This window comes from Hyla sarda, chromosome 6 (assembly GCF_029499605.1).
Source record: "Hyla sarda isolate aHylSar1 chromosome 6, aHylSar1.hap1, whole genome shotgun sequence".
NCBI classification, from domain to species: Eukaryota; Metazoa; Chordata; class Amphibia; order Anura; family Hylidae; genus Hyla; species Hyla sarda.
The window spans coordinates 15,118,126-15,369,690 of NC_079194.1; the positions used below are offsets into that span (position 1 = coordinate 15,118,126).

At 45.0% G+C, this 251,565-nt stretch overlaps 2 protein-coding genes across 2 annotated transcripts; both read right to left on the reverse strand.

The window, feature by feature from the left end:
- Window positions 1-18,317: 18,317 nt before the first annotated feature.
- On the reverse strand, window positions 18,318-126,503 carry LOC130275353 (calcium-activated chloride channel regulator 1-like). The gene is made up of 15 exons (XM_056523226.1): window positions 126,411-126,503; window positions 119,217-119,354; window positions 117,064-117,214; window positions 111,641-111,749; window positions 75,512-75,689; window positions 74,356-74,580; window positions 68,522-68,746; window positions 62,790-62,970; window positions 62,273-62,385; window positions 50,078-50,299; window positions 42,922-43,192; window positions 39,754-39,921; window positions 27,731-27,961; window positions 18,561-18,829; window positions 18,318-18,443 (listed from the first exon to the last, which is right to left on the reverse strand). Exons 1-15 carry the CDS (start codon window positions 126,501-126,503, stop codon window positions 18,318-18,320), a joined length of 2,700 nt encoding a protein of 899 aa, XP_056379201.1.
- A 35,665-nt stretch (window positions 126,504-162,168) lies between these two features.
- On the reverse strand, window positions 162,169-216,557 carry LOC130275351 (calcium-activated chloride channel regulator 1-like). The gene is made up of 14 exons (XM_056523221.1): window positions 216,396-216,557; window positions 204,274-204,411; window positions 200,774-200,924; window positions 198,514-198,622; window positions 186,735-186,912; window positions 186,422-186,646; window positions 185,361-185,585; window positions 181,234-181,414; window positions 180,005-180,117; window positions 178,862-179,083; window positions 174,785-175,055; window positions 168,111-168,278; window positions 163,410-163,640; window positions 162,169-162,647 (listed from the first exon to the last, which is right to left on the reverse strand). Exons 1-14 carry the CDS (start codon window positions 216,555-216,557, stop codon window positions 162,169-162,171), a joined length of 2,853 nt encoding a protein of 950 aa, XP_056379196.1.
- Window positions 216,558-251,565: the final 35,008 nt, after the last annotated feature.

The window sequence follows — 251,565 nt, forward strand, 5'->3', positions numbered from 1 at the left end:
CAAGCAGGGCTCTTTACACTGAGGACAAGTGGGGCTCTGTACACTGAGGACAAGCGGGGCTCTGTACACTGAGGTCAAGAAGGCCTCTGTTCACTGAAGACCAGCCGGGCTCTGTATGCTGAGGATAAGCAGGGCTCTGTACACTGAGTACAAGCAGGGCTCTGTACACTGAGGACACGCAGGGCTCTGTACACTGAGGACAGGCAGGGCTCTGTACACTGAGGACAGGCAGGGCTCTGGACACCGTGGATAAGCAGGGCTCTGTACACTGAGGACAAGCAGGGCTCTGTACACTGAGGACAAGCAGGGCTCTGTACATTGAGGACAAGCGGGGCACTGTACACTGAGGACAAGCAGGGCTCTGTACACTGAGGACAAGCAGGGTTCTGTACACTGAGGACAAGCGGGGCACTGTACACTGAGGATAAGCGGGGCTCTGTACACTGAGGACAAGCAGGGCTCTGTACACTGAGGACAAGCAGGGTTCCGTACACTGAGGACAAGCGGGGCACTGTACACTGAGGATAAGCAGGGCTCTGTACACTGAGAACAAGCAGGGCTCTGTACATGGAGTACAAGCAGGGCTCTGTGCACTGAGGACAAGCGGGGCTCTGTACACTGAGGACAAGCAGGACTCTGTACACCGAGGACAAGCAGGGCTCTTTACACTGAGGACAAGTGGGGCTCTGTACACTGAGGACAAGCGGGGCTCTGTACACTGAGGTCAAGAAGGCCTCTGTTCACTGAAGACCAGCCGGGCTCTGTATGCTGAGGATAAGCAGGGCTCTGTACACTGAGTACAAGCAGGGCTCTGTACACTGAGGACACGCAGGGCTCTGTACACTGAGGACAGACAGGGCTCTGTACACTGAGGACAGGCAGGGCTCTGGAAACCGTGGATAAGCAGGGCTCTGTACACTGAGGACAAGCAGGGCTCTGTACACTGAGGACAAGCGGGGCACTGTACACTGAGGACAAGCAGGGCTCTGTACACTGAGGACAAGCAGGGCTCTTTACTCTGAGGACAAGTGGGGCTCTGTACACTGAGGACAAGCGGGGATCTGTACACTGAGGTCAAGAAGGCCTCTATTCACTGAAGACCAGCCGGGCTCTGTATGCTGAGGATAAGCAGGGCTCTGTACACTGAGTACAAGCAGGGCTCTGTACACTGAGGACACGCAGGGCTCTGTACACTGAGGACAGGCAGGGCTCTGTACACTGAGGACAGGCAGGGCTCTGTACACTGAGGACAGGCAGGGCTCTGTACACTGAGGACAGGCAGGGTTCCGTACACTGAGGACAAGCGGGGCACTGTACACTGAGGATAAGCAGGGCTCTGTACACTGAGTACAAGCAGGGCTCTGTACACTGAGGACACGCAGGGCTCTGTACACTGAGGACACGCAGGGCTCTGTACACTGAGGACAGGCAGGGCTCTGGACACCGTGGATAAGCAGGGCTCTGTACACTGAGGACAAGCAGGGCTCTGTACACTGAGGACAAGCAGGGCTCTGTACATTGAGGACAAGCGGGGCACTGTACACTGAGGACAAGCAGGGCTCTGTACACTGAGGACAAGCAGGGTTCTGTACACTGAGGACAAGCGGGGCACTGTACACTGAGGATAAGCAGGGCTCTGTACACTGAAGACAAGCAGGGTTCTGTACACGGAGTACAAGCAGAGCTCTGTGCACTGAGGACAAGCGGGGTTCTGTACACTGAGGACAAACAGGACTCTGTACACTGAGGACAAGCAGGGCTCTTTACTCTGAGGACAAGTGGGGCTCTGTACACTGAGGACAAGCGGGGCTCTGTACACTGAGGTCAAGAAGGCCTCTATTCACTGAAGACCAGCCGGGCTCTGTATGCTGAGGATAAGCAGGGCTCTGTACACTGAGTACAAGCAGGGCTCTGTACACTGAGGACAGACAGGGCTCTGTACACTGAGGCATGGCAGGGCTCTGGACACGGTGGACAAGCAGGGCTCTGTACACTGGGGACAAGCAGGGCTCTGTACACTGAGGGCAAGCAACGCTCTGTGCATTGAGGACAAGCAGGGCTTTGTACACTGAGAATAAGCAGGGCTCTGTACACTAAGGACAAGCAGGGCTCTGTACACTGAGGACAAGCAGCGCTCTGTGCACTGAGGACAAGTGGGGCTCTGCACACTGAGGACAAGCAGAACTTTGTACACTGAGGACAAGCAGTGCTCTTTACACTGAGGACAAGTGGGGCTTTGTACACTGAGGTCAAGAAGGCCTCTGTTCACTGAGGACAAGCCGGGCTCTGTATGCTGAGGATAAGCAGGGCTGCGTACACTGAGTACTAGTGTTGCTCGCGAATATTCGCAATGCAAAATTTATTCGCGAATACCGCATATTCGCGAATTCGCGAATATTCGCGAATATAGCACTATATATTCGTAATTACGAATATTTGTTTATTTATTTATTTTTTATCACAGTACACATCCCAGTGATCATCCCTCATTGCTTCCAGCTGGTGTGGTGTAAAGAAGGCTCTAATACTACTGTGTGAGACTGGCGTGCAAATTTTCGCATATGCGAAAATTCGCTCATGCAAATTTCCGCATATGATAATTTTCACATACGCGAATTTTCATATATGCGAAAATAAAACGCAAATATTACGAATATGCAAATTTAGCGAATATATGGATGAATATTCGTCCATATATTTGCGAATATTCGCGAATTCGAATATGGCCTATGCCGCTCAACACTACTGAGTACAAGCAGGGCTCTGTACACTGAGGACAGGCAGGGCTCTGTACACTGAGGACAGGCAGGGTTCTGGACACCATGGACAAGCAGGGCTCTGTATACTGAGGACAAGCAGGGCTATGTACACTGAGGACAAGCAGGGTTCTGTACACTGAGGACAAGCGGGGCACTGTACACTGAGGACAAGCAGGGCTCTGTACACTGACGACAAGCAGGGCTCTGTACACTGAAGACAAGCAGAGCTCTGGATACCGTGGACAAGCAGGGCTCTGTACACTGAGGACAAGTGGGGCTCTGTACACTGAGGACAAGCGGGGCTCTGTACACTGAGGCCAAGAAGGGCTCTGTTCACTGAGGACAAGCCGGGCTCTGTATGCTGAGGAAAAGCAGGGCTCTGTACACTGAGTACAAGAAGGGCTCTGTTCACTGAGGACAAGCCGGGCTCTGTATGCTGAGGATAAGCAGGGCTCTGTACACTGAGTACAAGCAGGGCTCTGTAAACTGAGGACACGCAGGGCTCTGTACACAGAAGACAAGCAGGGCTCTGTACACTGAGGACAGGCAGGGTTCTGTACACTGAGGACAGGCAGGGCTCTGGATACCGTGGACAAGCAGGGCTCTGTACACTGAGGACAAGCAGGGCTCTGTACACTGAGGACAAGCGGGGCACTGTACACTGAGGACAAGCAGGGCTCTGTACACTGAGGACAAGCAGGACTCTGTAGACTGAAGACAAGCAGGGCTCTTTACACTGAGGACAAGTGGGGCTTTGTACACTGTGGACAAGCGGGGCTCTGTACACTGAGGTCAAGAAGGCCTCTGTTCACTGAAGACAAGCAGGGCTCTGTATGCTGAGGATAAGCAGGGCTCTATACATTGAGTATAAGCAGGGCTCTGTACACTGAGGACACGCAGGGCTCTGTACTCTGAGGACAAGCAGGGCTCTTTACACTGAGGACAAGTGGGGCTCTGTACACTGAGGACAAGCGGGGCTCTGAACACTGAGGTCAAGAAGGGCTCTGATCACTGAGGACAAGCGGGGCTCTGTATGCTGAGGATAAGCAGTGTTCTGTACACTGAGGACAAGCGGGGCACTGTACACTGAGGACAGGGAGGGCTCTGTACACTGAGGACAAGCAGGGTTCTGTACATTGAGGACAAGCGGGGCACTGTACACTGAGGACAAGCAGGGCTCTGTACACGGAGTACAAGCAGGGCTCTGTGCACTGAGGACAAGCGGGGCTCTGTACACTGAGGACAAGCAGGACTCTGTACACTGAGGACAAGCAGGGCTCTTTACACTGAGGACAAGTGGGGCTCTGTACACTGTGGACAAGCAGGGCTCTGTACAGTGAGGTCAAGAAGGCCTCTGTTCACTGAAGACAAGCCGGGCTCTGTATGCTGAGGATAAGCAGGGCTCTGTACACTGATTACAAGCAGGGCTCTGTACACTGAGGACACGCAGGGCTCTGTACACTGAGGACAGACATGGCTCTGGACACCGTGGACAAGCAGGGCTCTGGACACCGTGAACAAGCAGGGCTCTGTACACTGAGGACAAGCGGGGCACTTTACACTGAGGACAAGCAGGGCTCTGTACACTGAGGACAAGCAGGGTTCTGTACACTGAGGACAAGCGGGGCTCTGTACACTGAGGAATAATGGGGCTCTGTACACTGAGGACAAGCAGGGCTCTGTACACTGAGGCCAAGAAGGGCTCTGTTTACTGAGGACAAGCTGGGCTCTGTATGCTGAGGATAAGCAGGGCTCTGTACACTGATTACAAGCAGGGCTCTGTACACTGAGGACACTCAGGGCTTTGTACACTGAAGACAAGCAGGGCTCTGTACACTGAGGACAGGCAGGGCTCTGTACACTGAGGACAGGCAGGGCTCTGGATACCGTGGACAAGCAGGGCACTGTACACTGAGTACAAGCAGGGCTCTGTACACTGAACACAAGCAGGGCTCTGTACAATGAGGTCAAGCGGGGCTCTGTATACCGAGGGCAAGCAGGGCTCTGTTTACTGAGGACAAGCCGGGCTCTTTATGCTGAGGATAAGCAGGGCTCTGTACACTGATTACAAGCAGGGCTCTGTACACTGAGGACACTCAGGGCTTTGTACACTGAAGACAAGCAGGGCTCTGTACACTGAGGACAAGCAGGGCTCTGTACACTGAGGACAAGCAGGGCTCTGTACACTGAGGACAAGCAGGGTTCTGTACACTGAGGACAAGCAGGGCTCTGTACACTGAGTACAAGCAGGGCTCTGTACACTGAACACAAGCAGGGCTCTGTACAATGAGGTCAAGCGGGGCTCTGTATACCGAGGACAAGCAGGGCTCTGTATACTGAGGACAAGCGGAGCTCTGTACACTGATTACAAGCAGGGCTCTGTACACTGAGGACACTCAGGGCTCTGTACACTGAAGACAAGCAGGGCTCTGTACACTGAGGACAGGCAGGGCTCTGTACACTGAGGACAGGCAGGGCTCTGGATACCGTGAACAAGCAGGGCACTGTACACTGAGGACAAGCAGGGCTCTGTACAATGAGGACAAGCAGGGCTCTGTACACTGAGGACAAGCAGGGCTCTGTACACTGAGGACAAGCAGGGTTCTGTACAATGAGGACAAGCAGGGCTCTGTACACTGAGTACAAGCAGGGCTCTGTACACTGAACACAAGCAGGGCTCTGTACAATGAGGTCAAGCGGGGCTCTGTATACCGAGGACAAGCAGGGCTCTGTATACTGAGGACAAGCGGAGCTCTGTACACTGATTACAAGCAGGGCTCTGTACACTGAGGACACTCAGGGCTCTGTACACTGAAGACAAGCAGGGCTCTGTACACTGAGGACAGGCAGGGCTCTGTACACTGAGGACAGGCAGGGCTCTGGATACCGTGGACAAGCAGGGCACTGTACACTGAGGACAAGCAGGGCTCTGTACACTGAGGACAAGCAGGGTTCTGTACACTGAGGACAAGCGGGGCACTGTACACTGAGGACAAGCAGGGCTCTGTACACTGAGGACAAGCAGGGCTCTGTACACTGAGAACAAGCAGGGCTCTGTACATTGAGGACAAGCAGGGCTCTGTATACCGAGGACAAGTAGGGCTCTTTATACTGAGGACAAGCGGAGCTCTGTACACTGAGAACAAGCAGGGCTCTGTACATTGAGGACAAGCAGGGCTCTGTACAATGAGGTCAAGCGGGGCTCTGTATACCGAGGACAAGCAGGGCTCTGTTTACTGAGGACAAGCAGGGCTCTGTACACTGAGGAGAAGCGGGGCTCTGTACACTGAGGACAAGCAGGGCTCACAGGTAATACCTTCAGAGAAAAGGCAGCATATATTTTCCCAAGAAATATAAACTTTTTTTTTTTTTTTTTTTTTAACAAAACATAATTTCTTACAAATATACTTATAAATGTATTATCTACATTATATATATATAAAAAACATTAGCAAAATACAGGTAAACTTTAAACGGGCAATTACAGAATTTAAAAAATGTTATATGTTGTCCATCTCCCTTTCTAATATACTTAATAAAAAAAAAATGCTTATCTTCTTTTTATAGAAATCATGGCTTATAAAAAAAAAAAAAAAAAAAGAAAAATGAAGCATAGACTGGGTCAAAGTCCAGGTAGTGAGAGCGGGACTAGCACTCCTCTGTGTTCACTCCTGGAGGGGGTTACAGAGCATCCTGCAGTAATTGAATGAAGAGATCCAGCACAGCAGACGCAAGAAGGAAGTACATGCATGCTGAGTGAGGGCGGGCTCAGTGCTTGCCTCAGAAATGCCTTTTCCTAAGCAGTGGATGTCAAAATAAGTGAGCAGCAGAATAGAGGGATTTGTGAGCCAAATACAAAACCTGGACACATATAAGATGTATAAGAAATCTGTATGACCTATTGAGTAACATATAGAAGCGTTATTTTTTCTGTAATATAAACGGTACACTTTAAAGGGTAGCTCCCACCATCCATTTTTTTTTTGCTAGCCCGTTGAACCCCCCCCCCCCGCTACGGCACTAGCCCGTTCCCTCCTCCCCCCCCCCCCGCCCCGCATACCCCGTTCCCTCATTACACTTACAGTTTCTGCAGAGTCCGGCAGGAGGCGTGCAGGGACAGCGGCGGCAACGAGGCGGCGGCGGTGATGTGCGGGAGGAGTGGCATCCCAGCCAGTGGCCGGGGAGCTGATGCGCTCGCTCTCGCCTGTTTGATTGACAGGCAGGGAGCGAGTGCAGCCTAACTGAAAAAGGACTGATTGCCACTCCAAAATCAGTCCTTTTTCAGTAGCCGGTTTTGAAATGTAAATTAAACCTTTTTAATGAAGAAAAAAAATAATAAAAGTATATTAGAGATATGTTGTAGTACATAAGTACTACAACATATCAAAAAATAAAGTTGGTTACAGTGCCCATTTAAGCACAGCAAAAAAACAAAAGCTATTACTGCCACCTGGTGGACATAAGTGACTACATTCAGAAACTTTTTCTTTGCACAGTTTTCCTGATCTGCATCTTATCATTCTTCACTTGCTTATATGGCAGCACATTCTGCAGGACTGAGCACAAATAAATTCTCATGAATTCCTGCTCCTAGTGGAGCTCCGTATTTCTTCACACATTATTTTTTTTTTTGCCCCATTTGGTCTTTTCCATTAGAGTCACAACCTCTGAATGGAGCAATAAGGTTCTCCTAGCTGTGGTCTGAAGCAGATAAAGAATCTATATTGAATTCAAGGTCATTTTATTTCTTTTCTTTTTTTTTTCTTTTTACTATGTCGATTTTGTATCAATACAAAAACAACAGGGTTAGAAGGTCATTGTATTACCTAAACATATGTAGGGGCTGGTGCCCTTGTGGTCCCTTGGTAGACGTGATATTTATGGTATGCACTGCATTTTAATGTCATATTTCTGTTTACACTATGAACTTTATGTTCTCCTTAAAGGGGTACTCCGGCGCTAAGACATCTTATCCCCTATCCAAAGCATAGGGGATAAGATGCCTGATAGCAGGGGTCCTGCCACTGGGGACCCCCGTGATCTTGCACAGAGCACCCTGTTATAATCAGTCCCTGGAGCATGTTCGCTCCGGGTCTGATTACTGGCGATCGAGGGGGCCGGAGCATTGTGATGTCAAAGCCCCGCCCCCATGTGACATCACGCCCCGCCCCTTCAATGCAAGCCTATTGGAGGGGGCGTGACAGATGTCACGCCCCCTCCAATAGGCTTGCATTGAGGGGGCGGAGCGTGATGTCACACCGGACGGGGTCTTGACATCACAATGCTGCGGCCCCCGTGATCGCCAATAGTCAGACCCGAAGCGAACATGCTCCAGGGACTGATTATAATGGGGTGCTGCGTGCAAGATAGGGGATAAGATGTCTTAGCATCGGAGTACTCCTTTAAGCCTGAGATTGTAGTTTACTTCCATCACATGTTTTATACTTCCTTACCACTAGATGGTGTGTATGTGATGTAGCCATACGTGTTATATATTGTTTGATATCTGTACCCTCTTTCAGCCGCTGTGTTTGTCTTTTTAATGTATTTGCATGATTTTATTATGTGTTTAAATTAAGAAATATTGTTTTTTGTGGTATTCCTGCAGTCCCTTGTGCTTTTCTTTTTGCTTTTTTTTTATATACAGTTATTGTAGTTTCTTACTTCTACCAAGGCAGCATCATCATCAAACATTATTAAAAAATTTTGATATATAAATGCAAAATACAGACATTTAAAAGAACTGAAAAAGATAATGGGGGAAGGTAAACTTAGAAATGTAATTCCACAGGGAGCAGAGAACATATAGAGGTCCACAAAAACCAATAGGTGAATAAAAAATATTAATGTACTCTAATAGTAGTGACATAATTAAACACCTCTGTGAATGCCTCTCCAAGGGAACCCATAAATCTAAGATATACAATAAAAGACACCTAAGGATTATAGAGTGTATAACAAGGTTGGTAAGATAATAATTACCAAGTGGAATAGTAAAAGGGACCTCCATTACCCATGCTGTTACCTCTGAGGTAGTTGCATACCAGCAATGGCAAGCATAAGGTTCTGTGGGGGGCACATGTCAGGACTAGAGTTGAGCAAACTTTTGAAAAGTTCAGTTCCGCGAGTACTGAAGGTGTTTGCAGAACAATATTATATGCACCAGAACTGTATAACACTACAGGCTAAATATGTGTAAATTCAACATACTTTTTGCGTGGCAGGGATGACAGCACAATGAGTACTGAAGGTGTTTTTGGAATTATTTTAAATGCACCAGAACCATATAACACTACAGGTTAGATATGTGTAACTTCAACATGCTTTTTGCGTGGCAGGGATGACAGCACAATGAGTACTGAAGTTGTTTGCCGAACAATATTAAATGCACCAGAAATGTATAACACTACAGGCTAGATACATGTGACTTCAACAAACTTTTTGCATGGCAGAGATGACAGCACAATGAGTAGTGAAGGTGTTTGCAAAAATCTATAATATTCACTACTGTGTTGACAGGCCCTATAGGTATATAGGTGCTACTTGAATACACTTTGTGGGTGGGTGGCACAGATAAGTGCACGTCACTGGCTACTGTAGCTGGTTCAGGAACACTATTCAATTCAGGTATATGCAGGTATGAGCCTTGAAAAAGACTGTGGATTTGTGGCAGCAAAAGATGAGCTCTTTCTAATTTTTATCTCTATCTTTCTAACCACTAACTTTCCCTATGTCATGCTTGTCTAGCGCTCTGAACGCTGTGGGTGACGTCACTGCCCTTTTATCTGTGTCCCTTGCTGTGTCCTTTTGACCTTTATGCTGATTGACACAGTAAATAGCAAATCCCATGATAGACCTGTGTTATTATATGATCTGCTGATATCTCTACATCATCTCACCGCCCCCTGCCCGTCCTTTTTCTTCCGTCCTCCAAAAAAACTTACATTCAGGTTTTTTACACTATTTACCGGCTCGCGCGAGACGAATAATGACAACAATATCTTGTGTATTCGCCAAGCCCGAAAAATCCTTAAGTTCAGGACACATCCGGGTTTGTTGGATTCGGCTCGCTCATCTCTAATAATTAGGTTTGCACCAAAACTATTGAGAGAAGTATAAATGTTTCTATTAGACTTTCCTTGTGTGTGGTTTCCAGTCCTGGTGTTGGCTTATTAAAGGGGTATTCAGTCCTGGGATCCACTGCTGAGACCCCCACCATCTCCCTGCAGCACCTGCATTCTATGCGGGTGCGGAATCTCTAGTTTCGGAAACCTCCGGGTTTCCGGGACTGTGGATGTGACGTCACGCCACGCCCCCTCAATTCATGTCTATGGGAGGGGGCGTGACGGCTCCTCCTATAGACATGAATTGAGGGGGCAGGGCATGACGTCACGTCCCCAGTCTCGGAAACCCGGAGGTTTCTGAAACTGGATAGGGGATAAAATGTTTCCTTTGGATAGGGGATAAAATGTTTTTGCCCGGAATGCCCCTTTAATACAGATGCAAAATACTGAGTGAATCTGAACTCACCCTAAAATTTGGAGACCATGCCTACTCCTTGAAAACCAAGCTCACCTTTCTCTGCACAGGTTAGTGCTGGAAAAAAAAGTCCAACATTTTAAGTGTGCACTATGATTTCAAACTTTTTGATCAGAGTGTACACTTTGCTGGGTTAAAAACCAGACAATGTTGATCTCAGAGAGATTTGATAAATCTGGGCCCTTGTGTTCCCTTCGGTTGTTTTTGTCTCTTACTCCTTTATCCTTCGTGGTCATGATAAGGATAATGGTGGATGTTATGTCCAAGCGGTGAGGAAATGCTAGGTTTCATTAAATCATACCCATCTTTTAAAAAAAAATTTAAAAGTCTGTCTGGTTTTGTTAGATTAACCCTTCAGAATGCTGGCAAGGTTATATTGTAATATTTTCTCACTGCTGTTATTGAGCCTCTGAGAGTCCTCTCGATGGTGCACAGCTATTTCTCATTTTCGCTCATGTCAGGGAGTGGGACTAGGAATGGGATCTTTATCAAAAGTACACGCACAGGTACTTCCTCCCTTACTTCTCTAGACAATTATAGCACTGAACAGTGTGATTCTGTGCTGGGGGAGGAGTTATATAGTATAGTAATACAGATGTCACGTGGAGGAAGAAAGAGTTACTGATACACTGGGTCTACAAGGTGCTGTATAAGTGGAAATGCAAGAGACAGGGGTTACACTAGCTGCTGCTACTGCTGAGAAGCTAAAGGGAAGGGGAGATTAAACTGCAGCACTGTGGGCATGTGTCACGATGCCGGCTGGCAGGTAGTGGATCCTCTGTGCCAGAGAGGGATTGGCGTGGACCGTGCTAGTGGATCGGTTCTAAGTCACTACTGGTTTTCACCAGAGCCCGCCGCAAAGCGGGATGGTCTTGCTGCGGCGGTAGTGACCAGGTCGTATCCACTAGCAACGGCTCAACCTCTCTGGCTGCTGAAGATAGGCGCGGTACAAGGGAGTAGACAGAAGCAAGGTCGGACGTAGCAGAAGGTCGGGGCAGGCAGCAAGGATCGTAGTCAGGGGCAACGGCAGGAGGTCTGGAACACAGGCTAGGAACATACAAGGAACGCTTTCACTGGCACAATGGCAACAAGATCCGGCAGGGAAGTGCAGGGGAAGTGAGGTGATATAGGGAAGTGCACAGGTGAAGACACTAATTGGAATCACTGCGCCAATCAGCGGCGCAGTGGCCCTTTAAATCGCAAAGACCCGGCGCGCGCGCGCCCTAGGGAGCGGGGCCGCGCGCGCCGGGACAGGACCGAGGGAGAGCGAGTCAGGTACGGGAGCCGGGGTGCGCATCGCGAGCGGGCGCTACCCGCATCGCGAATCGCATCCCGGCTGGCAGCAGAATCGCAGCGCCCCGGGTCAGTGGATCTGACCGGAGCGCTGCAGCGGGGAGAGTGTAGCGAGCGCTCCGGGGAGGAGCGGGGACCCGGAGCGCTCGGCGTAACAGTACCCCCCCCCTTGGGTCTCCCCCTCTTTTTAGGGCCTGAGAACCTGAGGAGCAGACTTTTATCTAGGATGTTGTCCTCAGGTTCCCAGGATCTCTCTTCAGGACCACAACCCTCCCAGTCCACTAAAAAAAAAGGTTTCCCTCTGACCTTTTTAGAGGCTAAGATCTCTTTGACAGAGAAGATGTCCGAGGAGCCGGAAACAGGAGTGGGAGGAACAGATTTGGGAGAAAAACGGTTGAGGATGAGTGGTTTAAGAAGAGAGACGTGAAAGGCATTAGGGATACGAAGAGAAGGAGGAAGAAGAAGTTTGTAAGAGACAGGATTAATTTGACACAAAATTTTGAAAGGACCAAGATAGCGTGGTCCCAACTTGTAGCTAGGGACACGGAAGCGGACATATTTAGCGGAGAGCCATACCTTGTCTCCAGGGGAAAAAACGGGAGGAGCTGTTCTTTTCTTATCCGCGAACCTCTTCATGCGTGAAGAAGCCTGTAAGAGAGAATTTTGGGTCTCTCTCCATATAATGGAAAGGTCACGAGAAATTTCATCCACAGCGGGCAGACCAGAGGGCAAGGGGGTAGGGAGGGGGGGAAGAGGGTGACGGCCGTACACCACGAAAAATGGGGATTTGGAGGAAGATTCAGAGACTCTGAAGTTATACGAGAATTCGGCCCATGGAAGGAGATCTGCCCAGTCATCCTGGCGGGAGGAAACAAAATGTCGCAAATAATCACCCAAGACTTGGTTAATTCTTTCTACTTGTCCATTGGACTGGGGATGATATGCAGAAGAAAAATTTAATTTAATCTTGAGTTGTTTACAGAGAGCCCTCCAGAATTTAGACACAAATTGGACGCCTCTATCCGAGACGATCTGCGTAGGCAACCCGTGAAGACGAAAAATGTGTACAAAAAATTGTTTAGCCAACTGAGGCGCTGAAGGAAGACCAGGAAGAGGGATGAAATGTGCCATTTTGGAGAATCGATCAACGACCACCCAAATAACAGTGTTGCCACGGGAAGGGGGTAAATCAGTAATAAAATCCATACCAATCAGAGACCAAGGCTGTTCGGGGACAGGCAGGGGATGAAGAAAACCAGCGGGCTTCTGGCGAGGAGTCTTATCCCGGGCACAGATAGTGCAGGCTCGCACAAAGTCCACAACATCCGTCTCCAGAGTCGGCCACCAATAGAAGCGGGAGATGAGTTGCACAGATTTCTTGATGCCCCCATGACCAGCGAGATGGGAGGAGTGACCCCATTTGAGGATTCCGAGGCGTTGGCGTGGAGAAACAAAGGTCTTTCCTGGAGGAGTTTGCCTGATGGAGGCTGGAGAAGTGGAGATCAGGCAGTCAGGTGGAATGATGTGTTGCGGAGAGAGTTCAACTTCTGAGGCATCCGAGGAACGAGAGAGAGCATCGGCCCTAATGTTCTTATCGGCAGGACGAAAGTGAATCTCAAAATTAAATCGGGCAAAGAACAGAGACCACCGGGCCTGGCGAGGATTCAGCCGTTGGGCAGACTGGAGGTAGGAGAGGTTCTTGTGGTCGGTGTAAATAATAACTGGAAATCTTGATCCCTCCAGCAGATGCCTCCATTCCTCAAGTGCTAATTTAATGGCTAGAAGCTCTCGATCCCCGATGGAGTAGTTCCTCTCCGCCGGAGAGAAGGTCCTAGAAAAAAAACCACAAGTGACAGCATGCCCGGAAGAATTTTTTTGTAAAAGAACAGCTCCAGCTCCCACTGAGGAGGCATCAACCTCCAATAGGAAGGGTTTGGAAGGGTCAGGTCTGGAGAGCACGGGAGCCGAAGAAAAGGCAGACTTGAGTCGTTTAAAGGCGTCTTCCGCTTGAGGAGGCCACGACTTGGGATCGGCATTTTTTTTGGTTAAAGCCACGATAGGAGCCACAACGGTAGAAAAATGTGGAATAAATTGCCTGTAATAATTGGCGAACCCCAAAAAGCGTTGGATAGCACGGAGTCCGGAGGGGCATGGCCAATCTAAGACGGCAGAGAGTTTGTCTGGATCCATTTGTAGTCCCTGGCCAGAGACCAAATATCCTAGAAAAGGAAGAGATTGGCATTCAAACAGACATTTCTCAATTTTGGCATAGAGTTGATTGTCACGAAGTCTCTGAAGAACCATACGGACATGCTGGCGGTGTTCTTCTAGATTGGCAGAAAAAATTAGGATATCGTCCAGATATACAACAACACAGGAGTATAACAGATCACGAAAAATTTCATTGACAAAGTCTTGGAAGACAGCAGGGGCGTTGCACAGGCCAAAGGGCATGACCAGATACTCAAAGTGTCCATCTCTGGTGTTAAACGCCGTTTTCCACTCATCCCCCTCTCTGATGCGGATGAGGTTATAGGCGCCTCTTAAGTCCAATTTAGTAAAGATGTGGGCACCTTGGAGGCGATCAAAGAGTTCAGAGATGAGGGGTAGGGGGTAGCGGTTCTTAACCGTGATTTTATTAAGACCGCGGTAGTCAATGCAAGGACGTAGGGAGCCATCTTTTTTGGACACAAAGAAAAATCCAGCTCCGGCAGGAGAGGAGGATTTACGGATAAAGCCCTTTTTTAAATTTTCCTGGACATACTCAGACATGGCAAGAGTCTCTGGGGCAGAGAGAGGATAAATTCTGCCCCGGGGTGGAGTAGTACCCGGGAGGAGGTCGATAGGGCAATCATAAGGCCTGTGAGGAGGTAGAGTCTCAGCTTGTTTTTTGCAGAAAACATCCGCGAAGTCCATATAGGCCTTAGGGAGACCGGTTACTGAGGGAACCACAGAGTCACGGCAAGGGTTACTGGGAACCGGTCTTAGACAGTCCTTGGAACAAGAGGGCCCCCAACTCTTGATCTCCCCAGTGGACCAATCCAGGGTTGGGGAATGAAGTTGAAGCCAGGGAAGTCCAAGGAGAATTTCCGAGGTGCAATTGGGGAGGACCAAAAGTTCAATCCTCTCGTGATGAGATCCGATGCTCATTAGAAGGGGCTCCGTGCGGAAGCGTATGGTACAGTCCAATCTTTCATTGTTTACACAATTGATGTAAAGGGGTCTGGCGAGACTGGTCACTGGGATGTTGAACCTGTTGACGAGAGAGGCCAAAATAAAATTTCCTGCAGATCCAGAGTCCAAGAAGGCCACGGTAGAGAAGGAGAAGGCAGAGGCAGACATCCGCACAGGCACAGTAAGACGTGGAGATGCCGAGTAGACATCAAGGACTGTCTCTCCTTTGTGCGGAGTCAGCGGACGTCTTTCCAGGCGGGGAGGACGGATAGGACAATCCCTCAGGAAGTGTTCGGTACTAGCACAGTACAGGCAGAGGTTCTCCATGCGGCGTCGTGTCCTCTCTTGAGGTGTCAGGCGAGACCGGTCGACCTGCATAGCCTCCACGGCGGGAGGCACAGGAACAGATTGCAGGGGACCAGAGGAGAGAGGAGCCGAGGAGAAGAAACGCCTCGTGCGAACAGAGTCCATATCTTGGCGGAGCTCCTGACGCCTTTCGGAAAAACGCATGTCAATGCGAGTGGCTAGGTGAATAAGTTCATGTAGATTAGCAGGAATTTCTCGTGCGGCCAGAACATCTTTAATGTTGCTGGATAGGCCTTTTTTAAAGGTCGCGCAGAGGGCCTCATTATTCCAGGACAATTCTGAAGCAAGAGTACGGAATTGTACGGCATACTCGCCAACGGAAGAATTACCCTGGACCAGGTTCAACAGGGCAGTCTCAGCAGAAGAGGCTCGGGCAGGTTCCTCAAAGACACTTCGGACTTCCGAGAAGAAGGAGTGTACAGAGGCAGTGACAGGATCATTGCGGTCCCAGAGCGGTGTGGCCCATGACAGGGCTTTTCCGGACAGAAGGCTGACTACGAAAGCCACCTTAGACCTTTCAGTGGGAAACAGGTCCGACATCATCTCCAGATGCAGGGAACATTGGGAAAGAAAGCCACGGCAAAACTTAGAGTCCCCATCAAATTTATCCGGCAAGGATAGGCGTAGCCCAGGAGCGGCCACTCGCTGCGGAGGAGGTGCAGGAGCTGGCGGAGGAGATGACTGCTGAAGCTGTGGTAGTAACTGTTGTAGCATAACGGTCAGTTGAGACAGCTGTTGGCCTTGTTGCGCTATCTGTTGTGACTGCTGGGCGACCACCGTGGTGAGGTCAGCGACAACTGGCAGAGGAACTTCAGCGGGATCCATGGCCGGATCTACTGTCACGATGCCGGCTGGCAGGTAGTGGATCCTCTGTGCCAGAGAGGGATTGGCGTGGACCGTGCTAGTGGATCGGTTCTAAGTCACTACTGGTTTTCACCAGAGCCCGCCGCAAAGCGGGATGGTCTTGCTGCGGCGGTAGTGACCAGGTCGTATCCACTAGCAACGGCTCAACCTCTCTGGCTGCTGAAGATAGGCGCGGTACAAGGGAGTAGACAGAAGCAAGGTCGGACGTAGCAGAAGGTCGGGGCAGGCAGCAAGGATCGTAGTCAGGGGCAACGGCAGGAGGTCTGGAACACAGGCTAGGAACATACAAGGAACGCTTTCACTGGCACAATGGCAACAAGATCCGGCAGGGAAGTGCAGGGGAAGTGAGGTGATATAGGGAAGTGCACAGGTGAAGACACTAATTGGAATCACTGCGCCAATCAGCGGCGCAGTGGCCCTTTAAATCGCAAAGACCCGGCGCGCGCGCGCCCTAGGGAGCGGGGCCGCGCGCGCCGGGACAGGACCGAGGGAGAGCGAGTCAGGTACGGGAGCCGGGGTGCGCATCGCGAGCGGGCGCTACCCGCATCGCGAATCGCATCCCGGCTGGCAGCAGAATCGCAGCGCCCCGGGTCAGTGGATCTGACCGGAGCGCTGCAGCGGAGAGAGTGTAGCGAGCGCTCCGGGGAGGAGCGGGGACCCGGAGCGCTCGGCGTAACAGCATGCTGCTATTTACTAACGGGATGGCTGCCCTGAGCTTTATGTGTGGTCAGTGATGAGAGGGAAGCCTTAATGTACCTTTGTGGAACAATGTAGATCATCTACAGCAGGCAGACTGGCTCAGTTTGCAGGTACCCAGCCTGAGACATACCTGGGTATTAGAGACAGAAATCCCCCTACAACAGGTAGTGGACAGCAGATTGCAAAGAATGGAGACACCTAATAGTCTAGACTTTAGAGCTGTTTTTGTGGGGGTAAGGAGTCAAAGTTACTTGCAAATATATTTCACTCAAATGGAGGGAAGTTGTTTCAAATGACAATATCCATTTAAAGGAGATCTATAGTGTACATTTTTTTTTATAATCCCCTGTGCTTGGGCTGCAAAAAGTAACAAAACAAACTTTAAAGGGGTACTCCGGTGAAAACCTTTGTTCTTTTAAATCAACTGGTGCCAGAAAGTTAAACATTATTTGTAAATTACTTCTATTAAAAAATCTTAATCCTTCCAGTACTTATTAGCTGCTGAATGCTACAGAGGAAATTCCTTTATTTTTGGAACACTAATAACATCACGAGCACAGTGCTCTCTGCTGACATCTCGGTCCATTTTAGCAACCGTGCATAGCAGATGTATGCTAAGGGGAGCATGGTGGCTCAGTGGTTAGCACTGCTGACTTGCAGTGCTGGGGCCTTGGGTTCAAATCCCACTAAGGACAACAATAAAGAGTTATTATTATTATTATTATTATTATTATGACGTCAGCAAAGAGCACTGTGCTCGTGATGTCATCAGAGAGAATTCCAAAAAGAAAATAATTTCCTCTGTAGTATTCAGCAGCTAACAAGTACAGGAAGGATTACAATTTTTTAATAGAAGTAATTTCCAAATCTGTTTAACTTTCTGGCACCAGTTGATTTAAAAGAAAAAAGGTTTTCACCGGAGTACCCCTTTAACTATCCTTCCGACGTTCCCCCATTGCACCGTTTTTGGTTTCCCGATGCAGTCTTCTTCCTGCTTCCTGGGGATGATGAGTCATAGTGCGCTCAGCGTATCGCCGGCCGCAGAGATGTCCCGCCTTGGCCAGTGATAGGCTGAGCGCACTTTCATGTAAGGAGCCTGGGACATGGGAGAAGGCGGGGCCCAGGCTCCTACATGCAGTATGACTCATCATCCCCAGGAAGTAGGAAGAAGACAACACCAGAACACGGGACACCGATAGCAGCGTAAAGGGGGAATGTCGAAGGGGGAGTTAAAGTTTGCCTTGTTACTTTTTGCAGCCCAGGCACAGGGGATTATGTAAAATGTACACTATAGATCTCCTTTAATGTTATAGATTAATACGTAATGTAATCCACAGGTGTGTGCCAAAATGGCTGTTAGCCTCTGAGCGCTCTCATCTCAAAGTCTCCCTGCCGCACGGAGGTCCCATGGATTAAAGTACACTACATGGTCGGTGAGTGCAAGTTCACCCCTCTTTGATATTTTTAATCCACATGTACTATTGTACTGCTAAAAATAATACATACTTTATATGACATGAAATCAATGTTTTAATATATACACATGTGCATCATTTTCCATTTCACACTCTCACTTGCCAATTATTTTCTTCATTGTACATTTGACAATACAGACGGTGACACTTATATTATGACACAGAAGAGAACTGCGGCTCCACATACGATCAGTGTAATTTCTCTTACATTAAATTTATCAGAACTGCCACCAGCAGGAGGATCAGTTCTGGATCCAGTAACTGTTGTGGGTGGGTCAGTTCTGGATCCAGTAACTGTTGTGGGTGGGCCAGTGCTGGGTCTATTAACTGTTGTGGGTGGGTCAGTGCTGGGTCTATTAACTGTTGTAGTTGATTCAGTCGTGGTGGTTATCGTTGTTGGAGCCGGTGTTGGTGGGATGACCAGAGCGGCCTGAGCTATGTTTGACACATCGGAATGTTGAGCGACTTTATCACTAGCAACTAAAGCGAAGTAAAGAATAGTGCCGTTCTTTATAACAATATTTTCTGGCACAAATGAGAATGTTTCTCTGGATCCGGCCGGGAGGGGAACGTGCAGAGAAATGTTGATCGATGTGGATCCATTGAAGTTGGTTCTGAGGTCAATGGGGTTGAGGTTCATCCTTAAGTCGTAGTTTGTGGCTGGAGAACAAGAAGAGAAATATAGAATATCACATCATTAACTCATCTACAGTATATAAATATCAGTTGTCTTTATACCTTTATCATTTCCTTTAATCTGTTTGTGATAAAATAATCTTCCTCATCTCTATCATTGTGTTTATCCATATTTGCATCTATCTTACAAGACTTTCTATCTACTTATACACTGCTCACAAAATTAAAGGGAACACTAAGATAACACATCCTAGATCTGAATGAATGAACTAATCGTATGAAATACTTTCGTCTTTACATAGTTGAATGCGCTGACAACAAAATCACACAAAAATTATCAATGGAAATCAAATTTATCAACCAATGGAGGTCTGGATATGGAGTCACACTCAAAATCACAGTGGAAAACCCCACTACAGGCTGATCCAACTTTATGTAATGTCCTTAATACAAGTCCCAATGAGGCTCAGTAGTGTGTGTGGCCTCCACATGCCCGTATGACCACCCTACAACACCTGGGCATGCTCCTGATGAGGTGGAGGATGGTCTCCTGAGGGATGTCCTCCCAGACCTGGACTAAAGCATCCGCCAACTCCAGGACAGTCTGTGGTGGATGGAGCGAGACGTCCCAGATGTGCTCATTCGGATTCAGGGGAACGGGAGGCCAGTCCATAGCATCAATGCCTTCCTCTTGTAGGAATGTACAAACAAGGAGAGCGCTCCTAGTGTGATACCGTAATGCAAAGAGAACATGAACAAACAAGAAAACTTGCTCACCAAGTATAGTTGTACTGCGACCAAGTACAACTATGGTGAAGGCGTGAAGTGACCCTGCAACGGGCGAAGAATGGCAGCTGCTCCTGGACACACAGGTGAAGCACTTAGACGGATCCCTCCAAAGAACAGCCCAGGATAGAGGCAGCGCACAAGACTTCAAAGGTAAAATGGTTTATTTACCCGGCATGCAATGCGTTTCGCTGGATAACCAGCTTCATCAGGCATGATGAAGCTGGTTATCCAGCGAAACGCGTTGCATGCAGGGTAAATAAACCATTTTACCTTTGAAGTCTTGTGCACTGCCTCTATCCTGGGCTGTTCCTTGGAGGGATCCGTCTAAGTGCTTCCTCTTGTAGGAACTGCTGACACACTCCAGCCACATGAGGTCTAGCATTGTCTTATATTAGGAGGAACCCAGGGCCAACCGCACCAGCATATTGTCTCACTAGGGGTCTGAGGATCTCTTCTCGGTACCTAATGGCAGTCAGGTTACCTCTGGCAAGCACATGGAGGGCTGTGCGGCCCCCAAAGAAATTACATCCCACACCATTCCTGACCCACCGCCAAACCGGTCATGCTGGAGGATGTTGCATGCTGCAGAATGTTCTCCACGGCATCTCCTGACTTTGTCACGTCTGTCACATGTGCTCAGTGTGAACCTGCTTTCATCTGTGAAGAGCACAGGGCGAAAGTGGCGAATTTGCCAAACGTCCTGCACCGTGTTGGGCTGTAAGCACAACCCCCACCTGTGGACATCGGGCCCTTATACCACCTTCATGGAGTCTGCTTCTGACCATTTGAGTGGACACATGCACATTTGTGGCCTGCTGGACGTCATTTTGCAGGGCTCTGGCAGTGCTCCTCCTGCTCCTCCTTGCACAAAGGCAGAGGTAGTGGTCCTGCTGCTGGGTTGTTGCCCTCCTATGGCCTCCTCCAAGTCTCCTGATGTACTGGCTTGTCTCCTGGTAGCGCCTCCATGCTCTGGACACTACGCTGACAGACAAAGCAAACCTTCTTGCCACAGCTCGCATTGATGTGCCATCCTGGATGAGCTGCACTACCTGAGCCACTTGTGTGGGTTGTAGACTCCGTCTCATGCTGCCACTAGAGTGAAGGCACCGCCAGCATTCAAAAGTGACCAAAACATCAGCCAGGAAGCATAGGAACTGAGAAGTGGTCTGTGGTCACCACCTCCTTTATTGAGGGTGTCTTGCTAATGTGAAATTGATTGTCAATCAGTGTTCTTCCTGAGTGGACAGTGGGATTTCATAGAAGTGTCAGTGACTTGGAGTTACATTGTGTTGTTTAAGTGTTCCCTTTATATTTATCTCTGAATCTATCTATTGTGTCACTGAGGCAGGACTGAAGGTAAAGAAAGAGTGGTTTTCTCAGTCCTGTCTTCTAGGTAAGCGAGCAGCAGAGCCCTCGCCTGCTAGCTAATTAACCCCTTAAGGACAATGGACATACTCCAACGCCCCCGTTTCCGAGTCCTTAAGGACCAATGACGTAGGAGTACGTCCTGTCCATTCCCGGCCCCCCGCCGCTAGCCGGATGGGAGCCGATGCCCGATACCTGCTGAAATCGTTCAGCAGGCATCGCGGCATATCGCCCAGGGGGGTCATGATGGACAACTCAGCCCAGCGATCTGCGGCGGATTCCGGGTCAATAGGGTCTCCAGTGACCCGGTGACCCGGAATTACTGGCTGATCAAGGGCCGTCTCTGACGGCCCGAACAGCTATAGCCAGAAGGGGTGAGGTGGCACTGGTGCCACCTCACGATCGCCCTGATTCGTCGGCCGGAGGACGTGAGCGGGTGCGGGAAGAAGACCCTGGGAGCTGGGGACCCTGATCCCCGGCGTCAATGTTGGGAACAGGGCCCCAGGAGCGGCGGCGAGGGAATGACCTGCAGCGGAGCAGCAGTTGCGTGAGTGACAGCCTCCTGCTGTTGCTTAGCAACAGCTCCCAGCATGCAAAAAGGGCATGCTGGGTGCTGTAGTTATGCAACAGCAGAAGGAAGACCACCACAACTCCCAGCATTCCCTTATGGGCATGCTGGGACTTATAGTTTTGCAACAGCTGGAGGCACATTTTTCTATGGAAATGTGTACCTTCAGCTGTTGTATAACTACAACTCCCATCTTGCACAATCAGCTAAAGTGCATGCTGGGAGTTGTAGTGGTGCATCTGCTGGTTGCATAACTACAACTCCCAGCATGCCTGTTGGCTGTTGGTGACTGCTGAGAGTTGTAGTTTTGCAACAGCTGAAGGCACACTGGTTGTGAAACACTGAGTTAAGTAGCAAACCAGTGTGTCTCCAGCTGTTGCATAACTACAATCCCCAGCAAAAGTAGCATGCCTCCAGCTGTTGCATAACTACAAGTCCCAGCATGCCCTTCCGCTGTCTGTTCATGCTGGGAGTTGTAGCTTTTGCAACAGCTGAAGGCCCACTGGTTACAAAACACTGAGTTTGTTACAGTAGTGTTTTTAGGGTTTTTAGGTTACAGTCGCACGGGCGGGGGTTCACAGTAGTTTCTCGCTGGCAGTTTGAGCTGCCGCAGAAAATTTGCCGCAGCTCAAACTTGCAGCCGAATACTTACTGTAAATCTCCACCCATGTGAGTGTACCCTGTACATTCACATTGGGGAGGGGGGGGAGGAACATCCAGCTGTTGCAAAACTACAACTCCCAGCATGCACTGATAGACCGTACATGCTGGGAGTTGTAGTTTTGCAACAGCTGGATGTCCCCCTCTCCAATGTGAATGTACAGGGTACACTCACATGGGCGGAGATTTACAGTAAGTATCCGGCTGCAAGTTTGAGCTGCGGCAAATTTTCTGCCACAGCTCAAACTGCCAGCGAGAAACTACTGTGAACCCCCGCCCGTGCGACTGTACCCTAAAAACACTATACTACACTAACACAAAATAAAATAAAAAGTAAAAAACACTACATATACACATACCCCTACACAGCCCCCCTCCCCTCTCCAATAAAAATGAAAAACGTCTGGTACGCCACTGTTTCCAAAACAGAGCCTCCAGCTGTTGCAAAACAACGACTCTCAGTATTGCCAGATAGCCACTGACTGTCCAGGCATGCTGGGAGTTTTACAACAGCTGGAGGCACCCTGTTTGGGAATCACTGGCGTAGAATACCCCTATGTCCACCCCTATGCAAATCCCTAATTTAGGCCTCAAATGCGCATGGCGCTCTCTCACTTTGGAGCCCTGTCGTATTTCAGGGCAACAGTTTTGGGACACATATGGGGTATCGCCGTACTCGGGAGAAATTGTGTTACAAATTTTGGGGGGTATTTTCTGCTATTACCCTTTTTAAAAATGTAAAATTTTTGGGAAACCAAGCATTTTAGGTAAAAAAAAATAAATTATTTTTTACATATACAAAAGTCGTGAAACACCTGTGGGGTATAAAGGTTCACTTAACCCCTTGTTACGTTCCCCGAGGGGTCTAGTTTCCAAAATGGTATGCCATGTGTTTTTTTTTTTTTTTTGCTGTCCTGGCACCATAGGGGCTTCCTAAAGGTGAAATGCCCCCCCCAAAAAAAACATTTGTCGCTCCTTCCCTTCTGAGCCCTCTACTGCGCTCACCGAACAATTTATATAGACATATGAGGTATGTGCTTACTCGAGAGAAATTGGGTTTCAAATACAAGTAAAAATTTTCTCCTTTTTACCCCTTTCAAAAATTCAAAAATTGGGTCTACAAGAACATGCGAGTGTAAAAAATTAAGATTTTGAATTTTCTCCTTCACTTTGCTGCTATTCCTGTGAAACACCTAAAGGGTTAAAACACTTACTGAATGTCATTTTGAATACTTTGGGGGGTGCAGTTTTTATAATGGGGTCATTTATGGGGTATTTCTAAGATGAAGACCCTTCAAATCCACTTCAAAACTGAACTGGTCACTGAAAAATAGTGAGTTTGAAAATTTTGTGAAAAATGTCAAAATTGCTGCTGAACTTTGAAGCCCTCTGGTGTCTTCCAAAAGTAAAAACACGTAAATTTTATGATGCAAACATAAAGAAGACATATTGGAAATGTGAACCAAAAAAAATTATTTTGAATATACATTTTCCTTACAAGCAGAGAGCTTCAAAGTTAGAAAAATGCAAAATTTTCATTTTTTTCATCAAATTTGGGGATTTTTCACCAAAAAAGGATACAAGTTACCTTGAAATTTTACCACCATGTTAAAGTAGAATATGTCACGAAAAAACAATCTCGGAATCAGAAATATAAGTAAAAGCATTCCAGAGTTATTAATGTTTAAAGTGACAGTGGTCAGATTTGCAAAAAACTCTCTGGTCCTTAAGGTGTAAAATGGCCTGGTCCTTAAGGGGTTAAAGAGGGTGATATTTAGGAGGCCAGGAGGGCAGAAGCAGGTTCCCTCTCCCCCTGGGAAGACAGCAGTGCTCTTCCTCTGGCCTAGGAGATAGGCAGACAGGCTGCCTAAGGAGCACATAACAAGTAAGTGTGACAATAACAAGTGTGAACAGTGAGTTAAAGGGGTACTCTGGTGAAAAACTATTTTTTTCTTTTAATCAACTGGTGCCAAAAATGTAAACATATTTTTAAATTACTTCTATTTAAAAATCTTACCAATTCCAGTACTTATCAGCTGTTAAGAGCAGGAGAGGTTTGCTATGGGGATTTGCTCCTGCTCTGGACAGTTCCTGACATGGACAGAGGTGTCAGCAGAGAGCACTGTGGTCAGACAGAATAGAAATTCAAAAAGAAAAGAACTTCCTGTGGAACATACAGCAGCTGAAAAGTACTGGAAGGGTTAAGATTTTTTAGCCCCTTGGGGACAGAGCCCATTTTGACCCTAAGGACAGGAGCATTTTTTGCAAATCTGACCTTCTACTTTATCATAGTGGTAATTTTTGCATCATTTCTTCGAAAATATAGCATTTTTCTAACTTTGAAACTCTCTGCTTGTAAGGAAAATGGACATTCCAAATAAATTATATATTGATTCACATATACAATATGTCATCATAAAGTTATCATGTTTTTACTTTTTGCAGACACCAGAGGGCTTCAAATTAACCCCTTAAGGACCCGGGCTTTTTCCGTTTTTTCATTTTCAATTTTTCCTCCTTAACTTTAAAAAATCATAACTCTTAAAAATTTTCACCTGAAATTATATATAATGGCTTAATTTTTGCGTCACTAATTCTACTTTGTAATGACATTAGTCATTTTGCCCAAAAATCTACGGTGAAACGGGAAAAAAAATCAATGTGCGACAAAATTGATGAAAAAACACTATTTTGTAAGTTTTAGGGGCTTCTGTTTTTACGCAGTACATTTTTTGTCAAAAATGATACCTTATCTTTATTTTGTAGGTCCATATGGTTAAAATGATCCCCTACTTGTATAGGTTTGAATTTGTATCACTTCCGAAAAAAATCATGAATACATGCAGGAAAATTTATACGTTTAAAATGATCATCTTTTGACCCCTATAACTTTTTATTTTTCTGTGTTCAGGGCGGTTTGTGGACTCATTTTTTGCGCCGTCATCTGAAGTTTTTAGCGGTACCATTTTTGTTCTGATCAGACTTTTTGATCACTTTTTATTCACTTTTTTGTGGTATAAAAAGTGATCAAAAATGCGCTATTTTGGACTTTGGAATTTTAAAAATTGGCGGTTTAAAAAGCGGTATATTTTTATAAATCGGACATTTCCGCACGCGGCGATACCACATATGTTTATTTTTATTATTATTTACATAATGTTTTTTTTATTTTTGGAAATGCCGGGTGATTCAAACTTTTATTAGGGGAAGGGATAATTGAAAGGGTTAATGATTTTTTTACACTTTTCTTATGCAATATTATAGCTCCTATAGGGGGCTATAACATTGCATTAACTGATCTTTTACACTGATTGATCCATCTCCATAGGAATGGATCAATCAGTGTTTTCGGCGATTGAATGCTCAAGCCTGGATCTCAGGCTTGAATCATTCATTCGGCGATCGGACAGCGGAGGAGAAGGTAAGAAGACCTCCTCCTGTGCTACAGCTGTACGGGATGATGCGATTATACCACGGCGATCCTGAACAGCTCCCTGAGCTAGCCGGGCACTTTTACTTTCGTTTTTAGCCGCGCGGCTCAGCTTTGAGCGCGCGGCTAAAAGGTTAATAGCGCGCGGCACAACGATCAGTGCCGCGCGCTATTAGAGGCGGGTCCCGGCTTCACTATGACGCCGGGCCCGCCGCGATATGATGCGGGGTCACCGTGTGACCCCGCGTTATATCGCAGGACCGGGACTCATGACGTACGCATACGTCATGGGTCCTTAAGAGGTTAACGTAGCAATTTTCCACATTTTCATGAAAAATTCTAAATCTGAAATTTTCAGGGTCCAGTTCAGTTTGAAGTGAATTTGAGGAACCTTTCTGTGAGAAATCCCCTATGATGTACCTGATTATGAAAATAGCACCCCTGTAAGTATTCAAAATGACATTCAGAAAGTTTGTTAACCCTTTAGGTGTTTCACCGGAATCGCAGCAATGTGGAGGAGAAAACTCAATATCTCCGATTTTTATACTAACATGTTCTTGTAGCCCCATTTTTATTTATTTTACATGGAATAAAGAGAAAAAAAATCCCTCCAAAATTTGTAACACAATTTAACTTGAGTATAGCACAACATGGCTCACAACATTGCAATATTTTTTTTTTTTTTTTTTTTGGGGGGGGGGGGGGGGGGCATGTTGCATTTAGGAAGTCCCCAGGGTGCCAGAACTTCAAGAAAAAAAAAACACATGGCAAACAATTTGGGAAACTACACCCCTCAAGGAATGTAACAATGGGTACAGTGAGCCTTAGCACCTTACAGGTGATTGACGACTTTCCATTTTTAATCCTAAAATGTTGGTGTTACCCCAAATTTTTCATTTTCACATAGGGTAATAGGAGAAAAAGGCCCCAAAAATTTGAAGCCCAATTTCTCCCAAGTAAGGAAATACCCCATATATGGTCATGAAATGCACTGCTGGTGCACTATAGGTCACAGAAGAGTAGGAGCGCCATTGGGCTTTTGGAGAGAGAATTTGTTTGGAATGGAAGTCGGGGTCCACATGTGTTTACAAAGCCCCCATGGTGCCAGAACATGTGACCCCATTTTGGAAACTACACCCCTCAAGGAATGTAAGGGGTGCAGTGAGCATTTACACCCCGCTGGAAAGTTTGAAAGCCTGAAAGTTTGGGCATGCTGGGAATTGTAGTTTTGCAACATCTGGAGGTCTACAGTTTGGAGACCACTGTAGAGTGGTCTCTAAACTGTGCCTCTCCAGATGTTGCAAAACTACTACTCCTAGTATGCCAAGACTGTCCAGGCATGCTGGGAGTTGTAGTTCTGTACCATCTGATGGGCCAAATGTTGCAGAAATGCAACTCCCAGCATGCCGGGACTGTCTGGGCATGCTGAGAGCTTTAGTTCTGCAACATCAGGAGGACCAGAGTTTGGAGATCATTGCACAGTGGTCTCCGATTTGATTGACCATCCAATCCCAATTATCGCTGTTTTACAAATCTGTTTAATGTTCTGGCACCAGTTGATTTAAAAAAATAATAATAATTGGAGTGCCCCTTTAAAGGACAACTGTAGTGCAACACTTTAATATATATATATATATATATATATATATATATATATATATATATATATATATATTCCCGTTCCCGGGCCTCAAAAATAAACAAAATAAACTTTAACTTGCCTTCCTACGAGCCCCCGATGCTCCGGCACAGGCCTGTGCCAGACCATCGGGGGCTCGTAGGAAGGTGAGTTAAAGTTTATTTTGTTTATTTTTGAGGCCCGGGCCCGGGAATATATAAAAGTGTACCACTACAGTTGTCCTTTAAGGTTTGGGCTTTCAGAGAAGAGCTCTCTAGCTGTAAATGAGGGAATGATTTCTGTGTAGGCAGCAGTCGAACAGGCAAGGATTTTCATCAAAGATCTATCTATCTATTTCATATCTATCTATATATCTCATATCTATCTATATGGCTCATATCTATCTAGCTATCTATCTATCTATCTCTATCTCATATGTATCTTTCTACCTATCACATTTCTACTTTTAAATAATAAAAACAATATATCATTTACCATTTCCTTGGTCCAGATCATCCCCAGTCGCTGTCCAAGACAACACAATCCTATCATCTACAATGGTTGCCTCCAAATCATTTATTTTATCAGGTTTATAAATATCTGGTTGAGGACCTGTTGGTACATTAGATACCAGAAAAGAACCTCCGGAGGCTGTCCTGCTGAATTCTTCAATACTGAGATCTTCATCTTCAGTTTCGTTGCGTGGAGGGTTCATAACTATAGTGCCTACAGAGTTCCAGGAAGAAAATTGGATTATTTTTAATTTATAAAGTGCCAAAATGACTCTGTTATATGTCTGTGATTCTGACACAGTCTCTGAAGTTTCAAATCAACAAGTTATCTTTAATGGTGCTTGGCGTTTTAGGGGTAATACTGGTATGGTACAATTATAGTGAAAGTGTACCTCTAACTTTCAACATGTAACTTATCACAAGCTCTCATCAGTGGTTGTCCACAAATGGAAATCCCATCAATGGCTACAACAAATGGTCAGTGTGTCATACCCCTATGACTTCCATCAGATTTTTTGCATCCAACAGAAGCCGAGAGAAGCCAATGATACAGTGGGGAAAAAAATATTTAGTCAGACACAAATTGTGCAAGTTTTCCCAATTAAAAATATGAGAGAGGCTGTAATTTTCATGATATGTATACCTCAACTATGAGAGACAGAATCAGAAAAAAAATCCATCAAATCACATTGTCTGATTTTTAAAGAATTTATTTGCAAATTATGGAGGGAAAAAATATTTGGTCAATAACAAAAGTTCATCTCAATACTATGTTATATCCCATTTGTTGGCAATGGCAGAGGTCAAAAGTTTTCTGTCTTCACAAGGTTTTCACACACTTTTGCTGGTATTTTGGCCCATTCCACTATGCAGATCTCCTCTAGAGCAGTGATGTTTTGGGGCTGTCGCTAGGCAACACAGACTTTCAACTTGCTCCAAAAGTTTTCTGTGGGGTTGACATGTGGAGACTGGCTAGGCCACTCTAGGACCTTGAAATGCTTCTTATGAAGCCACTTCTTTGTCGCACGGGCGGTGTGTTTGGGATCATTGTCATGCTGATAGACCCAGCCACGTTGAATTTTCAATGCCCTTGCTGATAGAGGGAGGTTTTCACTCAAAATCTCACGATACATGGCCCCATCCATTCTTTCCTTTTACACGGATCAATTGTCCTGGTCCCTTGGCAGAAAAACAGCCCCAAAGAATGATGTTCTTTGGATGCAACTCAGCATTCTTTCTCCTCCAAACATGATGAGTTGGGTTTTTACCAAAAAGTTCTACTTTGGTTTCATCTGACCATATGACATTCTCCCAATACTCTTCTCAATCATCCAAATGCTCTCTAGCAAACTTCAGATGGGCCCAGACATGTACTGGCTTAAGCAGGGGGACACGTCTGGCACTGCATGATTTGAGTCCCTGGTGGCGGTAGTGTGTTACTGATGGTAGCCTTTGTTACTTTGGTCCCAGCTCTCTGCAGGTCGTTCACTAGGTCCCCCATGTGGTTCTGGAATTTTTGCTCACCGTTCTTGTGATCCCCAGATCGAGGGAGATTATCCCAGCCTGGTGCAGGTCTACAATTTTGTTTCTTGTGTCCTTCGACAGCTCTTTGGTCTTGGCAATAGTGGAGTTTGGAGTGTGACTGTTTGAGGTTGTGGACAGGTGTTTTTATACTGATAACAAGTTCAAACAGGAGCCATTAATACAGGTAACAAGTGGAGGACAGAGGAGACTCTTAAAGAAGAAGTTACAGGTCTGTGAGAGCCAGAAATCTTGCTTGTTTGTAGGTGACCAAATACTTATTTTGCAGAGGAATTTACCAATTAGAAATCCTACAATTTGATTTCCTGTATTCTTTCCCCCATTCTGTTTCTCATAGTTGAAGTATACCTATGATGAAAATTATAGGCCTCTGTCATCCTTTTAAGTGGGAGAACTTGCACAATTAGTGGCTGACTAAATACTTATTTTCCCCACTGAATCCTATTTTCAGAGAGGGCTTGTTGCCTTGACCCTTTGGGCAAGTATTTAGATTTAAGGTCAGGTGTATTTTATAACTGATCTGATATTGGTTACTGATTGCTTACTGGGCTCTAAAGATGAGTGAACTTTTCAAAAGTTTGGTTTCACCAGGTTGCCAAAAAAATTGGTTTGAACTGAATTAGTTCAGTCCGAACTTGTATTTCACCAGTAGCCCTAAAAGCCCTCTAAAACACTGTTGAGTCACCTAGGAGCCTATGTTCTTCGGAGCAATTTTTCAGGCAAAGCTAATTAAATAGATTTTTATGCTCTTTAAAATAAAAAAAAAGTTCCAAAAATATTTTTGTTGGCAGATGCCTGACGGTGTTTATATGCAAACCGAGGTATCGGAAGAAGCATTCGCTTTTTCCAAGTGGTCCAAAAATTATATTTTTGAGAGTAGCAACTGGTTTTGAAAATTGAGAGTAAAAATGCAGAGTTTTTTTTTTACAAGCTGTTAAACAATTATGCCATTAGAATAGCGACAACAGGATTGGCATCCTAGAAAGTGACACAAACCCTCTATGTACTGCTTTTTTTTGCAAATAGCATACCACAAATACATATTTTACACTAAAAGAACAGATGCAGAACACTCTCTGCTGCTTTAACTAGAATTGTTATGTTATTTACTGATCACTGTCCCTCACAGAGATCTTCTTCTCACACTTGCTAAAATGGCTGCTGAAGATATATTCATAGGTTTTTATAGGGGATTTTACAACATTACCCCTAAACTACCTTCTGATCACTCAGAAGAGCTGTTTGCAAGGTATTATGGGCTAACATGAGGTTATGTAATCCTTCCACCTTTGTGCAGAACCAAACATTAAGCAAACTTCTGACCAAAACCGTGTTCAGTTTGCTCATCTCTACTGGGCATTGAAAGGAAAACTTAAACTAATGCTGAAATTAGAGACTTATAGTGTGGGTGACCCACGTTTAAATGATCACAGCACCATCTCCCACCCGTTCCACCTACTCCATCATTAATATTCACTCCTTCTTCTGGTGACGTAGCTCTCAGCAGCCGGGTGATGAGACAGTCACTGTTCCTGCTGCTGTATCTACGGAAATGTGTCTAAATCACCAGACATTTCCGGGTGTAGAGATTCAGCTGCTCAGCCACAGATGAAGCTGCAGGAGCAGTGATACGGTGACCTCCCTTCATCAGCAGCAGAAGGAGGAAAGCCCTTATTGCTAAATCTCTGCATTACTTTATCTTTACTTTAGAACTCTGCAATGGCTTAACAGATTCAGGTGAATGATACCATGTTTTAAAGATGGTTACCCATACTATAAGCCTATATATATATATTTAGTTTTTGGTGTGGTTGACCTTCTTGTCAGTTTCCCTTTAAAAGGGTATTCTAGTGTGGGCCAAACGATTTACATATTGCTGTGGCTGAAGGGAAATGAAAAAACAAACAATATTTACCAACTCAAGTTGCCCGCTAGTCTCCCTGCTGCTCCCATTCATGGTCCCCAGTCACTCATCTCTTCTGCCGGCTTCCGACATAAGAGCTCAAAGAAGGACCTGCCTCGTCAGTCAATTACTGGCTGCAGTAATGTGCTATCTTAGCTAGTGATTGTCTAAGTGTGCAGGATCTGCTCCGAGCTATAGTCTTAGCAGAAGCAATCAGAAGAGAAGAGCAGCTGAGAACTGTATCTCGCCAGCAGAGCACTTTACATCTACATATGGGGTATTTTCTTACTCAGAAGAAATGGTGTTACAAATTTTGGGGGACTTTTTCATCTATTATCTCATGTGAAAATGAAAAATTTGGGGTAAAACCAGCATTTCGGTGAAAAAAATCTAATTTTTCATTTTGACAAATTTTCATTAAAGTAGGACATGAAAATGAAAAATTTGATTTTTTTCACTGAAATACTGGTGTTACCCCAAATTTTTCATTTTCACAAGGGATAATAGATGAAAAAGACCCCCAACATTTGTGACCCAATCTCTCCTGAGTACGGAAATACCCCATATGTGGGTGTAAAATTCTCTGCAGGTGCACAACAAGGCTCAGGAGTGAGAGCACACTATGTACATTTGAGGCCTAAATTGGTGATTTGCACAGGGGTGGCTGATTTTACAGCAGTTCTGACATAAATGCAAAAGGAAAACACCCACATATGACCCCATTTTGGAAACAACACCCCTCAAGGAACGTAACAAGGGGTATAGTGAGCTTTAACACCCCACAGAAGTTTGACGAATTTTCATTAAAGTTGGACGTGAAACACCTGTACCCCTTGTTATGTTCCTTGAGGGGTGTTTTTTCCAAAATGGGGTCACATGTTGGTGTTTTCCTTTTGCGTTTATGTCAGAACCGCTGTAAAATCAGCCACCCCTGTACAAATCCCCACTTTAGGTCTCAAATGTGTGTTGAGCACGAATATTTGTAATGCAAATTTTTATTGCAAATATCGTCACTTCGTGATTTCGCGAATATTTAGAATAAAGTGCTATATATTCATAATGATGAATATTCTTTTTTGTTTTGTTTTTCTTTTCACATGCAAATTTTTATGCAAATGTTTGTTTTTGCATGGAAAAAAAAGTGAACGAACATTGCTAATATGCGAATTTCACAAACATTGTCAATATATTCGTTAAATATTGCAAATTCGATTATGTCCCCTGCCGCTCATTACTATTCAAATGTACATAGTGCGCCTGCAGAGCCTTATACGTCCATGTGGGATATTTCCATACTCAGGAGAATTTGCATTACAAATTTTGGGGGTCTTTTTCTCCTTTTACCTCTTGTGAAAATTAAAAGTATTGGGGGCAACACCAGCATGTTAGTGTAAATTTTTTTTTACACTAACATTCTGGTGTAGCCCCCAACTTTTCCTTTTCATAAGTGGTAAAATTAGAAAATACCCCACAAAATTTGTAAAGCAATTTCTCCCGAGTACGGAAATACCCCATATGTGGCACTAAACCTTGAAATAAGACAGGGCCCTGAAGTGAGAGCGCCATGCGTATTTGAGGCCTAAATTAGGTATTTGCATGGGGGCGGACCCGGATGCAAGCATGGCGCTTGCCTCCTGAACCACAAATACCCAAACATGTGCCTCCAGCTGTTGCAAAACTCCCAGCACGCCTGGACAGTAAATGGCTGTCTGCCAATACTGAGAATTGTTGTTTTGCAGCAGCTGGAGGCTCCATTTAGGAAACAGTGGCGTACAATGCATTTAAAATTTTTTATTGGGGGGGGGGGGTTGTTAGGGTGTGTGTATGTAGTGTTTTACTCTTTATTTCATGTAAGTGTAGTGTAGTGTTTTTAGGGTACATTCAACACGGACAGGGGTTTACGGCGAGTTTCCCGCTGGGAGCAGCAGTAAATGTTACGCCGAGCGCTCCGGGTCCCCGCTCCTCCCCGGAGCGCTCGCTTCACTCTCCCCGCGGCAGCGCTCCGGTCACATCCTCTGACCCGGGGCGCTGCGATTCCGCTGCCAGCCGGGATGCGATTCGCGATGCGGGTAGCGCCCGCTCGCGATGCGCACCCCGGCTCCCCTACCTGACTCGCTCTCCGTCTGTTCTGTCCCGGCGCGCGCGGCCCCGCTCCCTAGGGCGCGCGCGCGCCGGGTCTCTGCGATTTAAAGGGCCACTGCGCCGCTGATTGGCGCAGTGGTTCCAATTAGTGTGTTCACCTGTGCACTTCCCTATATCACCTCACTTCCCCTGCACTCCCTTGCCGGATCTTGTTGCCTTAGTGCCAGTGAAAGCGTTCCTTGTGTGTTCCTTGCCTGTGTTTCCAGACCTTCTGCCGTTGCCCCTGACTACGATCCTTGCTGCCTGCCCCGACCTTCTGCTACGTCCGACCTTGCTTTTGCCTACTCCCTTGTACCGCGCCTATCTTCAGCAGCCAGAGAGGTGAGCCGTTGCTAGTGGATACGACCTGGTCACTACCGCCGCAGCAAGACCATCCCGCTTTGCGGCGGGCTCTGGTGAAAACCAGTAGTGGCTTAGAACCGGTCCACTAGCACGGTCCACGCCAATCCCTCTCTGGCACAGAGGATCCACTACCTGCCAGCCGGCATCGTGACAGTAGATCCGGCCATGGATCCCGCTGAAGTTCCTCTGCCAGTTGTCGCTGACCTCACCACGGTGGTCGCCCAGCAGTCACAACAGATAGCGCAACAAGGCCAACAGCTGTCTCAACTGACCGTTATGCTACAACAGTTACTACCACAGCTTCAGCAGTCATCTCCTCCGCCAGCTCCTGCACCTCCTCCGCAGCGAGTGGCCGCTCCTGGCATACGCTTATCCTTGCCGGATAAATTTGATGGGGACTCTAAGTTTTGCCGTGGCTTTCTTTCCCAATGTTCCCTGCATCTGGAGATGATGTCGGACCTATTTCCCACTGAAAGGTCTAAGGTGGCTTTCGTAGTCAGCCTTCTGTCCGGAAAAGCCCTGTCATGGGCCACACCGCTCTGGGACCGCCATGACCCCGTCACTGCCTCTGTACACTCCTTCTTCTCGGAAATCCGAAGTGTCTTTGAGGAACCTGCCCGAGCCTCTTCTGCTGAGACTGCCCTGTTGAACCTGGTCCAGGGTAATTCTTCCGTTGGCGAGTATGCCGTACAATTCCGTACTCTTGCTTCAGAATTGTCCTGGAATAATGAGGCCCTCTGCGCGACCTTCAAAAAAGGCCTATCCAGCAACATTAAAGATGTTCTGGCCGCACGAGAAATTCCTGCTAATCTACATGAACTTATTCACCTAGCCACTCGCATTGACATGCGTTTTTCCGAAAGGCGTCAGGAACTCCGCCAAGATATGGACTCTGTTCGCACGAGGCGTTTCTTCTCCTCGGCTCCTCTCTCCTCTGGTCCCCTGCAATCTGTTCCTGTGCCTCCCGCCGTGGAGGCTATGCAGGTCGACCGGTCTCGCCTGACACCTCAAGAGAGGACACGACGCCGTATGGAGAACCTCTGCCTGTACTGTGCTAGTACCGAACACTTCCTGAGAGATTGTCCTATCCGTCCTCCCCGCCTGGAAAGACGTACGCTGACTCCGCACAAAAGTGAGACAGTCCTTGATGTCTACTCTGCTTCTCCACGTCTTACTGTGCCTGTGCGGATGTCTGCCTCTGCCTTCTCCTTCTCTACAGTGGCCTTCTTGGACTCTGGATCTGCAGGAAATTTTATTTTGGCCTCTCTCGTCAACAGGTTCAACATCCCGGTGACCAGTCTCGCCAGACCCCTCTACATCAATTGTGTAAATAATGAAAGATTGGACTGTACCATACGTTTCCGCACGGAGCCCCTTCTTATGAGCATCGGATCTCATCATGAGAGGATTGAACTTTTGGTCCTCCCCAATTGCACCTCGGAAATTCTCCTTGGACTTCCCTGGCTTCAACTTCATTCCCCTACCCTGGATTGGTCCACTGGGGAGATCAAGAGTTGGGGGTCCTCTTGTTCCAAGAACTGTCTAAAACCGGTTCCCAGTAACCCTTGCCGTAACTCTGTGGTTCCTCCAGTAACCGGTCTCCCTAAGGCCTATATGGACTTCGCGGATGTTTTCTGCAAAAAACAAGCTGAGACTCTACCTCCTCACAGGCCTTATGATTGCCCTATCGACCTCCTCCCGGGCACTACTCCACCCCGGGGCAGAATTTATCCTCTCTCTGCCCCAGAGACTCTTGCCATGTCCGAATACGTCCAGGAGAATCTAAAAAAGGGCTTTATCCGTAAATCCTCCTCTCCTGCCGGAGCCGGATTTTTCTTTGTGTCCAAAAAAGATGGCTCCCTACGTCCTTGCATTGACTACCGCGGTCTTAATAAAATCACGGTTAAGAACCGCTACCCCTTACCCCTCATCTCTGAACTCTTTGATCGCCTCCAAGGTGCCCACATCTTCACTAAATTGGACTTAAGAGGCGCCTATAACCTCATCCGCATCAGAGAGGGGGACGAGTGGAAAACGGCATTTAACACCAGAGATGGACACTTTGAGTATCTGGTCATGCCCTTTGGACTGTGCAACGCCCCTGCCGTCTTCCAAGACTTTGTCAATGAAATTTTTCGTGATCTGTTATACTCCTGTGTTGTTGTATATCTGGACGATATCCTAATTTTTTCTGCCAATCTAGAAGAACACCGCCAGCATGTCCGTATGGTTCTTCAGAGACTTCGTGACAACCAACTCTATGCCAAAATTGAGAAATGTCTGTTTGAATGCCAATCTCTTCCTTTTCTAGGATATTTGGTCTCTGGCCAGGGACTACAGATGGATCCAGACAAACTCTCTGCCGTCTTAGATTGGCCACGCCCCTCCGGACTCCGTGCTATCCAACGCTTTTTGGGGTTCGCCAATTATTACAGGCAATTTATTCCACATTTTTCTACCATTGTGGCTCCTATCGTGGCTTTAACCAAAAAAAATGCTGATCCCAAGTCCTGGCCTCCTCAAGCAGAAGACGCCTTTAAACGACTCAAGTCTGCCTTTTCTTCGGCTCCCGTCCTCTCCAGACCTGACCCTTCCAAACCCTTCCTATTGGAGGTTGATGCCTCCTCAGTGGGAGCTGGAGCTGTTCTTCTACAAAAAAATTCTTCCGGGCATGCTGTCACTTGTGGTTTTTTCTCTAGGACCTTCTCTCCAGCGGAGAGGAACTACTCCATCGGGGATCGAGAGCTTCTAGCCATTAAATTAGCACTTGAGGAATGGAGGCATCTGCTGGAGGGATCAAGTTCTCCTGTTATTATCTACACCGACCACAAGAACCTCTCCTACCTCCAGTCTGCCCAACGGCTGAATCCTCGCCAGGCCCGGTGGTCTCTGTTCTTTGCCCGATTTAATTTTGAGATTCACTTTCGTCCTGCCGATAAGAACATTAGGGCCGATGCTCTCTCTCGTTCCTCGGATGCCTCAGAAGTTGAACTCTCTCCGCAACACATCATTCCACCTGACTGCCTGATCTCCACTTCTCCTGCCTCCATCAGGCAGACTCCTCCAGGAAAGACCTTTGTTTCTCCTCGCCAACGCCTCGGAATCCTCAAATGGGGTCACTCCTCCCATCTCGCAGGTCATGCGGGTATCAAGAAATCTGTGCAACTCATCTCCCGCTTCTATTGGTGGCCGACTCTGGAGATGGATGTTGTGGACTTTGTGCGAGCCTGCACTATCTGTGCCCGGGATAAGACTCCTCGCCAGAAGCCCGCTGGTTTTCTTCATCCTCTGCCTGTCCCCGAACAGCCTTGGTCTCTGATTGGTATGGATTTTATTACTGATTTACCCCCTTCCCGTGGCAACACTGTTATTTGGGTGGTCGTTGATCGATTCTCCAAAATGGCACATTTCATCCCTCTTCCTGGTCTTCCTTCTGCGCCTCAGTTGGCTAAACAATTTTTTGTACACATTTTTCGTCTTCACGGGTTGCCTACGCAGATTGTCTCGGATAGAGGCGTCCAATTCGTGTCTAAATTCTGGAGGGCTCTCTGTAAACAACTCAAGATTAAATTAAATTTTTCTTCTGCATATCATCCCCAGTCCAATGGACAAGTAGAAAGGATTAACCAGATCTTGGGTGATTATTTGCGACATTTTGTTTCCTCCCGCCAGGATGACTGGGCAGATCTCCTCCCATGGGCCGAATTCTCGTATAACTTCAGGGTCTCTGAGTCTTCCTCCAAATCCCCATTTTTCGTGGTGTACGGCCGTCACCCTCTTCCCCCCCTCCCTACTCCCTTGCCCTCTGGTCTGCCCGCTGTGGATGAAATTTCTCGTGACCTTTCCATCATATGGAGAGAGACCCAAAATTCTCTCTTACAGGCTTCATCACGCATGAAGAAGTTCGCGGATAAGAAAAGAAGAGCTCCCCCCGTTTTTTCCCCTGGAGACAAGGTATGGCTCTCCGCTAAATATGTCCGCTTCCGTGTCCCTAGCTACAAGTTGGGACCACGCTATCTTGGTCCTTTCAAAATTTTGTGTCAAATTAATCCTGTCTCTTATAAACTTCTTCTTCCTCCCTCTCTTCGTATCCCTAATGCCTTTCACGTCTCTCTTCTCAAACCACTCATCCTCAACCGTTTTTCTCCCAAATCTGTTCCTCCCACTCCTGTTTCCGGCTCCTCGGACATCTTCTCGGTCAAAGAAATTTTAGCTGCCAAAAAGGTCAGAGGGAAAATTTTTTTTTTAGTGGACTGGGAGGGTTGTGGTCCTGAAGAGAGATCCTGGGAACCTGAGGACAACATCCTAGACAAAAGTCTGCTCCTCAGGTTCTCAGGCTCTAAGAAGAGGGGGAGACCCAAGGGGGGGGGTACTGTTACGCCGAGCGCTCCGGGTCCCCGCTCCTCCCCGGAGCGCTCGCTTCACTCTCCCCGCGGCAGCGCTCCGGTCACATCCTCTGACCCGGGGCGCTGCGATTCCGCTGCCAGCCGGGATGCGATTCGCGATGCGGGTAGCGCCCGCTCGCGATGCGCACCCCGGCTCCCCTACCTGACTCGCTCTCCGTCTGTTCTGTCCCGGCGCGCGCGGCCCCGCTCCCTAGGGCGCGCGCGCGCCGGGTCTCTGCGATTTAAAGGGCCACTGCGCCGCTGATTGGCGCAGTGGTTCCAATTAGTGTGTTCACCTGTGCACTTCCCTATATCACCTCACTTCCCCTGCACTCCCTTGCCGGATCTTGTTGCCTTAGTGCCAGTGAAAGCGTTCCTTGTGTGTTCCTTGCCTGTGTTTCCAGACCTTCTGCCGTTGCCCCTGACTACGATCCTTGCTGCCTGCCCCGACCTTCTGCTACGTCCGACCTTGCTTTTGCCTACTCCCTTGTACCGCGCCTATCTTCAGCAGCCAGAGAGGTGAGCCGTTGCTAGTGGATACGACCTGGTCACTACCGCCGCAGCAAGACCATCCCGCTTTGCGGCGGGCTCTGGTGAAAACCAGTAGTGGCTTAGAACCGGTCCACTAGCACGGTCCACGCCAATCCCTCTCTGGCACAGAGGATCCACTACCTGCCAGCCGGCATCGTGACAGTAAATTTGCAGCAGCTCAAACTTGCACCCAGAAACTTACTGTAAACCCCTGACCGTGTGGGGGGGGGGGGGGGGGGGGGGAGGAGTGCGCAAACCTCCAGCTGTTGCAAAACTACAACTCCCAGCTGTCCAGGCATGCTGGGAGTTGCAGTTTTGCAACTTCTTGAGGGCCACAGTTGAAGATCACTTACCAGCGATCTTCTTACTGTGGCCTGCCCCCACCGATCATCCTCGCCGCTGGTCACACAATTGTCGCTCCAACATCCTGCAGCAGCCACCCGGAAAAGCTTTCATTAAACGGTCAGAATCGACCGTCCAATCCAATCACAACAATCTCGGTTATGGGGGGATCTCAGGACCCCCTGGGCGATGTCACAGGATGCCTGCTGAATGATTTCAGCAGGCATCCCATTCTGATCACCACCCAGAGAGCGGCGGTGATTGGAAATGCAGAGGGCGTACAGGTACGCATTCTGTCCTTAATTACCAGCATGCAAGAGCGTAACTGTACGCCCTCTGTCCCCAACAGGTTAAAACAGTTAAAGGGATATCCCATTAAAAAACAATTTTTTTTCATAACAACTGGCTCCAGAAAGTTAAACAGATTTGTAATTTACTTCTATTAAACAAATCTTAATCCTACCAGTACTTATCAGATGCTAAAGTTGAGTTGTTCTTTTCTGTCTGACCACTGTGCTCTCTGCTGACACCTCTGTCTATCTCAGGAACTGTCCAGAGCAGGATAGGTTTGCTATGGGGATTTGCTTGTGGGAATTGCTTGACAGAGGTGTCAGCAGAGAGCACTGTGGTCAGGCAGAAAAGAACAACTCAACTTCAGCAGCTGATCAGTACTGGAAGAATTGAAAATAATTAATAGAAGTAAATTACAAATCTGTTTAACTTTCTGGAGCCAATTGATAGGATTTTTTTTTTATTCGAATAACCCCTTTAAATTAGTGTGAAATAATTTGGTAATATATCATTTTAAATGTTTCTTACCATTTACAATAAATCCTGGGACATAGAGCGCACGGTTCTTGGGAAGGGCCAATCGACTTTTACCCTTTTTATTGTTTTCAACTCGAACTTTTAAGCTGTATCTTCCATTGGCTGAGAACTGTATGAAGTATTTTGAATAGACGCCATCGTTCTTGATGATATCAGAGCCTGAAAAGAGAACAAGATATTTAATGACATCGGTTTGTATCTTAGTTTTTCATGTTTTCAATTCCCATTGTTACTATTATAAGAAAGTTTGTTAAAAGTAACATATTACTCTTATATACATTCAATGGTTTTCCATATAATCTGAAAAATCCATCCCCAGAGAGGCTAGCTGTTGTCAATACAAGTGAGATGTAATATAATTTAACAAAATACAAATTTTTAATGGAATTTTATTTTGTCCTTCAGGAAACACTGAACGTCTACTATTGTTTCTATTTTCTTTCATTATGATCCAGGACACTGCAAGTAGGACCATAGGTAGTCTACTGGCACTAAGATAGTGTGAATACAGTCTACAGCAGGCACTACAGTTTGGATCAAAGGAGTTTTTAAAAGTTGGTGTAGACTGGCCCAGTATTATATCCTCTGGTGGCTCTAAAAGGATATTAATAGATCCAGCTGAAGACAACTATATTTGGAACTGACTTTGGAGCCATCATTTTCCATTAGGGTCCATTGATATCACTGCCACAAATAACCAAATAGTCCTTATTAATAATACGTCTTGTACAACACATAGAGAAACACAGCCGCACATCCACCGTTTTTATTTTGATCTAATTGCTTCTCAGCATAATTTCAAAAACTAACAGGTTGTTATTATACATTTTGATCAAAAAGTACAAGCCACGTCGAGGCTAGTCAGAGTGAGTCCTGAACCTGACACTGGCATAGCGCCAGGCAGCCACAACTGCCTCCGAGACACCAAGCCCACAGGGGAAACGACCCAGTGGCCAGGATGTGCGGCTGTGTTTCTCCATGTGTTGTAAAATTTTAGTCTCTCCCTTCTTCCATGGCCAGCAGTTCAATCCACCCATTTGGCCCAGGCATCTTTACCTAGCAGGAGACTGCATAAGGTTTTCCTCCTAACATTCTCCCAGCCCTCTGGCAGGGAGCACATGGTAGGTGTTCACACTGGTGTGGTTCTCTGTGGCGGCCTTTGTTTCTACGATGCTGTGTCTGTGGGGTGGTGTAGCCCAGAGCCAGGTGTGGCCACTGGGTCACTCCCCCTGTGGGCATGGTGTCTCGGAGGCAGTGGTCGCTGCCCGGCGCTATGCCAGTATCAGTTTAGGGACCCACTCTGACTAGGATTGCGGCTGTGTTTCTCTGTGTTGTACAATAATATGTCTTGTATGTGTAATGTTACCAATATGCAAATGTTCCGTATCTGATTGGTGGGGTCTGACCTCTGGGAACCTCATGAGAGCAGAGGTCTCCTGTCCCCATGTGAACGAAGTGGATGCTGATAATGCACTTATCTGCCCTCTATAGGACTGATGAAGTAGTACAGTCCTCTCTAATCTTCAGCGTTCGTATAGCAAGTGAACTGAGCAGCAGAATGCAGGCTTAAAGGCTGCTTTACTCTCCAGGGGACTCGGTCCTCAATTGTTGTCATCTGTAGTGGTAATGGTCAGTGGCTTGCATAGAAGAAAGGGGACCCATAGCAAATATCAATATGGGCCTCCTATAATAGTGTCTAATGTAACCCCAGGACAGAAGGGCCAGGTGTATATTTTTCCATATTTTGCATAAACCTCATGTCTATACCCTCCTCCATTAACTTTTTGTAAATTCAGTTTTCTGGAGATAGGAGTCCTGCACAGTTTATCAATAGTAAAATGGAATATAACAAACCAGGACAGGACTTCTTTTCTCCAAGGGCCCCATAGAAGGTGCATGGTCGGCCCCAATGGCACCTACTCCCTTGGCCTCAGAGATTGGACCCCATTCTTAGCACCTATCCTGTGGATAGGTCATAACTTGAAATAGCCCCTTTAAAGAATACAGTTTCTCACAACAGGCCTCAGTTCCCATCAAGGCAACTGGGTTGTTACATATTTTTACATATTAAAGGTGTACTCCGCTGCCCCAGAATTTGGAACATTTTGTTCCGAACGCTGGGTGAAGTTGGCGGGGAATGTGATATCATGGCCACGCCCCTTCATGATGTCACGGCTGTCATGTCCCCTCACATAGACTTGCATTGAGGGAGTTGGTGTAATGTCACGAGAGGGTGTGGCCGTGATATCACAATTCCTGCCGCCAGCATCCAGCGTTCTAAATGAATGCCGGGTGCTGCACATAGATCATGGGTAGTGTTGAGCGTGAATATTCGAAATGCTAATTTTTACCGCGAATATCGGCACTTTGCGATTTTCCGAATATTTAGAATATAGCGATGTATATACGTAATGAGGAATATTCATTTTTTTTGGTCCAAAGAAAGCGCCAATATTATTTACTGTGTGAGTCGGTGTTGAGCGCGAATATTTAGCATATGTGAATATCGGCCCTTCCAGAGGACACTGATCCCTCCCTTCTTTTAGGTGAAAGATATAATCACAAATGCGCACTTTGCAAATTTCATTATGAATTTTCGCTTGGGGAAAAAAAGGGAACGAACATAGCGAATATGCAAATTTCGCCAACATAGGACGAATGTTCGTCCATATATTCGCAATATATCACAAATTCGAATACGGCCCCTGCTGCTCACCACTAATCGTGGGGGTCCCATCTGTGGGACATCTTATTCTTCATCCTTTGTATAGGGGATAAGATGTCTAGGGGTGGAGTACTCTTTTAACACTGATAGCATAAAGAACTCTCACCAGAGTATAGAAAAATCATGTTTTTTTCATAGCTGGTCATCTCACATCACTTATCTCAGGATATGCTAAGGAAAGAGGAAAGACACTTTTTTTTTACCATGGAAATAAATGTGGACATGCACATGTTCTGTATAGATAGAAGGTGGCACGTTTCAGAAGACCAGCCCCCAAAGAACAACTTTGCGGTTCAGTTTTGTGTGGACATGGTCATACTTATTTTTTACAAGTATTAGTAGTAAAATTAAAACCATCAGATTTGTCAGACTTAGTAGTGAAGCAGTGAAATTGTAATACATAACAAAAAATAGGCAATTCTAACAGCAATTACCTGCCCCATTGTCCAGAAGCTCTAGGGTGACTATTGGTCCAGTGACAGGTTCAATTATTGCCGTGACCTTTGCTCCAGTGACCGGCATCATTCCTTGACTCACCGAGACGTAGATGACCATGGGGTTGGGATACTGGTTTATGTCTTGGTTCATATGGGCATTTACAACAATTGGAGAAACATTTTCATCTGAAGCCTTAGAATTCACAACTAAACCTAGAACTTCAGCTGAACTACGGGAATTACATAGGCTGTAATTCCAGGGTCCGATCTAGAACAAAAGAAAAACCTTCTTTATCATTAAAGTTGGCACAATAGAAATCACCACAATTACTGATCTATTGAAATGTTAAGTCAGGTCCATTTTCTTGGGAAAGCTGCTGATCACTAATCATTTACATCGCAATAGCTTCTCCATGAGGAAATGTAGTCATTTACATAATGTCTAAATAATACACGTAAATAACCGAAAAACATGTACTATGTCTGGCCACACGTCTGTCTAAATAGTCACTTTATGGATTAAAGGGGTACCCCGGTGAAAAACGTTTTTTTCTTTTTTTTTTAATCAACTGGTTCCAGAAAGTTAAACAGATTTGTAAATTACTTCTATTAAAAAAATTCTTAATCCTTCCAGTACTTATTAGCTGCTGAATGCTACAGAGGAAATTATTTTCTTTTTCGAACGCAGAGCTCTCTGCTGACATCATGACCACAGTGCTCTCTGCTGACATCTCTGTCCATTTTAAGAACTAAAATGGACAGAGATGTCACCAGAGAGCACTGTGCTCATGATGTCAGCAGAGAGCTCTGCATTCGAAAAAGAAAATAATTTCCTATGTAGTATTCAGCAGCTAATAAGTACTGGAAGGATTAAGATTTTTTAATAGAAGTAATTTACAAATCTGTTTTAACTTTCTGGCACCCGTTGATAAAAAAAAAATTAAAAGTTTTCCACCGGAGTACTCCTTTAAATAACTCTGTTCAGTAAAATTTTCTTGGAATTGCAGGCATAGGACTGTGCGTATCAAGTAAATTGTTGTACTGTCACTACTTGGTAGGCCCTTTGCAATACTCCCACTAGCCTACATCCTACAGAGCGAGGGGTTAAATACACTAACCACTGTCACGATGCCGGCTGGCAGGTAGTGGATCCTCTGTGCCAGAGAGGGATTGGCGTGGACCGTGCTAGTGGACCGGTTCTAAGCCACTACTGGTTTTCACCAGAGCCCGCCGCAAAGCGGGATGGTCTTGCTGCGGCGGTGGTGACCAGGTCGTATCCACTAGCAACGGCTCACCTCTCTGGCTGCTGAAGATAGGCGCGGTACAAGGGAGTAGGCAAAAGCAAGGTCGGACGTAGCAGAAGGTCGGGGCAGGCAGCAAGGATCGTAGTCAGGGGCAACGGCAGAAGGTCTGGAAACACAGGCAAGGAACACACAAGGAACGCTTTCACTGGCACTAAGGCAACAAGATCCGGCAAGGGAGTGCAGGGGAAGTGAGGTGATATAGGGAAGTGCACAGGTGAACACACTAATTGGAACCACTGCGCCAATCAGCGGCGCAGTGGCCCTTTAAATCGCAGAGACCCGGCGCGCGCGCGCCCTAGGGAGCGGGGCCGCGCGCGCCGGGACAGAACAGACGGAGAGCGAGTCAGGTAGGGGAGCCGGGGTGCGCATCGCGAGCGGGCGCTACCCGCATCGCGAATCGCATCCCGGCTGGCAGCGGAATCGCAGCGCCCCGGGTCAGAGGACGTGACCGGAGCGCTGCCGCGGGGAGAGTGAAGCGAGCGCTCCGGGGAGGAGCGGGGACCCGGAGCGCTCGGCGTAACAGTACCCCCCCCCTTGGGTCTCCCCCTCTTCTTAGAGCCTGAGAACCTGAGGAGCAGACTTTTGTCTAGGATGTTGTCCTCAGGTTCCCAGGATCTCTCTTCAGGACCACAACCCTCCCAGTCCACTAAAAAAAAATTTTTCCCTCTGACCTTTTTGGCAGCTAAAATTTCTTTGACCGAGAAGATGTCCGAGGAGCCGGAAACAGGAGTGGGAGGAACAGATTTGGGAGAAAAACGGTTGAGGATGAGTGGTTTGAGAAGAGAGACGTGAAAGGCATTAGGGATACGAAGAGAGGGAGGAAGAAGAAGTTTATAAGAGACAGGATTAATTTGACACAAAATTTTGAAAGGACCAAGATAGCGTGGTCCCAACTTGTAGCTAGGGACACGGAAGCGGACATATTTAGCGGAGAGCCATACCTTGTCTCCAGGGGAAAAAACGGGGGGAGCTCTTCTTTTCTTATCCGCGAACTTCTTCATGCGTGATGAAGCCTGTAAGAGAGAATTTTGGGTCTCTCTCCATATGATGGAAAGGTCACGAGAAATTTCATCCACAGCGGGCAGACCAGAGGGCAAGGGAGTAGGGAGGGGGGGAAGAGGGTGACGGCCGTACACCACGAAAAATGGGGATTTGGAGGAAGACTCAGAGACCCTGAAGTTATACGAGAATTCGGCCCATGGGAGGAGATCTGCCCAGTCATCCTGGCGGGAGGAAACAAAATGTCGCAAATAATCACCCAAGATCTGGTTAATCCTTTCTACTTGTCCATTGGACTGGGGATGATATGCAGAAGAAAAATTTAATTTAATCTTGAGTTGTTTACAGAGAGCCCTCCAGAATTTAGACACGAATTGGACGCCTCTATCCGAGACAATCTGCGTAGGCAACCCGTGAAGACGAAAAATGTGTACAAAAAATTGTTTAGCCAACTGAGGCGCAGAAGGAAGACCAGGAAGAGGGATGAAGTGTGCCATTTTGGAGAATCGATCAACGACCACCCAAATAACAGTGTTGCCACGGGAAGGGGGTAAATCAGTAATAAAATCCATACCAATCAGAGACCAAGGCTGTTCGGGGACAGGCAGAGGATGAAGAAAACCAGCGGGCTTCTGGCGAGGAGTCTTATCCCGGGCACAGATAGTGCAGGCTCGCACAAAGTCCACAACATCCGTCTCCAGAGTCGGCCACCAATAGAAGCGGGAGATGAGTTGCACAGATTTCTTGATACCCGCATGGCCTGCGAGATGGGAGGAGTGACCCCATTTGAGGATTCCGAGGCGTTGGCGAGGAGAAACAAAGGTCTTTCCTGGAGGAGTCTGCCTGATGGAGGCAGGAGAAGTGGAGATCAGGCAGTCAGGTGGAATGATGTGTTGCGGAGAGAGTTCAACTTCTGAGGCATCCGAGGAACGAGAGAGAGCATCGGCCCTAATGTTCTTATCGGCAGGACGAAAGTGAATCTCAAAATTAAATCGGGCAAAGAACAGAGACCACCGGGCCTGGCGAGGATTCAGCCGTTGGGCAGACTGGAGGTAGGAGAGGTTCTTGTGGTCGGTGTAGATAATAACAGGAGAACTTGATCCCTCCAGCAGATGCCTCCATTCCTCAAGTGCTAATTTAATGGCTAGAAGCTCTCGATCCCCGATGGAGTAGTTCCTCTCCGCTGGAGAGAAGGTCCTAGAGAAAAAACCACAAGTGACAGCATGCCCGGAAGAATTTTTTTGTAGAAGAACAGCTCCAGCTCCCACTGAGGAGGCATCAACCTCCAATAGGAAAGGTTTGGAAGGGTCAGGTCTGGAGAGGACGGGAGCCGAAGAAAAGGCAGACTTGAGTCGTTTAAAGGCGTCTTCTGCTTGAGGAGGCCAGGACTTGGGATCAGCATTTTTTTTGGTTAAAGCCACGATAGGAGCCACAATGGTAGAAAAATGTGGAATAAATTGCCTGTAATAATTGGCGAACCCCAAAAAGCGTTGGATAGCACGGAGTCCGGAGGGGCGTGGCCAATCTAAGACGGCAGAGAGTTTGTCTGGATCCATCTGTAGTCCCTGGCCAGAGACCAAATATCCTAGAAAAGGAAGAGATTGGCATTCAAACAGACATTTCTCAATTTTGGCATAGAGTTGGTTGTCACGAAGTCTCTGAAGAACCATACGGACATGCTGGCGGTGTTCTTCTAGATTGGCAGAAAAAATTAGGATATCGTCCAGATATACAACAACACAGGAGTATAACAGATCACGAAAAATTTCATTGACAAAGTCTTGGAAGACGGCAGGGGCGTTGCACAGTCCAAAGGGCATGACCAGATACTCAAAGTGTCCATCTCTGGTGTTAAATGCCGTTTTCCACTCGTCCCCCTCTCTGATGCGGATGAGGTTATAGGCGCCTCTTAAGTCCAATTTAGTGAAGATGTGGGCACCTTGGAGGCGATCAAAGAGTTCAGAGATGAGGGGTAAGGGGTAGCGGTTCTTAACCGTGATTTTATTAAGACCGCGGTAGTCAATGCAAGGACGTAGGGAGCCATCTTTTTTGGACACAAAGAAAAATCCGGCTCCGGCAGGAGAGGAGGATTTACGGATAAAGCCCTTTTTTAGATTCTCCTGGACGTATTCGGACATGGCAAGAGTCTCTGGGGCAGAGAGAGGATAAATTCTGCCCCGGGGTGGAGTAGTACCCGGGAGGAGGTCGATAGGGCAATCATAAGGCCTGTGAGGAGGTAGAGTCTCAGCTTGTTTTTTGCAGAAAACATCCGCGAAGTCCATATAGGCCTTAGGGAGACCGGTTACTGGAGGAACCACAGAGTTACGGCAAGGGTTACTGGGAACCGGTTTTAGACAGTTCTTGGAACAAGAGGACCCCCAACTCTTGATCTCCCCAGTGGACCAATCCAGGGTAGGGGAATGAAGTTGAAGCCAGGGAAGTCCAAGGAGAATTTCCGAGGTGCAATTGGGGAGGACCAAAAGTTCAATCCTCTCATGATGAGATCCGATGCTCATAAGAAGGGGCTCCGTGCGGAAACGTATGGTACAGTCCAATCTTTCATTATTTACACAATTGATGTAGAGGGGTCTGGCGAGACTGGTCACCGGGATGTTGAACCTGTTGACGAGAGAGGCCAAAATAAAATTTCCTGCAGATCCAGAGTCCAAGAAGGCCACTGTAGAGAAGGAGAAGGCAGAGGCAGACATCCGCACAGGCACAGTAAGACGTGGAGAAGCAGAGTAGACATCAAGGACTGTCTCACCTTTGTGCGGAGTCAGCGTACGTCTTTCCAGGCGGGGAGGACGGATAGGACAATCTCTCAGGAAGTGTTCGGTACTAGCACAGTACAGGCAGAGGTTCTCCATACGGCGTCGTGTCCTCTCTTGAGGTGTCAGGCGAGACCGGTCGACCTGCATAGCCTCCACGGCGGGAGGCACAGGAACAGATTGCAGGGGACCAGAGGAGAGAGGAGCCGAGGAGAAGAAACGCCTCGTGCGAACAGAGTCCATATCTTGGCGGAGTTCCTGACGCCTTTCGGAAAAACGCATGTCAATGCGAGTGGCTAGGTGAATAAGTTCATGTAGATTAGCAGGAATTTCTCGTGCGGCCAGAACATCTTTAATGTTGCTGGATAGGCCTTTTTTGAAGGTCGCGCAGAGGGCCTCATTATTCCAGGACAATTCTGAAGCAAGAGTACGGAATTGTACGGCATACTCGCCAACGGAAGAATTACCCTGGACCAGGTTCAACAGGGCAGTCTCAGCAGAAGAGGCTCGGGCAGGTTCCTCAAAGACACTTCGGATTTCCGAGAAGAAGGAGTGTACAGAGGCAGTGACGGGGTCATTGCGGTCCCAGAGCGGTGTGGCCCATGACAGGGCTTTTCCGGACAGAAGGCTGACTACGAAAGCCACCTTAGACCTTTCAGTGGGAAACAGGTCCGACATCATCTCCAGATGCAGGGAACATTGGGAAAGAAAGCCACGGCAAAACTTAGAGTCCCCATCAAATTTATCCGGCAAGGATAAGCGTATCCCAGGAGCGGCCACTCGCTGCGGAGGAGGTGCAGGAGCTGGCGGAGGAGATGACTGCTGAAGCTGTGGTAGTAACTGTTGTAGCATAACGGTCAGTTGAGACAGCTGTTGGCCTTGTTGCGCTATCTGTTGTGACTGCTGGGCGACCACCGTGGTGAGGTCAGCGACAACTGGCAGAGGAACTTCAGCGGGATCCATGGCCGGATCTACTGTCACGATGCCGGCTGGCAGGTAGTGGATCCTCTGTGCCAGAGAGGGATTGGCGTGGACCGTGCTAGTGGACCGGTTCTAAGCCACTACTGGTTTTCACCAGAGCCCGCCGCAAAGCGGGATGGTCTTGCTGCGGCGGTAGTGACCAGGTCGTATCCACTAGCAACGGCTCACCTCTCTGGCTGCTGAAGATAGGCGCGGTACAAGGGAGTAGGCAAAAGCAAGGTCGGACGTAGCAGAAGGTCGGGGCAGGCAGCAAGGATCGTAGTCAGGGGCAACGGCAGAAGGTCTGGAAACACAGGCAAGGAACACACAAGGAACGCTTTCACTGGCACTAAGGCAACAAGATCCGGCAAGGGAGTGCAGGGGAAGTGAGGTGATATAGGGAAGTGCACAGGTGAACACACTAATTGGAACCACTGCGCCAATCAGCGGCGCAGTGGCCCTTTAAATCGCAGAGACCCGGCGCGCGCGCGCCCTAGGGAGCGGGGCCGCGCGCGCCGGGACAGAACAGACGGAGAGCGAGTCAGGTAGGGGAGCCGGGGTGCGCATCGCGAGCGGGCGCTACCCGCATCGCGAATCGCATCCCGGCTGGCAGCGGAATCGCAGCGCCCCGGGTCAGAGGACGTGACCGGAGCGCTGCCGCGGGGAGAGTGAAGCGAGCGCTCCGGGGAGGAGCGGGGACCCGGAGCGCTCGGCGTAACAACCACATCGTAGAAGCTTAGAAGCTCACTGCTGGGGCTCATAGTGAGGGTCCTAAGAAGGAAACCCCAATGACACACTCATGCCTCAATAAGACATATAGACAGGTGTATGATAAGAACAGGTCCTTCTCTTTACTTTACATATATATATATATATATATATATATATATATATATATATATATCATACTTCCTATGTTCGAATACCAACTAATCTTTCCTTCCTTGTGCAAAAGAACACATTTGCAGATCTTTACCAATTTTCTAAGCTAGAGATTCTAGTAGGCCCCTCACTGTTTCAGTTCTAAAAAGGATATGGTCTTAGATTGTGAATATTTACTTTCAGACTTTTAGGATTTTCTTAAAATGATTTAAATTAAATACCAAAATGGTAAAATGTTACCTCTGCTGTTCCTGGGAGAGCAAGCCTTGAGGACTTAGCAGTGTTGTCACTGACAAAGTGTGTAGCATTATATGTAATCCCACTTGGACTTTCCAAGTTAATATTTGGTACTCCAGTTTGCCAAGTAACCAGAAAAAAAGTGTCGTTCCCCACTGTTCTGTCAATGTAAACAGCGCCCTCCAAGCATTTGGATGGCGTAAGACTTGAGGAAAGGCTTTCCAGCTGTTGATAGAAGCAAATTAAACGTAAGTGAGTTGTAATGGTATACATATATGTACTGTAGTTTAAAGAGGTCCTCCAGCTTTAGAAAGAGGTTGTCCAACATGGCTGCCTTTTTCCAAGTGCCAATGGAGATGTATAGAAAAGGAACAACCTGTGTTTGGTGTCTAAAAGTATTAAAAAGCAATTTGCTAATATAATAATAATAATAACAATAACAAAAATAATAAGCTGATATTGCTGCCCAATAGATTTATTACTCATTAGATTAGGCAGTATGGAGCCTTCTCAGTCACAAGAACGGTCTCTCTACTGCCTAATGAGTAATTAATCCAATGAGCAGCAATACCAGCTCCTCCTTCACATCACTGGTCTCATCCTGTGCTGACAGTAGGTTGGGGGTGGAGGAATTAGGCAGCAGAGAGCCCATTCTTGTGACTGAGAAGGCTTCCTACTGCCTAGAAGATTGGAAATTAGCTCATTCACAACAAAGGTAGTAGGGAGGAATCAAGCAACTATAGGCCAGTAAGTCTGACATCAATAGTGGGGAAATTAATGGAAACCCTACTAAAGGATAAGATTGTGGAACTTCTAAAATCCCGTGGATTGCAAGATGAAAAACATCATCAGTTTACTTCAGGGAGATCATGTCAAACAAATCTTATAGATTTTTTGACTGGATGACTAAAATAATAGATGGCGGAGGGGCAGTAGACATCGCATATCTAGATTTTAGTAAGGCTTTTGGCACTGTCCCACATAGAATACTTATCAATAAACTGCAGTCATTGAGCTTGGACTCCCATATTGTTGAGTGGATTAGGCAGTGGCTGAGTAACAGATAACAGAGGGTTGTAGTCAATGGAGTATGTTCAGAGCAAGGTCTTGTTACCAGTGTGGACCTCAGGGATCTGTACTGGGACCAATTTTGTTTAATATCTTCACTAGTGGTTAGAGATGAGCAAATTTTGGAAAATTTAGATTCAGCCGATTGGCCGGATTTGGTTTGGTCCAAATTTATTTGCCGCAAATCTGTATTAGAAATGGCTATTTCTGGCCAACAGAGAGCCTCAATAGGGGTGTAGAACACTTTGCCTTGCTGTAACATGCATATGGAGTGTGCTGAATGACCCAGCCTGGAGGTGGCAGCAGCCTGACAAGACCATAGGGCCTCACAAGTGAAAAGATTAAAGATATATTTTAACGTTTAAATTGAAGATTTCAAATAGATGAACCTAAAAAGTTTTATTTAACTCTCTAGCAGCATGAGGAGACCACATGGAGGTACAGTGACACAGCCAGGAGGTAGCGGAAGCATGACGAGACCAAATAGTGGCTGAATGACACAGCCTGGAGTTGTCGGCCGCATAAGGACACCATATAGATGCTGACTGACAGTCTGGAGTTGGCGTCAGCATTAGGAGACCTAAATTGTGCTCCAATGTGCCCCTCCTCCTCCTCCTCCTCCAGTTCAGCCCCCACAGGTGCTCATGTGGCCATGAGATGTAGGTGCCCTGACCAGCCATCGTTTCCAACACGTGTTGTAGTAAATGAAGCAGTGGAATGACGTCGTTCATCCCGTAATCCTGGCGACTGACTAATAATGTGGCTTTCTAAGGGCCTGAGCAAATGGCCGGTGTTACGTATGAGCTGCTACTAGTTGACAGGGAAGTTACACAAGGCAGTCCCCCTATCCGCTTGGATCATCAAGAAATCGGTGATGGTTTTCCTCTGTTCGTATAGTCGGTCCAACATATGGAGGGTGGAATTCCAATGTGTGGAAACGTCGCAAATCAGACTATGTTGGGTGAGACCGTTCTGACGCTGCAGCTCAAGGAGGGTGTGCTTTGCGGTGTACAAGTGGATTAAGTGCATGCAAAGTTTCCTTCATTGTTAGGATGTCTTGCAGATGGGTGGAATACTTCAGGAACCACTTGACAACCAGATTGAACACGTGTGCCACACAGGGCACATGTCTCAGGCTTCCTTGTTGCAGCGCAGACAAGATGTTCTTCCCATTATCGGTCACCATGGTTCCCATTTCCAGTTTTCTTGGAGTGAGCCATAATTTGATTTCTTGATGAATGACTTTTAGCAGTTCCTCACCTGTGTGACTCCGTTCGCCAAGGCAAACCATGTGAAGAACAGTGTTACACCGCCGTGCCCTGCACACATGGTATAAAAAATCAAATACATCCAAAGGGTTTCCCAGGGTTTATACAAAATATATATACAATTTCCTGATTTCCCAAAACTTGGGAACCCCTAATATTAAAAATGTATATCTTTATTATTCTTTATTAAAACTCTTAACAATTGTGAGGAAAAAATATAATGATGTGCTTTAAAAACACAGTTTGGGAGAAAGTAATATGAGGCTTATTTGCTTCATATGATAGTAGGATTGGATATTCTTCCAGAGGGTGGTATTTAGTCTCCTCTCCTGAGTCAATTTATTGACTCCAATCCCAGTATTGTTTTAGTTCACTCTTGATCCCTAAACTGCTATTAAAACGCCATATGTGGCACCCCCCGACGTTTTGCCGGCCGTAACCGGCTTTATCAAGGGCCGAGGTGCTAATGGTACAATTCTCCGTATCTGGGGTTTAAATGGCCTCTGTTTGTAGGTGGGGAGCTAATCCTGTCCTTCCCCGTCCAATCAGGTCATCCTATATCACAATCTGGATGTCTGACACTCATCAGGCCAATCCCTGCTTAAGACGTCACTCACCAGTGACGTCTATACTTCCTTATTGGAAGTTCCGATCATGCGCATCTATTCCGGCGCTATGTTTCGCATGGAGTTCCGTTCCGAGACTGTACGTAGTGATCTCTCAGTCCTTACGTCAGTTCCATTTCCTGCGTCCCCGTGATCAGTCAAATGACTTCTTTGTTTATATTCCCACTCACGTGACTATAGTGTGTGTGTGTCACTACTAGGTCATGTGATCACACCCCACAGGTCTCCGTTGGCCGCATTCTTATCATAGGATTCCACACTTGCTTCTGGTGTATGCTTTCTCCAAGTCATGTGACCATAAGGAACAAGTCTCTATTGGGCATTTTTATATTAATGTCATCCTAGATATTTTAATTAAGAAATTATATTCTCTTTTAGGAATATTTCCTGTGTTTTTGAGTTTGATCTCATATAATTAATTTTATTTATATCCATCACTTCTCTATTAGTAAGTTATATTATCTTCTATTGTTATTAACTCTTTATTGTCTAGATTATTGGTACTACCTTATTCTAGATGACTTATTCATTATGTGCCCGTTAATATGTGGTTTGCCCTGACTGTATTTGACTTATTATATATATCTCATTACTCTAATTTATTTATTTATATTAATTTATTAAAGTTATTAACCCTTGTTATTCTTTTATTTATTAATTCCTAGATCTCAACTATTGGAGTCCGCACCAACTCTCCCAGACATCAGCCAACGGGATCCGCCATCCTCCATCCGTGGTGGGTATTAAATAATTTTTTCTGATGTAATTGTTGGCATTTGTTTATTCTTTAATTAATTGTTCTTTTCTAGGTGTCAGCTGTTTGGTTCCACAATTTAGGTAATATAGTTGTTAACCTTTGTTTGTTCTTTTATTTATTGTTTTCTTCTAGGTGTCAGCTGTTTCACTCCACAACACATCCTCAACTCTCCCAGATTTCAGATACCGGGATCCGCAGTCTACCATCCCTGGTGAGTATCATACTAACCTCTTGTGATTGGATCTTATAATTCACATTACTATGTAATTTCCTGAATCAGAGTATTGATACATCATTTTCTTTTTGATATATTTATTACTCTCACATCTTTGGTTCAATGTTATTAATTCAATCAACCAATTAATTTATTGTAGAAATGCTGAAAATGAGAAACCCTCATTTAATTCTTTCAGGGACCTACACTGTAATCGGTAGATCCATTTGGCTTCTTCTTTTTGTAAGATTTTATCTATATTACCTTTTTTGGGTCCCATTTTAATTTGAGTTATACCCCAGAACTTAAGGGTTTCCATCTTACCACCATGATATTTTCTCACATGTCTAGAGATCGGTGTATCTGCACCCATCCGGATTGTACTTAGGTGTTTCCCCACCCGTCTCCTTAACTCCTGTGTGGTCTTACCAACATATATCAGTGGGCATTCACATTGTGCTCCATATATTAAAGGGAACCAATCAATAGTTTTACCCTATATAATCAGTGGCAGCACATAATAGAGGTTAATATCACGTGTTCTGCCATGTCTGGATGTCCGCTGGTACATCTATAAATGTGAAGTAAACAATTTTTATAAAAGATCACATGCTGTATGTAAATGAGGCTCAGTCGGGCGTGCGCTGCTAAAGTAGTCATGGCTACCAGAGCAGTAATCACGTCTATTCAGGCTCAAATAATACCTATCTAGGTATGATTCAGCAGCTCAGTCAGGGTCTGATATCATTTCTTAGAGGTAGGCTGTCAATCATGTCTAAATAGGAGTGATTAGAGCCTGAATGAGCGTGTGTACAGTGTGAGGAGCCGTGACTTCTTCAGCAGGCCACATGCCTGGTGACTACTTGAGCATGCCTGGTGACTACTTAAGCCTCATTTACATACTGCATGTGACAGTTATTAAAGTTGTTTTTGCCACATTTACAGACGTGCCAGCAGACATCCAAGCATGGTAGGACACATGATATTAACCTCTATTACGTGTTGCCACTCGTTATATATGGTAAAACTTAATGACGGGTTCCCTTTAAATTTTTGCTCCCACAGTTGAGGAAATCACTGATCGTGTAATTTTGTCCATCATGTGGGTTCGTAAATATTTTAGTTTTTGGTAAATACTTACACATCACACAATCTCCACAGGGGTATGAACCTTCAGGGGGGGTTGGTAACCAACTTACTCTCTCACTACTTCCTATTTTCTTCTGGCGACTATGGACCAATAGGATCAATAGGTCCTTTAGGTTTGGACCTCTCCTGTAGGTTATACTTGGTCTTGGGCCAATTACTTCTCTCTTTGTCCGCCTGGAGAATTGGCCAGTATTTTCTCATCATAGATGTTATTTCGGACGAGCATGCATCATACATCTCAATACATTTGATAATTTTTCCTTCGGATGTCTCCAGTTTTTCATTGAGAAGTTCATTCCTTGGTCTCTGATTCGCCTTATTGAAGGCTTTTCTCATAAATTTCTTTGGGTAGCCCCGATGTTCAAATCTAGACATTAGTTTGCCACTTTCCAGCTTGAATTGTTCATCCTGTGAACAATTACGTTTTGCCCGTAAATATTTTCCAACTGGTATACTTTTATGTAAGGGACCCGGATGCCATCTGTTCCAATGTAGCAGACTATTGGTTGCAGTTGGCTTCCTGAAGACAGTGGTCTGTATCTGATTGTCTGTGTCAATCGATATTGTAAGATCCAAAAAATTGATACTTCAACCCCCAATTTCATGTGTGAATCTCATTCCGATGATGTTATCATTACATTTTTCGGTAAATTCCAGGAAAGAGGTTGGTGTGCCCTCCCAAAAGATTAAGATATCATCCAGATATCTACCCCAAAAAGAAATGTTCTCCATGTATTGTGTCAACTCTTCACCACCAAAAACAAAATTTTGCTCCCACCACCCCAAAAACAAGTTTGCAAACGTAGGTGCACAAGTAGTCCCCATAGCGGTACCTTTTAACTGTCGATAAAAGGTACCCAGAAATAAAAAGTAATTATGTGTAAGTAAGAAGTGTAGTAGTTCAGTGAAAATTGGTTGTGATCAGAAAATAATCTACTTTTAGTGCTCAAGTAGGTAGTAGCTGCTTCTAAACCAAGATCATGTTTAATGTTACTACACAGTCCCTCCACATCTAAACTCATAAGTGACGTGTGCTCAGTGACTGTGAGATCTGTAATTTTTTTTAACAGTGTCCTTAGTGTCTCTAAGATGTGAAGGTAAAGTGGGGACAAAGGGTGCCAAAACAGTGTCTACATATTGACTAATATTTTGAGTTAGGTTCTGATTACCAGATACTATTGGTCTTCCTCGTATTGGTGGATGTTTTTTATGTGTCTTGTGAGGGCATAGAAGGTCGCTATCCTGGGGTGTGGTATCAATAGAAATTTGAACTCCTCATCTGTTATGAGTTTATTCTCTTTAGCTCTTTCAAGTATCAATTTAAGTTTTGGATTTTTTTTCAGGGTCTCATACGTCTCCTCATCCTCCAATATATCCAACACCATTTTGACATAATCTGATCTGTCCAGGAGGACAATATTGCCTCCTTTATCGGATGGCTTTATTACTAGTTCTTCTATTCCTCTTAATTCCTCCAGGGCTTTTTGATCCTCTCTTGATAGATTATTACCCACTTTGTTCATCCGGGGCTTAATTTTTGGATATCTGCTGTAACCATATCCACAAACGTTTCAACGTTGGAATATTGGGAAAAGTCTGGGGTCATGGTGGATCTTGGTTTTAAATTAGTAAACGGGGCTCTCAAATTTATTTCCTCCCCTTCAATTTCCATTTCTAAATCAATCAGAGCCTCAAGTGCTACACTCTCTCTATATCTTATCTCAGTGTCCTTGTTGTTTCTTTCAGCATGCCATTTATGTAATGCCAGTTTCCTGGCAAACGAGTTTAGGTCGTTAAATCATTCAAATTTATCAAATTTAGGGACTGGGGTAAATGACAGACCCTTAAGTAATAGGGATTTTTGTGCTGTTGTCAGGACATGGGAAGATAGATTAAATATCTGCATCTCGTCATCTGCATCTTTGACTGGATTATCTATTAGGATGTTTGATTGATCCTGTAATGTTTTCACATCATCATCAGAGGTCCAGGGACTGTTTGTATATTCAAGGTTGGTACCTGTCCCTGTTGTCCCAAATTGGGTTGGGGCAGTCTGGGTACTGCACACATGGTATGCTGGAGGGACCCTGAGACTTGTCTGTGCAGTGGAGGCTCAGCACACGGTGGAGGATGAGGAGGCGCACACTGTCACAGAAGCAACGGCCTGAGAGCGTGGAGGCAGAAGCGGTGTTACCTGTCCAAGTTGCTGTTGTGGCTGTTCAAGAACCACATTTACCCAGTGGGCCGTAAAGGACATCTATTGTCCCTGACCGTAGTTACAGCTCCACACGTCGGCGCTGCCGTACACACTGACAGGTTCAAGGACTGGCCCACCTTCTGTTCCACAAAATTGTGCAAGGCTGGTACTGCCTTCTTCGCAAAAAAATGACAGCTTGGGACTCTCCACCACGGATGGGCACAAGCCATCAGTTCTCTGAAAGGTGCAGAGTCCACCACTTTAAAAGGGTGGGACTGCAGCACCAGCAACTTGTACAGGAGCACATTCAGCTTCTGCGCCGTTGGATGAGTGGGCGCATACTGTTGTCTCTTGGACATGAATTTGTCGATGAATTGATGGCAGAATGACTGACTCGAATGCTGACTCGATGTTGACGCAGGGCCGAGGTGCCAACATTGGGACCCTGGCCACGCTTCACTTTCTGCCAACACTTGTATGTGGCCAGGTTGACATCCTCCGGATTTTCCCACCAACAGTCCGCACTGATTGACTGCCACTGCTGCGGACTCCAGGAACCAATGTTCCACTACCTCTCGGGAAGGTTGGCTTCCGCGAAACAGATGGTCTCCACCGGGCACGTTTGGCTCCAGAATTTCCACTTCTGCCACCATGCTGACTGTCAACCATGCTACCACCTTGCTGGCTCAGCTGCTGCCTCATGGGCAACCTGCAACCCTCTTTTCCTGATGATGATGAAGCCCCTTCTGCACCCGGCTCCCAAGTGCAATCGGCTTCATCATTATCGAGTTGTTTCTGCACGTCACCAATGTCCTCCTCAAGTTCCTCAACAGTGTCTGCTTCAGGAGCCTGAACGCTCGCAACACCACCTCCCACGCCACTCTCCTCTTCACTACTTTCCCGCCTAGTGGAGGAAGCAGCGCATGTGTCCTCCACTTCTTGGCTGGGCAGTAGCTGCTGACTGTCTTCTATTAGATCTTCCTCACTAAATAGTGGAGCTGGACCCACAGCATAACTTACTTCTGTGGGGGAGGGAACAGCATAGGACAGAGGCAATGGGAGGACAGGGACTGCTCCCAGGCCATGCCAACTGACGGTTGTGTCTGAGGAACCCATCGACTGTTGACTGGGGTGTCAGATGTCACTTATGATGAAGTGGATGACCATGTTAACCAATCAATGACAGCAGATGGGTTGCTAGTCGAGACACGACTACTAGCTGATACTGGGAGCTCAGGCATCTTACTGTGACTCCTGCTGCCACTCGCCCCTAGTCTGCTGCAACCTCTGCCTGATGAATTAAGGTCTCTGCCAATTCTCTGTGCACGTCCTGGCACTTCTCTGCCTGACATACTTAGTGCGTACATGAGGGGAGTACAATACGTTCCACTACAGTTAAAACAGTTTGTCTACAACACCAGCAGGTGTATACTTTTGGCTGGGCTTTCACAATATCTAGGCCCTTAATACTTTAACACGAACAAAATGGTACACCACTTAGATGTACGTACATGGTGTGCACTTATGAGGGGAGGACAATGTGCTCCACTATACTCAACCCCTTAAGGACCAAGGACGTACCGGTACGTCCTTGGTCCTGCTCTTCTGATATAACGCGGGGTTACACAGTAACCCCGCGTCATATTACGGCGGGCCCGGCGTCATAGTGAAGCCGGGACCCGCCTCTAATAGCGCGCAGCGCCGATCGCGGCGCTGCGCGCTATTAACCCTTTAGCCGCGCGCTCAGAGCTGAGCCGCGCGGCTAAAAGTGAAAGTGAAAGTTCCCGACTAGCTCAGTCGAGCTGTTCGGGATAGCCGCGGCTAATCGCGGCATCCCGAACAGCTGACAGGACAGCGGGAGGGCCCCTTCCTGCCTCCTCGCTGTCCGATCGCCGAATGACTGCTCAGTGCCTGAGATCCAGGCCTGAGCAGTCATGCGGCAGAATCGTTGATCACTGGTTTCTTATGAGAAACCAGTGATCAACATAGAAGATCAGTGTGTGCAGTGTTATAGGTCCCTATGGGACCTATAACACTGCAAAAAAAAAGTGAAAAAAAAAAGTGAATAAAGATCATTTAACTCCTCCCCTATTAAAAGTTTGAATCACCCCCCTTTTCCAATAAAAAAAAAAACACAGTGTAAATAAAAATAAAAATAAACATATGTGGTATCACCGCGTGCGGAAATGTCCGAATTATAAAAATATTTCATTAATTAAACCGCTCGGTCAATGGCGTGCGCGCAAAAAAATTCCAAAGTCCAAAATAGTGCATTTTTGGTCACTTTTTATATCATTTAAAAATGAATAAAAAGTGATCAATAAGTCCTATCAATGCAAAAATGGTACCGTTAAAAACTTCAGATCACGACGCAAACAATGAGCCCTCATACCGCCCCATGCACGATAAAATAAAAAAGTTATAGGGGTCAGAAGATGACAATTTTAAACGTATTAATTTTCCTGCATGTAGTTATGATTTTTTCCAGAAGTCCGACAAAATCAAATCTATATAAGTAGGGTATCATTTTAATCGTATGGACCTACAGAATACATATCAGGTGTCATTTTTACCGAAAAATTTACTACGTAGAAACGGAAGCCCCCAAAAGTTACAAAACAGCGTTTTTTTTTCAATTTTGTCGCACAATGATTTTTTTCCCCGCTTCACCATAGATTTTTGGGCAAAATGAATGACGTCATTACAAAGTAGAATTGGTGGCGCAAAAAATAAGCCATCATATGGATTTTTAGGTGTAAATTTGAAAGAGTTATGATTTTTTAAAGGCAAGGAGCAAAAAACGAAAATGCAAAAACGGAAAAAACCCCGGTCCTTAAGGGGTTAAAACAGCATTTGTCTACAACACCAGCTGGTGAGCACTTTTGCCTGGCCTTTCACAGTATCTAGGCCCTTAAAACTTTAACAGGAACAAAATGGTACACCACTTAGATGTACATATGTGGTATGCACTTATGAGGGGAGGACAATGCACTCCACTACGCTCAAAACAGTATTTGTCTACAACACCAGCAGGTGTGTACTTTTACTTGGCCTTTCACAGTATCTAGGTCCTTAAGACTTTAACAGGAAAAAAAATTGTACACCACTTAGATGTACGCACAGGTTACACTTAATTGAGAACAATACTCTTTTAGTGCTCTGATCACCCTAACTGGCTGGCTACTATTAGCTTTTCAGTTGTTGTACACACTAGTGCTGCAGCACGCAGTCGCTGTGTACTACACCCAAAATTACACTCTCTCTCATTCTGTCTCAATCTCACTCCCTTCCCTATCAGTTCTTCTAGGCTGGATTTGGGCTTGAGGTGAATCGCTGCTGTAAAAAAAGATTTTCTGTGCAACACACACTGCTCTCTGTTCCTCTCTCTGAAATAGAAGGCTGATGTGACTTGCCACAAGATGGCTGGTTGCTGATAGGCTGCATCCTGCATGTGATTCAGGGTCATCCCGCCAACCCTTGTTCCCGCCTTCCCAGGATTCCTTGCCCCATGTCCTCACATGTGGATCCACCATTTTAGATGCCCGGCCCTGGAGCCTGGACCGCACTAAATGGAATTTAATTAAGCGATTCACGCGATCGAATCACGGCAATATTCGCATTCGTTATGAATCAAATTTTTTCTGAAATTCATAATGAATTCGGATTCATCAGATTCAATTCGCTCATCCTTATTAGTGATATTGCAAAAGGCCTTGATGGTAAGGTATTGGTCTTTTTGCTGATGACACAAAGATATGTAACAGGGTTGATGTTCCTGGAGGTATCCGCCAAATGGAAAAGGATTTAGGAAAACTAGAAGAAAGATCAGAACTCTGACAACTGAAATTTAATGTGGACAAGTGCAAGATAATGCACCTGGGGCGTAAAAACCTCGGGCAGAATATAGAATATTTGACACAGTCCTGACCTCAGTATATGATGAAAGGGATTTATGAGTAATTATTTCAGAAGACTTAAAGGTAGGGAGACAATGTAATAGAGCAGCAAGAAACACTAGCAGAATGCTTGGATGTATAGGGAGAGGTATAAGCAGTAGAAAGAGAGAAGCGCTCATGCCGCTGTATAGAACACTGGTGAGACCTCACTTGGAGTATCGTGCACAGGCCATATCTCCAGAAGGATATAGATACTCTAGAGAGAGTTCAGAGAAGATACTAAACTAGTACATGGATTGCAGGATAAAACTTACCAGGAAAGGTTAAACGGACCTTAACATGTATAGAGGAAAGAAGAGACAGAGGGGATATGATAGAGAATTTTAAATACATAAAGGGAATCAACACGATAAAGGAGGAGAAGATATTTAAAAGAAGAAAAACTTCCACAAGAGGACATAGTTTTAAATTAGAAGGGAAAGGTTTCTGCAGTAATATCAGGAAGTATTACTTTACTGAGAGAGTAGTGGATGCATGGAATAGCCTTCATGTAGAAGTGGTCGCTGCAAATACAGTGAAGGAGTTTAAGCATGCATGGGATAAGCATAAGGCTATCCTTCATATAAGATAGGGCCAGGGACTATTGATAGGATGGTTCTTATCTGCACATTCTATGTTTCTATGAATGGAGCACACTGCTTTGAGAGCCTGTGACATGATGTCACAGCTTACAAGGGAAAGAACACTGCTGATATGGATGACCTGTGCACTATGGCTAATAACATTATATTAGCAAGTTGCTTTATTATACTTTTTGATACCATACACTGGTCGTTCCTTTTGCTGGACAATGCCATTAAACTGCCATACCAGGCATGATTTAAGCACAGATGGAGCGCTATTTTTAACAGAAAGCAACCACAGTTGGCCAGAGGGCAACCCCTTTAAGACTAAGTATGCGAGCTCATGCATACATAATTATCCATGTAATCTCTCCATAATATAATATAATAAAGTGTTCACCTGTATAGACTGTTTGGTGATGACTCCATCACTTGCTGAAATTGCGCTGAAGGCATCAATTAAATCTTGTGCATTTCCAGTAGTATCATCTGTAGCTAAATAGATGGTTCCACCTGGTAAAAAAGAAAAACATAAAATGTTTACTCTGTGAGCAGATTATGTGCTCGATAATAACGTCATGCACTCACTATTAATACATTACTGCACATTATATGCTTTTATATCATTTATAGAGATGAACAAACTAACAGTAATTCCATTCGTCACGTACTTCTCGGTTCAGTGTTTGCTGACTTTAGCCTGCATAAATTAGTTCAGCTTTCAGGTGCTCCTGTGGGCTGGAAAAGGTGGATACAGTCCTAGGAGACTCTCTCCTAGGACTTTATCCACCTTTTCCAGCCCACCAGAAAGCTGAACTAATTTATGCAGGCTAACGTCATCAACTGCCAAGCCGAGAAGTTTGTGACGAATCGAATTACTGGAAGTTCGCTCATCTCTAATCATTTACTTTGCTTACCTGTAGTTTTTACAATTTCTTTAAGTTTTGGTTCTTCTGCAGATCCAAGGAATATGACATGAACTATGACCCCGCTCTCTATAATTTGTTGGAAACAAAGGTTAGTATCGTAGTTATCTTCTCCATCTGATAGTAATAAGACCTCTGTTCCATGAGATGAACCAAACCTTCCTTTATTCACCTGTGAAGTCACATGATATATGGATAAAAATAATATGCATTAACTTTGTCTTTTTCTATTTTTATATGATGCATATAGTTTAGAAAAAACTATTTCTCTCCTCTTTCTGTAATGTCTGTTTATGTGTTTTTGCATTTTTCTGTCTTGGAGTCTGTTCAGAGACTAGTTTTTATGTCTGAGCAGTTTCTGTGCTAATTCTTCCCAGGGATGGGAGAGTTAAGGCTCTTCTAGTTTTACCTTTGATATGTTTGCGTGATATGTTTGTTCGTTGTAAACATGGTTGATTCCTGTTTATGATATTGATTTTAGTCTGCTTGGTTTTAAGTACATCTGTCAGTTTTTAGTACCTTTTTATATGAGTCTTGCATTTACCCATTCTCTGTATTTATTGTTCCTGTTTGGAGTCCTGACTCGTATTCCTCCATGTTACGGAGTTTGGTTTTGTAATATTCCTGTTTGTTATCCTGATCCCTATCCTCCATGTTATATAATTTGGTTTTGTAATATTCCTGTTTGTTATCCTGATCCATATTCCTCCATGTTCTGGAGTTTGGTTTGTGGTTCCTGTATTCCTCATGTAATAGAGTTTGGCTTTTTCTTGTATCCGTTTGTATAGAGAGTTCATGATTTCAGATCTTTAGTGTTTTTAGTACATGCACTGTACATTATCATTGGTCTATAGTGTCCTCTGTACTTCATCACTGATCTGTGTCCTCTGAACTTTTATCTGTTTGTGAAGAGTGTTCTGTGTCCAGTGTGAACAGTGTTTTATGTTTCCTGACCTGTGTAATGTTTTACATTCAGTTCATCTGTTCATCCCCTACATCTCCGGGTTTTTGCTGCATACATATTCCATATCTAGTCTTGTTCATTTATTCATATCTGCTGTTAATCTTGATTCTGGTTTCTGAACTGTATGTTAGCACGCTATATCCTACCCTGTTCGTATTGTTATATTCTGACTGGTTTATCTGGTTGTTTGGTTGTTTTCCCAATATGTTTCTGACCTGTCCCCGACTATGTACAGTATTTGTGTACCTTTATGCCCATTGCACTTTAGCGCACAGAGGGAGCGGCTCCAGGTTGTCGATCCGCTGTTTAGGGCAGATGGGCAAATAGGCAGGGAGAGTGTTTCTAGGGATAGCTTAGGGCTCACTCTCCCACTCTCGGTCATGACACTTTCACCATCTTTTTCCATTTCCTGATCTTTTTAAGGAATTGTCCAGCAAAAATTAACTTACTCCCTATCCTTTTTTTTGTTTTCGTAATAAAAGTTTTTATTAGCATTATCAATAATAATAACAACATAACAGCAAGTCAGGATAGAAGGGGAAAAAAACTCTGGATCCTTGGCGCCACCCGTTGCAATAAACTTGAGAAGTCACTGGTACAATTAAAATTTTCTTTATTCACCTATGTCAGACGCGTTTCAAAGTTTAGGATACCTCTTTCTCAATGACCCTTCTATCCTGATTATCTACTATCGAGTGAGGCTGCCACCTCCTCGACATCTCTGGACGGCTGCACCGTTACTGTTAGGATTCGGCAGGCTGGATGTGGATCCTCTGTGTCAGCGAGGGATTGGCGTGGACCGTGTCGGTGGACCGGTTCTAGGTTGCTACTGGTATTCACCAGAGCCCGCCGCAAAGCGGGATGGTCTTGCTGCGGCGGTAGCAACCAGGTCGTATCCACCGGCAACGGCTCAACCTCGCTGACTGCTGAGAAGGCGTGGGACAGAAAGACTAGACAAAGGCGAGGTCAGACGTAGCAGAAGGTCAGGGCAGGCGGCAAGGTTCGTAGTCAATGGTGATAGCAGAAGGTCTGGAAACACAGTTATGGCAAACACAGGAAACGCTTTCTCTAGGCACAAGGGCAACAAGATCCGGCAATGCTGGGAAGGGGAAGTGAGGTTATATGAGCAAGGAGCAGGTGGAAGCTAATTACAGTGATTGGGCCAGGCACCAATCAGTGGTGCACTGGCCCTTTAAATCTTAGAGAGCTGGCGCGCCCTAGAGAGCGGAGCCGCGCACGCCAGAACGTGACAGCTGGGGACCAGGGCAGGTGAGTAGCTTGGGATGCGATTCGCGAGCGGGCGCGTCCCGCTATGCGAATCGCATCCCCGCCGGCAGTGTCAGTGCAGCGCTCCCGGTCAGCGGGTCTGACCGGGGTGCTGCAGAGAGGGGAACGCCGCAAGCTTTCCGGGGAGGAGCAGGGACCCGGAGCGCTCGGCGTAACAGTTACCTCCACACCGAGACAATCCAGGTTGCTGCATGCCTAATGCAACCAGGCAAGGTGAGTGGTTATTGCATATACCGCTCACTCTAAATATTTACATCTGATCAAACGTACTGCCCTATGAGAGCTCTGTCTTTTTTTCATTCTTATACAGTACAAACATAACAGCAAGAAAATAGTAGGACAGCCTACAAATATGAAAACAGAGTAGGCAAGTTGCAACACATCCACAATTGTGAAATATAACATCAATATATGCTAAAGAATACATGTGGAAACTCACGGTCGTCTACTGTCGTCTATGTGAGTCACGAGTCAGTCCCGTTCCATGTCGCAACTGGCACTGAGAGAAGTCTACATGTCTCGTAGGCACACGTAGTTAAACAAACCGTCATACAAGGGAGAAAGGGAGAAGGAAAAAGGAAGGAAAAGAAAGAGGGAAAGAGAACAGAGAAGAAGGTGGAAGCAAGGGTGTAGATACGAGGGGTGCATACCTCACGTGATCGTGCGCACGGACCAGGCCCCGACCGTCAAGCAGCCTGACATAAATAGGTGGGTCACACACCCGAGAAGAGATATGGACACCAAGCGGGGGCTAGTCTATGTGTGGAGCGATCTATATTTGGGGGAGGACACGAAGGAGGTCCAAGGATGCCATATCTGGTGGTATTTGGTCAGCTGCCTGGAGGAGTCGGCCAAAAGTTCTTCTATTCTGTGGATATTAGACAACTCCTGCAGCCAGTCCGAGAAGGTGGGGGGGGGGGGGTGGACTTCCACTTCCTAGGTATTACCGATTTAGCAGCCAGTAATATAAACCTTTTTAATCGATCAGGCACCCCGGGGTAGATACGGGACAGGAGGGTAGGCACTCTATACCACCTCGTCAACTCCTTGTAACAGGTCACCTGTGCTTTACTGGAGATAGAAGTCTTATGGCAAGAGAGATCGCCTGTCCCCACTCCTCGTCCGAGAGCGCACGGTCCAACTCTCTCTCCCAACCATCTCAGAAGGGGAGAGGGTCATCTCAGAGCGTATCTTTGAGGAGAGCGTACAAGGTGCTAATCGGCCGAACCGAAGCAGAGCCAGAGGTGCATAACCTCTCAAACGAGGACAGGGGACGGCAGAGGTTAAGACGCGTGCCTCCAGCAGCGCAAAAATTACTCAACTGGGCATATTGAAAGCTAACAAGGGGCGAGGGCAGGCGATTAGGGAGTATGTCAGATAGCGGCTTCAAGCCTGAGGGGGTCAGGAAATGCGAGAAGGAGGCACCTACCGCTCTAGTGTAACCCAGGAACTTAGTTGAGTCAAAGGCAGGTGGAAATGCCCGGTTTCCGAACACAGGAGACAAGGGAGGGATTCCGGAAGGAGGGTGTGGTGTGTCCTAGCAATAGAGGATGTGACTGGAGGTAATTCAGACATGACAGCATTTGTCAATTGTGACTTGGGTAGCCATAACAGCATCTTAGGATGTAGGCGTGCCGTATGGGCCTCCAGAAGTGCCCATTGCTTAGTAACCGGGTCGTGATAACAGTCCAGCACTCTGGTCAACACGGCCGGCATTCCGGGGAGCCAAGTCCACCGTCCAATGGAGAGAACAGTCTTCACCACTCGAGGGCGCCCACCGGCCCAGATGAATTTCGATAGCAGGGTCGACAGGTCTTTGAAAAAGGATTTTGGTAGGGGTGGTGGGGAGGCTGGAGAAGAGGTAAAGGAGTCGGGGCAAGATATTCATTTTGATTACATTGATACAACCCACTTATTCCCTATCCTATCAGTTCGACCACTGGGACCCGCTGAAAAATCTGATACCCAAAGACAGTTTTTGTTTTTTTTGTAAAGTCCTTATTCTGTCTAGGAACATAGAAGAAAATAAAGGTCCACAAGTCAAATTTGATCATAGTCCAACCTTGGTACTAGAGAATTATTTTTATGGCAGAGGGGTGGGTTGGAGCTTCCTCCACCTTATAGGACAGCCCACAGGGAGGGCACTAAATTACTTGCTCCATGCCTCATCCTTCTTCCAACCACAGATTATTCCACTTCAGAATACAAAATTCCCACCCTATACAGAAGACATTACACTGATAGGACTCTTTTCATTTATACGATAATGTCAAGACAAACATTTTAAAGGGGTATTCCGCCGTTAGACATTTTATCCCCTATCCAAAGGATAAGGGGATAAGATGTTTGATCACGGGGGTCCCGCCACTGGTATCCCCCTTCCCCCTCGATCTCCGTGCAGCACTCGGAATTCTGTTCCCGGTGCTGCTCCAGTCTCGGAAACGCTGGGTTTCCGAGACGCAGATGTGACGTCATGCCATGCCCCCTCCATTCAAGTCTATGGGAGGGGGCGTGGTGGGGCATGACAAAATGTCTCCGTCTCGGAAACCCAGTATTTTCAAGACTGGAGCAGCACAAGGCACAGAATGGTGCACGGAGATCGAGGGGGTCCCAGTGGCGAGACGCCCGTGATAAGATGTCTAAGGGTGGCATATCTCTTTAAAAGAAGAGTGTATTTGTTTACTCTTTTGGCGTGTACAGAATACTGAATATCTGGGGCTAAATTTTCCACAATAGAAAACCCATTCACGCCAATGTTTGATGTAGTGGAATCTCTGAGGGTAGCTCATGAAAATTCCTCTAGAAACAAAAAAGTTAAACATTTTTTGGAGAGACAATTAGAATTGCCTCATATGTATGACATGAGGCCAATAATGTAAATGGGTGACTATTTCATGCATGATTCCTTCAAGTACCCCAGAGCAGAAGCCAAGCTTTCTAAGAGGTCTTTGCTCTGTCTCATGGAAGGAAAGTCATAAGCAGGTAAACTTTCTCCATAATGTCTCTATGCTTTAAAGGGGAATATAAACAAGTTTTACCAAAATGGGACAAGTGAAGATAAGTAAGACAAAAATATATATATGTTTTTACTTTAACAGTGTTTGAATCTATATTGTGACCTTTCTATATTATGGTAATACTTAAAGGGTAATCCGGGGAAAAGACTTATCTCCTATCCATGTGTTAGGGTATAAGTGTCTAATGGGGGGTAGGGGCACTGCTGGTACCCACAAGAAGCTCCTGTGTGGAACCCGGCTCTCGACACTCTACTCACCAGTCCTCAAGCGCTCCGGCCCTCACCTTCTGAGCAGAAGTAACGGCCAATTGCAAGGGTCAAGGAGATTGCGGGGGAACCCAGCTATTGGTCCCCCCCTACCCCCAGACACTTATCCTATATCCTGTGAATAGGGGGTATATTTTTTCCCCAGATAACGCCTTTAATTACAATGTGAAGATATCTTTTTTACTTTACCTGAATACCAGCCAGAAGTCCCTTACAGATATCTGTTCCTCCGATTCCTTTAACTGGAAGGAGTCCTTTTAACTTCTGACGTTCTGCATCACCTTGTATTTGGATTAAATTGGATTTTATAACGGCAGCGGTTGAAAATGTCACCATTCCAGCATAAGAACCAGTCTCAATGATTTGGGTAAGGAAAACATCTGCAGCCTGGTACAAACGCTCAATACGGTTAAACTGGAAAGAAAAACACAAACTAATTCAATAAAAAAATAGCCTTCCAGTACTTATCAGCTGCTGTATGCTCCAGAGTAAGTTCTTTTCTTTTTGAATTTCTTTTCTGTCTGACCACACTGCTCTCTGCTGACACCTCTGTCCATGTCACAAACTGTTCAGAGCAGGAGCAAATCCCAATAGCAAGCCTATCCTGCTCTAGACAGTCCCTGAGAGAGACAGAGGTGTCAGCATAGAGCACTGTGGCCAGACAGAAAAGAAATGAAAAAAGAAAAGAACCTCCTGTGGGGCATACAGCAACTGATAAGTACTGGAAGGATTAAGGTTTTTAAATAGAAGTAATATACAAATCTGTTTAACTTTCTGGTACCAGTTGATTTAAAAAATAATGTTTTCCACCAGAGTACCCCTTAAACCTGTTGGGGATGGAGGGCATATGGGTATGCCAGCGCATCCCAATACTAAAGGGGTATTCCAGATTTTTTTTTTTTATTTGACTATGCTACAGGGGCTGTAAAGTTAGTGTAGTTCACAATATAGTGTCTGTACCTTTGTGTGATGGTTTTCTCACAATTCTTCTATGATTTTCCCCCCAATATTTATTTTTAACAGCATACAAAAGGACTGTTGTCTCAGATTTTTCCCAGGTTGCCATGTGGCCGAGACCTGACTCACAGGGAGCCTGTCTGCTTCAATGGGTGGAGCAATCGCTTGGTGGGAGAGAGATCAATCTGCAACTAAAGCAACAGCTGCAGGCACCCTGATTGAAAACCACAGGTCTTTTGAATGGATGCAGCTCATTTATGTTTCAATGGATGGGGGCTGATGTGTGGGAGGGAGGAAAATGGAATTATGGGATTTGTAGGCAATAAAAGAACTCAAAAAAGGAAATACCAGTTCACAAAAAGATAGCCACAGTGTTATGGTAATCTCGCAACATAGCCATTTAGCCCCAAGACATGCAGATCCTCCTTCCTAAGCATGTCCATTACTGTCTGGCAGGTACATACTAAAATCACTTTATGGTGGATAACCCCTTCAAGGATGGAGGGCGTACCTGTACACTCTCATCTTGTCAGCAGGGTTTGAAGTGCACTCAAACCCAGTGGGTCCCGACTGCTATCAGCAGCCAAGACTCAGAGTTAATGCTGAGCACCGCCGATGGGGGCCAATGCCCAGCATTAACCCTTTAGATGCTGCAATCAAAGTTGATAGCAGTGTCTAAAAACTAAAGTAAAATATCCTGGCAGCTCCAATTAACTGGACGGCAAGAGGATGCTCACCTGCCTCTTTGCCGTCCGATCTGTGGTCTGCTGCTCCATGCCTGCTCAGCAGGCTGGAGCAGCAGAGCACCAATAGCACTGAATAATGCTATGTCATGGCATAGCATTGCTCAGTATATTCAATCAAAAGATTGCATGTTATAGCCCCCTATGGGGACTAAAAAATAAATAAAAATAAAGTGTTAAAACAAAAAATTATAAAAGTGAATTAACCCATTCGTAATAAAAGTGTGAATCACCCCCCTTCCCATTAAATAAAATAAAAAGATAAAAATAATCATATGAGGTACTGTCACATGCATAAATGTATGAACTATTAAAATATAAGGGTACTTAAACCGCATGGTTGATGGTGTACAAGTGAAAAAATACAAAAGTCCAAAATTGTGCATTTTTTCACTTCATGTACCATGAAAAAAATTATAAAAGGCAATCAAAAAGTCCCATCAAAACAAAAATGGTACTGATAAAAACTGCAGACCAAGGCACAAAAAATTAGCCATCATATAGCACCGTATGCGGAAAATTAAAAAAGTTATAGGGCCAGAAGATAACATTTTAAACATACAAATTTTGGTGCATCTAATTTTTTTAAAGTAATAAAATAAAATAAAACCTACAGAATAAAATCTACAGAATAAAGATAGGGTGTAATTTTTACCAAAAAGTTCACTGTGTTTCACCACAGATTATGTTATAAAATAAGTGATGTCATTACAAAGTACAACTGCTGACGCAAAGAAAACAGCCCTTGTAATTGGAAAGCTAAAAGCGTTATGATTTTTGGAAGGGGAGGAGGAAAAAATTAAAGTTCAAAAAAGAAAATTGGCCTCGTCCTTAAAGGGGTACTCCATCCCTAGACATCTAGGGGCGGAGTACCCCTAGGGGCTGCAGGAGAGATCGCGGGGCTCCCCAGCGGTGGGACCCCCGCGATCAGACATCTTATCCCTTATCCTTGGATAGGGGATAAGATGTCTAGGGGTGGAGTACCCCTTTAAGGTCAAAATGGGCTTTGTCCCCAAGGGGTTAAACATCTTGAACCTGATCGAGGGAGGTTTTCAGTTTCACAAGGTAAAGAGGAATAATACCCAACAAAAAAAGAAAGGAAACCCCTATGATCTGCAGAAATATGCAAAGAAAAAAAAAAGTCCAGATGATAAACCTAATAAAAATACATAATATCTGAATGGTAATGTAAACCTTTTATTCAACCTATTTTCATTTTCTTTGATTCCCTAAATTTAAAGGAGTATAGTGGCCTTAGACATCTTACCCCCTATCCAAAGGATTGGGGATAAGATGTCCAATCGTGGGGAGCCCGCTGCTGGGACCCCCAAGATCTCTCTATGCAGCACCTGGCATTCCGTGCCGGGCACAGCGCCAGAGACGTGATGTCACACCACGCCCCCTCGTGACGTCACACCCGCTCCATTCTTGTCTATGGGAGGGGGAGTTGTGTGACGTCACAAGGATAGGGGATAAGATGTCTAAGGATGTAATACCCCTTTCATTTACTTCTAAATTATATATGAACCATTCATGTATATGTAGTGATGTAAGGTTTGTACAATGTAAAAAGTTCTCTTTTTTTTCTGTAGTTCTTCACACTCTCTTTTTTTATCCCTGCGTTTAAAGGTTTTATTTTATGTTATTTGGGTTAAAACATATGAAGAGGTTAAGGTATGTAGGTGGATCTAAAGCACACAGCTGTGGGCTGTGATAAAGTGGGTGGATTTAGTTTCCAAGGTTGTGTATATAGTCGGAATCGGTGGTAGTTTTGTATATACCTTGATAAAGGCTTAAAGCGTACCTGTCATAGCGCAAAAAAAAAAAAAAGAAAGAAAAAAAAGTGGTATGTTACTCAGGACCCAATCCTGATCATGTGCATATAATTTTTATGTGTCTCGGACCTATATATCCCGAGAAAGCTTTGACTATTTCAGCATGCTGGGAGTTGTAGTTTAGTAATAACTGAAGCTGCAATGTTTGTAAATAACTGTGTTAGAGCAGTGTTGCCTCCAGCTGTTTTAAAACTACAGCTCCCAGCATGTCCACACATCCTTTATCTGAAGTTTTGCATACACAATAGAAATCTCCTATACTGGATACCGGTATGCTTTACGGCCGGTATCCAGTATGCTGTAAAATCTAGACTAGTCTGTCTGGCTCAAAGACAGGCGACCCCTAGTGGTGGCTATTTTGAGCTTGAATTTCAGGTGAAAATTAAATTATTTTTTAACAGGTGAATATTGTGAAATGTCATATTATAATGAGCCCTGCAATGTATGAAAAGTTTCTAACAATGACAGTGCCTCTTTAACGAAACGTTTCTGTTTTTGAAGTCAACATGGACAAATTTTAACTATGATCAAATAAAGGGGGCATTTTATTTCTACTCTTCCCGTGAGTGCTGGATTCTCTTCCGTATGGAGGCTTTTTCCTTACTATTGTTAGTTGCCACAGTACGGCTGTGTGTTTTCCTGTGCACCATGGAGAAGTGGCACTGCGGACAGTCTTTTGAATCAGTGAGGTGTACGGGAAGATTGCTGATAATACTGATTAGGACAATGTAATCTAATGATTGCTATTAAAGGAAAACTGTCAGCCAGTTCACTAACACTAAACCCAATACACTGGGTTATAGTGTGGGTCAACAGGATTCCATACAGGGGTCACTTACTTTTTTTCATCCACTGTCTGCCAAGTTATGCCCCTGTAAAGTTCCTTTCTTCAGTCTATGAATCGTGCTTCAAGGCGGGGCCTCCTCTGGCTGTCTGCCTCTGCCTCCTGCACTGAAGTTTCTAAGCCCGCCCCCGTTGTTTGTATATGCATTATCTTCAACTCCTCGTCCTAGTGATGTGGAGTCACATGTCCCCTGTGCGCAGCGTTCTGTCTGCAGAGCGCATGAAGCTTTTACCCAGCTCTCACGTCCTGATGACACAAGAGTTCTGTGTACTGTTCTCGCTCTGCGCAGTGCCACTGAGCATGTGCTGGTCCCTCGCTACACCCAGAAGTCGGGAGTAGCAAGGCTTCAGCAAGAACAGCACGGCATCCAGCAGCTGGGTAAAATCTTCATGTACATGCGCTCTGCAGACAGTTTGCTGCGCTTGGGGACATGTGACTCCACGTCACTAAAACGTGGAGTTGAAGATAATGAATTTGCAAACAATGGGGGTGGGCTTAGAAACTTCAGTGCAAGAGACAGAGGCAGACAGCCGGTGGGGGCCCCACCTTGAAGCGCAATTCATAGACAGAAGAAAGAAATTTACAGGGGCATAACTCGGCGGCCAGTGTACAAGAAAAAGTAAGTGACCCCTGTATGGACTCCTGTGTATTGGGTTTAGTGTGGGTGAACTGGATGACAGTTTTCTTTAGGGTCTGTTCACACGTACAGTATTCTGCGCAGATTTGATGCGCAGGATTTCAACCTGTGTTCAGTTTACATTGAAATCTGCAGCAGAAAATCCTGTGCATCAAATCTGCACAGAATACTGTATGTGTGAATAGACCCTTAATAGTCCAAATATATAACCCCCCAAGAAAAATTTTAATCACCCCCATTTAAAAAAAAAAAAGGTGAAAAAAAAAACCTAAACTATTGGTATTGCTGCATGCTGAAATGTCCAAAAGTATTAAAATGTTCATGGTCATGCACGGTGAATGGTGTAAATGTATAAAAAAAAAATGCCAAGCCGCAGAATTGCTGATTTTTTGGTACGTCATATGCCAGAAAAAAAAATGTTTAAAAAGTGATCAAAAAGTTGCATCAATACAAAATTGGTACCAAAAGAAACCAATAGATCATGGCGCAAAAAATGATCCTTATACAGCCCCGTATTTGTAAAAATACAAAAAATGATTGAGGTGAGAAGAGGACACATTTAGGCAAAGTAATTTTGTAAAAAAAAGCTTGACTTTTTTAAAAGTAGTACATAAATATGGGTAGCGTTTTATTCTTATTGACCCACAGAAAACATGTTAGTTTTACTTTAAAGTGCACTGCGCAAAAATGAAAATCTATAAAAGAAGCAAACATTTTTTGCCACTCTCTCCCCCTCCCCCCCCCCCCACTAAAAATATTTATGTTTACTACATCGAATATTTTATAATAGAAGTAAAGGTATCATCACAAAGTACAATTTGCACCACAAAAAACAAGCCCTCAAATGGCTCTATGGATAAAAAATAAAAAACAATAAAATATGTGGGCTGTCTATTTAAGGGGTTAAACCTGGGCCACCTGTTGACAGACTCTTTTTTTTTTCTTCAAATCTAAATTATAATTATTCTATAATTATTGAACCTCTAGGCGCTATAGAGGTCACTTACATTAGCCATGCTTCCAGAGGTATCCAGTACCAAAGTCACCACTCGCTCTGAAAACTGCAAAAGTGTGAAGGTGGGGACAGGGATAGTGAGTCCAGGATTCGGAGGTGTGTTCTTGGTATCATTGGAGGTCATGATCACGTCCCAAATGCTTCGGGAATTGCACATTCTGTTTTGCATGTTTGGAGCTTCGGTGTTGTGGTTACTTTCATTACAGAACTGGGTGACCTAAAACAGTAATCGAAGGGTTAATTTCTTCTATAAGAAGTCGCTGTACAAGTGTTCGACAGAATATGAGACTTTCAAATAGTAGATGTGGGACACGGCGACTCGATATATGGTGTCCGACACTTTATTTCTTCATATGATTGTAGAAAACATACTTTAAAAGTAGTAGAGCATAGCTGGGAGAGACAAACATTGAAGCTAGGGAATCAGTGGTTCTTACCGCCGTTTTATGTCCATAACGCATTTCTTCAGAATTCTACAGTTTGTAGAAGTGCATTATGGGCACGAAACGGCTGTAAAAGTAGTAGAGTATAGCGGGGAGAGACAAACACAAGTGAAGCTAGAGCACCAGTGGTTCTAACATAACAACCATTTCGTACCCCCAAAAACGCACTTCTTCAGACCGCCGGAGGCCTTATTCGAATTTGCGATATTTTGCGAATATATGGACGAATATTCACCCTATATTCATGAAATTTGCATATTCATGTTCGTTCTCTTTTTTTTCCAAGTGAAAATTCGCAATGAAATTTGCTTAGTGCGCGTAGCAATTATCTCTTTCACCTAAAAGAAGAGAGGGATCAGTGTCCAGTCTGGAAGTGCAGATATTCGCATAAGTATTCGCATAAATATTTGCATAAAAAAACGAATATTCGTTATTACGAATATAAATCACCATATTCTAAATATTCACAAAATCGCAAAGTGCCGATATTCACAGTAAAAATTGGCATTTGAAATATTCGCACTCAACACTAGATATAAAGTGTTGGACACCATATACCCAATAGCTGTGTCCTATATCTACTATTTGGAACTCGTGGACTTTACCTGTGTTTTATTTTAGATGCTGCATTGAGTACAGGGCAATGGTCAACTTTTTATTTTCTTTCATGTTATATATTGCACTAGAATACGAGACTTTACTTACATCGGGGAGAGCCTGCATGTACATTAAGGACTCTTTCACAAACTGCTTCTGCTGCGGTACAAAAACACAACCTTTTTCGTAGAGTCCAGTGATCGGGTCAAAATTACACGAAGTAACTTTACAGGTCGTTCCTTGACATTTCTGAATTTTGTACTCTCCATAAATATCAGCAGAGCACCTGGAAATGAGAGAAACAATGTGAGACAGATTTAGTATTCATAGTTATAATCTCTGATAACCAAAAGGACAATCGTTTAGAGGACTAGAAAAAAGACTAAAAATAGATAATGGCGGCCCACTTACACTTGTCGCCGAGTGCTAACTCCTAGCACCACCTTAAAATACCGATATTTATGTATAAACAGAAAAAAGTGGGGTTAGCCCCTCTAGACTACACAGTCAGACTTGTCTAGAGATGTTTGGTTATAGCTATAGTGGTATATAGTACTATTACATGCGTATGTGCGCAATATCTTTATGGCATTGCCAAATTATGTGGTAAAATAATAAAATGCGGCAGTATATAATAGTTGCCCCTATTGCAATACAGCTATATCCTCTTTATGGTGCGTATTTACATATTTCACATACAATTGTGTTAATAAAGTATGTTTATTTATTACTTATTACATTTTTTTTGCAGTTTAAAAGCATATGTATTGCATAAAAGAGAAAGGACAGATATATTGAAAGTAAGAAAAAAATTAAATAATAAATGTGCCAAAAATAAAGAAATAAAAGTAACAAGGCCCTCTTTTAATTAAAGGGGTAATCCAGGATTTTTTTTTATTTGACCATGCTACAGGGGCTGTAGTTAGTGTAGTTCATAATATAGTGTCTGCACCTGTGTGTGACGGTTTTCTCACAATTCTTCTGTGATTTTCACCCCAATATTTTTTTTAATAGCATACAAAATGGCTGCTGTCTCAGATTTTTCCCAGGTTGTAATCCGGCCGAGACCTGACTCGCTAGTCAGCTGATGACAGGGAGCCTGTCTGCTTCAATGGGTGGAGGGATCGCTTGGTGGGAGAGAGATCAATCTGCAACTAATGCAACAGCTGTAGGCACCCTGATGTAAAACCACAGGTCTTTTGAATGGACGCAGCTCATTTATGTTTCAATGGGTGGGGTGGCTGATGTGTGGGAGGGAGGAAAATGGAATAATGGGATTTGTAGGTAAAAGAAGAAAACTCAAACAAAAAATAACAGGTCACAAAAAGCTAGCCACAGTGATAAGGTAAGCTCACAACATAGCCATTTAGCCCCAAGACAAGCGCAGATCCTTCTTAAGCATGTCCATTACTGTCTGCCAGGTACGTACTAAAATCACCTTATGGTGGAGAACCCCTTTAAACCCCGTTTAGGTATGCAGCTGGTAATAGTTTTTCAGAATGTCTGTGGTGAAAGCCAATGTTTCTCTGGCTATTCAGGTTTCTATATAGTTCATACAATGCAGGGTGCAGCATTTACCTTTCTCCGCGCTGCGCTCGTAAGTGATACTGTACTCAACGCTTCTTCCCCCCAGGGGCGGCGTCTCGCTCCTTCTGTGTATAGGCTCCGATGTTACAGTGCGGCTCAACGCTTCTTCTATGCGCAATGCGCATGCGCCCTTGAGCAGGTGACCCTTAGACTTGTGGTATCCAACGCCGCTTGTTTGCTGGTCTCCATTCGGCGTCTCTTTGTAGCAGTTGCCCTGCAGACACTAGGCAAATGGTCTGCGTTGGGGTATGGTAGTTATTTCAAAGTCACAGAAAATATCTGTGTTTGTAGTGACGTGCGGTCAGGTCCTCTGCTGGGTATGCTTGATGTAACCAACAGGGAATTAGAGCTGATGGCCGGGCGCATCTTGGAGTCTATCTTACCCCTTTTACAGCAAGCATACAAGTTACAAATTACAAGAGGGCCTTGTCACTTTAATTTATTTATTTTTGGCACATTCATTATTTTTATTTTTTCTACTACTTTATTAACAAGTGTATGTGAAATATATAAATACACACCACAAAGAGGATATAGCTCTATTGCAATAGGGGCAAATATTATATACTGCCGCATTTTAGCATCTTACCACATAATTTGGCAATGTCATAAAGACATTGCGCACATAGGTATACAATAGTAGTATATACCACTATAGATATAACCAAACATCTCTAGACAAGTCTGACTGTGTGGCCAGAGGGGCTAACCCCACTTTTTTCTGCTTATAGGATTAGCCTTACAATAAATACCCCCCCCCCTCACACCTATATGGTGCACTACCACACAGTGCCTCATTTTAACTGCAATATGGCATGGTGATATAAAAAAATACACCCCTCGGTCAGAAACAGTGCCTAGTAGACTGTGGATTTACCAAGAGTGGGGTGTAGTTTTCTTTATGTTTTTTTTTTTTTTTTTCCGACAGGTATTTTTCGCGTTATGCAAAAAATAAAAGAAGAAAAATAAAGTCCAGCAACTCACCGCAATGTGTGAAGGCGCCATGGAAAGTCGGGATTGTGCGGGAATCTCAGAGGCTACAAACCGGTAGGTTTCGTGCAATAGCTCTTCTTCCAGCCTCATGAGGCCGGAAGAAGTGCTATTGCACAAAACCTACCGGTTTGTAGTCTCTAAGTTTCCCGCACGATCCCAGCTATCCATGGCGGCTTCAAGGCGCTGATTCACACATTGCGGTGAGTTGCTAGACTTTATTTTTCTTCTTTTTTATTGCATTATTTGATTCTACGGACTTCCTTGCACCACCGATATATACAGCTTTACCAGTGAACCGTTTTACACCATGGACTTCTTTCTACATATGTACACTTTTTTGTATCAGGTGTTTCAGGGTGGGTTCCCATTACATTTTCCTCCATACGGGAGCACATACGGCAGGGGGGGAGCTAAAAACTTGCACTCCCGTTTGCCTGCGTATGCACTCCCGTATGTAATTCATTTCAATGAGCCGACCGGAGTGAAACGTTTGGTCCCGTTGGCTATTTTTTGCGCCGTATGCGCTTTTTCTCCAGACCTAAAACCGTGGTCGACCACAGTTTTAGGTCCGGTGGCGCAAAAATGAGCCGACCGGACAGAACGTTTCACTCTGGTCGGCTCATTGAAATAAAATGTGCTCCCCATACGGGAGCGCATACAGCACGGGAGCACAAGTTTTTAGCTCCCCCCTGCCGTATGCGCTCCCGTATGGGGGAAAATGTAATGGGAACCCACCCTTAGTTAGGTGCCTCCTTTCTCAGGTTTTTCTCAGTTATTTGTATATTTCCATGTTATTTGCTAATGTTGCACTATTCGCTATGTTTTGTCTATTTTTTACAGCTGCTTTGATCTGATGGGTTTTCCGGAGCTCATATCTACCACATTTTATGTGTAAATTTGTTAAGAAAATGTAAATTTAGTGGAGAAGAACTTGGCACTCAAAAATCCAAGTTTCATAGATTTAATTTCCGCAATCCAATATTACAGATAGTTACTGACATTTTAGTCCAAACTAGACCTTCCTCAGAGGTCAGGATTACTGCGGAGGTTGAAGAAGTGGTATGAACCGGGCCACAGCCGGGAATAGTAAGCGTGAACAGTAGTTGCTACAGAATGTATAAATGTTTGTACATTTTTGGTTTTCTTTTCTCTGAAAATGTTGTGGACATGCCCCCTTTTTCACAGACGCACCTCTTTCATCCAGAAGCCACACCATTTTTGGGTTTTCTGAGCAATGTCAATAGTAAGTAAGGGTTCTCTTGGATTTTCTTACGCATATTCTGGCGCACGGCACATGCGAGACAAAAACCCTCCAAAATTTACTCAGAAAAGCCTTAATAAATGAGCTTTACACTGGTAGGTATAAAGCAGTGAAGCGTTAAAGTCTATTTTATCAGCAAACAAAGTCAAACTAATCACATGGTCAAGTCCCCTGGGAGAACTAAAAGGAAATTGTAAAAATACATTTTAATAATTTGGTTAATTTTTTGTTATTTTCTGTGCAAAACTAGTAACATTTTTAAAATGATATAAATTATAGGGATACTCATCATCCCTGTGCCAGGCGTATATGGCAAAAAGTGGCAAACTGTTTGCACAAACGCCTATCTTGCACAAACATTTAGCAACTTTTTGACACTTTGCACTGTGCTTGTCAAAGGGGTGGAGCGTGGTGCAAAGGTTTTTTTTCAAGAGACACCAGTATTCCCTCATAATGTCATTTATACGGCATAGGGAACAATATAAAATCAACAACCAAACTACAGTGGTAGAGTAATATTTGTTCCCATTCCCTGCCCCAATAGCTTATATGTACTGAAAATGGTAATAAAAGCAATGACTACAAATAAAAGAAATAAGTACAATTTTGTGGGGCAATAATTTTTTCAAAGTTCACATACGTTAAACTGACATGCTACCTCTATTCTCCAGGTGAGGACAATTCCAACTATGCCAGATTTTGTGAATTTATATTTCGTTTTACAATAAAAAAAAAACTTAAACTTTGCATACACTGTTCATGATCATCTCCATATTGACCAGCTTATTTATCAGGTTTGAGATGACCACAGACATTTGTGGGGTGGAGAGGGGTAGATGTAGAGGAGCAGAGAGTGGCTGAAGAGAGACAGAAGCAGAAAGACTACAGAAGTTTGAATGATATTTAATTAGAATTATATTTGCATCAGTGCATGACTGATAGCTTACCCTGATACAGAGTACTGCTCTATAATGTCCTCAATGCTGCTGCAGCTTGAGGATGTGCTATAGAGATATAGGGGAGGAAATTTCCCTTTTCTGTGTGTGTGCAGTGCATGGGGAACCTCATAGTAGCTAGTCTACACGCACTAGTTTAGGGGCAACTGAAAATTAGAGATAACGTCTACAGAGGGAAAAACTGGTGAAAAGTTCAATATACAAGTTGTAAAATGGCCGGAGATAGTGTTTGAAAAGTTACTTGGTAAGGTAATAAAGTGAAGAGGAGTTAACAGCTTTTGATAAGCTTAACAGCTTATCAAACTTTCAAAGATTGACAGGTTCGGCAGTAATAATACAATAAGGAATTCACCTTTGGCGTTTTGGAACCTAAATGAAAGGAGATAGTACTGGGAACATTGAGATCATGTCAGGGTAGCCAAGCATACCTTGCAGCTATCAGCAAGATCACACGACCCCAAATTATCCAATCATTGCTTACATTTATGTTTAATACAGTTCTCAGGCCAATAGGACAAAGCACAGAGGTGGGTTTAAGAGGCTAATAAAGCCCCATTCACTGCATTGTGACTGCCATTTTGAACATGGAAAGGACAAATGATCCCAGAAAGCCTTTACAAATGCTATAAAATTCAAAAGTAAAGTTAGCAAAACATTAATCAGGGGGTGACCTAAGACAATGACCTCCTGTCACCTGCAGTGCTGTGTCAAGTTAGTACACTACAAATCCCAGCCAGCAGTGAATGAACCCATAAATGCTATTACATTATAAGCAGTTCAAAGCATTGTTTAGTGGACTGACTTCAGACAGTGACCTGCTGTCACCTGGAGTACTGTGTACAGTTGGTGCACTACAATTTCCAGTCAGCAGTGAATAAGCCCATAAAAGCTATTACATTACAAATGAGTAGCAAACTGAGAAAAAGCAGTGGGCTGGCCTGTATTTTAGCATAAATATGTATTGAAAGAGATATTGATTTCGTTTTAGGCCCTGTTCACACTTTGTTTTTATGTATTGTCTTTTTTCTGTGCTATTCTCCCTGGCTAGGTAATAGTTTATGGTATTAGCTAATGAGAACTCGGGTGGGGTTATTTAAACACAGGTTCTGCTACACCCCCGGGTGGTTAGTAGTTCTTTCTCTGTCTATGACTGTTTTAGTCTATCTGTTTATATCTGAGATTTAACCATGGTTATTATAGTCCTGTTTATGATAGATTTTAGTCTGCTTGATTTTTAGTATATTTGTCAGTTTTCAGGATTATGTATGTCCGTTCTGCTTAACCTTGTTATCTTAGTCTGTGCTCACACTGTGTGTCCTACTTGTACTCGTATTCCTCCATGTTTGGAGTTTAGTTTTGTAATATTCCTGTTTGGTATCCTGTACTGTATTCCTCCATGTTTTGGAGTTTGGCTTTTAAAGTTTTCTCTGGAGTCTGTTCAGACTCATCCCTTTCTCAATCTAGTGTTCCGTGTATTATATTTCTGTTTCCTTCTAGGCCAGTATCCTGATCACACGGTGGAGTGTGCCTACTGGCTAGTAGTCTATTTGGAGTTAGTATTGTTGTCCCTCCATGTTTGCAGTGGGGAGTCTAGTTTGTTCTTTGTATGTGTCCAGTGTGAACAGTATTCTATGTTTCCTGATCTGTTTGGTGTTTGACATACAGTTCATCTGTTCATCCCCTGCATCTCCTGGTTTCTGCTGTATACTTGTTCCATATTTAGTCTTGTTCATTTATTCATATCTGCCGCTTATCTTGATTCCGGTTTCTGAGCTGTATGTTGGTGTGCTGTGTCCTGCCCTGTTTGTATATTTTTATCCTGTCTGGTTTATCTGGTTATTTGGTTGTTTACCTTTATGCTCAATGCACTTTTACACAGGAAGGGACCAGCACCGTGGTTGTCGATTTGCCGTTAAGGGCGGATGCGCAAGTAGGCAGGGAGAGTGTTTCTAGGGACAGCTTAGAGCTAACTCTCCCTGTCCAGCCCCGGTCATGACACTAAGGCTCAGTTACATTATTTTCTGGCTAATTAAACATTTTCTACCTGGTTTTAATATAATTACGCAGTTAAAGGGTGGAGATTGATCACGGAATAGCCATCTAAGGCTCAGTTACATTTATGTTCTGGGTTTAATCTAACATATAGTATTTTTACCTGGGTTTAACATAACTACACATTTAAAAGTGCTCCGGAGGATCTAGCACCTCGTTTGGTCACAGTCGGTCAATTGCTTTGCTGCAGTGCTTAGTGGTTGACGGAGAGCAAGAGCCTGTTAGAGACTTATTCTGATCATAGATGCCAGTGCCAGTCTTTGTCTACTTTTCCACACATTTAAAAGTATTGAGAATGAAAGTAGACTAATAGTTGAGTGAAAAATTACCCCAAAAACATTAAATGATCTCCAAATCCTTAAAAAAAAAATGTTTGATGGGGTCGGCACCAGTACAGGTAGACACAACAGCAGCCAGGTGCTTGGTGGTAGTAGTAGCAGCTGCGTTAGCCATCTTAGTTCTCACTGCCTGCCAGAGTTGAGTTGTGAGTCATAGGTCTTCTGAGGAGAAGAAAGAAGAGTCTGAGGATATGACAGTGTGTCAGCTGTCAATGGATTCCTTCTAATCTACAGTCACATGGCATGGTAGAAATGTCCATCCTAGACATTCTGATTCCTGATCTCTGTCTTTGCTTCCCCCTACTGCTACGCAAAAGAAAAGCACTAGCCAGGAGGAGGAATGTTTTGTTGAGGTGGTGAATGGGAATGCAGTGGCCAAGTATAGTACAGTAGCACTAGTAGGACTGGTGGTGGCAGGCGTGGTGGGGATACTGTAAGAAATCATGGTGGATGTGCTGAAGAGGAACAAGGAGGGCACAATCACACATCAGAAGTAGTGTTGCTCGCGAATATTCGCAATTCGAATATTATTCGCGAATATCGCATATTCGCGAATTCGCGAATTTCGCGAATATAGCGCTATATATTCGTAATTACGAATATTCGTTTTTTTTTTTTTTTTTTTCCTTCACAGTACACACCACAGTGATCACCCCTCTCTGCTTCCAGCTTGTGTGGTGTAAAGAAGGCTGTAATACTACTGTGTGAGACTGGCGTGCGAAAATTCGCATATGCGAATATTAACATATGCTAATTTTCGCATATGCGCATTTTCACATATGTTAATTTTCGCATACGCGTATTTTCGCATGCGCGAAAATAAAACGAGAATATAACGAATATGCGAATATTCGCGAATATATGACGAATATTCGACCGTATATTCGCGAATATTCGCAAATTCGAATATGGCCTATGCCGCTCAACACTAATCAGAAGTTCTGACTGAGAGAAGCGGTGGGGATGATGAAGAGGAGTTTAAGGATGAAAATGTCAGCAGGTCTGTGTGTCTGAGCGAAGGAACAAGTGACTGCAACACTGGAACTGCAGGCTTGAGAACAAACCCTTCTAGAACAGGGATACAGTCGGGTGGTTGTGTACCTATCTCTTTACTGTATCCACCTGTGTGGAAACTCTTTACTATCTTACTATCCGTAGTCCTCCAATGCCTGCTTCCGGTGGCTACAGCTAACACTACTTCACCATTGCATGCTTTCTGCTGGCTACAGTTGCGACAAGTCCTCATTTTGCACAATGATGTGGCGCAGAGGGTGGGCCACATCATGCAGTTGTTGGTGTGCAGATTTCTGCTGGCTACAGTTGCGACAAGTCCTCATTTTGCACAATGATGTGGCGCAGAGGGTGGGCCACATCATGCAGTTGTTGGTGTGCAGAACAGTGCATGCATAGCAAAATTTGAAAAACCTAAATTTCTAAACCTCCTGCTGGCTACTTTATGCCCCTCTACCCTTGTTGCTGCTACTTCAAGCTAGGCCTGGGCTTGGAAATTTTTGAAAAATCAAAATTTTTAAACCTCCTGCTATCTGCTGGTTACTACTTCTCTTACCAGTCCAACCTCTCCTGCTGTATGCTGGATACTACAAATCTCACTAGTCAGCCATCTCCTTTGCTGCTGCTACACTTCCAGCCAGGTCTGGACCTGTAAAAATTTTAAAAACCTCTTTTTTAACATTTGAAAAACCTCAATTTTTGAAACTACAACTCCTCCTTCTGTATGCTGGATACTAAAAAACGGCCACCTCTTGCTGTACACTGGGTACTATCAGTCAGCTACATCCTGCTGTACACTGGCTGCTACAGGGCCACCACTTCCTGCTGTACGCTGGTTACTAACGATCAGCCACCTCCTGCTGTATGCTGATTACTACTAATCAGCCACCTCCTGCTGTACACTGTATACTACTTACAGTTGCTGCTGCTACTTCCAGCCACCATATAAAAAAAAAACTTTACTTTTTAAACCAACTGCTGTCTGCTGGCTACTACATCTCTTATGTCTTTATTTGACACACTCAAAACCTGTTGCTTCTCCCAAAAAGGGCTTATTTTTGGAATGCTTGGAAAATCTATGCTGTCTTCTTTACTTAGCAGACTCAAAACCTGTTGATACTCCCCCCAAAAAAGGTATAATTTTTGAAATGCTTGGAAAAATTCATGGCATTTAAACTTTCCGAAATTCATCTGTGTGCACAGTGCATCAGAATCCCATTGAAATTAATGGACCTCTGCTGCAGAGTAATGTCCGTATGGAAAATTCCTGCAGAATTCCGCACAGGCATTCATCCATGTGTCACATAGCCTAAGATTGTCGGTATAAATCCAGAATGGGGGGATTTTTTTCACATTCCGAAAAGGAGGCTAAAATTAATTGTTTGAATTTTTATGTGATTTCTTTACTGTCGACAGGTTCTTCCCTATTTTTGCCAACGTCACCAATCCTGTTGCAACAAACTAAAAGAAATTTTTTTGAACACTTGCAAATCCATTGCGTCTTTCAATACCTCTGTGTGCATTTTTATATCAACAGGCATCTGCTGACAACCAGGGATACTTTATACAGCTTTATTTTAGTGTTAGAAAGCATACAAAATCCACTAGATTAATTGTTTATAAACAAGGTGTTAGTTACCATGGCTTACTGCCTGTCGCCATAACTTTAACTCTAACTTAAAACCACCTTAAAACTACTATAATACATTTCTAGGTGACCCTAGCAGTTTTATGTAGGGCTCTATAGCTCTTAGGTTGTGTTATACATGTGTTTTGAGATTTATTTCATTGCTAGGTGTCAATTTCTCTGCAAACCAAACATTTCAAATGTTTGCTCATAAAGACTTTTTTTTGGTAAATATCACCTGGTTGTAAAATAAAACTTTTATTACATGCAATAAAAATCAGAACTCTGTACACATAGTAGTTTTATTACTATTTGTCTACTGTAGTGCAATTGCCGGGAAAGGGAGGGGTGGTAATAGCACATAGGTTATGAAATAACAAGCTTAGAGTCTTGTCTACTAATGCTCGCAGTTTAGGGAATAAGATCAATGAACTCGGACCAATAATGGCATCTGAGAATGTAGATTTAGTGGCTGTTACTTAGACATGGTTTAATGAGAGTAATGACTGGGACATAACACTACAAGGGTACTCTTTATATAGGAAAGACAGAGAAGGCAGGATAGGGGTGGCCCTGTATGTGAAAGATATCATAAAATCGAACCTAATACAAGTTAAAAGACCAGCATAGAGTCAGTTTGAGTTACATTGCCGTTTGGTAATCATGCAGTAACTCGTGTAGGGGTGATTTATAGACCGCCTGGCCAAGTAAAAAAATTAGATGATCTACTAGTGGAGGAAATAGCTAAAACTGGAAAACTGGAAAACCAAAATAGCTAATTCTGCCAGGAGTACAGATTATTCTAAATAGAGATGAGCGAAGTTTTGAAAAAATCAATTTGGCTGAGTAAAAACAGCTATTTTGGGCTAAAGAGACCCTCATAGGGGGGTAGAACAGGCATAGGGAGTGTGCTGTGTTAGTGAAATAATACTGTTATTCAATATGACATGCAGATCACAGGCATTGCTATTAGAATCATTGACACACAACAGCACAATGACAGAGCCTGGTAATTGGAATGAGCAAACTTTAAATCCTTTTTTGAGAACCCATTGGAGGGCAAATCTGGTGCTAGCAGCCATGGTAATTCCAGTTCCAATAGTGTATAATTGCTGCAGTGTTTAAGTTGCTGCACTGAAAAAGATCGTACTTGTATCTTAAAATCGAGCTGGCAGTCCGTCACGAGGCCAGCTACCACCTTTCCCAGCCCCTGCCTCTCAGCCCCCCATGCTCATGACTGAGTGTTCCAGGTGCCCAAAGTGTTTACTTTGAAAAAATACTGTCAAACTACAGGATCAATATAACAAGATCACATGGTGGCACAATGAACAAGCCTAGAGGGGGCAGCAACATGACGAGACCATATGGCGGCACAATGACACAGTCTGGAGGTGGCAGCAGCCTATGTAGGCTGCAGAGTGGCACAATTTTAAAGTAGTGTGTCAGTTTGTACTCCCTCTCAGGGGTGCAGACCTGCCCGGGAGGGCTACTGGGTAGATCCTGCTGGTATCAAATGCTTGAAAATATCAAGCCATGGACTTGTAAGTAAGCATGGCTGGTACTGCGAAACTGCTCATGAGACGTTGAATGTTTCATTTTATCAGTTATGTTTACATTTTCTCGCTTCCTGTTTCTTTGTATTCTTGTGATAGTTCCAGAGATAACATATGAGGACTAGCGATAATAATTTTTTATGAAAAATTTGATTTCTCTGATTAGCCTAATTTTCCCAAAAAAATTTGTTCTATCCGAATTTATTTGGGTTGACTAGCTATTAAATACTGATATGAGCCAGTGGACACTAAATGGCAACAGAATGACAGCCTGGAGGTGGCAGCAGCCACAGTAATTCCGGCTCCAATATTGTATAATTACTACTACAAGATCAATATAACAAGATCACATGGTGGCACAATGACAGAGCGTAGGGGTGGCAGCAGCAGTCACGGTAATTCCAGCTCCAATAGTGTATAATTACTACTACAAGATAAATATAACAAGATCAGATGGCGGCACAATGACAGAGCCTAGAGGTGGCAGCAGCCTGACGAGACCATAAGGCCTTACAATTGAAAAGATTAAATATTTTTTTTAAATGTAAGTTGAAGATTTTAAATATATGAAGAACATAAAAATTGAAATTTAATGTGCCAACAGCATGATGAGGAGACCACATGGCGGCAGAATGACACAGCCTGGATGTGGGGGAAGCAGGAGGAGACCATATAGTGGTTGTATTACACAGCATTGAGGTGACGGAAGCATGAGGAGACCATATAGTGGCTGAAGGACACAGCATTGAGGTGGCAACATCAAGAGGAGAACATACGATGGCAGAATGACACAGCCTGGGGGTAGCATCAGCAAGAGGAGAACATTTGGTGGCAGAATGACACAGCTTTGAAGTGGCATCAGCATGAGGAGAACATATAGTGGCAGAATGACACAGCCTGGATGTGGCAGCAGCAAGAGGAGAACATATGGTGGCAGAATTACACAGCCTGGAGGTGGCATCAGCATGAGGAGAACATATGGTGGCAGAATTACACAGCCTGGAGGTGGCATCAGCATAAAAAAGAACATATTGTGGCAGAATTACACAGCCTGGAGGTGGCATCAGCATGAGGAGAACATATGGTGGCAGAATTACACAACCTGGAGGTGGCATCAGCATGAGAAGAACATATGGTGGCAGAATAACACAGCCTGGAGGTGGCATCAGCATGAGAAGAACATACGGTGGCAGAATGACACAGCCTGAAGGTGTCATCAGCATGAGGAGAACATATGGTGGCTGAATGACGCAGCTTGGAGGTGGCAGCAGCATGAGGAGAACATATGGCGGCAGAATGACACAGCCTCTCAGCAGCATCAGGAGTCCTGGAAGTGACCCGGTGACATAGTGGGGTAGTGGGTGTCAATTCCAGTACCAGGTGACGAAGGTGGGTGAAAGAAGGAGCACTTGGCCTCAAATGTGTAGCATCAGATGTGTGGCAGGATCAGAATAGTAGCTAAGGCAGGTAGGCAGAAAAAAATGCTCTATGTTGTCAAAGTGTTGAAGATATGTAAGTAAGTATTGAGAATATGCATTACGTAGAACTTAACTTTTAGTATTTTTCTTAGGATAAAATATATGGACTCAAAAATGTTGTGGAATCAAACAAAAGGAAAGGTTAGCAAAAAACACCATGTGCCACCTACACCACCAAGTATTGATGTGATGCAAAGACCTCTAAAAGGTGGAAGGGAACAACGTATGGTACATTGTAACAGGTGGGGGTAAAAACTTCCCCTGTAAGGCCCTATTCTCACCCTATTAATTCCCTTCTTGGCAAGTGTTACTCACCCTAAAAAGGGCGGCCACACACAGGAACTTCTTCCTATTTCCACCTACAAACACTGCCATTTCCCAGGGTTTTTAGGTGGAAATAGAGAGAGTTTCCTGTGTGGGGCTGCCCTTTTTAGGGTAACACTTGCCAAGAAGGGAATTAATAGGGTGAGAATAGGGCTGATGCAGAGGAATTTCTGTGACTAGGGAGCAGCACCTTAAATATTTTTGCAGTATCCATATTGTGAAGTGTTGGTGTGGCACCACGGTTAATCTACTCTGATGCATCTGGCATTGGTGGGTGGAAATCCTGGCTGATCCATGCCTGATTCATCTGCACAAAGGTCAGTCTCTCCACATTTTTCATGGACAGACGAGTTCTCTATGGGGTTACTATGGCCCCCGCCGCACTAAACACCCGCTCTGATGGCACACTACTGGCTGGGCAGGACAGCTTTTCCAGGGCAAACTCTGCTAGTTGCGGCCACAAATCAAGTTTGGCTGCCGAGAAGTCCAGCAGATCTTCAAAGTTTGTTTGCATGGTTATGTCAAGGTATGCCACCACCTGCTGGTTCAGGTCCTGCCCCATGTCTACCTGCTGCTGATGAGTTGCTTCACTATGCGGGTGAAGAAAGCTACTCATCAGCGACTGTAGACTCAGGCTGCTGCTGATGGATCTGGTACTGCTCCTGCCACCCCACCCCTCCCTGGCAGCCATGGCAGTGGAACGTGAGCGTAGAGGGCCCCCGAGTCCGACCTGCAAACCATGTGAAGAACAGCGTGACACAACCGTGCCCTGCACACATTATATGCTAGAGGGGCCCTGACACTTGTCTGGGCAGTGGAGGCTGAGGAAATGTGGGAGGATGAGGAGGCGGAGTCGCACACTGTCACAGGGTCAACTGCCTGAGAGCATGGAGGCAGAAGTGGAGTGATATGTCCAAGTAGCTGTTGTGGCTGTGCAGGAACCACATTCCACCTTGAATCGGAACAAGACATCAGTTCTCTGAAAGGTGCAGAGTCCACCACTTGAAAAGGGAGGGACTGCAGCACCAGCAACTTGAACAGGAGAACATTCAGCTTCTGCGCCATTGGATGAGTGGGCGCATACTGCTGTCTCTTGGACATGGCTTCGCTGATGGATTGCTGCCGGAATGACTGACTTAAAGCAGGATGAGCAGGAGCATATGCAGCGACAGAAGATGGGTATGAAACACAGCTCCCTTTGGCTGAGGTGGTGGAGCCTTGGCAGGCTGAAACAGGGAGCAGAGTGCCACTAGGTGATGTAGCAGGCTGGATCACCACATGGGAGCCACAGGGCCTTAGTGCCAACATTGGGACCCTGGCCAAGCTTCACCTTCTGCCGACACATCTTGCATGTGGCAATGTTAACATCCTCCGGATGCTTGATGAAAAACTGCCACACCGCCAAGCAGCTGATTTTCTCCCCAACAGTCCGCCCTGACTGACTGCTACTTCTGCCAACTCCAGGAACCCCTGTTCCACTACCTTCCAGGCAGGTAGGCTACCGCAAAGCAGTTGGTCTACCCTGGGCATGTTTGGCTCCAGACTTCCCACTGCTGCCACCATGCTGACTCCCAACCATGCTACCACCTTGCTGGTATGTCTGCTTCAGGAGCCTGAATGCTCGCAACACCACCTCCCACGTCACTCTTCCTATCACTACTTGCCCGCCTAGTGGAGGAAGCGGAGGATGTCTCCTCCAAATCTTGGCTGGGAAGTAGCTGCTTACTGTACTCTAGTAGATCGTCCTCACTAAATAGTGGAGCTTAACCCACAGCATACGATACTTCTGTGGGGGAGGGAACAGTATAGGACAGAGGCAATTGGAGGACAGGGACTGCTCCTGGGCCATTCCAACTCCCGGACACCCACTGACTGTTGACTGGGGGTGTCAGATGTCACTTGGGATGAAGTGAATGACTGAGTAAACCAATCAATGACGGCAGATGGGTTGCTGGTCAAGACACGACTGCTTCGATTCCTGCAGCCACTCGCCCCTAGTCTGTTGCGTCCTCTGCCTGCGCCTGATAAATTTTGCCACTTCTTTGCCTGACATACTTATACACCAACTGAGTGCATATATGTTACACTTATAAGAGGAGGACAATACGCTCCACTACGCTTACAACTGTATTAGGCTACAAAAGCAGGCAGCAAGGCAGCAGTGCTAACCTCTGAGCCAGCATGCTACCCTTAGCATACATCTAATATCCACGGTTGCTAAAATGGACAGAGATGTCAGCAGAGAGTACCAGAAAAATTAGGCATGTACACATGGATGAAAAATTGGGTATTGTCGCAGCCGCAGCTGTAGCAGCGGCCAGAAAAATTGCAGCACCATAACAAGTGCAGCAGCAGAGTCCCCAAAAATTAGGCATGTACACCTGGCTGGAAAATTTGGTATTGTCGCAGCCGCTTTCTGACAGCGGGACAGGCCAGAAGTTCGAGCGCAAATTGGGATAGCTCAGGCCACAGGTCAAGCCGGCACACCCAGTAGTAAAGGGGTTAATCGCTCCTCAGAGTGTCGATATCTGCGGTTAAGGCCAGGTAGTCTGCTACCTGTTGGTCAAGTCGTTCTCTGATGGTGGACCCCGAAGGGCTGTGGCGATGCGTAGGACTTAAAAAGCTCCGCATGTCCTCCATCAACAGCATGTCTGTACAGCATCCTGTCCTTGCTGGCGTGTTCGTGGGAGGAGGAGGAGGATTACTTTCACCTCTTCCCCTGTTAGATCCCTGTTGTGCTGTGACATGACCCTTATACGCTGTGTACAGCATACTTCTTAATTTATTTTGGACCTGCTGAATCCTTTCCGCCTTGCTGTAATGCGGTAACATGTCAGGTACTTCATGTTTATACCGGGGGTCTCGTAGCGTGGACACCCAGTACAGGTCGTTCTCCTTCATCCTTTTTATACGAGGGTCCCTCAACAGGCACAACAGCATGAAAAACCCCATTTGCACAAGGACGGATGCCGAGCTACTCATGTCCCGTTCCTCGTCCTCAGTGATGTCAGGGAAGGTATAATCTTCTTCCCCCCAGCCAAGTACAACACCACGGGAACCAGATAGGTGACAAGGAGCACACTGGGATGCCTGCTGTGGTTGGTCTACCTCCTCCTCTTCAAAGCCACATTCCTCCTCTGACTCCTCTTCCTCACAATCCTCTTCCAGCGTTGCCACAGGTCCAGCAAGTGATGCTGATAAGGCTGTTTCTGGTGGTGTTGGTGTCCACAACTCTTCCTCTTCACACTCATCTACTGCTTGATCCAGCACTCTTCGCAGGGCACGCTCCAGGAAGAAAACAAACGGTATGATGTCGCTGATGGTGCCTTTGGTGCGACTGACCAGGTTTGTCACCTCCTCAAAAGGACGCATGAGCCTACAGGCATTGTGCATGAGCCTCCAGTAACGTGGCAAAAAAATTCCCAGCTTCGCAGATGATGTCCTAGCACCCCGGTCATACAAATATTCGTTTATGTCTTTTTCTTGTTGGAGCAGGCGGTCGAACATTAGGAGTGTTGAATTCCAACATGTCTGGCTGTCGCAAATTAAGCACCTCACTGGCATGTTGTTTCGCTGCTGGATTTCTGACAAGTGCGCCATGGCCATGTAGGAAGGCCTGAAATGGCCACACACCTTCCTGGACTGCTTCAAGACATCCTGTAAGCCTGGGTACTTGAGCACAAAGCATTGTACAATCAGATTACACACATGTGCCATGCACGGCACATGTGTCAACTTTCCCAACCTCAATGCCGCCAACAAATTTGTTTCATTGTCACAAACCACCTTGCTGATCTCCAGTTGGTGCGGAGTCAGCCACTGGTCCACTGTTACGCCGAGCGCTCCGGGTCCCCGCTCCTCCCCGGAGCGCTCGCTACACTCCTCTCACTGCAGCGCTCCGGTCGGTCCCACGGACCCGGGGCGCTGCGATACCGCCTCTGGCCGGGATGCGATTCGCGATGCGGGTAGCGCCCGCTCGCGATGCGCACCCCGGCTCCCGTACCTGACTCGCTCTCCGTCAGTTCTGTCCCGGCGCGCGCGGCCCCGCTCCCTAGGGCGCGCGCGCGCCGGGTCTTTGCGATTTAAAGGGCCACTGCGCCGCTGATTGGCGCAGTGGTTCCAATTAGTGTTTACACCTGTGCACTTCCCTATATCACCTCACTTCCCCTTCACTCCCCCGCCGGATCTTGTTGCCTTAGTGCCAGTGAAAGCGTTTCCTTGTGTGTTCCTAGCCTGTGTTCCAGACCTCCTGCCGTTGCCCCTGACTACGATCCTTGCTGCCTGCCCCGACCTTCTGCTACGTCCGACCTTGCTTCTGTCTACTCCCTTGTACCGCGCCTATCTTCAGCAGCCAGAGAGGTTGAGCCGTTGCTAGGGGATACGACCTGGTCACTACCGCCGCAGCAAGACCATCCCGCTTTGCGGCGGGCTCTGGTGAAAACCAGTAGTGACTTAGAACCGATCCTCTAGCACGGTCCACGCCAATCCCTCTCTGGCACAGAGGATCCACTACCTGCCAGCCGGCATCGTGACAGTAGATCCGGCCATGGATCCCGCTGAAGTTCCTCTGCCAGTTGTCGCTGACCTCACCACGGTGGTCGCCCAGCAGTCACAACAGATTGCGCAACAAGGCCAACAGCTGTCTCAACTGACTGTTATGCTACAACAGTTACTACCACAGCTCCAGCAACCATCTCCTCCGCCAGCTCCTGTACCTCCTCCGCAGCGAGTGGCCGCTTCTGGACTACGACTATCCTTGCCGGATAAATTTGATGGGGACTCTAAGTTTTGCCGTGGCTTCCTTTCCCAATGTTCATTACACTTGGAGATGATGTCGGACCAGTTCCCCACTGAAAGGTCTAAAGTGGCTTTCGTAGTCAGCCTGCTGTCTGGAAAAGCCCTGGCTTGGGCCACACCGCTCTGGGACCGCAATGACCCCGTCACTGCCTCTGTACACTCCTTCTTCTCGGAAATTCGAAGTGTCTTTGAGGAACCTGCCCGAGCCTCTTCTGCTGAGACCGCCCTGTTGAACCTGGTCCAGGGTAATTCTTCCGTTGGCGAGTATGCCGTACAATTCCGTACCCTTGCTTCTGAATTATCCTGGAACAATGAGGCCCTCTGCGCGACCTTTAAAAAAGGCCTATCCAGCAACATTAAAGATGTTCTGGCCGCACGAGAAATGCCTGCTAATCTTCATGAACTTATTCACCTAGCCACTCGCATTGACATGCGTTTTTCCGAAAGGCGTCAGGAGCTCCGCCAAGATATGGACTCTGTTCGCACGAGGCGTTTCTTCTCCTCGGCTCCTCTCTCCTCTGGTTCCCTGCAATCTGTTCCTGTGCCTCCCGCCGTGGAGGCTATGCAGGTCGACCGGTCTCGCCTGACATCTCAAGAGAGGACACGACGCCGCATGGAGAACCTCTGCCTGTACTGTGCTAGTACCGAACACTTCCTGAGGGATTGTCCTATCCGCCCTCCCCGCCTGGAAAGACGTACCCTGACTCCGCACAAAGGTGAGACAATCCTTGATGTCCACTCTGCTTCTCCACGTCTTACTGTGCCTGTGCGGATGTCTGCCTCTGCCTTCTCCTTCTCTTCTGTGGCCTTCTTAGACTCTGGATCTGCAGGAAATTTTATTTTGGCCTCTCTCGTCAACAAGTTCAACATCCCAGTGACCAGTCTCACCAGACCCCTTTACATCAATTGTATAAACAATGAAAGATTGGACTGTTCCATACGTTTCCGCACGGAGCCCCTTCTAATGAGCATCGGATCTCATCACGAGAGGATTGAACTTTTGGTCCTCCCCAATTGCACCTCGGAAATTCTCCTTGGACTTCCCTGGCTTCAACTTCATTCCCCAACCCTGGATTGGTCCACTGGGGAGATCAAGAGTTGGGGGCCCTCTTGTTCCAAGGACTGTCTAAAACCGGTTCCCAGTAACCCTTGCCGTAACTCTATGCTTCCTCCAGTAACCGGTCTCCCTAAGGCCTATATGGACTTCGCGGATGTTTTCTGCAAAAAACAAGCGGAGACTCTACCTCCTCACAGGCCTTATGATTGTCCTATCGACCTCCTCCCGGGCACTACTCCACCCCGGGGCAGAATTTATCCTCTCTCTGTCCCAGAGACTCTTGCTATGTCTGAATACGTCCAGGAGAATCTAAAAAAGGGCTTTATCCGTAAATCCTCCTCTCCTGCCGGAGCCGGATTTTTCTTTGTGTCCAAAAAAGATGGCTCTCTACGTCCTTGCATTGACTACCGCGGACTTAATAAAATCACGGTTAAGAACCGCTACCCCTTACCCCTCATCTCTGAACTCTTTGATCGCCTCCAAGGTGCCCACATCTTTACTAAATTGGACTTAAGAGGCGCCTATAACCTCATCCGCATCAGAGAGGGGGATGAGTGGAAAACAGCATTTAACACCAGAGATGGACACTTTGAGTATCTGGTCATGCCCTTTGGCCTGTGCAACGCCCCTGCTGTCTTCCAAGACTTTGTTAATGAAATTTTTCGTGATCTGTTATACTCCTGTGTTGTTGTATATCTTGATGATATCCTAATTTTTTCGGCCAATCTAGAAGAACACCGCCAGCATGTCCGTATGGTTCTTCAGAGACTTCGTGACAATCAACTCTATGCTAAAATTGAGAAATGTCTGTTTGAATGCCAATCTCTTCCTTTTCTAGGATACTTGGTCTCTGGCCAGGGACTACAAATGGATCCAGATAAACTCTCTGCCGTCTTAGATTGGCCACGCCCCTCCGGACTCCGTGCCATCCAACGTTTTTTGGGGTTCGCCAATTATTACAGGCAATTTATTCCACATTTTTCTACCATTGTGGCTCCTATTGTGGCTTTAACCAAAAAAAATGCCGATCCCAAGTCTTGGCCTCCTCAAGCGGAAGACGCCTTTAAACGACTCAAGTCTGCCTTCTCTTCGGCTCCCGTGCTCTCCAGACCTGACCCATCTAAACCCTTCCTATTGGAGGTTGATGCCTCCTCAGTGGGAGCTGGAGCTGTCCTTCTACAAAAAAACTCTTCCGGGCATGCTGTTACTTGTGGTTTTTTTTCTAGGACCTTCTCTCCGGCGGAGAGGAACTACTCCATCGGGGATCGAGAGCTTCTAGCCATTAAATTAGCACTTGAGGAATGGAGGCATCTGCTGGAGGGATCAAGATTTCCAGTTATTATTTACACCGATCACAAGAACCTCTCATACCTCGAGTCTGCCCAACGGCTGAATCCTCGTCAGGCCAGGTGGTCTCTGTTCTTTGCCCGATTTAATTTTGAAATTCACTTTCGGCCTGCTGATAAGAACATTAGGGCCGATGCTCTCTCTCGTTCCTCAGATGCTTCTGAAATTGAACTCTCTCCTCAACACATCATTCCTCCTGACTGCCTGATTTCCACTTCTCCAGCCTCCATCAGGCAAACTCCTCCAGGAAAGACCTTTGTTTCTCCACGCCAACGCCTCGGAATCCTCAAATGGGGTCACTCCTCCCATCTCGCAGGTCATGCGGGCATCAAGAAATCTGTGCAACTCATCTCTCGCTTCTATTGGTGGCCGACTCTAGAGACTGATGTGGTGGACTTTGTGCGAGCCTGCACTATCTGTGCCCGGGATAAGACTCCTCGCCAGAAGCCCGCTGGTTTTCTTCTTCCTCTGCCTGTTCCCGAACAACCTTGGTCTCTGATTGGTATGGATTTTATTACTGACTTACCCCCATCCCATGGCAACACTGTTATTTGGGTGGTCGTTGATCGATTCTCCAAAATGGCACATTTCATCCCTCTTCCTGGTCTTCCTTCAGCGCCTCAGTTGGCTAAACAATTTTTTGTACACATTTTTCGTCTTCACGGGTTGCCTACGCAGATCGTCTCGGATAGAGGCGTCCAATTTGTGTCTAAATTCTGGAGGGCCCTCTGTAAACAACTCAAAATTAAATTAAATTTTTCTTCTGCATACCATCCTCAATCCAATGGACAAGTAGAAAGAATTAACCAGATCTTGGGTGACTATTTACGACATTTTGTTTCCTCCCGCCAGGATGACTGGGCAGATCTTCTACCTTGGGCCGAATTCTCGTATAATTTCAGAATCTCTGAATCTTCCTCCAAATCCCCGTTTTTCGTGGTGTACGGCCGTCACCCTCTTCCTCCCCTCCCTACCCCCTTGCCCTCTGGTCTGCCCGCTGTGGATGAAATTTCTCGTGATCTTTCCATCATATGGAGAGAGACCCAAAATTCTCTCTTACAGGCTTCTTCACGCATGAAGAGATTCGCGGATAAGAAAAGAAGAGCTCCTCCCATTTTTTCCCCTGGAGACAAGGTATGGCTCTCCGCCAAATATGTCCGCTTCCGTGTCCCTAGCTATAAGTTGGGACCACGCTATCTTGGTCCTTTCAAGATTTTGCGCCAGATTAATCCTGTCTCTTACAAACTTCTTCTTCCTCCTTCTCTTCGTATTCCTAATGCCTTTCATGTTTCTCTTCTTAAACCACTTATCATTAACCGTTTCTCTCCCAAATCTGTTCCCCCCACTCCTGTCTCCGGCTCCTCGGACATCTTCTCCGTCAAAGAAATTTTAGCATCTAAAAAGGTCAGAGGGAAAACCTTCTTTTTAGTGGATTGGGAGGGTTGTGGTCCAGAAGAGAGGTCCTGGGAACCTGAGGACAATATCCTGGACAAAAGTCTGGTCCTCAGGTTCTCAGGCTCCAAGAAGAGGGGGAGACCCAAGGGGGGGGGTACTGTTACGCCGAGCGCTCCGGGTCCCCGCTCCTCCCCGGAGCGCTCGCTACACTCCTCTCACTGCAGCGCTCCGGTCGGTCCCACGGACCCGGGGCGCTGCGATACCGCCTCTGGCCGGGATGCGATTCGCGATGCGGGTAGCGCCCGCTCGCGATGCGCACCCCGGCTCCCGTACCTGACTCGCTCTCCGTCAGTTCTGTCCCGGCGCGCGCGGCCCCGCTCCCTAGGGCGCGCGCGCGCCGGGTCTTTGCGATTTAAAGGGCCACTGCGCCGCTGATTGGCGCAGTGGTTCCAATTAGTGTTTACACCTGTGCACTTCCCTATATCACCTCACTTCCCCTTCACTCCCCCGCCGGATCTTGTTGCCTTAGTGCCAGTGAAAGCGTTTCCTTGTGTGTTCCTAGCCTGTGTTCCAGACCTCCTGCCGTTGCCCCTGACTACGATCCTTGCTGCCTGCCCCGACCTTCTGCTACGTCCGACCTTGCTTCTGTCTACTCCCTTGTACCGCGCCTATCTTCAGCAGCCAGAGAGGTTGAGCCGTTGCTAGGGGATACGACCTGGTCACTACCGCCGCAGCAAGACCATCCCGCTTTGCGGCGGGCTCTGGTGAAAACCAGTAGTGACTTAGAACCGATCCTCTAGCACGGTCCACGCCAATCCCTCTCTGGCACAGAGGATCCACTACCTGCCAGCCGGCATCGTGACATCCACCTGTGCGTTCAGGGCCGTCAGGAGCGCTGGTGCGGTGTGACTCTCCGCTTTGAGGCAAGTCAACCTCAAGATGGCGTGACACTGCCGTATCCGGGATGTGGAATAGCACCTGGGGAGCTGGGGGGGGTGGGGGGGGGTGGCGTTGATGTGGAGCAAGACGCAGCAGTGGAAGAGGACTCGGCCGAGGATGTTATGGAAGAGGATGGAGTAGGAGGAGTAGAGGAGGTGGCAGCAGGCCTGCCTGGAAGTCGTGGCGGTGTCACCAACTCCTCTGCAGAGCCACACATTCCATGCTTGGCAGCCGCCACCAGGTTTACCCAATGCGCAGTGTAGGTGATATACCTGCCCTTACCATGCTTTGCAGACCAGGTATCAGTGGTCAGATAGACCCTTTCCCCTACACTGTGTGCCAGACATGCCATAATTTTCTTTTGCACAATGGAGTAAAGGTTGGGGATTGCTTTTGTGCAAAAAAATTTTGGCCGGGTACCTTCCACTGCGGTGTCCCAATGGCTACAAATTTTTTAAAGGCCTCAGACTCCACCAGCTTGTATGGTTAAAACTTGGGGGTAGCAGTTCCGACAAGCCAGCTGTCAGACGCCGGGCTAGGGGGTGACTTTGAGACATTGTCTTCTTGCGCTCAAACATCTCCTTGACAGACACCTGACTGTGGGCAGATGAGCAGGAACTGCTCAAAGCGAGAGACGGAGAGGCGGATGGTTGAGAGGGGGCAAGGAGGGCAGCAGTGGTTGACCTGGCTGAAGATGCTGGACCAGGAGGAGGATGGCGGCTTTGACTTTGTGTGCTGCTTGTACTGACGTATTGATCCCATAGGCGTTTGTGATGTGACATCATGTGCCTTCTCAAAGCAGTTGTGCCTAGGTGGGTGTTGGACTTCCCCCGACTCAGGTACAGGTTGCAAATGGCCTCGCTGTTGTCAGAGGCAGACACACAAAAAAAATGCCACACTGCTGAGCTCTGCGATGACGGCATTCTGGTGGTGGCAAAAGCATGCGTTGATTGGCATCCCGTCTGGCTGACCCCGGGTGCCGATGCATGCTGTCTGACTGTGCCAATAGCTCCTTGCGATGACCTCCCCCTGCTTCCAACTCGTCTCCTCCTCCTCTCTGTCTCCCCATCTGAACTTTCCCCCTCTTCTTCTCTTCTAGCGGGCACTCACGTGGCATCCACGGACACATCGTCATCATCAACACCTTCCCCGCTATCTGACACCTCAAGAAAGGAAGCAGCAGCGGGTACAACATCATCACACCGTACGTCCATGTGTGTAATGCTGTCTGACTGAGACATATCCCTGTTAACTACATCCTCTGGCAATGATGGTCGCGCATCACTCATGTCTTCAAACTTATGTGTAAATAACTCCTCTGATGGATCAAGTAAAGCTGCTGTGGTGCTAGTGTTGGTGGTGGCAGCAGGCGGGCAAGTGGTAGCATGAGAGGTGCCCGAAGCTAAGCTAGAGGAGGAGAAGGACGGTGCATCAATGTTCCGAGCGGAAGCTGTAGTAGTAGATTGGGTGTCTTGTGATAGCCAGTCAACTAAGTCCTCAGAACTTTGGGGGTTCAGGGTATGTGGCCTCTGAACACTGGCCATTCTAGGGCCAAAGGGAATCCCAGCACCACGACGGCCCCTGCGGGGTGGCCTTCCTCTGCCTGTCATTTTTTTTTGGTTAAATAAGTGTCAAACCAAATGTGATTTGAACTAGGGTTACACAATTTGCTCTGCAGGCAAAAAAAAATGGCAACTGTGATATGAACTGACAATGACGACTGGTTTTATTTAACAGCCAAAAAAGTTTTAGTTTTTTTAATTGCACAACTGTCACACCTAATGTGATTTGCACTAGGGTGACACAATTGGCCCTGCAGGCAAAAAAAACTGGCAACTGTGACGTGAACTTACAGTGACGACTGATTTTATTTAACAGCCAAAAAAGATTTTTTTTTTTTTTTTTCACAACTGTCACACCTAATGTGATTTGCACTAGGGTGACACAATTTGCCCTGCAGGCAAAAAAACTGGCAACTGTGACGTGAACTGACAGTGATGACTGATTTTATTTAACAGCCAAAAAATATATATTTTTTTTACTTGCACAACTGTCACACCAAATGTGATTTGCACTAGTGTGACAATGAGCAAAAAAGCTTGCCAGCGGAGTTCCCCTTTTAAGCAGTGGTCCCCAACCAGGGTGCTTCCAGCTGTTGCAAAACACATGGACTGATACATTTCAGCCCTTTGAATACTGTAGTAGTTAGTTGCTTTAAAGAAAAAAAGCTTGCCAGCGGAGTTCCCCTTTATCCAGTGGTCCCCAACCAGGGTGTCTCCAGCTGTTGCAAGACACACAAACTGATATCTTTCAGCCCTTTGAATACTGTAGTAGTTAGTTGCTTGAAGGAACTTAAGTTTGATTCTGGAGTACCCCTTTTAACCAGCGGTTCCCTCCCAACCAGGGTGCCTCCAGCTGTTGCAAGACACACGGACTGATATCTTCCAGCCCTTTGAATACTGTAGTAGTTAGTTGCTTGAAGGAACTTAAGTTTGATTCTGGAGTACCCCTTTTAACCAGCGGTTCCCTCCCAACCAGGGTGCCTCCAGCTGTTGCAAGACACACAAACTGATATCTTTCAGCCCTTTGAATACTGTAGTAGTTAGTTGCTTGAAGGAACTTAAGTTTGATTCTGGAGTACCCCTTTTAACCAGCAGTTCCCTCCCAACCAGGGTGCCTCCAGCTGTTGCAAGACACACGGACTGATATCTTTCAGCCCTAAAAAGGGCTCTTTTGGGTGCAGTCCTTAAAGCAGATGTTACACTAGTGCTTTAGAAGTAAACTGGACAATGAATACACCACCTAGCAGCAAACTAGCTATCGCTTTCCCTATACAGCAGGAGCAGCTTCTCTGACCCACCACTTCCTAAGCCTGCAGCATGCTGAATGAGGATAAAATGGCGTCCGTGCAAGAGGTAGGAGGGTCTGGAAGGGAGGGAATGCTGCTGATTGGCTGTAATGTGTCTGCTGACTCTGACTCACAGGGTCAAAGTTTACTGCAATGTTAAAGTATAGGGGGCGGATCGAACTTCACATATGTTCACCCGGCGATGCGAACGCGAACATGCTAAATTCGCCGGGAACTGTTGGCTGGCGAGCAATTCGCGACATCTCTATACACAACCTGTATTAGGCACTAAAAGAAGGTGACTATGGCTTTTAGTGCTCACCCTAACTGGCCCCTATTAGCTTTAGAGTTGTAGTACACACCAGTGCTGCAGTACAGAGTCGCTGTGTTGCACAACACAGTGCAGTGGCACTAAAAGCTGGTGACTATGGCTTTTAATGCTCACCCTAACTGGCCCCTATTAGCTTTAGAGTTGTTGTACACATGAGGAGGTGAGCTCCAGACTGGACCAGGGGCAATTGCTGGATGTTGTGAATCTAGAATTTTCCAAAGCATTTGATACGGTGTCACATAAAAGGTTGGTGCATATAATGTGAACACTTGGACTGGGGCAATATGTGTGCAAATGGGTAAGTAACTGTGCAAGTGGGTAAGTGATAGGAAACAGAGGGTGGTTATTAATGGTACTTATTCTGATTGGCTGACCGTTAGTAGTGGGGACCACAGAGGTCAGTCTTGGGTCCTGTTCTATTTAATATATTTATTAATGACCTTGTAGAGGGGATAAATTAAAAATAGCATTCTTTCCAGATGATACTAAACTCTGTAAAGCGGTATACACAATAGAGGACAGTCACTGTGTGTAGTAGACAATGCATTAGAGGATAGTGCACTGTTACAAATGGATCTGGATAGGTTGGAGGTTTGGGCTGGGAAGTGGCAGATGAGGTTCAACACTGATAAATGTAAGGTAATGCACATGGGGAGGAAAAATCCCGGCTGGGATTATGTATTAAATGGGAGCACACTTGGAACGACTGACGTGGAAAAGGACTTAAGAGTCTTAGTTAATAGTAAATATAGCTGTTGTGACCAGTATCGGGCAGCTGCTGCCAAGGCAAATAAAATCATGGGGTGCATGAATAGGGGCATAGATGCCCACAACAAGGAAATAATTCTACCGCTGTACAAACCACTAGTCAGACCACACATAGAATACTGTGTACAGTACTGGTCAGACCACACATAGAATACTGTGTACAGTACTGGTCAGACCACACATGGAATACTGTGTACAGTACTGGTCAGACCACACATAGAATACTGTGTACAGTACTGGTCAGACCACACATAGAATACTGTGTACAGTACTGGGCACCAGTGTACAAGAAAGATATAGTGGAGCTGGAGAGGGTTCAAAGACGGGCAACCAGGGTAATACGGGGAATGGGAGGACTACAGTACCCAGAAAGATTATCAGAATTAGGGTTATTTAGTTAAGAAAAGAGAAGACTTAGGGGCGACCTAATAACTATGTATAAATATATAAGAGGACCGTACAGAGATCTCTCCATGATCTATTTATACCCAGGACTGTATTTATAACAAGGGGGCATCCTCTACATCTAGAGGAAAGACGGTTTCTACACCAGCACAGACAGGGTTCTTTACTGTAAGAGCAGTGAGACTGTGGAATTCCCTCCCGGAGGAAGTGGTCATGGTTAACTCTGTAAAAGAATTCAAAAGATGTCTGGATGCATTTTTGGAGAGTAATAACATTGCTGGTAATGGATACTAGATTTATAGGGACAGGAGGTTGATCCAGGGATTTATTCTGATGCCATATTTGGAGTCGGGAAGGAATTTTTACCTTGCCTTTTTGCCTTCCATTGGATCAACTCAGTAGGGACTCATTAGGGTTATAGATTGGACTTGATGGACTCTGGTCTTTTTTCAACCTTATGAACTATGCTATATGTTACCCCAGTGCAGTAGTACAGAGTCGCTGTGTAGTACTTTCTTTACTCTCTCTCTCTCTCTCTCTCTCTCTCTCTCTCTCTAAATGGAGTTTAATGAATCAATTTGTTTTATCGATTCACGGTTGATATTCGGACTCGTTACGAATCAAATTTTTCAGGAAATTTCTTACAAATTCAGAATTGTCAGATTCTATTCGCTCATCTCTAATTCTAAATTCCCTACTGGGATTACCTCTACAACAATAGTTGAAAAGCCAACTCGGAAGGAGGCAATCTTGGATTTAATATTCACAAATGGGGGATTCGGTATCTGATATGTGAAAGAATATGTAATATGCACATATTTCTTATATGTCAAATAAAAATACAGTAGAGCAAAAGGATGTCCCGATACCAACACTCTCCATCCCCACAGCACAAGAATAATGTGATCATGAGATATACCAGAAAATATGTAAGTGAAAGCTTGGAATCTAGAGAGTCACACCACTCAAAAGAGAGGGAAAAGTATAAGATAAGGCAGAAAGAGGAAAAGCAAGTTATACGAATATTATTCTAAAGCACAGGCAGAACAAAAACAAGGAATAACTAAATAAAAAATATAGGAAGGAAGGTATGTAGAAGAAGATAATAAATCACAAATTTCCCAGGTGAGTCGGGGATTCCAACTTCAAATGAACACAATTACCCCGAGGGCAATTTCCTGGGGTACACAATCCCTAGTAGTATTAAACTCCCCTAAAACGTAGCTTTTATTGTAATAGATGTAAAATTAAACCAGTGATTTCAGTGCCGTTAAAACCAGAAGTGCATGTGCTCTATATCAAACATACATTTAGTGGAAATAATTCCACAGTAATAGTTGTGGGGTCCGGTCGGGCTCCACCACTGTGGTTATGCTTTTGTCGCCGGTCTTAACATTATTAGGGCACAATACGCATGTAGTTAAAAGCAAGAAAAATTGCCTCCCTCTACATGTTTTGGTGTACACCTACCTTCATCAGGAAGAAAGAAAGGAAAGAATGAGGTCTCTGTTACGCCGAGCGCTCCGGGTCCCCGCTCCTCCCCGGAGCGCTCGCAACATCCTCGCTACGGCAGCGCCCCGGTCAGATCCACTGACCGGGTGCGCTGCGATACCGCCTCCAGCCGGGATGCGATTCGCGATGCGGGTGGCGCCCGCTCGCGATGCGCACCCCGGCTTCCGTACCTGACTCGCTCTCCCTCGGTCCTGTCCCGGCGCGCGCGGCCCCGCTCCCTAGGGCGCGCGCGCGCCGGGTCTCTGCGATTTAAAGGGCCACTGCGCCACTGATTGGCGCAGTGGTTCCAATTAGTGTCTTCACCTGTGCACTCCCTATGTATACCTCACTTCCCCTGCACTCCCTCGCCGGATCTTGTTGCCCTTGTGCCTAGTGAAAGCGTTCCCTTGTGTGTTCCTAGCCTGTGTTCCAGACCTCCTGCCGTTGCCCCTGACTACGATCCTTGCTGCCTGCCCCGACCTTCTGCTACGTCCGACCTTGCTTTTGTCTACTCCCTTGTACCGCGCCTATCTTCAGCAGTCAGAGAGGTTGAGCCGTTGCTAGTGGATACGACCTGGTTACTACCGCCGCAGCAAGACCATCCCGCTTTGCGGCGGGCTCTGGTGAACACCAGTAGTAGCTTAGAACCGGTCCACTAGCACGGTCCACGCCAATCCCTCTCTGGCACAGAGGATCCACCTCCTGCCAGCCGGCATCGTGACAGTAGATCCGGCCATGGATCCCGCTGAAGTACCTCTGCCAGTTGTCGCCGACCTCACCACGGTGGTCGCCCAGCAGTCACAACAGATAGCGCAACAAGGCCACCAGCTGTCTCAACTGACCGTGATGCTACAGCAGCTACTACCACAGCTTCAGCAATCATCTCCTCCGCCAGCTCCTGCACCTCCTCCGCAGCGAGTGGCCGCTTCAGGCCTACGACTATCCTTGCCGGATAAATTTGATGGGGACTCTAAGTTTTGCCGTGGCTTTCTTTCACAATGTTCCCTGCACTTGGAGATGATGTTGGACCAGTTTCCTACTGAAAGGTCTAAGGTGGCTTTCGTAGTCAGCCTTCTGTCTGGAAAAGCTCTGTCATGGGCCACACCGCTCTGGGACCGCAATGACCCCGTCGCTGCCTCTGTACACTCCTTCTTCTCGGAAATTCGTAGTGTCTTTGAGGAACCTGCCCGAGCCTCTTCTGCTGAGACTGCCCTGCTGAACCTGGTCCAGGGTAATTCTTCCGTTGGCGAGTACGCCATACAATTCCGTACTCTTGCTTCTGAACTATCCTGGAATAATGAGGCCCTCTGCGCGACCTTTAAAAAAGGCCTATCCAGCAACATTAAAGATGTTCTGGCCGCACGAGAAATTCCTGCTAATCTACATGAACTCATTCATCTTGCCACTCGCATTGACATGCGTTTTTCCGAAAGGCGTCAGGAGCTCCGCCAGGATATGGACTTTGTTCGCACGAGGCGTTTTTTCTCCCCAGCTCCTCTCTCCTCTGGTCCTCTGCAATCCGTTCCTGTGCCTCCCGCCGTGGAGGCTATGCAAGTTGACCGGTCTCGCCTGACACCTCAAGAGAGGACACGACGCCGCATGGAGAATCTCTGCCTGTACTGTGCCGGTACCGAACACTTCCTGAAGGATTGTCCTATCCGTCCTCCCCGCCTGGAAAGACGCACGCTGACTCCGCACAAAGGTGAGACAGTCCTTGATGTCAACTCTGCTTCTCCACGTCTTACTGTGCCTGTGCGGATATCTGCATCTACCTTCTCCTTCTCTACTATGGCCTTCTTGGATTCCGGATCTGCAGGAAACTTTATTTTGGCCTCTCTCATCAACAGGTTCAACATCCCGGTAACCAGTCTCGCCAGACCCCTCTACATCAATTGTGTTAACAATGAAAGATTGGACTGTACCATACGTTACCGCACGGAGCCCCTTCTAATGTGCATCGGACCTCATCATGAAAAAATTGAGTTCTTGGTCCTCCCCAATTGCACTTCCGAAATTCTCCTTGGACTACCGTGGCTTCAACGCCATTCCCCAACCCTGGATTGGTCCACAGGGGAGATCAAGAGCTGGGGTACCTCTTGTTTCAAGGACTGCCTTAAACCGGTTTCCAGTACTCCCTGCCGTGACCCTGTGGTTCCCCCTGTAACCGGTCTCCCTAAGGCCTATATGGACTATGCTGACGTATTTTGCAAGAAACAAGCTGAGACTCTACCTCCTCACAGGCCTTATGACTGTCCTATTGACCTCCTCCCGGGCACTACTCCACCCCGGGGCAGAATTTATCCTCTGTCCGCCCCAGAGACTCTTGCTATGTCCGAGTACATCCAGGAAAATTTAAAAAAGGGGTTTATCCGCAAATCTTCTTCTCCTGCCGGAGCTGGATTTTTCTTTGTATCCAAAAAAGATGGCTCCTTACGTCCTTGCATTGACTACCGCGGACTTAATAAAATCACGGTAAAGAACCGCTACCCTCTACCTCTTATCTCGGAACTCTTTGATCGCCTCCAAGGTGCCCACATCTTTACCAAACTGGACTTACGAGGTGCTTACAATCTCATCCGCATCAGGGAGGGGGACGAATGGAAAACGGCATTTAACACTAGAGATGGACACTTTGAGTATCTGGTCATGCCCTTTGGCCTGTGCAACGCCCCTGCCGTCTTCCAAGACTTTGTTAATGAAATTTTTCGTGATCTCTTATATTCCTGTGTTGTTGTGTATCTGGACGATATTCTGATTTTTTCTGCCAACCTAGAAGAACACCGCCAGCATGTCCGCATGGTTCTTCAGAGACTTCGAGACAATCAACTTTATGCCAAAATGGAGAAATGTCTGTTTGAATGTCAATCTCTTCCTTTCCTAGGATACTTGGTCTCTGGCCAGGGACTACAAATGGACCCAGACAAACTCTCTGCCGTCTTAGATTGGCCACGCCCCTCCGGACTCCGTGCCATCCAACGTTTTTTGGGGTTCGCCAACTATTACAGACAATTTATTCCACATTTTTCCACCATTGTGGCTCCTATCGTGGCTTTAACCAAGAAGAATGCCAATCCTAAGTCATGGCCTCCTCAAGCGGAAGACGCCTCTAAACGGCTCAAGTCTGCCTTTTCTTCTGCTCCCGTGCTCTCCAGACCTGACCCATCTAAACCCTTCCTATTGGAGGTTGATGCCTCCTCAGTAGGAGCGGGAGCGGTTCTTCTACAAAAAAATTCTTCTGGGCATGCTGTTACTTGTGGTTTCTTTTCTAGGACCTTCTCTCCGGCGGAGAGGAACTACTCCATCGGGGATCAAGAGCTACTGGCCATTAAATTAGCACTTGAGGAATGGAGGCATCTGCTGGAGGGATCAAAATTTCCGGTTATTATTTACACCGATCACAAGAATCTCTCCTATCTCCAGTCTGCCCAACGGCTGAATCCTCGCCAGGCCAGGTGGTCTCTGTTCTTTGCCCGGTTTAATTTTGAAATTCACTTTCGCCCTGCCGATAAGAACATTAGGGCCGATGCTCTCTCTCGTTCCTCGGATGCCTCGGAAGTAGAGCTCTCTCCGCAACACATCATTCCTCCTGACTGCCTGATCTCCACTTCTCCAGCCTCCATCAGGCAAACTCCTCCAGGGAAGACCTTCGTCTCTCCACGCCAACGCCTCGGAATCCTCAAATGGGGTCACTCCTCCCTTCTCGCAGGCCATGCGGGCATCAAGAAATCCTTGCAACTCATCTCTCGTTTCTATTGGTGGCCGACTCTGGAAACGGATGTTGTTGATTTTGTGCGGGCCTGCACTGTCTGTGCCCGGGATAAAACTCCTCGCCAGAAGCCTGCTGGTCTTCTTCATCCTCTGCCTGTCCCCGAACAGCCTTGGTCTCTGATTGGTATGGACTTTATTACTGACTTACCCCCATCCCGTGGCAACACTGTTGTTTGGGTGGTCGTTGATCGATTTTCCAAGATGGCACATTTTATTCCTCTTCCTGGTCTTCCTTCAGCGCCTCAGTTGGCAAAACAATTTTTTGTACACATTTTTCGTCTTCACGGGTTGCCCACGCAGATCGTCTCGGATAGAGGCGTCCAATTCGTGTCAAAATTCTGGAGGGCTCTCTGTAAACAACTCAAGATTAAATTAAACTTTTCTTCTGCTTATCATCCTCAATCCAATGGGCAAGTAGAAAGAATTAACCAGGTCCTGGGTGATTATTTACGGCATTTTGTTTCCTCCCGCCAGGATGACTAGGCAGATCTTCTTCCATGGGCCGAATTCTCGTACAACTTCAGAGTCTCTGAATCTTCTTCCAAATCCCCATTTTTCGTGGTGTACGGCAGTCACCCTCTTCCCCCCCTCCCTACTCCCTTGCCCTCTGGTTTGCCCGCTGTGGATGAAATAACTCGTGATCTTTCCACCATATGGAAAGAGACCCAAAATTCTCTCTTACAGGCTTCATCACGCATGAAGAAGTTTGCTGATAAGAAAAGAAGAGCTCCCCCCATTTTTTCTCCCGGAGACAAGGTATGGCTCTCCGCTAAATATGTCCGCTTCCGTGTTCCCAGCTACAAATTGGGACCACGCTATCTTGGTCCTTTCAAAATTTTGTGCCAAATTAATCCTGTCTCTTACAAACTTCTTCTTCCTCCTTCTCTTCGTATTCCTAATGCCTTTCATGTCTCTCTTCTTAAACCACTCATCATCAACCGTTTCTCTCCCAAACTCATTTCTCCTACTCCTGTCTCCGGTTCTTCAGACATCTTCACCGTAAAGGAGATACTGGCCTCCAAAAAGGTCAGAGGAAAAACTTTTTTTTTAGTGGACTGGGAGGGCTGTGGTCCTGAAGAGAGATCCTGGGAACCTGAGGACAATATCCTAGATAAAAGTCTGGTCCTCAGGTTCTCAGGCTCTAAGAAGAGGGGGAGACCCAAGGGGGGGGTACTGTTACGCCGAGCGCTCCGGGTCCCCGCTCCTCCCCGGAGCGCTCGCAACATCCTTGCTACGGCAGCGCCCCGGTCAGATCCACTGACCGGGTGCGCTGCGATACCGCCTCCAGCCGGGATGCGATTCGCGATGCGGGTGGCGCCCGCTCGCGATGCGCACCCCGGCTTCCGTACCTGACTCGCTCTCCCTCGGTCCTGTCCCGACGCGTGCGGCCCCGCTCCCTAGGGCGCGCGCGCGCCGGGTCTCTGCGATTTAAAGGGCCACTGCGCCACTGATTGGCGCAGTGGTTCCAATTAGTGTCTTCACCTGTGCACTCCCTATGTATACCTCACTTCCCCTGCACTCCCTCGCCGGATCTTGTTGCCCTTGTGCCTAGTGAAAGCGTTCCCTTGTGTGTTCCTAGCCTGTGTTCCAGACCTCCTGCCGTTGCCCCTGACTACGATCCTTGCTGCCTGCCCCGACCTTCTGCTACGTCCGACCTTGCTTTTGTTTACTCCCTTGTACCGCGCCTATCTTCAGCAGTCAGAGAGGTTGAGCCGTTGCTAGTGGATACGACCTGGTTACTACCGCCGCAGCAAGACCATCCCGCTTTGCGGCGGGCTCTGGTGAACACCAGTGGTAGCTTAGAACCGGTCCACTAGCACGGTCCATGCCAATCCCTCTCTGGCACAGAGGATCCACCTCCTGCCAGCCGGCATCGTGACAGTCTCATTCCGAAACATGCCATTTATCAATTTTCATTAACTTACCGTATTTTTCGCCGTATAAGACGCACTTTTTCTTCCCCAAAACTGGGGGGGAAAAGTTGGTGCGTCTTATACGGCGAATACACCCCTATCGAGGCGGTCCCTACAGCCATCAACGGCCGGGACCCACGGCTAATACAGGACATCACCGATCGCGGTGATGCCCTGTATTAACCCTTCAGACGCGGCGATCAAAGCTGACCGCCGCGTCTGAAGGGAAAGTGACACTAACCCGGCTGCTCAGTCGGGCTGTTCGGGACCGCCGCGATTTCACTGTGGCGGTCCCGAACAGCCCGACTGAATAGCCGGGTTAGTGCTTACAGGACACCGGGAGGGACCTTACCTGCCTCCTCAGTGTCTTCTCCATTCAGGGATCCCCTGTATGGCCGGCGCTCTCCTTCCTCATCATCACGTCGTCGCGTACGTGCGTCGCCGTGCGTAACGACGTGATGGCGGCGACGGAGAGCGAGGATACCCGGCCGGCAGCAGAGACGTTCCGGAGCGACGGGAACACGGCGACAGCGATGGAGCGACATTCAGGGCAGCGGTGACAGGTCCGGAGCGGCGGGGACACATGAGTATTACCTCCTATACCAGTGGTCTTCAACCTGCGGACCTCCATATGTTGCAAAACTACAACTCCCAGCATGCCAGGACAGCCGTTGGCTGTCCGGGCATGCTGGGAGTTGTAATTTTGCAACATCTGGAGGTCCGCAGGTTGAAGACCACTATTGGGTTCAAAATCTTGAATTTTTTAGATTTTGCACCTAAAAATAGGGTGCGTCTTATACGCCGGTGCGTCCTATAGGGCGAAAAATACGGTACTACTTGTACTCAACCAGATGGCTTCATGTTTGTCTGTATAATTTTCCTTTCGAATGTGTCTAGCACTCCCTAGATGAGAATTTGTGAGCAAACATTTGGGGATTGAACTCTAAATATTACTGCTTAAATAGTTTCTTCTTGCAACCTCTTGGGCTACAAGAAGAAACAATTTAAATGGGCACTGTCATGAAGTAAAAAAATTGATATGTTGTAGTACTTAAGTACTACAACATATCTCTAATATACTTTAATTAAAAAAAGTGATTTTAAACAAGTTTAAAATCACTTTTAAATTCGGCCACTAGGGGTCGCCCTCCTAGTGGCCGAATGCATTCAGCAGTGACGTCACTACTGGATTTCGACTCATTTCAGCCTGGCAATGAGTTGAAATCCAGGCACTGCTGTGCTCGCTCCCGCCTGTCAATCAAACAGGCGAGAGCAAGCACACTGACAACTGGGGCTACGCGCATTGGCCAGCTCCACTGGCCTCGCGCGCGGCCCCGCCCGCCCCCGTTACCCTGTCCGGAGGCAGCGCTCGCACTCATTGCTGCGCTGATCCTCCGGATGGGTAAGTTATTTAGAATAGCTACCATTATTGTAATCGGTCCCGGGTCTCGGCAGTATTATCGTGCACGGCAGGCCGGCGATGCTCCTCTACTCCTCCTCCCTGGATAGCACATGCACAGGTAAACAGGGAGGAGGAGACCCCGGAGCTGCCTGCCGTGCTATTGGCAGATCATCTATGAGCGCTCCCGACAGAAGCGCTGCATAGACGATCTGAGGGCGGAAGCAAGCGCCCAGCAAGGCATCAGTGACGTTGCGCTTGCTGGGACGCGCTGCTTCCTGCCCTGCTTTATAGAGCAGATTTAGAAGCACTAAATCTGCTCTATTAAAGTGATTTAATTTTTTTAAAAGCCAGGTAGGGGGTTAGGGCTAGATTACTAATAGGTAGGGACAGATTATATTATATATTACTTGGTGGGAGCTACACTTTAACTAAATCCTGTAGTGCTCAATTTTTTTTTTTTTATAACAAATTCATCATAACACTGGGTTCGTCTCTATCATGCTTCTTCCACCCTGGGATATGTTTTTAATAGTGTAACGTGTTATTTGTCCACGGTTTAACTGACTTCATACATTATACTTATTTAAGTGACTCACCTTGTTGCCTCTACTTTATGATTTCCCCCAATGTAGAAAGGATTATCTAGGCTGTACTCATCAAAAACTCCCCATCGGAGATGAGCCCATTCATGAACAAACACTCTACCTGAAGGTAATATAAATAAATAATTTGAAGAATTAAAAGTAAAAATTTACATATATATATATATATATATATATATATATATATATATATATGCACATATTTCTTATATGTCAAATAAAAATACAGTAGAGCAAAAGGATGTCCCGATACCAACACTCTCCATCCCCACAGCACAATAATAATGTGATCATGAGATATACCAGACGTGTTACAGACTAGACTATGAGACTTCCAGTACATTGTTTGAATAGAAAAGCAAAAAAATGGAGGACAGCGCCTCGTGTAATTCCGATGACACTCGTTAAAGCGAATGGTCAGGTAATATGCTCACCTTAGGTGAATCTTGGGTTCATGCATGGAACCCCTCCGTATTGGGGTAGTGAACGATATTCCGGTGCTGCAGCCTGCGGGTTGCGGCCGATGTCCTCACGGGGGTCGGCAGGAGTCTTGGAACAGGATACGGATTGAAGAAAAAAGGAGAACCCTCTTTGCCGGCGCCGCTCGGATGGTGCAATAATGTGGATGGTACCCAGAGTATTATGTAACAATATTTTATTGAAACACATACATATGGGGGTAGAACATGGGCAAGACGTGTTTCGGGAGTGAGCCCTCCCTTTTTCAATTGTGGACATATGCAGTCTGATGTGGCAGGGGACGTGGTAGACATAAATACATTTACAATCTGGCGCCAAAGCATTCCGGCACAGGTCAAAGGTTATACATAAGAAAAAGGTAATACTGCATATTCATTTTAAATAAAAATGGTCATATTTACAAAGCAACATAGAAAATATTGTGTTTAGTTTTTATAAAACATTGGAATTCAATCTATTTATTGTAAACCCACTTATATAAGTCTGATAGTTGTTCGATAGTACATTGTTTGATCCTGTTATGCTTGAGCTGCAGAGATTGTCCGAGAGTTTTAAAAATTCTGTGAATCTCATGGTAAAGTAGGATTTAACTGTCCAGAAGGCAGTTACAAAGAATAGTTATTGTGAGGGCAGGGAGAAGGTATGGGATGGATGGGAAGAGAATATTTATGGCAGGCTGAAAAAAGATTAAGGGGGTAAAGAAGACAGCAGTGTATGGGCAGAAAGTGGGCATGGCACAGTTTCTGCAGCGAATAGTGGAGGTAGGATGGACAGCCTGTCACTGCTAGAATTCAGAAGACTAGGAAATCTTGCCACACAGCTTTCCTGTTACCAACAGATATTCTATTCAGAAGACCGTGAGAACTGAATGACAGGAAGTACATAGTGCAGGGCTCACAGTATTCTCCCAGCTTTCCCAGACTCCTAAAGAGATTATCTGTCTCCTGAAGCAGCCATATTGAAGACATGAAGAGAAGTAGCGGCTGTCACTTAGCTTCTGTATTTCCAAAAATGGCATAGATATAATTATCGACTAGCTGAGTACCCAGCCTTCCTATCTAAACCTTGTTGGAGAGAAAAAAGCAACAATGATACCGTATTTTTTGCCCTATAGGACGCACCGGCGTATAAGACGCACCCAATTTATAGGTGCAAAATCTAAAAAAAATAAAGATTTTGAACCCAATAGTGGTCTTCAACCTGCGGACCTCCAGATGTTGCAAAACTACAACTCCCAGCATGCCCGGACAGCCAACGGCTGTCCGGGCATGCTGGGAGTTGTAGTTTTGCAACATCTGGAGGTCCGCAGATTGAAGACCACTGCATAGGAGGTAATACTCACGTGTCCCCGCCGCTCCGGACCCGTCACCCCTGCCCTGGATGTCGCTTCATCGCTGTCATCATGTCCCCGTCGCTTCAGAACGTCTCTGCTGCCGGCCGGGAATCCTCGCTCTCGGTCGCCGCCATCACGTCGTTACGCACGCCGACGCACGTACGCGACGACGTGATGACGAGGAAGGAGAGTGCCGGCCATACAGGGGATCCCTGAACGGAGAAGACACCGAGGAGGCAGGTAAGGTCCCTCCCAGTGTCCTGTAAGCACTAACCCGGCTATTCAGTCAGGCTGTTTGGGACCGCCGCGGTAAAATAGCGGCGGTCCCGAACAGTCAGACTGAACAGCCTGGTTAGTGTCACTTTCCCTTCAGACGCGGCGGTCAGCTTTGATTGTCGCATCTGAAGGGTTAATACAGGGCATCACCGCGATCGGTGATGTCCTGTATTAGCCTCGGGTCCCGTCCGTTTATGGCCGCAGGGACCACCGCGATAGGGGTGTATTCGCCGCATAAGACGCACCGACTTTTCCCCCCCAGTTTTGGGGAAGAAAAAGTGCGTCTTATACGGTGAAAAATACGGTAGATAAATAACATGGGTTGTCTTTCCTGTCCAACAATGTTAAGGTAGGAAGACCGGGCAGCACAGGGTACAAAATACAAAAAAATAATAATAATACACCGGTATAGATAATAGATAGTATACTTTTGCTAACTTTTTGAATCGGAGTGCATCATTTTTATCACAAGTCGACCACTCAAAAGATGGTATAATGGTGTAGTTATAGTAAATCACAGTCATGGCACATTTAAAGGGGTTATCCAGGGAAAAAAAACTATATATATATATATATATATATATATATATATATATATATATAATCAACTGGCTCCAAAAAGTTTAACATATTTGTAAATTATTTCTATTAAAAAATCTTAATCCTTTCAGTACATATGAGCTCTTGAAGTTGAGTTGTTCTTTTCTGTATAAGTGCTTGCTGGTGACACCTGTCTCGGGAACTGTCCAGAGTAGAAACAAATCCCCATAGCAAACCTCTTCTCCTCTGTGCAGTTCCCGAGACAAGCAGAGATGTCAGCAGAGAGCACTGTTGCCAGACAGAAAAGAACAACTCAACTTCAGCAGCTGGAAATATTGAAAGGAATAAGATTTTTTAATAGAAGTAACTGACAAATCTGTAACTTTCTGGAACCAGTTGATTTAAAAAAATAAAATAAAATAAAATAAAGAGGTTTCCCCCCCCCCCCCCCCCCCCCCCGGAATGCCCCTTTAATGTATCGTAATCTTTATATGGAAACATGTTGGTGAGTATGGTTTCTTTGTTATTTTAAAGCACCTAACTCCTTTATCAAAACTTTTCTCACACCAGAACTTTTAAACAGAGAAAACAAAAAGAATGTCTAGCGTCTCGGGATGCAGTAAAACAGGAACTCTTTATTTGGATCTGTTAAAATGGCATAACAACCAACAGAAAATGCCAAAAGGCATTTTCTGTTGGTTGTTATGCCATTTTAATAGATCCAAATAAAGAGTTCCTGTTTTACTGCACCCTGAGATGCTGGACATTCCTTTTTGTTTGCTTTACCGGGTGTGTTGGCCAAGAAAGCTGTTAGCGAGGTTGGGCGCAGGTTTTTCAATTGTGGGAGTGATAACTGTCGGTGCACTACTATTTAAATATAGATCGTGTCAACAGATAAGAACCATTCAACCCATCTAGTCTGCCCAATATTAAAGGGTTGTATTGATAAGGAAGCTCTTTCCATTTTCCCTTTTAACACCTTTTACACCACTGGGGGGAAAAAAAAAAATTCTAATCAATTGGTGTCAGAAAGTTAAACAGATTTGTGAATTATGTACAAACTCCAAGGAGAAACAAAAGAGACCGTGGCACTCACCAAAGATGCTTGAGATGACTTTATTCACCGGGTGACACTGCAGGGAGACAACGGACAGGACAAACAGGGGTGCTTCTGGACAACGGAACCGTTTTGCGTACTTTGATGCTTCAACTGATCCTCGTCCAGAAGCACCCCGGTTTGTCCTGTCCGTTGTCTCCCTGCGGTGAATAAAGTCATCTCAAGCATCTTTGGTGAGTACCACGGTCTCTTTTGTTTCTCCTTGAAGTTGGTACATATTGTGCTGTATTGGATCCGTGTTGCCCCACTCTATTGCGGACTGTCAGCCGGTGAGGAATCAGCTGCTTGTTCATTTATCCCGGAGGAGTGTCTGCAGTGCCAAGGTTGTCTCTTATGTTGGGAGAGATTTGTGAATTACTTCTATTGAAAAATCTTACTCCTTCCAATACATATTGGCGGCTGTATGCTCCACAGGAAGTTCTTTTCTTTTTTTATTTATTTTCAGTCTGACCACAGTGCTCTCTGCTGACACCTCTGTCCATGTCAAGAACTGTCCAGAGCAGGAGAGGTTTGCTATGGGGATTTGCTCCTACTCTGGACAGTTCCTGACATGGACAGTGGTGGCAGCAGAGAGCGCCCTGGTCAGAAAAAAAAAAAAAGAGAACTTCCTCTGTATTTTACAGCCGCTGGTAAGTACTGGAAGGATTAAGATTTTTAAATAGACGTAATTTACAAATCTGTATAACTTTTTGGCCCCAGTTGATTAAAAAAAAAAAAAAGTTTTCCACCGGAGTACCCCTTTAACAATGGAAATGAAACATTGTATACAAAGTCCTCTGTCTGGTATGGCCACTAGATTACTTGTAGTTTTTTTTCTGATTTCCAGAATTTTGTGAGAATTTTTGTCATTCTTTTTATCAACATTGCAGAAATATAACCTAAACTGGATGGATGTCTCTCTCCAGCCTTAAAGGGGTACTCCGGTGGAATTTTTTATTTTTTTTAAATTAACTGTTGCCAGAAAGTTAAACAGATTTGTCAATTATTTCTATTAAAACATCTTAACCCTTCCAGTACTTTTTAGCAGCTGTTTGCTACAGAGGAAAATCTTTCTTTTTGGAATTTCTTTTTTGTGTTGTCCACAGTGCTCTCTGCTGACACCTAATGCCCGTATCAGGAACTGTCCAGAGCAGGAGAAAATCCCCATAGAAAACCTATGCTGCTCTGGACAGTTCCTGACACTGACAGAGGTGTCAGCAGAGAGCACTGTGGACAAGACAAAAAAGAAATTCAAAAAGAAAAGAATTTCCTCTGCAGCATACAGCTGCTAAAAAGTATTAAAAGGATTAAGATTTTTTTTAATAGAAGTAATTTAAAAATCAGTTTAATTTTCTGGCAACAGTTCATTTGAAAAAAAAAGTTTTCCACCGGAGTACCCCTTTAAAAAATACATTGCTGGGATTTTGTTAGCTGGACACATGGTAAGTCAGATAATCACCAAGACAAAAAAAAGTTGTCATTATATTTTTTTGCCACTTTTTTTTTGGGTGATTTTCACAATCTTTGTTGGTTGATGTTTTCACAAGAGACTTTTACAGTATAACAGTAAATATTCATTAATTTGCACATCCGGTCAATATGAACATTTTAGGCACTAAATAATTATACTAAGATATAATTCATTTTCTTATCTATTAAGACAAAAAAAAGGTAAAAACCTTCCTCTCTTACCTCGGGGTCCGTACACTGAGATGAGGGAGTCATCAGTCATAAAATTTGGGGTGAGGTGAATGTATTGACCTGGTTTCCCGCAGCCTCCGTACTGTAACGTATAAGGATCATCTGCGTACTTCAGGGTGGGATCAGCGATGATTATATCTGCCTGATATTATAAACACACAAATACATCTTAATTATGGGAACAGTCTCTATTGCAGGCAGTTAGAAAGAAAATGTTTTCTATATAAGTTCTACGGGGCATGCAGATGAGGGTCTTGCCAGGAGAACAGCGTTCGGTTGGGTTGACTCTCCAACAAGGTCAATCTTCAATACATCTATGAGATTCCTTATTATAATGGTATTTGTTAAAGGGGTACTCCACTGCTCAGCGTTTGGAACAAACTGTTCCAAATGCTGGAGCCGGTGCCGGGAGTTTGTGACATCATAGTACTTTCTGAAGCCACAAATCCTTTATATAGTTATAAGGTCACAATCTAATTTATAAGGTAAAGGTGTTACTTTGAAAAAAGACGAAACCTGAGATGGATCACTAAGGTTGTTATAAACATATAAATCCCGAACTGGAATCAGTATAGCAAAGGTTACTGCATACTTGGCTAAATGGAAACTTAGTTGCCGCACTATGTGTATAAACATGTAGATCTATTGAAATTGTAAAGTGAATTAATATAATAAAATAAAATAGAAATCAAGTGGCATATGAATGAATACATTGTGATGGAAAATAGAAAAAAGAGTAATAAAAATAAAAAGGAATAAAAATAAATATAAAAATATAAATATAAAAATAAATATAAATAATAATAAAAAATAAAAATGAAAATAGGAATAAAAATTAAAATGAAAATAATAAAAATAGACATATAATAATAATAATAATAAGGATAAAAATAAAAAAACTCTGCATTAATGAAAATAGGTAAAGTCTGATTAACAGTAAATATGATGGGCATGGTACACCTTTGTGAAAAAACTGTATTGGAAACCTTGTATAAAAACTTTATGTTTATTCCTTTTTATTTTTATTCCTCTTTTTTCTATTTTCCCTCACAATGTATTCATTCATTTGCCACTTGATTTCTATTTTATTTTATTACATTAATTCACTTTGCAATTGCAATAGATCTACATGTTTATACACATAGTGCGGCAACTAAGTTTCTATTTAGCAAAGTATGCAGTAACCTTTGCTATACTGATTCCAGTTCTGGATTTATATGTTTATAACAACCTTAGTGATCCATCTCAGGTTTCGTCTGTTTTCAAAGTAACACCTTTACCTTATAAATTAGATTGTGACCTTATAACTATATAAAGGATTTGTAGCTTCAGAAAGTACATATGCCTACTGAAGAAAGGGCCGTTCTGATAAATCAGTGCCCTGAAACGCATCTAGGAGTTTTAATACCGCACCACCGATATTCACACAGTACACACCAACCCGAGGACTCCGAGACAGATCTTGTACTGCAGCTACAACTCTGCTTCAACCAGTCGTTCTGTATCAAGCTTTAACATCCAGCCATTGCTTTCGACTGCCCTTGACGTCACACACCAAAGGACACCACGAGGTCTGCACATAAAGGCTATATACTAGCCTTGATGGGTAGGTAATCTTTTATCCCTTGGGTTCATATATGTCTGGCAATCAGTTTTATGGCATCTGGCGTCCACTGTTTCTGGACAGCGGACAGGGGTAAGCAGCAAGCTGTGTTCCCCTGTCTGGTGCCCTCTGGCTAGTCCAACCACCTGGCATCAAAATTGAGACACTGGATGATTGTGAATGGTCCTATTCAAATGAATGGGATCAGTTCTAGCATCAATTTCCCATATTTTTAGGTAGTTGTTTTTCTAACATGGCTGCTCCCAAGAAATAGTTTATAGTTTATAAGCTTGGAAAAAGACCATCAAGAGTCCATCAAGTCCAACCTATATAAATCCCTGGATCAACATTCTGTCCTTTTAAATCTAGTATTTATAAATAGTTACAAAAACAAGAAACGAAACTAAAACAAAAATAGCAAAAACATATAAAAACATAGCAAACACTTTATTTCTCTTCTACAGACTTCAACATAAAGAAACAAAGTAATTTTGATACCAATATTTTATCCATATAAATCTTCCAGCACTTTTTTCTGTACCTTATCATATGTTTCTGTTTTGGGTCTCGAATAGTTTCTTGCAGACCAGGAATCGGGAATCAAAATTTTCACATTGCGTATGAAGAACCTTTTTCCCGTGGCATCAAATAACAAACCCGTAGCTTCTTCTACCATATTCTTTGGGAGGAAAAAAATAAAAGGTAATTACTAATTCTAAATCTTGTATACCCAATTCTGCCGGACTCTAAAATCTTTTTATGCATGAAGTCATGTCCTTTTTTGGGCACAAGTCACATTTTATACTGCTGAAAACGTTTCAATTAGAGTTGACCGAGCCGAGCCCCCCAAACCCGGGTTTGACCCGGCTTCATTTTTGTAATAAATGTATTTTCCCATGTGTTGATTTTTACTTATTTATTATTCAGGCTTAGTCGTGGAAGCTGTTTTATAGATATAGATATAATCCATTACTAAGCCAGGGCTTAGCGTAAGCACCAAAAACAGCTAGCGCTAACCCCCAATATTACCCCAGTACCCACTGTCACGGGGGTACTGGGAAGTGCTGGTACCAACAGACCTGGAGCATCAAAATTGGAGCTTCTGGGCCTAGGCGGTAACAGGTTGCTTTTATTTAGGCTGGGGAGGACCAGTGACAATACTCCTTGCCCACCCTGGTAACGTCAGACTGTTGCTGCTTGCATTCTTTAAATCTATATATATAAAACTCAATGGGGGGAATTTATCATTTTATATAGAGCTGTTTTGTGTCTATTTTTTGCACAAAAATTTGCGCGTGTTTTTTTGGCGCCTTTTTGCGTAAATTTTGATAGAATTTTTCATCCCCTTGTCTACGGTTATGTTTCCCATAGAGCACTTTCTACTATAGAATCCAATTTACTAATTGCATTTTTTTTTGCGCAAAAAAACTGGGCAAAGAGCATTTTCTTGCGCAAATATACACCACCTCGGAGGACACGTACCAAAGTGTCTATTTTGACACAGTAAGGGCTGCTACTCCCATCATGGACAGATTCTGCCCATGATGGGAGTTGTAGTCCAGGGGCTGAGGTGCAGATCGCAGCAGGTCATTATCCAGAGATCCGCTGCGATCCACATTTATTAACTATTCAAGCCAGCGCTACATGCGGCTACACTGCGCTGCACGCCGCTCTTGTATACACTGTCATAATTCATAATCCCCGTTGCCGGGAGAGGGGAGCTCTGATTGGTCAATAGCTATCCATCAATCAGAGCTCCTGTGTTCCGGCGGGGATTATGAATTATTACAGTGTATATAGAAGCTGACAGCAGCACAGCGTGTAGACACATATACCGCCGGTTTGTATAGTTAATAAATGCGGATCGCAACAGATCTCCAGAGAATGATCTGCTGCGATCCACATTTAAGCTAAAAAACTGGCGGTACATGCAGCTACACTGTGCTGCCGCTGGCTTCTATATACACTGTAATAATTCATAATCCCCGCCGCCGGGAGAGGGGAGCTCTGATTGGTCAATAGCTATCCACCAATCAGAGCTCCCGTGTTCGGGTGGTGGAGATTATGAATTATATCAGTGTATATAGGAGCACAGGATTGCAGTGTAGCTGCATGTACCGCCGCATTTTTAATTTAAACGCGGATCGCAGCAGATCATTCTCTGGAGATCTGTTGCGATCCGCATTTATTAACTTTACAAGCCGACGGTTTCTATATACACTGTAATAATTCATAATCCCCGCCGGAACACGGGAGCAATGATTGGTGGATAGCTATTGACCAATCAGAGCTCCCCTCTCCCGGCAGCGGGGATTATGAATAATGACAGTGTATATAGAAGCCGGTGGCAGCGCAGTGTAGACGCATGTACCGCCGACTTGTTATCTTAATAAATGCGGATCGTAGCGGGTCTCTGCAGAATGACCCGGTGCGATCTGCACCTCAGCCCCTGGACTATAACTCCCATCATGGGCAGAGCCTGTCCATGATGGCAGTAGTAGTATTAAAAGTCCGGCAGCCGGGGATGTGCAAGTGGCATCCCTCAGCAGCGCTGCGGTACTACAACTACTCCAATCATGGGACAGACTCTTTCCCATGATAGGAGTAGTAGTCCAAGGGCAGAGGGACAGATCTCTGCTCACATTATGCGTTTTGCATAATATGAACAGAGCCTTTCTGGCAGTGTGTTCCCAAACAGGGAGACTCCAGCTGTTGCTTAACTACAGCCCCCCATGATGGGAGTTGTAGTTTAGCAACAATTGGAGCCTCCATGTTTCGGAACATGCTGCATTATGTGCGCTCTTCCCAGGGGAGAGCAAAAAAAAATGTACTAACCCATATTTCTTTTTTTTCTTTTCTTCTCATTTCAGATACATGAATGCAGAGGACTACGTCAGATTCGGTGGACTGCGACGATGACCAGTGTTTTTTTTTAATTTCAATAAAACGGTTAATGAGGGCTGTGGGGGGAGTATTTTTTTTAAATAATTTTTTTTTCAATGTGTCTTGTTTTTTATAATTGAATTTTCAGGGTTAGTAGTGGAAGCTGTCTTATAGATGGAATCCATTACTAAGCGAGGGCTTAGCGTTAGCCCCAAAATCAGCTAGCACTAACCCCCAATTATTACCCCGTTACCCACCACCACAGGGGTGTCGGGAAGAGCCGGTACCAACAGGTCTAGAGCATCAAAAATGGCGCTCCTGGGCCTAGGCAGTAACAGGCTGGTGTTATTTAGGCTGGGGAGGGCCAGTAACAATGGTCCTCGCCCACCCTGGTAATGTCAGGCTGTTGCTGCTTGGCTGGTATCTGGCTGATACTAAAAAATAGGGGGAACCCTATGCGTTTTTTTTATTTTTAATAAATAAATTTAAAAAAAGTGTGTGGTTTCCTCATTTTTTCAGTATCCACCAGATGCCAACCAAGCAGCAACAGCCTGATGTTACCAGGGTGGGTGAGGACCATTGTTACTGGCCCTCCCAAGCCTAAATAACCCTAGCCTGTTACCGCCTATACCCAGGAGCGCCATTTTTGAAGCTCCGGGCCTGTTGGTACCAGCTCTTCTCGGCACCCCTGTGGCGGTGGGTACTGGGGTAATAATTGGGGGTTAGCGCTAGCTGTTTTGGTAGCTAACACTAAGCCTTGGCTTAGTAATGGATTTGTCTCCAAGACGGCTTCCACTACTAACCCTGAAAATTCAATTATAAAAAAACAAAACACATTGAAAATTTTTTTTTTAAAACACTCCCCCCACAGCCCTCGTTAACCCTTTCATTGACATTTTTAATAAAAGACGCTGTTCATCATCACATTCCACAAAATCTAACATAGTCCTCCGCATTCACGTATCTAAAGTTCGAAGAAAAAAAAAGTTTACAACATTTTTTTGTTTCCACACACCAGCAAAAATGCAAGAAAAACTGACAAAATGCAGGAAAAAGCTGGGACAGTTTTTCTGGCGTTTTTTATGATGGACAGAAAACCTCAATGGAATCCGACCTCAAAGCAATAGAACAAAAACCCTACGTCCACTTTTCCTGTGAAGTAGAGAAGGAGTGTATAGTAGAGTGAGGGGGGACGTTGATTTATCAAAGGACATGCACAGCCTTAGTAAATTCTGAGCAAGAGTGTACAATAGACAAGCAGTGTAAAGGGATAATAGATAATATACACATAATGATAAATCTCCCCCAATGTGTGTGTGTATGTATGTGTGTGTATGTTCCAGCATTACGTCCAAACGGCCAAAGATATTAACATGAAACTTGGCACACATGTTACTTATATGGTAACAACAAACATAGGATAGTTAATTTAACCCTTAACTACCCCCATTTGTGAGGGTCAGGGTTTTTGTTTAACCCCTTAAGGACACATGACGTACTGGAACGTCATGTGTCCACTCCCGATCTATAACGCGGGGCCACGGCGTGGCCCCGCGTCATAGCGGGTCGGGCCCGGCCTCTAACAACGGCCGGGACCCGTGGCTAATAGCGCGCGGCATTGATCGCTGTGCCGCGCGCTATTAACCCTTTAGACGCGGCGTTCAAAGTTGAACGCCGCGTCTAAAGTGAAACCGAAAGCATCCCGGCTAGCTCAGTGGGCTGTTCGGGATAGCCGCGGTGAAATCGCGGCATCCCGAACAGCTGACAGGACAGCGGGAGGGCCCCTTCCTGCCTCCTCGCTGTCCGATCGCCGAATGACTGCTCAGTGCCTGAGATCCAGGCATGAGCAGTCATCCGGCAGAATCGTTGATCACTGGTTTCTTATGAGAAACCAGTGATCAACATAGAAGATCAGTGTGTGCAGTGTTATAGGTCCCTATGGGACCTATAACACTGCAAAAAAAAAGTGAAAAAAAAAAGTGAATAAAGATCATTTAACTCCTCCCCTATTAAAAGTTTGAATCACCCCCCTTTTCCAATAAAAAAAAAAACACAGTGTAAATAAAAATAAAAATAAACATATGTGGTATCACCGCGTGCGGAAATGTCCGAATTATAAAAATATATCATTAATTAAACCGCTCGGTCAATGGCGTGCGCGCAAAAAAATTCCAAAGTCCAAAATAGTGCATTTTTGGTCACTTTTTATATCATTTAAAAATGAATAAAAAGTGATCAATAAGTCCTATCAATGCAAAAATGGTACCGTTAAAAACTTCAGATCACGGCGCAAAAAATGAGCCCTCATACCGCCCCATACACGGAAAAATAAAAAAGTTATAGGGGTCAGAAGATGACAATTTTAAACGTATTAATTTTCCTGCATGTAGTTATGATTTTTTCCAGAAGTCCGACAAAATCAAACCTATATAAGTAGGGTATCATTTTAATCGTATGGACCTACAGAATACATATCAGGTGTCATTTTTACCGAAAAATGTACTACGTAGAAACGGAAGCCCCCAAAAGTTACAAAACAGCGTTTTTTTTTTCAATTTTGTCGCACAATGATTTTTTTTCCCGCTTCACCATAGATTTTTGGGCAAAATGACTGACGTCATTACAAAGTAGAATTGGTGGCGCAAAAAATAAGCCATCATATGGATTTTTAGGTGTAAATTTGAAAGAGTTATGATTTTTTAAAGGCAAGGAGCAAAAAACGAAAATGCAAAAACGGAAAAACCTCCGGTCCTTAAGGGGTTAAAGTCCCAGGCAAATCAATGGGAAATGTATGTTCCCAAATAACTTCCGTACGGCTGGAGATATTTCAATACCTGATACACATATTACGGGTTGGGATAGGAGGTCGAGATAGGAGCTAGAGATAGGAGGTAGAGATAGGACGTCGAGATAGGAGGTCCATATAGGAGGACGGGATAGGAGGATGGGATAGGAGGATGGAATAAAAGGTCAGGATAGGAGGTCGGGATAGGAGGACGAATTAGGAGGACGGTATAGGAGGTCGGGATAGGAGGTCAGGATAGGAAGTCACGATAGGAGGACGGGATAGGAGGTCGGTATAGAAGGTTTAGATAGGAGGATGGGATAGGAGGACGGGATAAGAGGTTGGGATATGTGGTTGGGATATGACAACAATATATGAGATGAGATATGAAGTCAAAAGCTTTCTCTGTTGATTTTCCTCCACAACAAGGATTAGGAAGGAAAAAACGGGCAACGCAGAGTTCTCAGCTGGTTTACTTGCTTAATTGGGGGTTAGCACTATCTGGTTTTAGGGCTAACACTAAGCCCTAACCAACTCGAGCTGTAAATGAGCTAGTCAGATGGACCTGTTATGGTCATCTCACATACAAAACCCCTTAGTTCTTTCACTTATGGTGTTTGGTCTCTATGTTACTTCAGTAAAGCAAGACAGCTCCAGCTGGGTTAAACTGGCCGACTACATCACCAGGGCATCCTTTGGGCCCAGCCTCTAAAACTGTTATGTTCTCCTAATACAGTACATTAGAGACTCAATGGTCCAAAAAAAAGACAGTCCCATTTTAGGAGGAATTTAAAGCAAATGTTTTTCCACAAGGCTATATTAATGTTGAGTTGATTCATAAATAATATATTGGACCAAACTAATGTTATCTATATGTATATAATGATAGCAATATAATGTATAATGATAAAGGGGTTATCCAGGAAAAGAAAAACAGAGCTAATCTCTTTCAAAAACAGTTCTACGTCTGTCCCTAGGTTGTGTGTGATATTACAACTTGGCTCCATGCATTTCAATGGAACTGAGTTGCAGAACTACACCCAACCTGGAGACAGACAGGGAGCATTGTTAAAATAAATTATCTCTGTATTTATATTCCTGGATAACCCCTTTAAGGTGGACCCATTGTTTGCAGTTGTGGTCTCCAAACTGTGGCATCCAGATGCTGCAAAACTATTTAAATTTCTTCCAAGCATGCTTGGAGTTGTAGTTTTGCAACATCTTGAGGGCCACATTTTGGAGACCACAAAAGCGTAAAAAAAAACAATTAATGAACATATTTGGTATTGGCACGTGTGTAAATGGCTGAACTATCAAAATATAATGTTTAATGCTTTAATATGGTGAACGGTGTAATCGTGAAAAAAACATTCCAAAATTGCTGCTTTTTTGTCACATCACATTGCAAAAAAAACATGTAATAAAAAGCAGTTAAAAAACTCATATTAACACAAAAGTGATACAGATGATAAAAACTACAGATAAAAAAAATGAGTTCTCATACAACCCTGTATACGAAAACATTTGAAAGTTATAGGTTGTCAAAATAGAGCAATTTTAAACATACTAATCTTGTAAAAAAAAAAAAAAAACTGTTTACGTTTTTTTAAAAGCCGTACAATAATAGAAAAGTATGTAACCATGGGTATCATTTTAATCGTATTGACCGACAGAATAAAAAAAAGCCCTTTTTACCGTAAAGTGTACAGCGTGAAAACAAAACCCTTCAAATTCAGCAAAATTGCTGTTTTTTCCCCCCACACAAATAATAGTTTTTTGGTCTTTCCATAAATTTTGGGTAAAATGAATGATGTCAGTGATGTCTCTGTAGTATACAGCCGCTAATAATTACTGGATGTATTAAGAGTTTTTAATAGAAGTAATTTACAAATCTGTTTAACTTTCTGGCACCAGTTGATTAAAAAAAAAAAAAAAAGTTTTCCACCAGAGTACCCCTTTAAGGAGTGTTTGCCATTGGCTTTCTATTCCAAAGATACCGAAGCTAAATGGCAGCTTTATAAATTATTATTATATCAAATAACTATACAAAATATGTATCCTTCTTACCTTAATGTTCTCAATGATCTGGAGATCTTCCTTGATGTTAGGATTGATGGCGATAACTATATCTTCATATCCCCCATTATTGAGTTTAACCATAGAACTCTCACTATTGGCAAAAATGGGAAAAATAATAAAAACTAACACAACAATATTTTTTTGTGTCATTCTCAATAGTCACAACTGCAAGAACGGAGAACATGCTATCTGAATACGAGTTCCTCCTATGGATATTTATATACTCCTGTATGCTATATTTACATACTCATATAAATATGAAATATTGTGTCTGGATTTGCTTTTCACAATACTGTAGAACTATTATCTTTTTACAGTGTTGTAATCTGAGATGAATCATGATTGATCAGTTAAAGAAAAAGACCTTAAGACACCTTAAGACAATAAACTAGCTTATAACATGTAAACATATAAAACTATTATAATAGAAGTAGTTAAATATAGAACTTGGAGCTACTTCAGTTTGTGCACTGTAAACATGCTGCTAACCCCTTAAGGATGCAGGAATTTTTCATTTTTTCCCTTTCCTTTTTCCTCCTTGCCTTCTAATTGCCATAATACTTTCAATTTTCCACTTACAGATCCATATGATGTCTTGTTTTTTGCATTAGTAGCAGTAGCAGGGGTGATGGCAGACTGGTGGTAGTTGAAGCCAGCATACAGCAGGCAGTGTTAGTCTGGTGGTAGTTGTAGTAGCTAGTAGACAGGACAACAAGCAGTGGTGGTGGACTGGTGGTAGTTGTATTAGCCAGCATACAGCTGGCAGGGATGGACTGGTGGGAGTTGTAGTAGCCAGCGGACAGCAGGCAGTGGTTGACTGATGGCAGTGGCAGGCAGCAGGCAGTGGTGGTCTCAGATGTTACACTGGAAGATAGAACACTAATGGTAAACTGCAAATTCTGGTCAATGGTCTATTCTAGTGACCCAGAAGACTATAGGGTCTGGGCTTATGGGAGGACATTTATCAAGGTATTCATCAAGGCCTTTTTTTTTGCATACAAAAGTCGCACAAAAAGTTGCACATACGCCTAAGCACTTTTTTGTGCGACTTTTGTGAGTAAGCAAAAATTTACAAACAGCCTTACCTAAGCAAATTTCAGTTTTCACTTTGCAGTGGTCAGGTATTTTTGATGTACGAAAGACGCACGCAGGCTAAAAAAATTTTTAAAAAATCACAAATCCCTTACAAAAAGTCTCAAGTCTACTTCCAGGTCTGACCTGGAGCACAAAACTCCCCTATGTGAGCAAATGTAAAAAGTCACAAAAAAGTCTCACAAAAGTCTCAGCTGCATTTTTTAAGGTATGCTTATGTGCTCCCTGTGATAGTATGATAAATATGTAGCACATAAGCAAAACTAAAGCAAAAAAAAAAAAAGAAAAATGTTTCAGAACTTGCTTACCAAAGCAAACTATGATAAATGTCCCCCATGGTGTCTGTCAGAGAAAGGGAAAGCTTAGGTATGCATCAACCTGGTTGTTCAGGTGGTGGTTTACTGAATGTGGAATAAAGTGTTTACTGTGCGGGGAGCGGAGCCTGGATCCCCGCTCTACAGGTGTTTGGTGCCGGAAAGTCGTGGCAAGCTGGCTGTGTAGCTTCTCACTATAAAAATCCAATTTAGCCTTCTTTGAAGGTAAACAATCCCTTTTCTGGCTTCATACAAAGGATCTAAGACTGTAGCTATCCAGTACTCATCTCTTACCTTTATGATCGCAATATGCCTGGCACTGTGAAATGTGTGTGAAAGGTATTGGAGTAATCGGTCGAGATAGTTTTTACTGTTTTAAATACTTATATTGTAAAAAGCAAAAACTGGAAATATATTGTGAATGCAATAGAGAACTAAGTGATAGATTGTGTTATAGAATGTGTATGTACAAGTTCATTACAGTACAGGGAACAGTGTTGTCGAATTTAGTCTTTTCTATGACCAGTAGAATAACCCCTTAAAGGGAAATGTTTAAATGCTTAAACTGTTGCTGCTGGGTTAGTTCATTTTGGGGGCTCTCCTCCTAGGGAAAGCGCCCGTAATGTGTATAAAGCAGTGTGTTCCCAAACAGGAAGCCAACAGCTAAACTGCAACCCTCAGCCTTTCCAGACAGTTTAGCACATAGCGCTCAGCTCAGCAAGGGGTTACAGTACGTTGCTTCACTGATTATTCTCGCTGGACAGGAGATTCACAATGTATACCTCCTACCCAGCTTGAGCTGTAACCTGGGCTGTCTAGCTGCGGGTACAGCTCAGCCCTGCCATAAACAGGTTCTGGCAATGTTTGGAAGTTCGCCCAGCCGCGGTCACTCCGAAGTCCGAAGCAAATCTGGGTTTACCGGGCTCGGCTCACTCATCTCTACTTATTATTTACCAACAAAGATATTGGGGAAGATTTATCAAAACCTGTCCGGAGGAAAAGTTGTCCAGTTGCCCATAGCAACCAATCAGATCGCTTCTTTCATTTTTTAACAAGGCCTCTGCAAAATGAAAGAAGTGATCTGATTGGTTGCACTGGTTTTGATAAATCTCCCCCAATGTGTTCATTTAAAAATGATAACAAGGATCAGAAGTTTTTTTTGCATGTATTTATTTCTGCTTGACAAGACACTTTTTATTCTGCTTCACTGTTTTTTATATTAATATTTCTTTATATTACATCACACGTATGATCCCCTTGAAAAAATAATTTTACATAAAAAAAGAAAGAAATTTATATATCCAATGTGATTCTTTCCTTTTTGCCCCAAAAATTTGGTTTTTATTTATATTTCAGCAACAATAAGGAACAGAGGGGACAGACTAAGAATGACATACGAAATACAAAATACAAACTGTCATACGAAATACAAAAAAAAAACTATACATAAATAGTACAATGAACATGCAAAGAATTCCAATAAACTGTGTCAGGGGTGATAACTATATACATACCAGGCTTTTAAAAGTACATAATAAAAACATAAAGGAAAGTCTATGCTGCCAGTATGAGAAGAAAAAATAATATTCTGTGTGACTGAAACATGTCTAGAGCAAAGGTCCCCAACCCGAGCCTCAAGGCCACCAAGAGTCCAGGATTTAATGTTTGGTGGCCTTGAGTTGGGGACCACTGTGTTAGAGGGACAGGGGGGGGTGAAGTTTTTCCTATCAAAACTTACATTTATTGGGAATCATATAATGTAGTTTATTACATGCACAAAACAATACGTGGGATCTACCACAAGCAAACTCAAACAGAGGATTTCTCAACATTTAAAGGGGTACTCTGCTGCCAGACATCTTATCCCCTATCCCAAGGATAGAGGATAAGATGTCTGATCACGAGGGTCCTGCTGCTGGGGCCTCCCGCGATCTCCCGCAGCACCCGGGGTTCTAAACAAACGCCGGGTTCCTGTGGCAGTGGTCTTGACATCACGGCCACACCCCCTTGTGACGTCATACCATGCCCCCTCCATTGATGTCTATGCGAGGGGGCGCGTCCCGCCCCCTCCCATAGACATTAATGGAGGAGGCGTGGTGAAGAGAAGATCACTCACCCTCCTGATTCCTGCTGCAACTTTTTCCTGTGTAACCCCGCCTCTAGTGATGACGTCACTAGAGGCAGAGCCACATCAGAAGATCACAAACAGGAACGAGGTAGGTAAGTATGGGTCTGTTTTTGACACTCCAATTTTGACACTCCCAGCCTTTTGGTACTAGATATTTCCAGTACCTCTGTGGAGGTGGGTAATAACTGGGGGTTAGTGCTAGCGGTTTTTTGGCTAATGCTAAGCCCCAGCTTAGTGTCCTTGAGGACCGAGTTGGGAACCAATGAGTTAGAGAAAGTAGGGGTGGTGGGTTGCAAAGGTTGGAAAATAGGGAAGAGTGTAGTTTCATGGAGGTAACTATGGTAAATTTTGAGCAGAACCAGGCAATGTTCGAAAGTTTGGCCAACGATGGTCAACCCAAAGCTTGGTTTGCCGGGCTCGGCTCACTCATTTCTGTTAATATGTACCTGTGATATCACAGAAAAAAAAATGATTGCATGTGTTACTCAATGGGTCATGCGGATGCTTTACATGTTTTTTTTTTATGTGTCTAGCTTCTGTATTTGGCTCACAAATCCCTCTGTTCTGCTACTCACTCAGACATCAACTGTTCAGGAAGGGGCATGTCCAGGGCAAGCAATGAGCCCACCCTCACTAACCATGCGTTCGCTTCCTCCCTGAGTCTGCTGTGCTTAGTCTCTTCATCCAATCACTGCAGGCTGCTCAGTAACCCCCTCCTCTCTGTTTTCATGCTGCAGTCAGATAGGACAGGAGTGAGGACAGAAGAGTGCTAGTCCTGCCCTTCCTTCCTTAACTTTGTCTTGACCTGTGCTTCAGTTGGGACAAGATGATGCTGCAGTTGGACAGGACTATGTTCAGAATGGTATGGGGACCCCTAGTGGCCTTTATTATAAGCCATGATTTCGATAAAAAGTAAATTACCTTTTGTTAAAGCAGTAATCTGCTGCTCAGCTTTTGAACAAATCGTTTAGAATGCTGGAGACGGTGCTGGGAGCTCGTGACATCATAGTCCCACCCCCTCATGATGTCACGTCCCACCCCCTCAATGCAAGTCTATGGGAGGGGGCGTGGCATCTGTCGCGCCCCCTCCCATAGACATGTATTGAGGGGGCGGGTGTGATGTCATGAGGGGGCGGAGTTATGATGTCAAGAGCTCCCGGCGCCGACTCCAGCATTCGGAACAGTTTTTTTTTCCAAACGCTGAGCTTTGGAGTACCCCTTTAAGTATATTAGAAAGGTTAATGTTTGGCCAAGATGTACAACACAGAAAAAGTTATTTTATTCTGACAGTGTCTATTTAATTATTTACCAAATAAGATTAATCTAATTACATGGGTCAAAAGTTTTTGTTTCATTTTTATTTCTACTTAACAAGGTACTTTTTGTTCTGCTTTACTGATTTTTATATTGGTGCTGCTTCATAGTACACACAAGTCACAGATATACTCACCTTAGAAAATCATTTTTCTATTTTTTTTATTTTTATGAGAGTGTGATATAGAGTAATATGACATATACAACGGGATTCTTTTGTTTTCCCACCAATTTTAGTTTTTAAATATATTTCTACAAGAATTGGAAACATAGGGGTACGGTCCAAGAATCACATGCACTAGCAGAGAAGGCATCTACGCCTTTGTGACAACAGTTTGCACCAGGAAATGAAATGCTAAGAAAAAAAACAATTCATAAATTTGCAAAGAATTCCAATAAACTAGGAGAGGAACCCTAACTATAAACAAACAAGGCTTTAAAAAGCATATAAGAAAAACTGAAAAATTACCTGTCACAATGATCCGGAGGCCGGAGACATTCTCGCAGCCCGAGACTTGGCCCAACATGATGTGATTATGAGTCAAAATGCCGGAAGTTACAAGCAAAGTCTACAGGACTTCTGGAATTCTGACACATATTATGAGAAAAGCAACAGTAAAGGGTATTGTTACGCCGAGCGCTCCGGGTCCCTGCTCCTCCCCGGCGCGCTCGCTGCGTTCTCCTTTATGCAGCGCCCCGGTCAGACCCGCTGACCGGGAGCGCTGCACTGACATTCGCGATGGGGATGCGATTCGTATAGTGGGACTCGCCCGCTCACGAATCGCATCCCAAGCCACTTACCCGTCCCGGTCCCCGGCTGTCATGTTCTGGCGCGCGCGCGCGGCTCCACTCTCTAGGGCGCGCGCGCACCAGCTCTCTAAGATTTAAAGGGCCAGTGAACCAGTGATTGGTGCCTGGCCCAATCAGTCCAATTAGCTTCCACCTGCTCCCTGTCCATATAACCTCACTTCCCCTGCACTTCCTTGCCGGATCTTGTTGCCTTTTGCCAGAGAAAGCGTTAGTGTTGTCCAAAGCCTGTGTTCCAGATCTTCTGCTATCCTCATTGACTACGAACCTTGCCGTCTGCCCCGACCTTCTGCTACGTCTGACCTTGCCTCTGTCTAGTCCTTCTGTCCCACGCCTTCTCAGCTGTAAGCGAAGTTGAGCCGTTGCCGGTGGATACAACCTGGTTGCTACCGCCGAAGCAAGACCATCCCGCTTTGCGGCGGGCTCTGGTGAAAACCAGTAGCAACCCTAGAACCGGTCCACCGACACGGTCCACGCCAATCCCTCGCTGACACAGTGGATCCACATCCAGCTAGCCGAATCATAACAGTAGATCCGGCCATGGATCCCGCTGAGGTGCCGCTGCCAAGTCTCGCCGACCTATCCACGGTGGTCACCCAGCAAGCGCAGCAAATTGCCCAACAAGGACAGCAGCTGTCGCAGTTGACTGCCACGTTACAGCAACTTCTGCCACTGCTACAGCAGCAACCATCTCCTCGGCCAGCTCCTGCACCTCCTTCGCAGCGAGTGGCCGCTCCTAGCCTCCGCTTGTCCCTGCCGGACAAATTTGATGGGGACTCTAGACTCTGCTGTGGCTTCTTGTCTCAATGTTCCCTACATATGGAGATGTTGTCGGACCAATTTCCTACAGAACGGTCTAAGGTGGCGTTCGTAGTGAGTCTTCTGTCTGGAAAGGCCTTGTCTTGGGCCACACCGCTCTGGGACCGCAATGATCCTGCCACAACTACAGTCCAGTCCTTCTTCGCTGAAGTCCTTAGTGTCTTCGAGGAACCAGCCCGAGCTTCTTCTGCCGAGACTGCCCTGCTGAACCTGGTCCAGGGTAATTCTTCAGTAGGCGAGTACGCCATCCAATTTTCGTACTCTCGCCTCCGAATTATCTTGGAATGACGAGGCTCTCTGCGCGACCTTTAAAAAAGGCCTATCCAGGGGCGTGGCTTGGCTGCCGACAGTGATGGCCGTGTAGCTCTGTAGCTCCGGAGCACAGCGACTTCTTACAGCGACTACGGCACATTATTCTGGCTGAAAAGTACACTGCAGGGTGTCGGAACCCTCTCTGCATTCATGGCCACAAAAAGAAGAACGCGGGGCTTCGGGAGACCCAAGAAATTGACAGACTTCTACTACACGCCGAGGAGCCGCATGACTCAAGATGGCGCCGGACCCCCCTCGCCTGCTCCTTCCTCATCCAGACGGCGGCGTTCTTCTCCAGAGCCGGAGACCCCGCTGCTACGGGACCGCAGTTGCTCTCTTCCCTCACTAGTCGCACGGGAGGGATCGGAGCAGGCAGCACGTACCTCCGCAACAGCTTCCCAGGTACGTTCATCCACCCCAGCCTCGCCCGCTTCTTCTGCTCAGGGGAGTCCTGCTAAATAGTGCAACAGGCCGCCTACCTGAGGGGCGCAGTCGGGGCCGAGTGGAGTGAGAGAGGGACTGCCTGATTTGCCTGACCCCTTCACAGACCTACCTACCTCAGAGGCCCCTGTGACGGAGACCTCTCTGAAAAATATGCTGCAAATGTTAAACTCCTCTATACAAAGCAATATTCTCCTCACTCTGCAACCACTTCAGGCCTCGGTGTCTGAGCTGGAGGGGAGGGTTGACCATGCTGAAACTAAGATGGCAGAGCTGACTGGGTCCCACAACACCCTTATTGACACTCACTATGAATTGGAGGGGGAGGTTCAGGCGCTGCGGTTGAAAATTGCAGACATTGAAGATCGCTCCCGCAGAAACAATGTGAAATTTAGAGGGGTGCCTGAGGAGGTGCCCACAAAGGACTTAGTTCCATACATACAAGAGTTCATTAAAGAAATGGTCCCGAATTGTTCCCCTGGGGACTTGATAATTGATAGGGCCCATAGGGTCCCGAAACCAAAACACCTGCCGGATACCGTCCCCAGAGACGTTTTAGCACGTATTCACTTTTACCATATCAAAGAAGCACTATTATACCAAACCAGAGAAAAGGCTGCTATGCCGGCTAAGTTCCTTGGGGTGTCGCTCTATGCAGATTTGTCAGCCTATACACTTCAACTCAGGAGAAGTCTTGTACCGGTGACTCTGGCACTCCGAGAAGCTAAGATGCCATACAAATGGGGGTATCCGACACGCCTACTTGTCCATCAAGGTGACGTTACACATGTTATAAGGTCATTGGAGGAAGGTGCTGAACTGCTGCAAAAATGGTATATTCCTCTTACAGATGCTTCCTTCCGTCTGTCACGATGCCGGCTGGCAGGTAGTGGATCCTCTGTGCCAGAGAGGGATTGGCGTGGACCGTGCTAGTGGACCGGTTCTAAGCCACTACTGGTTTTCACCAGAGCCCGCCGCAAAGCGGGATGGTCTTGCTGCGGCGGTAGTGACCAGGTCGTATCCACTAGCAACGGCTCACCTCTCTGGCTGCTGAAGATAGGCGCGGTACAAGGGAGTAGGCAAAAGCAAGGTCGGACGTAGCAGAAGGTCGGGGCAGGCAGCAAGGATCGTAGTCAGGGGCAACGGCAGAAGGTCTGGAAACACAGGCAAGGAACACACAAGGAACGCTTTCACTGGCACTAAGGCAACAAGATCCGGCAAGGGAGTGCAGGGGAAGTGAGGTGATATAGGGAAGTGCACAGGTGAACACACTAATTGGAACCACTGCGCCAATCAGCGGCGCAGTGGCCCTTTAAATCGCAGAGACCCGGCGCGCGCGCGCCCTAGGGAGCGGGGCCGCGCGCGCCGGGACAGAACAGACGGAGAGCGAGTCAGGTAGGGGAGCCGGGGTGCGCATCGCGAGCGGGCGCTACCCGCATCGCGAATCGCATCCCGGCTGGCAGCGGAATCGCAGCGCCCCGGGTCAGAGGACGTGACCGGAGCGCTGCCGCGGGGAGAGTGAAGCGAGCGCTCCGGGGAGGAGCGGGGACCCGGAGCGCTCGGCGTAACAGTACCCCCCCCCTTGGGTCTCCCCCTCTTCTTAGAGCCTGAGAACCTGAGGAGCAGACTTTTGTCTAGGATGTTGTCCTCAGGTTCCCAGGATCTCTCTTCAGGACCACAACCCTCCCAGTCCACTAAAAAAAATTTTTTCCCTCTGACCTTTTTGGCAGCTAAAATTTCTTTGACCGAGAAGATGTCCGAGGAGCCGGAAACAGGAGTGGGAGGAACAGATTTGGGAGAAAAACGGTTGAGGATGAGTGGTTTGAGAAGAGAGACGTGAAAGGCATTAGGGATACGAAGAGAGGGAGGAAGAAGAAGTTTATAAGAGACAGGATTAATTTGACACAAAATTTTGAAAGGACCAAGATAGCGTGGTCCCAACTTGTAGCTAGGGACACGGAAGCGGACATATTTAGCGGAGAGCCATACCTTGTCTCCAGGGGAAAAAACGGGGGGAGCTCTTCTTTTCTTATCCGCGAACTTCTTCATGCGTGATGAAGCCTGTAAGAGAGAATTTTGGGTCTCTCTCCATATGATGGAAAGGTCACGAGAAATTTCATCCACAGCGGGCAGACCAGAGGGCAAGGGAGTAGGGAGGGGGGGAAGAGGGTGACGGCCGTACACCACGAAAAATGGGGATTTGGAGGAAGACTCAGAGACCCTGAAGTTATACGAGAATTCGGCCCATGGGAGGAGATCTGCCCAGTCATCCTGGCGGGAGGAAACAAAATGTCGCAAATAATCACCTAAGATCTGGTTAATCCTTTCTACTTGTCCATTGGACTGGGGATGATATGCAGAAGAAAAATTTAATTTAATCTTGAGTTGTTTACAGAGAGCCCTCCAGAATTTAGACACGAATTGGACGCCTCTATCCGAGACAATCTGCGTAGGCAACCCGTGAAGACGAAAAATGTGTACAAAAAATTGTTTAGCCAACTGAGGCGCAGAAGGAAGACCAGGAAGAGGGATGAAATGTGCCATTTTGGAGAATCGATCAACGACCACCCAAATAACAGTGTTGCCACGGGAAGGGGGTAAATCAGTAATAAAATCCATACCAATCAGAGACCAAGGCTGTTCGGGGACAGGCAGAGGATGAAGAAAACCAGCGGGCTTCTGGCGAGGAGTCTTATCCCGGGCACAGATAGTGCAGGCTCGCACAAAGTCCACAACATCCGTCTCCAGAGTCGGCCACCAATAGAAGCGGGAGATGAGTTGCACAGATTTCTTGATACCCGCATGACCTGCGAGATGGGAGGAGTGACCCCATTTGAGGATTCCGAGGCGTTGGCGAGGAGAAACAAAGGTCTTTCCTGGAGGAGTCTGCCTGATGGAGGCAGGAGAAGTGGAGATCAGGCAGTCAGGTGGAATGATGTGTTGCGGAGAGAGTTCAACTTCTGAGGCATCCGAGGAACGAGAGAGAGCATCGGCCCTAATGTTCTTATCGGCAGGACGAAAGTGAATCTCAAAATTAAATCGGGCAAAGAACAGAGACCACCGGGCCTGGCGAGGATTCAGCCGTTGGGCAGACTGGAGGTAGGAGAGGTTCTTGTGGTCGGTGTAGATAATAACAGGAGAACTTGATCCCTCCAGCAGATGCCTCCATTCCTCAAGTGCTAATTTAATGGCTAGAAGCTCTCGATCCCCGATGGAGTAGTTCCTCTCCGCTGGAGAGAAGGTCCTAGAGAAAAAACCACAAGTGACAGCATGCCCGGAAGAATTTTTTTGTAGAAGAACAGCTCCAGCTCCCACTGAGGAGGCATCAACCTCCAATAGGAAGGGTTTGGAAGGGTCAGGTCTGGAGAGGACGGGAGCCGAAGAAAAGGCAGACTTGAGTCGTTTAAAGGCGTCTTCTGCTTGAGGAGGCCAGGACTTGGGATCAGCATTTTTTTTGGTTAAAGCCACGATAGGAGCCACAATGGTAGAAAAATGTGGAATAAATTGCCTGTAATAATTGGCGAACCCCAAAAAGCGTTGGATAGCACGGAGTCCGGAGGGGCGTGGCCAATCTAAGACGGCAGAGAGTTTGTCTGGATCCATCTGTAGTCCCTGGCCAGAGACCAAATATCCTAGAAAAGGAAGAGATTGGCATTCAAACAGACATTTCTCAATTTTGGCATAGAGTTGGTTGTCACGAAGTCTCTGAAGAACCATACGGACATGCTGGCGGTGTTCTTCTAGATTGGCAGAAAAAATTAGGATATCGTCCAGATATACAACAACACAGGAGTATAACAGATCACGAAAAATTTCATTGACAAAGTCTTGGAAGACGGCAGGGGCGTTGCACAGTCCAAAGGGCATGACCAGATACTCAAAGTGTCCATCTCTGGTGTTAAATGCCGTTTTCCACTCGTCCCCCTCTCTGATGCGGATGAGGTTATAGGCGCCTCTTAAGTCCAATTTAGTGAAGATGTGGGCACCTTGGAGGCGATCAAAGAGTTCAGAGATGAGGGGTAAGGGGTAGCGGTTCTTAACCGTGATTTTATTAAGACCGCGGTAGTCAATGCAAGGACGTAGGGAGCCATCTTTTTTGGACACAAAGAAAAATCCGGCTCCGGCAGGAGAGGAGGATTTACGGATAAAGCCCTTTTTTAGATTCTCCTGGACGTATTCGGACATGGCAAGAGTCTCTGGGGCAGAGAGAGGATAAATTCTGCCCCGGGGTGGAGTAGTGCCCGGGAGGAGGTCGATAGGGCAATCATAAGGCCTGTGAGGAGGTAGAGTCTCAGCTTGTTTTTTGCAGAAAACATCCGCGAAGTCCATATAGGCCTTAGGGAGACCGGTTACTGGAGGAACCACAGAGTTACGGCAAGGGTTACTGGGAACCGGTTTTAGACAGTTCTTGGAACAAGAGGACCCCCAACTCTTGATCTCCCCAGTGGACCAATCCAGGGTAGGGGAATGAAGTTGAAGCCAGGGAAGTCCAAGGAGAATTTCCGAGGTGCAATTGGGGAGGACCAAAAGTTCAATCCTCTCATGATGAGATCCGATGCTCATAAGAAGGGGCTCCGTGCGGAAACGTATGGTACAGTCCAATCTTTCATTATTTACACAATTGATGTAGAGGGGTCTGGCGAGACTGGTCACCGGGATGTTGAACCTTTTGACGAGAGAGGCCAAAATAAAATTTCCTGCAGATCCAGAGTCCAAGAAGGCCACTGTAGAGAAGGAGAAGGCAGAGGCAGACATCCGCACAGGCACAGTAAGACGTGGGGAAGCAGAGTAGACATCAAGGACTGTCTCACCTTTGTGCGGAGTCAGCGTACGTCTTTCCAGGCGGGGAGGACGGATAGGACAATCTCTCAGGAAGTGTTCGGTACTAGCACAGTACAGGCAGAGGTTCTCCATACGGCGTCGTGTCCTCTCTTGAGGTGTCAGGCGAGACCGGTCGACCTGCATAGCCTCCACGGCGGGAGGCACAGGAACAGATTGCAGGGGACCAGAGGAAAGAGGAGCCGAGGAGAAGAAACGCCTCGTGCGAACAGAGTCCATATCTTGGCGGAGTTCCTGACGCCTTTCGGAAAAACGCATGTCAATGCGAGTGGCTAGGTGAATAAGTTCATGTAGATTAGCAGGAATTTCTCGTGCGGCCAGAACATCTTTAATGTTGCTGGATAGGCCTTTTTTGAAGGTCGCGCAGAGGGCCTCATTATTCCAGGACAATTCTGAAGCAAGAGTACGGAATTGTACGGCATACTCGCCAACGGAAGAATTACCCTGGACCAGGTTCAACAGGGCAGTCTCAGCAGAAGAGGCTCGGGCAGGTTCCTCAAAGACACTTCGGATTTCCGAGAAGAAGGAGTGTACAGAGGCAGTGACGGGGTCATTGCGGTCCCAGAGCGGTGTGGCCCATGACAGGGCTTTTCCGGACAGAAGGCTGACTACGAAAGCCACCTTAGACCTTTCAGTGGGAAACAGGTCCGACATCATCTCCAGATGCAGGGAACATTGGGAAAGAAAGCCACGGCAAAACTTAGAGTCCCCATCAAATTTATCCGGCAAGGATAAGCGTATCCCAGGAGCGGCCACTCGCTGCGGAGGAGGTGCAGGAGCTGGCGGAGGAGATGACTGCTGAAGCTGTGGTAGTAACTGTTGTAGCATAACGGTCAGTTGAGACAGCTGTTGGCCTTGTTGCGCTATCTGTTGTGACTGCTGGGCGACCACCGTGGTGAGGTCAGCGACAACTGGCAGAGGAACTTCAGCGGGATCCATGGCCGGATCTACTGTCACGATGCCGGCTGGCAGGTAGTGGATCCTCTGTGCCAGAGAGGGATTGGCGTGGACCGTGCTAGTGGACCGGTTCTAAGCCACTACTGGTTTTCACCAGAGCCCGCCGCAAAGCGGGATGGTCTTGCTGCGGCGGTAGTGACCAGGTCGTATCCACTAGCAACGGCTCACCTCTCTGGCTGCTGAAGATAGGCGCGGTACAAGGGAGTAGGCAAAAGCAAGGTCGGACGTAGCAGAAGGTCGGGGCAGGCAGCAAGGATCGTAGTCAGGGGCAACGGCAGAAGGTCTGGAAACACAGGCAAGGAACACACAAGGAACGCTTTCACTGGCACTAAGGCAACAAGATCCGGCAAGGGAGTGCAGGGGAAGTGAGGTGATATAGGGAAGTGCACAGGTGAACACACTAATTGGAACCACTGCGCCAATCAGCGGCGCAGTGGCCCTTTAAATCGCAGAGACCCGGCGCGCGCGCGCCCTAGGGAGCGGGGCCGCGCGCGCCGGGACAGAACAGACGGAGAGCGAGTCAGGTAGGGGAGCCGGGGTGCGCATCGCGAGCGGGCGCTACCCGCATCGCGAATCGCATCCCGGCTGGCAGCGGAATCGCAGCGCCCCGGGTCAGAGGACGTGACCGGAGCGCTGCCGCGGGGAGAGTGAAGCGAGCGCTCCGGGGAGGAGCGGGGACCCGGAGCGCTCGGCGTAACACCGTCCCCAAGAAACAGTTGGACATATCAAGCCAGACTGGCACAAGGCAGGACCGTCGCGTCGTGGACGCCGTTGATAACTGAACTTTTCATATGTGCTTGGAATCTCTACACTGTTTACTCTCTGTGTGACATAACTAGTTGGCTACAAGGAACTTTTCCTCGCCCCCGAAGTTGGTGCTAACCTGGCAGCACCCACTTTCTGTATGTTTGGGCTCCCTCTAGTAAGGGAGCTGTCCTTTCTGTTCTCTATTGTTTGTTTGTCTTGTTTGTTTTTGTTTTCTTCCAGGGCGCAGTCGGTGCTATGCAGTGGTGTCCCATCCAGATATGCCGAAACAACGAAGAGATGGCAATGTTTTACGCATTTATGGACTTATAGATGGTCTTAAAGGTTTTGTCTATTAATTGTAATGGCCTTAATGTCCCTCAGAAAAGGGCATTTCTTTGGTCTGTGGCAAAAAAGACGGGATGCGATATCCTATGTGCGCAAGAAACGCATATTATGCAAAAAGACGCGTTTCGGATTCGCAGCCCGTCTTATTCTAATGTATACCAGTCCCATTATTCAGGGAAATCACGTGGGGTTATGCTGGCCGTCAAGAGCTCTATAGCGTTTCAACAACTATCTGTACTTACTGATACCAAGGGCCGATATATTATTCTAGTTTGCTCCTGTAACAATGTGGTTTATACTATAGTTTCTGTTTATGCGCCTAACTCAGGCCAAGTTAAATTTTTTAATAAGTTATTCAGATTGATCAATAAGTATAAGCAAGGACATGTACTCATGTGCGGGGATTTTAATGCGGTCCTAGACCCTGTTATGGATACATCCTCTACTAGTAGACATCTGCCTATATCTCTCTCCAACATATTCCATAGGGAGGAAGTTTTTGATGCTTGGCGAGTCATGCGCGCATCTGAACGCGATTTCACTTGTTATTCTCCCACGCATAATACTTATTCCCGCCTAGACCTTTTTGTAGTTGATCGGTCACTTCTATCTAAATTGAAATCCACTTCTATTCTAGACCCCACCTGGTCGGACCACTCCCCCATTCTGTTAGAACTGCATGAAAAAGATTCTGTCCCGCCAACTTATATCTAGAGATGTAACGCGTTCTTGATGCATCACTCTCAATATGGCGGTGAGTTGGAGAGAGATCTGACATCATACTTTGCCCTCAATGTAACCCCTGATGTGAATCCAATCACGATTTGGAATGCTCATAAGGCATTTATACGTGGGTCCTTCATTAAATTAGGTCACGTGCTTAAAAAACATCAGACTAAATACCTCAATGAGCTGATACTTAGACAGAGGGAGCTGGAATCACAGAATAAATCCAATCCATCACCAACACTAGCCGCAGAGCTGCGGATGGTGCGAAATGACATCAGAGAGGCCCTGTTAGTTGATTACGCTAAGGCATTGGTTAAAACTAAGTCACGATATTATGCCTCAGACAATAGGTCGGGGAAACTGTTGGCCGCAAGACTAAAAGACAAGCATGTCAAATCTCGCATCCCATTCCTTAAAGGAGATTCCGCCCATACAAAAATGTATCACCCTAGGGATATTGCAGACAAATTTAGGACTTATTATGAATCCCTGTACAACTTGAGGGCTGATCCCTCTACCCCCCAGCCAACCCTACCTGACATAGAAAAGTTCTTGGCTACCCTTAAATTACCCAGATTGTCTGAATCCCATTTATCTGTGCTAAATACGCCCATATCACAGGACAAACTGCGCAAAATTATTAAGTCTCTACCAACAGGGAAGGCTCCTGGGCCTGATGGCCTGACGACCCTATATTATAAGAGGTTCTCAAATATATTAACACCCCACTTACAAGCCTTTTTATCAGAAGTTGTAGGCTCGGGTAATTTACCCAGAGAAAACCAAGAGGCGCTAATTATAACCCTGCCTAAACCAGGTAAGACACCTGATGTCCCAAACAACTTTAGGCCAATTTTGCTGTTAAACGTTGATTTAAAAATATACGCTAAGCTGCTGGCCTCCAGACTGGCCCCCTTGCTTCCCCACTTAATTAATGTAGATCAGGTGGGATTTGTCCAAAAACGGCAGGCATATGAAAACACGAGAAGAGTACTTAACCTGTTACACATAGTTGAAGGTCGCGCCCTTCCGTCCTTATTTCTCTCCCTAGACGCCGAAAAGGCATTTGACTGCACTAATTGGGTGCTACAAACCATGGGATTTGAGGGCTATATAATGATGGCTATCAGGACCCTGTATACATTCCCGAATGCGAGAGTCTTTGCTAATGGGACCCTGTCGGAGGCATTCGACATATCGAATGGGACTAGGCAGGGGTGCCCATTGTCCCCTCTCATATTTGACTTATGTCTAGAACCATTAGCCCAAGCTCTTAGGCAGGACCCCAAGGTAAAGGGTATACTGGTGGGAAATCACTCCCATCTGATCTCGCTTTATGCTGACGACATTATCATCACCCTGTCAGACCCCATTCATTCTCTGCCGAAGACCTTGGAGTGGTTGGAGGAGTTTGGAAAACTGTCATATTACAAATTGAATGTGCAGAAGTCCCAGGTTCTCCCTATCCATGTCCCTGCAGACTCTTTAGCGCAGATGTCTAGCTTATACAATCTTGATTGGCAAAAAGATGAGATATCCTACTTGGGTATTAAGTTAACTAGGTCATTTGCCCTATTGTATAAACATAACTATCTCCCTTTTCTTACTAATTTCCAAAAAGAGTTGGATAAACTGGGTAGGTTCGAGGTATCTTGGCTGGGGAGGGTTGCGGCCTTTAAAATGTTGGTGTTGCCCAAACTCCTATACTTATATTGCACGTTACCAATAAGCTTGCCAAGTTCATTTTTTAAAAAGGTTCAATCGGAGCTTCTCAGATATATTTGGGGGTCGAAGAGGCCCAGGGTATCTTCTACTTTATTGATGAAGGACAAGCGGAGCGGGGGTCTAGATTTCCCTGATCTTAGGAGATACCACTCAGCTACCTTATTAGCACAGTTGAAATCATTATGGGGGGAGTTTCCGGTTATGCCATGGACACAAATTGAATGTTGCCTTAGTAATGTCTCACACCCTAGAACGTTATTATTTTTTCCTATATGGAATAATGCACTACCTACAGGGATGTCCCCACTCACTAAAGCAGGTCTAATGTGCTGGGCTACATTCCACGGCCATATCTCACACATGCAACACAGTTTTCCTAGAGAAACGCCTATGTGGATTGTTGCTATGAAGATACCAGATATCCACATTAACTCATGGATAGAAAAAGGGATACTTAGGATTTCACAATTGTTTAATGATGGATGCATGCTCCCTTTCTCCGTGTTGCGCTCTAAATTTGGAATATCAGCCTCTGACTTCTACAAATACCTCCAAATTCGCCATCTTTTCTCCTCTATGGTGAACGGGGAGTGGTGTTTCTCTGATGAGCTGCTCAAATTGTTTTCTTTGAGTGTTAAAGGACTTAAACCCATTTACCAATTATTAGATTTGAGCGGTGAGTCTTATGGTACCAATTCTTACGCCAGATGGGCCAAGGAACTGGTGATAGATATAGCACCGGTTGAGTGGAGGCATGCATCCAACTGGATATTTAAAGCACTTAGATCAATTACTCAGGTGGAAGCGGCAATAAAGACGAGACTGTGTTGGTATTATCCTCCCACTTGCTTGCACGCTATGTATCCTTCAACTTCACCGTTATGTTGGAGAGGCTGCGGATGTAGGGGCACAATTTCTCATATTTTATGGTTTTGCCCTGAATTGGAGAGGTATTGGCTAGAGATAGAACGGGTGCTAAAGCACATATGTCCTTCCATGCCGGATCTGACCCCCAAATTGGCACTACTACTCATAGGCATTCAGGAATTCCCGGTGGAGGTTAGACCTCTCTTGTGTAAATTGCTCGTTATCGCCAAATTAATTATCACTAGAAATTGGAAGTCCCCCTCCCCTCCGGAGGTAGGGGAAATGGTAGCTTCGGTTAACATAGCGTGCAAATATGAACTCGGTATAGCCTTAAATGAGGTATCATCTTATGCTAAGGTTTCCTTCATTTGGGAACGGTGGACCCAATCTCCTTACTTTCAGAATTAGAGGTGGGATGTGTGTATATACTAGCCTTGCGCAAATATGACAGCCTATAAGTCTGGATGACACCCTTATAACCATAACTGCGATGTGATAATATGGATTGTTCATGCACTTTTCTTTACCTGCACGCCTGGAATGTGGTTCTTGGTTCAAGTACTGTTTATACTTTTTGTAACATGTTATGTTTTTACGTGAAAAAATCTTCAATAAAAAAGATTGAAACGAAAAAAGGCCTATCCAGTAACATCAAGGATGTGCTGGCCGCACGAGAGATTCCTGCCAACCTGCAAGAACTTATCCATTTGGCAACCGCATTGACATGCGTTTTTCTGAAAGACACCAGGAGCTCAGCCAGGAAAAAGACCTTGATCTCTGGGCACCTCTCTCACAGTATCCTTTGCAATCTATCCCTGTGCCTCCCGCCCAGGAGGCTATGCAAGTGGATCGGTCTCGCCTGACCCATGAAGAGAGGACTCGCCGTAGGGATAAAAATTTATGTCTGTACTGCGCTAGTACCGAACAATTCTTGGTGGATTGCCCTATTCGTCCTCCACGTCTGGGAAACGCATGCACCCAGCTCACGTGGTTGTGGCGTCTCTTGGCACGAAGTCTGCTTCTCCACTTCTCACTGTGCCCGTGCGGATTTCTCCTTCTGCCAACTCCTCCTTCTCAGCCGTGGCCTTCTTGGACTCTGGTTCTTCTGGAAATTTTATTCTGGCCTCTTTGGTGAAAAGCTTCTGCATCCCGGTGACCCGTCTCGTCAAGCCGCTCTACATTTCTTCGGTCAACGGAGTTAAGTTGGACTGCACTGTGCGTTACCGCACAGAGCCCTTGCTTATGAGCATTGGACTGCATCACCAGAAAATTGAATTTTTCGTCCTACCCAACTGCACCTCTGAAGTCCTCCTCGGTCTGCCATGGCTCCAACATCATTCTCCCACCCTTGACTGGACCACCGGGGAGATCAAGAATTGGGGTCCTGCTTGCCGCAAGAAATGCCTCACGTCTGCTCCCAGTCCCGTCTGTCGGGCCTCAGTGTCTCCTCCTGTGCCTGGTCTCCCCAAGGCCTATCAGGACTGTGCAGTGCCTCCTCATAGCCCCCGTCCTGGTGACACTCTGCCCCGTGACAAGCTTCACCCTCTGCCCCCCCTCCCCATTCCCACTTCTTCCGGATTACCGGCCGCTGATGTAACTACCCAGGACTGTTTTTTGTTCCTGAAGGAAACTCAAGAGACGCCCCCTATGTTCTCTTCTCAGTTAAAGGGACAAGGAGACAAAGAGAGGGGGAGACCTAAGGGGGGGGGGTACTGTTACGCCGAGCGCTCCGGGTCCCTGCTCCTCCCCGGAGCGCTCGCGGTATTCTCCTTTCTGCAGCGCCCCGGTCAGACCCGATGACCGGGAGCGCTGCACTGACATTCGCGATGGGGATGCGATTCGCATAGCGGGACGAGCCCGCTCGCGAATCGCATCCCAAGCCACTTACCCGTCCCGGTCCCCGGCTGTCATGTTCTGGCACTCGCGGCTCCGCTCTCTAGGGCGCGCGCGTGCCAGCTCTCTAAGATTTAGAGGGCCAGTGCACCAGTGATTGGTGCCTGACCCAATCAGTCCAATTAGCTTCCACCTGCTCCCTGTCCATATAACCTCACTTCCCCTGTACTTCCTTGCCGGATCTTGTTGCCTTGTGCCAGAGAAAGCGTTAGTGTTGTCCAAAGCCTGTGTTCCAGATCTTCTGCTATCCTCATTGACTACGAACCTTGCCGCCTGCCCCGACCTTCTGCTACGTCTGACCTTGCCTCTGTCTAGTCCTTCTGTCCCACGCCTTCTCGGCAGTCAGCGAGGTTGAGCCGTTGCCGGTGGATACGACCTGGTTGCTACCGCCGCAGTAAGACCATCCCGCTTTGCGGCGGGCTCTGGTGAAAACCAGTAGCATCTTAAAACCGGTCCACCGACACGGTCCATGCCAATCCCTCGCTGACACAGTGGATCCACATCCAGCTAGCCGAATCATAACAGGTATTTTTTTTAACCACTCAAGCTGCAAATAAGCAAGGCTGAGGGAATTGCCAAAGGGTAGGGATCAAGAGTTGTGCTGCCATTAATGGTTGAGTGACTTATTCAGATTTGCCAGGGAGGGAAATCTGCAAGGGGCAGCATCAGCAGTATCCTCGCATTGGAGCACATAATGACAACGTTTTTACATCCGGTAGTCCACCCTGGCATGAATTGTCCCCAAAGAGATATACACCACCACTCCCTGCACAACCAGGTTGCGGCACATCTAAGTAGTGCCCTTTCTCTGGCAGGCACCATGAGCCCAGACCCCATGGACTTCTGGGTCACCTGATTAGACCATTGGTCAGAACTTGCCCATTTTGCCATGGTTGTTCTGTGTAGCATCAGAGTGGTTATTGAGGCAGGAGGTGTCACCCCTAAGCAAACAAGATCTTCCAGCAGCGTGGAAAAGTGTGTTAAAATGCACATTTGTTAAAATGAATCATGCATGGATCAGAGAGGAATTCAAATCTCCTGTTCCAGATATTACTGATAACATAGTACTACCACCACCCTTGCTGTTCGCTAGATACTACTCTCTCACCAGTCCACCACTGCCTGCTTTCCGCTGGCTACTACACTTGCACCAGACTGCCACCCTTGCAGCTGCGGCAACTACCAGCCAGGCCTACACATACACAACTTCCCATAATTTTTTGACTTTAATACAAATGCTATTTCTTCTTCACTATTTTGGGACACCAATCCTGTTACATCCCCCAAAAAGCGAAAAAATTTTAAATGCTTGGCAAAAATCATTGTGTCTTCCAATATCTCAGTGTGCATTTTAACAGGAACTGCCCAGAGCAGGAGGAAATTCCCATAGCAAACCTCTCCTGCTCTGGACAGTTCCTGCTCTTGAGCAATGTGGTCAGACAGAAAAGAACTTTAAAAAGAAAATAACTTGCTCTGTAGTATACAGGAACTGATAAGTACAGGAAGGGTTAAGATTTTAAAATAGAAGTAATTTACAAATCTGTTTAACTTTCTGGCACCAATTGATTTAACCTGATAACGACCATGGACGAGTATAGACGTCCAGTTTGGTGGCCGTTTCCGCAAATGGACGTCCACGAGATCGAGCCTGGGACTCGGCTGTATCACACAGCCAGGACCCTGCTGCACTGCCGGGACCGAAGTAAACTTCAGTCCCAGCAGTTTTAACCCTTACAGCCGCGGTCGGAAGTGACCGCGGGCTGTAAGTGTTATGACAGAGGGGGCTCCCTCTGTCTCTTCTGCAGCACCCCGCATCGTGATTGCGGGGTGCTGTGTGTAAAACGCGGCTGGCCGAGGCCTGCCACACTGCTGGGAGTGAATTTAATTTAACTCCCGACAGTTTAACCCTTACAGCCGCGGTCAGAAGTGACTACGCGCTGTAAGGAGTTCTGACAGAGGTAGGGGGCTCCCTCTGTCTCTCCTGCAGTACCCCGGAGCATCGCGGGGTGCTGCTGCACACCTGTGCAGCCGGGGGTCCTACAAAGACCCCCAGGTCTGCCCTGGGTATTGCCTGTAGGATGTGCCAGAGGCACATCCTGATATGTTGCCTGCTAGTGAAAACTGGCAGGCAGCATATAACTGCAATGCTTTGGAATACTAAGTATTCCAAAGCATTAAAAAGTGTAAAAATAAATAAATAAATAAATAAAATAGAAGTGTAAAAATAAATAAAAATGTAATAAAAGTGTAAAAAAAAGTGTAAAAAAAATTATAATAAAAATACATTTATTAAATGAATCTAATAAGAAAAAATGCACAATGTGTAGGATCGCATTGGTGGACATCCGCAGCATGTAATATGCTGCGGATCTCCACCATGTGATCCTACACATTATGCAGCAGTCACGGTAATGAGCTCCCTGCTGCGCTGGGTAGCTTTGTGTGTCCACTCATAGCGGCGGATTTCCCGCCGGCAGTCATGAGCGGACACACTGAGCTACCCAGCCGCAGCAGTGATGGTTATATTCGCCATGAGCGGGTGCTTATTCCCACAACATGGCGGATATATCCATCAGGACCCGTAACTGTCACAGACAGACGCGTTATACTGCTAGCCAAGCAAGGACCAATCAGAGAGGTCCAGCCAATAACTTGTAGGGGTGCGGTATATAAATGGGGTCACTTGTGGGGGTACTGTTCTGCCCTGAAAGCAAAATGGCGCTCCTCTCCTTCTGAGTCCTTCCACGCGGCCAAGGAACCATATATGGCCTAAGCGGGGGTATTTCCGAACATGGGACAAGCAGCTAAATAAAATATAAGGTGCATTTCTTTCAATATCAGAAGTGATGTACAAAAAATATGTCCCACAAATGATGCATTTGTGAAAAAATAGTTTTGATTTTTTAACACTGACTTTGTAATAATTCCTGCCAAAAAACAAACTATGGTATTAAAATACTCACTGTACCCCCTAGCAAATACATTGAGGGTTCTAGTTTTTAAAATGGTGTCATTCGGGGGGGGGGGGGGGTTCCCATGTTCTACTACTTCTCAGTTGCTGCAATCCTTGCTTAGCACATAAAAATAAAGTGTACTTTTCAAATTTTCAAAATGTCAAGTAAATTTGTTAGGCCTTTAATACATCTAAAATGTGAATAAAAATAAAAAAAAAGTTGAGAAAATAAAGTAGACATATGAAATTATAATTTTTGATAAAAAAAAAATAAACATTATGTATAAATATATGCAACAATTAACGTCAAAATAGCAAAAAAGAACAATACAAAATACAATACAAAATACAAATGATATCGATTAACTTTTACTATTTTCATGTAGTACAACTTGTGACAAAAAAAAATGTCAGAATTGTTTTCATTGGCAAAACATTACCAGAGTTATTTTCAAATAAAGACATACATTCCAGATTTGAAAAAACAGGCCTGGTCTTTGAGGGGTGTACAGGCTTAATTAGCTTGGTCCTTAAGGGGTTAAACATTTTTTTTACCGGAGTACCCCTGTAAAACTCACAGCAGTAGGCAGGACACACAAGGAGGTAGTGGATCCGATGGACCTGTGTGGCAGATGATGCGGGCCATTCCAGGGAGCGGAGTCTAAGGTGCCGCTGGTTTTCACCAGAGCCCGCCGCAAAGTGGGATGGTCTTGCTGCGGCAGGCGGCACCCAAGTCACTATCCCTGGCACGACTCGACTACACAGGCGGCTGAGGTGATGTGAGCCACAGGAGGAATTCGGCAAGACATGGTCCGGATAGCAGCAGGTCAGGGCTGGCGACAGAGGTGCATGGTCATAAACCGAAGCAGGAGGTCAATTGGCAGGCAGCACTGGAGCAGGGTCAGGACATGAGCAGAGGGTCTGTACACAACAGAGCAAACAAAGAAAAGCTATCTAAGGCACAAGGCTAACAAAGATCCGGCATGGGTATGTGGGAGGTGCAGGTGCAAGACATAATTACGGGTGCATTGGCCCTTTAACCCTTTAAGGACCCATGACGTACCGGTACGTCATGAATCTGCTCCCGTTCTATAACGCGGGGCCACGGCGTGTCGGGCCCGGCCTCTAACAACGGCTAATAGTGCACGGTTCTGACCGTGGTGCTGTGCGCTATTAATCCTTTAAAGTGGAATGCTGCTTCTAAAGTGAAACTAAACTAATGCCGGTTAGCTCAGGGAGCTGTTCGGGATCACTGCGGCAAAATCGTGGCATCCTGAACAGCTGAGACACAGCAGGAGGGTCCCTTACCTTGCCTCTTGGTGTCCGATCACCGAATGACTGCTCAGTGCCTGAGATCCAGGCATGAGCAGCCAAGCGGCAGAATCATCGATCAATGGTTTCCTATGAGAAACCACTAATGAATGTAAAAGATCAGTGTGTGCAGTGTTATAGGTCCCTATGGGAGCTATAACATTGCAAAAAAAAAAGTGAAAAAAGTGAATAAAGATCATTTAACCCTTTCCCTAATAAAAATTTGAATCACCCCCCTTTTCCCATTTAAAAAACAAAAACAGTGTAAATAAAAATAAAAATAAACATATGTGGTATTGCTGCATGCGGAAATGTCCGAATTATAAAAATATATCCTTAATTAAACCGCATGGTCAATGGCACATATTTGGTCACTTTTATACCATGAAAAAATGAATAAAAAGCGATCAATACAAAAATAGTACCTCTGAAACCTTCAGATCACGGCGCAAAAAAAATGAGCCCTCATACCGCCCCATACGCAGAAAAATAAAAAAGTTATAGGGGTCAGAAGATGACAATTTTAAATGTATAAATTTTCCTGCATGTAGTTATGATTTTTTACAGAAGTACCACAAAATCAAACCTATATAAGTAGGTGATCATTTTAATCATATGGACCTACAGAATAAAGAGAAGGTGTAATTTTTACCGAAAAATGTACTGTGTAGAAACGAAAGCCCCCCAGAAAAACTCGGGTCATTAAGGGGTTAAATCTGAGAGCTGCGGCGCGTGCACGCCATAAGAGTCGGGGGCACGCGCGCTGGTGCTGAGGGAGGCTGGAGAGAAGAGAACAGAGGTGAGTGATGGACTGGGGTTCGCATGCGGGCGAGAGAAGGGGAGTGCTCATGGCCAGCGTGACTGGCCAGAGCGCTGGATGTGACGACCCCTTTATTTTTGCCCCCTTTTCCTCCTTGCCATCTAAGAGCCAGAACTATTTTATATTTCTACCAACAAACCCATATGAGGCTTGTTGTTTGCTTGACCAGTATATCGGAGTGAGGATTGGACGTTCCGTAATGAGCTTGAGGCTTGGATGGTACATCGTGTATTTTGAAGCGCCCGCCAGTTCATTCATCCAAAAAGAGCGGCCAATGAGAATTGAAAAGTAATGACGTCATGTATTCAAATGGATGGGGAAGTTTTCTTGTTTATATAATCATGTGGTTTTTAGGTGACCAATCGGGTCTGCCCGAGACAGATGTACAGCCAATCAACATTTGTTTTATCAGATGATGGTTAAAATCGTGCTGTGAAATAAAAAAAACGGTGCCTAAGTGACAAGTGTATTATGTAGGAATTTTGAAAAAGTTTTCAGCCTGGTAAATGAGAGAACAAGTACATAAAACCTGTTTCAGTCCTATATATAGTTGTAAAGTATTTTTACTGGAGTATTTTCATTAATAAAATGGTATTGCGTATGTGCGTGGAAAACAAAGGGCTTGAAACTGGCCAGAGAACTGGGTAGACTTGGTCCGTTCTTCAGCCAATCAAAGGTATTTGGAATAGAATTTACTGACTGGCCAGTGCATTTGTCTTCAGCCAATCAGATAAATGCCTACTGGAAATTGAGGACCATTGGAATTTTGAACCTGTGCCTAGGTGGTAACAGAATGGCACAACATATACAGTGGTAGGGGTTACAGAGTGTTCTCAATGCATTCATTAACCCTTGGGGAACCAAAGTTTTAAATTAAAAAATCCAGTTACTTTCCCTTCTGCAAAGTTGTGTGTACTGATGACTGCAGGTGGTGGGAATCTGTTCTATAGGTGTTACAGAAACTGTGAGAAACTGCAGTTGTGCAGAAGGGAAGGATGTTGCGATACATTGTGTAGTTGGTATCCTGTTTTTACATTAAAGCGATGTTTGTTTAACACCTTAAGGACCTGGGTTTTTTCCGTTTTTGCACTTTTGTTTTTTGCGCCTTACCTTTAAACAATCATAACTCTTTAAATTTTGCACCTAAAAATCCATATGATGGCTTATTTTACTTTGTAATGATATCAGTGATTTTACCCAAAAATCTATGGTGAAATGGGAAAAAAATCATTGTGCGACAAAATTGAAGAAAAAACACTATTTTGTAAATTGTTGGGGCTTCTGTTTCTACACAGTACATTTTTCAGGAAAAATTACACTTTATCTTCATTATGCAGGTATGTACAATTAAAATGATCCCCTACTTATATAGGTTTGATTTTGTCGTGGTGATTTTTTTTTTGTTTTTTTTTAGATGTTATGAGCTTACTAGGAGCAATAATTCTCTTTAGAGATAATTTTTTTCTGAAGGTGATTTGAGGTCGTGATGGTAATTCATCTTTCAGGAAAGGGTCCATCTGGAGAATATTCCACTGTTCCTGTAATATTTGTTTGACCCCTTTATGATCTGTGGATTATATGGAAATTGTAGGAGTATAGCTTATTTTCTGATCCAGATTCTTCTTGGTTCTTTACTTTAGGTTGTAGGCAAGTTTTTTGGTCCAGATGACTGGCTTTCAGTTTACTGTTTCTGATAAGTGATTTGGGGTAGCCCTTTGCCGTGAATCTCTCATCCAGTATTTTACTCTGATCTTGAAAGTCTTTTGTTGACATACAATTGTGGCGTATCCACTTGTACTGTCCATATGGGACATTATCAATCCATTTGTCAAAATGGCAGCTAGAGTAATCTAAATAACTATTCCCATCGACTGTTTTTGTTTTGATTTTCATGTCTGTGTCATGCGATTCTATCAGGAATTCCGTGTGATTTTTATAATGATTGTGGGTGAAATGTACATTCCAGGTGTTGTTGTTAAGGGAGGATTCGACATTATTAAAATCACTTATGTCACTGTCCTAAACAATGAATATATCTTCTATATATCTCCGGTGCGAAATGCGGTGGTGGAATGGGGGATTGCCATACACCAGTTGTTATTCAAATGCGCCCATGAATAAGTTAGCAAAACTTGGTGTGAACCGCGTTCCCATCGCCGTCCCAAAGTGCTGCCGATAGATCTTGCCGTTAAATTGAAAAAAGATTAATTAATTTAATTGCATCCAGAAGAAATTGTTGTTGTGGTTCAGGCATTTGCTGGTCGGAATGTAGATAATGTGATACTGTGATACTGCTGTGATGACTAAATCGTGTTGAATAATGTATAGAGGGATGAAATATCCATAGTTAAAAAAGAATAGTGATCTCGCCATTCAAGGTCAGATGTAGAGGATATGAAATCACTGGTATCACCGATATATGATGGTAACTTATTGACATATTTTTGGAGAGGAAAATCGATGTATTGTAATCAGTTGGAGGTTAAGGAATTTATTCCTGAAATGTGGGGCGACCTGGGGGTTTTGATGGATGCTTATGAACTTTTGGAAGGTAGTAAAAGAGAGTTATGTCTGGTTCAGAGATTTTGATGTAGTTGTGTTCCTGTTTATTCAAAACTCCTTCGGCAAGACCTCAAGCTAAGAGGTTGTTAAGTTCTTTTTCAAAAGATGAGGCTGGGTTTTTCTCCAAGATCAAATAGAAGGATTTGTCAGATAGTAAACGAAGAGACTCAGTCATGTATTGGTCACAGTCCAAAATTACTATCCCTCCTCCCTTATCCGCTGATTTTATTATAATGCTTTTATCATCCGCTAGGGCTTTCATAGCTTTAGTTTGTTTAGAGGTTACGGTCTTCTTTTTGTCAGTGGTTAGTGTCTCAAAATCTTTTGAGACTCCTGCCATAAACATTTCCCCGATGTTGTGTGGGATAGAAGATCGATCTGGGTTTTAGACCAGTATCTAGTGGTGGTGGTTCTAGCAAGGTTGAGTATTCGGCTTTTTTGGGTCCATCAGATTCTTTGTTCTGTGAGACTTTCGGAAGGTTGAAATATCTCTTTAATGTTAATTTGCGAACAAAGGCATTGAGGTCAAGGAACAGGTTGAAGTCCTTGGAACCATTGGAAAGGCAGAATGATAGTCCTTTGGCTAGGACACTTAATTTGGTTGGATTCAGGTATCTTTTAGACAGGTTAACTATTTTGACAGAATCTAGTGTAATTTCAGTTCAGTTTCAAGCCCTTTGTTTTCTATGCACATACGCAATACCATTTTATTAATGAAAATACTCCAGTAAAAATACTTTACAACTACATATAGGACTAAAACAGGTTTTATATACTTGTTCTTTCATTTACCAAGCTGAAAACTTTTTCAAAACTCCTACGTCATACACTTGTCATGTAGGCACTAATCCGATTGGCTGAAACTTCCAGCTCCGCACACTGACCAATCAGTGGATGTTACGCCAACCAATCATATGCGCTAGGTAGCGGATGTAGCCAGCAAATCCAACTGGCCAGGACAAAGTGACAAGTTTTTTGAATTCCCAGTGCGATTTTAACCATCATCTGATTGGTCGCCTAGAAACAAGAAAACTTCCCCATCCATTTGAATGCATGACGTCACTACTATTTAATTCTCATTGGTCGCTCTTTTAGGATGAATGAACTGACAGGCGCTTCAAAATACACGATGTACCATTCAAGCCTCATCCTCATTACGGAACGTCCAATCCTCACTCCGATATTCTGGAGCAAGTCGAAACATATATACATACAATTTCCGTCTGGAATATTTATGTTGTTTTTAATACCCTGTGTTGTGTACTGTATTTTTACTGATCGATCATATGTTTTACTAATTACTCACTAAAAGTGCTATTTTATCTTCTGATGTACACATTAGTTAAGTAACATCTGTGACCTCTGACCCTACATTTTGGAGCCAGATACAACTGTATTTAAATCCCACAAGTGAGCTGTTATACCAGACAGCTCCACATGCAATTTAAAAAGGGAGAAGTTTCTTCCGAAAGGTGTCTTGCACCGTCATCCATTTTACGTTTCATTTTTTTAATGTGTCAAAATAAATATTGATACTTCTTAAACCTAAACTTGTTTCCCCCTATTTCTAAGCAGAAGGATGGCATTAGCCATGAGGAGGAGTTGTGTCACGGTCAGCCTTTGGAGTGCGTTTCTGAAGTGGTGGAGATGGAAGCATAGGCCGAGCATAGCACTAGTAGGACTGGTGGCTGTAGGCGTGGTGGGGATACTGTAAGGCATCATGGTGGATATGCTAAGGGGGAGCAAGGAGCCCATGATCAGACATCAGAAAATCATACTGATAGTGATAGGGATGATGAGAGGGAGTTTGATGATGATGTCAGCAGGCCTGTTGATTCTGCCGTCTCTGCAGAATGAAAGTAAGACATAGCAAGAATCCAAGCTTACGAATTACGGCTGTACATCAGCACATGGAAAGGAATCACAAGGCCTAGCTAGAAGTATCACTAGTTCACCAAAGCCTGTTGACTCTGACAGGTGTATTGTGCTAAGGAAAGAGGTGAGTACAAGATAGCCACACTCTAAGACCCTTGGCATACAGTAAAGCCAGAATGGGAATTTTTTTTCCTCCCGAGAGGGAGGCTAATTTAGATTTTTATAGGTATAGCTACACAGCCAGCTGACACTAGTTCACCACTACCTTCTGTCCGCTGTCTGCCACGGCTTTTCAGCAGCAAACATCTGCCGAGTGGGGGTCCACTCTCCACTCACCACTGAGCCAAAACTTCACTCCCTCTGCCTCCACTCCCTCTTCACGTTTGAGTACATGATCATGACTAAGTTTTACAAATCTGGTATGCCATCTGGACCCGAATCGTCGGATTTACTGCTACCACAAGCCAGGCCTACACATAGACAACCTGCCATGTTATCCCAAAAAAAGAATTATCATTTTTTCACATTTTAAAAATTTACAAAAGCGATTTCTTCAGGTTTTTCACAATTTTGAGACACCGTCACCAATCCTGTTCAACTCCCAAAAGGGATAATTTTTAGAGCGCTTGAAAAAAGACATTGCAACTTCTGATACCTCCCTGTGCATTTGAATCCCATCATGCATCTACCAACAACCAGGGATACTTTATGCTGCTTTATTTTAGTGTTAAAAAGCATAAAAAATCTGCTAGCACAACATTTTTAAACAAACTTTTAGTTACCGTGGGTTACCGCATGTCACCATAACTGAGCCTTAAAACCCCTTTAAAACTACTGGAAAATATTCCAAGCAGCGTTATACAGGGCTTTAGAATTCGTACGCAATGATATGCATCTGTTTTGAGGCTTATTTCATTTTACGAAAGTTCAACGAGCCCGGCGAACTGAACCTTTGAAAAGTTTACTCATCTCTAAATACAAATATAAAGAAAATGTTATTTTTAACATCATATAATTTTTTTGCAAATGACAGGAACGATTTAAGCTTTCACCCTTTCCGGAATCATGACATACATGTACTTCATGGGTCGGCTCCCATTCTATAACGCGAGGCCATGGCGTGGCCCTGCGTCATAGCGGGTCGGGCCCGGCACTTAGCAATGGCTGGGACCCGTGGCTAATAGTGCGCGGCACCACGATCAGCCGATTGAATGCTGCGTCTAAAGTGAAAGTAATCTAATGCCGGTTAGCTCAGGGAGCTGTTCGGGATCGCCGTGATGAAATCGTGGCATCCCGAACAGCTGAAACACAGCAGGAGGGTCCCCTACCTTCCTTAATGCTGTCCAATCGCTGAATGACTGCTCAGTGCCTGAGATCCAGGCATGAGCAGTCAAGCGGCAGAATCATTGATCAATGGTTTCCTATGAGAAACCATTGATCAATGTAAAAGATCAGTGTGTGCAGTGTTATAGGTCCCTAGGGGATAACAATGATCAGTGTGTGCAGTGTTATTGTCCCCCTATGGGAGCTATAACATTGCAAAAAAAAGTGGGAAAAAAAAGAGAATAAAGATAATTTAACCCCTTCCCTAATAAAAGTTTGAATCACCCCCCTTTTCCCATAAAAAGAAAAACAGTGTAAATAAAAATAAACATATGTGATATCGCCGCGTGCAGAAATGACCAAATTATAAAAAATAATCCTTCATAAACCGCACGGTCAATGGCGTACGTGCAAAAAAATTTCAAAGTTTAAAATAGCATATTTTTGGTCACTTATAGGGGTCAGAAGATGACAAATTTTAACGTATAAATTTTTCTGCATGTAGTTCAGAAGTATGACAAAATCAAACCTATATAAGTAGGGTATCATTTTAATCGTATGGACCTACAGAATAAAGAGAAGGTGTCATTTTTTACTGAAAAATGTACTGCGTAGAAACGGAAGCCCCCAAAAGTTACAAAATGGTGTTTTTTCTTCAATTTTGTGGCACAATGATTTTTTCTTCCCGTTTCGCTGTAGATTTTTGGGTAATATATCTAATGTCATTACAAAGTAGAATTTTGTAGAATTTAACCCCGGGTCATGAAGGGGTTAAAGGGGTACTCCGCCCCTAGACATCTTATCCCCTATCCAAAGGATAAGATGTCTAATCATGGAGGTTCCTCCACTGGGTACCCCAGCAATCTTGGCTATGGCACCCCAGACATCCGGTGCACTGAGCGAACTTCGCTCCATGTCGGATGACTGGCTATGCGGGACAGAAGCTTGTGATGTCACGGCCCCGCCCCGCTCACGATGTCATAGCCACGCCCCCACAATGCAAGTCTATGCAATGCCGTCACGCCCCCTCCCATAGACTTGCATAGAGGGGGCGTTGCCATGACATCACGAGTGGGGTGGGGCCATTTTTTTCTGGTGGTGGTGATGATGATGATGATTGGGTGGGTTAATGGTGCTTGTGATACTGATGATGATGGGCCTGGGAGAGAGTAACCATGCTTTTTTCTCATTTTAAGTGCTGCAATGCTACTAATGATATAGATGTTATGCATACTGCTTAAATTAGCTTTATACTACTTAAATGGGCTTTTTTAGAGGCGTAAATGTTTTCATTTGGTGTTCCCCCGCAAATTTTTTTTCTGGGGTGTGCCATAAAAGGTTGGGAAACACTGCTCTAAAAGAACGCTAGGTGCAGGGAGATTGCGGTGGTTCCCAGCAGCAGGACCCCCATGATAAGACATCTTATCCCCTATCCTTTGGATAGGGAATAAGATCTCTAGGGGCGGAGTACCCCTTTAAAGGGGTTCTCCGGTGCTTAGACATCTTATCCCCTATCCAAAGGATAGGGGATAAGATGCCTGATCGCGGGAGTCCCGCCACTGGGGACCCCCGTGATCTTACACGTGGCACCTGTTTGTAATCAGTCCCCGGAGCGTGTTCGCTCCAGGACTGATTACCCGCGACTACAGGGCGGGCGGCGTGTGACGTCATGCCCCCGCCCCCATGTGATGTCACGCTCCGCCCCTCAAAGCAAGCCACGTGCAAGATCACGGGGGTCCCCAGCGGCGGGGGTCCCCTTTGGATAGGGGATAAGATGTCTAAGCACCGGAGTACCCCTTTAAGCACAGCAAAAAAAAATGTATGCTATCACTGACACCTGGTGGACATAAATGGCACAACTTAGAAACTTTATTTTTGGGGGGGGGAGGATTTACAATTTTACATTTTTTGTCTTTTTTTGCACAGATTACCATTTTATAAATCTCCACTTGCTTATATAGCACCATGTTCTGCGGGACTGTGCACACATGAAGTCTTATGAATTCCTGCACCTAGTGGCGCCCACAGTCTGTAAGTCTTCACAAACACTTTATTATTTATACAAATGGGATTTTTTTCTGCTCTCATTTGTCCTCAGACAACCCACATTTTGCAGTCTTGTAACGAAAGCAAACATAGGATCGGGCCCCCAGAATACCCCTTTAAGTTTTTTTCAGTGAAAAGGTACCAGTGTACAAAAGTCTTTACTTTGCATCTTACAGGTATTATCTATATTGCTTAAGTTCTAACACTTAAATTCAAGTTTAATTGTGTCATTTTTAGTTGTCCATAAAAGACTTTTTAGTGTCTGTAGATGCTAACAATTTGAATGTGGACTGAGGTCGGAGGTAATGTGAGTTTTTGTGGAGTAACAACAATGCAACAAAGAAAAAAAAAAAAAAGGTATTAAAGGGGCCCTAAAACATCTTATCCCCTATCCAATGGATATCCAGGGGATAAGATGTGTGACCGCGGGTGTCCCACCGCTGGGGACCCCTGCAATCTGGAATTCGGCACCCACCTCTTTGAGCTGCATGCCGCACTGCCAGCTCACAAACTGCCTGGTGCCGACCACGGGGACGGAGTATCGTGGCATCACGACTCCGCCCCCGTGTGACGTCACACCCCACCCCCACTATGCAAGTCTATGGGAGGAGACATCACGCATCCTCCCATAGACTTGCATAGAGGGGGCGGGGCGTGATGTCACACTGGGGCGGAAGGATAGGGGATAGGGGATAAGATGTCTTAGGGCTGGAGTACCCCTTTAAAAGTATATTTATAGTATTTCTCATCTGTTTATTATGCACCAAACTTGGCTTCAGCCCTAAAGTTGTCCTAGTTGAGGTAAAACCAGAGTGTTCCAATTACACCAAGAATGATGGTAACTTTTAAATAATACAATTTTATTACAAAAAAACAAAAAAAAACATTACTTTAAGGAAGAACATCTCTGTGTACACAAACTCTAAAGGAAATACAGGATATTATTGGAAGAAGAAGACCTCCTGGTATATCTACTCCACCCTTACTATCTTTGTATGTATATCTTGGATATATCTAGGGTAGATATATGTTTACAGTCAGTTACTGTAGATTTACCAACCACATCTCCAAACATCTAATGCTCCTTCTAATGCTCCATCATAATATTTTATTTAATTCCTTCTGATCATCCCCCCATCTTGCCTTAGATTGTGCCCCCTTATTTTTAGATTCTTATGAAAATCCTTTCTTTCTGAACCCTATTTAACCATTTAACATATTTAACCCCTTAAGGACGCAGCCCATTTTGGCCTTAAGGACGCAGAACATTTTATTTTTTCCTCCTCGCCTTCATAAAATCATAACTCTTTTATATTTTCATCCATTCAGACTAGTATGAGGGCTTGTTTTTTGCGCGACCAGTTGTCCGTTGTAATACCATCACTCACTTTACCATAAAATGTATGGCGCAAACAAAAAAATACTATTTGTGTGGGGAAATTAAAAAGAAAACCGTAATTTTGCCAATTTTGGAAGGTTTCGTTTTCACGCCGTACAATTTATGGTAAAAGTGACATGTGTTCTTTATTCTTTGGGTCAATACGATTAAAATGATACCCATGATAACATACTTTTCTATTACTGTTGCGCTTAAAAAAATCACAAACTTTTTAACCAAATTAGTACTTTTAAGATCCCCCTATTTTGAAGACCTATAACTTTTTCATTTTTCCGTATAAGCGGTGGTATGAGGGCTCAGTTTTTGCGGCGTGATCTGTATTTTTTATTGATACCATATTTGCTTATATAAAACTTTTAATACATTTTATATAAATTTTTTGGGAATAAAATGTCATAAAAAAGCATCTATTTTGGATTTTTTTTTTACGTTCACGCCATTCACCGTATGGTATCATGAACATTTTATTTTAATAGTTCAGATATTTACGCACGCGGCGATACCAAATATGTATATAAAATATTTTTTCAACACTTTTTGGGGGTGAAATAGGGAAAATGGGGCAATTTACGTTTTTATTGGGGGAGGGGGTTTTTCACATTTTTTTACTTTATTTTTTTTACTTTTATTTTTACACTTTAATAGTCCCCATAGGGGACTATTTAAAGCAATCATTTGATTGCTAATCCTGTTCAGTGCTATGTATGGGACACAGCACTGATCAGGGTTATCGGTCATCTTCTGCTCTGGTCTGCGGGAAGGCAGATCAGAGCAGAAGACTCCCGGAAGACAGCGGAGGAAGGTAAGGGGACCTCCGGCTGCCGTGCAGGATGATCGGATTGCCGCGGCAGCGCTGCGGGCGATCCGATCATCCAATTAAGTGATCGCGATGCTGCAGATGCCGTGATCGGTATTGATCACGGCATCTGAGCGGTTAATGGCGGATATCCGCGGGATCGCGGATGTCCGCCATTACCGGTGGATCCCTGGCTGTGATCAACAGCCGGGACCTGCCGCGCATGATCCGGGCATCGCTCTGATGCCCGCGGTTATACTTAGGACGTAAATGTACGTCCTGGTGCGTTAAGTACCGCATCACCAGGACATACATTTACGTCCTTCGTCATTAAGGGGTTAAAGGTGTTGATTATGTCCCTCTTTTCCTTTTTCTCCAGACTGGGGGGAGGTGACTATCGGGACAGATGTCGCTGAGGATCAGGGTAGATGAGTATGACCATTTTTTTATTTTCATGCAATTTCGACATTTAATCAGTTTTTGCTGGACATCCCTGGTGTCTAGTGATCCGTTGATGTAATTGCGAGGTGTCAATCAGTTGTCAGGGCAACCTCAGCTTCTTCCATTACTGTTACTAAGAAAGTACTGAGCTAATAGATCAGTGTAATGTATAAAAAAAAGTTTATAAAAATATTAGAAAAATCCCCCCCCCCCCCAATAAAAAATCAGATCATTCCTCTTTTCTTATTTTCAAAATAGAAAAGTGAAAAAAAAAAGGTAAGATATTTGGTATCACTGAATGGAGAACTGTCCGAGCTATTAAATGATCACATTCCTGATCGTACACGGTCTGTATATCTGTTTCCATGCAAAACAACATTCCCAATTGCCAAAATTGCTTATTTTTAGTCACATCACATCCCAGGAACAAATATTGAATAAAAAAGTGATTAAAAAGTCAAAATTTTACAAACATGATACCGATAAAAGATAAAAATGTTATAAGGGGTCACAACTTGGAGAGCCACAGATTTCGATTTTATTCTTAGTTTTTTTATTTTATTATTTTATTTGTAAAATGAAACAAAAATTATCATACGCCAGCACATTTGATGAAGAGGCTGCTAAGTAATGTTTGGCCATTAAAAATATTTGTGAGATTGACACGACTTTCTGACGGATGGATCGGGCCTTAGACTCGACTTTTCTTTTCATCTGAAACTTGTAGAACTGAAACCCGTCTAATAAAAAGGTGTATTTTGAATTCATTTTTTTTACACATTTGAGACTCTTAAAATAAATTATTTCTCCTAATTTTATGATACTGTCATAGATACTCTATGTATTTAAAATCAATGTTTTAATATATACACATGTGCATAATTTTCCCTTTCACACCCTCACTTGTGGATTACTGTTCTTCTTTGTACAGTGTACATGTACAATACAGATGGTGATACTTATAATAATACAGATGAGAACTACGGCTCCACATACGATCAGTGTAATTTCTGTTATATTCAGTTTATCAGAGTTGTCACCAGCAGGGGGGTCAGTTCTGGGTCTAGTAACTGTTGTAGATGATTCTGTCGTGGTGGTTATCGTTGTTGGAGCCGGTGTTGGTGGGATGACCAGAGCGGCCTGAGCAATGTTTGACACTTCAGAACGTTGAGCGGCTTTATCAGTAGCAACTAAAGCGAAGTAAAGAATAGTGCCGTTCTTGATAACAATATTTTCTGGCACAAATGAGAATGTTTCTCTGGATCCGGACGGGAGGGGATTCAGAGAAGAAATGTTGATCGATGTGGATCCATTAAAGTTGGTTCTGAGGTCACTGGGGTTGAGGTTCATCCTTAAGTCGTAGCTTGTGACTGGAGAAAAAAGCAGTGAAATACATATTATTACAGTGTTGACTCACTCCCTTGACTATATACTCCATTGACTACAACCCTCTATTGTCTGTCACTCAGCCACTACCTAATCCACTCAACAATATGGAGTTCAAGATCAATGACTGTAGTTTATTGATAAGTCTTCTATGTGGGACAGTGTCAGAACCCTTACTAAAATCTAGATATGCGATCTCTACTGCCCCTCCGCCATCTATTATTTAAGTCATCCAATCAAAAAATCAATAAGTTGTATTTGACATGATCTCCCTGAAGTAAACCCATGTTGTTTTTCAACTTGCAATACATGGGATTTTAGATGTTCCTCAATCCTATCCTTTAGTAGGGTTTCCATTAATTTCCCCACTATTGATGTCAGGCTTACTGGTCTATAGTTGCCAGATTCACCCTACTACTTTTTTGTGAATGGGCACAACATTTTCTAATTTTCAATCTTATGGGATGACTCCTGTTGTGTCTATTCATTTATCTATCAATGTACTTTATCTGTCCATTCAACCTTTTTTGTGTCCATCCATTTATCTACAGTATCTATCTATCTGTCTATTTATTCGTCTATCTCATATCTATCTATTTATCTCTCTCATATCTATCTATCCATCTATCTATCGATCCACAGAATATACAAAGCAAATATTTATTAAACTTGAGAATTATAAATAAATATATATATATATATATATATATATATATATATATATATCAATGTTATATATTATTTACCATTTCCTTGGTCCAGATCATCACCAGTCGCTGTCCAAGACAACACAATTGTATCATCTACAATGGTTGCCTCCAAATCATTTATTTTATCAGGTTTATAGATATCTGGTTGAGGACCTGATGGCACATTAGATACCAGAAAAGAACCTCCGGAGGCTGTCCTGCTGAATTCTCCAACATTAAGGTCGTCATCGGAAATTTCAGGGCGTGGAGGGTTCATGACTATAGTACCTATGAAGAGATTTCCAGAAAGAGAATTGGATTATTCCTGATTTATAAAGTGCCACAATGACTCTGTGGTTGCATATCTGTAATTCTAACACATTCTCTGGAGTTACAAGTCACTGTGTTATGTTGTACGGTGTCCATTTTAGGACAGCATCAGCTGCCAAGCTGTACCTCGCTCATCCTTCAGCCAAAACGGCGTCCCGCCTCCTCTGTCAGGCGTCAGGCAAAACCTTTGTCATCCTTAAGTCTGTCATATCTCAGATGAAAATGAAAGTGCTGAGTCAGCAGAGCTTTGGCAGACCTGCTAGCACAGACAGTGTGTGATTGGCTGCCATCACGGACACTGTGATTGGTTGATGGGAGCGTAGGTGTGTGCAGTCCCGCTCCACTGTTTAGACACACTTCTGTACAAACCCTAATCCTCTCATGTACTCAGCTTTTCCCGATTCCTGCAAAACAACCCTACCCTCTCAGCTTTTCCCCTATTCCTGCAAAACCTACAGTTATGTAGTCAGCTGTAGGTTTATCAGGGATTGTTAAAAGCTGAGTACATAACTGTAGGTTTTTCAGGAATCGGGAAAAGCTGAGTACATAACTGTAGGTTTAGCAGGAATCAGGAAAAGCTGAGTACATAACTGTAGGTTTTGCAGGAATAGGGGAAAAGCTGAGAGTGTAGGTTTGTTTTGCAGGAATCGGAAAAAGCTGGGTACATGAGAGGATTAGGGTTTGTAAAGAAGTTTGTCTAAACAGTGGAGCGGGACTGCACACATCAACCAATCACAGTATCTGTGCTGGCAGCCAATCAGGTCTGCCAAAGCTCTGCTCTGCTGACTCAGCACTTTCATTTTCATCTGAGGCATGAGAGAGTTTAGGTTGACAAAGGTTTTGCCTGACGCCTGGCAGAGGCGGGAGGAGGCGGGACACAGTTTCGGAGGAGGGAGGAGGCGGGACGCAGTTTTGGCTGAAGGATGAGGGAGGTACGGCTGAAAACTGACAGCGATTTGGCTGAGGGAGGAGGCGGGATGCCGTTTTGTCTGAAGGATGAGCGAGGTATGGCTTACGGATGATGCTGTCCTAAAATGGACACCGTAATGTTGAATGGTGCTTAGTGTTTATGGATCATGCTGGGTAAGTGCAGTATGGTAAAATTATAGTGAAAGTTGACAGTAACTTTTCAGAAGCTCTTATCAGTGGTGTCCACATATGGGAATCCCATCAATGGCTCCAATAAATGGTCAGTGTGTCATACCCCCTTGGCTTTTATCATACTTTTGGGTCCAAAGGAAGCTGAGAGAAGCCAACGATATCCAAGTTTCAGGGAGGGCTCATTGGCACCTGACCCTTTGGGCGAGTCTTTAGATTTCAAATCAGGAGTATTTTATAAATGGTGGGATATCGATTACTGGTTGGTTACTGGGCACTAGAGATGAGCAAACTTTTTAAAAAATCTGGTTCAACCAGTTTGCCAAAAATTTTGGTTCGGAGTTAACTAGTTCTGTCTGAACTTGTACTTCACCAATAACAAAAAAATGTGTGTATAACAAAGTCTGTTTATTCCTATAGACCCCCTCAGGGGGGTCCAAAAATACCCTTTATTTTCCAATATATCTGAATAGATTGTGACCCACAAACTTTAATAAATCAATTAAATGTGCTCAAAATGGTACCTCTTGACTAAGCTGCTGAGGCAGCGAAACATGTTGAGGGGGGCTGAGTAAGGAGATTTTAACAGCACAGCATTGCCAATTGTTAGAGTGTGTATCTGCAGGCACACCGAAATACTTATGAAAGTGATCTGATCCAAAAGAGACAGTTGTCCTTAATACCTTGATGCATAAAACAGGCATATATGTAAATGGCAATAGCTGTGTGTTTTTAAAGTTCTAATGATCATTTTGAGCACATTTAATTGATTTATTAAAGCTTGTGGGTCAAAATCTATTCAGATATATGGGAAAATAAAGGGTATTTTTGGACCCCCCCTGAGGGGGTCTATAGGAATTAACATTGTTGGAAGCAACCCTCCATATATTGGTCCACTTTAAGAATTGGTATAACAAAGTCTGAGTCCTAAAATCTCTGTATAACACTTTTTAGGTCCCCTCAGAGCTGTTTTTAAGGCAAAGTTAATTTTAAAGTTACAGTAACATGTATAGGTTTGGGTAACGGATGATATCCAGTGGTAATTACCACCTTCTTTAACCCCTTAAGGACGCAGGACGTAAATGTACGTCCTGGTGCGGTGGTACTTAACGCACCAGGACGTACATTTACGTCCTAAGCATAACCGCGGGCATCGGAGCGATGCCGTGTCATGCGCGGCTGATCCCGGCTGCTGATCGCAGCCAGGGACCCGCCGGCAATGGATGACGCCCGCGATCTCGCGGGCGTCCGCCATTAACCCCTCAGGTGCCGGGATCAATACAGATCCCGGCATCTGCGGCAGTGCGCGATTTGAATGAATGATCGGATCGCCCGCAGCGCTGCTGCGGGGATCCGATCATTCATAACGCCGCACGGAGGTCCCCTCTCCTTCCTCCGTCCGGCTCCCGGCGTCTCCTGCTCTGGTCTGTGATCGAGCAGACCAGAGCAGAAGATGACCGAAAACACTGATCTGTTCTATGTCCTATACATAGAACAGATCAGTATTAGCAATCATGGTATTGCTATGAATAGTCCCCTATGGGGACTATTCAAGTGTAAAAAAAAATGTAAAAAAGTGAAAAATCCCCTCCCCCAATAAAAAAGTAAAACGTCCGTTTTTTCCTATTTTACCCCCAAAAAGCGTAAAAAATTTTTTTTATAGACATATTTGATATCACCGCATGCGTAAATGTCCGAACTATTAAAATAAAATGTTAATGATCCCGTACGGTTAACGGCGTGAACGAAAAAAAAAATAAAGTCCAAAATTCCTACTTTTTTAATACATTTTATTTTAAAAAAAATTATAAAAAATGTATTAAGTTTTTTATATGCAAATGTGGTATCAAAAAAAAGTACAGATCATGGCGCAAAAAATTATCCCCCATACCGCCGCTTATACGGAAAAATAAAAAAGTTATAGGTCATCAAAATAAAGGGATTATAAACATACTAATTTGGTTAAAAACTTTGTGATTTTTTTTAAGCGCAACAATAATATAAAAGTATGTAATAATGGGTATCATTTTAATTGTATTGACCCTCAGAATAAAGAACACACATCATTTTTACCATAAAGTGTACGGCGTGAAAACGAAACCTTCCAAAATTAGCAAAATTGCATTTTTCTTTTTAATTTCCCCACAAAAATAGTGTTTTTTGGTTGCGCCATACATTTTATGATATAATGAGTTATGTCATTACAAAGGACAACTGGTCGCGCAAAAAACAAGCCCTCATACTAGTCTGTGGATGAAAATATGAAAGAGTTATGATTTTTAGAAGGCGAGGAGGAAAAAATGAAAACGTAAAAATTAAATTGTCTGAGTCCTTAAGGCCAAAATCGGCTGAGTCCTTAAGGGGTTAAAGGGGTACTCCGGTGAAAAACATTTTTGTATCAATCAACTGTTGCCAGAAAGTTAAACCGATTTGTAAATCACTTCTCTTTAAAAATCTTAATACTTCTAGTATGTATCAGCTGCTGTATGTTCCAGAGGAAGTTCATTTCTTTTTGAATTTCCTTTCTGTCTGACCACAGTGCCCTATGCTGACACCTCTGTCCATTTTAGGAATCTCATTTTAGGAACCTCTCCTGCTCTGGACAGTTCCTAAAATGGACAGACGTGTCAGCAGAGAGCACTGTGGTCAGACAGAAAGAAAATTTAAAAAGAAAAGAACTTCCTGTGGAACATACAGCAGCTGATAAGTACTGGGAAGATTAAGATTTTTAATAGAAGTAATTTACAAATCTGTTTAACTTTCTGGCACCAGTTGATTTAGTAATAAAATGTTTTCCAGTGGAGTACTGCTTTAAAAATACACAGAACTAGCTGATTTTTTATGTTTTTTAAAAAGGTGACAAATAATACCTTTTTGGTGGCAGACATCTGCCGGTGTTTATATGCATATAGACATATCGGAAGATTCAACGGATTTTCCGTTGTATAGGAAGAAGCAAAGGCGTTTTCCAAGTGGTCCAAAAATTATAAATTTTTGGGGGAAGCAATAAGTTTGGAAAGAGAAGACACAATTGCTTTTTACAAGCTGGAGAATAGAACCAGGATTGGCTACCTAGAAAGTGTATAAAAGTGACCTTTTTGCCCTCAATGCACAGATGCCTTGTGTCCCTTCCCAGCTAGTAATTGGCAGGGGAGTGGGCAGGTTCTGGAGCTGCAATAGAACCACGTTATTATAGCTTTTTTTTCCCATTTTTATTTTTTTTACAGCCCATCAATATGTAAATATTTTGTCCACACACTAATACCCCTTTAAAAATATTTGAATTGGTGCAAAATGATTTTGAAATAAATTGCCTTAAATGTTTCTTACCATTTACAATAAATCCTGGGACATAGAGCGCACGGTTCTTGGGGAGGGCCAAGCGACTTTTACCCTTTATATTGTTTTCAACTCGAACTTTTAAGCTGTATCTTCCATTGGCTGAGAACTGTATGAAGTATTTTGAATAGACGCCATCGTTCTTTATGATATCAGGGCCTGGAATTACATGGAGAAATTTACTGACAGTGATTTGCATCTTAGTTTTCATGTTTTCTATTCCTATTGTTATTAATATAACAAAGTTTGCTAAAACATATTACTCTTACATACATTCAGTCGTTTTCCATATAATCGGAAAAAATCCATCCCCAGAGAGGCTGTTGCCAACATATGTGAGACATAATATAAGTTTAAAGAATATTTTTTAACCAATATTATTTTATTCAGCCATTCAGAAAAAAGTCTACTACTGTTTCAATTTTTTTCAATATGATCTAGACTACTGCAAGTAGGAAGTCTACTGTTACTAAGAAGGTGCATAGTGTAGAGACAGTCAACAGGGAGCACCACAATTTGAATGAGTTCAGGAGTTTTAAACAGTAGTAGTCAGGCCGGCACTTCCATGTGTCGCTGTGGTGCACACCGTGTGCACCACAGCGACACATGGAAGTGCCGGCATGACTATTACTGTTTAAAACTCCTGAATTCATTCAAATTGTGGTGCTCCCTGTAGACTGTATATATAGACCAGTATATACAGTGGGGCAATAAAGTATTTAGTCAGCCACCAATTGTGCAAGTTCATGCACTTTAAAAGATGAGGTAAACTTTAACTATGAGAGATAGAATGGGGGGAAAGAATACAGGAAATCACATTTTAGGATTTTGTATTGAATTAATTGGTAAATTCCCCGGTAAAATAAGTATTTGGTCACCTACAAACAAGCAAGATTTCTGGCTCTCACAGACCTGTAACTTCTTCTTTAAGAGTCTCCTCTGTCCTCCCCTAGTTACTTGTATTAATGGTGCCTGTTTGAACTTGTTATCAGTATAAAAGACACCTGTCAACAACCTCAAACAGTTACACTCCAAACTCCACTATGGCCAAGACCAAAGAGCTGTCAAAGGACACCAGAAACAAAATTGTAGACCTGCACCAGGCTGGGAAGACTAAATCTATAATAGGCAAGCAGCTTGGTGGGAAGAAATCAACAGTGGAGCAATTATTAGAAAATGGAAGGCATTCAAGTACACCGATAATCTCCCTCGATCTGGAGCTCTACGCATGATCTCACCCCGTGGTATCAAAATGATCACAAGAACGGTGAGCAAAAATCCCAGAACCACACGGGGGGAGCTAGTGAATGACCTGCAGAGAGCTGGGACCAAAGTAACAAAGGCTACCATCAGTAACACACTACGCCACCAGGGACTCAACTCAAGCAGTGCCAGACATTTCCCTTTGCTTAAGCAAGTACATGTCTGGGCCGTCTGAAGTTTGCTAGAGAGCATTTGGATGATCCAGAAGAGGATTGAGAGAATGTCATATGGTCAGATGAAACCAAAGTAGAACTTTTTGGTAAAAACCCAACTCATCATGTTTGGAGGAGAAAGGATGCTGAGTTGCATCCAAACAACACCATACCTACTGTGAAGCATGGAGGTGGAAACATCATGCTTTGGTGCTGTTTTTCTGCAAAAGGACGACTGATCCATGTAAAGGAAAAAATGAATGGGGCCATGTATCGTGAAATTTTGAGTGAAAACCTCCTTCCATCTGCAAGGACATTGAAGATGAAATGTGGCTGGGTCTTTCAGCATGACAATTATCCCAAACACACCGACCGGGCAACGAAGGAGTGGCTTCATAAGAAGAATTTAAAGATCCTGGAGTGGCCTAGCCAGTCTCCAGATCTCAACCCCATAGAAAACCTTTGGAGGGAGTTGAAAGTCTGTGTTGCCCAGCGACAGCCCCAAAACACCACTGCTCTAGAGGAGATCTGCATGGAGGAATGAGCCAAAATACCAGCAACAGTGTGTGAAAACCTTGTGAAGACTTACAGAAAACGTTTGACCTCTGTCATTGCCAACAAAGGTGTATAACAAAGTATTGAGATGAACTTTTGTTATTGACCAAATACTTATTTTCCACCATAATTTCCAAATAGATTCTTTAAAAATCAGGCAGTGAGACTTTATTGATTTTTTTTCTCATTCTGTCTCTCATAGTTGAGGTATATCTATGAGGAAAATTACAGACCTCTCATCCTTTTAAGTGGGAGAACTTGCACAATTGGTGGCTGACTAAATACTTTTTTGCCCCACTGTAGAATAGATACCCAGCACTCACCGATGATGCTAAATCAGGCAGGTTTATTGATCTATAGCAGGAAAAGTTATATAAAGGATGCATATCGGCATATTGCCTTCCTCAACTGCTGCTTTATTCACATGGGGAACAAGGACCCCAATTCTTGTTATCTGTGGAAGTCTTGGTCAGTGTACATAGAAAGGGGATCCATGGCAAATACAGATATGGTCCTCCTATAATGGTGTCTTATGTTGCCCCCAGAACAGAAGGGCCTGGTGTATATTTTCTCTTCTTTTCCTTAACCCTTAGATCAATAACCCCCCATAAATTTGTTGACAATCCAATTCATTGGGTTCTGCAGAAAAAGAAATGAAACCAACCAGGATGGGGCCCCCTTTATCCAAGGGTCCCTTAGAAACTGTATGGTCTGCCACTATGGTACATACATCCTTTATCCCAGTGGTCAGACTCCTGATGATCCAATGCTTAGCCCCTATCTTGTGAATAGGTCTTTACCCCTTTAAGAAATCTAGTTTCTCACAAAATGCTAACTTAAAAGGGGTATTCCAGGAATTGTTTTCATTTGACTATGCTACAAGGGCTGTAAAGTTAGTATAGTTTATAATATAGTGTGATTTTCACCCCAATATTTATTTTTACCAGCATACAAAATGACTGTTGTCTCAGATTTTTCCCTGGTTGTAATGCGGCCGAGACATGACTCACTTGTCAGCTGATGTCAGGGAGCCTGTAGACCACAGGTCTATTGAATGGATGCAGCTCATTTATATTTCAATGGGTGGGGTGGCTGATGCGTGGGAGGGAGGAAAATGGAATTATGGGATTTGTAGGCAAAAGAAGAAAACTCAAACAGGAAATACCAGTTCACAAAAAGCTACCAGTGTTATGGTAATCTAACAACATAGCCATTTAGCCCCAAGACAAGCGCAGATCCTTCCTAAGAATGTCCATTACTGTCTGGCATCTACGTACTAAAATCACCTTATGGTGGAGAACCCCTTTAACCCTTGACAGGCTTTAGTTCACATCACAGCCACTGGGTTGTTACATATTAGCACATAGCCTAAAGACCTCTCGACAGAGTCCAAAAAAATAATTTTTTTTATAGCTGGTCATCTCACAGCACTTTTCTCAGGATATGTTGAGGAAAGAGGAAATACACATCAGTATTTTACGAAAGAAGTAAATGTGGATGTGCACATGTTCTGTATAGATGTGACACCTTAGAATCTCAGAAGACCAACCCCCAAAGGAAAATTTTTCAGTACAATTTTCGGTGAACATGGTCATACTAATTTTAAGTATAAGTATTAGTGGTAAAATTCTATCTGTATGCACTTCTATCTAAAGATATAGAACTCACATAGTTAAAGAGAACCTGTCATCAAACCATATTTTCTAAACTAATTCATTTTATATTCCCTAACTACCCCAACACCCTTCCTGCCCTTAAAAAATATTTTATGAGCTTTAAAAGGCTGTGTATATCATACCTTTCCCCTTGCTCACATTGTGTGAGCTCCCGGCAGGAGAAAGTGGGTGTTTTCCAGCAGGTGCGACGCAAGAGCTGTGCCTCGCCATGCCCAACACGCACTTCCTGAGTTAGGTCTCCTGCCAGGCTGGGAGGAGACCAAACTAACTGTTTCACTTTTGCAGGGAACAGAGCAGAGCCACCTAGTAGTTGTTTTCTCAATCACATTAAAAACATATAAAAGGTTGAGAATGTTAACAGCAAGCAAGTAAATAGCAAAGTGTTTGATAATTACATGAGGAACAACACTGTTCAAAAAAATAAAAGGGAACACTAATAACACATCCTAGATCTGAATTAATGAACTAATTGTATGAAATACTTTCGTCTTTTCATAGTTGAATGCGCTGACAACAAAATCACACAAAAATTATCAATGGAAATCAAATGTATCAACCCATGGAGGTCTGGATATGGAGTCACACGGATGGTCTTCTGAGGGATATCCTCCCGGACCTTGACTAAAGCATCCAACTCTTGGACAATCTTGGTGTTCTCTGGCAAATGCCAAATATCCTGCACGGTGTTGAGCTGTAAGCACAACCCCCACCTGTGGACGTCGGGCCCTCATACCACCCTCATGGAGTCTGTTTCTGACCGTTTGAGTGGGCACATGCACATTTGTGGCCTGCTGGAGGTGATTTTGCAGGGCTCTGGCAGTGCTCCTCCTGCTCCTTCTTGCACAACGGTGGAGGTAGTGGTCCTGCTGCTGGGTTGTTGCCCACGTACGGCCTCCTCCACGTCTCCCTGATATACTGGCCTTTTGGTGGATGGAGCGAGACATAATGTCCCAGATGTGTTCAATCGGATTCAGGTCTGGGGAACGGGCGGCCAGTCCATAGCATCAATGCCTTCCTCTTGTAGGAACTGCTGACACACTCCAGCCACATGAGGTCTAGCATTGTCCTGCATTAGGAGGAACCCAGGGCCAACTGACCAAGATATGGTCTCACAAGGGGTCTGAGGATCACATCTCGGTACCTAATGGCAGTCAGGCTACCTCTGGCAAGCACATGGAGGGCTGTGTGCCCCCCCCCAAAGAAATGCCACCCCACACCATGACTGACCCACTGCCAAACCGGTCATGCTGGAGGATATTGCAGGCAGCAGAATGTTCTCCACGGCGTCTCCAGACTCTGTCACATCTGTCACATGTGCTCAGTGTGAACCTGCTTTCATCTGTGAAGAGCACAGGGCGTCAGTGGCAGTAAATTTGCCAATCTTGGTGTTCTCTGGCAAATGCCAAATGTCCTGCACCGTGTTGGGCTGTAAGCACAACCCCCATCTGTGGATCTCGGGCCCTCATACCACCCTCATGGAGTCCGTTTCTGACCGTTTGAGTGGACACATGGACATTTGTGGCCTGCTGGAGGTCATTTTGCAGGGCTATGGCAGTGCTCCTCCTTGCACAAAGGCAGAGGTAGTGGTCCTGCTGCTGGGTTGTTGCCCTCCTACGGCCTCCTCCACATCTCCTGATGTACTGGCCTGTCTCCTGGTAGTGCCTCCATGCTCTGGACACTACGCTGACCAACACAACAAACCTTCTTGCCACAGTTCGCATTGATGTGCCATCCATCTCATGCTACCACTAGAGTGAAAGCACCACCAGCATTCAAAAGTGACCAAAACATCAGCCAGGAAGCATAGGAACTGAGAAGTGGTCTGTGGTCACCACCTGCAGAACCACTTATTGGGGGGTGTCTTGCTAATTGCCTATAATTTCCACCTGTTGTCTGTTCCATTTGCACAACAGCATGTGAAATTGATTTTTAATCAGTGTTCTTCCTGAGTGGACAGTGTGATTTCACAGAAGTGTCATTGACTTGGAGTTGTGTTGTTTAACCCCTTAAGGACCGGGTTTTTTTCCGTTTTTGCATTTTCGTTTTTTGCTCCTTGCCTTTAAAAAATCATAACTCTTTCAATTTTGCACCTAAAAATCCATATGATGGCTTATTTTTTGCGCCACCAATTCTACTTTGTAATGACGTCAGTCATTTTTCCCAAAAATCTACAGTGAAACGGAAAAAAATATAATTGTGCGACAAAATTGAAAAAAAAAACGCAGATTAGCGGCGGGTCCCGGCGTCACTATGACGCCGGGCCCGCCGTGATATGATGCGGGGTTACCGTGTAACCCCGCGTTATATTAGGGGAGCAGGACCAAGGACGTACCAGTACGTCCTTGGTCCTTAAGGGGTTAAAGGGGTTCTCCGGTGCTTAGACATGTTATCCCCTATCCAAAGGATAGAGGATAAGATGCATGATCGCGGGAGTTCCGCCGCTGGGGACCCCCGGGATCTTGCACGCGGCACCCCGTTTGTAATCAGTCCCCGGAGCGTGTTCGCTCCTGGTCTGATTACCGGCGACCACAGGGCCGGCGGCGTGTGAGGTCACGCCTCCGCCCCCGTGTGATGTCACGCTCCGCCCATCAATGCAAGCCTATGGGAGGGGGCGTGACAGCTATCACACCCCCTCCCGTAGGCTTGCATTGAGGGGCGGAGCGTGACATCACACGCCGCCGGCCTTGTAGTCGTCGGAAATCAGACCCTGAGCGAACACGCTCCAGGGACTGATCACAAACGGGGTGCCACGTGCAAGATCACGGGGGTCCCCAGCGGCGGCACTCCCGCGATCAGGCATCTTATCCCCTATACTTTGGATAGGGGATAACATGTCTAAGCACCGGAGAACCCCTTTAAGTGTTCCCTTTATTTTTTGGAGCAGTGTATTAAAAGTTTAGTTTGGTGACAGGTACTCTTTAAGAATCAGAAGGTTTGTAGACTTAGTATGAACAGTGAAATTGTGAGACATAACAAATAAATTGGGCAATTCTAACAGCACTTAAACATATATCTTTACCTGCCCCATTGTCCATAAGCTCTAGGGTGACTATTGGTCCAGTGACAGGTTCAATTATTGCCGTGACCTTTGCTCCAGTGACCGGCATCAGTCCTTGACTCACTGAGGCGTAGATGACCATAGGGTTGGGATACTGGTTTACATCTTGGTTCATATGGGCATTTACAACAATTGGTGAAACTTTTACATCTGAAGCCTTAGAATTCACGACTAAACCTAGAACTTCAGCTGAATTACGAGAATTACATAGGCTGTAATTCCAGGGTCCGATCTAGAACAAAAGAAAAACCCAGATCAACATTAAAGTTGGCACAATATAAAAGATCATCACATATAAAAATGTATTTTAAAGGGGTACTCCGCTGTTTAGTGTTTGGAACAAACTGTTTCAAAAACTGGAGCCCTGGAGCATGACGGCTGTCACACCCCCTCCCATAGACTTGCATTGTGGGGGCGGGGCATGACATCATGAGGGGGTGGGGCTATGATGTCACAAGCTCCCGGCACCAGCGTTTGGAACAGAAGCGGAGTACCCCTTTAAGGTTAAGGCAGGTATATTTTCTTGGGGAAGCTACTGTTCACTAATCCTTTTTATTGCAACAGCTTCTAAGTGAGGAAATGTAGTATTGCATGGCAGCAGGGCCATCATCAGGGGGGTACAACCCATACACCTGTAAGGGGCCCGGAGCTTCAGGGAGACCAGCCGACACTGTCTTTTTTTTTATTTTTTAAAGCTTGTCAGTGAGTGACTGTGTCTGTCACTCACTGACCGCTGGGGGCCCACCACTGTACAATGCACTGACTGATTGACTGACTACATACCGTCAATCAATCATTCAGAATCCTTTGAAAAGGTGGCAGGCCCCTACCTGGGGACATATGACCCCTCAAACAATGGGCTTGCCCTACTGGGGGACATATGACGGGGCAACTAGTCTTGACCCGTCACTAAATTGGTACTTACATCTGCCTGGGGGACTTGCTAGTGGAGGTGCGCGCAGTGCGTGATGTCATCGCAAGCGCCGCGACGCCGATGTCCTGCGCGGCGCGTGCGATGACGTCACTTATAGCGCGCACCTCCGCTAGCAAGTCCCCTAGGCAGATGTAAGTAGCACAGGCCGAGTGAATGTGTGTGAGTGTGTGTGTGTGTGTGTTTGGGGGGCTTCCTAATGTGGGGAATTTATGCTACGCTTCCTAATGTGAGGAATTTATGCTACACTACCTAATGTGGGGACTTTATGCTACACTACCTAATGTTCAATTCACACGGCGCTTTTTTAATCACTGTTCCTGCCCAACAGCACTGTGTGCGCCTTTAAGACGCACCCAACATTCAATATGCACCGGTGGCTGGAGTGACAGGAAGGAGCCAGCAGCTTCATCCTGTCACTCCAGCTCAGGCTTCCTGTGTGGCAGCGGCTTAGCAAGAGGCTACAGGAAGCAGAGAAAAGAGGAGCGACGGCAGCTGCAGGGGAACAAAGGAGAGGTGAGTGATTTATTTTTTTCATGCTATGAGGGGATAATATACGATGGGGGCAATATGAGGGGGATAATATATAATGGGTCAAAATGAGGGGCATAATATACACTGGGGTAATGTAAGGGGCATTATATACTATGGGGTAATGTGAGGGGCATATTAACCTATGGGGGCAATGTTTGGGCCTGCTAATCTATAGGGACAATGTTGGGGCCTAATACTATACAGCTGCACAGAGGGATCTAATACTATATGGGGCAGTGTAATACATATAGGGGGTTTGTATAGAGTTGAGGACTTTGCTGTAGCGAGGAGCCTAAAATGTTTGTCTGGCAGATTCAGAGATTGTGATCGGGAGAAATCTTCATGATGACCCTGAACAGATGGAGAAGAAAGAGAAAAGGGAACAACTCTGATCAGAGAAGACGCCCCCCGTGAGTATATAACTATAATGACGTATACGGTCTGCAGCACCTGTGTACATCTCAAATCTACTCCTATATAGGGGTTATTGATCTTTTGTATAGTGGTTTTTATTCAATAACAATACAGCAGTGTTATTCAGTGGTAATGGTGTGGCGGAATTATATGCCCCTTGTATTGTGGTGGTGTTAGTAATACTGGTCTGCGTATAGTGGCTTTTATTTCCTTACACTATGGTGGTATTATTTAGTCACTCTAGAACTAATATGGAGTGGTGATATAATTTTATGTTTCTAAGCCCGATACTAAGATAAAATCCAGTTTGTGCCACAGTGAGGGGAGGGGAGGGGAGGGGGGGGGCAGACTACAAGCTGTGTAAGGAGCCCCAAAATTTCTGATGGCAGCCATTTACATGAATGGTTGCCTGTAAAATACATGGACAACCCAAGTGAGAGCTGATGTTTATTAGAGGCTTGAAAGGAGAATGAAACAGGGTGTCAAGGAGCTGTTCAAAAACCCTCCTTTGACTTAAAGAGTTTTGCATGTTGTGTTTTATTAATTTATTGCTGTGTGACATGTTATCATTGTTGTAGTTAACCAACATGGTGCTGGGGAATTCCAGCCTCAAACATGATGTTGTTGTGAGGAGGTAGCAGGGTCTAGCTTAAGACTGAGACTGTATTTAGAGGCTAAACTACACATTACTGCAAGGCTTCTGCAACTGCTATTCGAGGACATGCCTCTGAGTGAGAACTGTCAAGTATAGTAAATAGAGATACCTCTAGAACCTGGTCTTGCTCAGAACATTGGCTAAAACGAAGTTTGATGAACAATAGAACTTTGCCGGGCTCGCGCGAATAGCACTATTGTAGAACATAAAATGAGAAACTCATCAGATTTTTTGCCGTTCTCATCCTATGCCGTTTTAGCATAGGATGAGAAGGTAAAAACACTGTGCTGATATCAGGGTAGCCCAGAATACTGTGCAGCTAGCGGCAAGATCACATGACCGCAGGTTAGCTAATCATTACTTCTATACAGCTCAGGAGACAGCATAGGGGTGGTTCTAATAGACTGATAAAACCCTCGAGTCGGGAGCCCACACCATACCGGCCGGCCAGCTATTAACCCTTTAGATCGCCGCTGGCAGCGCCGCCTAGAGACACATTTAAACACTCCCTGGTGGTCTGTGTGGTTGGATCACCCCCCCCCCCCTGCAGCGAGATTGTGTGTGTGTGTGTGTGGGGGGGGGGGGGGGGGTCCACTCTCCTTGGCTGCTGTGCTCTGTAATTGATAAAGCCTGGTTAGACCTACATTGATCTGAATCTAATGATTCCTCCTAAAAGTCCCCTAAGGAGACTAATAAAGTGCAAAAAAAAGTTTAACGAAAAAGAATAAAAAAATTAAAATAAAAACACAATAATCCATTCCTTATTAAAAGTTTAAATCACCCCCCTTTTCCCAAATCCCATATAAAAAATATATAAACATAATACAAATGTGGTATCGCCGTGTGCGTAAATGTCAGAACTAAAAAAATATAATGTTAATTAAACCACACGGTCAATGGCATATGCTTAAAAAAAATGTATAAAAAACGATTAAAAAGTCTTATCAAAACAAAAATGGCACCAAAAAAACTTCAAATCATGGCGTAAAAATGAGCCCTCACACATCCCCGTAGATGGAAAAATTAAAAAGTTACAATTACAGAAGAGTAAATTTTTAACCTACTAATTTTTGTTCATAAAGTTATAATTGTTTAACAAAAGTAAAAAAAAAAAAATAAACCTATAAGTTGGGTATTATTTTATTGGTATGGACCTACAAAATTAAGATAAGGTGTAATTTTTACAAAAAAGTGCTCTGCGTAGAATTGGAGGCCCAATTTTTTTTTTCAATTTAGCCCTACAAATATTTTTTTTCTGGTTTTGCGGTAGATTTTGTGGTTACATTATTGATGTCATTACAAAGTAAAATTGGTGGCACAAAAAATATGCCCTTATATGGGTCCGTAGGCTGAAAATTTAAAGCGTTATGTTTTTTTGAAGGTAAGAAGGAAAAAAACGAAAAAGTGCAAAAATGAAAAACCTGTGGTCCTCAAGAGGTTAAGACTAATTTTTTTTGTTTGTTTTTAAAAAAGTTTTATAAAACATGAAATGGTAAAATGTTACCTCTGCTGTTCCTGGGAGAGCAAGCCTTGAGGACTTAGCAGTATTGTCACTGACAAAGTTTGCAGCAGTATATGTAATCCCACTTGGACTTTCCAAGTTAATATTTGGTACTCCAGTTTGCCAGGTAACTAGAAAAAAAGTGTCGTTCCCCACTGTTCTATCAATGTAAACGGCACCGTCCAAACATTTAGATGGTAGAAGACTTGAGGCAGTGCTTTCCAGCTGTTGAAAGAAGAAGATTCAATGTGAGTTGAGTTGTAATGGTATACATATATGTACTGTAGTATAAAGAGGTCCTCCAGCTTAAGGAAAAGGGTGTCCAACATGGCTTTTTTCTTTCAAGTGCCCATGGAGTTAAATTATTTATTATTTATTTATTTATATAGCGCCTACAGATTCCGCAGAGTTAAAGGGGTAATACAGCCAAAAAATAAGTATCCCCTATCCACATGTTAGGTGTTAAATGTCTGTTTATGGGAAGGAATAACCTCCAGAACATCCCCTTGATCTCCAGAATGGGGGCACCGTTTTTTTGTTTTTATTTTATTTTTATTTATTTTATGCATTTTTTATGGGATTTCTGGCGTTACCTGAGTTCTGTACTCAGATATCTCCGGTGTGCCCAATGACATTGCATGGAACAAGAGACACTTTATGCTCCAGGAAGAGCTGGGGCCCCGTTCTATAACTCTAGGGGGTCTCAGCAGTTGGACCCTTCGTGATCAGACGCTTATCACCTATGCTCTGGATACGGGATAACCCCTTTAAAGGGGTACTCCACTGGCCAGCATTCGGAAGTAAATATTTTGAATGGTGTTTTCACGCTGCCGGGGTCGGTCTTGCCCCTCCTGACATCACAGCCATGCCCCCTCAATGCAAATCTATGGGAGGGTGCGCGATGAACGTTACTTCAGACCGCTGGCCACTGGAGTGTTCCTTTAAGCTGCCATACTAGACAGAACTCATGCACAGGCGGAGCGCTATTTTTGACAGAAAGAAACCATGTTTCCCTAATTCCTTGTGGACAATTCCTTTTAGATTAAATATGTTTTCTGGTTTTAAGCAAATCATCAGTCAAATACAATGGTCCGTATAATCTCTCCATAATTTCATATAATAGAGTACAATGAACCAAGTGTTCACCTGTATAGACTGTTTGGTAATGTCTCCATCACTGGCCGAAATTGCGCTAAAGGCATCGATTAAACCTTGTGCGTTCAGATTAGTATTATCTGTGGCTAAATATACGGTTCCACCTGGAAGAGATAAAACATGATATTTTTTACTCTGTGAGCAGATTATGTACTGGAAATAACTTACATGCACTCACTATTAACCTCATTATTGAGCTCCTGCATGACTGTTTCACAGAAGACCTCTAATACAAACGGTCCCTGCCCAATGGTTGGATAAAGGTTTGAGGAAGCCTTCACTGGTTGATATTTCACATTGTCCTCCATTGTAGAAGTGATCCACAAATTGATGTCTGACCCATGTTTCTCCTTTATGACGAAAAACCAGTGGATGTGTGAGTTTCCTTACAAATTTATTAAAATCCAAGAATAGCCGGAAGGGCTCCAGCTTGTTCATAGGGCAGAAGGACAACCCTTTCATCAGAAGGGCAGCCAAATGTGGATACAATGTATACTGCAAAATAATAAATATTTGAATTGTGCCTGGAGTCTCGGTCATATCAGTCATCTGTCACATCACGTCATGTAGGGCAGGAATGATTTTTCCCTAAAGCCGCTTTCCCTGCCTACTTTCAAAGACACCCTAAGAGGTGAATCTAAACTTGGAGCCGGTTCATACAGTGTGTTAATGTTTACTTCTGAACACTGGCAAGTGGAGTACCCCTTTAACCCCTTAAGGATGCAGGGCGTACGGGTACGCTCCCATTCCCGAGCCCTTAAGGACTCAGGGTGTACCTGTACATCCTGTGTCCCGCTAACAGGGTTTAAAACGTTCTCACAAGAGGAGAACGGGTTAAACCCCGCGGGTCCCAGTTGCCCCGATCAGGCCGATGCCCGACATTAACCCTTTAGTTGCTCCTCGTCGTCCGATTGGCCCAATAAGCCCTCATATAGTAACCGTATGGATCTACAGAATAAAGAACCGGAAGCCCTAAATAGTTTGAAAATCATGTTTTTTTCTTCATTTCATCCCACAAATATTTTTTTTTCTTTTGCCGCAGATTATTTTATAATATAAGTGATGTCATTACAAAGTACAATTGGTGACGCAAAAAACAAGCCCTTATGTGGGAAAACGCAAAAAGGAAGATTGTTTTGAGTCCTTAAGCTGAAAATGGGCTAAGACCTTAAGGGGTTAAGCCTAATAACCAGATTTGATATAAGGAATACTTTGCTCACCTGTAGTTTGTACAATTTCTTTAAGTCTTGGCTCTTCAGCAGATCCGAGGAATATGACATGAACTATGACCCCGCTTTCTATAATTTGTGGGAAACAAAGGCGAGTATCATAGTTATCCTCTCCGTCTGATAGTAACACGACTTCTGTTCCATTAGATGAACCCGACCGTCTGTTATTTACCTGCGCAGTCACAGGATATATAGATAAAAATAATATGCCTTAAAGGGGTATTCCAGTTTTAGAAAATTGTATTTAATTAAAATTATGATCCCAAGATATATACCGTAGCTTTCTAAATAGTGTTTTTACAAATTGTAATGGCTTTGATTTGTCCCTGACAAGAAGTTGTGTAGTCCTCTCATAGTCAGTGTAGTGTTGTATCAGCATCTCTTGGCTCCTCCCTCTCTCCAGAGATAACACATGGTCATCTGCTGTCTCAGGAGGCGTGGTTGGATCTTATCTCTGAGCTCAAGCCCCTCCCCCTGAGGAATGTTTTCACCTCTGCCAGCCCCTACAGCCCTCATCACCACCTCCTTGTCATATACATGTATATCTTTATTGGGACATTTAGGGAGAATGAGGTGTGTTTACAGCCTGCAGCCTTGTGATGCATGATGTCAGTTTTAGGATTTTGATCTGTGTATTGGTTTATTAACCCCTGTGGTTTCCTTTCATGTCAAGTTCCATTATCCCAAAACAACAGCGATTTGCATTTAAAGAGAAAAGCACAGAGAGCCTCATAGGGTTACACTGTGTTATATAATTTAAATATATTTTGCTCGCCTTTTTGGGTTTTGGTGAGACACAACACTTAAAGGGGTACTCTGCCCCTAGACATCTTATCTCCCATCCAAAGGATAGGGGATAAGATGTCTGATCGCGGGGGTCCTCCTCTTGCACCTGGCATTCGTTTAGAGCGTCGGGTGCAAGGCCACGCCCCGTTCGTGACATTATGGCCACTCCCTCTCAATGCAAGTCTATGGGAGGAAGGCATTGAGGGGGCGTGGCCGTGTTGTCTGATCGCGGGGGTCCCCTTCCTGCATCCGGCATTGGGTGTAGCGCCGGAGGCTTGTGATGTCAAAGCCATGCCACGCTCGTGACATCACGGCCACACACCCTCAATGCAAGTCTATGGGAGGGGGCGTGACAGCCATCATGCCCCCTCCCATAGACTTGCATTGAGGGGGCTTGGCCCTGACGTCACAAGCGGGGCATGGCTGTGATGTCACAAGCCTCTGTCCCGCATGCCAGATATCTGGCATGGGGCGAATTTCGCTCCGTGCTCCGGATGTCTGGGGTACCGCAGCCGAGATTGTGGGGGGTCCTGCCTCTGTGGATCCCCGCGATCTTGGCTGCGGCAACCCAGACATCCTCAGACATCCTTTGGATAGGGGATAAGATGTCTAGGGGCGGAGTACCCCTTTAATTTGCCTTGATCATAAAAATGTATCCACACTTGTTCAGGTGGAGCCGATGTCTCAACAGAGAAACTGCCTAATCCCAATAGCAGACCGGCGGTTTTATAATTGATCACAAATGAAGATGGTCATAAAATGTGTGAATAACTGACCAAACGTCTTAATTTGTCTCAATATAATGTATTTTGGCAGGATGACTTCCCCTCTTCAAATATAAGACTTGTTACATTGAGACAAAGAAATACCAGACACAAGGTTCCCATGCGTGACTGATCCACGCCAAACGTTAATACCAAACAACAGAAAGACAAAAAGGCGTTTGTGAATCAATAAAAGAACAAGTGAACACTATGACCAGTTAGAGTAATAGCAATCATTACCGAGTGGACAGGTAGGACTGTGTGCCTCCACCACTCAACGTTTCGCTCAAGGCTTCTTCTGGGGAGAAACGTTGGGTGGTGGAAGCACACAGTCCTTGTCCACTCTGTAATGATTGCTATTACACTCATAGTGTTCACTTGTTCCTGTTATTGGCAACTTTTGCTTTGCACTTTTTACTGTATATTATTTGGCATTCTCTACTTTTATTTGTTGTAGTCCAAGTTTATTTGGTGAACATTATTCAGGTTCACCACAGTATAACCAACATTGTGGTCACATCCTCCATGTATGCTTCCATTTTTGTTTGGTCTTTCACCAATTAAATTCTCCCCATATTTGTCATTTTATGCATATTAAATGTATGTCTTGTCTAAGTGTAATAAAGTGTTTTATTATTGATTCACAAACGCCTTTTTGTCTTTCTGTTGTTTGGTATTGGGACAAAGAAGTTAAATCCGTAAATTAGATCTTTGATGACCAACTTAGGTGAGAGAGCAGTCTCCAGAACCACTTGCTCACTTATATCCTGAGACCGAAACATGTTAATTAAAGGGGTACTTCGGTGGGAAACAAATGTTTTCAAATCAACCGGGCCAGAAAGTTATACCGATTTATCAATTACTTCCATTTAAAAATCTGTGGTAACGGGGTGTGGTGAGGGCAGATATTGTTACCCTAGGTGCAGATGGCATAAACCCCTTGTATTCGTGACGCCAGGGCGTGGTTTATGCTTGATACCACCCGAAAGTATACCACTAGATCCTGGGCTAGTCACGGGGGAAATAATGACCCCAACACCAAGTTACGGACAACAATAGCTTTACTGAGAGTGGACAATTGGTAAAGTCTATACAGTTCAGCCAGGGACCACGGAGGTGACCAGTGATGCAGAGACCTTTAGGGCTTGCTGGGACTTGTAGTAGGACTGGACAATTGAATGCAGACCACGCTGACTTGACAGATGACAGGGACTGACTTGACTCAGAAAGCTGTGACTTTATCTTACTTGACTTTATGGTGGCTGCAGGACTGGACTTTGAGGTCTCCAACACTCTGGACACACACACTAGACAAGACTGCACTAGACCTCAGCAGAAGAGAGAGAAGCTCCACCCAGGGCTTATATGGGAAAGACTAGCAGGAAGCCCATAGGTCACTCTTGGGGTCACCTGGTCACTGATACCTTCCGGGTAACAATCACATGACATATCACATGGTACAACTCTTAAAGCATCATTGCATTTTATAATACATAACAATGCTGAACATATGTACAGGGGAGAAACAAGTACAAGGGAGCCCAGGGGACACTGAAGGGGGCTGTCGGACAGGGCAGCAAGGGTACGGGGTAACATTTCCTGTAGTGGGCCACCACAAATCTTAATCCTCCCAGTACTTATCAGCTGCTGTATGCGTCAAAGGAAGTTGTGTAGTTCTTTCCAGTCTGACCACAGTGCTCTCTGCTAACACCACTGCCCATGTCAGGAACTGGCCCGAGAAGGAAAGGTTTGCTATGAGAATTTGCTTCTACTTTGTACAGTTCCTGACAAGGACAGAGGTGGCAGCAGAGAGCACTGTGGTCAGACTGGAAAAAACTGCACAACTTCCTTTGGAGCATACAGCAGCTGATAAGTACTGGAAGGATTAAGATTTTTATATAGAAGTAATTGATAAATCTGTATAACTTGTTGATTTGAAAACATTTGTACAAGTTGTACAAGTTGATTTGAAAACATTTGTTTTCCACTGGAGTACCCCTTTAATGGTACCTACTGTTGCTAGATACCCATATATAGAGTCAGGCCTCCATAGTAGGACACCCATAGAGATGCGCTGGGCCTTACTGTACCTCCAATATAATAAGGAGGCATATAGTATGTAATCTAGGAAAGAACAGGCTAAATACATACGGCATCTGAAGGAACATGCTACAGCAAAGAGGATTTCAGTGGTTTTGTAGTAAGTAGTCTGGCGTTCATCTGAAGAATTTTTGTTTAGTTGACTTGACAGAAAACACATTTATAGTGATAGAAATTCTTATTGTTGCTTTTAAGTAAGGAAACGTTTAGGCGAACATCTATAAAGGGTAAAATTAAATACGGCCATCTAGGACAGCTCCACTGCAACGGCATCGATAGACTGTCAAGGAAGCGGTCAACACCGCTCAAAAATTTATTGTAACAGAGAAATGTGACAAAAACACGTCAATAGAAATAGCGAAACGAAGAGCAGACACGCTTCAAGCTGCCATGGTGACCATTTTATACAACATTTTCACATAATGGTAATACTTGAATACAATGTGAAGACATCTTATTGTACATTACCTGAATACCAGCCAGAAGTCCAGAACATATATTTGTTCCTCCGTTTCCTACAGTGGGAAGGAGTCCTTTTAGCTGCTGACGTTCTACATCACTTTTTATTTGGATTAAATTGGATTTTATAATTGCTGAGTTTGAAAACGTCACCATTCCGGCAAAAGAACCAGTCTCAATGATTTGTATAAGAAAAACCTCTGCAGCCTGGTACAAACGCTGAATACGGTTAAACTGGAAAGAAAAACACAAATGCATTCATTAAAATAAATAAATTATATATATATATATATGTGTGTGTGTGTGTGTGTAATAAATGATGGGTAATTCTGATTTGTAGAGGAGCAGGGACTCCTGTCGGAAGACAGGAGTCCCTAATCTAGTATTTTGTGAAGTGAAGCACAACTTCTGGATGACACATGTAGCAGAAACATCTCTCAGTAGAGCCAAGAGGAATGTAAGGGAGTTTCACATTGTAAAAAAGGAATTTCTTTCTTACTATTTCTGGACTTTGGCTGAGGAATCCCATTAAAGTCAATGGGGCTTACTTTCTGCCTAATTCATGCAGAATTAATGCAAATCCATGTAAACTTTTAGTGTTCTACTAAATAAAGTCTATCTTTTAACTGAGATGCAGAATCATTCAGAATCATAAAAAAAAACTGTGTAGGCTGGGAAGAAACTGATCCGAACGCTGGAGCCGGCGTCGGGAGCTCGTGACATCATAGCCCTGCCCCCTCATGGTGTCACGCTTGTGATGCCATAGCCTCGCCCCTCACGACATCACGCCCCACCCCCTCAATGCAATTCCATGGGAGGGGGCGTGACAGCCGTCACGCCCCCTTCCATAGAATTGCATCGAGGGGGTGGGGCGTGATGTCACGAGGGGGCGGGGCTATGGCATCACAAGCTCCCGGCACCAGCGTTCAGAACAGTTTGTTCCAAACACTGAGCAGCGGAGTACCCCTTTAAACCTGGGGCATCTGTTGACAGATTCTTGTTTTGCTCTTAATGTAAATTCGAATCATTCTATAATCATAACATTAATAGACACTATAGAGGTCACTGACATTACTCATGCTTCCAGATGTATCCAGCACTAAAGTCACCACTCGTTCTGAAAACTGCAAAACTGTGAAGGTGGGGACCGGAATAGTGAGTCCGGGATTCGGTGGCGTGTCCTTGGTGTCATTGGAGGTCATGATCACGTCCCAAATACTTCGGGAATTGCACATTCTATTTTGCATGTTTGGAGCCTCGGGGTTATGGTTACTTTCATCACAGAACTTAGTGACCTAAAACAGTAATCACAGGGTTAATTTATTAAAAAAGGAAATGTATGCCGCTATACAAGTGTTTGACACAATATGAGACTTTACTTACTTCGGGGAGAGCCTGCATGTACATTAAGGACTCTTTGGCAAACTGTCTCTGATCAGGTATATAAACACAACCTTTTTCGTAGAGTCCAGTGATCGGGTCATAATTACACGTGGTAACCCTACAGGACGTTCCTTCACATTTCTGAATTTTGTACTCTCCATAAATATCAGCAGAGCACCTGGAAATGACAGATACAATGTGAGACATAGTATTTATAGTTATTACGTCTGATAATCAATATTAGAGCGGCTCAGAGGATCGGCCTAACAATGGATGATCGTATTAGTGGTACCTGCTGTTGGTGCCCCACCCCATATGGCGTACTGTTATTCACTGCCTTATTTTAAAGGGTTACTCTGCTGCTCAGCATTTGGAACAAACTGCTCCGAACTCTGGAGCCGGTGTCCGGGGCTTGTGATGTCATAGCCCCGCCACCTCATGGCATCATGCTCTGCCCCCTCAATGCAAGTCTATGGGAGGGGGCGTGACTGCTGTCACGCCCCCTCCTATAGACTTGCATTGAGGGGGTGGGGCATGATGTCATGAAGTGTCGGGGCAATGACGTCACAAGCTCCCGACACCGGCTCTAGCGTTTGGAACAGCTTGTTCCAAACACTGATCAGCGGAGTACCCCTTTAAGGGTAGGGTCACACGTAACGGATCCACAGAATATTTTTTTTACGCTACAGATCCACCTGTGACCCGACCTATATTGTGCCTCCTGCTCTTGCCGAAAAGCAACCATCCCCCCCTGGCTGCTCCGCGATGTCTGAGTGCACTCAGCGACCCGCAGGCTCCCAGTGTGCACTGCGAGCAGGCTAGGGGGCGGGGCGAAGGAGGGTGGGCATCTTTCAACAACAGCAGGAGGCACAATATGGTCGGGTCACTGGCGGATCTGCAGCGTGTGAAATACGCTGCGGGTCCGTTACATGTGACCCTAGCCTATAGGGGTATTACGGGAGTAACTTCTATTTGTGTTAGAGGGGCTGTAAAGTTAGTGTGTTTCCTAATATAGTGTCTGTACCTGTGTTTGATGGTGGTCTTGCAATTCTTATGTGATCTTTGCCCCAATGTTTAATTTTAACAACATACAAAATGACGTCTCAGGTTTTCCCAGGTTGCAGTGCGGCCATCACTAGTCAGACGATGAAAGGAGCCTGTCTGTTTCAATTGGTGGAGCGACCGCTGGGTGGGAGGGAGATCATTCTGCAGTGAATTGTAGTTTTGCCACAGATTTAGGCACCCTGGTTAGAAAACACTGGTCTATTGTTTACAGCACAGCATGGGAGCTCAGGTGTGCTTCAATGGGTGGAGTGGCTGATGAGAAAAGTCACCTCACACTTACAAACAAGGGATCCTGGCACTTGTAGTTGGAGGGAGGGAACTCGAACAGGAAAAAGGCAGTTCACAAAAAGATGTTACCAGTGTTCTGGTAATCTCACAATATAGCCATTCAGCTCCAAGACAAGCACTACACACCTGTACCAACAGGTTAGTGCGGTGACACTGATGACAGTTTTCCTTTAAAGCGGTTGTGCGCTGCCCTGCCTTTCGGAGCTCCGCTCGCAGCATCCGGAAGTTCATTACTCCGAACGCTGTGTGCGGGCTTCCGTGTTCGCGACCGCCCCTCGTGATGTCACGCCCGCCCCCTCTATCAAAGTCTATGGGAAGGGGGTGTGACAGCGGTCGCGCCCCCTTCCCATAGACTTTCGTTGAGGGGGCGGGCGTGATGTCACGCCCGGCGGCCGCGAACACGGGAGCCCGCACACAGCGTTCGGAGTAATGAACTTCCGGATGCTGCGAGCGGAGCTCCGAAAGGCAGGGCAGCGCAAAACCCCTTTAAACAAGTTTTTTCGATGTCCGTCATTACAGACAGATATCAGCTGAACATATCAGCCGGGCAGTCAGATACCTCGTAGGTATGGGATAGCCCCAGCTTCTCAACCTGCACCATTCTCTCTCACCCACCCTTTAATGTTTATGTACGTCATGAGTCAGAAAGGTGTAGAAAAAACGTACATATTTCAAGTGAACATAAGTAACTTTGAAAAATATTTTCTCAAAGAAAAAAAATCCTCTTTCTTCACTTATCGGGCTCCTTTTCTGCCTGCTCCCCTTCTTAACGGGGTACTCTGCTGCTAAGCGTTTGGAACAAACTGTTCCAAAAGCTGGAGCCGGCGCCGGGAGCTTGTGACATCATAGCCCCGCCCCCTTCATGACGTCACATCCTGCCCCCTCAATGCAAGTCTATGGGAGGGGGCGTGACGGCTGTCACGCCCCCTCCCATAGACTTGCATTGAGGGGGTGGGGCTATGTTGTCAGGAGCTCCCGGAGCTGGCTCCAGTGTTCGAAACAGTTTGCTCCAAACGCTGAGCAGCGGAGTACGCCTTTAACTCAAAATCCACCCTGAAAAAAACTGTTCAGTCTTGTTTCCAAATGGATCAGCTCACTGCAGAATGCCCACAGTATATCCCTCAGTATGGTTACAGATGCCCACAGAAGTCTGAGGAGAGGGAAGGGGAGTGGCAAAAGAGAGACAGGAGCAGAAAGACTGCAGAAGCTTGTGGTATTATATTTACAACAATGCTAGGTTCACATTGATCCTTTCTGCTCTATAATATCCTCCATCCTACTGCTGCTTCTTAGGGTGTGCTATAGAGATATTGGGGAGCTGGGTACCCTCTTCTGTGTGTGTGTGTACAGTGCATGGGGGATATCATAGCAGAGGGGAAAACTGGTGGATATACAAGTTGTATAATGGCCAGAAATAGTGCTGCTCCTCATGTACACTCAGGACAACATATCTTGAAAAGTTAACGGGGTACTCCGTTGCTCAGCATTTGGAACAAACTGTTCTGAACACTGGAACTGGCAGAGGGAGCTCCTGACGTCATGACATCATGCCTCACCCCCTCAATGCAAGTCTATGGGAGGGGGCATGAAGGTTGTCACATCCCCTCCCATAGACTTGCATTGAGGGGGTGGGCATCATGCCATGAGGGGGCGGTGCTATGACTTCACAAGCTCCCGATGCCTGCTCTAGCGTTCAGAACAGTTTGTTCCAAACGCTGAGCAGCAGAGTAACCCTTTAAAATAAGGCAGTGAATAACAGTACACCATATGGGGTGGGGCACCAACAGCAGGTACCACACATACGATCATCCATTGTTAGGCCGATCCACCGCTGGACATGTTATCCCCTTAGTGTTGCTTGCGAATATTCGCAATTCGAATATTATTCGCGAATATCGCATATTCGCGAATTTCGCGAATATAGCGCTATATATTCGTAATTACGAATATTCGTTTTTGTTTTTTTTTTCTTCACAGCACACATCACAGTGATCATCCCTCTCCGCTTCCAGCTTGTGTGGTGTAAAGAAGACTCTAATACTACTGTGTGAGACTGCCGAACGAAAATTCGCATATACGAAAATTAGCATATGCATATGCAAATTAGCATATGCATATGCGAATTTTCGCGTATGTTAATTTTGTATATACTAATTTTCGCATATGTTAGTTTTCGCATACGCGAATGTTCGCATATGCGAAAATAAAACGAGACTATTACGAATATGCGAATATTCGCGAGTATATGACGAATATTCGTCCATATATTCGCGAATATTCGCGAATTCGAATATGGCCTATGCCGCTCAACACTAATCCCCTATCCAAAGGATAGGGGATAAGATGTCTGATTGCGGGGGTCCAGCTGCCGGGTCCACCCGCAATCTCTGGGTGGCACCCTGGCATTCTGAGCATTTTTATTCGGAAAGATGGGTTTGGGCAGCCATGGTCGTGACATCACGCCATGCCTCCAGCCGTCAGATCCCCTCCCATAGACATGAATAGTGGGGGGCGTGGCATTACGTCACGACCGCCTGAATCCAGCATTCAGAACAAAATTGTTCAGATCGCTGGGGTGTCGTCCGGAGATCGTGGGGGGTCCCAGCAGCCAGACCCCTCGCGATTAGACATCTTATCCTCTATCCTTTGGATAAAGGATTAGATATCAAGGAGTGGAGTTTCCGCTTTAAGACAAGAAAGTGAAGAGGAGATAACAGAATTTGGGAAAAATATGTTGTTCTTAGAGTAGAGGTAGCATTTGGGATTGTATCTGGAAGTGTTATAAAGCTTTATACATTAGTGTATACATTCCAAATTGTATCCATGTAACAATCATACACAGTGTAAAGACTGACAGGCGTGGTGGTGTTGGGGCAAGTATTGGGGTTAAAGGGGTACTCCACTGGAAAAAAAAAATTCTAAATCAACTGGTGCCAGAAAGTTAAACAGATTTGTAAATAACTTCTATTTAAAAATCTTAATCCTTCCAGTACTTATTAGCTGATGTATGCTCCACAGGAAGTTCTTTTCTTTTTGAATTTCCTTGCTGTCTGACCACTCTGACCACAGTGCTCTCTGCTGACACCTCTGTCCATTTTAGGAACTGTCCAGAGTAGAAGCAAATCCCCATAGCAAACCTATCCTGCTCTGGACAGTTCCTGATATGGACAGAGGTGTCAGCAGAGAGCACTGTGGTCAGACAGAAAGGAAGTTCAAAAAGAAAATAACTTCCTGTGGAGCATACAGCAGCTGTTAAGTACTGGGAGGATAGAGATTTTTTTTAATAGAAGTAATTTACAAAGGGGTATTCCAGGATTTTTATTTATTTGACTATGCTACAGGGGCTGTAAAGTTAGTGTAGTTCATAATATAGTGTCTGTACCTCTGTGTGACGGTTTTCTCACAATTCTTCTGTGATTTTCACCCCAATATTTATTTTTAACAGCGTACAAAATTACTGTTGTCTCAGATTTTTCGAAAAGGTTGCATTGCGGCCGAGATATTACATCACTAGTCAGCTGATAACAGGGAGCTTCTGCTTCAATGGAGCGATCACTTGGTGGGAGAGAGATCAATCAGCAACTAATAGGCACCCTGATTGAAAACCACAGGTCTTTTGAATGGATGCAGCTCATTTATGTTTCAATGGGTGGGATGGCTGACGTGCGGAAGGGAGTAAAGTTGAATTATGGGATTTGTAGGTAAAGAAGGAAACTCAAACAGGAAATACCAGCTCACAAAAACCTAGCCACAGTGTTATGGTAATCTCACTACATAGCCATTTAGCCCCAAGACAAGCACAGATCCTCCCTAAGCATGTCCATTACTGCCTGCCAGGTACATACTAAAAATCACCTTATGGAGGAGAACCCCTTTAACTTTCTGGCACCAGTTGATTTAAAAATAAAATGTTTTCCAGTGGAGTACCCCTTTAAAGAGCTGAGCAGAAGAAGTACAAATAGATTGTACTATCACTGACAGAGGTCAACTAAGGTAATGTCCTGCGTCAGTGCAATGAGACCGTGATATGACAACCGGTTCGTGAATATCACCTGTTGTAAAACATAACTTTTATAACATGCAATAAAAACCAGAGCATCATAGAGATAATAGTTATATATAGTTATATCTATATAGTGTGACTGCCAGGGTTAAAATTATCAGCTCGGATTTACTTCCCCAAGATAGTTAGGAAATCCCTCTGTAAAAGACAGGTCAGAGTTAAGTCTCCATGTGTTTTCCTTTAAAGGGGTATTCCAGGCAAAACCTTTTTTTTTATATATATCAACTGGCTCCGGAAAGTTAACAGATTTGTAAATTACTTCTATTAAAAAATCTTAATCCTTCCAATAGTTATTAGCTTCTGAAGTTTTCTGTCTAACTGCTCAATGATGATGTCACGTCCCGGGAGCTGTGCATGATGGGAGAATATCCCCATAGGAACTGCCCAGCTCCCGGGACGTGAGTCATCAGAGAGCAGTTAGACAGAAAACAACAACTCAACTTCAGAAGCTAATAACTATTGGAAGGATTAAGATTTTTTAATAGAAGTAATTTACAAATCTGTTTAACTTTCCAGAGCCAGTTGATATATATAAAAAAGTTTTGGCCCGGAATACCCATTTAACCCCTTAAGGACCAGGCCATTTTACACCTTAGGACCGGAGCGTTTTTTGAACATCTGACCACTGTCGCTTTAAACATTAATAACTCGGGGATGCTTTTACCTATCATTCTGATTCTGAGATTGTTTTTTCGTGACATATTCTATTTTATGTTATTGGTAAAATTTTGTTGATACTTGCATCGTTTCTTAGTGAAAAATTCCAAAATTTGATGAAAAAATTGAAAATTTTGCATTTTTCTAACTTTGAAGCTCTCTGCTTGTAAGGAAAATGGATATTCCAAATAAAAAAAAATATTCACAAATAGAAATATGTCTACTTTATGTTTGCATCATAAAATTGACGTGACTTTACTTTTGGAAGACAACAGAGGGCTTCAAAGTTCAGCAGCAATTTTCCAATTTTTCCCAAAATTTTCAAATTCACTATTTTTCAGGGACCAGTTCAGGCTTGAAGTGGATTTGAAGGGTCTTCATATTAGAAATACCCCACAAATGATCCCATTATAAAAACTGCACCCCCCAAAGTATTCAAAATGACATTCAGTCAGTGTTTTAACCCTTTAGGTGTTTCACAGGAATAGCAGCAAAGTGAAGGAGAAAATTCACAATCTTCATTTTTTACACTCGCATGTTCTTGTAGACCCAATTTTTTTATTTTTACAAGGGGTAGAAGGAGAAAATTTATACTTGTATTTGTAGCCCAATTTCTCTCGAGTATGCACATACCTCATATGTCTATGTAAAGTGTTCGGCGGGCACAGTAGAGGGCTCAGAAGCAAAGGAGCGACAAGGGGATTTTGGAGCGTACGTTTTTCTGAAATGGTTTTTGGGGGGCATGTTGCATTTAGGAAGCCCCTATGGTACCAGAACAGCAAAAAATCCCCACATGGCATACCATTTTAGAAACTAGACCCCTTGGGGAACGTAACAAAGGGTAAAGTGAACCTTAATACCCCACAGGTGTTTCCCGACTTTTGCATATGTAAAAAAAATATATATTTTTTTTCACTAAAATGTGTGTTTGCCCCCAAATTTCACATTTTTGCAAGGGTTAATAGCAGAAAATACCCCCCAAAATTTATAACCCCATCTCTTCTGAGTATGAAGGTACCCCATAAGTGGACCTGAAGTGCACTACGGGCGAACTACAATGCTCAGAAGAGAAGGAGTCATATTTGGCTTTTGGAGAGCAAATTTTGGTCGGGGGCATGTCGCATTTAGGAAGCCCCTATGGTGCCACAACAGCAAAAAACCCTCACATGGCATACCATTTTGGAAACTAGACCCCTTGAGGAACATAACAAGGAATAAAGTGAGCCTTAATACCCCACAGGGGTTTCATGACTTTTGCATATGTAAAAAAAATATATATATTTTTCACTAAAATGTGTGTTTCCCCCCCAAATTTCACATTTTTGCAAGGGTTAATAGCAGAAAAGATCCCCCAAAATTTGTAACCCCATCTCTTCTGAGTATGAAGGTACCCCATAAGTGGACCTGAAGTGCACTACGGGCGAACTACAATGCTCAGAAGAGAAGGAGTCATATTTGGCTTGTTGCATTTAGGAAGCCCCTATGGTGCCAGGACAGCAAAATAACCCCCACATGGCATATCATTTTGGAAACTAGACCCCTTGAGGAACGTAACAAGAGCATTTACCCCCCACTGGTGTCTGTCAGATCTTTGGAACAGTGGGCTGTACAAAATGTTTAATTTGCACAGCCCACTGTTCCAAAGATCTGTCAGACACCAGTGGGGTGTAAATTCTCACTGCACACCTCATTACATTCCGTGAGGGGTGTAGTTTCCAAAATGGGGTCACATGTGTTTTTTTTTTTTTTGCATTTGTCATAACCGCTGTAACAATCAGCCACCCCTGTGCAAATCACCTCAAATGTACATTGTGCACTCTCCCTTCTGGGCCTTGTTGTGCGCCCCCAGAGCACTTTGCGCCCACTTATGGGGTATCTCCGTAGTCGGGAGAAGTTGCATTACAAATTTTGGGGGGCTTTTTCCCCTTTTACCTCTTGTCAAAATGAACAGTATAGGCAACACCAGCGTGTTAGTGTAAAAAATTTATTTTTTTACACTAACATGCTGTTGTAGACCCCAACTTCACCTTTTCATAAGGGGTTAAAGGAGAAAAAGCCCCCCAAAATTTGTTAGGCTATACCCCATATGTGACCCTAAACTGTTGCCTTGAAATACAACAGGGCTCCAAAGTGAGAGCGCCATGCGCATTTGAGGCCTGAATTAGGGATTTGCATAAGGGTGGACATAGGAGAATTCTACGCCAGTGATTCCCAAACAGGGTGCCTCCAGCTGTTGCAAAACTCCCAGCATTCTTGGACAGTCAACGGCTGTCCGGCAATACTGGGAGTTGTTGTTTTGCAACAGCTGGAGGCTCCATTTTGGAAACAGTGGCGTACCAGACGTTTTTCATTTTTATTGGGGAGGGTAGGGGGGCTATGTAGGAGTATGTGTATATGTAGTGTTTTTTTTACTTTTTTATTTTATTTTGTGTTAGTGTAGTGGAGTGTTTTTAGGGTACAGTCACATGGGTGGGGGGTTACAGCGAGTTTCCCGCTGCGAGTTTGAGCTGCAGCGCAAAATTTGCTGCATCGCAAACTTGCAGCCTGATACTCACTGTAAGCCCCCTGCCCATGTGAATGTACCCTGTACATTCACAGGGGGGGGGGGACCTCCAGCAGTTGCAAAACTACAACTCCCAGCATGCACAGTTTATCAGTGCATGCTGGTAGTTATAGTTTTGCAACAGCTGGAGGCACACGGGTTGGGAAACACTGAGTTAGGAAACAGACAATGTTTCCCAACCAGAGTGCCTCCAGTTGTTGCAAAACCACAACTCCCAAACATTCTCAGGCATGCTGGGAGTAGTAGTTCGGCAACATCTTTAGAGCCAGATGTTGCCGAACTACAACTCCCAGCATGCTTGGAGTTGTAGTTTTGCAACATCTGGAGGACTACAGTTTGCAGACCACTAATACAGTGGTTCCCAATCTGTGCCCTTCCAGATGTTGCAAAACTACAACTTCCAGTATGCCAAAACTGTCAAGGCATGCTGGGAGTTGTAGTTCTGAAACATCTGAAGGGCCAGATGTTACAGAACTACAACTCCCAGCATGCCTGGACAGTAAGGGCATGCTGAGGATGTGTAGTTTTGCAACATCTGGAAGGGCACAGTGGTCTCCAAACTGTGGACCTCTAGATGTTGCAAAACTGCAACTCCCAGCATGCCCAGATGCCAAGGGCTGTCTGGGCATGCTGGGATTTGTAGTATACAGGGTCCCATTACAGCAATGCATGTCGCTTTACGGCGACGTGCATTGCTGTAAAGGGCCCGACCGTGGCTGAAGATCTACTCACCTGTCGCCGCCGCCGTCGGGATCCGGGTCTTCAGGGACGAGGTAAGTACTGGGGCCAGTCCCCAGCACTCCCCCGTCCCCCGCCGCGTCCTCCGGTCTTCCTTTCGTCCTCGCCAGACTTCAAGGGGCCGGGCAGGGCGGGAGGAAGTAACCGCCCCCCCCCCCTGCGATTGGTCGGTTAGCTTCCGACGGATCGCAGGGGATTGGAGGAGGTGGCAGGCTTGCCACCTCACTCCTAGCCTCCAGCATGGTCCTGGCTGTCTGTGACAACCGGGATCATGCAAAATTACTGGGCGGTCGGGTCCCAGAGACCCGATTAGCCCGGTATCGCCGCAGATCGCAAGGGCGATTTCCCTTGCGATTTGCGGCCCCCCTCGGTGTTTGCCCTGGATTCCTGCTGAAGGATTTCAGCAGGCATCCAGTTCCGATCTCTGCCCGGCGAGCGGCAGAGACCAGAAATACAACAGGACGTTCTCTAACGTCCTTGGGCATTAAAGCCCAGGTAGCGGGGACGTTAGAGAACGTCCTATGTCCTTAAGTGGTTAAAGCCTCATCTAGGGGGCGCTAGACACACTAGGAAGGAAAGTTGTACAGGCAAAATGAGTTTGTCAGGCTGAGTGCAAGTATTGACTTATTGTTTCAATCTAGTTGTTATGTTAACTATATTTTTTAAAGAATTTTTTAGCATGTTTTTTCAATTTTTCCATTTTAATTTCTATATTTTAAAATAATCCTGAAATCTTGCAGTTTCTTTTCTGGCCACTAGGCCTAAAACTAAGCTAAAACTTCCTGCTCAGTACAGATAATTTCCCAGCAGTCTCCTCTATATCATCACAGATGGGAATACAGTGACAGCAGCATATAAATAACAAGGTTACACACGATAGCTGTTGTCCACAGATCAGTCTTCCCCTCCCGGTAGAATTACCACTGAAAAGGTCACAAAGAATGCCCAGTAACATTTCAAATTGAATGTGAAAGGGACAGCTTCAGTTTGCTGTTGCATATGTCCATGGGGCTTGCTGTAAAGCAGTGGTTTTAAACTGTGGCCCTCCAGATGTTGCAAAACTTCAACTTCCAGCATGCCCGGACAGCCGTTTGCTGTCCGGGCATGCTGAGAGTTGGAGTTTTGCAACATCTGTAGCGTCACAGTTTGAGACCACTGCTGTAAAGTATATCTCTAAATGCTGTTAAAAGCTGCTTAGGCAAATTAAATAAAATAAAAAATTACATTCAGAAATTAGAAATCGATTAGAAAAAAACGTGTTTCAGTATCTTGCTCTAAGCAATAAAAAATATAAAAATATATCTAGGTTATACATTGCCTTTATAAAGAAGAAACAATTTAAAGGGGTACTCCGGTAGAAATTTTTTTTTTTTTAAATCAATGGTGCCAGAAAGTTAAACAGATTTGTAGATTACTTCTATTAAAAAATTCTTAATCCTTCCAGTACTTTTTAGCACCTGTATACTACAGAGGAAATTATTTTCTTTTTTGTCTTGTCCACAGGTTTGCAATGGGGATTTTCTCCTGCTCTGGATAGTTCCTGATACTGGCAACAGGTGTCAGCAGAGAGCAATGTGGACAAGACAAAAAAGAAATTCAAAAAGAAAAGAACTTCCTCTGTAGCAAACAGCTGCTAAAAAGTACTCGAAAGGTAAAGATTTTTTTAATAGAAGTAATTTACAAATCTGTTAAACTTTCTGGCATCAGTTGATTTAAAAAAATAAATAATTTCCACCGGAGTACCCCTTTAACTGTCCTGAGGAGGTGTATGGAAGAGTTAAACATTAAATCCTCTAGTGCTTAATTTTATAGTGAAAATTCATCACAACACTTGGTTAATCTCTTTCATGCTTCTTCCACCCTGGGTAATGTGTTATGTGTCCAAGGTTTTGCTGACTTCATACAATATACTTATTTAAAGGGGTACTCCGCTGGAAAACACTTTTTTTTTTTATCATCCGGTGCTGGAGTTATACAGATTTGTAAATTACTTCTATTTAAAAATCTTAATCTTTCCACTACTTATCAGCTGCTGTATGCTCCACAGGAAGTTCTTTTCTTTTTGAATTTCCTTTCTGTCTGACCACTGTGCTCTCTGCTGACACCTCTGTCCATGTCAGGAACTGTCCAGAGCAGGAGAGGTTTGCTATGGGGATTTGCTCCTAGTCTGGACAGTTCCTGATACGGACAGAGGTGTCAGCAGAGAGCACTGTGGTCAGACAGAAAAGAACTACACAACTTCCCCTGGAGCATACAGCAGCTGATAAGTACTGGGAGGATTAAGATTTTTATATAGAAGTAATTTTATATAGAAGTTACAAATCTGGTAAACTTTCTGGCACCAGTTGATTTAAAAAAAATAAAAATAAATGTTTTCCAGTGGAGTACCCCTTTAAATCACTCACCTTGTAGCCTCCACTTTAAGATTCCCGCCAATGTAGAAAGGATTATCCAAACTGTATTCATCAAAAACTCCCCATCGGAGATGAGCCCATTCATGAACAAACACTCTGCCTGAAGGTAATAAATGAATGAACATTTAAAGGTTAAACTGCAGCAAAACTAATAAAGCATTACATAAATATAAAAATGAATAAATAAATAAAAAGATTTATTTATAATGCAGTGGGGTTTCTTTAAAGGGTAGCTCCCACCATCCTATTTAGTGGACCAACTAAAATGATGCAAATACACTTGTCAGAGGTTATCAATAGAGATGAGCGAACTTACAGTAAATTTGATTCGTCACGAACTTCTCGGCTCGGCAGTTGATGACTTATCCTGCATAAATTAGTTCAGCTTTCAGGTGCTCCGGTGGGCTGGAAAAGGTGGATACAGTCCTAGGAAAGAGTCTCCTAGGACTGTATCCACCTTTTCCAGCCCACCGGAGCACCTGAAAGCTGAACTCATTCATGCAGGATAAGTCATCAACTGTCGAACCGAAAAGTTTGTGACGAATCAAATTTAATGTAGGTTCGCTCATCTCTAGTTATCAACAACATCCCTAGCAACTAATAGCAAAGTTGCCCACCCCCTCACTGTTTTCTTTCTTGAATACGCGAATATTCGCATATGCGAATATAACGAATGCGCAAAATTCGCGAATATAGGATGAAAATTCGTCTATATATTCGCGAATATTCGCAAATTTGAATATGGGCAATGCCGCTCATCACTACTGCTGAACACTACAGAAGAATTTATTTTTCTTTTTGCAACACAGAGCTCTCTGCCGACATCACGAGCACAGTGCTCTCTGCTGAAATCTCTGTCCATTTTAGGAACTGTCCAGAGCAGCATATGTTTTCTATGGTAATTTTCTCCTACTCTGTACAGTTCTTAAAATGGACAGAGATGTCAGCAGAGAGCACTGTGTTCCAAAAAGAAAAGACCTTCCTCTGTAGTATTCAGCAGCTAATAAGTACTGGAAGGATTAAGATTTTTTTCAATAGAAGTAATTTACAAATCTGTTTAACTTTCTGGCACCAGTTGATTTAAAGAAAGAAAGTTTTCCACCGGAGTACCCCTTTAATAATAATTCCAAAACTCTTTACAGAGCTTGTGATCGTTCAGATCAGTCTCTGTCCCCATTACAACTAAATTCTAAATGGCACAATCCTTCCAGTACTTATTAGCTGCTGAATTCCAAATGGACCTGTTAATATATTTTGTAGTGTGGGAGGAAACTCATGAAAACATCTGGGAGAACATACAAACTCCTGGATAAATGATATTCAAGGGATCACCAAGCTGTCTTCTCTATGGAAAGGAGAGTTATTATTACCTTTTTATTTTATATTTTTGGTTTGTGATTTTCACAATCTTTGTTAAAGGGGTATTCCAGGGAAAACTTTTTTTTCTATATATCAACTGGCTCCAGAAAGTTAAACAGATTTGTAAATTACTTCTATTAAAAAATCTTAATCCTTTCAGTACTTATGAGCTTCTGAAGTTAAGGTTGTTCTTTTCTGTCTAAGTGCTCTCTGATGACACGTGTCTCGGGAACCACCCAGTTTAGAAGAGGTTTGCTATGGGGATTTGCTTCTAAACTGGGCGTTTCCCGAGACACGTGTCATCAGAGAGCACTTAGACAGAAAAGGACAACCTTAACTTCAGAAGCTCATAAGTACTGAAAGGATTAAGATTTTTTAATAGAAGTAATTTACAAATCTGTTTAACTTTCTGGAGCCAGTTGATTTAAAAAAATAAATAAAATAAAATAAAAATAATAATAATAATGTTTTCCTCCGGAGTATCCCTTTAAGGAGCAGTAAAGACTGATCTGCAGAAATGTGTCCCGGGGATAATGGTTAATCAATGGGACACGGTGTTGCTGGGTTAGTTACAAGCGATGCCACTTGCATTAGGATTACATTTGTTTAGGTCAATGTTTTTCCCAACCAAGGTGCCTCCAGCTGTTGCAAAACTACAACTCCCAACATGCCCGGACAGCCAAAAGGTATATATATAAGTTTTTTCCTGGAATACCCCTTTAAGTTGATGTTTTGTACAGTCAGTATTAATTTAATTGAACACCAAGTCAAGATGAACATTTTTGGCGCTAAAACATGCCACACAGAGACATAAAACATGAGAAAACAAAGAAATAATTTACTGTATCTACCAACAAAAATAAAAGTAAAAAAAAAATGTTTTTCCTTTTACCTCGGGGGCCGTACACTGAGATGAGGGTGTCGTCAGTCATGAAATTTGGGGTGAGGTGAATGTATTGACCTGGGTCACCACAGCCTCCATACTGTTGTGTATAGGGATCATCTGCGTACTTCATGGTGGGATCAGAGATGATTATATCTGCCTGATATTATAAACACAGGAACACATCTTAATTATGGGAACAGTCTCTATTACAAGACGTTAGGAAGAAAATGTTTTCTATTTTAGTTTTTTGGGGCACACAGATGAGGGTTCAAACAGCGCTCGGTTGGGTTGACTCTATGAACAGATCATTGTATCTATGAGATGCCTTAAAGTGACATTTTTGTTTCGAATGTTTGGAGCGGGCGGCGGGGTCGTGACCTCACTGCCACGCCTCCTTCGTGACGTCGCGTCACGCCCCCTCAATGCAAGTCTATGGAAGGGGGCATGGCGTCCGCCATGCCCCCTTCCATAGACTTGCATTGAAGGGGGCGTGACGTGACATCACGAGGGGGCGTGGCCATGTTTTATGACCCTGTCGCCCGCAATTAGCGTTCTAAACAAACACCGAGTGCGGCAAAGAAATTGCTTTGTTTCGAATGCTTGGCAGGGTTGTGATCTCACGCCTCCTCGTGACGTCGCGTCACGTCCCCTCAGTGCAAGTCTATGGAAGGAGGCCCCCCTACCATAGACTTGCATTGAGGTGGGCGTGGTGTGATGTAACGAGGGGGCGTGATCATGACTTCATGAACCTGCCGCCCGCACCTAGCGTTCTAAACAAACACCGGGTGCTGCACAGAGATCGTGGGGGTACCAGCAGGGGGACACCCGCAATCAGACATCTTAACCCCTGATCTTTGGGATAAGATGTCTAGGGGTGGAGTACCCCTTTAAGGGTAGGGTCAAACACAGCACATCCACAGCGTATTTGACACTGCGGATGTGCTGCCGGCAGTTACAGAGCGACAGTAGAGTGAGCGTTCTGCTCCCTGTAGCTCTGTGTGTCTGCTCATAGTGACGGATTTCCTCTGTCAGGCACACACTGACACACGGAGCTACCCGGCCATAGCAGGGAGCTAGCTCTGAAGTTGCCCTGTGACTACCGGCTGCGGATTGGCAGAATTAAATACACTGCAGATGCGCTGTGTGGGAGCCTACCCTAAGGGCATCTTCACATTATGGAATTTCGGTGCAGCAGCCACTCATCATTTTCATTTGAAATTCTGGACTCCCAACCCGCTGAATGAATGAACATGTTCATTCCTTTTGTGGAATTCCGGGCAGACTGCATTACGATCAATGGTTATGGTGCACGTCCACACGGTCTTAGCGCCAAAGGATTCTGGTGGTGCCCACAGCAGACAAAATCTCCACCCTGAATATCTCTGGCAGACATTTTGTAGTAATAAATGGGTACTCCGGTGGAAAACAAATATATTTTTTTTTTAAAGCAACTGGTGCCTGATTTGTAAATTACTTCTATTTAAAAATCTTAATCCTTCCAGTACTTATCAGCTGCTGTATGCTCCACAGTAAGTTATTTTCTTTTAGACTTTCTTTTCTGTCTGATCACAGTGCTCTCTGCTGACACCTCTGTCCATTTCAGGAACTGTCCAGAGTAAGAGCAAATCCCCATAGCAAACCAATCCTTTTCCAGACAGTTCCTGACATGGACAGAGGTGGCAGCAAAGAGCACTGTGGTCAGACTGGAGAGAATTAGACAACTTCATGTGGAGCATACAGCAGCTGATAAGTACTGGAAGGATTAATATTTTTAAATAGATCTAATTTACAAATCTGTTTAATGTTCTGGCACCAGTTATTTTTTTTTTTCCATCAGAGTACCCCTTTAATGTAACCTTATGCTAGTGCACGCAATAAAGAACCCCCCAAATGCCTGTCCTGGGTCCTATCAAATGGATGCAGAATGCTCCCCTTGTGGATGACTACTCTACAGCTCTACAGCTTATATATATTTGGGTATATAGTGACTGTTTGCTAGCCACATTAACCCTTGTTAAGCTGGGAGAAACACGACAGTAGACAGAAAATGTAAAATAGTTTCCATATCCCAAGAACTGAATTATTCTTTATGAATTGTCTTGAATGTGAAGGAGAGGTTGTACACCATGACTTCTTCAGGCTGCATTAGTCCAGTAACCATTCATTAGGGGGCGTAGCTATAGAGATAGCTGAGGTAGTTGTCGCATCGGGGCCCTGGTGCCCAAGGGGGCCCCAAAGCACATCTGCCCCATAAGAGTGCAGTACAATAATTGGCATACGGGGCCCGGCTGCAGATATTGCATTGGGACCCCTAAGCTACAAGCTACACCTCTGCTTTTCATTGACCATGCACCACCATGAATTATAGCTCCAATAATGCACCCGCACCCTGCATTGGATATTATTAGGTGGGCTGCTCCCAAGAAATAGCTATGTCGTTCTTAAAGGGGTACTACACTGGCCAGCGTTTGGAACATTTCGTTCCGAACACTGTGTTCGTCCCCTCATGACGTCAGGAGACGCCCCTTTAATGCAAGTCTATGGGAGGGGGAATGGCAGCCACCACGCCCCTTCCCATAGACGACTTGCATTGAGGGGGCGTGACCTGATGACATTAGGGAGCGTGGCTGACCCCTACAGCGCGAACATAGTATTCAGATTTAAATGTTCTGAATGCTGGCCAGTGGAGTACCTCTTTAAGGTTTAAAAAAAGATAAGAGTACATAGAGTTCAACTTATATCCCTATTGTGTTCCTAATGTGTTAATCAAGTAAAAAAAAAAAAAAAAATATATATATATATATATATATATATATATATATATATATATATGGGGGGGGGGGGGGGATTAAAGGGGTTATCCAGGAAAAACTTTTTTTTAATTATCAACTGGCTCCAGAAAGTTAAACAGATTTGTAAATTACTTTTATTAAAAAATTGTAATCCTTTCAGTACTTATGAGCTTCTGAAGTTGAGTTGTTCTCTTCTGTCTAAGTGGTCTCTGATGACACGTGTCTTGGGAACCGCCCAGTTTAGAAGAGTTTTGCTATGGGGATTTTCTTCTAAACTGGGCGGTTCCCGAGACAGGTGTCATCAGAGAGCACTTAGACAGAAAAGAACAACCTTAACTTCAGAAGCTCATAAGTACTGAAAGGATTAAGATTTTTTTAATAGAAGTAATTTACAAATCTGTTTAACTTTCTGGAGCCAGTTGATATATAAAAAAAAGTTTTTTCCTGGATAACCCCTTTAAATCAGAATAAATCTCTGGATCAACATTCTAAACCCATAAATTTAGTATCCATAAATAGTCAAAACAAAACAAGCAAACAAAAAAAAAAAGAAAAAAGAAAGAAAGAAAGAAACTAATCAAATAACTAAATAGCTAAAACATATATAGATAAAACATATATAGATAAAACATATATAGATAAAACATATATAGATATGACAAGCATTTTTATAGACTTAAACAGAATAAAACAAATTACTCTTTTTTTCTGTACCTTATCATATGTTTCTGTTTTGGGTCTCGAATAATTTTTTGCAGACCAGGAAACGGGAATTAAAATCTTGGCATTTCGTATGAAGAGCCTTTTGCCCGTGGCATCAAATAGAAAACTTGTGGCTTCTTTTACCATATCCTTTGGAGAAAACAAATGCAAAATAATTACAAATTCTGTTTCTAAACTGTTGTAACGGCATTTAAAGCAAGGACACCATTAAAGGGGTACTCCGGTGGAAAACATATTTTTTTTCATATCCACTGTTGCCAGAAAGTTCTACATATTTGTAAATTAATTCTATTAAAAAATCCATGGGAGGGGGCACGACAGCCGTCACGCCTCCACCCATAGACATGACTGGAGGGGGCGGGACATGACGTCACGTCTCCCGCCACAGGAACCACACGTTCTAATCATACCGTTTAGAATACCTGGTGCCGCACGGAGATCGCGGGGGGTCCCAGCGGCAGGACCCCCCGCGATCAGACATCTTATCCCCTATTCTCTGGATGAGGGAAAAGAAGTCTAAGGGCGGAGTACCCCTTTAAATAGATGAGAACTAACAATTCGGAACCATGCAAACTGGAATAAATGTTTGATTAGTGGGGCCCCCGTCAGCCCCAGGAATCGGCAAGTCATGAGGGAAACATCTCTAAACATTTATATGGTCAATCATTCCCAATGTAAATGAGAGAAAACAAAAAAAGAAAAAGAAACTGCACCTAATTGTATAATATTTATAATCACAACACGTCCCAAAATAAAAGGTGACACAAAGTCCAGGTACATAGAGTTCCAAGAAGGCGGCCCAGAGATCTTGGCCAAGAGTTTCCAATAAATTGCGAAGTCTGGTGCACTATAAAATTTTTATTGTCTTTTATTAGTTAAGAAGAATTTATAAAGGCACATGTTTCCTGAAGAAGCAATACGAGCAATTTCAAAACATTTGGGAGAGTAAAAAAATAAAAATAAAAAAATAGAGAAACGTGTATTGTGAATAAAACTGAATCATTTCACGCACCACTTCTTAACACATGCCCATCCCGTAGAATAAATTGGCATTGTTTTTTGAAAAGTGTAAAAAATTCTAAGCTGTACAAAAGACAATGCTGTGCGAAGGATAATACAAGGTTTTTATGATGTTGGAATCAGTGAAACGTGCATCAAAATAAGTGAAAGGTATATGTTTATGACCTGGAAAAAGTTTTTATGCATGAAGCTACACCACTTTTTGGGCACAAGTCCATTTTGTAGGGAAAAGGATATATCCCGGATGAAAAATTTTCAATCATTTGGTGGAAATCTATATACACAGCCTTGTCCTGTCATCCTCCGGGCCATGTGAGCAGTACTCCTGTGCCATGTGAGCAGTAATCCTGTGCCATGTGAGCAGTACTCCTGTGTCATGTGAGTGAGCAGTACTCCTGTGTCATGTGAGCAGTACTCCTGTGCCATGTGAGCAGTACTCCTGTGTCATGTGAGCAGTACTCCTGTGCCATGTGAGCAGTACTCCTGTGCCATGTGAGCAGTACTCCTGTGCCATGTGAGCAGTAATCCTGTGCCATGTGAGCAGTACTCCTGTGTCATGTGAGCAGTACTCCTGTGCCATGTGAGCAGTACTCCTGTGCCATGTGAGCAGTACTCCTGTATCATGTGAGCAGTACTCCTGTGTCATGTGAGCAGTACTCCTGTGCCATGTGAGCAGTACTCCTGTGCCATGTGAGCAGTACTCCTGTGCCATGTGAGCAGTACTCCTGTGCCATGTGAGCAGTAATCCTGTGCCATGTGAGCAGTACTCCTGTGTCATGTGAGCAGTACTCCTGTGCCATGTGAGCAGTACTCCTGTGCATGTGAGCAGCACTCCTGTATCATGTGAGCAGTACTCCTGTACCATGTGAGCAGTACTCCTGTGCCATGTGAGCAGTACTCCTGTATCATGTGAGCAGTACTCCTGTGCCATGTGAGCAGTACTCCTGTGCCATGTGAGCAGTACTCCTGTGCCATGTGAGCAGTACTCATGTGCCATGTGAGCAGTACTCCTGTGCCATGTGAGCAGTACTCCTGTGCCATGTGAGCAGTACTCCTGTATCATGTGAGCAGTACTCCTGTGCCATGTGAGCAGTACTCCTGTATCATGTGAGCAGTATTCCTGTATCATGTGAGCAGTACTCCTGTATCATGTGAGCAGTACTCCTTTGCCATGTGAGCAGCACTCCTGTACCATGTGAGCAGTACTCCTGTATCATGTGAGCAGCACTCCTGTTCCATGTGAGCAGTACTCCTGTACCATGTGAGCAGTAATCCTGTATCATTTTAGCAGCACTCCTGTATCATGTGATCAGTACTCCTGTGCCATGTGAGCAGTACTCCTGTGCCATTTGAGCAGTAACCCTGTGCCATTTGAGCAGTAACCCTGTGCCATGTGAGCAGTGTTCCTGTACCATGTGAGCAGTAATCCTGTACCATGTGAGCAGTACTCCTGTGCCATGTGAGCAGTACTCCTGTATCATGTGAGCAGTACTCCTGTACCATGTGAGCAGTACTCCTGTATCATGTGAGCAGTACTCCTGTATCATGTGAGCAGTATTCCTGTACCATGTGAGCAGTACTCCTGTATCATGTGAGCAGTACTCCTGTGCCATGTGAGCAGTACTCCTGTATCATGTGAGCAGTACTCCTGTGCCATGTGAGCAGTACTCCTGTATCATGTGAGCAGTACTCCTGTGCCATGTGAGCAGTACTCCTGTATCATGTGAGCAGTATTCCTGTATCATGTGAGCAGTACTCCTGTACTATGTGAGCAGTACTCCTGTATCATGTGAGCAGTACTCCTTTGCCATGTGAGCAGTACTCCTGTATCATGTGAGCAGCACTCCTGTACCATGTGAGCAGTACTCCTGTACCATGTGAGCAGTAATCCTGTATCATGTTAGCAGCACTCCTGTATCATGTGAGCAGTACTCCTGTGCCATGTGAGCAGTACTCCTGTGCCATGTGAGCAGTAACCCTGTGCCATTTGAGCAGTAACCCTGTGCCATGTGAGCAGTGTTCCTGTACCATGTGAGCAGTACTCCTGTGCCATGTGAGCAGTACTCCTGTGCCATGTGAGCAGTACTCCTGTGCCATGTGAGCAGTACTCCTGTGCCATGTGAGCAGTACTCCTGTATCATGTGAGCAGTACTCCTGTACCATGTGAGCAGTACTCCTGTATCATGTGAGCAGTACTCCTGTATCATGTGAGCAGTACTCCTGTGCCATGTGAGCAGTACTCCTGTATCATGTGAGCAGCACTCCTGTACCATGTGAGCAGTACTCCTGTATCATGTGAGCAGTACTCCTGTATCATGTGAGCAGTACTCCTGTATCATGTGAGCAGTACTCCTGTGCCATGTGAGCAGTACTCCTGTATCATGTGAGCAGTACTCCTGTATCATGTGACCAGTACTCCTGTATCATGTGAGCAGTACTCCTGTATCATGTGAGCAGTACTCCTGTATCATGTGAGCAGTATTCCTGTACCATGTGAGCAGTACTCCTGTATCATGTGAGCAGTACTCCTGTGCCATGTGAGCAGTACTCCTGTGCCATGTGAGCAGTACTCCTGTATCATGTGAGCAGCACTCCTGTACCATGTGAGCAGTACTCCTGTATCATGTGAGCAGTACTCCTGTATCATGTGAGCAGTACTCCTGTATCATGTGAGCAGTACTCCTGTGCCATGTGAGCAGTACTCCTGTATCATGTGAGCAGTACTCCTGTATCATGTGACCAGTACTCCTGTATCATGTGAGCAGTACTCCTGTATCATGTGAGCAGTACTCCTGTATCATGTGAGCAGTATTCCTGTACCATGTGAGCAGTACTCCTGTATCATGTGAGCAGTACTCCTGTGCCATGTGAGCAGTACTCCTGTGCCATGTGAGCAGTACTCCTGTGCCATGTGAGCAGTACTCCTGTGCCATGTGAGCAGTACTCCTGTGCCATGTGAGCAGTACTCCTGTGCCATGTGAGCAGTACTCCTGGGGATATAATGGCTACTTAATTTATACCATTATATTTGTTATGGTTGATCCCTGGTAACGGTTAATAGTGCCTTGTGAACACCAAAGCTCCTTACTCCTAAGGGTCTATTCACATGGCACAATTACCGCTTGCAGAATTCCACCTCAAATTAAAGCCCAAAAGACTTCTATGGGATTTCACACTCCCATTTCTGATTTTCCGCTTGCGCTTGGTGGGCTCAGTCTCTAAAACAGTTATGTTCTCATATTACATTATAGCCTCAAAGGTCCAAAAGAAGACTGTGCAAATTTTTGGTCACCGTAAAGCGAATGCTTTGCTTGATTCATATATAATATTTTGGACCTTTCTGATTATATCTTCTTTCAGTGTTTCCCAAGCGCGGTCCTCAAGTCCCCCCAACAGGTCATGTTTTTAGGATTTCCTTAGCCCTTCAAAGGTGATATAATTATAGTCATTGCATCAGGGATCACCACCACTATATCACCTGTGAAAGACTACGAAAATTCTTAAAGGGGTGGAAAACACCTGGTGTCAGATTTATCAAAGAATAACGGTAACAATCTACGGTAGAGCGATTTTCCCATGTTTATTTGGGTGGTGGGGTTGACGAGCGTGCATCTTATTTAAGTTGCAGCAGGATGATGAATTTTGCGCAGCTCTGCTGTGGTGGGAAAAGCTCTACCACATACACTTTTTCTAGATGCTTGTGAGGGAGGGAAGTAGACACTTTCCCGGGTCCTCAATTTGACAATTTAGGTGTTTTTACTTACATTCACAGAGCTGCCGGGACATTTTTACTTGCATTTTAGATGCAACAATCAAATTTGATTGCGGTGTCTAAGGGGTTAAAGCCGGGCATCACCGTGATCAGTGATGTCTGGCATTAGAGATGAGTCCTGGTGGCAGACAGCTAAGATCCACGCTCAGCTCCTGGGCTCGTGTCATAGAAGGGGAGTGGGACGCTGTCGTCCACAAGAGGTTAAAGGTTGAATTGCGGAAGGTAGAAGTTATTCTCAGAAAAAGTTCCTTGGGTCGGCAAAAAAAGTGAAACTTTCTATATCAAAAGGCGCAAAAAAGTCTCAAAATATCCTTCTTGCGCCTGAACTGCGCCAAAACATAGATAAAAATATTGCTCTAAAAGCAATGATAAATCTCCCCTCTGGTGTCAAAAAGTTATACAGATTTGTAAATTACTTCTATCTAAAAATGTTAATCCTTCCAGTACTTATTAGCTGCTGTATGCTCCACAGGAAATTATGTAGTTCTTTTCAGTCTGACCACAGTGCTCTCTGCTGACACCTCTGTCCATGTCAGGAACTGTCCAAAGTAGAAGCAAATCCTCATAGCAAACCTTTCCTTCTCTGGCCAGTTCCTAACACAGACAGAGGTGTTAGCAGAGAGCATTGTGGTCAGAGTAGAAAGAACTACACAACTTCCTCTGGAGCGTACAGCAGCTGATAAGTACTGGAAGGATTAAGAGTTTTTTAATAGAAGTAATTTACAAATCTGTAAAACTTTCTGAAACCAGTTGATTTGAAAAAATATGTATATATATTTATATCTATATGTTTTCCACCGGAGTACCCCTTTAACCCCTTAAGGACCCAGCCAATTTTCACTGTAGGAAACGGCCATTTTTTGCACATCTGACCACTGTCACTTTAAACATTAATAACTCTGGGATGCTTTTACCTTTCATTCTGATTCCGAGATAGTTTTTCGTGACATATTCTACTTTATGTTAGTGGCAAAAATTTGTCGATACTTGCATCATTTCTTGGTGAAAAATTCCAAAATTTGATGAAAAAATTGAAAATTTTGCATTTTTTTTTACTTTGAAGCTCTCTGCTTATAAGGAAAATGAATATTCCAAATAAATTATATATTAATTCACATAAAAAATATTTCTACTTTATGTTTGCATCATAAAGTTGACATGTTTTTACTTTTGGAAGACATCAGAGGGCTTCAAAGTATAACAGCAATTTTCCAATTTTGAACAAAATTTTCGAAATTTTCGAAATTTTTCAGGGACCAGTTCTGTTTTGAAGTGGATTTGAAGGGCCTTCTTATTAGCAATACCCCACAAATGACCCCATTATAAAAACTGCACCCCTCAAAGTATTCAAAATGACATTCAAAGGGTTTGTTAACCCTTTAGGTGTTTCACAGGAATAGCAGCAAATTGAAGGAGAAAATTCAAAATCTTCATTTTTTACACTGGCATGTTTTTGTAGACGCAGTTATTGAATTTTTACAAGGGATAAAAGGAGAGAAATCTTCCTAAAATGTGTAACCCAATTTCTCTCGAGTAAGGAAATACCTCATATGTGTATGTCAAGTGTTCGGCGGGCGCAGTAGAGGGCTCAGAAGGGAAGGAGCCACAGTGGGATTTTGGAGAGTGAGTTTTTCTGAAATGGTTTTTGGGGGGCATGTCACATTTCGGAAGCCCCTATGGTGCCAGAACAGCAAAAAAATGCCACATGGCATACTATTTTGGAAACTATACCCCTCAAGGCACGTAACAAGGGGTCCAGTGAGCCTTAACACCCCACAGGTGTTTGACGAGTTTTCGTTAAAGTTGGATGTGAAAATGATTTTTTTTTTCACAAAAATTTTAGTTTTCCCTCAAATTTAAATTTTTTACAAGGGATAATAGGACAAAATGAACCCCAAAATTTGTAACCCCATCTCTTCTGAGTATGGAAATACCCCCTGTTAGGATGTAAAATGCTTTGCGGGCGCACTACAATGCTCAGAAGAGAAGGAGTCACATTTGGCTTTTGAAAAGCAAAATTTGCTGAAATGGTTTTTGGGAGGCATGTCCCATTTAGGAAGCCACTATGGTTCCAGGACAGCAAAAAAAAACCCACATGGCATACTATTTTGGAAACTACACCCCTCAAGGCACATAACAAGGGGTCCAGTGAGCCTTAACACCCCACAGGTGTTTGACGACTTTTCGTGAAAGTTGGATGTGTAAATGATTTTTTTTTTCACTAAAATGCTAGTTTTCCCTCAAATTTTACATTTTTACAAGGGGTAATAGGACAAAATGCCCCACAAAATTTGAAACCCCATCTCTTCTGAGTATGGAAATACCACATGTGTGGACGTCAAGTGCTCTGCTGGCGCACTACAATGCTCAGAAGAGAAGGAGCGCCATTAAGCTTTTTGGAAAAAAATTGTTAGGAATGGAAGTCAGGGGCCATGTGCGTTTACAAAGACCCTCGTGGTGCCAGAACAGTGGACCCCCCCCCCCGACATGTGACCCTATTTTGGAAACTACACCACTCACAGAAATTAATAAGGGGTGCAGTGAGTATTTACACCCCACTGGCATTTGACAGATCTTTGGAACAATGGGCTGTGCAAATGAAAAATTATATTTTTCATTTTCACGGACCACTGTTCCAAAAATCTGCCAGACACCTGTGGGGTGTAAATGCTCACTGTACCCCTTATTACATTACATGAGGGGTGTAGTTTCCAAAATGGGATCACATGTGGGTATTTATTTTTTTGCGTTTATGTTAGAACCACTGTAAAATCAGCCACCCCTGTGCAAATCACCAATTTAGGCCTCAAATGTACATAGTGCGCTCTCACTCCTGAGCCTTGTTGTGCGTCCGCAGAGCATTTTACGCCCACATATGGGGTATTTCTGTACTCAGGATAAATTGCGTTACAAATTTTGGGGGTCCTTTTTCCTTTTAACGCTTGGGAAAATAAAATGTATGGGGCAACACCAGCATGTTAGTGTAACATTTTTTATTTTTTTACACTAACAAGCTGGTGTAGACCCAAACTTTTCCTTTTCATAAGGGGTAAAAGGAGAAAAAAAAAACCAAAATTTGTAGTGCAATTTCTCCCGAGTACGGAGATACCCCATATGTGGCCCTAAACTGTTTCCTTGAAATACGACAGGGCTCCGAAGTAAGAGAGCGCCATGCGCATTTGAGGACTAGATTAGGGATTGCATAGGGGTGGACATAGGGGTTTTCTACGCCAGTGATTCCCAAACAGGGTGCCTCCAGCTGTTGCTAAATTCCCAGCATGCCTGGACAGTCAGTGGCTGTCCGGAAATGCTGGGAGTTGTTGTTTTGCAACAGCTGGAGGCTCCGTTTTGGAAACACTGCCATACAATATGTTTTTAATTTTTATTGTGGGGGGGGGGGGGGCAGTGTAAGGGGGTGTATATGTAGTGTTTTATCCTTTATTATGTGTTAGTGTAGTGTAGTGTTTTTAGGGTACATTCGCACTGGCGTGTTACGGTGAGTTTCCCGCTAGGAGTTTGCGCTGCCGTGAAAAATTAGCCGCAGCTCATACTTGAAGCAGGAAACTTACTGTAAGCCTGCCCGTGTGAATGTACCCTGTACGTTCACATGGGGGCAAACCTCCAGCTGTTTCAAAAATACAACTCCCAGCATGTACTGACAGACCGTGCATGCTGGGAGTTGTACTTTTTCAACAGCTGCAGACACACTGGTTGGAAAACCTTCAGTTAGGTTCTGTTACCTAACTCAGCATTTTCCAACCAGTGTGCCTCCAGCTGTTGCAAAACTACAACTCCCAGCATGTACTGATCGCCGAAGGGCATGCTTGGTGATGTAGTAATGCAATAGCTGGAGGTATGCAACTACAACTCCCAGCATGCTGAGACAGCTGATTGCTGTTTGGACATGCTGGGATTTGCAGTTTTGCAACATCTGGAGGGCTACGGTCTTAGAGAACACTGCAAAGTGATCTCCAAACTGTGGTCCTCGAGCTGTTGCAAAACTACAATTCCCAGCATGCCCTGACAGCAAACAGTTGTTTGGACATGCTAGGAGTTGTAGTTTTGCAAGATCTGGAGGGCTACAGTTTAGGGACCACTATATAGTGGTCTCAAACTGTAGCCCTCCAGCTGTTGCAAAACTAAATATTCCAGCATGCCCAAACAGCTGTCTGGGCACGCTGAGAGTTGTAGTTTTGCAACATCTGGAGGGCTACAATTAGAGACCACTGAATAATGGTCTCAAACTGTACCCTCCAGATGTTGCTAGGCAACTCACCGGCTTTAGTTGGATCCAGCCGCACGTCATCGCCGCCCGCCGATCTCCGTCGCCCCCAGCAGCCTCGGTCGCCCGCCCGGATCGGTAAGTGGATCTTCGGCGCCGGTACCCGTTGTTTCCCCATCCTGCCCGGCCTATTGTGGGTGGGCAGGACGGGGAAAACGAAAGTTAACCCCCCCGCCCCCGATCTGCTATTGGTGGTCGTGTCTAGACCACCAATAGCAGGGATAGGAGGGGTGGCACCCCTGCCATGTCACTCCTATCCCTTCAGGGGGATCCTGGGTGTCTTAGACAACCGTGATCCCCCTTATATTCTGGGTCACCGGGTCACTATAGACCCATAATGACCAGGAATCGCGCAAATCGCAAGTGTGAATTCACTTGCGATTTGCCGCGATCGCCGACATGGGGGGGGTCTGATGATCCCCCTGGGCGTTTGCACGGGATGCCTGCTGAATGATTTCAGCAGGCATCCTAGTCCGATCCCCGCAGGGGCCGGAATTCTCCATGACGTACGCGTACGTCATGGGTCCTTAAGTACGAGGTTGTCATGACGTACGCATACGTCAAGGGTCCTTAAGGGGTTAAGAGAGCGATTAATAGTAGCAAATAGGATGAAAGTGGCACTCACCATAAACTGGCAATATTCATCTTTTATTCTTCATATCCGGTGCCCAGTGACCAGACAAAGCAGGGAATGGTACAGATAGCAGGGGCATTCGCCCCTGCCATCTGTACCATTCCCTGCTTTGTCTGGTCACTGGGCACCTCATATGAAGAATAAATAAAGGAGCATTACCAGTTTATGGTGAGTGCCACTTTCATTCCATTTGCTGCTGTTTGCTCCTTTGTCGTGACCAGTTGAGCACCATCGCGTATCTGGCTTATCGGTGCATATTCAGTGCAAATTAGACTCTTCCACGCAGTGCCGGAATCTTTGTGTTATTTGGTAAGAGCACGATTAGTTGTGATATTGTTTCTCAGTATGGATTTAGACTATCTTAGTTTAGCGATATCTTCCAATCTTCTACTCATAATTCACTTGGACAAACACAGGTTCTAAATATTGATGTTCACGGTCAATGGGTACTCAACAAAACAATAAATCGGAGTCTTCCATTCTCATTAAAGGGTACCTTTCATCAAAAAAAACTTTTGATATATTATAGATCAATGTATGCAGAATAACTTTCCAATAGCATGTTGTTAAAAAAGATGCTTCTTTCTATTTAATTTTCCACTTTGAAAAAATTACCACTAGGGGTCTCCCTACCAGTCCTGGCCATAAGCCTTTTTAAAAAAAATAGATTTCAGACTCATGCTGGAGTCCTAAATCTCAGACTGCAGCCGGGTCACAGACAAGCTCAGCACTGCTCCCTGGCAGGAGAAAATTAAATAGAAAGAAGCATATTTTTTAATAACATGCAATTGGAAAGTTATTCTGCATACATTAATCTATAATATATCAAAAGTTTTTTTTTTTTTTTGATGAAAGGGACTTCCCGTACCAGGACGTACATTTACGGCCTGTGTATGACCGCGAGCAGCTGATGTCCGCCATTAACCCCTCAGATGCCATGATCAATACAGATCACGGCATCTGCGGCATTGCGGTACTTTGAATGGATGATCGGATCGCCCGCAACACTGCCGCGGTGATCTGATCTTCCAGCATGGCGGCCGGAGGTCCCCTCACCTGGCTCCGGCCGTATCCCGGGGTCTTCTGCTCTGGTCTGAGATCGAGCAGACCAGAGCAGAAGATCACCGATAATACTGAGCAGTGCTGTGTCCTATATATAGCACTGCACAGTATTAGCAATCAAAGTATTGCAATAGATAGTCCCCTATGAAGACATAAAAAGTGTAAAAAAGTTGAAAATTGTAAAAAAAAAAAGTAAATAAAAAAGTGAAAAATCCCCTCCCCCAATAAAAATGAAAATTGTCAGTTTTTCCCATTTTACCCCCAAAAAGTGTAATTTTTTTTAAATAAACATATTTGGTATCGCCGCGTGTGTAAATATCCGACCTATCAAAATATAATGTTAATGATCTCGTACGGTGAACAGCGTAAACGTAAAAAATAGAAAAAGTCCAAAAATGCTACTTTTTTGTCACATTTTATTCCAAAAAAAATTAATAAAACATGATCTAAAAGTTTTATATATGCAAATGTGGTATCTTAAAAAAGTACAGATGACTGCGCAAAAAATGAGCCCTCATACCGCCCTATATACTGAAAAATGAAAAAGTCATAGGTGGTTAAAATAGGGCGATTTTAGATTACTGATTTTGTACAAAAAGTTTTAGTTTTTTTTTAAGCGGTACAAAAATATTAGAGTATCTAGCCATGGGTATGATTTTAATCGTATTGACCAACAGAATAAAGAACACTTTTTTTGGGGTTCGCCGTACATTTTATGGTAAAATTAGAGGTTTTATTACAAAGTACAATTGGTCACGCAAAAAACGAGCCCTTATATGGGTCTGTAAATGGAAATATAAAAGAGTTATGGATTTTAGAAGGCGAGGAGGAAAAAACGAAAACTCAAAAATAAAATTGGCCTGGTCATTAAGGTGAAAATGGTCTGGGTCCTTAAGGGGTTAATGTAAGGAAAATTATGCAGCAATGGCCAAGCATACCCGTTCCCCAGGGTATATCATGTCCTGATCAGATCCTCTTAGCTACAATGTATGAGTCTGGATAGGAGGTCTGTATGTGGATGACCATGACTGATAAATACTACTAAACAAGTGTTGGATGTATATATATATATATATATATATATATATATATATATAATTTTATTTATTTTTTACTTTTTTTTTAGTTTTTTTCTGCCATATCCTCATGTTTTCTTTTGGAATAAGTGTCACAAGAATCAGACTGGATTGTATTGGTGCCACCAGAGGAAAATACTTTAAGGAGTGACTGTCGTTGCTTTTCTATTCCAAAGATACCATAGATAAACGGGCAGCTTGATAAAATTAATAAATATCATATGAAAATGACCATACACTAAAGTTTAAAATATTTATCCTTCTTACCTTAATATTCTCAATGATCTGGAGATCTTCCTTGACATTAGGATTGATGGCGATAACTATATCTTCATATCCCCCATTATTGAGTTTAACTATAGAACTCTCGCTGTTGGCAAAAATATGAAAAATAATAAAAAGTAACACAACAATATTTCTTGGTGTCATTGTCCACAATCACAACAACGGCTCAAACTTACTATCTAAATACGAGTTCCTCCTATGCGATATTTATATACTCTTATACCTAATCAAATACTGGACTTTGCTTTTAACATTACTGTAGAACGATTATCTTTTTTATCATTTTACAACCTCGTAATCTGAGATGAATCATCACTGATCAATTAAAGAAAAAGAAAGTTTCCTTATTTTTTACCCATTTAGACAAATAACTAGATTACAACATGTAAACATAAAACACAGGTACATTAGAGGTAACAAGGAACGGGTTCACAATGTTCAATAAAGGGTTTGGAGCTACGTCAATTTGTGCACAGTAAAAATGCTATTAAAACAGAGGGTTCCTATGAATAAGCTTGGTATTTATTGATTTTTAACCCCTCCCATGCTGCTCCGAGCATACCCAGTCTATTAGTCTCTGACACCGTCAACCATTCTTAGTGTGAGCTTCTGATACTATAAGGGAATTAAAGGAGAAGTATCGTGCTAAAAAAATGTTTTAGGTTGCGGGGGAACAACTGCTTGGATAGGGGATACATTTGTATGGCATGATATATCTCCTTTAAACATATATATCTCCCCAAAGGATAGGGGATAAGATGTCTGATCGCAGGGGGTCCCACAGCTGGGGACCCCCGCGATCTTGGCTGCGGCACCCCAGACATCTGGTGCACAGAGCAAACTTATCCGTGTTGGATTACTGGCGATGCGGGCAAAGGCTTGTAATGTCACAGCTTGTGAGATCGTGGTGGTGCCCAGTGACGGGACCCCCACCACCAGACATCTTATCTCCTATCCTTTTGATAGGGATAAGATGTCTAGGGGCTGAGTACCCCTTTAAACTAGAAACATTGTGCAGGGGAACTGGAATTCCCCTGGAATTAAGTGGAACTGGAATTCAAAATGGTGACTCCACATGGAGCTGGTGCAGGCACCCTGCATACCACAGCAGTTTTTGGGATTTTAGATCTTTTAGTCAGATGGAGGCTTTACCAGTCATTGATGAGACTAGAATGGGTTGTCACCAGTCAAGATTTGGCCCAGATGCTGATTTCCAGCGTGACAAGGTGAACTGCAGGATTCTTGAAAAAGAAGAAGAGTCAGGCTGAGTATTTGCATTAACTTCATGTATTTGTCGATAAGAGTTTGAAAACGTATTAAATGCTCATAAGTGAACATATGTAAGACATCAGAATACGCAATGGCCTTTTCCAAGCATTCCAAAAAATGATCCAGTTTTTGGACTGGATTAGTGTCTCAAAATAGTGAAAACATTTTCAACAGTGAAGAAATGGCTTTTGTAAATTTTGAACTTTTGTAGAATTTTGTGGGAAATATATATATATATATATATATATAACTGGTAAATAGTGGCATTATAACGTAGTATGATTGACTAGATAATGTGTGAGACATTTAATCACATAATTGGTGTCATATAACTCATGATTATAACATAGTAGCCATGATATATATATATATATATATATATATATATATATATATATCACTTATAGTGAATGTAATCATACTGGCTATAATTAATGATTAGCTGTGATGTCATGAACTAGACATGTGACTTGCCCTGATCTCCATATACACACCCACCAATCACCATTGAATGATCTCATATTTGTGGGGGAGGATCTTTTAGATAGGGGACAAGTTAAAAAGTGGGTGTGGGACAGACACACACATCCAGACGGAGATCCAGGAACACACCGACAGAGAGACAGCCATACAGACAGAGGGACCCATCCTCATTATAAAGGCTACCTGAAGGGGCGGAGTCATGAAGAGTCAGGGAGAAATGCTTTAGTCCATATATATTCGTCTTATACGGCGAATACACCCCTATCGCGGCGGTCCCTGCGGCCATCAACGGCCGGGACCCGCGGCTAATACAGGACATCACCGATCGCAGTGATGCCCTGTATTAACCCTTCAGACGCGGCGATCAAAGCTGACCACCGCGTCTGAAGGGAAAGTGACACTAACCCGGCTGTTCAATCGGGCTGTTCGGGACCGCAGCGATTTCACCGCGGCGTACCCGAACAGCCCGACTGAATAGCCGGGTTAGTGCTTACAGGACACCGGGAGGGACCTTACCTGCCTCCTCGGTGTCTTCTCCATTCAGGGATCCCCTGTATGGCCGGCGCTCTCCTTCCTCATCATCACGTCGTCGCATACGTGCGTCGGCGTGCGTAACGACGTGATGGCGGCGAAGGAGAGCGAGGATACCCGGAGAGACATTCTGGAGCAACGGGGTTTAATTAACAATATATTTTTATAGTTCGTACATTTACGCACGCGGTGATACCACATATGTTTATTTTTTTTTACACTGTTTTATTATTATTTTTTTTTGGGAAAAGGGGGGTGATTCAAACTTTTATTAGGGAAAGGGTTAAATGACCTTTATTAACACTTTCTTTTTATTTATTTTTTGCAGTGTTATAGGTCCCATAGGGACCTATAACATTGCACACACTGATCTCTCATGCTGATCACTGGCGTGTATTAACACGCCTGTGATCAGCGTTATCGGCGCTTAGGGTTGCCACCCTGCCAGTATTTTACCGGCACAGCCGGTATTTTCATTCAGATTCCGGGCTGTGCCGGTAAGTTTGGATGAAAAATACCGGCCATGCAATGGCCGGTATTTTTCATTCACTCTCATCACACTAACCTGAAAAAAAAAAAAACTCCTGTTCTGTTCAGCACCCTATCTGACTCTAAGGCTGTCCCTGTCTCCCAGTACCAGTCTAAAACTTTACCTATGCAATGCTGTGCGGCCGGATCTGCGGAGGGACGTTGCGGAAGTGACGTTACTCCGCAGACCCGCGCAAGACATCACGTCACTCGCCGAGACTGAGAGGAGACTGGAGAGGTGCTGCGGTAGTAGGTAAGTGTGTCTGTTACTATGTGTGTGTCTGTCAGCCAGTGTGTGTGTGTCAGTGTTTGTGTGTGTGTTTCTCTGTCAAGGGAAGAGAAGGGGGGGGGGGGGGTAACTGCCTATACCTATGGGGAAAAGGGGGGGGGTAACTGCCTATACCTATTTGGAAGAGGGGGGGGGTAACTGCCTATACCTATGGGGAAGAGGGGGGGGGGGTAACTGCCTATACCTATGGGGAAGAGGGGGGGGGGTAACTGCCTATACCTATGGGGAAGGGGGGGGTAACTGCCTATACCTATGGGGAAGAGGGGGGGGGGGGGTAACTGCCTATACCTATGGGGAAGGGGGGGGTGGGGGTAACTGCCTATACCTATGGGGAAGAGGGGGGGGGTAACTGCCTATACCTATGGGGAAGAGGGGGGGGGGGGTAACTGCCTATACCTATGGGGAAGAGGGGGGGGGTAACTGCCTATACCTATGGGGAAGAGGGGGGGGGGTAACTGCCTATACCTATGGGGAAGAGGGGGGGGGGTAACTGCCCATACCTATGGGGAAGAGGGGAGGGGGGGGTAACTGCCTATACCTATGGGGAAGAGGGGGGGGTAACTGCCTATACCTATGGAGAAGAGGGGGGGGGTAACTGCCTATACCTATGGGGAAGGGGGGGGGGGTAACTGCCTATACCTATGGGGAAGAGGGGGGGGTAACTACCTATACCTATGGGGAAGAGGGGGGGTAACTGCCTATACCTATGGGGGAAGAGGGGGGGGTAACTGCCTATACCTATGGGGAAGAGGGGGGGGGGAACTTCCTATACCTATGGGGAAGAGGAGGGGTAACTGCCTATACCTATGGGGAAGAGGGGGGGGGGTAACTGCCAATACCTATGGGGAAGAGGGGAGGGGGGTAACTGCCTATACCTATGGGGAAGAGGGGGGGGGGTAACTGCCTATACCTATGGGGAAGAGGGGGGGGGGGGTAACTGCCTATACCTATGGGGAAGAGGGGGGGGGGTAACTGCCTATACCTATGGGGAAGAGGGGGGGGGTAACTGCCTATACCTATGGGGAAGAGAGGGGGGGGGGTAACTGCCTATACCTATGGGGAAGAGAGGGGGGGGGTAACTGCCTATACCTATGGAGAAGAGGGGGGGGGTAACTGCCTATACCTATGGAGAAGAGGGGGGGGGTAACTGCCTATACCTATGGGGAAGAGGGGGGGTAACTGCCTATACCTATGGGGAAGAGGGGGGGTAACTGCCTATACCTATGGGGAAGAGGGGGGGGGGGTAACTGCCTATACCTATGGGGAAGAGGGGGGGTAACTTCCTATACCTATGGGGAAGAGGAGGGGTAACTGCCTATACCTATGGTGAAGAGGGGGGGGGGGTAACTGCCTATATCTATGGTGAAGAGGGGGGGGTAACTGCCTATACCTATGGGTAAGAGGGGGGGGGGTAACTGCCTATACCTATGGGTAAGAGGGGGGGGGGGTAACTGCCTATACCTATGGGTAAGAGGGGGGGGTAACTGCGTATACCTATGGGGAAGAGAGGGGGGGGGTAACTGCCTATACCTATGGGGAAGAGGGGGTGACTCTGCCTATAGGGAACGGGGGGGGGTGTAACTACCTATACTTATTGGGGGGGCTACCTAACTTTATACCTGGATGCCTAACTACTTACCTACATACCAGGCTATCTAACTATGTACCTGGCCTTCATACATGGCTGCCTAACTACCTAGCTAGCCCCCTACCTACCTGGCTTGTCACCTACCTACATATCTGATAATACCCAAGAAAATTGCACAGAGACACAAAGTAGTGAAAAAGTATATATAATCTTTATTAGTAGTGACTGATTTTAAAAACAGAATTTAAAAGGGACGACAGTGGACAGACTACTGAGGCGTCTGGATGAGGGAAGGAGACAAAACTGGGCTACAGAATATCAATAAAAAATGGGAGATAATAAAGTGACCCCCATCCGGGTGTATATACATGTAAAGGGTATAGGCTGTACAAAAGTATACTAGCAATTACATACCAACATATGTAAACATATACACTCAGAATGGCTGTATGGATGTAAATCCCATATTGCACAATGCCCAGAGAAAAAAGTTTTTATGACCGCACCATGAAGTAAGACAATGAGTAAAGTATACAATTATGAGAGTGATAAGCGGGTAAAAGGATAGAGAGTCCCAGGAACCGGGATAAGACATATACAAATGTTCAACAATCACCGGAATCCTGGAAAATATGACTCAAGTATAAATCACCCATCTCACATCACAAGAGCATACAGCGGACATCTTACCCTAAACCAGAACGCCACCCCTACAACGTTGTTTCGCAACAAGCTTCCTCAGGGAGTATATGGTGTGAAGGGGAGTTGGATATTTATATACATGTGTAGCCAATAGGAATACAAAATACATACAAAGCAATCAGAGCACCTGAGAAGGGAATCAATGTGGACCGGCGTCCGAACGCCATTGCAGTCATCACTGCGCATGTTCGGCGTGATGATGATGCAGTGCGTCCACTGCGTCACCACGCCGAAGACTCATAGCAGAGCTCCGTACTAACGGAAAGGTATGGGATGTGCGGCGAAATCTCGCGCATGCGTATCACGCTTAGACAGCACGTGACGGCCATCTTGGATGTGGGAAACGGAGCTGGCAGTATTATTGCAAACATCTTGGAAAGCATACAGTAAATAGGCGTGAGGTGTGTGCGAAAACGTGAGAGAAAGCGGTGACATGCAAAAGGTGAGATGTGCAAAACCAAAGTGCCATACCGTGATTATTGTACATAAGTGCAGTACATATATTGCAGTGACAGCCAGATATAACAATATAGAGATATATAAGAAATATATCTATAAAAGGATATATATAAAAATAAGACCTGTATGTGTATATAAAAATGTGTAACAAGTGCAAATATGTATGTGAGATATGCGGATACATAGAAAAAACAAATGTGAATAAATATTAATCGATATGTGTGAACACATTAATGTGAAATGCAAAAGGGCTCACTATAAAAATATATGTGAGGTGATAAGGGGTACATGTGGATGAATATACACCAATAAATTAATGTGAGCCACAAAGGACTCACTGGAGAGTATTCAGATGATGTGATAGAGGATACGTCTACTGACATATTTATATGAAATGTGAAAAATATACTGTATGCAAATATCGGTGAATTTTTAGGATGTTGGATAAAGCCAGCCATTTCTTGGACTGCTGCAAGGATAATTTCATAAGTTCGTATCTTCCATCGGATCCGGTTAGGGTGCCCTGAAGTAAAGAAAGGGGATAGAAAGAGAAGTGGTAGAGAGGAGAAGGGAAAGAGGAAAGCAAAAAGGAGAAAACAAGGAAGCACAGAGACAAGCAAAAGGAAAAACAAGGGAAGATAAATAAATAATTAAAAACAAAAGAAAAAGGGAAGATTGGGGGGGGGGGGGGGGGGGAAGGGGGGGAGGGGGGGGGAAAGGGGGAGGGGGACCAGAAAAATAAATGAGAGCAAAAGAGAGAGAAAAAAGAAAAAGAAAAAGAAAGAGAAAAAAGGGGGGAAACCAAGGGAAAGAACAAAAAACAAAGAACAAAGATAAGACATAATGACTACAGAAGAACAAGTTAAGATTGATTAAAACCATATTAAAGTAGAAAAATTAAAACCGGACCAGCTGGCAATACCAAGGGAATAGAAACAAAATAAATCATGTACGTAGAAAGGGCGCAAAACTATTGTGCTCATTAAGCCCAAACGGGGTCACAGTTTTCAGGGTAAAAATCCACCTTGATTCCTTCTGTGCAAGAATTTGGCGCCAGTTACCACCCCTAGGGCCAACCAAGACCCTGTCTATGCCTCTTACCTTGAGGAGTTTGCTATCACATCCATGATGTTCTCGGAAATGGCGAGGTATTGTTTTCAAAGTAGATAGATCTTCAATGTCTCTTGCAGCCTCAATCCCCAGGACATGTTCACGTACCCTTCTCCTCAGTTCTCTAGAGGTGAGACCAACATATATTAGGTGGCAGGGACAAGTGGCGTAATAAATTACACCAGATGTGCAACAATTGATGGTGTGTGTTATAGTAAACTTCTTTTCCCCAGAGGAATTAAAAAATTAAAAGGTCCCTTTATGAGAAGGAGGCATTGCGACAATTAAAAGATGGTGTGTGTTACAAGCGCCTAACTTTTAATCCATTAACTAAATACAAGGAGGATCTTTTTTGTATCCTGGATGAGGCTTGTACGAATGGGGTCTTAAGCAGGAAACAAGTGGAAAGTTTGTTACCAACCCATCCCATGATTGCGACCCTTTACCTCTTACCTAAGGTTCATAAACAGTTAGTTAATCCACCTGGGAGACCGATTGTGTCTGGTAATAACTCTCTAACTGAACCGATTTGCAGGTATATTGACTATTACTTGAAACCGATTGTGGAATCCCTCCCCTCACATCTTAAGGATATGACAGATGTCCTCAAGCGACTGGATGGGATACAGCTGGATGAGTCTACCCTAATAGTCACTTGCGACATTGAATCTCTGTACACATCCATTCGACACACCGATGGCATGGAAGCGGTACGAACCTTTCTCTCGATGACCGACCTGGATCCAGACCTATGTAAGTTGATACTGGACTTATTACAGTATGCACTTACTCATAAATTCTTTCTATTTAAGGACCTCCTCTACCTACAACTCCAGGGAACGGCAATGGGGGCGGCTTGTGCGCCCTCATATGCCAACCTCTTTCTGGGGTTGTGGGAGAGGAGGATCTTCATGATCGACCCGGTACCCCTAATTGAGAGGATATCCTTATGGGGACGTTTCATAGATGACGTGTTGTTTTTGTGGCATGGGACTCCAGATGAGCTGTCTATCTTTATGTCCAATCTGAATGATAATATCTATAATATCAGATTGACATATAAATATGGGAGACAAAACATTGACTTTCTGGACGTGTCCCTGAACGTGGATGACAGTGGATTCATCCACTCAAATGTGTTTCGCAAAAAAACATCAACTAACTCGTTGCTCCATGCATCCTCATCCCATCCGAAGTCACTGATTTCCAATATTCCCATAGGTCAATTCCTCAGAATGAGGAGAATATGTTCTAATGAGGAGTTTTTCGAACAGCAAGCCAAGGACCTTAAAGACCGCTTCCAGGAACGTGGTTATAGAAGTGCTGACATCCAAAGGGGATACAACAGAGCAAAATCCACTTCAAGATCTACTCTTCTGACCCAGAGAAAGAGACAGAAATCAGATACACAGGTGAGGTACATTTCTATGTACAACACTAGGTGGAGACAAGTACAACGGGCACTTAGAAAACATTGGTCGGTGTTGACAATGGATCCGGTCTTAAAATCATATCTATCCAACCAACCCTCTATCACATATCGTCGAGCCAAGAATCTGAGAGATTTATTGGTGCATAGCCACCATAAAAGCAGACAGAGCACTGGCCTATTTGGCTCTAAGGGTCCCAAATGGGGCTGTAGGCCCTGTGGGGGATGTGTAGCATGCCCGAATGTAGAGAAAGCTGAAGAATTTTTTAATTCCTCTGGGGAAAAGAAGTTTACTATAACACACACCATCAATTGTTGCACATCTGGTGTAATTTATTACGCCACTTGTCCCTGCCACCTAATATATGTTGGTCTCACCTCTAGAGAACTGAGGAGAAGGGTACGTGAACATGTCCTGGGGATTGAGGCTGCAAGAGACACTGAAGATCTATCTACTTTGAAAACAATACCTCGCCATTTCCGAGAACATCATGGATGTGATAGCAAACTCCTCAAGGTAAGAGGCATAGACAGGGTCTTGGTTGGCCCTAGGGGTGGTAACTGGCGCCAAATTCTTGCACAGAAGGAATCAAGGTGGATTTTTACCCTGAAAACTGTGACCCCGTTTGGGCTTAATGAGCACAATAGTTTTGCGCCCTTTCTACGTACATGATTTATTTTGTTTCTATTCCCTTGGTATTGCCAGCTGGTCCGGTTTTAATTTTTCTACTTTAATATGGTTTTAATCAATCTTAACTTGTTCTTCTGTAGTCATTATGTCTTATCTTTGTTTTTTGTTCTTTCCCTTGGTTTCCCCCCTTTTTTCTCTTTCTTTTTCTTTTTCCTCTCTCTTTTGCTCTCATTTATTTTTCTGGTCCCCCTCCCCCTTTACCCCCCCCCCTCCCCCCCCTTCCCCCCCCCCCCCCCCTCCCCCCCCAATCTTCCCTTTTTCTTTTGTTTTTAATTATTTATTTATCTTCCCTTGTTTTTCCTTTTGCTTGTCTCTGTGCTTCCTTGTTTTCTCCTTTTTGCTTTCCTCTTTCCCTTCTCCTCTCTACCACTTCTCTTTCTATCCCCTTTCTTTACTTCAGGGCACCCTAACCGGATCCGATGGAAGATACAAACTTATGAAATTATCCTTGCAGCAGTCCAAGAAATGGCTGGCTTTATCCAACATCCTAAAAATTCACCGATATTTGCATACAGTATATTTTTCACATTTCATATAAATATGTCAGTAGACGTATCCTCTATCACATCATCTGAATACTCTCCAGTGAGTCCTTTGTGGCTCACATTAATTTATTGGTGTATATTCATCCACATGTACCCCTTATCACCTCACATATATTTTTATAGTGAGCCCTTTTGCATTTCACATTAATGTGTTCACACATATCGATTAATATTTATTCACATTTGTTTTTTCTATGTATCCGCATATCTCACATACATATTTGCACTTGTTACACATTTTTATATACACATACAGGTCTTATTTTTATATATATCCTTTTATAGATATATTTCTTATATATCTCTATATTGTTATATCTGGCTGTCACTGCAATATATGTACTGCACTTATGTACAATAATCACGGTATGGCACTTTGGTTTTGCACATCTCACCTTTTGCATGTCACCGCTTTCTCTCACGTTTTCGCACACACCTCACGCCTATTTACTGTATGCTTTCCAAGATGTTTGCAATAATACTGCCAGCTCCGTTTCCCACATCCAAGATGGCCGTCACGTGCTGTCTAAGCGTGATACGCATGCGCGAGATTTCGCCGCACATCCCATACCTTTCCGTTAGTACGGAGCTCTGCTATGAGTCTTCGGCGTGGTGACGCAGTGGACGCACTGCATCATCATCACGCCGAACATGCGCAGTGATGACTGCAATGGCGTTCGGACGCTGGTCCACATTGGATTCCCTTCTCAGGTGCTCTGATTGCTTTGTATGTATTTTGTATTCCTATTGGCTACACATGTATATAAATATCCAACTCCCCTTCACACCATATACTCCCTGAGGAAGCTTGTTGCGAAACAACGCTGTAGGGGTGGCGTTCTGGTTTAGGGTAAGATGTCCGCTGTATGCTCTTGTGATGTGAGATGGGTGATTTATACTTGAGTCATATTTTCCAGGATTCCGGTGATTGTTGAACATTTGTATATGTCTTATCCCGGTTCCTGGGACTCTCTATCCTTTTACCCGCTTATCACTCTCATAATTGTATACTTTACTCATTGTCTTACTTCATGGTGCGGTCATAAAAACTTTTTTCTCTGGGCATTGTGCAATATGGGATTTACATCCATACAGCCATTCTGAGTGTATATGTTTACATATGTTGGTATGTAATTGCTAGTATACTTTTGTACAGCCTATACCCTTTACATGTATATACACCCGGATGGGGGTCACTTTATTATCTCCCATTTTTTATTGATATTCTGTAGCCCAGTTTTGTCTCCTTCCCTCATCCAGACGCCTCAGTAGTCTGTCCACTGTCGTCCCTTTTAAATTCTGTTTTTAAAATCAGTCACTACTAATAAAGATTATATATACTTTTTCACTACTTTGTGTCTCTGTGCAATTTTCTTGGGTATTATTTGTTTTTCTCTGTATGCCAGAGACAAGGTTGGACCATAGGTCAGTATTTTGCGCCCCTCTTTTTTGGTTATTACCTACATATCTGGCTTCCTGATCTACCTACCTAGTTACCTATTTACCTGGCTACCTACCTTCCCTTTTACTGTGCAGGACACCAAGGAGGGCATTATTACAGTTTGTGGGCCTATAGATGGGAAGATTGTGTAGAGGAGGGGAGGGCACTGAATATATGCAGAGTCTGACATGTTTTTCCTGCAGATGTTAAGAGATCCACATGGCGGTCTTATCCGGACGGAGAAGAAAAGGAAAGAGGACACCGCTGATCAGAAAATACGTAATTGTGAGTCCCAAAATGTAACTGTAATCACTTATATGGTATATACATCCTGTGTACAGCTGATATCTACCGCCATATGGTCCTGTATATAATCACTTATATGGTATACAGATCCTGTGGACAGCTGATATCTACCACCATATGGTCCTGTATATAATCACTTATATGGTATATACATCCTGTGTACAGCTGATATCTACCGCCATATGGTCCTGTATATAATCACTTATATTGTATACACATCCTTTATAGTATACTGCTCTGTGTATAGTGGCTTTATTCAGTACAACATTTTCAGTTTTCCGCCTACAGAGCTATATGAGGGCTTTATCGGTATCAATTTGGTTTTGATGATTTTTTCATCCTATTTTTTGTTGTTGGTAGTGTGTATACAGAGGAGCTGTTACAATGTTTGCATTTGTACTATTTGGTGAGGTTGTCAAATGTATTTATATTATGGATTCGAGTAGAATACAGACATGGCGCATATCTACAATCTTGTATAATGATCTGATTGCTTCTCAGCACAATATCAAAAACTAACAGGTTGTTAGTATACATTTTTGATCACAAAGTACAAGCCCACTCGCCACGTCAAGGCCACCTATTCAGAGTGGGTCCCTAACGTCCCTAGCATAAAATGGCGTAGCACCAGGCGGCGACCACCACCGCCGCGACACAGGTGCCCACGGGGGGGGGGGGAGCGACCCACTGGCAGAGCAGCCCCAATGCCTCTCAAACCAGTCTATAGGCCGCACCCCCCCGCAGACACGGCGCCACGGCAGCAACAGACGCCGCCCCGCACCACACCAGTGTGAACAAGGTGTAATGGCTCACTTACCTTGCTCTCCCAGTCAGACTGGGAGGCAGCTAGGAGTGAAATGGCCCTAGTGTGGCTAATTACCACCTATATAGGTTTGGGCTGAGGGGGTGGGGAAGAGTGCAGCACATGTTCAAAAAAAAAAAAAAAAAAGGGGAAGATAGAAATCACAATATTTATATTATATTTGTATTTGCTGGGTATCCCCTTAAATGTATTGCCTGTTGTTAAATAAATGTTATTTACAATTGTAAGTTTTATTCTCTAAATGTAATTTTTTTGTGCATATATATTGCATCCATCCCATCCCCTGTGCCATTTCTTTACCCCCCACCCATCCCCCATGCCATTTCTTTACCCTCCCCATCCCCCATGCCATTTCTTTACCCCCCCCATCCCCCATGCCATTTCTTTACCCCCCCCCATCCCCCATGCCATTTCTTTACCCCCCCACCCCCATGACATTTCTTTACCCCACCCCTATCCCCCATGCCATTTCTTTACCCCACCCATTCCCCATGCCATTTCTTTACCCCCCCCCCATCCCCCATGCCATTTCTTTACCCCCCCATCCCCCATGCCATTTCTTTACCCCCCCCCCATCCCCCATGCCATTTCTTTACCCCCCCCCCATCCCCCATGCCATTTATTTACCCCCCATCCCCCATAACATTTCTTTACCCCCCCCATCCCCATGCCATTTCTTAAACCCCTGATCCCTCGTCCTCTGTGCAATCGGCCACGCCCCTTTTTTAGCTCCACCCCCACATAGCCACACCCACGACCGGTATTTTTCTGAGGGAAAGGTGGCAACCCTATCGGCGCTTGACTGCTCCTGTCTGGATCTCAGGCACGGAGCAGTCATTCGTCGATCGGACACTGAGGAGGCAGGTAAGGGCCCTCCCGGTGTCCTGCAAGCTGTTCGGGACGCCGCGATTTCACCGCGGCGGTCCCGAACAGCCCGACTGACTAGCCGGGATACTTTCACTTTCGCTTTAGAAGCGGTGGTCAGCTTTGACCACCGCTTCTAAAGGGTTAATACCGCACATTGCCGCGATCGTCGATGTGTGGTATTAGCCGCGGGTCCCGGCCGTTGATGAGCGCCGGGACCGACGCGATGTGATGCGTAAATATACGTCCTGCGTCGTTAAGGGGTTAATGTTGTTAGTTAACTTACTAATACAACATAGTTTAAATCTGACAATAGGTCATTGCTATTTTCTTTATATCTTTTTATTGATATCATGGTCTGTTTTTATTACTCTCCTTAATGTTAATCAACTGTAACAAATAAATGTACTTATTTTTATAATAACTGTGTTATTATTTTATTATATTGCAAAAGTTACTTTACCAGTACTATAGAACTCATATCTGGGAAAATAGTCAGGCCCAGATATGGTGAATTGCATTGTTTGTATATTTTTGGCAATTCATAACGATCATAATATTTTTCATATTTTTGTTGACCCTAATTAATAATTATTGAGTTATTAACCCCCCCCCACGACATTTGTCAGCCTACACTGAGAGCAGACCGTGACCTCTGCCACCACACAGTACAGGTGTGATGATGTCACTCATGGGCGTTGGCACTGTGAAGGAGTAAGGATGCGGATGGATGTACTGTAGGGACAATCGCAGTGTGGGACAGGAGGTGAGTATGGCACAAAGCGGGGTTGGGGGGGCATATCTGGCTACTAGGTGGAAGGTTTCTACCAAGTCACATACCTACCTACTGGGACGATGTTACAAACCTACCTAGCTACCAATAATTTTGACCAGATGCCCATAGCAACCAATAAGATCGCTTCCTTCATTTTTGAAAAGGTTTTTTTTTGGGGGGGTGTTACGCCGAGCGCTCCGGGTTCCCGCTCCTCCCCGGAGCGCTCGCTTCACCTCCTCCGCTGCAGCGCCCCGGTCACGTCCTCTGACCCGGGGCGCTGCGATCCTGCTGCTAGCCGGGATGCGATTCGCGATGCGGGTAGCGCCCGCTCGCGATGCGCACCCCGGCTCTCCTACCTGACTCGCTCCCCGTCTGTTCTGTCCCGGCGCGCGCGGCCCCGCTCCCTAGGGCGCGCGCGCGCCGGGTCTCTGCGATTTAAAGGGCCACTGCGCCGCTGATTGGCGCAGTGGTTCCAATTAGAGTTATCACCTGTGCACTCCCTATATTACCTCACTTCCCTTGCACTCCCTTGCCGGATCTTGTTGCCTTAGTGCCAGTGAAAGCGTTCCCTGTGTGTCCCTTGCCAGTGTTTCCAGACCTTCTGCCGTTGCCCCTGACTACGATCCTTGCTGCCTGCCCCGACCTTCTGCTACGTCCGACCTTGCTTCTGCCTACTCCCTTGTACCGCGCCTATCTTCAGCAGCCAGAGAGGTGAGCCGTTGCTAGTGGATACGACCTGGTCACTACCGCCGCAGCAAGACCATCCCGCTTTGCGGCGGGCTCTGGTGAAAACCAGTAGTGGCTTAGAACCGGTCCACTAGCACGGTCCACGCCAATCCCTCTCTGGCACAGAGGGTCCACTACCTGCCAGCCGGCATCGTGACAGTAGATCCGGCCATGGATCCCGCTGAAGTTCCTCTGCCAGTTGTCGCTGACCTCACCACGGTGGTCGCCCAGCAGTCACAACAGATTGCGCAACAAGGCCAACAGCTGTCTCAACTGACCGTTATGCTACAACAGTTGCTACCACAGCTTCAGCAGTCATCTCCTCCGCCAGCTCCTGCACCTCCTCCGCAGCGAGTGGCCGCTCCTGGGATACGCTTATCCTTGCCGGATAAGTTTGATGGGGACTCTAAGTTTTGCCGTGGCTTCCTTTCCCAATGTTCCCTGCATCTGGAGATGATGTCGGACCTGTTTCCCACTGAAAGGTCTAAGGTGGCTTTCGTAGTCAGTCTTCTGTCCGGAAAAGCCCTGTCATGGGCCACACCGCTCTGGGACCGCAATGACCCCGTCACTGCCTCAGTACACTCCTTCTTCTCGGAAATCCGAAGTGTCTTTGAGGAACCTGCCCGAGCCTCTTCTGCTGAGACTGCCCTGTTGAACCTGGTCCAGGGTAATTCTTCCGTTGGCGAGTATGCCGTACAATTCCGTACACTTGCTTCAGAATTGTCCTGGAATAATGAGGCCCTCTGCGCGACCTTCAAAAAAGGCCTATCCAGCAACATTAAAGATGTTCTGGCCGCACGAGAAATTCCTGCTAATCTACATGAACTTATTCACCTAGCCACTCGCATTGACATGCGTTTTTCTGAAAGGCGTCAGGAACTCCGCCAAGATATGGACTCTGTTCGCACGAGGCGTTTCGTCTCCTCGGCTCCTCTCTCCTCTGGTCCCCTGCAATCTGTTCCTGTGCCTCCCGCCGTGGAGGCTATGCAGGTCGACCGGTCTCGCCTGACACCTCAAGAGAGGACACGACGCCGTATGGAGAACCTCTGCCTGTACTGTGCTAGTACCGAACACTTCCTGAGGGATTGTCCTATCCGTCCTCCCCGCCTGGAAAGACGTACGCTGACTCCGCACAAAGGCGAGACAGTCCTTGATGTCTACTCTGCTTCTCCACGTCTTACTGTGCCTGTGCGGATGTCTGCTTCTGCCTTCTCCTTCTCTACAGTGGCCTTCTTGGACTCTGGTTCTGCAGGAAATTTTATTTTGGCCTCTCTCGTCAACAGGTTCAACATCCCAGTGACCAGTCTCGCCAGACCCCTCTACATCAATTGTGTAATAATGAAAGATTGGACTGTACCATACGTTTCCGCACGGAGCCCCTTCTTATGAGCATCGGATCTCATCATGAGAGGATTGAACTTTTGGTCCTCCCCAATTGCACCTCGGAGATTCTCCTTGGACTTCCCTGGCTTCAACTTCATTCCCCAACCCTGGATTGGTCCACTGGGGAGATCAAGAGTTGGGGGTCCTCTTGTTCCAAGAACTGTCTAAAACCGCTTCCCAGTAACCCTTGCCGTAACTCTGTGGTTCCTCCAGTAACCGGTCTCCCCAAGGCCTATATGGACTTCGCGGATGTTTTCTGCAAAAAACAAGCTGAGACTCTACCTCCTCACAGGCCTTATGATTGCCCTATCGACCTCCTCCCGGGTACTACTCCACCCCGGGGCAGAATTTATCCTCTCTCTGCCCCAGAGACTCTTGCCATGTCCGAATACGTCCAGGAGAATCTAAAAAGGGGCTTTATCCGTAAATCCTCCTCTCCTGCCGGAGCCGGATTTTTCTTTGTCTCCAAAAAAGATGGCTCCCTACGTCCTTGCATTGACTACCGCGGTCTTAATAAAATCACGGTTAAGAACCGCTACCCCTTACCCCTCATCTCTGAACTCTTTGATCGCCTCCAAGGTGCCCACATCTTCACTAAATTGGACTTAAGAGGCGCCTATAACCTCATCCGCATCAGAGAGGGGGACGAGTGGAAAACGGCATTTAACACCAGAGATGGACACTTTGAGTATCTGGTCATGCCCTTTGGACTGTGCAATGCCCCTGCCGTCTTCCAAGACTTTGTCAATGAAATTTTTCGTGATCTATTATACTCCTGTGTTGTGGTATATCTGGACGATATCCTAATTTTTTCTGCCAATCTAGAGGAACACCGCCGGCATGTCCGTATGGTTCTTCAGAGACTTCGTGACAACCAACTCTATGCCAAAATTGAGAAATGTCTGTTTGAATGCCAATCTCTTCCTTTTCTAGGATATTTGGTCTCTGGCCAGGGACTACAGATGGATCCAGACAAACTCTCTGCCGTCTTAAATTGGCCACGCCCCTCCGGACTCCGTGCTATCCAACGCTTTTTGGGGTTCGCCAATTATTACAGGCAATTTATTCCACATTTTTCTACCATTGTGGCTCCTATCGTGGCTTTAACCAAGAAAAATGCTGATCCCAAGTCCTGGCCTCCTCAAGCAGAAGACTCCTTTAAACAACTCAAGTCTGCCTTTTCTTCGGCTCCCGTGCTCTCCAGACCTGACCCTTCCAAACCCTTCCTATTGGAGGTTGATGCCTCCTCAGTAGGAGCTGGAGCTGTTCTTCTACAAAAAAATCCTTCCGGGCATGCTGTCACTTGTGGTTTTTTCTCTAGGACCTTCTCTCCAGCGGAGAGGAACTACTCCATCGGGGATCGAGAACTTCTAGCCATTAAATTAGCACTTGAGGAATGGAGGCATCTGCTGGAGGGATCAAGATTTCCTGTTATTATCTACACCGACCACAAGAACCTCTCCTACCTCCAGTCGGCCCAACGGCTGAATCCTCGCCAGGCCCGGTGGTCTCTGTTCTTTGCCCGATTTAATTTTGAGATTCACTTTCGTCCTGCCGATAAGAACATTAGAGCCGATGCTCTCTCTCGTTCCTCGGATGCCTCAGAAGTTGATCTCCCTCCGCAACACATCATTCCACCTGACTGCCTGATCTCCACTTCTCCTGCCTCCATCAGACAGACTCCTCCAGGAAAGACCTTTGTTTCTCCACGCCAACGCCTCGGAATCCTCAAATGGGGTCACTCCTCCCATCTCGCAGGTCATGCGGGCATCAAGAAATCTGTGCAACTCATCTCCCGCTTCTATTGGTGGCCAACTCTGGAGACGGATGTTGGGGACTTTGTGCGAGCCTGCACTATCTGTGCCCGGGATAAGACTCCTCGCCAGAAGCCCGCTGGTTTTCTTCATCCTCTGCCTGTCCCCGAACAGCCTTGGTCTCTGATTGGTATGGATTTTATTACTGATTTACCCCCTTCCCGTGGCAACACCGTTATTTGGGTGGTCGTTGATCGATTCTCCAAAATGGCACATTTCATTCCTCTTCCTGGTCTTCCTTCTGCGCCTCAGTTGGCTAAACAATTTTTTGTACACATTTTTCGTCTTCACGGGTTGCCTACGCAGATTGTCTCGGATAGAGGGGTCCAATTCGTGTCTAAATTCTGGAGAGCTCTCTGTAAACAACTCAAGATTAAATTAAATTTTTCCTCTGCATATCATCCCCAGTCCAATGGACAAGTAGAAAGAATTAACCAGATCCTGGGTGATTATTTGCGACATTTTGTTTCCTCCCGCCAGGATGACTGGGCAGATCTCCTTCCATGGGCCGAATTCTCGTATAACTTCAGGGTCTCTGAATCTTCCTCCAAATCCCCATTTTTCGTGGTGTACGGCCGTCACCCTCTTCCCCCCCTCCCTACCCCCTTGCCCTCTGGTCTGCCCGCTGTGGATGAAATTTCTCGTGACCTTTCCATTATATGGAGAGAGACCCAAAATTCTCTCTTACAGGCTTCTTCACGCATGAAGAGGTTCGCGGATAAGAAAAGAAGAGCTCCCCCCGTTTTTTCCCCTGGAGACAAGGTATGGCTCTCCGCTAAATATGTCCGCTTCCGTGTCCCTAGCTACAAGTTGGGACCACGCTATCTTGGTCCTTTCAAAATTCTGTGTCAAATTAATCCTGTCTCTTATAAACTTCTTCTCCCTCCTTCTCTTCGTATCCCTAATGCCTTTCACGTCTCTCTTCTCAAACCACTCATCCTCAACCGTTTTTCTCCCAAATCTGTTCCTCCCACTCCTGTTTCCGGCTCCTCGGACGTCTTCTCGGTCAAGGAGATTTTGGCTGCCAAAAAGGTCAGAGGAAAAAATTTTTTTTTAGTAGACTGGGAGGGTTGTGGTCCTGAAGAGAGATCCTGGGAACCTGAGGACAACATCCTTGACAAAAGTCTGCTCCTCAGGTTCTCAGGCTCCAAGAAGAGGGGGAGACCCAAGGGGGGGGGTACTGTTACGCCGAGCGCTCCGGGTTCCCGCTCCTCCCCGGAGCGCTCGCTTCACCTCCTCCGCTGCAGCGCCCCGGTCACGTCCTCTGACCCGGGGCGCTGCGATCCTGCTGCTAGCCGGGATGCGATTCGCGATGCGGGTAGCGCCCGCTCGCGATGCGCACCCCGGCTCTCCTACCTGACTCGCTCCCCGTCTGTTCTGTCCCGGCGCGCGCGGCCCCGCTCCCTAGGGCGCGCGCGCGCCGGGTCTCTGCGATTTAAAGGGCCACTGCGCCGCTGATTGGCGCAGTGGTTCCAATTAGAGTTATCACCTGTGCACTCCCTATATTACCTCACTTCCCTTGCACTCCCTTGCCGGATCTTGTTGCCTTAGTGCCAGTGAAAGCGTTCCCTGTGTGTCCCTTGCCAGTGTTTCCAGACCTTCTGCCGTTGCCCCTGACTACGATCCTTGCTGCCTGCCCCGACCTTCTGCTACGTCCGACCTTGCTTCTGCCTACTCCCTTGTACCGCGCCTATCTTCAGCAGCCAGAGAGGTGAGCCGTTGCTAGTGGATACGACCTGGTCACTACCGCCGCAGCAAGACCATCCCGCTTTGCGGCGGGCTCTGGTGAAAACCAGTAGTGGCTTAGAACCGGTCCACTAGCACGGTCCACGCCAATCCCTCTCTGGCACAGAGGGTCCACTACCTGCCAGCCGGCATCGTGACAGGGGGGAGGGGGGGTGATCCACTGTAGAGGTAGTCGGAGGGCTTACCTCTTCTTCAGTGTGGTCCATGGCTGCACCAGGCTCTACCAAATGATTGTGGATCACACAACTCCCTTTTCTCATTTTCTATATTAAAACATGTAAACATAATAAAAATAAACATATTTGGTATTGTCCAAACTATTAAAATATAACATTATTAATCCAGTCTGATAAATGACGTAAAAGTTGAAAATTACCAAACCCCAGAATTGTGTTTTATGAATCATGTCCTCCTGATGGCATAGTACTTTTACTTTTTTTTTTTTTTTGAGGGGGGGGGGGGGGGGGGGGTTCAGCTGGCCCTGGTTGAAAGGTTGGAAGTGACTTGTTTGCCCTTAAATCATTTCCAACCTTTTAGTTTGCGGTCACTGAACCTTCTTTATATAGTCCTGGGCAGCACTTTTTATTATTTATAACCTGTTTCTCCGTCCATATGATGGCAGCCGGACGTTTTCTGCCATTAGTCATTCATCCACATCAACATGACGTGTCTTGTGTTATGTGTTTACAGCTTCATGATATTTAGTTTCTCTTTTTCTAACATTGTACTTCCTTAAGGCAAGAAGTCAAAATGCATCATAAATTGCCCTACGTTGCAGAACAGAATGCGTCATCATTCTTACAAAATGTTCTTTTCAGCATTATCAGAATATTTTTACAATGTGGCAATTAACCCTTAGTAGTGAAAGATAACTTATTCCCTATTCAAAGGTTAAGGGATAAGTTATAGATCGCGGGGGTCCGACCACTGGCATCCCCCGCGATCTCCTGAAAGGGGCCTCGGCAGTCGGCTGGAAAGGGACGTGCCGACCCCCGCACAGAGCGGCGGCCGACACGCCCCATCCATGTATCCCATAGAGATACATGGAGGGGGCATATCGGCCGCAGCTTCCTGTGGGGGTTGGAACGGCCGCTTCCGGCAGACTGCCGGGGGCCCGTTCAGGAGATTGCAGGGGGTGCCAGTGGTCGGATCTATAACTTATCCCGTATCCTTTTGGAATGTAATGTGACAAGAAAACAGCAATTTTGGACGTTTTTTTTTACGTTTATTTCTCACCGTACTGGATCATTAACATTAAGTTTTGTTAGTTAAGACATTTATGAACGTGCTGATGCCAAATATGTTCATTAATATTTTTCTTTACACTTTTTTGTTTAAAGGGGTACTCTGATGCTAGACATCTTATCCCCTACCCAAAGGATAGGGGATAAGATGTCTGATCGCGGGGGTCCTGCTGCTGGAGCTCCCTGCGATCTCTTGCAGCCCTCGGCGTTCCTGCAACGGCGGTCGTGAGGTCACGCCCCCTCATAACATCTGGTCATGCCCCCTCCATTCATGTCTATGGGAGGGTGAGTGTCAGCTGACACCCCCCCTCGCATAGACATTAATGGAGGGGACATGGCGTGACTTCACGAGGGGGTATGGCCATGAAGTCACGACCACAGCTGAAGGAACGCCGGGTGCTGCGGGAGATCAGACATCCCCTATCCTTTGGATAGATGAAGTTCAAAACGCTGTAGCATCAGAGTACCCCTTTAAAATGGGAAAATAGCTGATTTAAATTTTTATTTGGGAGGGGTTTATTCACTTTTTTTTTTTTTTTAATCTTTAATGTCTCCATAGGGGAAAATTTACAGCAATCATTAGATTGCCTATACTGTCCAGTGCTATGCATAGACAAAGTGCCGCAGATGCAGTGATCAGTATTGATCATTCCATCTGAAGGGTTAATGCCGGACATTAGTGCATTCACAAGTGCAGCTCCGGTGCATGCCTCATGTACAGGGCATAAATGTACTTCCTGGTGTACCAGGGCACCAGTAAGTACCAGGGCACCAGTAAGTACATTAAGTCCCTTGTCCCTAAAGGGTTAAAGAACAAAAGATAATAACTGTTTTTTGGAGCTTTCTGTTGAACTTGATGGATTGTTGTCTCTTTTCCAACCTTTCCAACTATGTAACTATGCATTAAAAACTATGTGGGTCATAAATCATCAGGAAGGTTTTGGTGTGCCAAGGTGCACATTTTTACGTAAGTCAAATCTGGTCGGCATACATGATGATGTGCGCGCCTTTTAATACATAACATTAGGTTGCACCGCAACTCTCAGAGGGTTGGATGCAGTGTGCCACAGCTCACAAGTAGTAGTAGATAAGCAGTGAGGCATCTCTGCCAGCCGAACCTGTACCAAAGCAGTCTTTGTTGACCTGAGACTGCTACTCAATGAGTTGAGTAGATCAATGTTTTTGGCTTATGAAGGAGTTTTCCTTGGAGGGAAAATTAAAATTCATAATCACGTTCCAAATCCCTGATGAAGTTTTGACTGATCTCAGATCCTGGTGACATCCAAGAAATACCACTTCAACCAATCATTGGCTGAGGAGGGACAGCTGTGACCAGTGATGAGCTGAGCAGCCATTTTATAGATGTTGTCCAACGGCCATTGTGCCAGTCTACAGGGCTGTCCGGTCTGGGACCCATTTAACTGTAAGCGTGTCTTAATAATGCGCTTATAGTTAAAGTGGTTCTCCGGCCCTAAGACATCTTATCCCCTTTCCAAAGGATAGGAGATAAGATGTCTGACGACAGGGGTCCCGCCACTGGGGACGCCGGCAATCTTGCATTTGGCACCCACCTCTTTGAGCTGCACGCCGCGCTGCCAGCTCACAAACTGCCGGGTGCTGACCACGGGGCCGGAGTATGGTGACGTCACAACTCCACCCCCATCACGCCCCCTCCCATAGACTTGCATAGCGGGGGCGGAGTCGTGACGTCATGATACTCCGGCCCTGTGGTTGGCACCCGGCAGTTTGTGAGCTGGCAGCGTGGCGTGCAGCTCAAAGAGGTGGGTGCCGAATGCAATCCTTTGGATAGGGGATAAGATGTCTTAGGGCCGGAGTACCTCTTTAAATGTGGCACTTGGCTGTTTGACAGAGTAAAAAGCCCATCACTCCTGTGGCTGCCCCTGTTAAGCAGGCAGCCACAAATGATCATACATCCCTTCCTTTGCGTTCCGACACATGTTTGACATCACAATGCGCTGGAAGGAGAAGAGAAGAATAGAGGTCACACTGTGGACTGTGCAGGAGTCAGGCATTTTTTTTTTTGTTTTAAATCTTGGCAAGTAGGGCTGCTACTGCCTACAGGGGGTCTACATCTACCTGAAGGGAGACTGCTACTACCTGAAGGGGGGGGGGAGTGCTACCTTCAAGGGGATGCTACTACCTAAAGGAAGGAGGGGGTACTGCTACCTAAAGGTTGATGCTACTACCTTAAGGTGGGTTGCAATTTCTTGAATGGGGCTACTGAAGAGGGGCTACTACTACATACAGGAGGGGCTAGTACTTTAGTGGGCTGCTACTATCTAAAGAGGGGCTGCTATTACCTTCGGGGGTGGCTATTACCTACATGGGGCTTATGCAACATACAGATTGAATACTACTACCTACAAGGGCTATTATTATCTACAGGGGGCTGCTACTACTACTTAAAAAGGGGCTGCTACTACCTAAAGTAGGGTACTTCTACCTAAAGGTGGCTGCTTCTAACTAAAAGGGGCTACTACTACATCCAGGGATTCTGCAAATATAAACAGGGGGCTGCAAATATATACAGTGTCACGATGCCGGCTGGCAGGTAGTGGATCCTCTGTGCCAGAGAGGGATTGGCGTGGACCGTGCTAGTGGACCGGTTCTAAGCCACTACTGGTTTTCACCAGAGCCCGCCGCAAAGCGGGATGGTCTTGCTGCGGCGGTAGTGACCAGGTCGTATCCACTAGCAACGGCTCACCTCTCTGGCTGCTGAAGATAGGCGCGGTACAAGGGAGTAGGCAAAAGCAAGGTCGGACGTAGCAGAAGGTCGGGGCAGGCAGCAAGGATCGTAGTCAGGGGCAACGGCAGAAGGTCTGGAAACACAGGCAAGGAACACACAAGGAACGCTTTCACTGGCACTAAGGCAACAAGATCCGGCAAGGGAGTGCAGGGGAAGTGAGGTGATATAGGGAAGTGCACAGGTGAACACACTGATTGGAACCACTGCGCCAATCAGCGGCGCAGTGGCCCTTTAAATCGCAGAGACCCGGCGCGCGCGCGCCCTAGGGAGCGGGGCCGCGCGCGCCGGGACAGAACAGACGGAGAGCGAGTCAGGTAGGGGAGCCGGGGTGCGCATCGCGAGCGGGCGCTACCCGCATCGCGAATCGCATCCCGGCTGGCAGCGGAATCGCAGCGCCCCGGGTCAGAGGACGTGACCGGAGCGCTGCCGCGGGGAGAGTGAAGCGAGCGCTCCGGGGAGGAGCGGGGACCCGGAGCGCTCGGCGTAACAGTACCCCCCCCCTTGGGTCTCCCCCTCTTCTTAGAGCCTGAGAACCTGAGGAGCAGACTTTTGTCTAGGATGTTGTCCTCAGGTTCCCAGGATCTCTCTTCAGGACCACAACCCTCCCAGTCCACTAAAAAAAAATTTTTCCCTCTGACCTTTTTGGCAGCTAAAATTTCTTTGACCGAGAAGATGTCCGAGGAGCCGGAAACAGGAGTGGGAGGAACAGATTTGGGAGAAAAACGGTTGAGGATGAGTGGTTTGAGAAGAGAGACGTGAAAGGCATTAGGGATACGAAGAGAGGGAGGAAGAAGAAGTTTATAAGAGACAGGATTAATTTGACACAAAATTTTGAAAGGACCAAGATAGCGTGGTCCCAACTTGTAGCTAGGGACACGGAAGCGGACATATTTAGCGGAGAGCCATACCTTGTCTCCAGGGGAAAAAACGGGGGGAGCTCTTCTTTTCTTATCCGCGAACTTCTTCATGCGTGATGAAGCCTGTAAGAGAGAATTTTGGGTCTCTCTCCATATGATGGAAAGGTCACGAGAAATTTCATCCACAGCGGGCAGACCAGAGGGCAAGGGAGTAGGGAGGGGGGGAAGAGGGTGACGGCCGTACACCACGAAAAATGGGGATTTGGAGGAAGACTCAGAGACCCTGAAGTTATACGAGAATTCGGCCCATGGGAGGAGATCTGCCCAGTCATCCTGGCGGGAGGAAACAAAATGTCGCAAATAATCACCCAAGATCTGGTTAATCCTTTCTACTAGTCCATTGGACTGGGGATGATATGCAGAAGAAAAATTTAATTTAATCTTGAGTTGTTTACAGAGAGCCCTCCAGAATTTAGACACGAATTGGACGCCTCTATCCGAGACAATCTGCGTAGGCAACCCGTGAAGACGAAAAATGTGTACAAAAAATTGTTTAGCCAACTGAGGCGCAGAAGGAAGACCAGGAAGAGGGATGAAATGTGCCATTTTGGAGAATCGATCAACGACCACCCAAATAACAGTGTTGCCATGGGATGGGGGTAAGTCAGTAATAAAATCCATACCAATCAGAGACCAAGGCTGTTCGGGGACAGGCAGAGGATGAAGAAAACCAGCGGGCTTCTGGCGAGGAGTCTTATCCCGGGCACAGATAGTGCAGGCTCGCACAAAGTCCACAACATCCGTCTCCAGAGTCGGCCACCAATAGAAGCGGGAGATGAGTTGCACAGATTTCTTGATACCCGCATGACCTGCGAGATGGGAGGAGTGACCCCATTTGAGGATTCCGAGGCGTTGGCGAGGAGAAACAAAGGTCTTTCCTGGAGGAGTCTGCCTGATGGAGGCAGGAGAAGTGGAGATCAGGCAGTCAGGTGGAATGATGTGTTGCGGAGAGAGTTCAACTTCTGAGGCATCCGAGGAACGAGAGAGAGCATCGGCCCTAATGTTCTTATTGGCAGGACGAAAGTGAATCTCAAAATTAAATCGGGCAAAGAACAGAGACCACCGGGCCTGGCGAGGATTCAGCCGTTGGGCAGACTGGAGGTAGGAGAGGTTCTTGTGGTCGGTGTAGATAATAACAGGAGAACTTGATCCCTCCAGCAGATGCCTCCATTCCTCAAGTGCTAATTTAATGGCTAGAAGCTCTCGATCCCCGATGGAGTAGTTCCTCTCCGCTGGAGAGAAGGTCCTAGAGAAAAAACCACAAGTGACAGCATGCCCGGAAGAATTTTTTTGTAGAAGAACAGCTCCAGCTCCCACTGAGGAGGCATCAACCTCCAATAGGAAGGGTTTGGAAGGGTCAGGTCTGGAGAGGACGGGAGCCGAAGAAAAGGCAGACTTGAGTCGTTTAAAGGCGTCTTCTGCTTGAGGGGGCCAGGACTTGGGATCAGCATTTTTTTTGGTTAAAGCCACGATAGGAGCCACAATGGTAGAAAAATGTGGAATAAATTGCCTGTAATAATTGGCGAACCCCAAAAAGCGTTGGATAGCACGGAGTCCGGAGGGGCGTGGCCAATCTAAGACGGCAGAGAGTTTGTCTGGATCCATCTGTAGTCCCTGGCCAGAGACCAAATATCCTAGAAAAGGAAGAGATTGGCATTCAAACAGACATTTCTCAATTTTGGCATAGAGTTGGTTGTCACGAAGTCTTTGAAGAACCATACGGACATGCTGGCGGTGTTCTTCTAGATTGGCAGAAAAAATTAGGATATCGTCCAGATATACAACAACACAGGAGTATAACAGATCACGAAAAATTTCATTGACAAAGTCTTGGAAGACGGCAGGGGCGTTGCACAGTCCAAAGGGCATGACCAGATACTCAAAGTGTCCATCTCTGGTGTTAAATGCCGTTTTCCACTCGTCCCCCTCTCTGATGCGGATGAGGTTATAGGCGCCTCTTAAGTCCAATTTAGTGAAGATGTGGGCACCTTGGAGGCGATCAAAGAGTTCAGAGATGAGGGGTAAGGGGTAGCGGTTCTTAACCGTGATTTTATTAAGACCGCGGTAGTCAATGCATGGACGTAGGGAGCCATCTTTTTTGGACACAAAGAAAAATCCGGCTCCGGCAGGAGAGGAGGATTTACGGATAAAGCCCTTTTTTAGATTCTCCTGGACATATTCGGACATGGCAAGAGTCTCTGGGGCAGAGAGAGGATAAATTCTGCCCCGGGGTGGAGTAGTGCCCGGGAGGAGGTCGATAGGGCAATCATAAGGCCTGTGAGGAGGTAGAGTCTCAGCTTGTTTTTTGCAGAAAACATCCGCGAAGTCCATATAGGCCTTAGGGAGACCGGTTACTGGAGGAACCACAGAGTTACGGCAAGGGTTACTGGGAACCGGTTTTAGACAGTTCTTGGAACAAGAGGACCCCCAACTCTTGATCTCCCCAGTGGACCAATCCAGGGTAGGGGAATGAAGTTGAAGCCAGGGAAGTCCAAGGAGAATTTCCGAGGTGCAATTGGGGAGGACCAAAAGTTCAATCCTCTCATGATGAGATCCGATGCTCATAAGAAGGGGCTCCGTGCGGAAACGTATGGTACAGTCCAATCTTTCATTATTTACACAATTGATGTAGAGGGGTCTGGCGAGACTGGTCACCGGGATGTTGAACCTGTTGACGAGAGAGGCCAAAATAAAATTTCCTGCAGATCCAGAGTCCAAGAAGGCCACTGTAGAGAAGGAGAAGGCAGAGGCAGACATCCGCACAGGCACAGTAAGACGTGGAGAAGCAGAGTAGACATCAAGGACTGTCTCATCTTTGTGCGGAGTCAGCGTACGTCTTCCCAGGCGGGGAGGACGGATAGGACAATCTCTCAGGAAGTGTTCGGTACTAGCACAGTACAGGCAGAGGTTCTCCATACGGCGTCGTGTCCTCTCTTGAGGTGTCAGGCGAGACCGGTCGACCTGCATAGCCTCCACGGCGGGAGGCACAGGAACCGATTGCAGGGGACCAGAGGAGAGAGGAGCCGAGGAGAAGAAACGCCTCGTGCGAACAGAGTCCATATCTTGGCGGAGTTCCTGACGCCTTTCGGAAAAACGCATGTCAATGCGAGTGGCTAGGTGAATAAGTTCATGTAGATTAGCAGGAATTTCTCGTGCGGCCAGAACATCTTTAATGTTGCTGGATAGGCCTTTTTTGAAGGTCGCGCAGAGGGCCTCATTATTCCAGGACAATTCTGAAGCAAGAGTACGGAATTGTACGGCATACTCGCCAACGGAAGAATTACCCTGGACCAGGTTCAACAGGGCAGTCTCAGCAGAAGAGGCTCGGGCAGGTTCCTCAAAGACACTTCGGATTTCCGAGAAGAAGGAGTGTACAGAGGCAGTGACGGGGTCATTGCGGTCCCAGAGCGGTGTGGCCCATGACAGGGCTTTTCCGGACAGAAGGCTGACTACGAAAGCCACCTTAGACCTTTCGGTGGGAAACAGGTCCGACATCATCTCCAGATGCAGGGAACATTGGGAAAGAAAGCCACGGCAAAACTTAGAGTCCCCATCAAATTTATCCGGCAAGGATAAGCGTATCCCAGGAGCGGCCACTCGCTGCGGAGGAGGTGCAGGAGCTGGCGGAGGAGATGACTGCTGAAGCTGTGGTAGTAACTGTTGTAGCATAACGGTCAGTTGAGACAGCTGTTGGCCTTGTTGCGCTATCTGTTGTGACTGCTGGGCGACCACCGTGGTGAGGTCAGTGACAACTGGCAGAGGAACTTCAGCGGGATCCATGGCCGGATCTACTGTCACGATGCCGGCTGGCAGGTAGTGGATCCTCTGTGCCAGAGAGGGATTGGCGTGGACCGTGCTAGTGGACCGGTTCTAAGCCACTACTGGTTTTCACCAGAGCCCGCCGCAAAGCGGGATGGTCTTGCTGCGGCGGTAGTGACCAGGTCGTATCCACTAGCAACGGCTCACCTCTCTGGCTGCTGAAGATAGGCGCGGTACAAGGGAGTAGGCAAAAGCAAGGTCGGACGTAGCAGAAGGTCGGGGCAGGCAGCAAGGATCGTAGTCAGGGGCAACGGCAGAAGGTCTGGAAACACAGGCAAGGAACACACAAGGAACGCTTTCACTGGCACTAAGGCAACAAGATCCGGCAAGGGAGTGCAGGGGAAGTGAGGTGATATAGGGAAGTGCACAGGTGAACACACTGATTGGAACCACTGCGCCAATCAGCGGCGCAGTGGCCCTTTAAATCGCAGAGACCCGGCGCGCGCGCGCCCTAGGGAGCGGGGCCGCGCGCGCCGGGACAGAACAGACGGAGAGCGAGTCAGGTAGGGGAGCCGGGGTGCGCATCGCGAGCGGGCGCTACCCGCATCGCGAATCGCATCCCGGCTGGCAGCGGAATCGCAGCGCCCCGGGTCAGAGGACGTGACCGGAGCGCTGCCGCGGGGAGAGTGAAGCGAGCGCTCCGGGGAGGAGCGGGGACCCGGAGCGCTCGGCGTAACATACAGGCATTGCTGTTACCCTAAGAGGGTCTGCTACTACATACAGAGGGCTGCTATTACCTAAAGGGGGGTTGCTACAACATCCAGGGGTTCTGCAACTATAAACAGGGAGCTGCAACTATATACAGGGGCAGCTAATACCTTAAGAGGGGCTGCTACTACATACGGGGACACTGCAACTATATACAGGGAGTTGCTAATACCTAAAATTAGGCTACCACTACTTAAATGTGGGCTACTACTATCTAAAAGGGGGCTAATACTACCTAAATGAGGGTTGCTACCACCTAAAAAGTGGCTACTACAACCTAATAGGGTGCTTCTTTTACCTAAAAAGGGAATGCTACTGCATACAGGAGGTTTGCTACTATATACAGGGGCACTACAACTTTATACAGGGTGCTGCTACTACCTACAGGGGGTTACTGACTACAGTGGGACCTACTTACAGGGACTGATTACTACTTATAGGGGGCTGCTGCTACCTACAGGGTTACCTATGGTAACTATCAATATTGGGCAACTATCAACTACTTCTATGGGGCCTACCTACTCTTCCCCAACCCACTTATCTACCCACTTTACTGTGTGGGACACCAAGGGGATATTATTATTGTTTATGTCATTTTTGATGGTGGAAAAGTATGGAGCCTAAAATGTTTGTCTAACAGGTTCTGTAGAGACGATTTGTGGCTGAAAGAAATTGTCATGATGGTCTGGACTGGAGGGAGAAGAAAAGGAAAAGGAAACAACACCAATGAGATAAGACGTCACCTGTGAATTACCGGGTGTAACTTATGCAATCACTTATACAGTCTGCAGAGCCTGTGTAGAGCTGACATCTACCACTATATAGTCACTGCATGGCAGGAATATTTCCTCCATGTATACTGGTATTATTGGTAATATTGGTCTCTGTATACAGGATTTTGTCAGTAACAGTACGATGGTAATATGTATGGTGATAATATTCCTCCTTGTATACTGGTATTATTGGTAATATTGGTCTCATTATACAGGATTTTGTCAGTAACAGTATGATGGTAATATATATGGTGATAATACAGTATTCCTCCTTGTATACTGGTATTATTGGTAATATTGGCCTCAGTATACAGGATTTGGCCAGTAACAGTATGATGGTAATATGTATGGTGATAATATTTCCTCCTTGTATGCTGGTATTATTGGTAATATTGGTCTCATTATACAGGATATTGTCAGTAACAGTGTGATGGTAATATGTATGGTGATAATATTCCTCCTTGTATACTGGTATTATTGGTAATATTGGTCTCAGTATACAGGATTTGGTCAGTAACAGTATGATGGTAATATGTATGGTGATAATATTCCTCCTTGTATACTGGTATTAATGGTAATATTGGACTCAGTAAAGTATACAGGATTTGGTCAGTAGCAGAATAATGGTAATATGTATGGTGATAATACTCCTCCTTGTATACTGATATTATTGGTAATATTGGCCTCAGTATATAGGATTTGATCTGTAACAGTATGATTGGTAATATGTATGGTGATAATATTCCTCCTTGTATACTTGGATTTGGTCAGTAACAGTATGGTAGTAACATGTATGGATACCAGTGTCCAGTGTTATTTGGTAAATATATGATTTATTTAGAGCTACATGTGTTTATCATGAGAAATTGTCATATACAGATATAGATATAGATATATATTCAGCCCTATTTTTGTCCCAATGCGGTCCTGATTTTTGTATTTGATTTATGAGAAGGTCAACAGAAGGGACCCTGGCACCATTGCTACAGCTGTAGATTTGAAAGATGAGAATATTTATACATTTTTTATTTAAAAATGTATAACCTCAGAATAACCCCTTCAAGATTCTGGTAATGTTGGCCCTTTTCCTGATTTTAATATGAGGGCAATAATAATTTTATATCAAGACAGGAGGCCTCGCATTATATGCAATAACTTTCTTTACTGAAAACATATAGCAGTATTAATAAAGTTCTTTTTCACTGAATTATAAGAAAAAACTTAGGTAGCAGGTGTATCAGTACAGGTATGCACAGCCGAACATGCTGGTCAAGGTCCTGGCCAATGAGCATCCAGCCCAGGTGATATAAGGTCCTGTATGCCAGAGATAGTCCTCTTTCTTTACTGCTCCGCAGATAAGTAGTTCATATCAGTTTATTGTCTTATAATATAATACTTGTATCATTCTTTCCATATATATATTCTGGTCCTCCTTCTGATATTCATCCTCAGCTATATTCCGGTTGTATATAAAACAAAAAATACTTAAACCCCCCTTTTTTCAACACAGTGTTCTCTCACCTCAACCAACTCTTCATCCTCCGGTGGGCTATTAACCTAGTTTTTAACCCCCTGTTACCTTCTTCTTCTACTCCGACGCTCCTTCTATCCTGTATATGCGCGCTTTCTCCTGCTCTATCTAACACGCGCGTAATCTCGGCTCTCGCGAGACTTGCCAGTGGTGATCACTGGCAGTCCCCGCCTCCCGCCCTGACAGACACGCTCCTCTCCCTGTCAGAGCGGACCTCCGTCATTCAGCGCTGTAATTCCTGTCACACGCCAGAAACCTAACCAATTCTAACTATTAATTGTTGCCAGACTGTACTATAAATGTTCTTTTAAGGACATTCCAGTCAGGTTTTTTCTCCAACTCCATTTAATTTATATACTGTTAGTTCTGTGATAAAAATATTTGAGCCCGCACTAATATTGAAATTAGTTTTAGTCATAGTTAATACATTTATACATATTTCTGACTAACTTATATATATATATATATAATTTAGAGTAGTAATACCCATTATGTCTTCTGGACAAAATCCACCTAGTAATATGTCAGAAGACCATATTCAACAACTGGTCGACCAATCTGTCTCCAGGTCGGTCCAGACCGCTGTTAATAATGCCATGACTGCCATGCATGAATCCATGGCCAAATCGGTCGCTATGACCGTTTCTCAAATGATGTCCCACAAAATGCATCAATCTAATGTTCTTGTCAGAAAGAGTCTCTCAAAAAAGAGGCATATTAATACGAACGACCTTTCTAATCCCAAACATAAAAAACCCTCTTTTGAGGTTGAAGGTCAGGACTATATTGAAAGCCAGTCCCAGAATGACGGCTATGATGATGGTTTGTATACCTCACATCCAGGACCCTCTACCCGTGAGGAGCAAACAAGCAAGCGGGTTAAAAAAGCCTCATTTCAACCTGATCGCACTAATTACAATGAGGACTCTGACAATAATGAATCGGATAAGTCAGTCGATTCAGACTATAATGACCCCTCCTACTTACCAGACGAAGTGGAGGGTGATGATGATGATAATGAATTCCATATGGAAGACTCCTCTACTGGAGAGGAAGGTATTCTAGATAGTAAAGGTGTTCCATTTTTTGATCCATCCCAAATTTCACACCCCAGATCGGGTGAATGGACACCTAATTCTTCAGTTGAAAAATTTATTGAACATTGGATAAAAAAGGGTTTAGATAATAAGACCCGTAATCAACTAAAGGCTGAATGCCCAAGACCTATTATCTCTTTGACTGCAGCTCATACACCTGAGCTTGACCCGATCCTTATAAAATACCTCCAAAAATCGGGTAAAAACCCAAAAAAGGGCATTGACCGCAGCTTTAAGCTGTGTCGGGATACATTTTTGGACCTTTTAGGTCCCCTTGCCAAAATATTGGACATTTCAGAGGAAGCATATAATTCTGGTAAACCCATCGATGTCCCTACCATCAGAGGTTGGGCCCAAAGGGCCATGTGCACCTTTGGAAATGTTAACCATTCCATTTGCACGGAGAGGAAAAGAGCAATTCTAATGAAGTTAGACCCCCAGCTAACCCATTTAGCCTCTTCAAACCCCCAGTCTCCTAATGAAAGTTCCCTTTTTGGTGAACAATTCATAAAAGAAATCTCCAAGTATGTAGGTTTATTTTCTTCCCTGGACAAGGCCCAATCTTCTCTGAAGAAGGTCTTTTCCAGCAAGGTTTTCTCCAGGGCCGGAAAAAGTCGAGGCCGTTTTTCCGGCTGTGGCCCCCATTATAGACCTCAACAAAGAGGATCCTATCAGCAAGATAGACCCTCCTATCCCGTCCCCACCACCCAACCCAATCCCTTCTTCCCAACCCATGGACGTCCTTGGAGAGCGAGAGGACAAAGAGGTTTCACCCGTTCCAGACCATCAGGTAAGACTGTATGTTCCTCTTTCTTCCCCTCTTCCAGTGGGCGGTCGTCTCCTTCTTTTTTCCCTAAACTGGGTAACAATATCATCCGATCTATGGATCCTAAACACAGTAAAGGGATATCAGATAGAATTAATTTCCCTCCCTTACCAAGAACAACTCCCTCATCCAATTCATTTTTCCAATGCAGATCAGATTCTTGTAAATCAAGAGATAATAGAACTTTCCGCAAAAAATGCTATAATTCAAGTCCCTCTAAACTCCCCGGGCTTCATCAGCAACCTATTTCTGGTAAAAAAAGAAGGATGGAGGTTTCAGACCAGTAATACATTTGAAAATATTGAACAATTTTGTTCGTTATCAACACTTCAAGATGGAGGGCATCCATCTGTTGAGAGATCTATTGCTACCAGAAGATTGGTTAGTAAAAATAGACTTAAAAGATGCTTATTTAACAGTCCCTATCCACCCCTCGCACCAACAATTCCTTCAATTCATATGGAACAACAAAAAATGGCAATTCAATTGCCTCCCCTTCGGCCTTTCCTCAGCTCCCTGGTGTTTCACCAAACTGATGAAACCAGTCATGGCCGCTCTTCGTTCCCGAGGAGTCCGTCTAATAATTTATCTGGACGACATCCTCATTATGGCCAATTCCCAACACTTAGCCTACATTCATATGGAATGGACCCTCTCTCTTCTGACCCATTTGGGCTTTTTAATCAATTACGACAAATCTGTCCTTACCCCTTCCAAAGAACTGGAGTTCCTAGGTTTTCTCATCAATACCCATTCTACCCTTCTGAGTCTTCCCCCCAAAAAACTAAGAACCATAAGGAAAGAAATCCGTTCTCTCCTCAACAAGAACTTTATCTCCCTACGAGCCATAGCTCGTATAGTAGGCCTCCTTTCGTCCTCTATACAAGCGATCTTTCCAGCCCATTTACATTACAGGGCCCTCCAACGTTTAAAGATTCAACATCTGAGGGAAGGATTACTTTATTCAGACGAAGTCTTACTTTCTCCAGAAGCCAAAGAAGAACTTCTTTGGTGGCTTCAGCATATTCAAGAATGGAATGGCAAGACAATTTTTCATTCCAACCCAGATTTAGTCATGGAATCAGACGCAAGTCTGAACGGCTGGGGAGCTCGTTGCGGCTGCCTTTCTACAGGAGGCAAGTGGTCCCCTTCGGAGTCTCTATTGCATATCAATTGTTTAGAACTCCTGGCAGGCTTCTTTGCTCTCCAGAGTTTTGCGAAGGATTACTCGAATTGCTGTATTCTTCTTCGATTGGACAACATTTCTGCTGTCCAATACATAAATCGTTTAGGAGGAACGAAGTCGGAGACTCTTGCCAACATTGCCAAGAATCTTTGGCACTTTTGCTTGGACAGAAATATTACTTTAAGGGCAGAATACCTTCCGGGTCTCTCCAATATTGTAGCGGACTGGAATTCCAGATATCTCATAGATTCCAGCGATTGGAAGCTGGATCCCTCCATATTTCAAGAACTGAATCTTCTCTGGGGTCCTCTCCACTTGGATCTCTTCGCTTCCCGTCTCAACTGCCAACTTCCACGATTTTTCAGTTGGAGACCCGATCCGGAAGCGTTAGGGGTAGATGCCTTCCTTCAGAGATGGCCTTCTCAAACCCTTTACGCTTTCCCTCCATTTGCTCTGATCCCCAGAGTCCTTCTACAAGTATCCATTTGGAAAACAACCATAGTCCTGGTCACCCCCTGGTGGCCATCCCAGTCGTGGTTCCCTCATATTCTCAGGAAACTGATAGATTATCCCAGGATACTTCCTCACCATCCGTCCCTATTATTAGACCCTCTAGGGAACCCTCATCCTCTGATCTTATCCCATCAACTCCCTCTGGTTGCTTGGCTAATTTCAGGACAACCTCATTTGAATCAGAAATTTCTCAATCAGTTAGAGACATCCTGGCAGATGCCTGGGCTCCAGGTACCAGAAAGGCTTACCGATCAGCCTGGAAACTTTGG

What these genes read in the sequence shown, in the direction of transcription:
- LOC130275353 (XM_056523226.1), bottom strand. Translation starts at nt 126,503, where the DNA reads ATGGTTAAACTCAATAATGGGGGATATGAAGATATAGTTATCGCCATC. An exon ending in CTCAGTGTACGGACCCCGAG is followed by an intron (nt 111,750 to 117,063) that starts GTAAGAGAGGAA and finishes TATTACCTTCAG; the next exon opens with GTAGAGTGTTTGTTCATGAA. An exon ending in CAACACCGGCTCCAACAACG is followed by an intron (nt 18,444 to 18,560) that starts ATAACCACCACG and finishes TCCAGAACTGAC; the next exon opens with CCACCCACAACAGTTACTGG.
- LOC130275351 (XM_056523221.1), bottom strand. Translation starts at nt 216,557, where the DNA reads ATGACACCAAGAAATATTGTTGTGTTACTTTTTATTATTTTTCATATT. An exon ending in ACATGCAGGCTCTCCCCGAA is followed by an intron (nt 186,647 to 186,734) that starts GTAAGTAAAGTC and finishes TTACTGTTTTAG; the next exon opens with GTCACTAAGTTCTGTGATGA. An exon ending in CTCTCCCAGGAACAGCAGAG is followed by an intron (nt 175,056 to 178,861) that starts GTAACATTTTAC and finishes CTTTTGTTCTAG; the next exon opens with ATCGGACCCTGGAATTACAG.